This window comes from Trachemys scripta, chromosome 11 (genome assembly GCF_013100865.1).
Source record: "Trachemys scripta elegans isolate TJP31775 chromosome 11, CAS_Tse_1.0, whole genome shotgun sequence".
NCBI classification, from domain to species: domain Eukaryota; kingdom Metazoa; phylum Chordata; order Testudines; family Emydidae; genus Trachemys; species Trachemys scripta.
Window position 1 is genome coordinate 73,473,391 of NC_048308.1, and position 265,424 is coordinate 73,738,814.

General features: G+C 43.7%; 4 protein-coding genes and 1 long non-coding RNA gene across 16 annotated transcripts in view; 2 read left to right on the forward strand and 3 right to left on the reverse strand.

Annotated features, from left to right (window-relative positions):
• Window positions 1-7,172: 7,172 nt before the first annotated feature.
• On the forward strand, window positions 7,173-13,527 carry LOC117885292. Its single transcript, XR_004647765.1, has 2 exons — window positions 7,173-7,291; window positions 13,387-13,527. It is a non-coding gene; the product is annotated as an uncharacterized LOC117885292 (long non-coding RNA).
• LOC117885289 (zinc finger protein 239-like) lies at window positions 11,003-41,655 on the reverse strand. 4 transcript variants are annotated; one of them, XM_034786583.1, is made up of 3 exons: window positions 41,598-41,655; window positions 39,570-40,707; window positions 11,003-15,524 (listed from the first exon to the last, which is right to left on the reverse strand). In XM_034786583.1, the coding sequence occupies exons 2-3, from the start codon at window positions 40,571-40,573 to the stop codon at window positions 14,696-14,698; spliced, it is 1,833 nt and encodes a 610-aa protein (XP_034642474.1). In that variant the 5' UTR covers window positions 40,574-40,707; window positions 41,598-41,655; the 3' UTR covers window positions 11,003-14,695. The 4 variants fall into 4 exon arrangements, with proteins under 4 accessions (XP_034642474.1, XP_034642473.1, XP_034642471.1 ...); XM_034786582.1 differs by lacking the exons at window positions 39,570-40,707; window positions 41,598-41,655 and adding exons at window positions 16,162-16,254; window positions 21,661-21,945 and having other exon boundaries at window positions 11,003-15,816; XM_034786580.1 differs by lacking the exons at window positions 39,570-40,707; window positions 41,598-41,655 and adding exons at window positions 16,162-16,254; window positions 21,661-21,945 and having other exon boundaries at window positions 11,003-15,819.
• LOC117885290 (zinc finger protein 239-like) lies at window positions 30,312-37,818 on the forward strand. 3 transcript variants are annotated; one of them, XM_034786584.1, is made up of 2 exons: window positions 30,312-30,541; window positions 32,722-37,818. In XM_034786584.1, exon 2 carries the CDS (start codon window positions 33,471-33,473, stop codon window positions 34,560-34,562), a length of 1,092 nt encoding a protein of 363 aa, XP_034642475.1. In that variant the 5' UTR covers window positions 30,312-30,541; window positions 32,722-33,470; the 3' UTR covers window positions 34,563-37,818. The 3 variants fall into 3 exon arrangements, with proteins under 3 accessions (XP_034642475.1, XP_034642477.1, XP_034642476.1); XM_034786586.1 differs by having other exon boundaries at window positions 33,204-37,818; XM_034786585.1 differs by having other exon boundaries at window positions 33,207-37,818.
• A 9,587-nt stretch (window positions 41,656-51,242) lies between the features above and the next one.
• DIP2A (disco interacting protein 2 homolog A) lies at window positions 51,243-243,051 on the reverse strand. 5 transcript variants are annotated; one of them, XM_034786562.1, is made up of 38 exons: window positions 242,887-243,042; window positions 182,502-182,573; window positions 156,731-156,850; window positions 143,945-144,064; window positions 136,228-136,473; window positions 128,872-129,000; window positions 126,869-126,988; window positions 124,933-125,130; window positions 121,609-121,700; window positions 119,805-119,915; window positions 117,507-117,630; window positions 117,079-117,188; window positions 115,907-116,009; window positions 113,372-113,436; window positions 111,768-111,861; window positions 105,847-105,966; window positions 104,291-104,405; window positions 99,702-99,841; window positions 91,883-92,019; window positions 88,842-88,922; window positions 87,666-87,793; window positions 86,251-86,365; window positions 84,893-85,094; window positions 84,207-84,316; window positions 84,003-84,083; window positions 80,818-80,941; window positions 79,355-79,476; window positions 78,918-79,029; window positions 78,465-78,574; window positions 76,463-76,593; window positions 72,790-72,958; window positions 70,827-70,997; window positions 63,814-63,875; window positions 62,437-62,494; window positions 61,246-61,320; window positions 60,318-60,492; window positions 57,462-57,585; window positions 51,243-53,271 (listed from the first exon to the last, which is right to left on the reverse strand). In XM_034786562.1, the coding sequence occupies exons 1-38, from the start codon at window positions 242,981-242,983 to the stop codon at window positions 53,019-53,021; spliced, it is 4,716 nt and encodes a 1,571-aa protein (XP_034642453.1). In that variant the 5' UTR covers window positions 242,984-243,042; the 3' UTR covers window positions 51,243-53,018. The 5 variants fall into 5 exon arrangements, 4 of the variants coding, with proteins under 4 accessions (XP_034642453.1, XP_034642454.1, XP_034642455.1 ...); XM_034786563.1 differs by lacking the exon at window positions 156,731-156,850; XM_034786564.1 differs by lacking the exon at window positions 136,228-136,473.
• A 2,737-nt stretch (window positions 243,052-245,788) lies between these two features.
• The window catches only part of PCNT (pericentrin), a 176,577-nt gene continuing 156,941 nt past the window's right edge, over window positions 245,789-265,424 (reverse strand). For all 3 annotated transcript variants that reach the window (XM_034786560.1, XM_034786559.1, XM_034786561.1), the window contains 5 exons: window positions 253,219-253,457; window positions 251,302-251,390; window positions 249,492-249,645; window positions 247,864-247,991; window positions 245,789-246,230 (listed from right to left, as the gene is read on the reverse strand). In XM_034786560.1, the coding sequence (XP_034642451.1) occupies window positions 246,190-246,230; window positions 247,864-247,991; window positions 249,492-249,645; window positions 251,302-251,390; window positions 253,219-253,457 (651 nt within the window). In that variant the 3' untranslated portion in view covers window positions 245,789-246,189. The remainder of the gene's footprint in view (window positions 246,231-247,863; window positions 247,992-249,491; window positions 249,646-251,301; window positions 251,391-253,218; window positions 253,458-265,424) is intronic.

The following is a 265,424-nucleotide window of genomic DNA, read 5'->3' on the forward strand; positions in this document are numbered from 1 at the left end:
GGACTAGATGGGCCTTGGGCAATTCCTGTGTTCCCCAGGGCTAAGCTATGGGGCTCATGCCTAATTCTAGCGTGACAATTAAATCTACAGATATTAAAGTGCTTATGTGGCCATATTGGCCTGAGTCTAAAAGAACTTAATCTGATATCAGGACCCCATTGTGCAAGCCAGGTAACATGGTCAGAGACCATCCCTGCCTAGGGTGACCAGCCAGCAAGTGTGAAAAATCGGGATGGGGGTGGGGGATAATAGGTGCCTATATAAGAAAAAGCCCCAAAAATCGGGAGTGTCCCTATAAAATTGGGACATCTGGTCACCCTATCCCTGCCTCAAAGAGTTTACAATCTAAACAGATGAGACAAAGGGCAAAAGAAAGTGTTATTTGTCCCCATATTACAGTTTTTAATCTATTTTATAAAGGTTCTTATCCTGCCTTCATTCCTGTAGGATCTGAGCATCTTCCAATAGCGCATTAAGTGATGTGTCTAACATCTGTCATATGGGATGGGGAAATTGATGATTTGGGGAGAATATTTTAATTTGGGTTGGTTCGTATGGGAAGCTTCTTATGCATTTGTTATCCTGGGTTTTGTATTTAAATGTTGTTGGAGTGCCTAGAGACACTCGGGTGAGATTTTTAAGAGATATCTAAATGCAATATATCAGGGGTGGGCAAACTTTTGGGGACGAGGGCCACATCTGGCTGGGGAAATTATATGCAGGCCTGGGGCAGGGAATTGGGGTGCAGAAGGAGTGCAGGGTGCAGCAGAGGGCTCAGGGCAGGGGGTTGGGGTGCAGGGAGAGTGGAAGGTGCAGCAGGGGGCTCAGGGCAGGAGATTGGGGTACAGGAGGGGTGTGAGGTGAGGCAGGGGGCTCAGGGCAGGGGGTTGGGGTACAGGAGGGGTGTGAGATGAGGCAGGGGGCTCAGGGCAGGGGGTTGGGGTGCACAGGGGTGCAGGGTGCAGCAGGAGACTCTGGGTAGGGGGTTGGGGTGCACAGGGGTGCAGGGTGCAGCAGGGGGCTCAGGGCAGGGGGTTGAGGTGCAGGAGGAGTGCAGGGTGCAGCAGGGGGCTCAGGGCAGGGGGCTCAGGGCAGGAGGGGTGTGAGGTGAAGCAGGGGGCTCAAGGCAGGGGGTTGGGGTTCAGAGTGCAGCAGGGGGCTCAGGGCAGGGGGTTGGGGTGCAGGATGGGTGTGAGATGAGGCAGGGGGCTCAGGGCAGGGGGTTGGGGTACAGGAGGGGTGTGAGATGAGGCAGGGGGCTCAGGGCAGGGGGTTGGGGTGCACAGGGGTGCAGGGTGCAGCAGGAGACTCTGGGTAGGGGGTTGGGGTGCACAGGGGTGCAGGGTGCAGCAGGGGGCTCAGGGCAGGGGGTTGGGGTGCGAGGTGCAGGCAGGGGGCTTAGGGCAGGGAGTTGGGGGGCAGGGTGCAGGCGGGGTTGGGGCTCCAGCCTGGTGCCGCTTACCTAAAGCGGCTCCGGGGTGGCAGCGGCATGTACCGGGCCAGGGCAGGCTCCCTGTCTCCCTGTCCCCGGCCCCGCAGCGGTTCAGGAAGCGCTGCAGCCCCTGGGGGAGCGGGGGGCAGAGGGCTCCGCGTGTGCTGCCCTTGCCACGCCTCCAGGTACCTCCCCCCAAGCTCCCATTGGCCGCAGTTCCCCATTCCCAGCCAATGGGAGCTGCGGGCGGTGGTGCCTGGAGGCAAGGGCAATGCATGGAGCCCTCTGCCCCCCTGCCTGGGGACCGCAGAGAAGTGGTGCTGGCCGCTTCTGAGAGTGGCGCGGGGCCTACAGCGCCACGGGGGGCAATCCCACAGGCCGGATCCAAAGCCCCGAGGAGCCGGATCCAGCCTGCGGGCCGTAGTTTGCCCACCCCTGAAATATATGAAGAGTGGTGAGTGTGAAGTGGTTTTCATAATGTAGACACCTGTCCAAGGGAAAATAGCCTCTATTCACCATCTGCTTTTCACATAGCCCACTAAACAGTCTTCAGATGCCTTGGGTCATTACTGAATTTAGATTTGAACAAAAAACTTACAGGAAAAAGTGCTTCCTCATTGCTGTGAGCTATAAGCTTTCAATCCCTAATTACTTCCTTCTTGTGCAGAAAAGGTAGGGAAAACAGAATGTAAGGATGGAAAAGAAAACCTGGAGAATCCCTTTTACATGGTTCGGTTGCAGATGAGACATGGTGTGAGCATGCAGGTAACAGTGGAATCTCTTGTCTCAGTTTCACCACGCAGAGCTTAAACTTAGTGCAGTTCCCACATGCAGAGTCTCAGGTTTTGGGAAAGTAAATCCCTGCAAAACTAAACGAGTCTACACTTTCTTTTAACAGCGTAAGCGATAACTCAGTCTGTTCTACCAATTGCTCTTGTATCCATTAATGGAATTGTAAAATGTAGTGTCATCTATGATCTCAGACCTCTGGCAGGGATATCTGAATGCTTTTAGAGAGTGGTATTTTGATAGCCGACAGCATTTGGCAGGAATCCTATGCCACCCGACTTTCAGGGATATTTGTATTCACTTACGTACTGAAGCGAAAAGCAGTCAGCAGGAGGGAAAAATACTATATATTTTCCTCAGTCACAGCTAATCAATCTCAGTATTTTCTCTTCCACTGGCCAGGCAATGCATCAATGTACACAGTTTAAATTCCTGAATTTAGTTTCCTGCTTTGTCTTTCCTTCCCTCTATTATCCCTGCTTCCCCCATGTAGACCTTACTGATAAGGTAAGGTAACCCTTCCTCAGAATGGAAGAGGGAAAGGATTTCCTAGAAGCTGATGTTAGTGCTGTTTGCAGCGGAGCAGGTGGAGGATGTTCTGTAGCAGACCCTTCATGGCACCTTTACAATTAACTCTCATTTCTAGTGCTGGGGGCCCGTTAATCCTAGGATTCTGAGCTGGCTTAGATGGCATAGTGGTGTAATAGCACAGCATGTCTACAGTAGCGCTCCCGCTGTGGAGCTGTGCTGATGACAATGCAATGGCGGGAGATTTTGAGGAAAGCAGTAATGTAGACAACTGCCAGTAAGTTCAGTGAAGCAAAACATACAGCGATCCAAACAAGCCAACCAGGCTTGCAAAAGAAACCTCTGTCTAGAACACTGCACCTTCTTAAAAATGGCTGAAACAGGAATGATTTCAACAGGACATGCACAGGAGCAATGCAGGCAACAGACATACTGTCTGATTCTCTTTTAGGGTGCTGGGCTATAAGTCAGACATCCTCTGTGGGACTTTCTTGCTATTGCACTTACGTTGTATGGAAATGGTGGATGCACCACTGGTGTGCCCCCTCGTGGCCAGGCACAGTCCAACAGCTCTTTCCTGTCTCGTGTCCCATCTCAATGGTCACTCCAAACCTGTGGTGGTCCACCTCTGCTGGCCAGGTCAGTGGGTTAGTTCCACACCCCGGTCAGAGTAGTCAAGTGCAAAGTCCACATAAAAGAATACTCAGAGTTCCAGCCCCTTGGGTCCTCCCCCGGGATCTTCAGTGTAGGCCACTTACAGAAACGCAAGGCCTTCAAGTCCCACTCAGCCCCCTCTCCCAGTACTTTACCATACCCTGGCTCAGGCTCACCACTGTCACAAGAACTCTCATTTCCACCTGTCATGGTATTTCCTCAGCCTCTGCTCTGCACTGGTCTGCTGCAGTAAAAACCACCATCGCCTGTAGCCTTTGCACTATCCCTACGCAGGGTTTTTCCTGCCTCGACTAGCATTTCCTGGCACTGTCCGCTTCCTTCCCAGGGCCCACGGCCTCGACTTCTTGGAACCGACATCTGCAAAGTGCTTTCTTTCTCTTATTTCAGAGCAGTGCTTCCTCCCTGCCCCAGGAGCCTGTCCCTTCCTGCAGCTCCTCCCCACAGACCCCTAAACCTCAGTCCAAACCCCCCATAGGCTTTGCCATCACTGCCTTTTGGGTGTCACTGTCTCCAGCTTCCTCCTGGCACAGGACAACACATCTCTCACCCAGTCTCCACTGCCCCGAGCCTTTCCCTTGGCTCTGAACCCTCTAGTGCTGGCTCCAAGCCTCCCACACAGCTTTCACCTTTAGCCCAAAAGAGGAAAGAAACTCCCAGCTGAGTCCTCCCCGGCCTTTTCCCCCACTGCTCTACACACCCTCCTTTCTGAAGCCCCAACTCCCTCCTAGCGAGGTTTGATCACTAGTTATGCCTAATACGTCTCCAGCTGCCACTCAGAAGCCTAATTGGGCTCAGGCTGCTGTTAACTCAGGATTAACTCGGGTGGGGTTTCTATATCCTATCGTATTGGCTATAGGCCATTTTAAAGTCTTCCCCCCTCCACCCCCCCAAAAAATAAAAAAAAGATTAGCAGCCACTTCCAGTTCCTCTTATTCTTGTGTGTGACCAGTTATCGCTGGGTCTTAAAAAAGCAAAAACCACACATACCCCATGAACAAGGCACTGGTAGAACTTTACTACTGCAAGGATAGCTCACAAGCACTAGCTGTAAAGTCTTGACATTAGGCTTTTAACAGCTCAGGTTAGCAGGAGGGGACAAACTGCTACTGGCTGCGCATGGAGTGGTCTTGAAGCTGCTTTCCAGGTAGTTAAATTAGCCAGAACCTAGAGGAACATTGTTTGAGACTCCTAGCAAGATGAAGAGAATTTTAACAGATACTGACCGTTTTAAAATATATATATATATATATATATATAGTTTCTTCCCACTTATTCTCACTTTCCACCCGGAATTGTTCTTAGCTTTTGTACTTATTGGCAAAGCCTCCGATTGACTTCAACAGGCTTTTGATCAGGACCACCTTGAAAACGGCCAGCGGTATTAGTTCTATAACCCTATAGAAGAACTAACTGTTCTTCTGCCCCATAACTCTTAAATCTGTCTTTTTTCATGATTATTTTTTATTACGAAGTTCCATCTAGAAGCGTTCGCAGCCTGGCTCAGGCAAAGATGTGCCCCAATCCTATCCAGCAGAATGAAGATGCTCTGAAGGGTGGTTATTTTGGATGTTGACTATTGGACTGGGCTATCAGCCTCTTTTGTGGGCAATATGCAGAGCCTAAGGCAGTGAGTCCAGGGTGTTCTGGTCTTGAAAGCATATTAGTAAGGGGGCTGGTGTTACTATGGGGTAATGCTCTGACTTTTTACCTCTGGACAGCTTAAATAAAAAATTGGGTTGGATTTCTAGGCCTGCCGCAGCTCCTAGTGACCTCATTGGGATGTGGATCAGGCCCCTTATCACTAATGAACATTTTTCTACATTACTGAACATTGCTGTGCATTTGGCAATTCCAGCTCGGGTACAGTCCAGACTGAAAGGTCAGGGAGGGGAGGGATACGGAAATATTGCTTACTGCCAAACTGCTATTCTTGCCTGGCCAGCACTATTACTTCATCGCGTTCAGGATTACATACCTAATTGCTTCTTAAAGGGACACGATGTTATTTTAAAATTGATGGCCAACATCGTCAAGTGACCTCAAGTTTGGGGTGCTCATGATTAGTGGAACAGAAAGGTGGCTTGGAGCCAGTCCTCACCCTCTACCCCCCTTTCTTCGATACGGTCTAAATTCAGTATAGCTTAGGGTCCAGCCCCAAATGGTTAAAGGCATGGGAAGCAGTTCATGAAATTGTGCTATGTCAAATATTTCACTCTTCTGTTTGCACCCCACCCTCTTCTTGATAAAAATACAATGAGGCCTTTTTATAGCAGCCATAGATGAGAGAGCCAATTTATTTCTTTGTCCCTTATAAGCGTATGCGCACCAGGCTCTGCCTGACAGCGGGGTAGTGACTGGCAGGTCTGCTGTGCTAGGGGAGAAGAGAAACAAGAGCAGGAGATCTTTGGGGGAAGGGGGTGCCACCTGCTTCTAGTTTAATCACAGGGGTTCACTTGCAAACACAGCCGCACGGAAAAACGCATTCAGCTGCCTCTAAGCTAATTCCATTGTGTAGTCTCCCCCTTTGTAGCTCCCGGGCTGATCCTAAAACATACAAAACAAAGGAAACAAATTTGGAATTCTCAGCTGACTCCCAAGTAGACCCCGTGGAATATAAGGACCCATAGTAAGCATGCCGCTGGGCTGGCCCTGACCCAAAGCCTGTTGAAATCAATGCAAAGACTCACACTCACTTCCTTGCGGGGGACCTGGTCCAAAGCCCACAGAACTAAGCGAAGAAGCTCCCTTAGGAATATGGGGAAGTGAGGAAGAAAGGTTTGTTAAGTATAAAAGGCCAGTCGCTGGGGAAGAATTACTGTCATATTTCTGGGAAGGTTTCATAAGCAATAAAATAAAAATACTGGATTACTGGAGAAACAACACTTGCCCGTGTCCTTCCTTAGTGCAGTGCTGTTAGAATCATAGAAGCTCAGGGTTGGAGAGACCTCAGGAGGTATCTAGTCCAGCCTGCTCACTAAGGGCTCAGTCATGCCCCTGGGATCTCCCCTCCCTTCCTGCGGAAAGTGTGGATCAGGGGGGCTTTGCCTGCTCTGCAGCAGCATTTCCCCTCCTACATCCTGCAGACGGCTCTGTGGGGAAACGTGGGGAGGCTGGGAGCGGGGCGCACTAGCTCTGCAGAGATTCAGCCAGAGGGACTTTTTCTAGGCCCCCTTCCATGTTGGGGAGCCGCCACTCTAATGGGTCCCAGAGCAGTTGGTAGCAGGAGGGTTATAGGCACAGCTCCACCTTAAGGAAGGATATACTGGGGTGGCCCTGGAGGTCTGTGGGCAGAACCCTCGCTGTGTCTCAGGGGAGGATGGAAACTCGAGAAGGGGATCCTTGCAGCGGGTCCCGTGCCTCCCCAGGCATTGCCACCACCCAGCCCCAAAGTTACTTCAGTCACCAGTCAGCTGGGAATGCCACTTCTACAAATTAGTGCTTTCCTATCAGCCCTTAGTTACAGCCTAGGATAGCTGCTGCTGGCTCCAGGAATCTGAATCCCTGCAGGCAGTAGTGTCCAAAGTGCAGGCTAGCAGGCTGCAAAGACAGCAGTTGTGAGCTGTATGCAGGCCATCCCTAGGAGGGTGCGGGGCACGGGACCCAGGCGCAGAGTTTCTAATCTGCCGGGGGGTGCTCCCCCAGACCCCACCCCCACCCTGCTTCTTCCCATCCTGGCTCCACCCCCACCCCACCTCTTCCCACGTCCTCACCCCGCTTGCCCGCCCACCTCCTGCAGGGCCCCCCAAAGCACAGGGCCCAGGACGGTGGCTCTGATTCGCTGTACCCCAGGGACGGCACTGCCTGTGCGTGATGAACAGACAGCGGTGCCCAAACACCTCAAGGCGCGCAAACAAACCCAAAGCTAAGGTAAGGCTGGAGCCAGGGTTCAGATCCAAGGGCTACTGATTTGCCAAGGCCCCATCCTGCCCCTCCACATGGATCTGCCATTGTGTGCAGGCAGGCCATAGGGCTCTCCCTAACCCTCCAGTCAGGGCACAGGGCCTGGCCCTACCTTGCCACAGGGGGCAGAAGTGACCCAGTGTTTTTATTTTCTGAGATTGAAGGGTTAGGAGCTAAAGACCTTGGCACCGATTCTGAGCAGCACGTCTGAGGAGGTGCAGCCTGGTGGGGGGCTGGGGCAAAAGTGGCTTTACATCAACTGTCCATGTCTTAAGTCCTGGGCCCCACAGGCTGCTCTTCCTTAAAGCTGTTTCCCAAGGCTATCAGAAGCCAGAACTTACTAGTCACAGCCCTCCCCAGCAAGGCCTTACCCTGGGACTGTGCTGGGGGTAGCACAAGACCATGTTGCTGCTCCCAGGCTAGCCCGGGAACACGCCTAGGGCCTGGGTGTTCGCTGGCAGCTGGCATTGTGAACACTTGAAGAAAACAAATATTAATAGACTTGCAATAAACTAGGCAAAGTTGACAACACTGGGACCCTCCTAAATCATCTGAAATCTGGTGTGCATTGGGTTAGTTTAAATAGACAAAAACCTATACAAAATGTGTTTAAAAACAAACCTATAGTTGTCTACCCAGAGACTTGCTCTGGTTGAAACAAGGCCTAACACTGCTTTAACCTGCATTTCTAGGTCTCCAATGCCCTGCCCAGATATTGACACCAACGCAATAGGAGTGCAAATGTTACCAAATCAGCACTGGCAGAGGCCTGTCCTCACTTTGTGTGGGTGTGAAGGACAGCAATGGAGACTCAAATCCTGGGGTGCCAGTGTCTCATGCTTCCTCTGATGGCTCTGCTGCAGAACAGCTCAAAATAATCTAGCTACAAAGAGATCTTAAGAGACCCATTTCCTTCCCCCGAAAAAGAGAAATCGAATCCTTTGCAACTTGTTTATATTAAATTCCCTATCACACAGCACAGGGCCGGGGCTCCGGAGTTTGCAGTACCTTTCAGAGTTGCATTTATTTTCATGTAACAACCTAACAGCAGCTCACAGCTGAGCCATATTCGGGGCAGAAGACAAATGGGAAGAGGATCTAGTTTCTGTCTCTTATGTAGAGATGCAGAAGATGGCTACTAGTAACAATCATGTTCTAATGCCTTTAGGGTACATCTACACTACAGCAGGGAGTCGATTTAAGATACGCAAATTCAGCTACGTGAATAGCGTAGCTGAATTCGACGAATTGCAGCTGACTTACCCCGTTGTGAGGACAGCGGCAAAATCGACTTCTGCCGCTTTTTGTCGGCGGCGCTTACTCCCACCTCCGCTGGTGGAGTTAGAGCGCCGATTTGGGGATCGATTGTCGCGTCCCGATGGGACGCGATAAATCGATCCCCGAGAGGTCGATTTCTACCCGCCGATTCAGGCGGGTAGTATAGACCAGACCTTAGTCAGCAGAAGAGGCTTGCGTGAATGGAGTTTTACTCTTTTAATCATGCTCTAAAGTTCAGAATGATCAAAACTAGAAAACAAAACTTAGTGTTATACAAATACAACAAGAGTTCATTCCATGTAGCAATATTTTGATATTTGGCACTGAAACTGTACTGGTGTAGTTAAAGTGGTAGCTCTCCTCTGGTGTGGACACACCCAGACCAATACAAAGGTGAGGATAATAGCATAGCTCAGGGGTAGGCAACCTATGGCACGTGCTGAAGGCGGCACGCGAGCTGATTTTCAGTGGCACTCACACCGCCCGGGTTCTGACCACCGGTCCGGGGGCTCTGCATTTTAATTTAATTTTAAATGAAGTTTCTTAAACATTTTAAAAACCTTATTTACTTTACATACAACAATAGTTTAGTTATATATTATAGACTTATAGAAAGAGACCTTCTAAAAACGTTAAAATGTATGACAGGCACACGAAACCTTAAATTAGAGTGAATAAATGAAGACTCGGCACACCACTTCTGAAAGGTTGCCGACCCCTGGTCTAGCTTATTCCTGACCAGGAAGGGAAGGAAGCTATACCAGTATAAGGCACCTTCCATGCTAGGATTGTACCAGTACAATTATTGGGAAAAACTAAAAACAACCCTAACCAAAATACTTCTACTGGTACAAAACCTGTGTGTAGAGTGAGCCTCAGACACTTCGCTATCAGAGCTAGGTGGAGCGCTGGTCTGAGCCAGCAGAGCTCTTCCTATATTCCTAAACTGAACAAAACAAGTACAATTGTTGCCATGGGGTGACAGGTTCCTCCTACCAAATATAAACTTCTGTATAAAATGTATTGCAGGCAAAAATGTTGCACATGCCAGATTTTCATTCCCATTGTTACTAACACTTTTACATTCCCAGCATTGATTCAACATCATCTCAGTAAGTTAAATGTGAACAAAAATGTAATGCATAAGAACATAAGAAAGGCTGTACCGGGTCAGACCAAAGGTCCATCTAGCCCAGTATCCTGTCTACCGACAGTGGCCAATGCCAGGTGCCCCAGAGGGAGTGAACCTAACAGGTAATGATCAAGTGATCTCTCTCCTGCCATCCATCTCCATCCTCTGACAGACAAAGGCTAGGGACACCATTCCTTACCTGTCCTGGCTAATAGCCATTAATAGACTTAACCATCATGAATTTATCCAGTTCTCTTTTAAACTCTGTTATAGTCCTAGCCTTCACAACCTCCTCTGGCAAGGAGTTCCACAGGTTGACTGTGTGCTGCTTGAAGAAGAACTTCCTTTTATTTGTTTTAAACCTGCTGCCTATTAATTTCATTTGATGACCCCTAGTTCTTGTATTATGGGAATAAGTAAATAATTTTTCCTTATCCACTTTCTCCACATCACCCATGATTTTATATACCTCTATCATATCCCCCCTTAGTCTCCTCTTTTCTAAGCTGAAGAGTCCTAGCCTCTTTAATCTCTCCTCATATGGGACCCGTTCCAAACCCCTAATCATTTTAGTTGCCCTTTTCTGAACCTTTTCTAGTGCCAGTATATCTTTTTTGAGATGAGGAGACCACATCTGTATGCAGTATTCGAGATCAGGGCGTATCATCGATTTATAAAAGGGCAATAATATATTCTCCGTCTTATTCTCTATCCCCTTTTTAATGATTCCTAACATCCTGTTTGCTTTTTTGACCGCCTCTGCACATTGCGTGGACATTTTCAGAGAACTATCCACGATGACTCCAAGATCTTTTTCCTGACTTGTAGCTAAATTAGCCCCCCTCATATTGTATGTATAGTTGGGGTTATTTTTTCCAATGTGCATTACTTTACATTTATCCACATTAAATTTCATTTGCCATTTTGTTGCCCAATCACTTAGTTTTGTGAGATCTTTTTGAAGTTCTTCACAGTCTGCTTTGGACTTAACTATCTTTAGCAGTTTAGTATCATCTGCAAACTTTGCCACCTCACTGTTTACCCCTTTCTCCAGATCATTTATGAATAAGTTGAATAGGATCGGTCTGAGGACTGACCCTTGGGGAACACCACTAGTTACCCCTCTCCATTCTGAGAATTTACCATTTATTCCAAGCCTTTGTTCCCTGTCTTTTAACCAGTTCTCAATCCATGAAAGGACCTTCCCTTTTATCCCATGGCAGCTTAATTTACATAAGAGCCTTTGGTGAGGGACCTTGTCAAAGGCTTTCTGGAAATCTAAGTACATTATGTCCACTGGATCCCCCTTGTCCACATGTTTGTTGACCCCTTCAAAGAATTCAAGGGTCACTGTGAAATATTTGCAGGGCTACATGAAAGTGACACCGCTAAGGTAGCTTTTGCGTTACCGTTCATTTAGGTCCCTAGAACATTTTCCATACCATGTGTCTTGTTCAAGATGCCGTCTGATTTTAATAGTTATAAATATATACCTGCTGCAAAACTGCTGCCCCATAGCTGGATGCCCCATAGCAGCAGCTGTGCTTCCTTTTTCCTCTTGTGTTCTTCAGCCTGTTCTGGCCGCAGGGGTGGTCTGACTCTCCGACCACGACACTTTCAAGAGTCTGACCCCTTCTGGGACTACAGTCCTTTAATGCATCCCAGAGAAACATAACTAAATCCTCAGCCCCAGTCAGGCTCATCTGGCCATCCCGTTCCTGCGCAGATAAACCTCCTCCATCATCAACATCCTCACTCCATGCCACAGTCAGGGCCAGACAGTTCTCTGCCTTCCCAGGGGTCCTGGGTCCCTCAGCAGCTCCTGATCTTTCTGCTGGCTCACCTCAGGGGCAGCCTGTCCATTGTTCTCCATGTCTCCTGAAGGTAGGACAAGAAGTAATGGGCTCCATCTCTTGCAAGGGAGGTTTAGGTTAGATATTAGTTGACACTTTCTAGCTAGAAGGCTAGGTAAGCTCTGGAACGGGCTACCTAAGGAGGCTGTGGAATTTCCATCAGAGCTTTTTAAAAACAGGCTGGACAAACATCTGCCAGGGCTGGTCTAGGTTTACTTGGTCCTTAGCAGATGAAGCTGGATTTGATGACTGCTTGAGGTCCCTTCTAGCCCTATACTTCTATGATTCTCCAGCCTTCTATCATCCCACTTCCCGGAGGGAGGGAACACGCTACGTACTCTCCTCTCCCAACTGACCTTCTCTCTCCTCTTTTAAGTCCACCCCCTTCACCTGACCACACCCTCCCCAGGTGCAATCAGTGAGGTTACTGACACTTTCAAGCTCCCTTAACCCTTCTGGTGTTTGTACGGGGTTTACATCACTATATCATAAGATACAGATTTACATAGCTAAGCCAACCCTGCTATAGAAATCTTAGCTTCTGCAGTTCTATCTATCGTAAGTGCTTCTATAGTCCCCATTAGTGCTATATTCAAGCGCTTAACAAGCTTTAATGGATTTCTCTTCACAACTCCCCGGTGATGTTGGAAAGTGCTGTTATCCCCATTGTACAGATGGGGAGCTGAGGCCCAGAAGCCCAGAGCCACAAAGGGATTTAGGCTCCTAACACCCTTGTGGAACTGGGCCTAAGTGACACTCCCAAGTTCATGCAGAAAATCTATGATGGAGCAGGAACTTGAACCAGCCTCTCTCAAGGGCTAGATTAGTGCCCAACCCCCTGAACCATCTTCCTTCTCTGCATTCATCCTAAACAAGCAGCCTCAGTTTTGCACTAATCTTGCTTTTTATATACAAGTAATTTGGGTTTAAGACAAATATGTTTGCCCGCACTTCATGTTAGCATTGACAATTAGACTTTGAACTTCATCCCTCATTAAGATGCATGATGTAAGAAATGCACATTCTAAACCATATTAGCCAATTAATTTAATTAACCTATTATCTACCAAGTTTCTAAGGACTAGACTACACTACAAAATTAGGTCAATATAACTACATTGCGCAGGGGTGTGAAAATTCCACACCCATGAGCGACGCAGTTAAACCGACCTAATCCCTGGCATAGACAGGAATTCTCCTGTCGACCTAGCTACCGCCTGTCAGGGAGGTGGAGCGCCTATGCCGTCCAGGAGAACCCCTCCCGTTGGAACGGGCAGCATCTACACTGAAGGTCTTCAGCAGCACACAAGCCCTCAGGTTCTTTTTATATCTGTTCCTCAGCTAAAATACAGACTGGGGAAGTATGGTAAATGTAGCCATTCATTAGCCAAAACAGAATTTCAAAAGCAACTAAGAAATTACAGAAAGTCAAATAAAGCTGGTTAGGTGATAGTGTTGACAGTGTTTAACAGAATGAATTAAACATGGGATGTTACAGTTGACCAAGAAATAAAAACAGAGAGGGTTGGGGTGGCACCACGTCATGTAGCCAGGGAAAGGCCTATGGCCATGAGGTGCAAGTGCCACCCTCTACAGGTACCACTAGGCAAATTTCTCAGGTTCCAGTGTGCTGGGTGCACACACACCTATGTGAAGAAGCAGATGACGATATCGTGTTACCAACTCTTACAAATGTAATGCAGCTCTCATTATATTTGGTGTTTTCCAGCTCCAGCTGCTAGAATCAAGAGACTGAATAAGAAGCTCAACTTTCTTTTCTTTTCTTTTCTTTTTTTAAGGGAGGTTCTAGCCCTCATGGTTGCAGGGAAAAGACTGAAAATGTGAAGCACGTGCACACTTAACGGCTCAGAAACCAGAAGAAACAAAAACTTAACATGTATTATTTTTAAAACCCCTCTGGACTTTTAAGCCAAATCTCATGTTTTGGGGCTGGACTCATGATTTTTGCATGCTTGGGGTTGGCAGGGCTGCACTGAGGGCTTGTACCACTTTAACTTATGGTGGGAATTTAAGCTTATTTAGTTAAAACTCTGCACATCCCTGTGTAGACACGCTTATTTCAATTTAAGAGTGGCTTATTTTGATTAAGCTTAAAACTGCTCCCAATCAATCGGTTTTGTTGGCAGAATCTTTTCTGCTTTTGTTTCGTTCTTCTGCCTGAGATTGAGGACTTGTTCCTCCCTGGCACTGGAATGAGGTTGTGATCGTTGAAAATGGAATGAACCTACTGCAGACTCAGCTCAGACAGCATTAGGATGAGACATACATCTCCATTTCCTGTTGCTTTCTGCAGGGCTCTAAACAGCAGCTTGGCTAGTATTTCATCACGAATGTGTGGGACACACCGACCCCATTCAGGACAGGATTTCCAGGAGCTTGCCAGGGCAAAATGAGTAATTTAGGTAGGCAGAAAATGGGGGTTGGCTCCACTGGCAATTCAAGGCACTTTTGAGACAGTAATGTAAGTGGCCCCAGATGACCCTGGGCACCCCAGGCAAGGGGCAGGGAGAGAATGGAGGGTAGCATTCTATTATAGGCAGCATGCATAGAGACCCCTATAGATCAGGTTGCCCGATGCATCCATTCTGGGCACTGAATGGGGTAGGAGCCCTGTGGGGAAAAAACGGTATGTGACAATGTAAATTAAAATTGTACCAGAACCTATTTGCATAAGGGGCCAGAATTAAGGTTGTATGAGCAAAATCAAGCTACAGTTCTGGATCAGTTTGAGAGCCCAGCCCTGGTCTGGGGAGTAGTGGTGAGAGGTCTCTTGAGTTAGTTTAGGGCCTGAACCATGTAGCTTTCTCCCAGCTGCTGCCCACATGAGGAAAAAGGGGCTCCTGGAGGGGTTTTCCTCTCTCCTCCCATGTTGACAAGAGACAGAGGGCCTGGCAGCGTTACAGCTTGGGATGCACCAGTTAAATAGGAGATGATGTGTGCTTCTTCTCTGCCTAGGACTTGCTAGAGGATCACCAGCAGTCAGCTTAGGGATGGCTCCTGCAATCAGCTGACCCAACAGATGTGCAGATGGATGGCGCTGAGAAGCTGAATATCCCCGTGTGTTGTGGGAATGGCCATGGATGCCATTCACTGGGGACAGCCCTGGTCAGGGCATTGTTCCTCTGCCGGGTGGTCTCTCTGATGCACGTTCAGGCTGGTTTTCTTGCGGAAGCCCTTCCCACACTCCGGACACATGTAGGGCGTCTCGCCGGTGTGGGTTCTCCGGTGTGCAATAAGGGGGGAGCGCGCATAAAAGCCCTTTCCACACTCAGGACACTTGTAGGGCCTCTCTCCCGTGTGGATCCGCTGGTGGGCAAGCAGAGCGGAGCTCTGGCTGAAGCCCTTCCTGCACTCGGGGCATTTGTAGGGTCGCTCCCCCGTATGGTTCCTCTGGTGTTTGATGAGGGCAGAGCTGTTTGTGTAGCTTTTCCCACACTCGGCACAGTGGTAGGGCCTTTCGCCCATGTGCAGCCGCTGGTGGGCGGTGAAGTCCGAGCTTTGCGCGAAGCCCTTCCCGCACTGGGAGCACTGGTAGGGCCGCTCCCCCGTGTGCACTCTCTGGTGCGTGGCCAGGTTGGAGCTCTGGCTGAAGCCCTTCCCGCATTGGGGGCATTCATAGGGCTTCTCTCCAGTGTGGAATCTCTGGTGGATGATGAGGTGGGAGCTCCGGCTGAAGCCCTTCCCGCATTCGGGACATTGGTAGGGCTTCTCGCCCGTGTGTGTTCTCTGGTGGGTGATGAGCTGCGAGCTCTGGATGAAGCTCTTCCCACAACTGAGGCACTGGTAGGGTTTCTCCCCAGTGTGGATGCGCCGGTGCTTAGCCAGGGTGGAGCTGACGGTGAAGCCTTTCCCGCACAAAAGACATCTGTAGGGCTTCTCGCCTGAGTGGATTCTCTGATGTCTAGTAAGACCTAAGCTCCCACGGAAGCTTTTCCCACAGTCGGGGCATGTGTTCTTTCCCTCTCCTGTGTGGAGTCTCTGCGGGATTGGGAGGTCATTGAGGTCACCTCCCCCAAGCTGGATGGATTTCCCCAGTCTCTTTGCTGGAGGGTTTCTTTGCTCCCTTTTGGACCTGCCTGGACTCTCAGAAGCTTTTCCCTGCTCAAGAGGGCAGAAATTTCCCTGAGCTTTGGATCGTCCCAGTAACGTCACATGAAGTTCCACTTGCTCAGGACTCTCCTCCTCATTCTCACGCACCATCCCATGACCTGCTGGGATAGCGAGAGAGCCAGAAGTGAGTCACTCCCTGTGCTGGGAAAACAGGGTGCCTAAGCCAGGGCAGGGAGGTTGCAAACCAAAATAACTGTTTGGGAGATTGAGGAACCTGGAGCTGAATCCCCCCAGCCATTCCTCCGAGGTGATTGAGGCGGGACTGGTTCCACCACCTCGTGCCATCCAAACTCTGTGGAGGACAGGAGGACAAAAGAGGGATTTACCAGAAGGTGGCAGTCAGGATTACTGGACAGTCACAAGGATACGACACCTGCCAATACAATCCTAGCTTTCTACTCTCTCACCATAGTTTCCTGACATCAGTCTCCCATGTTCCCTACCTGAACAGGTGCTTCTTAGGTTCTCCCTTTCCAGGACCGATGGCTCTTCCTCCAGTTCCATCTGAGAGATCACATTGGTAATTAGACACAGTGCTGGGCAGGGGAGGGAGAAAACACATCAGGGTAAATTACACGATTGTGGAATCTCTCACAAAAATCTCCCAAGCTATTATTCAACAGTAGAAGTCCTGAGCTTGCTCTCAGTGCTCAGAGCGGTGGGGGTCAGCATCAGTCAGCCAGAGCCCCTGCCTATGTCCAGTGCCTTTTCCCCTGAGCCCCACCTGGCTCCGCTCTCCACGTCTGCAGTATTGCCAGCCTCCAGAAACCAAAGATTAGGAGGGGTTATTTAAATCAAATCATGTTTTTCCATCTGTCTTTTGACTTTTAACTCTCCTCGATTCCTCTGCCAATGGGGGTGTCAGAATTCCACTTGAAAAGGCAAACTTTAATGGACATAACCATGCAAGCTACTCCATTTACCATCTCCTCACCCCTAACATAGAGGAACTGCCATCCAATTCTTATTGCCCAAGTCCCCCTGCTCTCTCCTCTACCTGGGTCCGAGCAGAACAATCCAACTCCCCATTCCCTGCCTCCCATTCCCCCGGGCCCCTCTCTCTGTTCCAGGGCCATACAGGTCAGATCTGAATCCTCAGCCCTACAGCGCTTGCACAGAACGCTGCCCACACCCCTAGCCCGGTAGATTGTGGGTTTGCAGTGACTTCCTGAGCCGGCATGACAGCTCCTGCAGGCACCAAGATCGTAGGCTCTCGAGCAGTTTGTGAGAGTTCAAGTTGGCAACACTGTCTTCCCCTGGCTGCTAGAAGGGGACTGTCCTCTGCACCCTCTCAGCCTTCCTCTTGCCCCCCACATCCCCCTGCATTCCCTCAACTGCCCTTCTGCCCCCCTCACTTTCCTCATCCCCTGGTCATGGTGTCTCTGCTGCTCCTCACAGTCCCTGTGTCTTGTCCAGCCCCTTCATCCTGTTGGCCTGGTTTCAGTCCCATTGAAAACAGTGGGAGGTGGCAGCCAATTTTATGAAGGGTAGCCTCACATTAGAAGTTGGCAGCCATCTTGCAGGCTTCAACTCTTCTGATAGTAAGGGGAGATGGCCATTATGAACAAGGGAAAAGTCATGAGTTGGCATCTTTTGTCATGTTTTCATGAGACAGGAACCACCCCCCAACCCCCCAAATTGCTAGAGTTGTGATAAAATCACAAGAGTTGGCAATACTGGGTATGTCTCTACTTCAATCGATCAGATAGACATAAACTAGCCCACACCAGCACGGCTAAAAGTAGCGGTGTAGATGTGGTGACATGGGCTAGTGTGCTTGTGCAACCTACCTAGAGAAGAGGTAAGTCTAGGCTTGTATTGGTTGCAATTTACTTACCAATTCTGTGCTACAGAACTCCTCTATCTGACTTAATGTATTTGTACAGACCATGAACTCATATCCTTGCTAGACACTACAGCTGGGTTTTCTATAGGAACCCTCTAAATACTAAAAAGTGGAAATTATAATTGGATTGGCTTTCTTTTTCTTCTTCTTAAGAATCCAGTACCAGTTTTCACCATAAGACAGTTTCACACCCACACCCACACAATTAGCAGTTTCAAATTTCTTTTCCTCCCATTTTTTTTTTTTTTTTTACTGAATAACGCTCCAAAGACAAACCAGTACAGCACAGCAGTTACAGTGAACCCTAGCTAGATTAACAGCACTAACGAGAGATGCATTATTTACTTTTAAAATGAAGAATATAGCACGGAGCCTACACTCTAAAATATGTATATTTAAACCTCGCAAAATAAGTAGGAAGATTGGGACTTTTGCCAATCAGAGATCATCTACTTTCATGTAGGCTGAGTCTAGGTGTTATACTGACAACTAGATCAAACATTTAGCTGCCTGGAGAGTAGGAGGAGTAAGATTCTGACTCAGACACCAAGGAATCCCAGTAGCCCAGACTAGTGAGGGGATGGTGGAAATGGAACCGCCGGCACTGAGTACACCTCCGTTGTTTGCGGTGCCGGGAGCAGTGTTGACCCCAAAGTCAGCATCGGTACCGAAGTAACTAACGGTGCCGAAGAGGAGGGTGGTGACTGATGCCACAGTAACATTGGCGGCGCCAGCCACAGGCTACCGAAGAAGTTCCCGGTGCTGAGGAGGGAATCCAGTACCGGCCCCATTTCCACTGAGTGTGGAAAAAAAACACTGGGGTGTGGCGCTGACAGACCCATAGGTTCAGCAGCCCGCCTAGTCAGAGGGCTGTAAACGATGTAGGCCTGGCAAAGTCCTGGACCAAGGGAGAGGTCAGGAGAGAAAGGCAGAGGAGGTCCACTGCTGCCTGATACAAAAACAGCCAGGGCCAGCATCGCCCTCATCGGGCCCGGGGTCAATGGACACCCTGGGGCCAGAACCGGAGTCAATAGTAAGGGATCTCTGTCCTCCCTGCGCAGTGCTGGGGAGCTGTTGACGGATCCTGCTCCATCCCGCACACTGGCATTCACCCTGTGCCAATCCACGCTCCTTCTGGAGGAGGGAGACGAGTCCCCATGGGACCTGGAGTGGCTTCAGTTGGTCTCATGTGACCGTTTCCATGGCATACTCGACGGGGAATGACTCTTTGGAGAGGTGCCAGCCCCAGGACGTGACGCGGCAGCACTTTCCGAACCCAAGGGCGACCTCCGAGCCAACAAGGCCTCGTGATGAAGCAGGCTGCATGGCCTGTTCAATGAGTTCGTTTGGTGAGCGAGCTGCAAATCAAACACCGTTCCTTGCCGTGGGCCTCAGCCAGCACCGGTGTGGAGATCGCCCTTCCCCTGCTCCAAACACTACAGACAACGTTTAACCCCTGGGGAGAGCATCACCCGGGAACACTTAAACTCCAACTAACACACACTGTACTAGGAGTAGTAATGAACTATATGCATCCAGAAATAGAGAATTGTGAGGATGAAAATCACAGAGCTCTGACTCCAGCCATGGGCAGTAAGAAGGAACTGGGGGGGGGTTAGGGAGAGGGACTATGGCCATGAGAGCCGCCCCTCTACAGATACTGCTAGGTAAAATTCTCTGGCTCCGGCACACTGGGCGCGCACACACCTAAGTGGAATACTTTCAGCTGCATCTACTCAATGAAGAGAAATTACTTATTTTCGTTCTTGGAATTAGGGACGTTAACATATAAATGCTGCAGATCAATAAGGTCCAACCAATCTGTAAAATGACAGGAAACTGTATTGAGATCCAACCTACAGATTCAGTCTACATTACCCCTGGCAGCTCCACCTTCTCCTCGCTGGGCTGGGCTGGACCTACTAGTACTCAAATGGTTGCCAGTTTTGTACCCCTGACAGAACTCACTACTGATTGGTAAGTAGCTTTGAGCTTCTAACTAAAGGCACATGCAGGGGAATGTCTGCCCTTGGCGAAAACTTCCACACCAGCTTCCAAACAGCGCCTGAGCTGGTTAACAACTTCCTGCACTCCCTCTAGTGTGAGGAAACAGCAACCACTTGCTTGCAGTCCCTTGAGCCTCTCTCAAGCCACCTTATCTGGGAATGTTCCCTATCACACAGAGCAAGCAGCAACAGCAGCAGCAACTACAGCAATAAGACTTCTGGCTGAACCCCGGAAAAGAAAGGAGAGTTACGGATGTGCAGCCCACACTATCGCACTTTTTAGCCACGCTGGCAGTAGTAAAGCTAGAGTGGGTATGTGTGCTCATAGTGCAATCACACCTCCGCTTCCCTCAGGTGGTGAATGTGGGAAACCTGTATGACTGTTTGCCCTCAGTGGAATCTGTCTGTGCAGCTTCAAAAACAGCTACTGAATACGTCCACTAACTCCCACACCCTCCTCTCGGCCTCTGGGCCCTTCTCACTAAGGCCCTGTCTACACTAGCACTTAAATCAGCAACTTTCATCGTTCAGGGTGTGAAAAAAGCCACCCCTGAGCCACATAACTTTTGCCAGCATAAGCACTTGTGTGCACAGCACTATGTCGGCGAGAGAGGCTCTCCTGCTGTCATAGCTACCACCGCCCGTTATTATGTCCCCGGCAGAGCTCTCTCCCATCAGCACAATGTGGCTACACAAGCGATCTTACAGCAGCACAGCTGTATCGGTAGAGTGTAAGTGTGGACATTATAGACGTTTTCTGCCCTGCTTTCTTAGGCTTTTCTACACTGGCCCTTTCATCGTTAAAACTTTTGTCGCTCAGGGGTGTGAAAAAACACACCCCGAACGACAAATGTTTTAACAACGAAAAGCGCCAGTGTGGACAGTGCTTTGCTGGTGGGAGCCGCGCTCCCGTCAACGAAGCTACTGCCCCTCGTTTGGGGTGGTTTCATTTTGTCGCTGGGAGAGCTCTCTCCCACTACACTGCGTGCCTTACACGGGCGCGGCTGCAGCAGTAAGGTGCCAGTGTAGACATAGCCTTACCGGGGGTGTCTTTGAAGAGCCAAGGGCTGCTTCTGCTCAATGCGTTTTCCTGATCCTTAAGGGCTTGTCATCCTTACAAAATGTTACTGTAACCTACACGCTTACAGTGCAGAGAGGCAGTGGGGCAGAGACATGGGATTTAGTTGAATTCTTTGTCTCTGCACACTCTCATTATTCCCCTGCATGATGTCCCTGTAGTGAGTCCTCTAATGGGGGGTCAAAAACGTCTGATGCCTACACGGCCACCACCTTGGAGTCACTGGCCCCTGAGACATCAAGCGTCCCCCACTCAGTGGCTGCTCAGCACTGAACCCCCCAGCTCAGCCATGGCCCGGCTGCGAAACGCCCACTGGCCCACAAAGGCCAGGGAACATTCCAGTGTTGCCAACGCTCATGATTGACTCACGTGTCTCACAAGAGATGGCGTTTTTTAAAGTCCCAAGTGCTGTGCTGGAATCAAATTATTACTTTAGAATCACAGCTTTTATTTCTTCTTTAAGTGTCTAGCTCTTCTGGCTGCAGGAAAAGCATAAAAACACGATCTCTAAATGCTCCAACACCAAAAGGCAAATAAAAAGACCCAGCATTATTTTCAAATCTCATGATTTTTAAGCCAATCTCATGGGGGGGGGGGGAGGGGGCTGCCTCATCATTTTTGAACCCTTGGTGGTAGATCAGTGTTCTCACACCTGCCTGGCGTGTGAAACTGTGCCCTGAATAGGGTCCAGCCAATCCCGAGGGCCCGTCCCAGTTCTCAAGAGAGGGATGTGGGGGGCCTGGGCTCTCCCATGGGCTTGGCTGGTGGATTTCACACCTGCCTCTGGCTAGTAGGCTTAGTCCTTTGGCTACTGGGAACCTGCTACATCTTCAATCGGGGTTTGTTTCCAATTGCACAGATGGGGGATTTCTGCCTCCCGCTGCTGAAAGCCAGGCCCCTTTGCAAACACTTCCCAGCCGGTTCGGCAGCTGTCACATCTCGCTCACTTTCTGCCCGGTGCCTTCACTGTCTCTGCCCCTTCCCGGGCAAACCCGCCAGCAGCATCCCCTACCTCGGCCAGCTCTGCTGCGGCCATCGCCTGGGCGGCTGGGGTGAGAGTGTCCCGTTCCCCCGACTCTGCTCCTGCCCCTGCCCCACGCCAGCGGCGGGGAGCACCGCGAGTGCGAGTGCGGCCAGGAACCACCGCCCGCGTGTGGCCGCAGCAGCCACGTGGGGCGGGGCGGGGGAGCCGCGCCTGGCCCGTGTCTGCCCGGGCTCGCGGCTGTCTGGACGCTGTAGCTCAGGACAGGTGCCTGCAGAGCCCGCAGCGCTCCCACGCCGGGCTAGAGCCAGCCCGTGTTGCACCCGGCTGTGTAGGGAGGGACACAGGAAGGGGCTGGAGGCGCAGCTCGGGCCCGGCTGGGCTGGGAGGAGGGGAGGCAGGAGGAGGGGTGTGAAATGGCCCTGCTGAACTCTCCTCTCTTGCCCCTTTCCCTGGGCCAGGCCGCAGTGGATCTGGATCGTCCCGTCCTCAGGGGAGCTGGGAAAGGGAGGTGGCGGCCATGGAGCCAGCTCAGATAGGAGACTTGGGGGGAGTTGGTGGATTTGTCCTGGAGGAGGGAGGAGCTGTAAATACTCAGGGCGGTGGAAGGGGTGGTGGGACACAGCACAGGCTGGGAAGAGCTGGCCTGACTTTTGAGGACAAGGCGAGATGGCTGACATTCCCCACTGAGATGAGTCCAGAAGGACCCATCGCCGAACAACTGGCTGGGACGCAGCCATGCAGTCTTCGGGACACGAGGGTGCTTTGGGGAATTGTTTCGGCCCCAGGAAGATGGAGGACATCTGAAGATCCCCAGAAGAGGCTCTCTGAATTTCCAAGCCTGCCAAATCTAAAACGTGGGCCCCGTGGACCCATGCAGCGGGAGTAGCAAAGGGACGGACGGTGCGAGGAGCTCGCAGGGGCTGGTTCTGTCAGCACAGAGAACGTTTGCTATGGTCCGAGTTTCCAGAGTCAACATTTCTGCTGACAGTAATTTGCACCAATATTGAGGGGAGAGCAGCAGGGCTGAGGGAGGGGTGGGGTAGAGTTAGGAGCATTCTGGAAGCTGGGTCTGAAACGGGGTTACAGAACTGTCACCATTACCAAAGGGCGTAACGCGCACTGTGGGAGAACAGCACAAATGTGACACTCTGGGGCCATTGTGATGGTCACTGCAGCAGGGGAACTGAGCAGCAGATTCTTGGGTTAGGTGCCAGTGACCTTCGAAAAGGAGGCTGTGTATCCAGCCGAGGGCCCTGTCAGAGAAGAATGAGGAGACACTGAGCTCGCAGGATGAGGGCTTGTTTTCCCTCATTCATTAGATGCTGTGAGTGCCCAGGCTGCCATTAGCCCAGGTTTTTCCCAGCTCTGTAGGATTTCTGGTGCATTAAGGCCTATCATCCCCAGAACTCACCCGAGAGGGGTAGTCACCTCCACACACAATCAGAGAGAGATTCAGGATCTCCATGGGGTTCTCTGATCTCCCCATCCCTGGAGCTGCTAATAAGGAAACATACTTTGTCCATGTTCATTCATACACAGATAGAATCCCCTCATTTCTGGCTTCATCCTTTGAGCTAATCAGGGGTCTCTGCAGGTTTAGCGATGAGCAAGTGATTTAATGCTTTCACTGTGACTGGGATCGAGGCCCCAATCTGTGTGGAGGTCCCTGAATCTCTCTCAGGACCACATCTCCCACCAGATGTTGGACTTTCTCTAGTTTCCATGACCTCTTTCCCATCGGTTCTGATAAAACAACCCCCAGTAAAGACAGCAGTTGGCTGTATGCTCATAGAACATCTGTATTACAATATCTGATCTCATCTGTTTTAATTAACATGAGCAGGATTTCTGATTCCTAAAGCTGATGTAACCTCCCAAATGGAACAAGGGGAAGAACCCTGTGCCCCAGCTCTCCAGGATTCAGAGGACAGTAAGAACCCGAGAAGTGCCGGTACAGGTGAGGAGGAAGTTAGACCAAGTCCAAACCCATCTCTAGAATTCCTACAAACCTCATCTACCTCTATATTATAACCAGCAGTTGGCTCATGCCCATGACAGATTTCCCACAAGGCTTTGCAAGAAGTATGTAGTTCCTTCCCTTACACAATTATTGGAAATATCATACTGGTTCCGACCCAAGGTCCATTTAGTCCAATGTCCTGCCTCTAACAGTGGCTAGTGCCGGATGCTTCACGGGAAGGTGTAAGACCCTACAGTAGCAGATGTGGGGTGACCTGCCCCCCACATAGGTCTCAGCCTGGTCTCTAATACTTAGAGATTGTTTTAAGCCCTGAAGCAAAGGGCTTCTCCCTTCGCAAATGTTTGTTAACTTTAATTACAACTCTAGATATTCCTGTTATCCATATAAATGTCCAATCTCTTTCTGAACCTTGCTAAGTACTTTGCCTTGATGACTTCCTGTGGCAGAGAGTGTCACCTCTAATTATACATTGTGTAAAAAGTATTTCCTTTTAGTGTTATTTCCACCTTTTAATTTCACTGAATTTCCCCTTGTTCTTAGGTAATGAGGTAGGGAGAAAAGACAATCCTGACCTACCTTCTCTATCCCATTCCTTGTTTTATAGACCTTTATCATGTCCTCTCTTATTTGTGTAAGGTAACAAACCCAACCATTTCAATCTCTCTTTATAAGAGTTTCTCCAGCCTCTTCATATTTTTTATTGCCTTTCTGCAAACTCCCTCCAATTCATACCCTGTATGAGCTGGGGTGATCACTGCTGCATCAGTATCCAGATACGGCTGCACCACTGATTTATATAAAGGCACTAGAATATTCTTTATATTCATATTCTCTATCCCATTTCTTATGCATCATGACTAAGGCTCTGCGTTTGTCATGGAAGTCACAGATTCTGTGACTTTCTGTGACTTCTGCAGCGGCCCATGTGACTGAGAAAGTGGAGCCAGATGGCGTGTTACCTGTAAGAGCCAAAGGGAATATTTTCCAGAGTCCTCAACGGGGCACAGCCTGAGAGAACCAACACAATCCAGAGGGGCAACAAAAAAACCATCCAAGGAAGAGACCAGGTAAATCCACTCATCATGGAAAAGATTTCAGCAGTCTCAAAGGCCCCTTGGTCCCTCAAAGAAAACCCAGAAGCAACAGACCAAGGGCAGGCCAGAAGTCCGACAAGCTATATAAGAGGAGTTCGGATTTACTGAGACATCAAAGAAACCTCCCAGGAGAGAGACCCTATAATTGCCCTGACTGTGGGAAAGGCTTTAGCTGGACCTCACACCTCGTCCGGCACCAGAGAACCCATACAGGAGAGACCCTTCCCAAGCTTCAGCCGGTGCATCCACATGGGGGAGCAGTCCAACAAGTGCAGCAGCTGCAAGAAGAGCTTCCACAACCGCTCCTCCCTCATCAAACACCAGTGTGTCCACATGCGAGGGGCCCTACTGCTGCATTCACGGTGGCAAGAGCTTCAGTGTCAACTCCATGCTCATCCATCACCAGCGTAGGCACACTGGGGAGCAGCCCTACAGCTGTGCCCACTGTGGCAAGGGCTTCATCCAGAGCTCCAACCTGACAAAGCACCGGCGCATCCACCCTGGCGAGCGGCCCTGCCAGTGTAGGGACTGTGGCAAGAACTTCAGCCTGAGCACCACATTGATCACCCACCAGAGAACCCACCGGGGCAAGCGGCCCTCCCAGTGCACTGTCTGCGGGAAAAGCTTCAACCAGAGTTCCACGCTGGTCACTCACCAGAGAGCCCACAATGGCGAGCAGCCCTAACCGGTGTAACGACTGCGGAGAGGGCTTCAGCCAGAGCTCCAACCTCTTGGAGCACCACTGCAGCCACATGGGACAGGAACCCTATAAATGTGCCAACTGTGGGAAGTGCTGCAGCCAGAGCTACAACTTGGCACAGCACCAGTGTGGCCATGCGGGGGGTGCCTCCTGCGTGTGCCCCGACTGTGGGGAGCAGTTCAGCTGCAGGTCCAGCCTCAGGGAGCATCAGAAAAGCCATGCCAAAGAGAGGCCCCATGGGTGCCTGGAGCGTGGGCAGAGCTGTGCTCAGAACACAGAGCTGGCTGAGCACTAGGCGGTCCCCATGGAGAGCAAGCTCTAGAAGGGCTCCGTATGTGGGGAAGGTTTTCGGAAGAGCTCAGATATCATCATCCACCTGCAGGTCCACATGGGCGAAAAGCCCTACAGGTGTGCGGCATGCGGGGAGCACTTCAATGGGTACATTACAGGACTCACCACCAGGAGACAATCCACACATGCATGGACTGTGGCAAGGGCTTCAGACGCAGGTCCGACCTCGACAGTCACCAGAAAATCCACGTGGGGAGGAGATCCAGGCACACAAAACAACCTGATGCCAGGTGATATGAACAGCACAGAGCTGTGCCCTGAGCACATACTGCTCTGAAACTGTTTGCAGGGGATGCCAAACACAGAGGCAGTTTGATTTTAAGTCTTTGTTTCATAAACTTCTTTTGACAACACCAATGACCAATGGTGATTGAGGCTTCTGAAAATTCTGCTGTGGGCAGGACATGGGATGTCTGATTACTGATCTGGAAGCAATGTTGTGCTCTGATCCGGTACAGACTAACGTACTGAGCTAGCCGGGCCATTGCTCTGATCTGGGACAGACCAACGCACTGAGCTAGCCAGGCCATTGGCCTGATGTTTGAGTAATTTGGAAAATTATGTGATAATAGGGAAGTAGAAGGAACAGCAGCTCAGCTGTTCACATGCATCTGAAGAAGTGGGTTTTTTATCCATGAAAGCTTATGCCCAAATATATCTGTTAGTCTTTAAGGTGCCACCAGACTCCTCGTTGCTATTATGAGAAGCCATTCTGGACCCAAAGCTCTGTGGGTCACGTTTTTACTGTCGCACCATAGAACTATTGAAGTCCAGGGACGTCTCCAAACTCACAACATCCACTCCCAGAGACGGGGGAGAGGAGAAGGTTTATGACAGCTCTGAACCAAAAATTACTCATCGGAGAAAAAAGAAGCATGAAGGGAGCAAAGAAAGGGATGTTGGGATGTTGGCATCCTCTGGGTGCCTTAGCTGTGAGTTCCCAATCTTCCTAATGTTTGTTTCTTTTAACTGTAATCTGAAGTCTGAATTTTCTGCCTCTCTAGTGAGTGCTATTTTGATAACTGCAACGTAATAACATAGTAATATGAATTCTCAGCCTTAACTCCAGCTTAGTTTTTGTCTGGGCATACTTACTAGCGTTTAATCCTTTCCTTTTATTAACGGCACATCAGTCTCTCTCTCTCCAGTTGCTTGCACTATTCCTTCAGCTTTGATTTTATTCTCTGCTGTGGCAAGACCCACTCACTGCAGTGGTTTTGGTTAGTTCTGAAATGAGATGTGCTGAGCTGGGTTCTGTGAACTAAGCTCTCCGTAAAGAGTAATGTCAGCCAAATGTAGTCTTTATTTTGCAAAAGCACAAGTAAAAATGGGTTTCACGGCCCAGGACGAGCTCTTGGAAAGTCACCGATGTTTTATTTCACCAGCCCTGGTAACCATGGACAGCAGATGTTTTGGTGCATGAGGCTGTTAGTAGCTGCCCTTCTCGATGCAAATAGTGGGCCTTCTCCTGCCATTATTGCTGGTTCTACAAGTCCCAATCCTGATTTAGGCCCCAATCCAGCAAAGCACTTAAGTGTGTGGGTGACTAAGTAGAACTTGCATGCATAAAGTTAAGTACATGCTTTGGTATGTTGCTAGAGCAAGGCCTCCCTCTGCCTGATTGAATTAGGGCCATGGAGCATGAAGAGTGGACACTACTCCTGAAAGCTTCTCTCCAGTGAGTCCAGCAAAACAGGTATGAACTGGGAATCGGCTAAAGATTTACAGCAAGGTTGGATCCATCACTGGCCAACAATGGGATTGCATTGGTTGTTTAGATACATCTATAATGCTCCTTCACCACTGCTGCATAGCCTCAGAGGCCTCTATATATTTCAGGGACATATTTGAAATCCCATATGGCGCATCCTACTTTAGAAGTGCCTGCAAAAAACCCACCTTACACCACCAGCAATACAACCTCCCCTCCCCCCACCCCCCCCGGGCTTGTGCCCTGTTTTGATGTATAAAGAGGGGCTGAAAGGTTTGTTGGTTTTCTACATTCCCAAGTTCTGGCCCTTCCCTAGTTTTGCTGGGAAATCTACTGGATGTTTCAGACCCTGGCTCTCATGAGCTCCTTAATTGATGGGGTGTTTATCTTTAACAAAGATTCCTTTATCCAAAATGTTCATTCATCGCTAGAGTTAATTGTGTGTTAAAAACAAAAAAGAAAGCGTTTAAACAGTCTGACTAAAAAGCCCTTCCCTCTCAACTGCTCTCCTCTTGGCTTGTGTGATATCACTGGCTGAAGCATTCTCTAGACACTGTCTTTCGCTTCAGTGTCAACCGTCCACTCCAGTATATGGAAGAAGCTTCAACTGAATTGTGAGGTTTAATTATAGCCTGTGTCTAATATTAACTAACTTCAGGGCACTGCAACCTGCTTCTCCAAACTTTATTACAGCGCATACCTAATCGGCGCCTTCCACCAGGACTAAACCCACTGAGACATTTTGAAACCCTCCCAGTACCAGAATCTCTGAAATATATACTAGAAAGAGCAGAATCAGAGGCTCGATTTGGGGTATCCCTCTGACATGTTCCCTAGGACAGTATATTCCCTTAGTTACTAGGCAATGGAAAACAACTGGCTTTTCCTCTCTCTTTCTCACCTTATTTGAAGGAAAGTAAATCTACCCAGTGATGATGCAGTAAATGGACTTGGACGAGTCTGGGAGCGTGTAACAACAAAAGAAGCCACACAAGCAAAATATAACCCTCTCCCTTTAAGAGCTTTCAGATCCCTACACCACTTGGAAAAGTGGCAGAAACTCCATGAAGTCCACTAGTGCTGTGGTTCGCAACCAGGGGTACATAGTGTCGAAACGGATCTTTTAATGGCCCACAGCTGGGCAGGTGTTTACCGATACCAGTGAGAATTCAGAAACCAATATGCTTCATGCACAGTCATTTATTTGAGAGAGAATCACACAAGCAGTTAAGGTTACATGGTACATTCTTTTCCATAAGCCTCAGTTCCCCAAGCAGAACCCCTCAGTAACTCTGTTGGACTTACACAGTATCCTGATTGCTCCTCTTTCTTCTGTCCCCTCTCAGGCACTTGGTCTGTCCCTCGAAGCAGGGCCTTGGTTACCCTGACGACTTCTGGTTCTAAGGTCTTGCAAAGGTCCCTCAAGGCAGGGTTTCGGTTACCCCGACGACTTCTGTCTCTCAGTCTCGAACCTCTTCGGATATTAATTGGGGAATGGATCTGACTCATTTACTTTGCTTAGCACTTATATACCTTTTTGTTCTCAAAGGAGTCACATGTTCCAGAAATATGCCTTGTAGGTGTTTATGATTGGTTTACTTCATAATTTTGGAAGGGATTGCAAAGCAGACACACAGACCAAAGTTCAGCCATAGTTTACTCTCTCATAAATCATTCACTTAAGCTCTTAGCGTGAAGTTATCCAAAAAGGGTCATTCTGACCCATGTCAGCCATGTCACCAGGCTCACTGATCGCATGCTCTTCCATGTTCTTTACTTTGTGAGCGGGTTCTCTGCTGAAATATTCCAAAGTTCGGGGTTAAAACACACACGCCCATTGAGCCATTGTTAACCATTCCAGTGCAGTTTCAGCACCTCGAGTAGTATCCCCACTCCATTTAGCTAATGCTAAGAGAATCCTGCTCCCAGAATCCTCTAGCAAGTTGAGACAGACCAAGCCATACCAAACTCATGCTTGCCACATTCATTCATATCAGTCTCAGCAATTCATGGTACCATCTCAACACGTGTGCCCATGGGGGTACGCAGAGGTCTCCCCGGGGTACATCAACTCAGATATTTGCCTAGTTTTACAACAGGCTACAGAAAAAGCATAACAGTCAGTACAAACTAAAATGTCAGACAATGACTTGTTTATACTGTCCTGTATACTATACACTGAAATGTAAGTACACTATTTATATTCCAATGGATTTATTTGATAATTATATGGTAAAAATGAGAAAGGAAGCCATTTGTCAGTAACAGTGTGCAGTGACGCTTCTGTATTGTTATGTCTGATTTTGTAAGCAAGCAGTTTTTAAGTGAGGTGAAATTTGGGGGTACACAAGACAAATCAGACACCTGAAAGGGGTACAGTCGTCTGGAAAGGTTGAGAGCCACTACATGCAGCAGATGCTCTGACCTCTAGTGATGGGCAGCAGTGTAAAATTCAGATAGCTGGATATTGAGTTACCTAGACAGCTTTTATTGCTCCTTCCTCCTGCCCCTTTCAGGTTCTCTGGCTGGGAGACTTGGTCACTGTCCCATTCCTGGGAACTGTCTCTTTCCCTTAGCTGGATCAGCTCCCGCAAGTGCGATGGGGAGAAGGAGCCTGTGTCACTAGCAGCAGCAGCTCTGGGGCTTGTGCATTTCCTTTCCCTCTCTCAAATACCTGGAGTCTGAGGCTCAGGTAGATGTCTGCAGGGCCTGTGGGGCTTCTCAGGGGGCTAGATGAAGCCTGAAGCCGGTGAGTGTTGCAGCCCGAGCTGGTATTGAGGGACACAGGAAGGGGATGGAGTAGCTGATGGTGTCTGTAGCTCTGCATTGGGAGAAGGGGAGGGGAGGGGAGGCAGGAAGTGGGATGATAAGGAACTGACGGGTCAGGGACTGGACAGCTCCTGGGTTTAATTTACAGCTGAGACAATAACCTGCTCTCCCAGGGGAGGGAACAGACACAGGAAAGCGAGGTGCCCATCTCACCCTGATGGTCTGCAGAATAGCATCCACGTTTCCCTTCCCATTGTCCCACTCTGATGAAGATGGGAAACGGCCACAGGGGAGACGCTCAGGTAGGGGATTTCTGGGGACTGGGTGTGTCCTGCAGAGGGGAGGGGATGTAAATACACTGTGGGGCTGACGCTGTCGGTTAAACCTGCTGGGAGGAGAGACTTGCCAAGTCACTCACTTGGTGGGACAGCCACATGCTGGCCCCACCCATCACTCCTCCCTGCTCCAATGCCATTCAGACAATGGTGACCAAGGCCATCCTGAAACCCCTGCTTCTAGGGGTACTGAGCAAGCAGCCAAGCCCCACTGCTAGCCCGGCCGCGCTGCCTCTCCTGACAGCATTAGGGAGGTTAGACAGACTGGGGGGAGAAGGCCGCCAGCACCCCTGCACATTCACAGGGGGTGAGTCTCAGCAGCAGCTCGGCCCATTCTAGGAGGGGGTTGCCAAGGCTGGGGGGTTACAGCAAAGAGGGGGCCTGGTGGGTGGGATACTGCCTAGGAGCAGAACAAATTGGGAAAGGGGTCATGGAGGTATGGGGAGAGGATCCCAAGGGCAGGGACAGGTGAGGAGTTAAGAGAAAGGAGGAAAATGGAGATGGAAGAGACTGGCACGGAGAGAAAACACAGATGGTGAAATCAAGGGAGCTGGAGGAATGGGATTGGGAGGCAAGGCTCCCAGCAACTGTCCTGCAGCTTCCGGTCTGTAAAATGAGTTAATACTGACCTGGGCAGGATGGTGCTGGGGAGAGAAGCTGAATCGGAATGGGTTTTCCTTGCTCACGCACCTGAATAATATGACTGGAGGAGCTGTGGAGCCTGGAGCAGCTCTGGGGGTGGCTTATTGGAACCTGACCTTTTAGGATCAGACACCTTGGGTGGGGAAATCCACAAAACTGAAGAATCTAATGCCTTGAAATGCCCAAGGCTTCTAGCCTGGGAATCATCACTGCTGTGACTGACAGGGACTTCTGGGAATTGTTTCCCATCCCCAGATGTAAATAATAGTCTGTGCAATCCCAAGAAGTGAGAGCGTGAACTCTCAGCCCTGCTGAGGCCCAAGCATGGGCCCTACAGCTCCTGCAAGAAGTGAGACAGAGAAAGGGAAACAGGGCGCTCAGGACAAAGACAGATCTGTTCCTCGGGGGTTAGTTGCAGTTGCAGCTTCCCAGTATTGTCAGCATTTACAGCTATAACAGGGAGAGGGCAGATGATCTCTGCCAGAACAGGGGAGAATGAATGGCTGGCCCTGAGAATGAGGGCCAATTGGGAGATGACTAACTGGATACTTATGGAAACTATAAGCAGCAATGAAGCCTGTGAAATATGGGAGAATGGAGAGGAAGTGCTGGTCTGGGGCTTCTCAGGATCAGTAGTGGGATTGTTTCAAGGGCAAAAGTGGGAGATGCTTCTTTTGTCAGGTGCCAGTGACCATACAGGAAGTTTCAGAGTAGCAGCCGTGTTAGTCTGTATCCGCAAAAAGAACAGGAGTCCTTGTGGCACGTTAGAGACTAACTTAGGTGCCACACATATTCCTGTTCTTGTTGCATAAAGGAAGTGACGGTCTATTGCACCAGAGGGCAGTAGGTACTTTTGGATCCTCATCAGAGGGTCTTCTACAGGGATGTCATGTCAGGGATGTCTTCTACAGGGATGCAGGAGAATTACAGGACTCATCTCCCTGGGTAAGGGCTTGTTCTCCTTCACTTACGAGAAGGCTGCACTCTCTGTGAAGGACATAGGTCAGTTTCTGGTCAGGGATCTTCCCAAGTCCCTTAGAATTCTGGGTAACCAGTCCAAAACTGTGTGAGAGAGAGTGCCACAATCCCACCTCTTCCTAGAGAAAAGAAGATGCAGAAACACAATGGCAGAGCTAATTTTTCCATAGCCAGATCTTGCACTGAGGGAAGAGTTATTATATTTATTTGTCCAGGGTCATTTCTGTACCTGTAATCACTGTATTTCTCCACTTCATCCTCTGAGTGTGCTCTGGACCCTCTGAGGGTTTAGTAATAGGCAAGTGGCTTAATGTTTGCAGCTCAGCTGAATCATTGAGTCCTGCAATGTGTGGAGGAGTCTGACTCTCTCTGGGTCACATCTCCCACCAGAACACTGCCTTTCCCAGAGAGGCTCAGCAAACTCTTTCCCATCCATTTTGATAATACAAGCCCCAGTAAAGACAGACACTGGGTTTAAAATCACAGAACGATCTTTGTAACAAGCCCGGATCTCCTATTTTGAGCAGGATCTCTGACACCTAAACCTGACAGGATCTCCTGTACAGAACAAGAGGAAAAGCCATGGGTCCCTGGAATCAGGGGAAAGTAAGATATCCGTGATACCTGTAAAAGTGAGGAGGAAACCCAAGTCAGAAACCAATCATGAGTGAAAAAAAAGAGGTGAAGTCCCAACCAAGCCATTGTGAGCGCTCACGTTTGTGCTTCATCAAATTCAATACTATAAACAGCTGTTCGGTCATGTCCCTCACAGATTTCTGGAAAGACCTCCGGGAGGACAGTAAGCCCTCCCTTCACTCGGACTTTGTAGAGCTGTACATATGGGATGTTGGCACTGCAATGCTCTCTCCTCTGGAGAAGGGATTTAAAAGAAACTGTCTCCTGAATTTCAATCTGAATTAAACCAGACCAAAAATCGTGATGAACCCTCTGCAGTTCCCTTTCTCCTGAACATGGAGAACGAGGGTGTCTGATTTTTTCTTTTTTCCAGCAGACGTTTGGATTGTGAGTGAGAGTGCAGAGAATCTTCAGCAGAAAGGACTTGAGCGAGGGGAACCAGATGGAACAATTTCAGGGAGATCCAAAGAGAACGTTTCCCAGAATCCTGATCAGGAAAGAGCCTGTGAGAGTTGTAACTGCCCAGAAAGACAGTGGGTAAGCCCTCCAAAAGAGAGAGTAAATCCACTCACTGTGGATGAGAGCTCACAAACATTAAAGGCACCACTGTCCATCAGAGAGCTGTCTCCACAGGCTGTCAATGAACACTAAGTGTTGTGAGAAAAGGTACAGCAGGGGCTCAGGCCTCAATGGCCACCAAAGAGCCCCGATGGGAAAGAAATCCTATCCATGTGCAGACTGTGGGAAGGTCTTCAGCTGGAGCTCAGCCCTGATCACCCACCAGAGAACCCACACGGGTGAGAGGCCCTACAAGTGCCCTGCCTGCGGGAGAGGCTTCAGCCAGAGCTCCAACCTGGTCAGACATCACCGCACTCACACTGGGGAGCGGCCCTATGAGTGCAGTGAGTGCGGGAAGAGCTTCCGCCTCAACTCCCACTTCCTCAAGCATCAGCGCACCCACGCCAAGCCCTACCCTTGTGGGGTCTGCCAGAGAAGCTTCCACAGCTCCTTGGCCTTGGGCAGGCACCAGAGAGCCCACGCACAGCACCAGTGCTACACTTGTGCAGACTGCGGGAAGAGATTTCGGGTGCGCTCGGCACTGGCCCAGCACCGCAGGACGCACACAGGTGAGAGGCCCTTCCAGTGCTCCAACTGTGGGAAGGGCTTCAGCCAGAGCGCCAACCTGCTCACGCATCAGCGGGTCCACACTGGGGAGCGGCCCTTCCAGTGCACCGAATGTGGGAAACGCTTTGCTGTCAGCTCTCACCTCAGCACTCACCAGAGGAACCATCGCGCGGAGCGGCCCTGCCAGTGCACTGACTGCGGAAAAGGCTTTGCCAACCCTGCCAAGTTACTCGCCCACCAGAGACGCCACACGGGGGAGCGGCCCTTCCAGTGCCCTGAGTGCGGGAAGTGCTTCAGTGACAGCTCCCTCCTGGTGAAACACCAGCGTATCCACACAGGGGAGCGGCCCTTCCAGTGCCCTGAGTGCGGGAAGAGCTTCAACCGGAACCTGACCCTACTCAGACATTGGAGAGTGCACACTGGGGAGAGGCCCTACATCTGCCCTGCCTGCGGGAAGGGCTTCAGCCAGAGCTCCCACCTCATCACTCACCAGAGAGTGCACACAGGGGAGCGGCCCTACAAATGCCCCACGTGCGGGAAGGCCTTCAGCCAGAACTCCAACCTGATCCGGCACCAGAGGAACCACAAGCACCAGGACACACTGTAACCAGCTCATCAGCACTTGCCTCACACAAGAGAAACCTGCACAGGCACAAACTGTGGGAAGAAGCTTCAAACAGAGCTCAGAACTTACAAGGCACCAGAGAAGCCACGTCGGGAAGGAAGTGATGGCTGTCAAACAGATCAAGTCCTACCATCTGAATAGTGCAGAGGAAGTGCTGGAAGCAGCAAGCTGTTCACTGTAGGGAAGTGATTGCTCGGTGATATTTTTGGATGGAGTAGCGGGAGGCCCAAGGTGACAAAAAGAGGGGGCTAAATCTGATAAATCTACAGGCGTTTGAAAGGGATACAGACCAAGGGCAAAGAGAACTCATTTAGGGTTGCCAACAGATGCAGCTAATAGTAGCAGGATGAAATTAAAAGGGGAAGCATTTGTTTTAAAAAGTTCTTGACAGGACTATATATTATTGAGCACTTGGATAATACCCCCAGAAAGCAATGGTAGCTTCCTCATTTGGGACTTGTTGAAATGTGTTTTTTAGGTTAATTTACTGTAGGGAGACAGGGAGATGGATCAGATGAATTAATGAGTCCTTTTCTACCTCTGATGTGTCTAATTCTCTCAAAGGAGGGAACAAAGGCAAAGTTGTTAAATTATGGTGGCAAAGGAAGGTGAATTTATTTTAATCTCAAGTCTATTGAATGACCCAACCTATCCTTAAAATATATTATCTATTGATACTGGAGACGTGATTCCCGCCATCCTTCTCTCCAGAACAATGGGGTAAGCCATCTTGTTTAGACAGTTTCACTAACCTATTTAATGCTGGTATTTTTATTGTAAAGCTAAGTGATATCAGAGACCAGAACAGAATGCAAATAAGTTCCCCTACCTCTCTAAAAGGAGTAAGAATTTAAGGTTTCCCAATTTTAAGCCCAGATATGCAAATTAGACACAACTTGTTGCAGAGAGGAAGGTATCTGAGGACTAAAGCCACAGATGTTACAGTCCTTACTCTGCCAAGAGGCGCATTACCTATCAACAAAATCATAAGTTAATTGGAAAGGAGAAATAATTGGACAAAATTACAGCAAGATTATGTGGATTGTGAGTAGTATAAAAAGGACTTTCCATACAAATTGCAGAGATTGAAAAAGAAACACTAACATAGGAGCAGTTTGGTTCACAGATACTATTTTGTAATTCTCTTCAGTTAGTTCTGTCTTTTGAAATGTTTCCATTGCTTTCTGCACTGTGATTTTACTATCTGAATTGTCGCTGTACATCTTAGCTCTTCCCCCCACTCCTCAAAGACAGACCAAGTATTTTTAGGAATAAGAACCCTCCCATTTTACTAAAGCAGCCTAGACATGAAATTATCAGCATTCGTAGACCGTTTCTTGTTTATGCACATCAATCCTTTTTTTCAAGCAGTGTCTTGTGTTGGTATCCTGATAACAGTATACTTACCAAAATGCATTGTTTTGTTCACCATTAATGGTCTGTGCACTCAGGAGAGAGCCAAAGGAAAGCTATGAATTTGTATGTTGACAGCAACAAAATGAATTTGGGAAGGATTAAATCCATACACTTACTGGTCACTCGTTCTCCTAGGCTGGTATTTGCTGTTTGCTCCAATTGAAGTGTTCATTCCAGCAGCACAATGTGCCCCACTGTAAAGAGCCACTGAGTCTGCTAGAGATGTATGTCACTGGGCTTTCAGTCTGTAAACCATTCCAATCTCACGCATGTTACTGGAACGTTTTAAGGGAAACAAGGGCGCTTTTAAAAATTATTTTGCCATGTTCCTTTACAATGAGAAACAAACCACAATTTTTTTAGTGCCTGATGAGTGAATTAGAGGAGCATTGTGATGAATGAGACTGACCAGGCATGTGACACTTCGGACATCTGAATCCTACTTTGGTGGGAAACTGCTCTATTGTAAATAACCCCATTACTATTTTCTCAGCAAACAGCTAAGATAAGGGCCATGTGTCAGAGCTGACCCAGTCTCTTCTAAACACACAAATGATTACAGGAAGGAGGTGAATCCATTCCATGGGGAAGGGGACACTCCACCAAAAAAGCTTTCCCAGTTCCAAAAGCGAAAACATTCCCCTTCTAAAAAACCCAAATCATTGCACCATTGGACGGATCTTGAAATTCACAATTAATTAGAATCATAAGTTACTTCAGTATGGAAAGTTACTTTCATTTTTGGGGGGAGGAGACACTAAAACAATTTTTTCTGCTTCCTCTCTGTGCATTAGGCTGAAAAATACAGGGATTGGCATTATTTCCATGAATCACATTTTTGAACTTGCTCTCTCCTAAGAGTTATATTTCAATCTACAGGATTTGCCCAGCCTTACTTACATTAGTGTAACATTCAGGGCATAATAGAGCATACTTTCATTTTTCCACTCTGAAATACTCCTGGAACTTGTTTTTTTTAATTTACAATTTCTGGGTCGATCCTGCATCCTGGGCTTCCGGTCACTGGGAGAAGACAGCTGACAGAGCAGGAAACTGAAAAAGCAAAAGGGGAAGGTTAAAAAAGAAAAGGGGTGGGGGGTATGTGTAAAATGGAAATAAATAAGCACAAAAGGAGCAACATGGAGGGAATAAGATAGCCCTTAAAAAGTTTCTTTTGTCATCATCTTTGAATTCTGAGTGGAAGTACACTACAGTGCAAGTAAGAACATAGCGTGCCAATGACTTCTACATTTTGTAAGGGGAATACCACAACTAGCAGAGAAACATTATATAGCTAGCTAAAACAATTTAAACGTTTTAAAGGAAGCTAAACTACTAGTGATTTCCATTTTACTTTCGGTAGCAAACAGTTTAGAGTAAAAAGATTAAAATCAGAAGTGTTAGGATGGAAAAGTAGACAGCCATTTATAGTGGTTATTTTAATAGGCATATTGAAGTACAAAAAGATAAACTCTACTTGTATGGCACTGCTGCATAACACGACTGCAGATATATCCCAGTGAGTCTGGTCCCTCTCAAAGAACATTACAGTTCACAACAGAATGAATCTAAAGTCTGTAGCAAAAGTTTGCATTATAAGTTACCATGACAATAAACTCTGACTTATATCAGATGTTCTATTTGTCTGTTTGAATACTGCAAGTGTACAATTCAGCTATATAAAAATATCAGGTCCGTGAAAGACTTTTTTTGTACCTCAGTTCATCCACTGTACAGTAAATTCTGAAGACAAGTCAAAGGATTCTTTCATCAGTTTTGTTAACTGTGAATGTGCTATTAAATTGAATTCAATTCCCCCACAGCGTAATTTCTCTGACTCAATTCTTTGATATATTTACAATGCATAAGTTCTCATTCCATCTGCAACAATACATTTTTGGCTTAAAAACATGGAGTTGTGAGTATGCAACAGAGAACCAAAGACATATGCCTTTCTAAATATATCCTTAAAGTGCAAAATATGTGTTTCCACACAATGGCATGAAAATATAGTCTGAAAAAGTCAATGCACTCAATATAGAAAATAAGGAACGTGCATTTAAACATGCTCAAAGTACGGAAATGATTTCTTCCTTTTTTTCCTGGCATAAGTGACTTTTTGGGTAATAATAAGTGATAAGTAAGCATTTAAAGTAGGCTCTATAATAGTGTTGCTAAAATGATTTAAAGCTTACAAGAACAGGATGAAGCTCTGATTTAAGAAGAGCTATGCTTTGATAAAGGCACCACATTTCTTCCTGTTGTTTTTGTTTACTTTAAACATATTTTTAACGCTCCTCAGAATCTGTAGAATGTTATCTCAGTTCTGTTAAAGATGATCTCTCGGCCATATTTAACATGAAATAACTTGATTTGACTGTGGTCATTATGGTATTTCCAAGTTTTCCCAATGCAATGGTTTCACTAACCAAAGACAACAATACTTTAATAGTACACTTGATTTGGCCAAAGGACAGAAATTAGAATCTCTCTCCACCAACAAATTTTCTATTCTGAAAAGTTTAATTTAAAATATATATATTACTCTTTCAGCTTTGATACAAAATGATGTTTTGGAAGTTCAAAGTTGTTCAAATTAACCTGAATTACAGATTCTCCCCACTTGCCTTATTTATTTTCTGAAAATGATGGAAAAAAAGCTGATCTCCAACACCACACAGTAAGCCCTGCCACTCTTCAAACATATCTCACTCAAGACACCAAGCAGTGCTTGGATGCTGAGCAGAACTTCCCTTTTCCTTGGGAAAGTAAGACAAAACAGTCTCAAGGCTATTTTCTAGATATTTACAGTGCTTTAGAAACAAATTGCACTTCACAGGTTAAAATTCCATTAATCTTGCCCTACCCAATTTCTGGTACCAGTGTAAGCAAAAAGTTGGGACTCCATTTTGTGCAGGAATGTCACTTACTTTAATCTTCACCCAGGGGATCTCAATTTACTTCTTGCATTCAAAGACTCATCCCACTTTTTTTTTTTTTTTTTAAACAATCCCTATAAAATTGAACATTTTGGCTGAATGGTAACCCTTACGACTCTAGCTTAGAAGAGGCATCCTACCTATCTAAAACAAAATAGCTAAGGATGAACTTTGTGAAACTGTATTGTAACCATGTAACATTTTGAACACAACACTGATTGTATGGAGCATTGGGAGACTTATTGGAGAGATGATGGTATGACAAAGAAAAGTGTTTGCATTGCACCTTTAGGATGCAGAATTCCATTTCAGAATGTTTTCTTGAACAACACTTGTGTGACACGGGGTTTTTATTTGATAGAAATTAACCAAGCCCCTCTCTCCCCCATTTGGGGTGGGGGCACGGGGAACCACACCCAATTTTGGTTTTAGTGACTATTACTGCTCTCCATCTTGTTGCTGCTCTCTGTCAGGCTGATGATGTTGTTCTGGGTGGTCATCTTGGTGCTGCTGTTTCTGCTCCTGCCTTTTCTTTTCAGCCAGTGCTTTTGCCCTTGTAGTCATTGCTCTGGGCCTGATGTCACACCTCTCTTCATCCTGCTGATGCTTTTTACAATGTTTCTCAAATGTAGACATTTTGGCATAAGTCCGGTTGCAAACCATGCAATGATAGGGCCTCTCCCCACTGTGCGTTCTCATATGAAGTTGGAGATAAGAGGACCTAGAAAAAGTTCGGCTACAAACAGAACAGCGATGAGGCTCGCGGGCTTCATGTGTTTTTAAGTGCTGTTTGAGAGATGAGGCCTGCTTAAAGGCCTTACTGCATGTGGTACATTTGAAATTCCTCTCCCCAGACTCAAGGAGCTGATGCGACATGAGGTGAGCGGAGGAACGGAAGTTTTTCCCACACTTCTCACATTTGTAGGGCCTCTCACCAGTGTGAAGGCGGATGTGCAGAATCAGTCCTGCCTTCTGTGTGAAGGCCTTCTCGCACTGGGTGCATTTGAAAGGCCTCTCCCCTGTGTGAACCCGTCTGTGAGTCTTCAGGTGTGAGGCACGCCCAAAGTTCTTCCCACAGTCCTCACATTTGAAGGGCTTTTCCCCCGTGTGGATTGCTTTGTGCCTCACAAGGTGCGAGGACTGTAGGAAGAGCTTCCCACACACGTTGCACTTGTACTTCCTCTCGCCCGTGTGCGAGCGCAGATGCAGGGCCAGGTGGGAGGAGGAGATGAATTTCTTGCCGCAGAGCGGGCAGGTGTGGGGCCGCTCGCCAGTGTGAATGCGTTTGTGTAGTACCAGGCCAGAGGACAGGGCAAAGGTCTTCCCACACATGGGACACTTGTAAGGCTTCTCTCCTGTGTGAACACGCTGGTGCTTCACCAGAGCGGATGTCTGCGCAAAGGTCTTTCCACAGAGCTCGCAGCGATACGGTCGCTCCGCAGCGTGAGACATCTCATGAAGCTCCAGCTCCGTCAGCTGGGCAAAAGACCTGCCACATTCAGAGCATTTAAAGGGTTTGCTAATGAGAACTGATTTGCTGGGTGGATTGTTCGTTGATAAGTTACTAGTCACGGAGCTATTAATAACAGAGCTACTGGGCACCATTGTTGGTAATGAGAAACTTTGAGAATTCATCATTGTATCAGCTTGGCATGTAGCGTAACGTAACGATGGGGGGAAGGGTACTTAGTCACGGAGAATCATAACAATGGTCTCCTCAATTTAAAGAGGAACAAATTTCAGCATCAGGTACTCAGATGAACAGTTAACACCTGAAAGGGGAAAAAAGATGACAGAATGACATTCACCCTCACAATGCAATTTCACAAAACAATTTGATGTAAAGTGAGCCAATGCTAAGCGCTGTCATTGTCTCATGGTGTTTCTCCGCTTTCTGCTTGTGACCTACTGCGCCATGGTGTCTCACTCTCGTATGTTTGGGTTTGGTCCTTGTTTTAAATTAAGATGTCTCTGCCGCTGCCAAATCAAAAATGAGTCTGGGTAAAATTTTCAAAAATACCTACGCGATTCAAGTAGCCTAAGCCTGATCCTGAACAGTGACATAGGCACTTCGGAGCTGTCCTCACCCCCCTGTTGTTACCCGTTTCAGGAGCTGCCCAGTCACCACACCGCAGGAACAGAGGCCGTAGAGTTGATGACCCCCATGACATTTTCCGCTTCAGCCCCAGGGTAGTGGGGCTGGAGCTGTCAGCCAGCCAGCCAGCCGCGCCCCCTCCCCCCCCCGCTGCTGGGGGCGCCGAAGGGGAGCCCTGGAGCAGTGGCCGTGGGTGCTGGCCCCCTCCCCCCCCCAGGGCTCGGGCCCAGCCCCTCGTGTCCCTGTTACTTGTAGTAGGAGTCGGGGCAGGTCGGGGCAATAGACACACACTCACCCCAGCCCCGGACCCGCTCCTGGCTCTGACTAACAACAACCGGCACGAAATCTAGCCGCCTGGGGGCCAGGAGCGGCTCCAGCCTAGGCCCCGGGAGCGGGGCGGGGCCGGTCCCCGCCGCAGCCCCTGAGTGCGGGGGGGGGGCGGCTCCTGTTCCCGCCGCCCCCGGGGCGGACAGCGCGGGGCTCCCTGGCCAGGCAGCCGCGGTCCCCTCGCCCCGCGGCCCGGCGACGCTCGCCCCCCGCCCCGCGCGGCCCCAGAACCGCTATTACCCGGCAGCGGCAGCGGCAGCTTCCCAGACCCGCCTCCACGCCCCGGAAAAGCTCCCTGCGACCCGGAAACACACCGTCAGGCGCAGCAGCGGCCCGATACCGCGCATGCGCCCCTAGGGGGCGGCCGCTCTCCGCACTCACACGGCAGGCGGGGGAGGTGGGAGTCACTTAGCCCCGCCCCCCGGAAGTACCGAGCCCAGCGTTGCCTGGCGGACTGGAATTCGCGAGACACGCGCGGGGAGGGGGGAAGGAGTCAGGCTGTGCCCCGCCCCCTCCGAACGCGGCCGGGCAGGGGGGGCGGGGTTTCAGGCTACAGTAGCACGTAGGGGCCAAGGCAGAGCGCGCGCTGCGCACACAAGCAGCCGCACGGCCAGAGGCTCTGCGCCTGCGCGTGACGCTGCTCCCGCGCGCGACGCTGCTCCCGTCACCTAGGAAACGCCTCCAGGAAGCACGCGCCAGCCCAGCTGCTGCCGCCGCCTTCATGCCCCTGAATTCGGGGGGCGGCGGCGCGGAGCGCGCGGCGGGGCGGCGGCGGCCCGCAAAACACCGCCGGCCAGAGCCCCCCGGGGAGCGGGGGGGGGCGCTTAGGGGATAAGGAGCAGCTGCAGCCAGGCCCCAGCCTGAACCCCTCCCTCCGCCTGCCCCACCCCCACAGCCTGAGCCTCCCCTACTCTGCCCCGTGGCGGGAGGGGGCCTCCCATAACCCACCGGGACACCAGCGCCTGCCCCAACCCCCCCCACCGCTCATCCTGCCACCAGAGCCGGCTTTGCCCCACAAGCGCCCCTAGGCACAAATAGAGATGAACAGCGGCTCCCTGGGACAGCACGAGACGCCCTGCCATGCACAGCGCTCCCAGCCTGAACCCGGGCGCAGCCCACCCGCCCCAGGCCAGGCGCAAGGGCAGGTCTGGACCTCTCCCCACAGCGAGCGGGACCCAGGTGGCTGCCACACTCCGGCTCTGCCTGAGCAAGTGCACGGGGTGCCAGCCATGCCCCTCCCTCTTTCCCCCCAGCACGGGGCCGAGGCAGCCGGGCGGCCCAGACTGGGACGGGCCCAACACGTTCAGCAGCTGCCCTGCCTCCCATGGCCCCTGACTCATACTCACCCTGCTCCAGCCCCACTGCTGGGAGGCCCCCAACCCACATGGGACGTGGATGTATTAACTTTAACCCACTTTTAGCCACCTCTAGAACACCCGTGTCCCTAGGCATCTGCTTAATTGGAAATCTGGCCCTGCCTGCCACACCGCCCCATAGCCTGCCCGAACCCCACCACCTCACCCTGCCAGGCCACCTCCTGCCACGCCGCCTTGTCGCCTGCCGTAACCCTGCCATGCTGCCCCGTAGCCTGCCGTAACCGTGACACACAACCTTCCTTAACTCCCCATGAAAGCCTCTGCCATGCAACCTGCCATAACCGTACCACACCACTCAGCCACACTGGCCCGGAGCCTGCCGTAACCTCACCGAGTAACCACCTACTATGCTACCTGACATAACCCCAGCATGCTGCCCCGTAGCCTGCCGTAACCCCATCAAGTCACCTTGCCACACTGCCCTGTAGCCTGCTATACAACTGCCACATAACTTCCTGCCATGCAACCCATAGAATCATAGAATAGTAGTGTTGGAAGAGATCTCAGGAGGTCATCTACTCCAACCCCTTGCTCAAAGCAGGACCAAACATAACCCCTGCATGCAAGCTGCCATAACCCTGGCACAGTCTGCCATAACCCCACCATCTCACCCACTGCCATGCAATTTGCTGTAACCCCACCACGTAAACCCCTGCCACATAACCTGCCAAAACCCTGCTATGCCACCTCATAGCCTGCCATAGCCCTGCCACATAACCCCCTGCCACGTAACCTGCTGTAATCCCATTACATCACCCTGCCATGCAGGCTCATGGTCTGCCAGAATCCCACCATGTCACCTGGCCACACAACCTGCCCTAACCCACCACGTAATCTGCTGCAATCCCCACCTTGTCACCCTACCACACAGCCCTCCCTAACCTATCTTGTAAGCATGCCTTGTCACCCTGCCACACTATGTCACCCACTAGCCTGCTGTATCCGCACCATGTAACCCCCTACCATGTAACCTGCCATAACACTGCCACAGCACCTAGTCACACACCCTTCCATAAACCTGCCTGGTAGCCTGCTGTAACCCAGCCATGTCACCCCAGCATGCATAAAACCCACCATGTAACCTGCCACACACCTTGCTCTAATCCTGCCATGGTGCCCTGTAGCCTGCAATAACCCTCTCATGCTACCTGCTGTAACCCACCACGTCACTTAGTCACCCACCTTTCCCCATTGTAACCTTGCCACAGTGCCCCATTGCCTGCAATCTGTCACGCAGCCGCCGCATCCTACAGTAAACAGAGGAGGGTTTTTGTGTGGCTGCAGCTGATCCACTCCCCACCTATGGACGTGTTCTCCCATCGTTCCAGCCGTATCCACTCTGGTGCTGGGGGGGAGGGAGGGTAGTTGTAGCGCTCAGGAGGCTGGGTTTGTCACAGCCCTGACCCACGGAGTAGAAAGGTCAAGCTAACATTTAAGTGTGGTCCAGGCCAGAGTCCTGCTATTAACAGACTGATCTTTGCTGTGTGGAGACCGAGCAGAGCCACCAGTGCTAATGACACTAATTTGCATTGCAGGACACTATAGGTGAGCACTTGAAGCGAATTGCATTTAGTCATAAAAGGGATGGTCTAGGTTGACTTAGTCATGCCTCAGTACAGGGGGATGGACTAGATGACATCTCAAGGTCCCTTCCAGTCCTGCCTTAAATCTGTGATGTACAAATGAAAGCGTTTGCTTTGGATCAAGCCAGTTTCAAACGTGGCAGGATAAGCTGTAGATTACATAATATTTATACTCTTAATTATGCATTTTAATTACTAAAAAGGGATGCTGTTCTTAATTTACAAGCATACATATACACACACACACACTCTCTCTCTCTGATGGAAAGTTCCCATAATTTCAAAGACAGTGGAATGTGCAAACATTAGAAACCAGTGTGCCATTGGAGCCTTTATACATTACTAGTCATATATGGGATACATCCTCTAATTTACTATAAACGAATGTAGTTTTTGCTGTGCCTAAATCTGGAGGAAATCCACATGTGCATAGCTGAATGCAGCAATCATGGAAAAGCAGCAGAACATTGTCTGAGTACAGCTCACGATGGTCTGTTAAAGAGAAATGGCAACATGCAGTATGACCATTTTTAAAAGTTTGCACCACTTACAGACCACTTCATGTTTAAAACAAAAATACCAGTGTCCAGTCATCACAGCTAAACAATTCTGTACACTCTGGCATCATGCTGGAATAATTTGCTACTCAACTGTTCTTCCACCATTGCTGCCACTCCATAAGCAAACAATTGTATTTTTGACCATTTTACTGATAAATTGAATACTGTATTATAACTAACATTGATTATTGGCACTACCAGGTTTTTACTAGTGTCCACAGTCAAAAACATATCTGTTTCTGGGATAACTGCACCTCTGACTTGCTGGTCTCTTTGAGCACAACCTCCTCAGGTCCCAGGCCTCGACCTGTCACCTCTCTCCAGGTTGAATCCTGCAATTCTCCCATACTCAGCCCAGGCCTTGGGCTGTCTGTAGTCCCCTGGTGTTGTGATTACCTCCAGCAGGTCGGACTTAGTTCAGTCCCTGCAGTTCTGTTCCCTCCAGGAGCTCTGACTAGCAGTGACCAGACAGCCTTCTTAAAGCGATTCAATTGTTTACTTAGAACCAAAGAATTTTGGAGAAAGATGATTTTAGATCATTAAACAGCTTATACAGATGTCAAGCTTACCAGATACCCAAATACCCCATGAGAACCTGCTTCCATACAGAAATAAAACCCCCTCCAATCACACACTCCTAATTGTCGCCCACCACCCCCACACATCAAACAGTTACAACTCATATTTGATGGGGACCTGAAAGAAATCTTTCCTGAGCCCCCTCTTCTGGCCTTCAAACAACCCCCCAAACTCTCTCCAAGCTCATCATCAGAGGCAAGCTCCCAACAGACCAGGACACACCAACTCAAAGTGGCACCAGATGCAAAACCTGCAAACATATCTCTACTGCTCCAATGATCAACACTCCCTACAACACACCTTTCAAGATCCATGGATCCTACACATGCCTATCACAACATATGGTGTACCTCATATAGTTCACTAAATGCCCCAATAGCAACTATGTGGGTGAAACCAGACAATCACTATGCTCTTGAATGAACTCACACAGGAAAATGATAAAGGAAACACACCCTGTGGGTGAACACTTTTCACAAAGCGATCGTTCTCTATCCGACCTATGAGTCCTCATCCACAAAGGAAACCTGCACAGCACTTTCAAAAGACATGCCTGGTACTTAAATTCATCATTTTGCTAGACTCTAAAAATCATGGACTGAATAGAAATATGGTTTATTAAAACCATCTATAATCCACTACCACCACCCACCAGCTGCCTTTCCCCAGCCCCACCTTTCTTTCCCCCCTATGACTGGAAGGGTGTTAACGGGATACTTCATCTTGAGTGGTCCCTTGAAATGTGTTAGCTACTTATGCTAAACAATCTGTTCCACCTTGTACTTAGCTGTGACACGGAGTACGGAGCACGTTTCCCAGATATGAAGAAGAGCTCCGTGTAGCTTGAAAGCTTGTCTCTTTCACCAACAGAAGTTGGTCCAATATAAGATATTCCCTCACCCACCTTGTCATCTTCCACCTAGGCATACTGGGTAAGTCTAAACTTCCAACAAAAAAAACAAGACTTCTAGGGACTGGGTGGCATAATCTGTTCCCTTAACATTCAAAACCAGTTCAGCCTGTCTGCTTCAGGAATCATGTTTTTAGATCCTGCTCCATTTTTTGATAATCACCCTTCATAGGGTCTGTTAGGATATAGATATTTAGGCCTGTTTGTAAAGGCCTATACTTTAATTTACATGTATTTTTGTCGCTTGGCTAGTTGTGGAGCTGTAAAAGAAAGACTGAAAGTCACTGTGTCTGTATAAAGGCCTTTTTGTACTGTCACAGTTTGAGGCTCTGTTCTTAGGCTAAGAAAGGCCTTTGGCTGAGCGGTGGAGGCAGCCGTGGGCTGGGAGGTGAACAGTCACATCCTCACATTTTAAACTAGTTACATTGAGCTAAGGTGCTATTGGGCTGTTGGGAATACAATCCTGTCCTGATATTCCTATCTCCTCCAGAGAAGGAGAAGCCTGGAGGACGTGGAAGGAAACCTGGTGGAAGCATTCTGTCTGGCGGGAACTTACTTATTAATAGCTGGGATGTGAAGTCCTCGCTTTTTTTTGGTATGTTTGTTTGCATGGGCTCTGTTTGAGTCTGTGATTGTTTTTGTCTGCGGTATAATTAATTTTGTTGGGTGTGGACCAGTTGGTGGTGGAATATAATTGGTTGAATAACCATGTTACGGTATGTTGGGATTGGTTGGTTGAATTTTAGTAGAATCATTGGTTAAGGTGTAGCTAGACAGGACTCAAGTTTTGCTGTGGGGTCTGCGGTCAGTCAGGAAGTGGGGGGGGGATGGGAACGGGGAAGGGGGGGTGGGGGAATTGGAATCCTGTTTTGCTGGCGGCGGGGAATGGTAACAGAAACAGGGACGTAGGCGGGGTTCTGTGGTGTCGGAGCTGGGAGGGGGGACGCTGGAGTCATGCTTGCTGGGGGTTCACCCCAGTAGGCATCAAGTTGTTTGCATCTTTGGACTTCGGGGGGGGGTGTTGCTCTGTTCATGCGAGAGGGACTGGGGAGGTGAGAGGGTGAAGGAATGAGCCCCCTAACAGGGTCGAAGTCACTTTTTAACTCTTTACAACCCTTTGATTGTTTAACTCCCACCGTTGAGAAAACAAGGCTTGTAATTTTGTTGGAGAGAAGGATGTAGGATCCCTGAAGCGAAGATGTTTCCCCATTGTCGTTCAAGCTGGACAATTCTAATCTGTGAGTTGTCCTGCTGGCTCACCGTCCACTAACTTAAACCAATATAATCATATAATAAACATGTCACTAGCCTCATACAAGGAGAAGTTACTTACCGTGTACACTAGTAATTGGAGTTCTTCGAGATGCGTCCCCATGTGGGTGCTCCATGCCTGTGCACTCCTGATTGGAGATTTTTGTCAGCAGCTTCCGCATCTGTGCCCCAGGCACCCTTGTGCTCCAGCATGGGATTTCTAGGGGAATGGGGGTGACCCTGCGCCACTCTAGTTCCTTCTTAACCACAGAAGTCTGGCAAAAGACTGAGTCAGAGGGGAAGAAGATCTGGTAGTGGAGCACCCACAGAACACAAGTATCAAATAATTCCAGCTACTGCACAAAGTTAGTAACCTCTCCTCCTTTGAGTAGTGCTTCACGTGAGGAGATTCCTGAGCAGGGTGATGTATGGACTGTTGAATAGCATCACCAAAAGCTCTATCACCTCTGGAAGCAGGCACAAGAGCATAGTGCTGGGGAAACGTGTGCACCAAAGATCAAATGGCTGCCCTGCCTGAGATAGGCATATTTTTCAATAGGACTACGAAGATAGATTGAAGCCCTGGTGGAATGAGCAATCACTCTTGGGGTGGGGGAAGAGGGAGCGAACCCCTGAGGCTTCGTAACAGGTTAAGATGCATACTGCAACCCATTTGGACAATCTTTGGGTGGAAATCACTTGTCTTTTCATTTGCTCTGCAATTGAGATGAAAAGCCGTGATGAAGTCCTAAAGGGCCTATTCCTGTCTAGGTAAAGGTGAGGTCTCTTCTTACATCCAGTATATGGAGGCTTGTTTCCTCTCTCAAAGAGTGAGGCTCAGCTAATACACTGGTAGGTGAATCTCCTGATTAATCTGGAATTCTGAAGAAATTTTAAGTAGGACACAAAGCTGTGGATGTAGCATCACCTTATCACAACAAAACACTGTCACCCAACAAGGCTCCAAGTTCCCCTACCTTCTTGAAGTGATAGCTCTGAGGGAATGAGGTCTGAAGGGACAGATGAAGGAGGGAACAGTTCCAAATGGGGGTTTCCTTAGGGCATTGGTCCCATGGTGGAGCTGGTTCCTTGACAGGAGGGAAGAAATAAGAAGGCCCTTGATAATCCTCGTAGTGGCTGGGTGGGTGAAGACTGAAAACCTCTCACTGGGAGGAGCGAAAAGCTGTGATGGCAGCTAGGTGAACTTTAATGGAGCGCAGCGGTAAGCCTGTTTTTAAATTCAGCAAGTAATTGAGAATGTTGAGATTCAAGAGGAGGTATAGATTGGTTACATCACCAAGTCTAGGAGTGTTTCTGCACATAAGTTTTCCTTGCCACGGATTTACTATGAAGCAGTACTGTTTGTACTTCTGGGGAGCAATCTTGTTCTGTACCGGAGAGCCATCTAGTACCCACGCCTTGAGGTGAAGCACTAAGATTGGGGTCGGTGATGAATCCTGATTCCTGGGTGAGGAGCTTTGCTGCCAGGGGAAGGCAGAGAGACATGAACCAGCTCCAGGAAATACACCTGTCTCGGCCATGATGATGTTATGGGGATGGCTACTAATTTACCTGTTCGGCAGAATCATCTGCACTTCGCAGTGGATGGTGTTGCAAAGAGCTATTTGTGGATGATCCCACCTTCAGCTCCCACTTGTGGTTGATGGGGACATGCCTGCTGAGGGAGTTCGCTACTGAATTCTGCAGTCCTGGCGGATAAACTGCTGAGATGCAGCGTAACACACACCCATTCCATAGCTCTACTGACTTGGTGGGATCATGCTGCTCTGTTGTCCAACATTATTCTGACTGCATAGCCCCGATGCAGGGTAGCAAGCGCTGGACAGCATAACAAACCACTCCGAGTTCTAACATGTTGATATGAAGTATTACCTCCTGAGGCGTCCGTTTGGCTTGAGCTGTGAGGTTTTGGAAGTGTGCGTCCCACACTATCACCCCATCTGTAGTGATAGTCCCTGTGGCAGGAGGCTGCAAGAACGAAACTCCCATGCATACCTTTGTGGATCCTTCCACCAGTTTAGAGAATCGAGGACACACTCAAGATATGAACAACCACTTGGATAGACTGTGATGTGGTGTATAGATGGTTCTCAGCCAGGTTTGAAGACACTGTTCTGCTAAGTGTGTCACAAATTTACCTGCTGCCATATGGCCCAGAAGTTGCAGGCAGGCCCTTGCTGTGGTTTGTAGCCTCTGTTGTATTATTGAGATGAGGCTGGACATAGTGGCAAATCTGTCCTGGGGCAACTGTGTTCTGGCGGTGGAGGATCCCAGAGTGTACTTCCCCTGGGTGTGTGGGATGGAGGAGAGGGGTGACCCAATAAGTTCTAGTTCTTGCCAAAGAGTTTAGAATATCCAATCCCCATCTTCACATTGACATCAGGACACAGGAGTCCATGCTATCTCCATTGCTAAATAAAGACAGAATTTTTTTCAAGACTATTTCCCATACACTGGTTCCGTCTGCAGTACTTTTATATCAAGACAGACTGGGTTTGGAGTGTGAAAGACATTTTTCTGTCACCATGGGCAGTCAAAAATTCTCAAATTGAAGAGGTTTGAGGATCTGTCATACAGGCTCAGTATGAACAGATCTTTAATATTTTCCCTTAGCCATACTGCTCAAAATTGTCATCTCTTGGAATTCTCTCTATTTCCCTTTTTCCTCCTCGGTGACTTGGGAAATTAATGAATCTCTGATGTCTGTCATAGTTCAGAGTTCTGTAGTAAAAAGTTTGGGAAGGGACTATGGAACCTTTAATAATATATATTGCTACAGTCATATGCAGTGTGCAGCTGTATGCCTCTGGTGTGTGATCTCACCAGGACTCATCCACTACACAAGGTTGGGCTGGGACACTGCGTGCATGGAAAACCTATAAGGAAAGCGCCGTAAGAAGTGGTGGTATTGATTAAGTAGGTGACACTCTTCCCTTGAAACAAAATACTTCAGACCCCACGACAAGACTTCTTTCCCATGAGACTCTCACCACAGGTTTCAGCACATTCTGGTCTCAAGAGATTCTGGCCTCTACCCCTTCCCCTCCCATTTCCCAGCTTACCCGCCGCAGGGAGAGGCTTTGTGGCTCATCCAGTGTTCCTAGCCTCCCTCCAAATCCAGTTTGCCTCTCAGAATGGAAACCTTCCCTCACTCCTGCTGACAGCAGCAGCCAGACTTCTCGCTCAAGCTCTGGCTAACGCGTTGGGAGAATGTCTCAGGAACTTGGCTCCTTTGCCTGCTCAGGAGCTGGGAGTGCCAGCGTGGGACCCGACTGGCAGTGGCTGGTTTTCTTCCCCCTCCTGCAGCACTCAAGGAGAGGGGGAGAGCTACTCTGATGGCTGCTGCCCACTGCAGTGATTGTGTCTTGAAAATGGTGGTGGTGGACACGGAATTAAAATCTAAGAAAATCCTGATTTTAAGTAATTTTAAAGAAATTCACAACAGAAGTTTTACAAACCTCACTACTGAGCGAAGTATCTAGCAAACCCTAAATGTGGACACAGACCTGCTTTACGGGGACTTTCTATATAGAAAATAGAAAACTTTTTTGGGGGGTGTTAAGATATGACAACTTTTAACATTTGGCAAATCAAGTTTCCAACAGTCATTTTCAAATGTTTAATGTGCTTTTTTAAATCTTACTTTACAAGGCAACTTATCTCACTGTCACCAATATATCAATACAAAAATCTTACAATGTTTTATTTGCTAAAAAACTACAACATTAAAATTGGGGATAAGTAGTTCTTTCCTCTTGCCTGCTGTTTTACTACAAGGATGTCCATTAGTCCATTGCTAAGACTGCTGCATTTAACTCAAACAATAAGTTACACAATTCTGTACATAATTACAACAGAGTCAAATTAGAGTTCCAAGGTATGTATCTGTACAGTACACCACAGTCAAACACCATGAGGGAAAAAGAGAACTACTGTATGTGACAGCCTTTTTTGGGAAGATTTTCTAGTTTGCTAACCAAGAAGAGTCATTTGGTGTCCTTGTTGGGGAACTGGCATCCAGATTTCTTAGGCACTGATCCAGGCACCTTGCCTTGCAGAAAAACCTGTCTGATTCGCCAAACTTGTGCATTATTTTAAAAAATAACATAGCCATATAGTCTTTATTAGCTATATAAAAATAATTATTTGCTAAAGTCGTGCCTCTCTTCAGACATTGGAAGCAGCTGAATGAGTTTACATTCTCTTTCAGAATTAGGTTCACTGTAATAGTCGATCTGGCAGAAGTGTCAAGAGGTTGATCGATCAAGTTGGACTCAATCAACTGGATATTTTAGTTTGAACAAAAAAAGTTTGTCTACGCACAACTAAAAGATGAACATTTACACCCTGGCAGATCCAGCTCTCTAATATCAGAGTGTGCCGTGATGAGAAATCATTCTCTCAGAACTTTCAGTTCAATTCAGTATTTAATTCAGATACTTGGGGAATAATGTATTGGGAGATCATGCTTTCAGGCCTGTACACTAATGATTCTGAGTCTTTTGGCTTTGGAATGAAAAGAATTGTTTAAAAGTTGGCATTATGCGGGGCAATAATTAACAGCTTAGCACTATGAAAACAAGCAAATTTACTGTTTAGCCAATATGAAATTATGAAAACAAGAAAGCAAGCAAGCCTCCTGTATATCAAGTAGTTTAAAACCAGATACTAATTTATCTTTCTACAATAGAGTTTATAATGCTACAGAATCCAGTATGGCACTATGAGTAACCTTGTTAAAGAAGCAGTATTCAGTTTTGCTTGGTACTAAAAGGCTGAACAATAGTATAGTTTTAAACACAGAATCCAGGATTGGAGTGAGTTGGTTTGTTCTGACTGTGCCGAGTCATTGATTAAAAATAAAAGATGGCTCTGCATTTTTAACCTCAAACATGTACAAAAACCATGCAATACAGTAGAGGACAAGGTGGAGATAAGAAAAATCGTGAAAGTTATGTGCCAATGTAGTTACCACACATCAAACCAGAATGGGGAGGAAAACCTGGAGGATGGCTAGCCACAACTTTCCTCAGTGTTCCCAAGAGTTGTCTTCAGCTGGTGTTTCCTCCCCTCCCCAGTTTTTATGTCCCATTATGCAGTGCATTAAGATACTGACATTCATAAGTATTGTAAAAAAAAAAAAATTGTTCCTTGACAGTTTAACAAATTTCCTTCAAGAATTCCAGTAATTTCTCAGTCCAATGGAGGAGCTGTAATGGAGCTATGAAAGCCAATGCTGTGAGAGAGACATTCCATGAAGACTGGCACCTCCTTTTTTCCTAAGGTCTTCAAAAGCTTACAAATCCGCAGCAAACTAACGTAGATCCTATTCAGAATGCCTCTAGATTTTGGTGCTTCAGCGTCAGTGTGGTTTTGTATTTTCACATGTTGTAAGCGACATAAATAGGATCCAATTGGTCAGCTAAAAATCCATCTCTCAAGTGCATTCGCTGCTTTTCACCACGAGAATTGATGGGAATAACTCCCGGGTCCACAATGACAACAACACCAACTATGAGATAATGTTCTTCCAGAACCACATTTGTTACCAGTGCCACCAAGTCCAATGCTTCCTGCTCTGAGCCTTCTAATTCCACAACCACCACCAGCAAGTTGGTCCATGTAAACACAGCGCTGTTGGTATAAAACAAGCATTAATTGTGTGTGTGAGTGTGAGAGAGAGAGAAATAAACTAGTATGAATAGCCACCAAAGAAAAAAGTTCTCAGAGACAGAGGCTAACTGGGAAAAAATAACCCCAGCGCTGGGGAAATACTTGAGATGAACAATACAATAAATCAGAAGGGTAGCCATGTTAGTCTGGATCTGTAAAAAGTGACAAAGAGTCCTGTGGCACCTTACAGACTAACAGATGTATTGGAGCATAAGCTTTCGTGGGTGAATACCCACTTCGTCAGACGCAAAGCTTATGCTCCAATATGTCTGTTAGTCTATAAGGTGCCACAGGACTCTGTCGCTTAATACAATAAATGTGAACAAACTCTGATATAAAACTAAGTATATAAGAGACAAAAGTGTAAAAGTGGAAGTTATAGTTGAACAAAATCTGACTCTGGAGATTTCCATTACTTGCATCTGAAGAAGTGAGGTTCTTACCCACGAAAGCTTATGCTCCCAGTATTTCTGTTAGTCTCAAAGGTGCCACAGGACCCTCTGTTGCTTTTTACAGATTCAGACTAACACGGCTACCCCTCTGATACTTGACACCAGTGGATACAGTGTCCCTCACCAAAGGTTCTTAAGGAATCTCATGGGATAAGAGGGAAGGTTCTCCCCTGGATCAGTAACTGGTTAAAAGATAAACAGAGGGTAGGAATAAATGGTCAGTTTTCTGAATGAAGAGAGATAGATAGTGGGGTCCCCCAGGGTCAGTACTGGGCCCAGTCCTATTCAACATATTCATAAATGATCTGGAAAAAGGGGTAAACAGGTGGCAAAATTTGCAGATGATAGAAAATTGCTCAAGATAGTTAAGTCCCAGGCAGACTGCAAAGAGTTACAAAGGGATGTCACAAAACTGGGTGTCTGGGCAACAAACTGGCAGATGAAATTCAATGTTGATAAGTGCAAAGTAATGCACATTGGAAAACATACATATAAAACGATGGGGTCTAAATTAGCCGTTACCACTCAAGAAAGAGATCTTGGAGTCAGTGTGGACAGTTCTCTGAAAACACAGCAGCAGCAGTCAAAAAAGGGAACAGAATGCGGGGAATCATTAGGAAAGAGAGAGCTAAGAAGACAGGAGATATCATCTGGCCTCTCTATAAATCCATGGCAAACCCACACCTTGAATCCTGCCTGCAGTTCTGGTCGCCCCATCTCAAAAAGATGTATTGGAGTTGGAAAAGGTACAGAAAAGAGCAACAAAAATGATTAGGGGGATGGAACGGCTTCTGTATGAGAGTTCATGATTCTAAGGAAAGGAAGGAGTGAGAGCAGCAGCAGCAGGACAATGGGCTTGAAAAAAGCAGGCTTTAACAAACTCAAGAGAACTGGTAGGTAAAGTCCCATGGGAAGAAAATCTAAGTTAAAAAAGGAGTTCAGGAGAACTGGCAGTTTCTCAAGGAGACCATATTAAAAGGTACAACTGTAAACTATCCCAATGCAAAGGAAAAACAGGACGACTAGTAACAGCCAATATGGGTATGTCTACACAGCAATCTAGATTCCCGCAGCTGGCCCATGCCAGCCAACTTGGGCTTGTAGAGCTCGGGCTGCGGGGCTGTTTTGTTGCTGTGTAGACTTCTGGGCTCAGACTGGAGCCAGGGTCTAGGACCCTGTGGGGTGGGAGGGGCTCAGAACTCGGGTCTCTAGCCCAACCTGGAAGTCTACACAAGAATGAAACAGCCCCGCAACCAGACTTGGCTGGCATGGGCCAGTCACAGGTTTTTCTTTGCCGTGGAGACATATCCTATGGCTCCACCAGGAGCTCTTTAGTGACTTGAAAATCAAAATGGAATCCTACAAAAGTGGAAACTTGGTCAAATTGCTAAAGACGAGTACAAAAGAATAGCATAAACATGTAGGGACAAAATCCAAAAGGGTAAGGCATGAAATGAGTCACACCTAGCAAGGGACATAAAAGGCAATAAGAAGTAGTTCTTTAAATACATTAGGAGCAAAAGAAAGAAAGGAAAGTATAGATCCTCTACTTAGCAGGAAAGGAGAGCTAAAAACTGATGACATTAAGGGCTGGTCTACACTGGGGGGGAAATCGATCTAAGATACGCAACTTCGTGAATAGCGTAGCTGAAGTCAAAGTATCTTAGCTCGATTTACCTCGGGTCCTCACGGTGCGTGATTGACAACCGCGGCTCCCCCGTTGACTCTGCTACCGCCTCTCGCTCTGGTGGAGTTCTGGAGATGACGGGTAGTGAGTTCGGGGATCGATTTATCGTGTCTAGACGAGACGCGATAAATCGATCCCCGATAGATCGATTACTACCCGCCGATCCGGCGGGTAGTGAAGACATACCCTAAGAAAGCTCAGGTGTTTAATGCCTATTTTGCTTCAGTTTTCACTGAAAATGTTAATGGTGACCAGATACTTAACACAATTAATATTAACAAGGAAAGGAACACAAGCCAAAAGAGAGAAAGAACAGGTTAAAGATTACTAGATAAGTGAGATGTATTCAAGGCTGAAGCAATCTCAGAACTGTTAATAATTATCTTTGAGAACTCCTGCAGGTCCTAGAACACTGGAGAAGGGCTAACAGTACTTATCTTTAAAAGGGGGAACAGAGAGAACCCAAGGAATTACAGACCAGTCAGCCTAACTTTGAAACCTGGAAAGTTACTGGAACACATTATTAAGCAATCAATTCGCATGTCCTAGAGGATAATGGGATTATCAAGAATAGCCAGAATGGATTTGTCAAAAACAAATCATGTCAAACCAATTTAATTTCCTTGGATTATGGATCTAGTGGACGGGGGAAGCAGTAGATGTGATACATCTTGATTTTAGTAAGGCTTTTTGACACAATCCCACATGACATTCTCACCAGCAAACTAGGGAAATGTGGTGTAGATGAAATTACTATCAAGTGGATACACAACTGGTTGAAAGACTGTACTCAGTGAGTAGTTATCAAGGGTTCGCTGTCAGACTGGGAGGATGTATTTATTGGGATCCCACAGGGATCAGTTCTGGGTCTGGTACTATTCAATATTTTCATTAATGACTTGGATAATGGGAGTGGAGTATATGCTTATAAAATCTGCAGATTACACCAAGATGGGAGGCATTGCATGCACTTTGGAGGACAGGACTAGAATTCTAAATGACAAATTGGAGAATTGGCCTGAAATCAACAAAATGAAATTCAGTAAAAACAGGTGGAAAGCACTTCACTTAAGAAGGAAAAATCAAATACACATCTACAAAATTGGAACTACCTGGCTGGAAAAGGATCTGGTAGTTATAGTGGATCACAAACTGAATATGATACAGATGTGAAAAAGGGATGCGATTCTGGGGAGTATTAACAGGAGTGTCATATGTAAGACACAAGAGGTAATTGTGCTGTTCTACTCAGCAGTGGTGCGGCCTCAAGTGGAGTATTGTCCCCAATTCTGGGTGCCACATTAAGGAAAGATGTGGAGAAATAGGGGAGAGTCCAGAAGAGAGCAACAAAAATGATAAAAGGCTTAGAGGAAAGGTTAAAAGAAGGCATGGTTAGTCTTGAGAAAAGATGATTGGGGGGTGGAGGGGGGGGGGGGGAGGGCAGGGACCTGATAACAGTCTTCAAATACGTTAAGGGCTGTTATAAAGAGGACGGGGATGAACTGTTTCATCCATGTTCACTGAAGGTAATACAAGAAATAATGTGCTTAAATCTGCAGCAAGGGAGATTTAGATTAGATATTACGGAAAACTTTCTAACTATTAGGGTAATTAAAGCATTGGAGGGTTTTCAAAACAGGTTGGAGTAACACCTGTCCAGGATGGTCGACGTTTACTTGGCCCTGCCCCAGCGCCGGGAGCTGGATTTGATGACTTCTCAAGGTCCCTTCCAGCCCTGCAGTTTTACGATTTTAGGACCCCCCCCATCCACTAGGTCCATAATCTGTGCAGGCCTACATTTGTTTTCACTCCTAGCTAATTGATCTAACAAGCAATTTATTTTCTTTTTATTTCTGTCAGACAAAAGCATAAATAAGGTGGCTGAGGGCTCCTGGCAAGTTGCCTATGGAGCATTCTTGGTTGCAAAATCTGGGCTTTGATGCTTTAAAAAAAGAAAAGGACACAAAGAAAAATGTCTTAACTGAAAATGCATATAGCTCTGAATCTCTTACCATTCGGCAATACTTTTGTGCGCTCTGATCACAGAGGTCTCAATATCAATGGGATGATACCTCATTCCTCTCAGCTCCAGTGTTTCATCCAAGGAGCCTACCACATACAGGGCATCATGCCTCTCTGGAAACAGTGAAAACATTCAGGTGATCAATACATGTGAAAAACAGAAAGTCTCAAATTCACATGCATGTCCATTAATCATCTGGCCTAACATTTTCACGGCCTATTTCCTAGGAGGAGAAGCGGCATGTAATAGAGGGTTCTCCCAAATGGCAGAGCGTCCTGTGTTTAGGAGCCAGCTCAGTGCTCCTCTCAGTGACTCAAGATGAGATCTGCTGAACTGTAGAGCGTTACCCATTGATAAAAGTGTGACCTGGCAGACCAGGTCAGAGTATTAAGGTCAATCCAAGTGTTAAATGTGTAAGTGTGTATTCAGATGTTTAATCTTCATAAAAACTGGTGGAATGTTACCTGTATTGTTCTTAATTATCTGTTCCTGTCAGAATATAATAGCAAACATTTACATGGTAAATACTCTTGTAACTAAATTACCCATCAAAGAAATCTTGTGAAACGCTAATGAAGGACTTTAACACAAAATGCTAATTTCAAAGCCAGTGGCCATCATGTATATGGTCGGAGGTAAAAAGTCCAAGTGCATTTCTCACCCATCCTCAACAAAGGAAAAACCCACGTGGGTAGTGACATTGTCAGCTTGCTTTGTGTGTGTGAAGGTACTATAAATATAGATTCAAAGAAAGATCCTTAATCTCTGGACTGTCTTGGACAGGGAAGTGTACCGGATGCAAAGTGGAGATCTCCAGAGTTATTCTGGGTGCCCTGAAATAAGTTTTGGGAGACTGGCAGTTTATTACATCTCTGCCACCATGCAGAGTTACAAACTGTGACTCACCTGTTAATATATTTTACCGGCTTTAATCTTTCAGTAACTCTCATTTCCTTTTCTTAGCTAATAAACCTTCAGTTAGTTTACTATAGAATTGGCTGCCAGTGTCGTCTTTGGTGTAAGGTCTGGAATACCAATTGATCTGGGGTGAATGACTGGTCTCTTAGGACTGGGAGAAACCTACTGTGGTGCGATTTTTGTCTGGATGGCAAGATAGACTGGTGAGGCTAAGGGGACTGTCTGTGACTCCATAGTAAGACTGGTACCATGATACGGGAGTTCACATTTGTTATTGGCTTGGTGAAATGTAATTATATAACATACTGCCAGTTTAGGATGTCTGCCCTTGTTTACAGACAGTCTGCCCTGAGACAGGCCCTCATGGTTGGGAGCCACTCCAGACAGCATGACAACAGGTACCAGATGTTGAATGAGACTTATCAGATTCACACAATTTTCTAAATTGGACCGGCTACAGTGGGGCTAGTGTAGTAGGCTTTCACCTCTGGAGAACAGGGAAAATATTCCCACTTGTGCACGCTACAGAAGCGCCAGATAATTTGGTATAAGTAGAAATCTCAGGATGAGGACTGGAACGTGAGTTATCCACAGGTGAAGAATGCGGTGCCTGGCAGAGCTGACTGGAGTAGCACATATGATAGCACTGGCATAGCCAATAGGTATTAGTCTCCCAATTTCAATTCCAAAATAAAAAGGAAGATGGTCACATTGTTAAAATAGTATATTGGGCAGATGCATTACCTATTTTGCTGATTATTCAGAATCATTACATTCAATGAACATGTGCACATTAAGGGCCCAGATTCCTGGGAAATTGAGTATTTCTTATTTCTCACTGAAGTCAATCAGCATCTTGCAGGATAGGGGCCTTAATTTTCTACAGACTATTGACATTTTTCTGACTTTCTCTCCCCTGTGCTGACTGGCTGTTTGCTTCACTCTCCTCCTCCCCCAGACTCTCCACGGTGGCTTCACTCCCATTGGTGGTGGGTGAACCATGGGCTTGGGAAGGCTCGCCCCCGCCCCGGCCGGCTCCTTCTGCCTGAGGCCCGGCCCCTCCCGCCCTCCTTCCTCCGCCAAAGACCAAAAGACCCCAGGCTGCCCAAGCACCTCCAGTCCTGGACAGCTTGCGACCCCCCCAATTCTGGAGCACTGGGTGGCGCATGGCCCCCCTCCGGTCCTGGAGCGCCAGACAGGCAGCCCCACCACTGGGGGCCCCCCAGCACTGGGCAGCCCCAACCACCCCAAGTCTTAGCTGCAGGTCAGCCACCCTAGCTTCAGCAGGGTTCCCAGAAGAGGAGCAGCCTGCCTCGGCTGGAGCCAACTCGTGGCTGGCGAGCAGGAGGGGGCCTTGGAGCAGAACATGGATGGAGCCACGCAGGGCTGTGTGGGGAGGCAGAGCCATCCCCTGCCTATGCTACGCGCCGCCCATGTTCACTCCACATTTGCCCCTTCTCCACTGTGCTGTCCAACTCATCCAGTCCCTTCCCTTTTCTTTCCACTTAGCTGATCCCCTCCTAAGTAAACCCGCTGGGAGAAGGGGGGAGAGGGAACCCTGTGGAACTAACCTGACCCTTGCTGCCATCACCTTGTTCTCTCTTCTGGTGCGTTCTATCCCTTCCCTCACCCTATGTCTGTCCTGTCTAGTTAGCCAACATTGTCTCATTATTTCCTTCTACTTGTCCATCTGTGTGTACCCATCTTATACTCTGATTGTAAGCTTCCTGGGGCAAGGGCTGTCTTCTTGCTCTGTGTTTGTACAGCGCCTAGCACAATGGGGCCTGGTCCATGCTCCTAGGTGCTACTGTAATACAAATAAATAATAATACAGACTTACTCTTTGCTTGCTCAGCTACATAAGGTGTTACAAACAAATGCCCCTGTATGTTAGATGACACTACCAAGACCTGTTTTTCTATCTCACCTCCACTGGCATCAGTAAGTTCTGTTCTGCGCAGGAAGCCCAGGTACCCAGTCCGTGCCCATACTGTCTGTGTGTCTCCAAAACTCAGCCGAGCGCTAAAGTGGTCAGCGTGCAGTGCCTCTTCTCCATAGACTGTGTAATAACCAGTAGCATTGTGTGGACTACTCACCCAAATCTAGGACATAAAACATAACACGAGGGACCCATGGCATTATATACAGACACTGTTATTTTGCCATAATTAGGCAGAAGAATTTCCTGATGCAATAGAAATCTGTCACACTGATCATCTTGGTGCCCAAGAACTGCCAAGAATGATCTTTAAAGAGAATAAACTTCCAGTTTATTTAACATTAAAAGTAGTAAAAATACAGCATCTTTAGTGCATGCAACTAAAATACATTTCAGAGGCCAGCAGAGCTCACTTAAATGGATCTCTTTCAGTTTGGTACATGGAAAAGAATTCCTTTTAACGGGCTTCTTTCATCAAAAAGGCCTGCCGGTTTAAGTGAGCCCCACTGTATGTCATACCACACAAAGCTTTGTTTGTTTGTAAAATAGGGATCTGTATAAAATCAGGAAATATCTCTATTAAACCAATCCTCTGCATTGATGGGGGCAGGCAATGCTAAAGAAATGGTGGGACATTTATTTTACCACCCGGGGCTGCTAATTAGATATGGGTCTGTAACAAGCAAGGATTACCTCAGAGTTCAGAATGGACGATGACAGGGCATGCAGAAATCTGCTTAGGCATGTCGACATTTTACTTGGTTTTATTATAAAGTTTCAGCTACCCTGGTTTACTCATCTCTTTGGACTGACAAAGTGATATTTCTATTCCACTATCAATCAGGCAGACATTTATTTTTAAAATATACATAAAGTCATTAAAAGTATAGTGACTACATGGGCATCAAACCTTTACCTCTCCCAAATGTGAATCTCCGAGAGGTCCCTTAGTTTCAGTGTGTGCTATAATAACCTTTACGCCAGGCAGAATCTGCAACAGGAAACAAATATCGCAACGTTAAAGTCATGTTCATTTTTTAAACTCACCTCTCTCTTGGTGAACTCAGTAGTTCAATACTTTGACTGGAGATTAGTTCTAGGCTCTCTCACTCCCCTTGTTCTCTATAAAGCATGATTGCAAAAGTGTGTGAGGTTTCTTTAACCCTAGAGAAATGGACGAGAGTCTGTGCTCTGCCTCTAACATTCTTGGGGCAGAGCTAAGGTGGTTGTAAGCCAGCACTGTACTATCCTGATTCTGGGCTGCTCCAGGAGCCGGTGCAGTCCTGGGGCGGGGAGGCTAAGTAAAGGCAGGATCTCCAGAGTAGTATGGAGGGTAAAGGGGCTGGGGTGAGAATCTCACATGGTGGCTTCAAATTAAAAATCCATTCACTGTATGATTCCTTCCCCATCCCATGCTTTTAACTTTAAAACCATTGAACTGATTTATTTAAACCTGGTTTGTTTCTTAGATCTCATGAAATGTACAAATCAAGCAAAGTTTGAACAAAAACAATTCAGTGATTTGGGCTGTTTGATCATATTATTGATCAGGACATATGCAAACAATATTTCTAATATGTAGTTAATCCATTACACTGAAAAGGACAACTGGGTAGATCATACCCACTCACAGGGTCAAACCAAACAGTCCTTTCCAGATTGGTGGATTTACTGCGGTGAGGAAACCAATTATTATTTTGCCACACGCAGAAAACAACAGATGACCCAATTATACTCCAACTTCCAGAAAAAAATTACCTCGGGACTGAGATTAAGCACTGAATATTTTAGCCAAAAACAATGTTTGCTGGAAAATGTAAGGGGAAAAGAAAAGAGGAAGGGTTTACAATAGAAGCTGGAACACAAGTGTAGCTATACTGTGCCCAAGTTAAACTCCTGAAGCTTGCCTTTTAACTTGGCTAAAACAACAATTTATTTTTAATTTCTGGGGGCTCTATTTCTATGGCATGAAGTTCACCTCTCAACTTAGAAAAAAACATTTAACTCCCCAAGCAATTTATGAGAAAACTATATCCAAGCAAAGAAGCTGAACACTCAGAAAAAAACAGTTCATGAGACAGCTTTACCACAAAAGCCATCCACTTACCTTTCCAGACTCCATCAACGGCAAACTGTGTGGAGAACCCCGCTCCACCAAACGTACCCTGGAAAGGTAAATGGAAAATGCTTTTGCTCAGTAAAGATTTATTTATGGTCTCACAGCGACATTTTAAAAATGGGCAAGCGGGTTTACGTTTATTCTCTACTAATAATTTTGTTTTCCCTTTTCTTGACCTACGTTGTCTGTCGACGCCTATGCTCAGTTGCCCAGGACAGTGCTCACTGACTGGGAGCTAGCAGTTAGTGAACCCCAGCTGTCTTTGGGAACTCAGTGGTGACCATAATGCCTCTATATTGTCCTGGCCGTCTAGGAGTGACCCAAACCACCAGAAACTCATTTCAAAAGCAATGCTAGAAATTCACAGCAATTGCCTTCGCGACTGTTTCAACTAGATTCCAAAAGTGCCACGGGGACCAAATGCCAAACTACAACGTCTCTCTTCCAGTCAGATCCCATTGACGTCATTTTGCTCAAATGAGGACACTGGCACCTACTGACTACAGCCATTCCAGCCTCACCTCACTAAACAAAGAAGCAGCTCTCAGCTTCCTGTAGGGGTGGTGGGCTCTACAGATCTGGCCAGCTGAAAACTTCATCTACAGTTGAAACATCACCTTTGTTGAAACTCTCATGACCAAATTCAGGGATGATATAAATGATAATGCAAATTAAATGTCAAGAAGAATTTAGCAAGCAAACTGGCAAACCAGGATGGAAGTAAATGCCACTGTAGCATAACCTGCACTGACTTGGTCTTCAGTAAATGTGCATATATGTGCCAAGAGGCCAACAGCAGGAAAAACAACAGAAGGGCATAAAGAAAACAGCCCCTCGCCTGCTCCCCATATACACTATTTTATACTGCACCAGCCCCAACTCTAGGGGCCAAATTCAATCCTGAGGCAAACAGGCACCACTCCCATTGCCTGAAATAAGACTCCTCTTTATCCCAGGGGCTGAATTTGGTCTTAACAGACTGACATCTCTTTGCAAGCCTATATCCGGCTCTATGACAGTGTGTGCCCTAGAAATGAACTAGACAAGGGGAGATTAAGTTATTGCAATTTAAGTTGCTTTGCTCAAATGCTGAGCTGGTTGAAGTTAGGACCACAAATACGGTTACATAATATTTTGACTGATCTAAACACCAAGATTTGTTTTAGTGCACAGAAATTAGAGATGATGCAAGAGGGCAGAACAAGCGGTGGGAAGGGCAGGTTGGGACACTTCCAGGGTGGAGGGGCTGTGGGCAGAGGGATCAGGAGCTGACAAGCACCTTTCAGCATAAAGCACAATGCAGTGAGGATGAAAAGACTTGTCTGCAGTGTTTCAGGGGTTAATGCTATGTATTATCACCTGTACCTGTCGTGTCGAAGCGCTCTCATATCTACGTAGACTGTTGTTGGATCTGGTCCTGCAGTTCCCTAAGAACAAAGGGGGGGGAGGGGGACACGACGATTTTAAGAAACCAAAAAATCTTGTTTTTGTTTTTCAAATCACTCTCTATATATTCCTGTCTTTCACTGAAACACAGTGTTGTCTCTGATAGATCATGAGTACAGTAAAGAGCTCTTCCTACGACCAATTCCCATCATGCAGCTTTGGTTTTTCATACAATTGGCAAGTAAACGGAGAAGTAGCTCATATATGCACGGAAACTTCTGAAGGCACTAAATTTTATTTTGGTACTAATACACTCTTCTAAAACAGGATCATGTACTATGCTTCAAGTATATAAGACGACTCTATGCAGGCATAACCCTGTTCCCTATACTCAATTTCTATATCCAATAACACAATCCTAGAAAGAACAAAACTCTTTGGTAATCAATATGTACAACCAGTCAGGCTAGAACATCTTTTCTTAGCTACTGAAAGTTTACAGAGCGCGCGTGGAGACTGGTTATTCTTTGCTGGAGTTAGGAAGTGCCACCTTGTGAGCAATTCTGATAAGTGGTTTCTAGACCTAAAAGCAAACCTGAGACTCAGTGGATGAACCACGCAAGGCACCATTTAATTCCAATAATGCTTAAACTTGGAGCAGTTTATAAGTTTATGCTCCAATAAACTGAAAATTAGACAATTCCCCAGCTGTTTCCCTCCCCCACATCCCACACAGGGCAACACAGCATGGCGTTGGGGGCTGTCTACACTGCAGCTGGGAGGTGAGATTCCCAGCCTGGTTAGACCCACTCATGCTAGCTCTGCTGTGGATGTGGTAGCACAGCTGGCGGGCTTGGACTCAGGGAGTCAGCTCAAGCCACTGCCCATGGCACAATGACCACACTGCGATTTCTGGCATGCTAGCTCAAGCAGGAGTCTGTCTACCCGGGCTGGGAATCACACCTCCCAGGTGTTGTTTAGACCCACCCTAGTATGGACCAGGATCCATAAGAAGACACCAGCTTGTAATCTGCTCAAGATTACAGGGCTGGAACGGTAACCAGCGGTTTCCTTAGAACAACATGCCTTGGTGCTTTGTAACAATGTTGATAAAAAAAATCTTGTGTGTTGTTTTCTGTCACTACAATGCTGCTCTTTAGCTGGGTTAAGAATGGGAGTCCCATCTCTGGGAATGAACCATTAAACACTTCCAGTAAAAACCTGGGCAATATATAGTGACCTCGGCTTGCTTAACAAACAGGAATTCTTGTACTTCAGTTAGAAGTGACCTCTGTGAGCAAAATAACATTTCTTCAAAATGAAAAACTCAATTTGACTAGTTTCAAGTGAACTCCCGTAAGCGGTTACATTTACAGCATATGCATTGAGAAAGAAGGACTTTAGGACGTTACAAGCACACACATGCATCACTATACCTGTTCAGCCAGCTTGCCCAGTCTGTTTGGCTGACAGAGGGACCACAAACAGAAGTGACAGAGGCCAGCAAAGTGTGAGAAACAGAGAAAAGAAAAATACAAACAAAGAGGCACAGGAGACATGAGATACACACAATAGAACGGGAACAAAAAGTCATAGTATCTTAGAACAAAAAAAGGAATTTCCATTTCAGATTTTTTGGAAGGACTGACGTGGATTTTCTTTACATCATTACTTGGGAAACGTGCACAAATCTCACAAAGCACTGAACCTGCATGCTTACTGCTATACCGTCTCTCCCCCACCCCCATTTAAAAGTACTTATTTAATGTTATTTATGGCTTCAATGGGGACTTTTAAATCAGTCTGTTAAGATAGGAAGATGTTCTGTATTATTTCCATACTAAACTGTACCAAATATAATTGGCTTGGATAGCACTGATACGCACTTAAATAGAACATTGCAGAATGAGAATGTTTTGGGTTGTGGGGTTTTCAGGGGGAGAGGAGAAGAACAACTTAAAAATCTTTTCAATACAAGTGGACAACAGTCAGCAAGTGCATGTTGGGTGAACTTTTCACTGTCCGTACTGCTCAATTCTTGACAGTTTTCTTAAAATAGTTTAGAAATAGGAATTGTTTACATTTGTGGAGTAGTATAGGAGCTTAGGGGTCAGTCCATTGCCATAAAATAGACACTTCCATTGAAAAAAACATGGACTCAGACAATCTTTAGTCTCCCACTACTTGTGAATTCAGCAAGCAGATCTCTTCATAAAGGCTCTCTAAAGGATGGCTCTGTGAGGGTATGGATTTCCAGAGGTCCTCCTCTCCCTATTTTGCTTGCTAATATCTGATGTGGCTTTATTTTCAGCTGTAGGGGAAACTCAATGGGCCCAAATTAATCTTTCCCATTCTTACTTTGTCATTGCAATTGTTGCCCAAGACTTTAAAAAAAAGGTGCCTAAAGTGAGGCTCCTAAATCCTTATTTAGGCACTTAAAAAACCCTTATAGCCAATCACATTTCTACGCACTCCACTCTTGATTTTATGTAGATCGAGTCTTACTCTGGGATTTTCAAACAGACAACACACGTTTGTGTCTATGTGTGTGGGTAACTTATCTATCTACTCTCCCGTGTAATGAGTTCATTAAATTACTTTATTTACACCTATTTTACCTTTGTATTTAGGTCTTTTATTTAATCTTCCTTCATCTGTGCAAAAAAAAGACTGTAGTTCTTTTAAAGTGCAATTATACCTGGGACAGCATATTCAAAAGCAGGGGTTCTCAAACGTTTGTCCTGGTGACCCCTTTCACACAGCAAGCCTCTGAGTGTGACCCCCCCCCCCGCCTTATAAATTAAAAACACTGTTTTAGAAATTAACTACCATTATAAATGCTGGAGGCAAAGCGAGGTTTAGGGTGGAGGCTGACAGCTCATGACCCCCCCATGTAATAACCTCATGACCCCCTGACAGGTCCCAACCCCCAGTCTGAGAACCCCCGTTCAAAAGGTTTGAGATTCTCAGCCGTAGAATAAGTGATATCATGCATGGCTCATTCTGAAGCTGAAGTCTGCTAAGAGGAAACGCTATTGGCGCACAATACAAGATCTGGAGTCTTGTCAGTTATCTCTGAGGGATTTAACACAACAACTTCAAATGCAGCAACATTACTAGGTGTTCTCCTTATGTGGCATTGCTGCTACTATATTGATAAATCATTTCTTCTGCGGGTTGTCATCTGTCTAGCTCCTATTTGAGAAAATGTATTTATTCAGGATGCAAAGTATCTAACATGAAGTTGCACTTCTAAATTCACTGGGGTTATAACATCTTTTTGCAAGGATGAATTACAAGAGACTCTGCACATAAGGTTAGAGATACAGTATGGAGAGAAGGAGAAGAGAGGAGTTTGAAAAGCTGTCAGCCATAAAAATCACCAGACTACAAATGTGTGTCAAACCATTTTTAAAAAAACCTTTCCCCTCTGAACACGTTAAAGAAAGGTATTCTTTTAGGGTTAAGATTCATAAAACTTTTGCTAAGGATTATTTCTTTCTTCTCGTGGGAGAATCCAGGGTGATAACATTCAAAGATGCTCCCAAGAAAACGGGACTTCTTTCCTCTAGTGGTAGCAGGCCCAAAAGGAAATAACATCCTTTAGCTGACATTTTAGGAAGGTGTAGTAACAACCTGTACACAGGGCCGGTGCAAGGATATTTTGCGCCCGAGGCGAAACTTCCATCTTGCGTCCACCCCATAACATCGGTTCATTGAGGGGCAAATCCCAACAAGCCTTTATAGACCCCAGGGGCTGTTCCCCAGACCAGGTTTCTCCCTCCCCGGCCCCTGAACTCCCCTGGAGGGTGCACAGCCTCCTTGTGAGCCCTCCCTACCTCACCCCGGCAGCCCCCGCCCCGAGTCCACTCCGTGGCTTTGCTGCACCTGGGCCGCTGCAGCATCTCGGCAGGGAGGAGCTGCCTTCTGGGGGCTTCTGCCCCCATGCATCCCCTGGCTCCCCCCTCACCACACTCGGGCTCTGCCGCTCCTGGTAGTGTGAGCCGTCGCCGCTGCTGCCCCTCCCGGAGCAGGCTCAGGGCCCTGCGCCCCGGCCGCGGCTCACCTGCCCAGGAGCCGTAGAGCCCGAGTGTGGCGAGGGGGGACCTGAGGGGCGCACGGGGGCCTCTACCCGCATGCATCTGCTGCAGCCTGGGCAGGAGGGGTGGTGGGTGCGGCTGCTCCCTGCTAGCGATGCCACCATCTTTGCAGGGCTCCTGCCCCCCCTGCGCTGCGCCGGCTCCTCCATGGCTGGGGCTCACTGCCCCTGCAAGTCAACGCTCTGGCTCTCCGGTGCCTCCAGAGGGTGGCTTCTCCCTGCCGAGCCAGGGCACCGCTTTTTGGCATCCCCAGGGCCATCCTTAGGATGTATGGGGCCCTATGCAGTATTATTAAACTGGTGCCCCTATGCCTGACGGCAGCCTGAACTTGCAGCCCGGCGGGGGCGGAGGGACAAGGCAGAAAGAATAAGACGCCCAGCTCGCCTCACGGTGGCGGAGAGTCACAGCTCCCCACAGAGACCTCTGTACCCTCTCCCTCACGCAGAAGGTACTTAATTAAAAGCACTAAAATTGGGAATATAAAAAAAAAAAAGTCGGTGACAGGTTTTTTTGCTATGCCCTGAAGTTTGTCAGACATGTATTCAGCAAGACGGCTGTCTCACCCTTACTACAAAGTTTTTGCAAATAAAACATTAAATATTATGGAATACATGATGCAGCTCTTCTCTGTTTCACATTTTCTTAATCAGTATTTCTAAGCTGATTTTATATTTTAAATGTACTCTTAAGCCTTCAAAAAGTAATCATTCCAGATTACTACATATTTAACTCACTGAAACAGACATTATTTTAAATTAATCAGTCACAGAGGTTTAGTGTGTTCATAACAATGTTCATTGCTTTTAGAAAAAGGGAACACTAATTTACTGTGTGATACCTCCATAACGATAGACATGTTGGTGAAATTTCACCAACTTTAAAAAAATATGTTTCCAAAGATTTTAGGCATAACAAAGAATTTTCTCTCTTACTAAGGTACTGATTTTGCTTAAAACTAGTTCATCAGATAGTCAGAAGTAAAGAAAGGGAAACTCTTTGTTCAGCTATCTGGAAGCAAAGGGCTGTTGCTTCCTTTAATTTGGGGGAGAGAGAGTGGAGGGGGTGAAGGGAGAAATGGATGGACAGAAAGGACAGGAAGACTTTGGAAGTAAGTTTTTTTTTTTACTATAGTAATTAAAATGTGTATTTTAGATAAGGGGGGGGTCTTTTGAAGAATTTATTTAAAAAACCATATGTCTGAAGATCCAAGCATTTAAGGCTAAAGATGATTGTGCATCTAAAAATCTATGCAAGTTTTTTTTAGAGATGTGATTTTATAATCTTCACCATCTCACTAATGAAATATTTTTAAAGCAAATTTTACACTAAGGTCCTGTAGACTGACATGTTCTGAGTAAATATTACATTCATGCACAACTGTTTTTGTCAGTACATTCAGAAATTGACAGTAGATACCTGGGGGCTGGCAAATGCCTGTTAAATGTCTTCATTACCCCTTGACTGGCTCTTGAACAGTTTCAGTGTTGTGCTAATAGGTCTGGCAGGCTGGAGACTGTTTCTCTTTTAACTACTAGATCCCCTTCCCAGGAAGGCTCAGAGCCGGCAGGAAGGGTCAGAACAGGGATAGGGAATCAGTAGGGTGGACACTAAGACCCAGTGGTGCCCCAAATTTTCAGGTGCCCTACCCAGCTGCCTATGTCTGAGGATGGCCCAGACACCCCCAACCACTTGCCGCTCGAGGCCACTGCCTAGTTCGCCTAGTGGTTGCACCAGCCTGGCCTGTACAGAACCTCAGTCTTTGACTGACTTCCAATGTCCATTCACTGTCTGACTGCAAAGAATTTACAACTTAAGGTCCCAAACGTGCAAACAGTTCTACACGTGCTTAACATTATGCATGTGAGTAGTCCCACTGACTTCAGTGGGAATTCCCACGTATGTAAAGTTAAGCACGTGCATACATCTTTGGAGGAAGGGGGCCTAACACCTGACAGATTCATTGAAACTTGCCTTTATCAAAACAGAGTTAATGTAGTCAGTCATCATATAGGGGTATCTACCACTTTATTAGCCTATAATAAAGCCACATGATGTTCTGTAATAACATGCACTACTTTTTTGGGGAGAGGGAGCATCACATCTATGTGGTTTAACAGAACTAGATTTAAGTCTGGTTCAGTTAGCCAAAAAAATGTAGCTGTGACTGAAGTACCAAATAACCAAAACAAGGCACCACTCAATGCTATCCTCCCCACTCTCTGAATGCTGGGCTGTGCATTTTAAAGGCATATCCGTTCCGTCTCTGATTATACTTTTTTACTGGAAAAAGTCAGTGTGGCACATTCAAAGACAACAAATACTTTGCCCAGAAAAACAGAACATAAGCAAGACGGCATGCAAAGAAAATTGTAGAGCTTGTCAACATGACAGCTTCTTTAACACAGAATTTCTTATCTGAAGAACTCTCCAATTTGCTCCATATAGACGTACACCAGTATCAAAATGCAAAGTTTAAATCATAATCCCACAGAGCTATAATGATATTGCTTGGACTATTTATGATGCGCAGCCATAGCAAGTTACATATTTATCTTAGTACTGTTCATTCATAGCTGATAATGTCACAGTACACTTTTTTGTATTGATTAAAAGCTAACTCAGTTGGCTATCCATCACTACAGAAGGGCAAGACTGTCATATACTCAAAGTCCCCCATTCCAGCCATGCAAAAAAAACAACCAACAAAAAAACAAACAAACCAACCTTCAGAATTTATTTCAGTGATTTAGTAGTAGGAAAGCACACAGGGAGTGCGGGGCTTAGAACAAACCACCGATAAAATTCAACAGAAAAAAATCTGTTCAGGACACAGCTCTAATCAAGTTCTCTGATACGCATTAGCTGAAGGGAAGGATTATAATCCGATCTCACCTGCAAGCAAATAGCTACGTTGACCCTGCAGCCAAATGTGGTGCTCACTGAACGTGCAGAGAGGCCCAGGTCTTTGAATAATTTTGAGAAGGACTGTGTTAGTGCAATCCTTGGTCTCTCCTCTGCCACCACCATACATGTTCGTACACAGGACAGGTTAACTCCCTTCATCTGTTGGAGAGGGTGTTTGAAAGAAGACAGGGAGAAAACACAATACCTCATAACACAGAAATTAGCAATTTCAGGAGACTCCTACTTTTGCAGTTGGATTAAGGGATAGACTGATTTTAGAAATGTCAGGAAAGATTGGGTCTACTGCAGGAGGGACCTAGGAAATGGAATACATACTACTAATATACACTTATGCTTAAAAATATAATATCAATAACCTCTTTCCTTTTTGTTTTGAAAGGTATTACAACGAGACTACCTGGCAAAGGGAAGTCTACTACTGTCAGCCAGGTTAATGGTAATGATTCTTTGGCATAAGCAGCAAGAATGAACGAAGATAGTAACCTCTGAAGATCGTAACTACAATAGGTCCCCACTTGAGGGTCTTTGCCTCTGCATGATTCCAGCATAGGAAAAATCCCTAACTACAATTCTGAGTAGTAAAATCACTGCTTCCGTGGGAGCGCTCCTGCTGCTGAAATATACTGGAGTTCCTTTTCAATCAAATGATGGGTCTCAATACAGAAATCTTTCCCTCAAACATAGAAGGGAAAAAGGGTGCTGTAGATGAACATGGAACTACAGTATAATTACCACCTTTAGAGAAAAAGATTGAGAGAAAGCTTATTTATTTTTCCCTTAAAGTACAAAATAATGGATCTCTTATTGTATACCAAAAACCACCAGAGAGATCTTGCCAAGCAAAAAATATGGAACTATAACTGGTTAACCAGTGCATTAAGTGCAAGACGAGTTCTGCTAACAGGTAACATCAGAAATACAGTGGGTGATTTATTTGGGACACTGCTCAAATTGATGTGTTGGTGTAAACTGCAACAAAAACTTGGATTGATTTTCAAGGGCTTGTGTGTCCACCCAAACTGCTGCTGTTGTACACTGAGCCTAAGAAAAGGACTTTTAGGAGTGTGATGATTGACTAAGGTGAAATTCTGACAACATCTTAGATTTTGGGAGGTATAACACTACTGTAGAGCTCTCTTGCCTGATTTTTCATATGCTAACTCTCACCAACGTCCATATTTGGAAATTGAGATCACCAACTCAGGTTGCTCAAAAAGAGAGGTTTGGTCAGCTGAGTATAAGTACAGTGTTACCCCATGGCACAGGCGCCTCAGAAGTGGGAGAGGTCTGTAAACCAGACATATAAAATGTTGTCAGTCTGTGTGGGATAAACACAGAGCTTCACAGAAGTGGCACTGCACCAAAAATCCATGTTACTTGTAACTTATGGGAAGTTGCAGGATTCAACTGGTAAATTTTTGTTCTTGCCAAGCCCCAAAATTTAGAGCGATGTTCTGGGTACAGTTTATTATGTCCATTCTGGTGTGTGTGTGTGTGTGTGTGTCAACAGCTAAAGGGCAGCTTAATGGTTCAGAACGTTTGGTGTGGAGAATTCTGACATAGGAAAAGAAGGGATTGACAAGTGGGTGGCAGGATTTTTTATTTTTGGCTTTCCTTTTTCAGAAAGAACGAGTTCACTGAACCTGCTGAGTATTTCCCTCAAAATTTCAAAACTAAAAATACCTTGTTACTTGAGATCAAGCATGGAAACACCAAATCCAAAATGTGATTTTTTTTTTCCCCTCAAATTTGTGAGCAAGTGACAACTTCCTGCAATTTCAACTACAGCATTTGCCAAGAAGCAAAGCACAATCAAAGGCTTTCAGAGATTCCGCAAAGGAGCTCATTTTTCAGCTGATGACCTACAATAAACTAAAAACATGAGAGAGATACTTGTACATCAGTATACGCAGAAATGAAGTACACTTACCCGAAGAACATCAGTCTGTGTTCCCAGGCCTTTGGTGCACATCTCCATGACAGAGTAAGAACAGAAGGTGACCCGCACTTTGTACTGACTGACAGCAGACAACCACAACGACACATTGCTCTCCAGTTCTAGAGGAGGGACCAAAATAGACTGGTGTCCTGAATAGACACTATCCGCCACCCAAAGGAGAGAGAGAGAAACACACAGATAAAGTACACTTCAACTATGCTGAACAGGCATCATGCCAAAAGCGGGGAGGCATAGGAAGAACAAGATAAAGCAGACCAATAGCAGAGCTTAGTACCCAGAGCTTCTGTTTAAAACTCAGTCAGCCCTCCATAAAAAGCAAGCATCCAGGCATACCACTGGGGTTTGCAGAGTGACGGCTTGAGTCAGAGCGAAGGGAAATCTGTCCTCGAATATAATGAAGTGATTTTCATTTATACAAGCCAAAGAACGTGATCCAAAGTGTAAAGAGGGATTAAACTTCAGGGAGAGTTTACGCACCTTCAGTAAGTCACAACGAAGGGCTGAGGACAAGTGGACTCTCACCGTGGGCACTTAGTCTGCTCCGGGACCCCTCAAACGCAAGATCCCATATTGTCCCTCACCCGTTTTCAAACGGAGCCCTCCACTACCTTCCCAGGCCCCCCACAGAACCTCCAAGTTAAAACCACCCAAAGAGTCACCCCGCAACTGGGTGGTCAGCCTCAGCCTCACTGCTCCACTGTTGTCCACATCCCACCTCTTCCTCAGCAAGAGATCTGCTCTGGGCTCCATCTCACTAATCTCCGTTGCTGGCATAGACCAGCTCCCACACTGCTTTCTGGGCAGAGGGAGAGGAGAGATGTAGCAGCTGGTGGAGGCTGTTCTCTCAGAGGAGCCACTGGGCAGACCATGAAGCAGGAATACAGGGCAGGAGGGGACTCAACCCAGCCTCTCCCCCCAGCAGTATAAACCACCCACCCCCTAGAGGTCTCAAAGTCTCAGAAATGAGTCTGTTCCCAGGTTAAATCCATCAGGGAACTGGCCATTTTCCTCACAGTTAATACCAGTGTAAGAGAAAAACAAACCAGCATGTTCAATTCGCCTTCAGTGGAAAGTTTTATATATACACACAAGCTACATGAGAAAAATTAGTGTTATACACAAAATATTTTTCTGATTGTAGGACAAAAGGCAAGAGATAAAGAAATACTTCAAACTTCACTGAAAAAACAAGAAAGGTAGCCAATAAACACTGCCTGCCAAATGTATTTCAGAATAAGACAACAAATAAGGAGGAGTCCTTTTGAGGAGGACTTGAACTTATTTTTATGATGTTGAAAAACTAACGAGAAGCAGCAATGCCAGTTTAAACATTTCACTAGACAGCATATGTTAAAAAAATAAAACTTGCATTTTGGCAATTAACAATAAAATTCTCTATTGGTAGTTTAATAATTGCAGCACATGATGGATCAGAATGTGAGACAAGAAAGAGGTTGAAGAACTCAAGATTTTACAACCAGCCTTATTTGTAGCCACCATGCATGTATCAAATACATTTAATAGATACCCTCTGATTTTCCCTTGACAGAAAAGTCAAAGATCTCTATCTGATGAGATACATGGCAGGGTACTAAGAACTGAGGTTATAAAATATGAACGCCAGCTTATTACAAAAAGGGTTTTGTCACTACCTACCCACAGAAGATTTTGGCACTACTGTTCCCACAGTAGTTACTATTCCTCATAAATACAACTCTCTTTCACATATTTCTTAGATAAATGTATACTGTTAGAGAATCAGTCTTGCAGAAAATGCACTAAGCAGTTCCTAATGGGTCAACTGGATCTTTGATTGACTGTAAATCCATTCACCTTTCAATGTCAATGAAAATTTTATTGTGTTCTCCCCAGCAGGTGCCCTGGATCTGTCAGCTTCTAACGAACAGAGTCTATGTTCATATCAAAGATTTTAATTTAGAATCTGGTTAACAGTTAGCAGATCGGAATGGAACGCAAGAGAGAATCTGAATTAGTTCCAACTTTATTTTTTGAATATAGTTTGTTAATTTTGAAATGACAGATGTATGTCTCTGTGATGTAACATTGGTAAACACGGTCTTAAATCAATGAGTGTCAAGGAAACAAAGGAACAACCCTTTCAGTGGCGCACTGAAAAACAGGCTCAGAAGAGTATTGTTGGGAGTGTTCCAGCTTCTCCAGTGCGCATTCAGTGGGTGACCATGTTCCCTGCCAGGCTTTCCCCCTCAAAAACTTTTGGCTTGTCAGTGGCTAGTACTACAAATAGGTTTGGGTTTTTAAATAGCTCCTCTGTATTCTGTTTCTGGATCAATCCTGTACTCCAACTAGATAAAAAACTCTGATGTTGCATTCAGAGAGAACAACCTAGCACTGTATGCAGTCAGTAAAGGCAAGGCTTATGTAACATTTGGACAGAAAGCACCTCATATGCAACTCCCCTTCCTTTAAAAAACGCACACCAGTAAAGAACACAGATTCTCTGATTTTATTTAACTGTATTTTGAAACAATTTTTTTTCCTTGCTGAAACTATAAGATGTTCTCAAGATTTAAATTAAATTTATTCTCCTTCCCCCGCTATTTTTTCCCCCATCTAAAATGTAGGGTGCCTGACTTATTGCAATGGTCTCGATTTTCGATCTTTGTTTAAATAAACCTCTTATATTCCATTTATGTATTTATTCATTAACCATCTAAAAAGTGAAAGCATTCCACAGCAGAGGGCTGATCATAAACTAATTACTTTGGATTTGGTTGGGTAACTCAATTTAAAATGAATGAGGTAACGAGAGATGAGCAATTGTACAACAGTACTGGATGTGTTGAATTTTAGTGATTTTACTATCTGAGCCAAATACTTCCCCTTGCATTTTAGGGAATGTTAAATTGCTTGCTTCTAATTATATTGTTGTTATTTATTACTGTATAATGCCAACCTGGTGTTGGGTGCTCTATGTACATGTATCGAGTTAGGGCCCCTGCCTCAAAGAGACACTTTTTGAGACGTTTATTTGATCTAGATCAGTGGTTTTCAACCCACAGGCCGCATGCGGCACAATTAGCACACAGCTGCGGCCCACCTGTGTGCTAAAGGCTGCCGGGCCGCATGGGGTCCAGGTTCCCGGCTGCCTGGCGCAACGAGGTCGGGGCCACCGGCCAGCCCTTCAGAGAGTCCAGGGGCTTCCCCACGGGGTCCGGGCTGCCTTGCTGCATGGCCAAGTCCAGGGTCCCTGCCACCTGGCCCCCCGCCCACGGCCCCACTCCTGGTCCCACTCTGTGGAGAGGTCTCTGGATGGGAGGTGCTGGGCATAGGTGTCTGTGGGGAGAGGTTGGGGGGACACTGTGATTCTCAACCTGCGGCCCAGGTAATACATCGTGGGCTGCATATGATAAATAGGTTGAGGACCACTGATCTAGATTAAACCAATACTGAAATCCTCTCTTTCTTGTACTTGAAATCCAAGTAACCCATATTTACAAACAATGTTTCTTCTCCCGTACAAAACAAATATGTTTGGATCTCAGGAAGCTGCCAGATAACCAGGTGTAGAAAGTACCACAATAGTGACTGCAAACAGAGCAGGCAAACAGAAAACAGAAAAGCAAGGAAGCCCCAGGTAGGTATAAGGTTTAAAATACTGTACCTGCAGAGGCACCATAGTGCAAACCCGAGGCCACAATAAGGGTCAAGGCAGATGGCAATCTGTCGTGAAGGGTATAGTTCACACTGTAGCTTTACAGAGCGACATAAGGCACTTGTAGCTGCATGTGACATCTGGAGAAGGAAAACAGGCTCACTAAAGGCTCATGTATGTCAGGAAATTTTTACATGTTTAAACACACTTGGGAATACTGGATGTAGAAGCCATGACAGTCCATGATTTTGCAGTCAATGTGAATAAGGGAAGTCATGTTCAGCATCATATAACCACTTCAATAAAGGTGCGAGTGCTAGTAATGCACCTCTGCAGATATCCAGGGAGTCCTCCAGCAAAACCAGGAAAGACCAGAGTTGACATTCCTGAAACTTCTAAGGTCCAAAACAGAGAAATTTTTTTTTTAACCCCTCCATAAGCCCTCTTTATGCATCCTAAAGGAACAAGAAGGTACAAGCCCTGTGTTTCCTAAGATATTTTGAGGGTCATCTTTAAGTGATTTGTCTATAATTGAACAGCATTTCTGTGGTTGTTGAGAATGGTACTCTTTACTCCCAGTCATGCCCCTTAACTTCAGGACTATTCCTTCTCTGACCATGTCTACGCTACAAACTTATGTCGATGCAAGTTACGTCGGCATAGAGCCATTGCAGTCAGCACATCACTTGTTCGCATGCCCACTTGGCTCCTTGTGTCGGCGGTGCAAGTACTCAGCAGGAGTGCTTGTTTCGATGTACAGTGCGGAGCACCATTGGTAGATTAGCATCCTAGCACAGGGTGCCATCCCGGCAATGGAAAATTTATCTACACACTTACCTGAGTTTCCTTCCCCTGCGTTGGGCTCGTCTGTGCTCGACTGACTGGACTCAAAAACAGGTCCTGGCTCACTATGCAGCTGGATCCCCCAGTTGCCTGTCCCCCCATTCTCCTCCTCCTTGTCCACCTCTTCCTCCTTGCTGTTCACGGCAGGGACCTGTGACTTGGGCTCTTGGAGGTATCCACAGTGGTGTGTATGGGCGAGAGGTCTCCACTGAGTATGGCAAGTGGCTCTTTGTAAAAGTGTCAGGTCTGCAGCTCAGCACCAGATCGATTGTTGGCCTCCTTGGCCTTCTGGTATGCTTGCTGCAGCTCCTTAACTTTCATGTGGCTCTGCTGCTTGTCCCTTTTGTACCCTTTCTCCTGCATCCCCCGAGCAATCTGCTCACAGATGTTGACGTTTCTATGGTTGGTTTGGAACTGTGCCTGCACAGTCTTCTCCCCACAGGTCCAGGAGATCCAATATCTCCTGTCTCTAGACAGGAGCGTGTAGCCAGTAAGGTCAGTTGCACTTAACAAAGGAGAGCTGCTCAGTGTGCTCACCAAGTCAGGCAATCAGGAAAAGGAATTTCAAAAGTTCACAGGGCTTTAAATGGTGGGTGGTGGCGATGGCGGGCTTCTGGTCTACGTGACCCCTGGGCAGTGGAGTTCACAATGGTGACCAGAGCGGTCAGCATGGGCCATTGTGGGACAGCTGCTGGAGAATTATAAGGGTTGACATAGGTAACAAGTGTCTACTCTCATGCTGCGTTGACCTCAGTACATCGACCATGGCTCAATATTGCTCAGGGAAGTGGTGCCACTATGTTGGCATAAGAGAGCTCTTACATCAATTCGAGACAAAGTTAAGTGTGGACACATGCACGACTAGACTGACGCACGGCAGCTGACAACAACATAACTTTGTAATGCAGACCAGGCCTTCACCTCTTCTCTTAAATCTCACCAATTCCCCAGCTATAACCATCATTAACTGAATATTTCTAGACAGCTGTGCCTGACATGTCTACATCAGAAACCTTGGTTGCAGTGTGAGATTTAAAATATGTTTACATTAAAACATCTCTCACCATTTTTAGGCTTCTTCCCAGATTGAGTTGAATGGAATAAAGAATATGAAAAGATTCCAGGGAAGAAACTAGTTAAGACAATCATCTCAATTCAATTGATATACCTTTACTCCTGCTAATATGCCAGTCGTAGACACACTGAAGTCCAAATAGGCCAACATATCCGGGGATGGAGGTCTAAAAATATTAGCCACCTTCTTTTTAGGTATATCATCTATTTAAAATACACAAAAGCAATACAATTGCACATTATTTTAGAAAAGGTAGAGCAGTAAACCTTTAAAACATTGGACTATTAGGTTATTCATGGTTTATGGATTGACCTGCAGGCACAATACGAGAGACTCAACACCAATCCAGCTAGCCAGCTGTGCGAACAGGATAAGTAATTAACAGGTCTCCAAGCTAACGGACATCCTTGCAAAGACAGCCAGTTATGCTAACAGCTTTAAATCATATTGGAAAAGCCATGATGCATCTTTTCAGTTATCCACACTTCTTTGCATGTCCAAATGTAAATCTTAATATATTATTAGCAAGTAGTTAGACATCAGTACCTGTATCCAAAATGGTGGGCCATGTTTTAATATCTACAGCTGTGGCAGCTTCCTTGGATTTCAGCAGTTTCATTATTCCTTGTGTTGTAAGGATACATGCAGACTTACTGACCTGTACAAAGTACATTCAAAAAGTTAACAAAACTAATGAATGGATGTTCTTGTGCTTTAATATCCACCCAAGTCAGTCCAACCTGAAGGAGCTGATTATAAAAAAAGTTGTAAACAAAGCAAAAGAAAATTGTGATAATGGAAAACAAGTTTTTAACTAGTTTAATGAAACATGTATAGACTCTGGGTCAGAGGGTCACTACATTTTTCAGAAATTCATATTATTTTATATTTACCGTACCATGAGGTTTATTGGGCAATTTTTTACTTATTGGATCAACAGTTTTAAACAAAACAAAAACAAAACACAAAGGAATCTCTCATACCTCTACAATCATCTTGACAGTGGGCAGAGTAGTAGCAAGATTTTGTGGGTGAGGGGGTCGAACTGTTATGGGTATACAGCCGGCATATAAACAGCCATAGAAAGTTGCTATTAAGTCTACTCCTGTTAAGGACAAAAACTAGTTTTAATTTCACAAATCATTAGCATCTCTCATACCAATTCCAAAAAATACCCTCAATACATTTTAAAAATCAAAAGTCTATACGCATATATTTGTCATAAAAGGTCCATCTAAACCAGTGCCCTGCCTCTGGAAGTAGCCAGTCTTGGGGGGGTTGAGTTTTTGCATTTAAATATTAGTACATTTGTAGTAATTATTTAAGTTCTTCAAATGAGAAGATCTGTTGAAATACATTTAAATAAAATGTCCAGTTTTGGGTGCCACCTTTTAAGAAAGAACTGGAGAGAATCCAGTGGAGAACAACAAAAATAATCAAAGGTTTAGAAAACCTGATCTGTGAGGAAAGGTTAAAGAACTGGACATGTTTAGTCTTGAGAAAAGACGACTGAGGGGGGACCTAATAATCTTCAAACATGTTAAAGGCTATTCTAAAGAGCATGGTGATTAATTGTTCTCCATATCCATTGAAGGTAGGACAAGAAGAAATCACCTCAATCTGCAGTAAGGAAGATTTAGGTTAGTTATTAGGAAAAACTTTCTAGCCAAAAGGGCAGATAAGTACTGGAACAGGTTACCAAGGGAGGATGTGGAGCCCCTGTCACTGGCGGTTTTTAAGAACAGGTTGGACAAACACCTGTCAGGGATGGTCTAGGTATATTTGGTGGACTAGCTGACCTGTTGAGATCCCTTCCAGTCCTACATTTCTCCGATTCTCTGATTAATACATTCCATGAAGTCTGAGATGGTGTGGTAGATTATAAAGTGGGCAATCCAGTCTTTCAAAGTAATATATACAGAATTTGTCTTTCATAAGTTAACATTATGCAGTCTCTAAACTACCCTTTTTGCAGAGTTTTACGCTCCTGTTCTACATTTACAAGCATGCATTAGTGACAGAGACCAAACATGAACTCATTCTAGAGACGGTCACTTCCTGTTAGGACACAGGTGCATTTGTGGTCAGCACTGCCCTCTACTGTACCTATTCTGTGAACGCATACATCCTTTCACTCTTTAGAACCGAGAACGTGGTACCTTTCATGTGATCTACATTCATTCCCTATTCTCTTCCCTATGGCATGGTACTGCACAACTGTCCAGACACGTTCCATCTGACCTTCATAGATTTATTTGATAAATTTATCCTGCCAACTGGAGAATTGGCTTAGCAGAAAAAGCAGAGAAGTGAAGGAGCCTTCCCCTTAACAATTACATGCTGGTCACTCGGAGATGGATTGTGGGATTGTTCAAGCATTGAGATGCTTACGTTCCTTTACCCACAATTGATGACTTTACAGTATCTGCTGTCTCTATGCCCTTACCTGGAGGATAAACCAGAGCGACATGGTCTCCGACATTCAGTCGTCCCTTCTCCATCAGTGCAGCTGCCACTCTCTCTGCTTTCTTGTGCAGTTGTACACACGACGCCGTGCTAGCTACTGTGCCCTGTATAGTACAAACGTGACTTAGGAAAACTTGGCAGGAAATATATTTTGACACTTAGATCTAACACTTCATTTCAATTACGGTTTTAGCATTGTAGCGGATAGAATTAAAGATTTGTTGAAACTATATTTAGAATGGCAGAATTCAGTCAGTTATAATTTCGACAGCTAATACAGATATTTATTTTAAAGTTTTTTATTTTTTATCAATTTTAATTTTCACAGTTGTGCAAAATTATGGGTTAAACATTTTTTTTCATTTTTTATAGATTTAATTTTATCGGGGAGTCAGCCAAAGGTGGGAGTGGGGCGGCAGTTATTTATAGAAAATAGACACTGATTCAAAAAGCTAAAAGCTTTACTACCGTTGAAACACAAATTGTCAACCATGTCTCAAAATATTAGCCTTAAATTAAACTTTAATAAGTTCTCAAGCAGCTTTTTTCTTACCTTGCCTACATGGAAATTTCAATCATCATCGATGGAAATATTTTTTCGTGTGTATAGTGAAATCAGCGTTTATTGACATTTACCAGTAAAAATCTAATCCTGCCAAGCCTAACTATATTCAAATACTTTAGCAGCTTGGAAACTGGGCCAATTGCACCAAAACCTCTTAAAATGCACACAGAACTGTCTGTGCTGTAATTCGCATATTTACAAGTCACCAGCATTATAAATATCAGATAATGAAGATACTTTGGTACAAGTTCTAGATTTGCCTTTCCACACAAATTTAATAGCTGAAACCCATCTTTGTTATTAGAAACCAAGATGATGAAAATGTAGCATACTTTTCTGATTCTGCCAGTAAAATGATTCATTATAGCAGAAAACAAAAGTAGTTAAAGCATTCTTTCACCTCTGGGGTCTTGTTCCAGCAAGTCTGTACAGGGGGCACTACAGAAAATCCTCAGTAGTCCTTACAGTGTTACAGTCTACTCTCCTTTCCCTTCACCCACTTCTCGTTCCATCCCCTGCCCCACAACCAAGTACCTTCTCTTGACGCTATTTAAAGGCTCGTCACCTTTACAGTTAGACTTTCCCCCACTACTTTAACTGTCTTAGTCAAAGATTTATTTTATTCTTAATTCAGTGCTTACCTCTTACATTTCAGATACCTACATTTGCATTTCCTAATTTAATGCCCTTTGCTTTAAATTTCTCTTCATTAATGATATTTTTCTGTACTGCACAGTAGACAGTAATACCAGGCCCTTCCAGGGAGCACCAGTAAACATTCCTAGCTAGCAAAACAGGTAACCAGGAGTCCGGAGGAGCTCTGCTAATGAACATGGCAGTTAACTTGCAGTTAACTTTCAGGTCAGTGAAAATTTTTTTTCATTTCTGGGGGTAACAATTCAGCGTGGAGGTTTCCTGGACTGCAGTAGGATATTCTGCAGCCTTGGGGAACATTTTAGAGAAGTGGTCGTCGAAGCCCTGCAGTCCCAACAGTGAGGAAATCCGATTTTGGATTAGGACACAGGACAGAATATGCTGATACAGCATTCATCAGCTCGCCCACAAGGCCCCTACCCCACCAACATTTAAGCCTCTCAAAGACTGACTTTTGCCCTGCTTCCTACCGTTAACCTAGATAACTTGTACAAACATGCCTTATTTGCCACTCCTCTTCTGCGAGCCACTTGTTTGTCTGCTCCTAGGCAGTGAGATCTTCCGGGCAGGAGCCCTCCTTCCCTGAGTGTCCTGAATATCCAAGCACTGCCACAATCACCCAGTAAACCATAACTGAAATGTCTGGTGACAGAGGTATGGTGTGGGGGGGGGCTGCCAGGACAGATTAACACTGCTTGGCCCAAGCTGAAGTGACCACAATGACTGAGGTCTTGTCCTCTTTCACATTTCTGACCGCCGTCAGTAGTGACAGAGTCAGTGGAAAAGCACACAGCAAAACTTTAAACCGTAACTGAATTTCTGTCCCTCCATGCTCTGGAAGTGAAGGTCACTTCATAGAGCTTGCTGATACAAACGCTACCATAAAGACAGCCTCCCTCCCCAACAACCGGCTCTTCAGAGACCACTTGTGCTGGTCATGTGTCCAACACCTTAGCTTGCCTGCACACACATTTTATTTGCCAGCAAGGTGGAGGGTCACAAGGTAGCTGATGAGTCCAACACCTCAGACCCACTCCTTCCCAAAAGAGTGTTTGCAAACAGGCAACCTTGCTGACTGAGGCAGAGCACGGCTAGCTTGCTGTCGGTCACAGCAGTAACAGGCAGTCCTTAACCAAGGGGATTTTTAGGATATGTCTACACTGCAATTAAAAACCTGTGCTGGCCTGTGCCAGCTGATGTGGGCTAAGATACTTGGACTAAGGGGCTGTTTAATTGTGGTGTAGACGTTCGGGCTTGGTCTGGAGCCCAGGGCCCTATGAGGTGGGAGGGTCCCAGAGCTCAGGCTGCAGCCCAAGCCTGAACGTTTACATTGCAATTAAACAGCCCCTTAGCCCGAGCCAGCTGTCTAACCGCAGTGTAGACATAGCCTTCGGGCCCATCTGATGACCCAGAGCTCTAGAACACTGTACATGAACACATTCCATTGACTGTCAGACCGTCCCCAAAAGAGGTAGAGCCCACTGGCACTAGTGGAAGGGACAGAGGTGCCCCTGGACCCAAGAAAGCGGGAACAGAGACCTCCAATGTGTGCCCTGGATCCATGACCATATTTCTTTTTTCTCCCGTCACAGCTCTGGCGAGGCCTGCCTTCTCTTACCCTTCTACTCATTGCCCTTTGAGCGCGAAACCACAAATGCCAGGCATGGTGTAGACCTCAAATCTGAGAGAAGCTGGACACACAGCTGCTGCAGCTCTCTGAAACTAGACAGGATGTAGACTAGTGCTCTAGGGAGGGAGCAGACAGTGATCACAGTGTGAAAAAGCTAAAATACTGACCATGTGGATTCATTAAAGTGTGCTGGAAACCGGACGAGTCCCCCCACCATCAATAATTAGGCTGTAACACGAGTCTGCCACTTCCCTTCCTCAAACCCAAATAATTTTACTCATTACTTGATCTGAAAATGAGACTAAGTGCATCTCACCTTGGAATTCAGCAACAGAAAGAGAGGGTGATCTGGGGTTGTCTGGGCTCGCCACTGAAGAACATCTGCTAAGTACAGGAACTGAAACAGAAAGATGACAGGACAGAAAACATTCAAACTCCCTTGAAACATACCATGCTCAGCTTCAGTAGGGTACTATAACAACTACTACCCTTGGATACATTCAAAAAGACTCAGTGCTACCTTTCTTGCCTGGTCATTATCCTCCAGCTGGGTAACATCTCTCCCTGAGGCTTGTGCAATTCTCTTTCCAGCAACAAGGTTGCCCACTATCATAGAAGCAGGACCAACATCTGGGTTAACAAATTGAGCAAAATGAGAGGATAACTCAATTTAACAAAGCCAATCATAATTAAATAATAACTAATAATTAAGCATGCATATTACCATAAATAACTAATGCAATGTAATGTTAAAAAAATAAAAAAGGAAGGTGAAAGGCTGAAACCAAACATCAGATCTGACAGAACAAACGTCACTTAGGCCTGGTCCCCACTAAGCCCCCACTTCGGACTAAGGTACGCAAATTCAGCTACGTTAATAACGTAGCTGAATTCGAAGTACCTTAGTCCGAACTTACCGCGGGTCCAGACGCGGCAGGGAGGCTCCCCCGTCGATGCTGCGTACTCCTCTCGCCGAGCTGGAGTACCGGCGTCGACAGCGAGCACTTCCAGGATTGATCCGGGATCGATTTATCGCGTCTAAACCAGACGCGATAAATCGATCCCAGAACATCGATTGCCTGCCGCCGGACCCTCCGGTAAGTGTAGATGTACCCCTGGTAACACAGACGTTAACATGTTCAGTTACCGAGACACAACATTTAGAGACAAACATGAAGGCTGAGCTACATACTCTGCTTTAGTTACCTGGCTGTTTTTGTCGAGGTTTAGGCAAGTTGGTAACACAGGTGTGAGGACACATCAAAACATTGCAAGGGTGCAGAGCACCCTCTAGAAAGCGCTGTTTCGTTTCTGAAATATGAATTCCTCCGAGTGGCGCCTTCGGCAAAGTGTTGGCAGGAACCAAAGCAAGACAATACACACCCACTTGGTGAATGCTGTCAATTGCCTTGAGGGGGAAAAAAAGAATTAGTTATGTACAGTGACATGGCACTTAGCTGGAACAAGAATTCTGAAGTAATTTATAACATCACAAATTTTACTTGGACCATAATTTGCAAATAAAGGGTCCAATTCTGCACTCACTGAATTCAGAGAAGTTGTGCCATGACTTCAATGGGAGCAGATCCATATTTCTGCTTGTGCAGTCAAGCCCAACACTGATTAGGGAAGTTACTAAAATGTGGGTGATAAGTGCAGAAAGGTCGTGAAGGCCAAAACTGTGTCACAGTGTACTTAGTGTGTCCAGTGCAACCACAGAAACACAGTAGAATGTAAACCACAAGAAGATATAGCGGGCAAACATTTAGCTGCTTAACACTCACTATCTGCTCCAGCTTGGGAACCACGCAGAACAACAGAAATGGGACATACTTATCTTTCTATGAATGACATCCTTACCATTACCAAGTAAACTGGTAATGGAAGACTTAAAATCCTATGAATTTATATAACGACCATTGTCTCTTTATTCCTACACAGCTTTCCCTCAGCTTAAGAGGCATCTCTCTTTACATTGTTCTCTTCAGTCCTACCCTCCCTCATAGTTCATCTTCTGATTCCTCGGCCATACCTGCTCTTTCAGTTATCGCACCCTGCAGCCTCCTTAGAAGTGACTGGCTACTTCAGAAATACCTGATTACTAGTGGACACAGTGACCTAAAGTAGCTGTTCAATTTAGGGGCATACAGGAGACATGGCGCACTCCCAAATCACACATGCTACTAACAAATATTCTAAAATAGAAGTCTGCTTTTGATATTTTGTATAAGTTCAACATTAAGTTCTTTCAGAATCAAACAGACCAAAGGACACTGGCAAAAATAAAGACTAACGAATTACAAATTGAACTATCTTCTGCAGGATTTGAAAATTCCAATCAAAATGAACTGCAGAAATCATTTCTCAAGAACAAACTGATTTTGCTCTTGAAAAAAATTCCATTAGCTAACACCCCAGAAATGCCGCCAGAAGTGAGCTTGTCAGAGGTTTCTTTGGCCAGTTTGGAGGTAAGGTTGTTTATATAGAAAACAGAAGCTCTGATATTCTCATTTGATACATTAGCCTTATTCACCTGAAAAAAGAGAAAGGACAGATCTGACTACCTGTAGAACCCTGCTCATCCACTGAAAACTATCCTCCTCTGATGCATCAGGGCGCTGCTCTGCCACAAGCACTATTCGATCATCATGCAAAACGGTCACAGAAAACACTGCTATCCTAGAACACAAAGGACAGAAGAATGATAGGACTAGGAAAGATGCAATGTATAATGAACATAGCATGGTTTATTACAATATGGATGGTTGTAACTCCTGTGGAACTGTTTTCACAGACACAAACATTATTTATGCCAGATCATCACAAAATCACTCACAACTTGAGGACAAGAGGAAGTTTATTTTAATTTTCTTTTCTCAGATTTGAGAGAATTTACACTTCACTACTATGGTTCATGTGTTATTATAAGCAGGGTTCAACACATACTGGATCTGTGCAAACTTTCACTATATAACTTTGTCATGCACATTGACTCTAACCTACAACATCTAACTACTGAATCTCTCTCCAAAGGAGGTGGACAACTCTGCCAGATTAAAAGGTGGCATGTCTAGCTGTATATCTGGACTGATAGCTAGAAACCTGCTTCCTTTGTGGGCCAAACTGGCTTTGAACCCAGGTCAGCAGTGGGGAAAAGGCTAGCAGTATCTCGACAAGCTGGGAGCCAATTTTTGAAAATGATGCTTGAATTGATGGAAGTGACACATTTATGAGGAAACAATACACTTTTGTTGTAGGTTCAACAAGTAACTCAGCAGCAGTTCCTCATGCCACACCTGTAATCACAGGAGACACCTGAGCTGAATGCCCCTCTATGAAAGAGCGATAAGTTGGGCACTGTAGTATTACTTTTGAGGGTCCTTCAGAGGCCCCAAACAGCCAGCTTGTTCTTCTCTGGGCACATTGCCAGGTGCATCTATTAGCATGAGCAGCTGTGGGAGGGAGCTGTCTGGTAGGGTTAGATCCATTAGGGGGAAGGGAACTTGTGTTCTAGGCTTGTTAGGGGGTCTCAGTTCTGCAGGCTCTTGGGGTGATGCTGCTGCTTAATTTTATTTGTCTTGTGTTAGGGTGTCTAGAGCTCTGGATAGGCATCCACATTTATTTTTTAGAAATCAAAATAAAATAAAAATACAGACGATGCAAAACTGAACAAAGAAGTATTGTAAAGTTTTAATTAGAAACAAACAGAGAGGAAGTCAGTAAGACTAATGATTTCACCAGGTCAAGGCAATTTTAAACAATTTAGAATCAATTTACATAAATTAGGTTTCATGCTGTATGCTAGCAGGGGAAGCCACACTTTCATATTCATACTCACATGGTGACATCTTGCCCCCAAAGCAAAGTTCAATGCAGAACTTTCCCCAAACCTGAAAGCACTCTGAAATGCTGGATGAGCAGAGGATAAATACACAAGAATACAATGTTAGGGAATAAGTTCCTCTCTCAAAATATTCACCTTCCTCTGTAGACAAACTTCATTGGTTCTACTGCCAGTGCTGTGGCTACTACATCATCAGCGTTGTGTTTGCGAATGTTCACCACCATCAGGCCATCCAGTTTTCCCACCACGAACACCAAACTGTCCTGAAAAGACGACAGGCTAAGAAACAGAAAAGCCACACAAAATGCAAACCCAAGACTCCCAGTAATATAAGATCATTAAACCCTAGGGATAAGAGAGTCACATTATATAGACTTATGTGAGGAAAACAGACTCTCTCGATAGAGAATCCTGTTGAATGCAGCTGCACTCACACAGAAGGAGGTGGCTAGTTGCCAAAGCCAGCTACTCGACCCAAGTTGTGCCCTTGCTCAGGGACATGATCCTGTCATTTGGCTTTGAAATCAGGAACCCATGATCCAACAGCTGGAGAAGGTATCTGGAGGATACTTCCCCTTGGGAGAGCAATACTAACTTGACATTTCAGACTTAGGGTACGTCTATACTTACCTCCGGGTTCGGTGGTAAGCAATCGATCTTCTGGGATCAATTTATCGCGTCTTGTCTAGACGCGATAAATCGATCCCGGAAGTGCTCGCCGTCGACACCGGTACTCCTGCTCCGCGAGAGGAGTATGCGGAGTTGAGGGGGGAGCCTGCCTGCCGCGTGTGGACCCGCGGTAAGTACCTTGCAACAGAGGGTCCTGTGGCACCTTTAAGACTAAGGGAAGTATTGGGAGCATAAACTTTCGGGGGTAAGAACCTCACTTCTTCAGATGCAAGGGAAAATCTTGCATCTGAAGAAGTGAGGTTCTTACCCACGAAAGCTTATGCTCCCAATACTTCTGTTAGTCTTAAAGGTGCCACAGGACCCTCTGTTGCTTTTTACAGATTCAGACTAACACAGCTACCCCTGTGGTAAGTACCTTGTAGTTTGAACTAAGATACTTCGACTTCAGCTACGTTATTCACGTAGCTGAAGTTGCATATCTTAGTTCGAACTGGGGGGTTAGTGTGGACCAGCTCTTAGTTTCATTTGATCTGCAGATTGTCACACAAGATTATATTTCAGTATTCCTGTTCTGTTTTCCTAAATCCTCCTATCTACTTCCTATCAGACTGCTTAGTCTGTTAATTCAAGAGTGGATTCACCTCGTGGGCATTTGGAACAGTTTTGTCCATTCATACTTACAGGTCCAATAAAGCCAAGCAATCCTGTTCTTGTGAAGGGTTGATCTGAAACAGGCACCCCTGCTGCTGTCACTGGAATGGTCTGACAGAATACAGAAGATAAAGTATTCAGATACACACCACAGGTACTTCACTGTTTAACTAGTACTGTGAAGCTAAAATGTATTCACCTTCTGTTTCAGTGAAAATCTTTTCTGATTAAACAAAGAATGAACTAGCCAGAGCATTTCCTGTCCTCCTGGCTGACGTGGCTATAACTCATGCGGTGAGGTAGGCAAGTATAATCCCTATTACAGAGGGGGAGAACAGGCACAACTGGAGCTGAGTGACTTGCCCAAGGTCACATAGCAAGTCTGTGTCAGAGCTGGAACATAACCCAAACCTGAGAACCAGAGATTGTGTTTTAACCAGGTAAGTTTCACTAATAACCCCTCTTGTGTTGCCTCTTCTGGTTTCCTTACTGTTTGTGAGGACTACCCCACCCGGCCTGCCTGCCTCCTCACTGCTACGTGGCTGGACATCCTGATGTTGGAAACCCGCAGCGAGAACGCCCTCCAGAAACATAACCTGGGTCAGTATTGGGAGCTGGGAGGCTGGCTAGAAGAGGTTTCCAGCAGTGAGGAAGATGGTCAGGACTCCTTGTATTCAAGAGTCCTGACGCATCGTTTTTGAAACAGAAAACCCTCCCTGATCCCATGATAGCATTCCATCCATCATCTTATATTGGTGTCTGCAACAGCAGTGTCTGAGTGCCTCCCAAAAGTAAAAGAGGACAACAATGGTCACTTCCTTCCTTGCTGGCCAGGATACGTAAGACACTACTTTTTGTTTTTGCTTTTTTGGGAATAGGCCTGTATGTGTGAAAAAATTAGATTCAGATACTGCTGCAGTAAAGCTTGGGAAAGTGGTGGGTTTTGCGTTTAGCACTAAATGCAGCGAGGCTGACTGTTGTTCTTATTTCATCCTTTATTCAAACTGCCTCCAAGCCCTAAGGAACACAGTTTCATGTATTATCCAGTTGCAGATTATTCAGTGTTCTAAGGATTACAGGAAGTAATCAAAATAACCTTTTTTATAAAAAACGTGTGTATGGTTTTCCATACACTAGGAAGACTTACTTAAGCAATGTGGCAATATCTGAACAATACTAGTATGCATGTAGGGTATGACGATGTGGTATCAGATCTACACGAACAATCACCTGACTTTATGCAATAATATCCCTGAAATGTCTTAATGTAACTTTACACACTACTGCTGTGTTGACACAGAGGTGAGATGATCATACACTGATTATGTACAGGATGCTAATATGAGCATGATACTAGAATCCTGACTATAAAAATAGATGATTGACTGCTAATGCTATTTCATAATTTGGTTAAAGGAAAAACAAGTTTCAGTTCTGATGTGTTATTAGAGTGGATGAAGAGAGGTGTATTTTGCCATGGCTTTTATTTAATTAATTAAAACAGATGCTGTTAAAATGAATATGAGCATACCTGCTGTGACACAGGTCCAGAAAGGGTTACACAACTTGCAGGCTAACTGACTCAGATTCAACCTTTAGAGACATATTAGTAGATAACGTTTGTGTGTTTTGTGTGTCTACATAGATGTTGTTAGAGGCTGACAATGTAACCCAACAGTTCCGGTCTATCACTGCATTCTGTTAATGCAGAGATCAAAAGGAGATGTTAACATTTAAATGAACTGTGAATGTAGTGATATCACTGTCTTCATTTCTCTTTGAAGTATATATTAAACTACCTGTAAATGGTGGGAGATAAGCAATTGCCTTATGTTAATCCATGTAGCTAATTACCAGTGGTGCTTAGGAAATAGGAGGTTACTTCAAAGACACTATTCTTTACCCAAGGAAAACCTGCTATCAAGAGGCTGACAAAAGCCTGCCAGGGATCTATAAAAACTCTTGGGCCCTGATTCTGTCATCTCAGATCTGCTTTAGCTTCATCAGGGGAAGTTTGAGTTGCAAGACTGAGGTCTCCAGTTCCATTCTGGATCACCCTGACATTGGGCATTGGACTAGAACCTAATGAACGGATTCTGGAAAGGACTCTTGGTGACTCTAAAACTCACCATCTCTGCTATGAAACTGACCTAAGAACTCTCTTTGTATCTGTATGTATAATGATCTTTTCACCAATACTCTCTCTCCTTTTTTTAGAGAAATTTTAGTCTTGTGTCCAGTCCTCTGGGATTGGTAGAACGTTTTATGCGATGAAAAGGATTTTCAGTCATCATATTTGACTTGGCTGAGTGGGAGCTCAAGGCTAGGTTGCTTTAAGGACAGGGCCGGCTCCAGACACCAGCCGAGCAAGCTGGTGCTTGGGGCGGCAGCTTGTAGGAGGCAGCATTCCGCCCAATCCTAGGACAGCACGGCTGCTTTTTTGTTGTTGTTGTTGTTGTTCTGCTCCAGCCGCCCTGTAGGGGGCAGCGGCGTGGAGGATGGGAGCGCCCTGCAGCAAGCCTGGCAGGGCAGCCCGCATCCTTCCCTCCCAGCCGACCGGAGCGGTGAGGAGCCCTCCCGGCAGGGGCTGAGTGGCAGCACCCACTGAAACGCTGGCCGCCCCCCTTCTCTCTCTCCCCTGCTCCCTCTCCCTCCCCCCGCTAGCTGGGGCACATCTGCAGGGCAGGGAGTCCCCCTGCACCCTGGCTCCGGCCATGCCGCAGGTGTTTTTTTTTTTTTTTTGCTTAGGGCGGCCAGAAAGCCAGAGCCGGCCCTCTTTAAGGGAACTGTATTTCTGACCTCTGTGTAGCCTGTAAGGTATTGTAGAAGCTGTTTTGTTGCTGGCTTGCTGAATCTAAATATTAGAATAACCACCAGTTTTGGGGATTGTCTGCCCCACTCTTTGCCGTTTGCCCCAATTGAGCAATCTCAGCATCCCCCTCTCCTCCCTAGTCACACCTGCAAAAAGAAACTGATACATAATTCTGCCTATCTCCTCACTAACTGAAATAATAAAAACATCTTTTTATCGAAGGTTATAAAGGGCATAAAAGTTATAGAAAGACACAAACCTCAAACACATTCTTGGTGATTCCAAGGAGACCATAGTATGCTGTCCCAGTTGCACCAGAATTCACACATATTTCACCAACTTCATCAGTTTTACATAGATAAGGAGTTCCATCCACCTTCACAACACACACATTGGCTAAAGCGGTAGAGCAAGAATGCAATGGTATTATCATCTATGTATATTTTGGTAAACTGGTAGACAGAAATTGGCTTGCTGCTGAACAAAGTAACATGATTAATTGAATTTCAATATTGAGCAGCTAAACCAGAAACATTACATATAAAAAATGTCAAAAAGGAGGGTTTTGTTATAGAAATTTTAAAAGCATTTTGATAATCTGAGTAATGCAATCTCTGATTTATGTATGCTCTAGATATGAAAACTACAAACTTTCAAATGTCTAATCCCCCTCCCCTCCCCAGTATGTTCTAGGCCTTACTACATAATACCACAACCTCTTAGCATGTGCTTTTGAACACGAAGGCCAAAATACTATAATCCAGGGCAGTTGGTTAGGTGAATGAGGATTTATATAGTATTAAAGATGACACATTTAGATAATACCAATTACAAATTAATAATTCCTTTTGATTTACTGTTGCACATATCATATTTAGAGACATTAATTCCTTAAATTAAATATGTGACACACACAAATTAGAAATGGAAACAAAAAACTATTAGGCCTCTTTTATTCCCACTGCCAGTTTAGGATTGGTCCAATGAATTTTCTAGTACTTTGTCTAGTCTTCTTTCCAAGCATGCCAAGCTTCCCACAGCTGTTGAGATGTTCTTTCGTAATCTAACAGAACTCCCTTGACATGCTGCCTAAAATTTCCTTTTCTTCACCAACTTCCATTACTTCATGCTACATTACTTGGTACCACCCTAAATAATCTTTCCTTTAGAGTTTGTTGATATTTTCCATTCCTTAGATAAACGATCTATGTTTAGTTGTTTTAATACTTCCTCATAAATCATCCCCTCTACTGCCTCATTCTTGTTGCTCTCCTATGATGTCTCTCCAATTTTCTACACCATTCTGGTATTGAGGGCCACAGAACTCAATGTGAATTTCCTGTGTGGTCTCATTAAAGTTCTCTACAGAGATTACCTCCTTCCTGCTCCAGGACACTTGTTTGAAAATCACAGCTCACATTGGCCTTTTTTGCAGCAATCAGTGACTAATTTCCTCTGAGGCAGGGGTCGGCAACCTTTCAGAAGTGGTGTGCCGAGTCTTCATTTATTCACTCTAATTTAAGGTTTTGCGTGTCAGTAATGCATTTTAACGTTTTTAGAAGGTGTCTTTCTGTAAGTCTATATTATATAACTAAACTATTGTTGTATGTAAAGTAAATAAGGTTTTTAAAATGTTTAAGAAGCTTCATTTAAAATTAAATTAAAATGCAGAGCTCCCCAGACTGGTGGCCAGGACCAGGGCAGTGTGAGTGCCACTAAAAATCAGCTCGCGTGCCGCCTTTGGCACGTGTGCCATAGGTTGCCTACCCCTGCTCTGAGGCCACCCAGGGGGTCTCAAGATACAACTATCCATACAGGCTTCTCTGCCTGTGCCAGCCTGCTGGGATTATTCTGATTTCCCAATCCCTGGAACAGCCACTATGTGACCATGTCTGGGATGGGGCAGTACAAGAGAACTCTCCACTTGCGTGGGGGTCATGACGATGATGATAATGGAGCTAGCCAGCTCACCTCACCACCTCAGATGCAGGGGAACGAAGACCAGGATAGGATGGCCTAGGTGGGTCAGTAGAGCAGCTGGAACCCTACCCTCACCCCATCCTGTGTTATCCAAACTAGGGCCAGGATGTGGGCAGGGCTGCTGTCTCTTCAAGTGGGCTAACGAGCTCTCTGTTGAAAAAAGGAGCAAAAACACAAGAGTATTTCTATATCCTTCTGCTGGCTTGTTGGTTTCCAAAGCTGGATGCTCGTAACCAGAAGTGATGTTGGGATAAGTAAATTGAAATTGCTTCCATCATTAGCTCCATGTGCTTGCATCTGTTACTGCTGCAGAACCTCCTCTCCCCTATCCCCACATGCCCTCTGTTGTTCACCCACCCCCTGCAGCAGCCATTAGTGACTGACGACCCTTCCTCCACAGGGCTAGCACCCCTGGAAGGTACTTCTGTTCTTCCCTCCCTCCCACTCCAATGTGGAAGCACGGTTAGTGTTGGCTGCTGCTGCAGGCTCCAGGAGGAAGTGTCATTCCTTGCAGGGCCCTTTCTCCCTGGGGCATCACTCCAGTCCCCAGGCTGAGCTGAGTCCCGCCCCCTCGATAGCGCAGGCTTGCTGTGCCCTTTTCTCCACTTGCACAGGCTCCAGTTCTCCATTGCTTTGGGATCTCTGTAATCAGTGTGTGAAAGGTGCTTCAAGCTGCATCTATCTGAGCCAGCGTGTGGCCCTGAGGGGAGTGTTAACCAGGCCCAGGCCAGGGGTGGGGCAGCAGCACCCATCTGGATGTATGGATTCTTTTCTGGGCTTCTGAAAATTTGAAATGGGAAGCCAATTCCTTAACCCAAGTCCCCATCCGGCCCCATTACACCTCGCTCGGAGCGCCCTGTGAAACCCTTTGTGTGGGCGGTGGGGGTCACAACCCTTGGAGCTACTCACAGCGTTTCTTACGGACACATGGGCTCTGGACACTCTTGGCCCCAGAACAGGCTGCTGTCTAGATGGGAAGGGACGTGGCAAGAACCAGGACAAACGATGGGTTTGTCCACACAGCAACAGCTGTGAATGGTCTAGCACAGGTAACAGCAGCAATGAAGACAGCAAAGCATGGGCTAGCAAGCCAGGTACGTACCCAAGGACTGCGCTGACACCCACGCGGCGCTGCCTTCACTGCTTTTGTTAATCACACTAGCTGCATTCCAGCTAGCTTGGGCAGGCAAGCCTGTGCACAGCTTCTCTTACAATCTGTCACAATTTTCCAATTCAGTCTTTGAACAGGAGTCTTGAGGGGCTTAGGCAGCACTTGCTTCTACCATTGTTCAACTAAGTGCTGAGAGAGGTCACTGAATAGAAACAGGAACATTCCCTCCCGCATTGAATTTGTATAACTCAGCTGCCAAGCCTGGCCTGGTGCAGACAGAAACTAAAACCTTTGGTGGCAACTCAGGAAATGTCCATCTTCAGGGGGCCTTTGACCTTTGTCCTTGCCGGCCTGTATCTGAACTAGGAGACCTTAATTAATAATAATGAAACTGAGTGTGAAAGATGAATGTGTCAGTTACCCACTAGTCTCCATCCTCATTTTAAATTGTCCACCAGAATGATTATCATGATCAATGAATAGGAACTTTGGATCTGTTTATATGATAGCATCTAGCAACCCCAATAAGGTAATACTGCAACCAAAGCTTTGACATAGGACAGAAAGTTTGAACTACTATAGTGAGAGCTCACCAGTTGCTAGGCTGGATGTACACCTCTCTTTTCTAGCCCTGCGGGCGTGGACTAGAAAATTGGCAGTTTTTAAGTTACACAGACGTACGAACCATTAGCTTCAGGCTCAGCTATGCATAAACCCATTTTCAGATTCATAATCTTGATGAGTTCCAAATACAAGGCTGTTAAGCAGACATTCAAACTGAGAATTAGTGCTTTACTATACTGCAGCAAAAAAAGTTCTTCAATTAATTCAAAAGCTGTCTACAATACTTTCCTTAACAGTGATGCAGGTGAGAGAGCTGAGAATTAGATACACAGTGCAATGACCCATGGCCACACACAGACACCACAGTCTTCAGCTAACCTGCATGCGTGACATGAGCAATAGCCTTGATTACCTTCCAAAAACGCATGCCTCTCTCTGTGGAGCGAGAGGACAATTCTATTGTCAGTGACGTTAAGTCTCACAGAGTCACCACACCTCAACTAAAAAGCAAGACCACCAAACAAGTGAGCAGGTCTGATTCTAACCAGTAGAAGACAGTGATACACACACATTAGTACAATACAATAGCCAACATAGGTCACTTGAGGACAAAATGACAGTGACAGATGCATGGTAGATGGCAAGATGGAACAATTAAATATGTAGATATCAAATTCAATTAACTTCAAAAAGCTCATAAAACCAACCTCCCCTAAAGCTCTCAAATAGGCTAATCACTATCAGAGGACATTCCAATAACCTTTTGCATTTGTTTGTTCAATACACTAAGCACCTGAAAAGTAAACTCTTTGCACAGACAAATAAGCTACATAATTTTCTGATGCAGCTATTCAAATGCTATTAAATAGATGTATGCTGAAATATGCCTTGTCCTTCTATGACATTGTCTATACTTGAGTCAATGGGAATATAGGAGTTGCTCAAATAAATTAATCTTTAATACCTCCGTCTGACAAGACAGAAGACTGCATCAGTAATAGGCCCAGATCCCTTCTAAATTAGGACATTTTAGCATTAAGACTGAACAGAGTAATTTCTCATGTTGGAGTGATAAGACAAAATTAGTTTTTGGCTGGAACTTGGCTGAGACTTCATATATATCCATTCTACCCAGTCCACTGCTTCTTAAACATCCAGACTTGCTATTAATGATCTGGATGATGGGATAGATTGCACCTTCAGCAAGTTCGCAGATGACACTAAGCTGGGGGAGGGGGGAAGGAGGTAAATATGCTGGACGGTAGGGATAGGGTCCAGAGTGACCTAGACAAATTAGAGGATTGGGCCAAAAGAAATCTGATGAGGTTCAACAAGCAAAAGTGCAGAGACCTGCATTTAGGACGGAAGAATCCCATGTACTGCTACAGGCTGGGGACCGACTGGCTAAGCGGCAGTTCTGCAGAAAAGGACCTGGGGATTACAGTGGACGGGAAGCTGGATATGAGTCAACAGTGTGCCCTTGTTGCCAAGAAGGCTAACGGCATATTGGGCTGCATTAGTAGGAGCATTGTCAGCAGATCAAGGGAAGTGATTATTCCCCTCTGTTCGGCACTGGTGAGGCCACATCTGGAGTACTGTGTCCAGTTTTGGGCCCCCACTACAAAAAGGATGTGGACAAATTGGAGAGAGTCCAGCGGAGGGCAACGAAAATGATTAAGGGGGTGGGGCACATGACTTATGAGGAGAGGCTGAGGGAACTGGGATTATTTAGTCTGCAGAAGACAAGAGTGAGGGGGGATTTGATAGCAGCTTTCAACTGCCTGAAGGGAGGTTCCAAAGAGGATGGAGCTTGGCTGTTCTCAGTGGTGGCAGATGACAGAACAAGGAGTAATGGTCTCAAGTTGCAGTGGGGAAGGTCTAGGTTGGACATTAGAAAAAACTATTTCACTAAGAGGATGGTGAAGCACTGGAATGGGTTACCTAGGGAGGTGGTGGAATCTCCATCCTTAGAGGTTTTTAAGGCCCAGCTTGACAAAGCCCTGGCTGGGATGATTTAGTTGGAGTTGGTCCTGCTCTGAGCAGGGGTTTGGAGTAGATGACCTCCTGAGGTCTCTTCCAACCCTAATCTATGATTCTGCTATGATTCTATTTGACATATGGAGTAAATGGGACAATCAGTTCAGCCCTTGTCTGATGTGCAATTCGTTATGGATATTGGATGCCATACAGAACTCTGAAGGAACGGACAAAGACCCCCTTCCCTTCATACAATTCAGTATTTTCATTAAGGACATGGGTAATGGGAGTGGAGAGTATGCTTATAAAATCTGCAGATAACACCAAGCTAGAAGGGGTTGCTAGCACTCTGGAGGACAGGATTAGAATTCAAAATACCCTTGACAAATTGGAGAATTGGTCTGAAATCAACAAGATGAAATTCAATAAAGAGAAGTGCAAAGCACTGCACTTAGGAAGGAAAAAGCAAATGAACAACCAGGGCCGGCTCTACCATTTTTGCTGCCCCAAGCAAAAACAAACAAACAAAAAAACCCCACACCTGAAGTGTGCCGCCCCAAGAATGGACCGAATGCCGCCCCTTAGCATGTGGCGCCCCAGATACCTGGAGCCGGCCCTGTGAACAACTACAAAATAGGGAATAACTGGCTAGGTGGTCGTACTGCTGAACAGGATCTGGGGGGTGATCGTGGATCATAAATTGAATGAGTCAACATGGTGCAGTTGCGAAAAAGGCTAATATTCTGGGTTGTGTTAAAAGGAATGTTGTATGTAAGATAAAAGGCAATTGTCCTGCTTTCCTTGGCACTAGTGAGGCCTCAGGTGGAGTACTGTGTCCAGTTCGGAGTGCCAAACTTGAACAAAGATGTTAACAAATTGGAGAAAGTCCAGAGTACAGCAACAAAAATGATCAAATGTTTAGAAAACCTGACCTATGAGAAAAGGTTAAAAACTGGTCATATTCAGTCTTGAGAAAAGAAGACTGAGGGAGGATGATAAGCATCTTCAAATACATTGAGGCCTGTTATAAAGGGGACAGGGATCAATTGTTTTCCATGTCCACTGATGGTAGGACAAGAAGTAATCAGCTTAATGTGCACAAAGGGAGATTTAGGTTAGATATTAGGAAAAAACTTTCTAACAATAAGGTTAGTTAAAAACTGGAATAGGCTTCCAAGGAAGGTTCTGGAATCCCCATCACTGGAAATGTATAAGGTTACACAAACACCTGTCAGGGATGGTCTAGGTTTACTTGGTCCTGTTGCAGTGCAGAGGGTGGACTAAATGACTCTGGAGGTCCCTTCCAGCCTCACATTTCCATGATTCTAGAGTCTGGATCTGTCAAACTTAGTAGGCTATCTACTTTCTTTCTCTTCTGAAACAGATTTTTCCTTTGGATTCTGCAGATATTCACACCTGCACCTATATTTAACTAGATCAGGCAAGGCAGAACTCAGTACTGTGAGGAACTCAAAGGCCATATCGCTCAAATATCCACTTATTTTCCCTTTTATTCAGGAACACTGTCAAAGACAAAGTATCAGAGAGCTCATTTTTAAAGACAATTTTTAAAAAAACCTATACTACTTTGAGAATCAAATGTCTCAGTTCTCAGAAGGACAAGAGCTTGGGAGAGGTTTAAAACAACCTGTTAAACGGTTTATCTGCCACCACGATAGAGAGATTTACCCATTCAGAAAACTGGACTGCAGAGCTCAGCAAATTCCACACTTAGACTACATGTTCCTATCATGATACTCCAGTCTTCCAAATGATTTGAAGCGAAGTACAGAGCTATTTGCCCTAGACACTGAAGGTTTGTTGGACATGATGAATATCCATGACTGCAGTTTTTAAATAGTCCATTCATTAAGCCAGTCAAACTTTTGCTTAAGCCACAAATAATTTTAGCTACTTGCAAATATGCTTTAAACCAACTGCCAAAATAAGGACAGTACAAGAGGAACAATAATATCATCCTCAATTGGCAGAAGAAAGAACTGGTAGGATAAGACAAAACAGCAGTTAGAATACACGGCATATCTTAATTTTTTTCCTGTATTATATTTTTGTTATGCCATTCAACCATTAAGTAGCTCCACTTAAGAAATACACAGTAGTTTGTTACACCTTAATTCTACCAATAATGTGGTCCAGTGCAAGAATGAACCAAAAGCAACACCTCCTCCCATTCCAAACTAAGATCAGATTAAAATAGTTCCCTCATGTACTCAAATTTTTAATATTTAATAGATACTTTCAGACTGTTCTTCAAATTTGCTTTCAAGAATTAAAGCACACTTGCTAAGGCAGTGGGCTGTACAGGTGTAAAGCCATTTTCATCCAGAATAGAGGTCTACTTATTTGATCAAGCCAAAATACACAGCAACATCAACAGAAATTCAGTGGACTTCTATTAAATATACATGAAGTATAATCATCCTACCTCCAGGCATAACCTGACCAACATCCTGTACAGTGAGTACTGACAATTTTTCTTCTGTATCCACTCTAATCACGCTGTAACTCAAACAATTCATAGACAACACTGCTTTTCCAGGGGGTGGCCCACCCAAATCCGGAGGTCTGAAAAACAAAGTAAAATATCAAACCAGCAACGACACTGAGAATACCTCAATGGCAATACATTCAACAAAGAAGCTCTGTGCAATTCTGTCAGGGAAGAAAGTGTGTGGTAAGTTTAACCATGGTAGCCATATCAGTAAGGAGACCAACTGAAGCTGGGCTCTAATTGATATTATTTACAGTACTTCATCTACCACAGACCAAAAACCTTTTACTAGTGTGGTCTAGTGGATACAGCCCTTGACCGGGACTCAGGAGACCTGGGCTCGGTTCCTGGTTCTGTCACTGGCTGGGTGACCTGGGGCAAGTTGCTTCACCCCGTGCCTCAGTTTCCCCATCTGTAAAACAGGGATAATTATATTGACCTCTATTTGTAAAGTGCAATGAGATCTACAGATGAAACGCACCATGTAAGATCTAGGTGGTGGTGGTAGTAACATTTTAATACGGAAGGAAGCCCTGTGATCTTTTCTCTCTACTTATCTATCTAGTGTTTGCACCCTGTAATGTGTGTTCCTATTTAAATGCTGGTGTAATTCTTTAGTATGGGTCCTGTCATTGTGGGGAGATGAGGAAGTAAAACCATTAGTTCTCTAACCAAATGGGCAATCTCCCACTGGGAAGATAAACTGAAGCCAGTATTGACTTTTGGAGAAATGCATTCAGTTGTGTGCGCGCACTGAGTACAGCTTGCTGGAGATTGCCAACTGCATTTTGTGACAAATTTCAAGATTTTGAAATCTGTTCTTATTCCATATTGGAACAAACCCCAAACCTTTTGAACGTTTTTGCAAAATGGAACAGCATCGAACCATCTGTTTTCCAGATCAAGAAGGTTAAGTTTTCAATTCAGGGGTTTCCACTCACTGGAGACTGAACCCTTAACCTCAGAAACCTTCCCAAGTAAAACTTCATTGAAATAGATACTTTTCAAGAAAACAGTGTATTTTGACAAAAAATTTGTCAAATATGTTCCTATCTGTGACCCTGCTGAATAATCACATCAGTTTTCACTGACTACAAAATTGTTGTTTTCCCTTCCCTGAAAGTGCTCCTCAGAGCCCTTTGGATTCCCAATGGTATTTTTTAGATTGTTAAATTTTTTTTTTAATTACTCATGTTAAATAGATGTTAACATTTTGGAGAGAGGAAGCCATTTAGCTAAAGACAATACCCTCATTCCTTCAATTAAGGTTATTACAGAGCTCACACTCAACATCCTTGAGACCGCCTACAAAACCAGGGACGACCAGACTTGACACTACTGAAATTTCTGAAGCAGATGCAAAAACAGAAAAACCTCAGATCATCTGTATTCATTGTAAAGCTGAGGGAAGGGGCACAAGGCCAATTTGAAAGGTGATCTTTAAAATGAGACACTGAGCAAGCCTCAGGTGAGCCTCTCTAATTTTTGTCTTTTGGGTAACCGGGAGTTGTACTGTGATGGTCTTTCTGCCCCACCCTCAATCTGAACAGAGGAGGTTACTAACCTTGTGCAGAGAGATCTCTCTCTCTGTGGGTGCTGCACATGCACCTCTCAAGCCTTTGACCGGAGATTTTCAGTTAGTAGCGTTTGTTTGGCCTGCGCATGTACCCTATGGTTCCTTGTGCTGGGTTCACACATGGGCGGAATAGTGGCAGGTGTCTGCCACACTGTTGTAGCTAGATCTAGTAGCGTCTCGCTAATGGGCAGTGACATCCTGGCGGGTGTTGCTGACTGCAGGATATCCAACAGTTTGTGTTGTGAGTCCTGGACTCCTTCATGTGGAGTCTGAAGAGTGTCAGCTACCCTCTTTATGAGGTCTTGAAATGGCTGAAAATTACCAGCCATGGAAGATGGCAGAGGCAATACAGCTTCACCCAGAAATGAGGACGAAATAGGTGCTTGAGAGGTCGCGTCCTTACCCTCCCTGGCCTCCTGCTCCTCAAACATTTCTGCCTGCAGGGAGGAGAGTGCCGTACAACTCTAGTCTCCAGATAATATGGTATCAGTGGTCTGGCAAATTGTTGTCAATAGGCAGCCCAGGGGTCCCAGTATGGCCATTGGGGCGGGGGAGGGGAGAGAATACGGGAGAGAGGGTGGAATGCAGGGTTGATTCCACCACTCTTGATAATTATTATGATTTTCCCTATGATTTCAGAGAATGGGTTCCTGAAAGGATATGTTGGAGAAACCAGATCAGAAATAAAGGAGACCAACTGGAAGTCTCTTTCATCCACCTCCATCTTATCCAAAGGATACTCCTGGGGGAATTGTGTGCTACTGCGCATGCACAGAATTTATGTCCCCTGCAGATTTCTTTGCTTCACTGCAGAAAAATGACTTTCTGACAGGGAAGTAAAGAGAAGCTGCAAGAGCAGTCATGCACCACTCAATTAGCTGCATCCAAACCCCCACCTCACCAAGCCCCACTCCCCCGCCGAGGCCCCCACACTCAGACCCCTCCACTGAGCCCCAACCACTTTCACCTGGAAGCCTCTGCAGAGTCCCATTGCCCCTGCACCTGGAAACGCCCCTCCCCCCAAATGAGCCTTTGTGCATCCAGATCCCGCAACACTTAGACCCCCCACTGAGCTGCCTGCACCCAGATTGTCCCACACAGATTCCTCTCACCCCACACCTGAATCCCCCCACATTGATCCCCTCCCCTTTCTGCCCGGTTGAGCCTGCCTGCCGCAGGGTGTTTCTGGTGTAGGCCCAGGCCTTGTGCTCTGTCAGGGTCTGGTGCAGCCTCACCGCTGAGTCCGTGTCCCCAGGTAGGGGGTGGGAACACTGGGGAAGCTGCAGGGTAATCTCCAACATTCATGCAGCAAGTGGTATGTGCTCCCCACTGCCATGCTGGAGGCTCTGCATTTATTTATTGACACACAAAACTTTCAGAATTTTGCAGAATTTAAAAATATTGTGCTCAGAATTTTTAATTTTTTGGTGCAGAATGCCCTCAGGAGAAAAAAGAGGAGCAAAATGGTAGAGTACTGTGGTACCCGATAGTGGTAGACCAGAGATTGGGGCCTCAGTACAGAGAAACACTCTGTACCCATGGGGAGCAGGGACTCTGGGTCATCCGTTCTAGAGAAATCCTTAGCATATCTGAACTCCTGTGGTACTGAATAGGGGATTGGTACTGACGCAGTAGCCAATACCACAGTCACCGAAGCCAACACCCACTGCTGGTGGGTGTACTGAAGTAGACACTGATGGTGTCTGGTGCCATTGCTTGCTTGGTGCCAAGGACACTACATGCTGGGTACTGACAGCTGGCTGAATGCATAGGTACTGATGGCTGGGTTGAACTCGATGGTGCCAGTCCCAAATGTCTATACTTGCCCTCTTTGCTGCTAGAAGGTACTTCGGTCCTGTCAGAGCCACGTGTCTCATTCATGTTCTGGGACTTTACAGCCCCGCTGGTACCAGAGGAGGAGTCCTTTGACTCAATGGTATTGAGTCGAGAAGTTGAGGCTTTGGAGACTGTAGATCTCGCCAAGGTCCTAGTCTTTTTTGAAGATGGCACCTTAAAGTGACACTCCGTGCTCCTCTTTTTGGAAGCCTTCCCTGAGACATCCAAAGTTACCCTATCTTAGGGGAAGCCTCTGTCAACTTAGCCCTGGATCTGTCCAGAGACAGATGTACTGGGGGGAGTGTCCTGACTTGGCTCAGAAGTTGGTCTGTGATTAGCAGTCTGAGTTTAATCTCCACTTTTCTTTGCCCTGGACTTGAGGGCTAGGCAAAAGTTGCACTTCTGGGAGATGTGGGACTCCCCCAAGTAATGGGCACACTCAGAGTGGCCATTGTTTACAGGGATAGCCTCTTGGCAGGAGAGGCAACATTTGAAACCTGGCGAGCCAAGGAAAAGAATAAGTCTCCCCAAGGGGAAAGAGGAATCAAACAATCCTCTCACTACTTATCTAACTAGAACAACTAACTACAGAAACGATTTAAACCACTGTTGAAATACTAGGAAAGCTGAGGCGTGCTCAAGGCAGACACGCTAGTGTTCCATCTCAAACTGTGGCGGTTGAGAAAGAACAGAGTGGTTTGCACTACAGCCCCATAAGGCCTCGGTATCTGGCACCAGGAGGCCCAGGGCACATGTGCGGGATGAACAGACACTGCTAACTGACAAATCTCTGAGCAAGGGCATGAGCACTTGAAGTGGAGTTCCCACGGGAACACTACTTGAAGGGGGGAGGTATAGCTCAGTGGTTTGAGCATTGGCCTGCTAAACCCAGGGTTGTGAGTTCAATCCTTGAGGGGACCACTTAGGGATCTGGGGCAAAATCAGTACTTGGTTCTGCTAGTGAAGGCAGGGGGCTGGAGTCAATGACCTTTCAAGGTCCCTTCCAGTTCTAGGAGATAGGATATCTCCATTAATTAATTTATTTATTTAAGAGCACACATTTTTAACCTAGGCAAAATGTATTTAGTTAAACTCTCACTAAATATAATACCTGCGAATAGCAACAGTTAATGCCTCTGAAGAACTGGCACAGGGACAGATAACTTCTGGTCTCAAACCTCTGGACTGAAATACGTTGAGGAATGCATCACAGGAAGATATTGACCCTAAATACAATAAATCACAAAATGTGAAAAGCATGCATGATTTTTGCAAGGAGAGGTAATACTGAAAAAAATTCATTTTGCCCTAATAGAATTTCCATATTTATTTTTACCTGTGATTTAGCTGTAGAATATTCAAGTGTCCTCACACCACATTTAATCAAGTCATACTTTTGACAGATTATTCTTTAGAGAACAGCATACCCCATTAGCATTTAGGCAACAGAGCTGCACAAAATCCTAACATAGTCAGGCCCAGATATTCACAGGTAGTTAGTTATTGATGCACTCGGCAGTTCAACGCCTAACCAATTTAAGAGTCTACATCCCATTTTCAAAAGGCCTTTCGGCACTTAGGACCCTAAACCCTATTGACTGTTGACAGAATTTTGGCTCCTAAGTGCCTACAGCCCTTTTGAAAATGAGAATTAGACTCCTAAATCAGTTAGATATTGCATTGCTGAGCGCAACCATTCAATTCCTTTAAAATATGGTCCTTAATGATTAACAACTAATTCACAAAGTGAAATCATAGTGGAGAAACTCTCCCTGCAAAGGCAAAGTTAAAAATCATGGAATTCTGCAGGGGATCTAGTAAAGGTATAAATGATCAGTCATTAAAATTCTGAAAATTGCCTCTTATAAAGTTTCCTGCAGATATCATGGGACCAGGATGCATACACATCTTCTAAAAATCATTACATGATTTTGAAAAGCTCCATTTGTGTTCAGAACTCTATATGTCAGACCCATGTGAAAAAATGACACATGGGCCCTGAGCTTTTTTATTTTAACTTCCATTTTATTGTAGCAGGGAAAATTTTCCAGCTAGCACACTTCAAAGTTAATGTTACATTTCTAAGATGGTTCAAGTCATTCTGTATTGCTCTTGGGCCTTATACTACCATGATGCTTCAATCACTGAGAAATGCACTACTGAGTTGTGTGTGATTGTTTAAGTATTAATGGATGGTAAAAACAGTATTGTAGAAAGTTCTGTGGGTATAATTTTCAACATTTTATTACAGAATAAATGGCCTAATGCTCTAAGCATCAGGTCTGAAATATCTAAACTCTTTGGAACCACACATTTAATCCTCACAAGATCAGTTCGGCCTTTCCTCCTTCCATGGTAAATAAATTGACTTCCATATAATTTCTGTGAGATCTTTCAGCTATTTCATTTCTGGCTGCTCTTTGTAGATGTTAGAGATCTCTTGGAACTCTTTATGAGAGCCGAGTTTTTCCCGAATGTCCTTGGTGAAGAACTGTCCCACCCTACTCAGTTTTGCTGTCTATCAGCTGTTCTCCTGGCCGCTGAACTCACACACTAAGGTTTGCTCACTGTCCGTGCGGCAGGCACTGTAAATAACTTGCAATATGCTTCCAGACACCTGGGGTTAAAAGACGCTATAGAAATATAAATGATTATCCCCATACTTACATGGATTAGCTCCATCTGCCACTATCAGCATTCGTAAAGAGCTGAGGTTGACATCTCTTTGATCCCGCTGAGCCAAAAGCGACCAGTGCATATCACGTGATTTTACTACTGCTACACGGGCTGAAAGTAAAAAAATATATATATTAAACCAAAGTAATTATTTTAAATAGTCACGTGTGTGGGGAACACACTGGACATATCACATATCCTGTTAGGAGGGAGCTAAGCCTTGCCCATCATGCATCCAGAAATACTTCTATAAAAAAATTATTTGCCATGTAACTAAACTGTGAAAAAGTGAAGTTGGTTGAACTGCCAACAACACTTCCTGATTAGACCATCTTTTGAGGGCCAGTCGTTGAGGTAGGGAAAAACTGTTATTCCTAGACAACGGAGATAGGCGGCTACAAACATCATGATGTTTGAGAAAAACCCATGAGACAGAAGAAAGCCGAAGGGTAGAATCCCGTACTGGTAGGGATCATGCTCAAGTGGCAAAATGAAGAATTTTTTTGTGAGAGGGATGAATTGCTACCTGGAATTATGCATCTTTGAGGTTGAGAATCACCAACCAGTCCCCAGACTCCAGGGAGGAAATTATAGCTGCTAGGGACTTCATTCTGAATTCCAGATGTCTGATTTACTTGTTCAATTGTCTGAGATTTAGTATTGGCCTCCAACCTTCGTTTTTCTTGGGTATCAGAAAATACCTTGAATAGTGTTGAAGTAGAACTGGTTCTATGGCCTCTAGACTTAGGAGTGATGTGATCTCCTGTCTCAGCAACTGATCATGAGAGGGGTCTCTAAAGAGGGATGGGGAAGGGGAGGCCGATTGGAGGCAAACTGGATCATATAACCAGAAGTAATGGCCTCCCACATGTGTTGGTATAGAGAGAGAGTCCAAACTGAGAAAAGGGATGGAATAGTGAAGTTAAGAAATCCTGACTATTTGGTGGTTCAGACTCTTGACCAAACCACCAAAACTAGCATTTGGAAGATGTTGATGGTGGAGATGAAGCAGCTGAGGTAATGGTTTTCTTTTTAGATGGTTCAGATAGTCTATGACAGGTAGAAAATTGAGCAGGATGGTATCTTTGTACTGACTGAGACCTCCGAGTTTCCTTTTATTTGCAGGCATGTATATCCCCAAGGATCTAAGTATAGCCCTAGAGACCTTTAGGGTATTAAGTAAATCTGTGGAGTCCACAAAGAGCTCATGGCTATTCGATTGTACCTCCCACGGGAAACCAGATAACTGACGCCGGAAGCTCATCTTGTCACTACTGCGGTGTCAGCCACATGAAGCGAAGCCTGCAAAGACATCTTTGCCAAGAGCAGACCCCCCTTTCTTCTGGCACTAAACTGATCTTGGTGTTCCAGTGGTAAATGGTCAATACAAGCACTGAACTTCTCATAATTCAGGTGATCATATTTTAATATAAGAACCTGGTGAGTCACAATCCTGAACTGTAATGTTGCCGAAGAGTTGCTTTTATGACCAAAATGCTACTGGGCCTGGCCTACACTGCTGTTTAAGTCGATGCAAGTTATGTTGCTCAGGGTTGTGGAAAAAAAAAAGAATCACTCCCCGAGCGACAGCTTACATCAAACCAACGCGGTGCCTACACTGCGCTATGTTGGTGGGAGATGCTCTCCCGCTAACTTACCTTCCGCCTCTCGGGAGAGTGAAGTACTGAAGTTGATGGGAGAGCGCTCTGCCATCGACTTATTGCATCTTCACCAGACCCACTAAATAGACACTGCTGCATCAATTGCAGCGGCACCGATTTACTGTGCCAGGATAGACAAGTCCCTGGGTCCTTGTAATTTGCGGTAGCTTTAGGAATATATAGTCTCCCATTTTCATTAACTGCATCCACAGAATTTGGGGTCAGCGGTGGAAAACAAACTCAGAATCCCTTTCTGGATGTAGTATTTTTAACTGCATGCTTGCAAGTAGAAGGTGCCATTACTGGAGTTTGCCAGATGATGCTAGCTGGCCCAAGGATAGGTTCATTAATTGGCAATGCCACCCGTGCTGAAGTAGAAATATACATGTCCAGGAGCTTGTGGTGGACTTCTGGACTTCTTCCAGTGGAATCTGAAGCACGTCTGAGACCCACTTCATCAGGTCTTGGAACTGCAGAAAGTCAACAGGTAGTGATGGCATTACTGCCTCATCAGGAGATGAAGAAGGGATATTTGTAAAGGGGGGGTGGGAGAGGGTTATGTCCTTGTCGATCCTCGCCTTGTGCGCCTCAAAGGTCTTTTATCGATCCTCACCTTGTGCGCCTCAAAGGTCTTCTTTGCGGATTCAGAAAGCAGGGGAGGGATGGAAGGTACCAGAGAATAAGATCTCCTATATTCCTTATAAGACTGAATTGGGGCCCCTCAAAAATGCTGGCGGTATGTTGCCCATGAGCACCAATAAGGCCAATGAGGAAGACAATAAGACCTGGGGGAAGGTAACCATCATTGGTCGTCCCAAGTATTAGCAGTTAGAGGTCATGCATCCTGCCTTCCTTGCATCTGCAGAGGAGAATAACAGTATACTGGAGCCTTGAACTGAAAGCTCCAAGCCTGAGTCGGAATGCTCTTCCACATATTGTACAGGAGGTGACAACCCTACTTCCTGAATGGTAAAAGTCAGGAAGTGGTGGGTCTCAATACAACATACATGGTTGGTGACACAGCAGATCTCAGTACTGACAGATGTGCAGAAGTTACAATGAGGGCAGACTCAGGCTCAGTTAGTGCTGTGATGTCTTCAGGTACCAGAACTCCTGCAGTACCAGGAGCACAACAGAACTTGGTAAAGGAACCTAGGTTGTTCCTGATGTCACTGTCCTAGGGCACCTCAAATTCCAGTGAGACTGCTCTCTTATTATCATGAGCTATGATGGTACCCATAATAGTTGTTTCTGGCACTGTGCCCTTTACCAAGGAGGCACGGAATTAAGATGAAGTCTCAGAGTGTGCGTCAGGCTACCTGAAGTACTTGGAACCCCACTAGCACTCCTCTTGGGGCCTGAGGTCTTGGTGACCAAACTTTTCTCCATTGTGCTCCTCTTATCCCCTTCTCCTTCGACTTTGAGTGGGAAGACCTCGGCACCCACGGAGCAGTTACACATACATCACTCACGGAGAGTGCTGGAGACTGGGGTCTTGACGCTGCCTTCACCTTGGAAGCTCTAGGTGACCATGATCTAAATATAGATGGGGCACTGTTCAGGGGGGTTCTCCAGGTCCGAAACCAGTCTGAAGGCTTGCTCCACCATTATGAGTCTATACTTCATTTCCTGTTTTTGTGGGATTTTCCCTTAAAAGGAGTGCAAATCTTGCACTTGCTGGGGATATGCAAGTCTCCCAAGCAATGAACACACTGAGAATGCCCATCGCTGACAGGAATTGGTTCTCAACAAGAGAGATAACTTTTAAAACCCAGCATTCTAGATACAAGAAAAAAAAACCCTGACCCCCTCAATAGGGGGGAAAAAAACAACAAAAAGATACAGATATAGATATATTTTTTTTCTGAAAAAAGAACACAGAACCAAGAGTTCCAACAATTATAAAATACTAAGAACCTTATGTAGTAGGAAAAGAGCCGGAGATGTAAGTCCTTGTATCAGAGGCCTGAGGCCTAAACTAAAGTAATGGTCAAAACTTGCTAATATAAAGCAAAGTTAAGTTGTGAGCAAGAGGTAGACCCTGCTCACAGAATCTGGCAAGAACAAGGCTGATGTAGCAGAAACACACATTTCTAAGTAGTGCTAGACTTAAGTACATATACACAAACACATTCCAGAAGGGTGGTAACAGAACACCTCGATACCAGCACATTCCCCAAAGATAACAGAAACACCCAGACCCATCCGAAAGATAAGGTCAGCATGACAGCATGATGGATAAAAATGTTTTGACCGAACTATTAGGCACAAGGTAATGGGTGGTGGTTAGCCACATCAGAGGGGGCACCTAAGTATGTCAGAGGGGTGATACGTAATTTGTTTGTATTGGTGTATAAAGATGCATCTCAGAGAATGTGTCTTTGTCCAACTAAGGGGGCAGTGGAAGTCCTGCCACTGACTGAGCTGTGTCCATTGTCATGGGCATACATGTCTTAGTGTACCTGTAACCACTGAGCTGGGGAATTAGCACAATGCTTCGTTGGCAATAAATCTGTCCGGGCGCCTTCGCTACTAAACCAAGTCTGGTGGTCTTATTGGGCAGTTTGATCAAACCGGTATCAAGCAGAGTAGCCCAGGAGTCAGTCCTGGGGCCGGTTTTGTTCAACATCTTTATTAATGATCTGGATGATGGGATGGATTGCACCTTCAGCAAGTTTGCAGATGACATTAAGTTGGGGGGAGAGGTAGATACGCTGGAGAGTAGGGATAGGGTCCAGAGTGACCTAGACAAATTAGAGGATTGGGCCAAAAGAAATCTGATGAGGTTCAACAAGGACAAGTGCAGAGTCCTGCACTTAGGACGGAAGAATCCCATGTACTGCTACAGGCTGGGGACCGACTGGCTAAGCGGCAGTTCTGCAGAAAAGGACCTGGGGATGACAGTGGATGAGAAGCTGGATATGAGTCAGCAGTGTGCCCTTGTTGCCAAGAAGACTAACAGCATATTGGGCTGCATTAGTAGGAGTATTGCCAGCAGATCAAGGGAAGTGATTATTCCCCTCTATTCAGCACTGGTGAGGCCATATCTGGAGTACTGTGTCCAGTTTTGGGCCCCCCACTACAGAAAGGATGTGGACAAATTGAAGAGAGTCCAGCGGAAGGCAACGAAAATGATCAGGGGGCTGGGGCACGTAACTTTCGAAGAGAGGCTGAGGGAACTGGGCTTGTTTAGTTTGCAGAAGAGAAGAATGAGGGGGGATTTGATAGCAGCCTTCAACTGCCTGAAGGGGGGCTCCAAAGAGGATGGAGCTAAGCTGTTCTCAGTGGTGGCAGATGACAGAACAAGGAGCAATGGTCTCAAGTTGCAGTGGGGGAGGTCTAGGTTGGATATTAGGAAACACTATTTCACTAGAAGGGTGGTGAAGCACTGGAACGGGTTACCTAGGGAGGTGGTGGAATCACCATCTTTAGAGGTTATTAAGGCCAGCTTGACAAAGCCCCAGCTGGGATGATTTATTTTGTGTTGGTCCTGCCTTGAGCAGGGGGTTGGATTGGATGACCTCCTGAGGTCTCTTCCAACCCTAGTCTTCTATGATTGGAGCCTGCTGTATAGGCTCTCTGGCCAGAACTAATGCGGCACGCAGAGAGAAAACACACACGCAGCTGAACATCTGATGACTCCCTATAAACGAACTAAAGAACTAACATTATATAGTATATTCTAACTTTAAAGAGAAAAAGAGGCACTCACTGTCCTCCGTCTCTGGTTGAAAGCTCCTGAAGTGGAGCACGCCCAGGGACATCACTCAAAAAAGAATACTCAGTACCTCCAGGCTGTCTATTTGTAGCAGGTGAATATTCACTATCATTCTGAGTACTATTGAGCTGAAGAAATATGCTCTCTCTCATGGCATTGACACCTCCTCTCCCTTCCACACACGGCCTCCCAAGAGAGAAGAGGCTAAAGAGTGGGCCTGTTCTTCATTCCTCAGTGCATCTGCATCAGCAGAAATACATCAGCACTGAAGAAAAACATAATAGCGGTATCAGTGAGGTCCGTGGCTCAGAAGGCTCAAACATCAGCTGGATGCAGTGACAAAAGGAAATCAGCTGTGATAAGATAGCAGTCGCATCTAATTGTACACTAACAGGTTATTTTGCAGCTCTGAAGTTTTAGGTTTCTCTCATTTTGCTTAGTTGGCCCATTTCAGCAGTAACACACTTCACAGTGTCTGTTTTGGCTCATTAGGGGATGGATGGATGGATCAAGTCAAAGTACTTTCAGATTACCTTTGTACGAGCAGACTTTCTGTATCCAGGAAAGCGGATTAACCTTCATTAATGCATAGGGTATACTGACAACGTGCATTCTGTTCATTACGCTCTGTAAGTGAAATGTTCAAATGTCTCAAAGAGTAAATGAAATACATGGATAAATTTAAAATATCACAGCTGCAGCACATGTTCAGTGCAATCTAACAACATGCAAGCAGGATAAATGCATATATCTAAACAAAGAAAATTTCATATGTATATCAGCAAATGTTATTTGAAGCCTTGATATAGTTCATTCATTCATTCGGATATCAAAATAGCCAGAGAAACCCTACCCTCCAACATACTCTTCTTGAAATCCTGTCCTCCCTGGCCTTCTATGACCGTCCTCTTCTTGTTCTCCTCCTACCTCTCTAATTGTTCCTTTAGTGTGTCCTTTGAAGGATCTTCCTCAATGCCCCCACTCCAGATTCCACAGGGTTCTGTCCTAGGTCCTCTTCTCTTCTCTCTACACCTTTTCTCTGGCAATCTCATCTGCAAACACAAATTCAACTACCATCTCTATATGGATGGTTCACACATCTACCTCTCAATCCAGATCTGTCTCCTGTCCAAACTAAAATTTCAGACTGTCTTTCTGACATCTCTTTGTGAATTTCTCGCCATCAGCTCAACCTCAACATGGCTAAAACAGAGTTCTTTAATCTTCCTCCCCCAAGGCCCTCCCCACTATTTCCTTTCTTGGTCAACGTGGACAACACCACTATTCTACCTGTCACTCAGGCCCGTAACCTGTGTGCCATCTTTGACCCACACATCTCTCTAGATCCTCACATCCAACCTAGGGCTGTCATGCAGATTATTTCTGCATAATATCTTTAAAATCCATCCACACAGCTAAAACTTTTGTCCAAACTCTCATCATCTTGCATCTCGGTTACTACAACCATCCTTCTCTCTATCCTTGAAAATGCAATCTCGCCTCACTCACATCCATTCAGAATGCTGTTGAGATTGTTTCTCTAGCTTGTCACTTTGACTACGTCATCTCTTTCTTTGCATCCCTTCACTGTCTCCCTCTTCTCTATCATGTCAAACATAAGCTTCTTATCTGCACTTTCAAGGCCTTCACAACCAATCCCCACCCTATCATCTCACTCAGTATCAACAAGTCAGCTCTCATTCCTACACAGTCCAGGATGTTATATGTTCAAACAGGCACCATCATGCTTTCTCCCATGCTGCCCCTCATGCTTAGGGAAGCTCCCTGTAACTATCCACAAAACTAGCCTATTCACCTTCAAAATGCTCTTCAAAACTCTCCTTTACTGTGAGGGCTACCAAAAACTGACAGCAGCTAAGCTGCTGGTGTGCGGAGACCACTGACTGTCACGCTCCCCAATATTGTCTCCCTGTCTCCTTGTACTCGCCTGTCTGTGTCTATCCATCTGCTGTCTCTTGCCTGACATTTAGATTGTAAGCTCTTTGGGACAGGAATGGTCTTTTTCTCCTGTTTTTTGTACAACACCTAGCACAACGGGATCCATGACTGGGCACCGAGACACCATGATAATACAAATAATACAATTCTTCGTTACTGAATGTACTCAAACACTCACTGTTAAAACTCCGTGCCACAGACCAGCATCTCTTTTGAAATCCAGCACATTCGTTAATGTTTCAGCTGAAAGTGGATGAAGACATGGGTTACATTTGCTGAACACCACAGCTACCAAAACTTTAGAACATTTGAGAAGCATGGTGTATCTCCCAAAGGAGCTGTGAAATTTCTAAGACTTTCAGAAAAGGAATAAGCCAACATCACATTACCATGCTCCTATTACGTGTACACAGTCTGCTAAGGCCTGCAGCATTTTAAGTTACTTGTTACAATTTTCCTTGTGTTATCATTTGTTACCGATGACACTAGCAGTGATGCCTATTGTTAAGGTTGCCTAGCACCTGACACTTTCAATTATAACACCTTATTTTTGATTGCTTACTACTTTGCTAATCTTTTTAGTTTGAGCTGAAATTTCCCATGCCGGTTTCTATCTCAGGTTGAATATATGTATATATTTTAAGTTTCAGCTAAAAAAGTTTAACTGTTTCAAAGAATGAGATAAGAGAAAAATGTTGTCTTGTCTATGTTAGTTTTCTTTCTTCATTTTAACATTTGTCTCACTGAGAAACTCTAGCACCCTCCATGTTTCGGAGCAGGGACGTGGAATTTGGCATTAGGATTGCCCTGCTGTCAGAGATGGATGGTTTAGTGTCCTGAGAAAGTTCACCCAAATTTGGCTAAGTTACAAGTGAAAATCAGTTTGCACATGCTCAATGGAGGTTTGAGAGAGGCTGGCAGCATTATTTTCTGACAATGCCATTCGCAATGATCATGCTGCAACCCCACACAGCTCCTGTGTGCTGCCTGGACTGAGCACGCTGAACCAGGGAATCTTCCTGCAGTTATCCCCCCCCGGGTGCCAGGCCTAGAGCAGAGAGCAAGGAGACTGTCTCTCTTGTCCTCTTAATGCCCCCAGTGCTGTGTTGGTCCCTGGGCAGTGTGGAGAAGGAGAAAGCAGTCTGACTTGCTTGACCGCAGAGGAGTGAGGAGAGGATGATGGGGCAAGTGGGGCAGGCTTGGGGGTATACAGTTTTGCTGGAATTGGGCCAGAATGCTCAGCACCTTGGAAGATTGAGCCAAAATGACATTGAAACTGGAGGGAACCCAAATAAGGGTGACAAAGATGACAGAAGGATTAGGAGGTAAAATTTAAAAACAGATTAAGTGGTTTTAACAAGTTTAGTCTAGAGAAAAGAGCATGAAGTCAAAAGTGCAGGTTGGGAATTGGGACTCTGCTGTTAATAGTCTCCAACTGGTAACAGATACGTACTGGTAATTAAGAGTCACTCTTGGTACTTTTTTAAAAAGGCAGTCATTGAAGATTCTGTGAATTCCTTTTTAACAGAAAAACATGACTGGCATAGTGAACATGGATTGTTTTAAACCTTGATTTAATTCATTCAAGGCAAACATTCTTCTGAAAATTTAAAAGCATTATGTTGACACTAGATTGCTATTTGGATAAACATTTAATTAAAAACTTTGAATACTAAACTTGTGACAACAGCTTCAATACAGTTGCCTACCCCTTACTAAAGGACATCGTTTACTGGTGTATTTTAAAATTTGGAATTTTTTTTGCAATTCTGAGCAGTGATTGCTACGTTTACTTTCAAATTGATAACACTATTAGCTGCTATTTACATACACTTCACATATTTTGGCTTAAAAATACAAAAGGGTAAAGCAAGCACACTTTCAGACTTTCAGGAGGAGGAAAGCTGATTGCCAATAAGAATGGCTACGTTTAATAAATGTATGCAAGTCTTATACGAAAACAAAACTTTTTTTTTTTTTTACAAGTTGATGTGGACACACATGTATTCGTCATTTTGCTTAAAGACTGATCAAAAATTGGAAACTGCTGGCAAAAATCTACCATGTAAATATGACCAGTTAAACCCCTTGTATTGGTTGTTCTTTTAGGGTGTGATTTTCTGCACATTCAATTACTCCAACAGTACATTCACATTAGGAGCATACTACTGTCGGCTGTACAGAAAAAAAACAGGCCACATATTCTTAATACAATTAAGATATTGATCTTTCCACTGTTGTGAAGCCTTCAGTCTGATCAGCAAAAATTATTGCTGATTAACCCTTTCAGAGTTGCAAGATTTACTTGGATTGTCCAAGAAATCAAATATTAGTTCTATTTATTTCAACTTGTGTTTTAATTAATATATTGCTAATACTTACACAGAAGGCCATATAAGACTATTTTTTCCTCAACAGTGTGGAATTAAATGGTATGAGACAGACACATACAAGCAACTGAGCAGGCTAACGGGTCTCAGATTAGAGCTACTTAATACATGCTGAGGATGAAGTTACAAGTGGCTCCTTATTTTTCTTCATATTTCATGTCAATTACAAGCAAGTAAACAGCACTTTCCTTCAACAATGAAAAATGCCACTATAAGCCTGGAGATAGGGCACTAAAAATGCTTTCCCAACGTAAGATACAGTATGTTCTGCTTAATGTAAATATCAATATGTATTATTTTTGAAGGACCTCTACGGAACGTACCTTCTGAGTAACCGCATGCCTGGGTCAATGCATGACAATGTGCCAGCATGGAAGCATGAGATACAGTAATGCCCATTGTGCTGCCCTCTTTACTTGTCTTATACTGAAAAGAGAAAATTTACAAGGTTAGTTTAATAATTAAAGTTAGCCAACAACGATTAATTTGAGGGGCGTCTTTGTGCATGTACAGTATGTTAAACTGTACTTATTTTGACTGTTTCCCTGTCCCTCACCATTTGTAAATTACTTGTCTCAGGGACCCCAAAAATGGAATACCCTGGAATACACTTTGCGGATGTTGTATCCTGTTCCCCTCTCTTTGTTACTTGTCTATGTACACTGTAAAATCTTTGGGGCGGTAACCTCTTTACTTCTGACTTTGTATTTGTACAGTGCCCAGCACAACGGGTGCTACCATAACACAAATAAATATCGAGGGTGAATCTGACACTGTCCTTGAGTACGTCAGAGGAATCTTGGAGGGAAGACGGTTAAGTTCTCTACACTGCAAAGTTTACACTTCCAACCCGGTACGGGAATTTAAAAGTGAAAATATAGGAGCTCAGGATGAAAGGCTGGGTGAAAGCCTCAAAAGCAAAGATGAGTGTAAGTGGGTGGGGAGAGCTGCTGCTGTAAAAACAAAAGCAAAAAGATTCTAAGCTAGGTGACTGAGTAAAAGGAGAGAACAACATTACAGGTGACAGTCTGATGCCATTAATTATATTGAAACAAGGTGTGGGGAAAAGTACTGCACTTACTTTCAGGGGGAAAATAATATTTATGTATATTTCTATAGCACCATAACTTTTCATGACACCTTACAGAGATTAAGAGACATGGTCCACGCACTGAAAACTTACCATGTAAATGTGAGACACACAACCAGGATATAGACACGGTAAAAATTTCAAATTGTCTAGGTGACTTAGGAGCCTACGTTTCATTGGAAGAATAAAAGTCACTTAGGCACTTTTGAAAATTTTACCCAAAGGAACAAGCCACGGGATAACTAAAATAATACGTCCAATCACATAGCGAGATAATCATATACATTCTGATTGTTTTCAGTAAGGACAGCGGGAGAGCAAGAGAATGGATACATTCAGTACAGGTGTGGAAATCAATGATGGAACCCATGTATCAGATATGCTCAGCATATTACATTTGTTTACCTCAATATAAGCGATATCAGCACTGGCATCCCGTACTTGGGGATGCCAGTCCTTGGCTGGCTTTGCGAGATGTTTTCCATCAATTACAAACCAAACAAGACGTGGCCAACCTTAAATTAAAAACAAGACGAAAATTATTAAAACGCTTCCAAAGAAATATTTTGTTTTTCAATATTCTGGGACAGCAACAACTAGCTAAGCAAAAATGCCAGAATCATGCTTCTGGGGCAAATGTGGAATGAAAGTCATTAACAGCTTGATCAAAGCACTCTTTTGACAAGAGGCAGAGAGTTTTCAGATTCCTCTGTAGTTCTTCCTTCATATGCAGTTAGAAATGTGTAATCACAATCCAACTAGTAATTGTACAGTAGCATTCATATCTATGTTCTTTGCTCTGCAGAAAAATAATGGATAACAAAAAAATGTACCTTTGAATGTAACTACCTCCCCAGTTTGAGCTTTCGGAAGGCCTTTTTGACAAACATCTGTTGTCAAAGCTAACGTTACTCCACAACTGCCCAAGAGAAATCCAATCTGTTGGCTGCCAGCATCCTATCGAAAAACCATGATGTTATTGTAAAGATACAAATGGAAAAGCTCAGAGTCTTCTGCAATTCTGCCATGTTTAGAACACATTAAGAAGTTACATGTGAATAATCATGGGTTTCCAAATACCACAGTTCTTAGCCTTCACGCAGTTAGTCATTTGAAATGTCTCCTGTTGTCTGGTGCCCGTTACTGCAGCATGAGAGTGCCTAGCCGAATCCTTGATCTCCTGTGACTCCCATTCATTTGAATGCACCTCTCTGTTGTGGGTAACTCAGAGATGTGTAATTCACCACAAAAGAAGTGTTTCTTTCTCATTTTTAAATAAACGTAAGTTCCTAAATTCAGGAAAACTTTAGTCTGCCTACGTGTATCAACTGCTGTTCTATATTGCTCCAGAGCTGAAAATATAGCCTCTATAAAAGGCAGAAATGCCTTTCTCCAAACAGCCTATTTTTAACCACAGTACTTAGAGTTATGACAAGTAACATTTTAACATGTTATATTTACAAAGTACAGAGCTTTAAACATATTGCTGATGACATCCAACAACGGCTCATAGGGCAGAGGGAGTCAAAACAACCTCTAGTCACAAAGAAGGGGGCACTTCTGTAGGACAAGCAAGGCACAGAAATGCATACTTATGGAATGGACAGACAGGCAGTATCATGGAGCTACGAATAAGACTAAATACATTTACAGAACTAGGCCAATGCTACCCTATAGTGTTAAACATGACATACAAGTTTCTACAGGATCAGGTCAACGTTAATAGGGAAGAGTCTATTTTTCATAGTCCTGAGCTGACATATTCATCTGGGCAAGAAATCTTTGATATTAACTGACCCCGTTTGCCTTACAGCTCAGATTAGGAAATCTGCTTCATTAAATCCTCAGGGTAAAACTGAGTCACAGAAATCTAAAAGGTTAAAGCTGATATAATATAAACAATGTTAATATGACAGAAATGTGCTGCAAACTTTTATACTGAAAGTGAAAAAAGGAATAAGATGTTAATGCAGACAGTTTAGACCTAGATTTATTTTAATTGAGAGAATTAACAGGAATGGGAAATAAATTGAAAATCCAAGAGTTTCCACTGTATGATAAAGCATTGGACCAAAACAGTAAAATCTTCCATACCATGTAAAAATCTTAAAATATTTTTTTAAAAGCTCATAGACTTTAAGGCCAGAAGGGACTTGTCATCTAGATGTGATCATCTAGTCTGAGCTCCTGCACATCGTAGGCGACAGAGCCTCGCCCACCCACTCCTGTAACAGACCCCGAACCGCTGGCTGAGTCCTCAAATCATGATTAAAAGATTCAAGTTACAGAGACTCCACCATTTACACTAGCTTAAACCTGCAATTGACCCGTGCCCCATGCTGCAGAGGAAGGTGAAAAACCCCCAGGGTCTCTGCCAATCTGACCCAGGGGGAAATTCCTTCCCAACCCCAACTATGGCCATCAGATAGACCCTGAGCATGAGGGCAAGACCCAGCAGCCAGACCCCTGGGAAAGAATTCTCTATAGTCACTCAGAGTCCTCCACATCTCGTGTCCCATCATGGGCCATTGGAGATATTTCCTACTAGCAGTCACAGATCAGCCACATGCCATTGCAGGCAGTCCCATCACACCATCCCCTCCATCAACTTATCAAGCTCAGTTCTGAAGCTAGTTAGGTTTAAATATAGATCTATTTAGAGATTCAGTTAATAGTGTTGACTAAACACTGCCATCAGAACATTCAATATTAAAGAAGTTTGAAAAATTCATGAACATCTCTACAAGCACATATCTACACTAAAGGGGCAGTTCAATTATTCACTTCACAGGTTTTCCCAGTTTAGGTATTAAACTTTGCTCCACAAACATTAGCATTAGCACTAAAATCTAACATTTATAAAAAAGTACAACCATCAATTCAGCTCATGCACTGTGCTGCTTTCTTCTGCAGACACTTCAGTTTTCCTGCTGTTTGGATTTATAACATCCCTCTACTCTTGAAGCCATAAAAAAAATTATCCATCCACATCCCCTTAACTACAAAAAACCCCACTTATTATTCTGCCTACTTGTGGCACTCTGTACCTCAAAGCAACACCGTGGAACCCCCATATTCTCTTGTAAAACTGATTATTTTCATCACCTAATGGGGCTGACACACTGGGTTACCTTTCTTGTTAGTGGTACTTCTATTGGCACAGGAACCAGGTCTGCCAGGAGGCACCCATAAAATGCCACCATAAACATCACAGGATCACTGTTAGGAAATACGAGAGCCACCTATAACAAGATTGAGCAAAGCCGGTAAAAGATTTTTAGAGTGTCTTTTTGAAAATATATTTCCCACATATTGTTCAGGATCATAACAAGAACTGGAGACATTTAAACAATGGTAATCACCATAGCACGCACATTTATCATTGTTTAGGAAGGTATACAAGCTTCATTCACTGGATGAAGCAAACTAATCTCCCTGCTTGCGAATACATTATATAATCAATACAATCTTACTGAATCCAAGGATTCCACAGAGCAGGTCACTTTTATGCAGTTTGTTTATACAAAACCCTTATAAAGAAGGTTCCTTCCATCAGATATTTTTTCCAGAAATGCTAAATATAATATTGCATTTACCAATAATTAAACTGACGTTACAAGGCTTTTTTCAGACAAAAGCCATTTCTGACTGCCCAACTCATCCATAATTTTGTTCACAATCTTTACTATCTTACCAATGATACAGCAATTTGTACACAGCACATGCAAGAGACTGTACTGACATTGGCCTTTTGCTTACTGTGATTCATTATGAATTCTATGCTTGCTGAAGGGAAAAAAATATATAAAATGGAATGAAGACAGCTGCTTACTTTAGGGGAAATATTGCCCTACCTTACATTTATTAGCCAATTAAACGTAATAGTAAGGTTTGGGATAACGAAAATGACCTCATCAGGTACATGGATTTCACATTGCTAGTATCAAGGCCAGTAGCTTCAGGACTTGACTTTTTGTCTGTGCTAAGAATTCACACTCCAGGTACAATAGGGTCAAGTGTAAAGTCTACTGTTAAAAGGCTTGGGCATCTGAAAAACTGTACGTTACGGGACTGAAGCATCAGCACATACTGTCCCTGATTAGCTGTCTAATAGAGTTAACCACACCAGCTCCATGTCTGAATTACCAAGCTCAGTACAAATGAAGCATATATTCCGAAATAAGCATTTTAATAAGAGCTAATTGCTTCATTTAACAACATACCTACCCCAAGGATTCCAAAGGTAAGACTCAAAAACCCTGTTGCAATAACCCACCATTTCAGTAGTGTTGTTCAGTATACAGCTGTGTGTATGTGGTGTTCATGAATTCTGGGGCAAGAAAGGGAACGGCAAACAAACCTCCTCTCACTCTCATTCAGGGTTCTCCAGAAGACCTGCTTTTCTTCCAGGAGGCTCAGACAGGAGGCAGAGCCAGGGAGAAATACCAGCATGGTGGGAATGTGGAGACCTGGCCTGACCAAGCAGGACCCCACCCCCATGACAGAGGGGAGCGGACATGGAGCACTAAACTCCCTGTGGGGTTCCAAGTGGGAGCAACAGCCCCATGGTCTCTGGGAAGCGCAGGCTGGCGGGTAGCAGTATGCAGGAGGGCAGAGGGAAAGAGTAGGACTAGCAAGGTCCTTCAACTTCTAAGCCTTGTGTGACCACCCCCCCCTGCCCCCCCCCAGCCATGCCACCCTCCCATATGGTAACACCAGCTTAGTGCTATCTGTTTAGATTGCAAGCTCTTTGTTACAGGGACCTGTCTTATTACTTGATAGTACAGCATCCAGCAAACTCTTGGGCATCATATCAATAAAATAATACAGGCAAAATTCCCAATAGAACTTCAGTTCCAAAACGCACAGCTTCTTTTAGTCTAGATTTAAACATTATTCCAGTCTTATTCCAAAGCAAGGCCAGTAGTAACTTACCCTGTGTCCAGGTTTGAGTAGTGGTTCATTCTTACTGGTTAGTTTGTTAAGAAGTGTATATGCTAACTTCAAACTCCGGCTCCACAGTTTGCCTAGAATTAGAGCACAGATATAAGAAAATGCATAAAACCTTAAGAATAAAAAAGCAACAGGCTACACTTTAAACACTGACGAGTGATTCTGGGTGCCCAACTGGGGACACCATGGAGGGGCTTGATTTTTTAGAAAGCAAACACCAAGCTCCTTCTGAAAAATTAGGTGTTTTTAAGGTGTCTCAAAGCTCTTAAATTATCCACAATAGAGTCACTGCCGGTCTTATTGTGCAAACACCATTATGCATAAAAAACGACTGAGTAATTAATTCACTGAGCTAAAAGGGGCAGAGTCTATGGCTTCCATCACTTCTACTTAAGAGAACTGCCGTTCAGCAAATTGTGATTTAACAACTAAATTAGCCCAAGAACCTTTGCTTGGAGTATTAAAATACCTGGCAACACCTTGTCAACCTTCCTCTCTGCTGACAATGCATACAAATGGCAATTTCTCAAAATGACCCTTTGATGGTAACCTACTAAATGAATCACAGAAATATAGGACTGGAAGAGACCTCTCGAGGTCATGTAGTCCAGTCTTCTGAACTGAGGCAGGACTAAGTATTATCTAACCATCCCTGACAGGTGTTTGGTCTAACCTGTTCTTCAAAACCACCACTGACAGCCACTCCACAACCTCTCTAGGTAAACTGTTCCAGTGCTGACCTACCCTACAGTTAGGAAGTTTTTCCTAATGTCTAACTAAATCTCCCTTGCTGCAATTTAAGCCCATTGCTTCTTGTCTTGTCTTCATGGGTTAAGGAGAACAACGTACCACCCTCCTCTTCGTAACAACCTTTTACGTACTTGAAGACTTGTGTCCCCTCTCAGTCTTTTCTTCTCCAGACTAAACAAACCCAGTTTTTTTCCCAATCTTCCCTCATAGGGCATGTTTTCTAGACCTTTAATCATTTTTTTTGTTCTCCTCTGGACTTTCTCCAATTTGCCCACATCTTTCCTGAAGTGTGGTGCCCAAAACTGGACGCAATACGCTAGCTGAGGCCTCATCAGTGCAGAGCAGAGCGGAAGAACTACTTCTCATGTCTTGCTTACAATACTCCTGCCAATACATCTCAAAAAGATGTTTGCCTTTTTGTTTTTTGTGCAACAGTGTTACATCGTTTACCCATATTTAATTTGTGATCCACTATAAGCCCAGATTCTTTTCTGAAATACTCCATCCTAGACAGTCATTTCCCATCCCATATTTGTGCAATTGATTATTTCTGCCTAAGTGGAGTACTTTGCATTTGTGCTCACTGAATTTCATCGTATTTAATTCAGAGCACTTTTCCAGTCTGTCAAGATCATTTTGAATTATAATCCTGTCTTCCAAAGCACTTGCAAACCCTCCCAGCTTGGTATTGTCTGTGTACTCTCTCCGCCATTATCCAAATCATTTATGAAGATATTGAACAGACAGATCTTTGTGGGGACCCCACTTAACATACCCTTCCAGCTTGATTGTGAACCACTGATCCTCTCTGTAGTTACTCTCTGGGTATGGTTTTCCAGCTAGTTGTGCACCTGTTTCATTTAGGCTAAATTTTTCTATAGGTTATCACTGTTTTCTCTACATAGCTTATTGGTTTTACCAAATTCTGCTTTTACTCTCTTCATGCTTAAAACCAGGTAAAATAAAGTCAGCGTTAGGTCTGTTAAAATGCATCTTTAAAAAGTACTCTATTACAGTGGCTCCCGAGCTGTGTTCTCTGGAACAATTGCTGGTCATTTGCAGAGAGGTGGCTGGTGGCAAGGTGCTGGCTCTTCTGATTTCCAGCTGATAATCTGCCTTTAAAGAAGCTTTGTTGGTCACCTTTTCCCCCATTTACTATCACAAATTCGTAGGTGTAAAGGTTGCAAGGCTTATGTGCAAAAGGAACATTAGGAAAGTTTTTAATGTACGACTAGTACTTTAAAAAGCAATAATTAAACATTCCTGATTTTAGAGTAATTAGAACATTTACATCATAGACAGTATTTGAATTCAGCTACCAGAAATAAAAGTCTGGTTTTAAAATGACATTTTACTGAATATTTTGACAGCTATAGATTTGCATTATTAATAAAAGCATATTCAGGACTACAATAATTGTATACTAGTATATAACAAACATACATCAAATGATAAATTATCTTATGAACAACACCTTCATTTAGCCCGCTCTCTAATTAAGAATGGTACGAGGTCTTTGCTCCACTATTATTTCAACATTAAACATACAAAAGTACATAAAGAGACTGGCTGTCCTGAATACCATGATATCATACTTAATCTTGTTTTTTAGCTGAGTATAATCAAGAAAAGAAACTGAAAAATAGTCTATGTTAGACAAACCCAAAATACAACTGCTTCAACTACTCTGCTTAAATTAGAACTAATTTCTAATATAGTTAATTATCAGGCACTATGTATATCGTTCTGATTTTTTATTTATGGCTATCAAAAGTAAGCATCTGAACACAGTTCAGACCAATTGGACATCTTGCTAAAGCCCTACCACTCCATCTAATCATATTAATTTATTCAATTACCTATCAAATAACGTTGCATAATTGACTATTCAAGTTTCTTGGATGTTTCATAGGAAATTTTAATAGAACGTGTAAAGGCAAAGATAATTGCAAGTAACGTGCTGCTGAGCTGCCTCTGAGGAGTAACCAAATTCTCTCTTAAAAAGCATCTGACTAATGGAATATTTCCTGTTCACTGATGCAGCAAAGTTTCCTATCTGACGATTAAGCTTCCTTTAGCACATTCTGAATTATAGAACTTCTGTTCTAAGTAATCATATGAACAAGTTGTACGCACTCCAGAAATATCTACTTTTCAAATCTGATGAGTGCACTTTGTTCTAGTCATCTGCCCCTTTCTGCTCTACATATATGGAAACCTCACAAAGGAGGGTTGCCTTTAGTCTCCTCTTCTAGTGAGCAAGTCCAATGAACTGCTGTGCTTATTGCTGATGAAAAAGCCATTTCTTGGAGAATCAGTGCAGACCCCTATTGTACATTCCCCCTCCAAAATACTGTTTTCATTTTTTCCTAAGATATAGTCAACATGTAGTGGGTCCAGGATACCACAATACACACCTACATAGGAGTCTCAAAAGTGATAGAACAATGTACTGTAGTCATCAAAGTCTCTTTTATAGAGTGAAGCAAATGGCTCATTCCCAAATAACCAGCTCTTCCTTTTTCAATTTTTAAAGGTACCAAAGTCAATACTTGCCATAGGTAAGTGTATAGATGGCTTTCCCAGTTGTATCCAATGCAGTTAGACATGGGGTTTTTGGCTGGGTGGTCCCCCAGCGCTGCAGAGCAGCCAGGAGCGATGGGGGCCAGTTGGTAACCACACCTAAGGGTTCGCCTTTAAGCACAGTCATCTGGCCCCCCTCTGGCTTTGGCTGATTTGGGTCCGGTTGTTGTACTAAAAGAATAAGAACATTAAAATTACAAAATTTTACTCTTGAAATGCATGCATCATACTTACTAACATCTCTGGAGTCCATTAACCAGTTCCACCTCTCCATTCCTCACAGCTGTAGTGGCTTCATTTCACCTTTAAGATGATGCTGTTTAAGGATCCATGGGCTTCCTCATTGTCAAAGTGTTTACCTTGGCTGGCATTTTTTAAATTCCAAATCTTCTATTTCACATAAGACTTGGACAGCTGACTAGTGTATTTGAATCCCAAGCTCACCCTACAGCTCTGCTGTGGGAAAAAGACACTTCTGCTAACATGTCTTCTGCTTGTTTACATAGATGCAAGATAGGCAGCAATCTGGTATAAGTGAGTAGAAAGGTAGCACGCCCAATGATTAGAGGGATGTTCATTTTTGGGAACTAAGTTCCCACATGATTGATGCTAAAGGTTTGAGAGGACTGGGGGACAGGCAGGGTTGTAGAATATATTTAGATAAAAGAACGTATGAGTGTATCAAAAGCCAAACCAGTACGTTGCTTCTATTTATTAGGGCAAGTCTACACAACCACACTACATTGGCACAGCTGCACCGATGCAACTGTGCTGCTGTAGTGTGTCTGGGGCAGACGCGCTATGCCAATGGGAGAGCGCTTTCCAGTTGGCATAGCTTCCACCTTTCGCAGAGGTGGAATAATTATATCAGTGGGAGAGCATCTCCCGCCTTCAAAGCGAGGTATGGACAGCGCTTTAAGTCGATGTAACTTCGGTCACTCGGGGTGTCAGTTTCACACCCCGAGCGACATAAATTACATCAACTTAAGTGGTTACAAGTATCAGAGGGGTAGCTGTGTTAGTCTGAATCTGTAAAAAGCAACAGAGTCCTGTGGCACCTTTAAGACTAACAGAAGTATTGGGAGCATAAGCTTTCGTGGGTAAGAACCTCACTTCTTCAGATGCAAGTAATGGAGATTTCCCCCATACTTCTGTTAGTCTTAAAGGTGCCACAGGACTCTCTGTTGCTTCAAGCGGTTACATAGACCAGCCCTTAGATATTAATTACAATACAGAAAGAGGTCATGATTAGGCTTAGGATTAGAGAACATTTGACATTCCTGATATTTTAAGGTTAAAAAAACTCCCAGAAAACCTGCACACATATTCAGAGTCTCTTTACTCATCATATTATATTACTGTAATTCTGCTCTTATTGAAGATTTTCAATAAAATCATCTTTTGAAAAGGTCAGCCTCACAGATGAATGTTTTATACATTTCTGAACATGTTCAAACAAAATATTAGAAAAAACTGTTTTGCAAGTTTAGTTATAGTGGTCAACTTGTGGGACCTACATAAGAATATTAAACTGCTACATAAGAATATTAAACATGCAATATTAAATATTAAATCTGCAAAAATGAAAATAATGTTTATTTTGTGACATCTAGCAGTATTAATAACAAAAGTTAAAATAATTAGTAGATCTGTGATATTCTACACTAGCATTGGCACAAGGTCTGACAATCTGAAATACTGGACATACCATAATTTGTTTTGTACTTGGAAAAGACAAGAAAGATAAACAATACGCTGCCAAGGAACACCAACTTTGCCATGATGTTAGCCTTAAGGAAAAATGTTTTACAATACTATTTAAAGAAGCAGAAATCCCTCCTCTGACATAGCTTATGGGGACAAACAGAAAACTGGTGATATTAGTTAACAATTCTTAGACAGCTATTACCTTCTAGTAGTTCTTCAAAATCATCAACAAAGAACTCTTTCAGTGGTGGGCGCTTTGGTCTTTTCAAGGTGTTTAGAAGTTGTTGGATTTTTGAGGAAACTCTACTATTCACTGGAACACCTGTCAAATTCATATAAAGAATGAGCAGAACAAAGACTTACAAATGCTGTCCTCCCTAAACAAAATCTGTCACCTTTCTGATAACATCGGCCCATACACTGAGGAGCACATTTATACTGTGAAAGTGAAAAAGTGGTTGAAAAAGGCAGGTGCCTGTTTGGGAAAAAAACCATCAATAAGAGCTTTAAACAAATATTAAGGTTGCTTTAAAGCAATGCTATTTACTAGCTGTTTGCCTGCGCTTTGTGCCTTCTAATCATCTAATCTAGCTGCAAACAATGCTGACTTTTCAGAGTTAGATAATAAATCTGAGTAATGGTGTGGGATTAACAAATGGGATGCTCAGTTTATTTTATATAGGATGAAGGGGTTTTGCTACATCTATATTTATTCAACTTCAAAATGTGTAAAAAAAAAAAAAGGTACTATAAAGTTTTTTTTAATTGAGTGAGGTTTAGATGGTTTCACAGCCCCAGAAAAACACAACTACAATACACAACTGGACAGAAGAGCTGATTTAGGCCCTGGCTACACTCTAAACTTCAAAGCGCTACCGCGGGGAGTGCAAGTGTGGTCGCGTGCCAGCGCTGGGAGAGAGCTCTCCCAGCACTGCAGGTACTCCACCTCCACGAGGGGATTAGCTCCCAGCGCTGGGGCACTGTTTACATTGGCGCTTTACAGCGCTGTAACTTGCTGAGCTCAAGGGGGTGTTTTTTCACACCCCTGAGCGAGAAAGTTGCAGCGCTGTAAAGGCCAGTGTAGCCATAGCCTTATTTTTAGCTTTTGCTTATCTCAGTTTGGGGATTTCCAAGTTTGACATTCAATATACAATTATGTTTTTGAAATTAAAAATGCTAAATAACTTTTTTTTTAAACACAACATATAGGTTTACTGTAAAGATGGACACAGGCCATTCTGGTTGCCCAGTGGTTACATTCCTCACTGCAAAATGGGAAACCTGGGATCGATTTCCAGGCTCGCATTCAGTAGGCTATTACAGTGACTTAGAGCACTTCAGAGGCAGCATACTTAGCCACTGAGGGAGAACGAATGATTCACATCGCTAAGAGTAGCCATCTTCTGACTGATTAGTACGTAGCATTAACTTCTTCAAAACCCTCTGCTGGAAGGACGGTGGCAAGGAAATGAAACACAGAAGGCTAAAGGACTAAAGTGGTTCAGTAAACCATGTGCCATGCTTGCCACTATCTGCCCTGAAAAAAAAATTATGAACATATTGGAATTAACCAAATAATATAGTAGACGCAGCCTGATGGCTAATACACCTCGTGCTGAGAAAGCAAAGGATTAGGTGTCAAGAAAAACCATATGGTGAGGGAAACGTGCATTTCTGAACCACTTCCTGGCCACAAGCCACACAGCAGCTTTGAACCAAGTTACTGGCTTTCTCTGTCACAGTGCTATTGAAGCTCAGAAGGGAGACTGAGCGTCCAAAGGCAGAATACATGATCTTCCAAAATACAAGCGGGGGGTAGAACAGAGTGTCAAAGGCATGATTTACAAAACATCGTTCCAGTCAACTTCACTTCACGTTTGAATCTTTTACTCTATAAGAACAGTTGCAATCCTATCTCTCTGATCCCTAAGCTTCAGTCCCTGCCATATACACACTGAACTATACAAGTCTGCATCTGAATGACATACATACTTCCAGAAAAGAGATTATCCAAATATTTCTGATGAAAGTCTAACCGGAAAGCTATAACCATTGCTGGCACTGAAAAAACAGTAATATAATAGCCTATGGTACACTGTATATGCAAGTCAGTATGACGGCAAACATTATATAGACCCTCTGTCTATTCAGTGATGCAGAAAAATGGCCAGGTGTTGGAGAGTGGGATCATTTTGACATATTCACCATCTGCAGTTTCTAGTATGCTGCTGTTGTAGCCCCTGGGAATTCCTCGTACTGATGCTACTTGTGGTCGCTCATGATGCAAGTGTTCTACAAGACCCGTTGTTACGTCAGGAGGAGCGGAGTGGTTATCTGCGAGGATATAAGAAACAGACACAGAAGACACATCAAACATCTTAGTTATTAATATACAAAGTTGCCTCTCACTGTACACTTATACTTTTCCAGCTTTTTATCTGCAGAAGCCCCATCCCAAGCCAGACAGTAAGAAAGAAAACGGATAAAATATTGCAACAGACACTGTATCTTTGGGATTGATCAGAGCAAGTTTTGGTGGGCAGCCAAATCCCTTCTCCTTAGCGAATCTGATCACTTTGGGGTGAAACTAGAGGGGACCCACTGTGGGTGAATAGAAGGAAGGAAGGAAGGAGTGAAAGGCAGGCAGCCTCTGGTCCGCTGGCAGAAGGAGGATGCTCCCAGAATCCAGACTAGGAAAGGAAAACACTGAATTAGGCACTGCAGGGAGCCTTGCACCAAGAAGAGAAGGGAGTCAATAAGAAAAGGTCCCTGAAGGGAGCCTCAAGCCCAGGGACTGCAGCAAGTGCTGATTTTAGATCTCCAAGGGTACGTCCAGACTACCCGCCATATCTATCGGGGATATAGCGATCCCCGAACGTGCTCCCGTCGATCCCGTGAGGACGGGAGATAAGTCGAAATAAGATACGTCGACTTCAGCTACGCTATTCCCGTAGCTGAAGTTGCGCATCTTCTATCGACCCCTCCGCCCAAGAGAGAGATTTGTGGGAAGACCCAGAAGGCTGAGGACCAAACAGGAGACACAAATGCAGCACAGTTAAGCCCAAAAGATGTTGGATGGACTTTCATAACCAGGTGTGTGGTTCCTTTGCAGGAGTGCGTGGCCCCTCTGTGGTTAGCTCCAGGCTAGATCAGAAAGGTGTAACCGTGCCTTGTTAATTGTGTTATGCCCTCAATATTTACTCGTAATGGTTACTGCCTGTCTTTCACACACACTCAGCTAGACTGAGTGAAATTCCTTGTTTATTTTGTGATTCCAGAGAGAGTTTCATTCTTCACCGGACCCTTTGAATGTTAGAGGCCCATGTGGCTCTAATAGCTAGACAGTCTTCAGCACTCGGCTCCAGAGATTATAGCATGGTTGTCACAGCTACAAACACTTAATGTTTCTGCTACAAATGCTCACAGAGGAGTAGGCTCAGGTCTATGTGAGACAAGAGTGAGTTGCAATCTGGTGGGATAAATTCCGTTTAAGATGTGGCTGGTATGAGATGACGGAAGACACATGGTGCATCATTTGCACACATTTTATATTTTAATTTTAAATGGAGAAAGCAGGAGTGTCCCAGGGATGAAGCCACTGAAACAGCTTCTAAGGTTAATGGCTGGTATGCATCTGCAAAGCTGACGTTCAAAGAGGGGTTCCTATGTGGGGAGACTCCTCACATGTACGGAGGGCTAAGTTGAGAAGTGAAGCAACAGTAATTGATTGAAAACTGCCCTCCAACAACTAGCATGTGACGATTGAGATCACACCATCTTCTTCAACCTAGGTAGAGTCTACCCACCTAAGCCTGTGGCAATGACTGTCAGTTACAGCTTTCCCTGAAGAGGGTCCAACCACCCAGGACCAATGTGACACCCATATTAGGGAAAGAGTTCAGAATGCAGCTGCAACTGAAAAACCCACAGTCTGAAAGAAGCAATCAGGCAGGCATCAGAGCTTCAACTGGAGACCCTAGATATCCAGAGTCCTAAGGAGGAGCTGCGTGAATGGAGCAGAGAGAATGAACTACCTTTGCGAGGTAGGAATACCTTGCCCTAGTACTGAAGGAGGTGATTGATGTCAATGAGAGCTGTGTAGTGCGCTAGCACAGCTCAAAGAGACTGAAATCCAAAGGAGGATTTCAACACGTCACAGAATTCTGTATTGGCAAGGCATAGCTCCATCAGAGAAGTTTGTCAAGGATGGAAACTGGAGCTTTAGGCAGCTGGATAGAGGACAGTTGGGACTTTTGGGAGCTGGGGAGATCTGGGAGGCACTGGGGGATAAGCAAGTTAGTGAGCTATTTCTGCAAAAGTGATCAGCAATGAAACAGTTAATATCTACAATTACATTAATCATTAGGTTCCAGAGGAAACTATCCATTGAGATGAATGGAATAGTTTTAATTTTACAGAGCTATTATTTCCGTTTGCCTGCAGTCTTAGGACAAACAATACTGCACCAGTTGCATTTAGTTCACAGATCTTCATACCACAAGAGCCAGATACTTTTTTCCCCATTAAAGTTTAGATTCCAGAGCACAATTCTGGGGCACACTCAGGATCAGAGAACACTCTGGGCTTTGATCATAACTTGGCAGTTTGCATCCATCAGATGTGCTCACTAAAATGGCCGAGACGGAGACCACTGTTTCACTGTTTAAAAATTAACATTGTATATTAATCTAGTTCTTACGAATGGAAGTAAACAAACAGCAGTGAAAAGTAGAATCACAGAGCAAATGAAGCATAAACACCGGAAGTGCAAACTTTTCTACACCACCACACCAAGAGGGCTCAATTTAGTTCTGGAGGAATCACCTGGGGGACAAAGGTAGTGCTGTTCTCATGCCTATTCAAATCCTTGATATATGTTGAGAATATCTCCAAGGGGGCCACTTGTGAGGATAGGTTTTTGTAAGCAGACACTTGTTCATGGCAACAGTTTGTAAGAGTAATCGCCACTTATAGGAACATTTCCCTTGGGAACACTTTCTCTGCTGTGAATTGTCAACACTCCCCATAATAGCAACAGCTGCTTAGGACCAAAAGAGCACGAATATGTTGCTACTAATGAGTGTCTACTGTATTATGCAAGTTGCCTACCAGGTACTTACTGGAATTGGTCCTGCTTTGAGCAGGGGGTTGGACTAGATGATGACCTAAAGTCTCTTCCAACCCTAATCTTCTATGATTCTACTGAACTGGGATCACAAACTCCTTTCACAGGGACGAAACCCCAAAATGTCAGAAAGTAATATTTAGTCAGTCACTCTCTCATGACAGCCTGAATTGGAAGGGATAATAACGTGGTAATTGAACGTGAAAACTGGCTTTTCAAACCATGTAAAAGGGTTTTATGACAGAATATTGAGTATTTGGCAGACACCCAAAATGTCATTAGTATGTCCTATTGTGCCCAGTTTTGGTTACTTTATTAAAAACGGAAACATTTTTTGCTTTAATAAAGCACTAAAACAAACATTGACTTAATGCAGCACAAAAGGGAAAACTGAGTCGAATGCACGTATGAGGCTCTTAGTGCAACATTAATCCACAAAATTCATATTCTGTTAAATTTACAGGGTCCAGCCTCAAATAACAATATCTTGCACAGCTCATGATCCCTGAATAAACTCCCCAAAACGATCACTCAAAATCACATCTGCTATGTGGCTTTGTCAATAGAAGGTCAGAAGAATACCACCACCTTTATATTTACAAGTCTTCCGCTGGGAAAGGGAATTGGGAGCCAGTAATAAGATAATCTGAGGGAAAGAATACTGGGGTATATGAGGACTCAAATTGGGAACTAAAGTGGGAAGCCAGTTTAGACCTACAGATTTGGCTGTATCAGATTTTCATTGTTTGCCTTCAGGTACCAGTCAGTCAAATAGGCCTTTTAAATAACTAAAAAGCTACTGAAATTGAACCAGAACCACCAGAAAAATAAAATAGTTAAAAAAAAAACACCCAACAGGAATTCAGTTGGAATGGCAAGTGGGTTCTCACATAAAATCTGGATCCAGATCTACTTCTTTCTTGGGTTCACTCTTCAACCCAACTCTTCTCAGCTCAGCATCTCAAGGCTTGTCTACACAGAGTAGCAACACACACAATGGGGGTGCAATTTCTAAAGCACACTGACATGCTGAGCATTAAGTGGTCCTTTAATTATTTCAACTGTGCTGATCACTTATCCTGAACTCACAGCTCACGCTTTTCAGTCCTTGTTTCAAATCCAGTGCCCTTCTTTGTACCTTTTACTATGTTGTTAGTCTTAATTTAGTGTACAATTCAGAACATAGAATATTCTGAGTGGTCTTCTCTGGAAAATTACTATTCAAAGCCGACGAATGTTTTACTATTGTTGTACCTACCTATAGAATACTTTATAAAAGCACCTTGGAATATAAAATGTGTGCGTATTGTTGAAGTCACCTATATAATTTTGTTCTACTCTACTTATCCTTGTGAACATACTAGTATTAACATTAACATTCCTTCCACAAACATACAAACAAATTATTCCAATTCTTCCAAGGTTAGATTGCTAATATCCTTCTCAGAGTGATTAAGTACTGAGAGCCCCATAACTCCATTGTGTGAAACAGAGAATACGCTCAGAGATCCAATAGGACTTTTATATTCTACTTACACTCAAAGACCACACGTCTTTTTAAACACTGTCTGAGGTTGAGCAGCACTAATGGCTGACACTAACTGCAGTTCCAGTACATTCTGCAAGCCTTCGAACCGGCAACCAGGATCTGGCAATGGTGCAATGCCACCCCCAGTTCCCCATATTTATAGAGCTGTTGGGAGTAGGGGATGCTCTGAGGACATGAACTAAAACATCCCTGGTGGGAAGAGAAAGATGGGCCCAAACTTATGGCTGATGGTTGGTTTATATGTAATGAATTGTTCAGACTAGTTACTAATGGATACACATTCATATCATTAAAAACGCCCTCAAAAGCCAGCACTAGCAAAGGAGAGCGTACTACACACAGCCACAGAGCTGAACCGTCCTAGTCAGGGTTAAAGAACAGTGAGTGGAGAGAGATGTGTGCAGCGAGAGAGAGAGAGAGAGAGAGAACCAACACACTTCAGCCTCTAGGAGCTTTCTAAACGGGGCGGCTCCAGGCACACCAGTGCAGCAAGCGCGTGCCTGGGGCGGCAAGCTGCGGGGGGCGGCCTGCCGGTCGCTGTGAGGGCGGCAGGCAGGTGGCTTTCGGCGGTGCGCCTGTGCGAGGTTTGCCGGTCCCGTGGCTTTGGCGGCAATTCAGCAGCAGGTACGCTGATGGTGCGGCACCGGCGGACCTCCTGCAGATATGGCACTGAATCCGTGCGACTAGCGGACCACGCGCAGGTGCACCGCCAAAAGCTGCCTGCCTGCCGTGCTTGGGGCGGCAAAAAACAGAGCCGCTCCTGTTTCTAAAACACTAGCATTTCAACATGGAAACAAATCTTCTTGCAAAAAGTTAAGACCAGATTTCTTTCCTATTCATTTCCAAAGTGGAGAACAGATCTCTATGTAAACAGAGGAGGGAGCTGGAGATATGAGGAAGGGACACACTCCCCACCCCAACAGAAGCTTCCTGAGAGGGGGAGAAACGTCCATCTCTCTATCTGGGCTTCCATTAATCCCCTGCTACATTAATGAACTGGAGAAAATGGCCCATCCGGGGGGAAAGGGACTTGAAGAATAGCAGGACAACTCCAGTTCCTACCAGCAACTGCCTGTGGAGAGTCCAAGGGAGCCTGCTGCTGCAGAGAACTGGGGCACCTCATGGTCACAAGAGAAGATGGAGGTGCCCTGTTGGAGCATGGATATGAATTTATGGACTGGCAGCTTCTCTTTTCTTTCTTAATTCTAACAACAGGCTGTAGAAAAACAAAAGCTGGTGCTTCAAGATCAGCCTGAGGCAGGAAGCAACTGGGAATCAGGCCAGCAAGGAGCTTAGATGGGGAGGAGCTGGGGACGAATCCTTTCTGGCTGAATGGCTGCTTCCTTCCTGATGGAAAGAAGACAGGAACACTCCCCCCATGTATCACAACCAGTGCCAATCACACCATAGGAAACCAGATTTAGCAGGCTGGCTGGGTTTGAAGTGTCATAAATGAATTGTACTACATTGCTGTATTTTCCACGCAGATACTGAAGTGATTCAGTCTAGAGGATACACCTAGCAGATTGCATAGATCATTGTGCAAAGTCTGAGGATGGTAGCTGGAATGGTGGAATTAACTGAATATTTGATGAATATATTCATTAACAGCAGTCTTTTCAGTTAAGTGTGCTTCAATTAGTGTTAGAGAAAGGTCTGTATGTTCATTTTGTAAGTCTAATGAAGTGCTTCAATATAATTCAGCAGGACCTCTGAAATATTTGCAGAGCAAATGTCTGTGTATAATACATACAGGCAACAGACCCATATAAACAAAAAAGTTAGATAAGTAAAGTGGCCAAGTCCCGAAGTTTTAAGACAGAACTCTCATGGTCTTCAATGACTGTCACCTGTGTACGCATGAGGTAAGAACTTCAAGATATGGAGCAGAGGTTAATTAAAAAATCACGCCTCATTTTATGCTGTATTTTTAAACTTCTTCAAACCATTTGGTAGATGTATTGAAAATGTACTGTTCCCCACTCCCAAAAGGAACTTTTAGTATTATATTACCCCAAGACCATTATTAAACACACACACAGACACACAGCATCAACCTTCACCAGTCTAGATGAAATAATCCCTTACACTTTAATTCTGGAAAGAAAAGAAGTGGGTTTTCTCTCTGTACCACTGAGTCTCCCAACTGCAGAGGTCCACTATTCTGTAAGAACTATCTAGGATGCGTCCAGTACTCTGGTAACCCTGAGTTCTAGCCCCTCAGTGGTAGGGAGAATGAGGCAGGACTATTGCTTGAACGCGGGTTACAAATACATTTTGTTCAACAAATAGTTCTATGCTTTTCACTTCCGTTCCAATATTAAGTGTCATTCAATACTTATTGCATAACTTTCCTCTAGATAATAAATCTATACCCAGATGCATTTACACACACTCTGTTAATCCAAACATTTAAAAACATCTGTGTCGGCACCTAATCTAAATGTAAATCTTGTATAGCATTCCAACAGACCTCTTGTTCATGGAGGTTTTCCAACTAAATTACCTTTGAATACCAGATCCTGAAGTTACTTGGGCTAGACAAGTGGATGTCAGAAGGCATCTCCTGAACACTTGATACCTCATTTTGAAATTGTGTTTCTTATGTACTAGAAAGGCACCTTTGATTCGATTTACCAGGACACTAACATTTTAGCAAGGGAATGCTTGTTGGTAATTTGTAAGTATCTATTTCTATTTATAGTGGAAAATAATACATGACACATACCTGGCCTGAGGATTGTACACTTTAATAGGAATTCTCTTAGTAAAGTATGGCACTTATGAGAATACCTGACTTCCGCGTATAACCACACTTGTATTTTTCAGCTTTGCTTAACAATTGATTTACTCTTTTGCGCTACAAACAGGCAGTTCTTTTACTAACCTAGCTGAGCGTGGGCCATAAGATCTGCAAGCACAGTGGCAGCAGCGGTGGCAGTAGCGGTATTGGAAGCAGCAGCAGGTTTCCCTCCTGGATGGGATGAGGTGGAGGATGCAGAGGATGAGGTGGAGGAGCCCTGGATAACCCGGTTAAGCCAGGGCTCTACGTTGGAATGGCTCTGGAACGGAGTGGAGGTGATCCGCCCTTGCCGACGTAACGAGCCCTCATCTTCTGATGCAGACGATGTGTCTGTGATTAAAATAATGATGACAGGCATGTAATGTAGGAATGACCCAATAAAGGGGAACATGAAGTCTTTCCATGTTCTCCATTTGGCATTGCTCATGCACTAAACATGAGACGCATGTTCTAAGCATATGGCACATTCACATGCACAAATTCTGTTCCATTGCCACCCTTTCATAGTGGTAGTGCTTAACTTCGATACAGGAGCATTAGAAAACAATGTCTAACACAGCAAAACATTTCATTTTAACTGCTTTATTTGGAATGACAAAAATATAATCTGCTAAATAAGCCACTTCTGCCTAAGCTATTGAATATATACAGTAACAACATGGCAAAGGACATACACACTTAGTGCTCTCTATTTTTGGATAGTCGGAGCAGAACTACCCCCACAGCTAAGAATTAAAAGCTCAGCATTGTTTTCCATTTGAACCTCTGCATAACTTGATTCCTCTTTCTAGATTCATAAAACAATGACAGCAAAAAGCACACCCAAAGGCCAGCTCATTTACTGCTAGTAAATCTGGGCTGCTCAATGAAATATTTATTTTACATTTGTTTAGTTTCATCACAACTATAATGAATTAGGAACCCAATCCAAAAGGTACGTGTATTCCACCTAGTCCAGTGCATGACACGGCTGAAACTTATTAAGGCCTTTTGTTACAGTGGTGGCAGCCACACATGGCTACAGCTAAGGTTTGATCACTCCCATTTTAACTGCCTGCTTCAAGTTACTTAGAACTTTCTGAAACTTTCATCTTCTGGACTCAAATTTTCCATGTTAGAAATCATCACCTTTGGGCAGAAGACAAACAGCTCAAGGAAATAAGGTTTGCTTGGGGAAATTCATTTTGTCGCATTATGGAAAAATTCTTGCCTTTTAAAAAAAAAAAAAAAAAAACAATAGTTCTCCAGCCAAAATAGCTGAGGTCTGAAGCTGAAATTTGGCATGGAAGTAGCCGTTGCTGAAGAGGGTGTATGGCCTTTTCCTAAGAGAAATTGGTTTTTGCACTGACAGAGCATTTGAACTTCAGTGTTCACAGCATTTATTTTATTTTTGCTCAACTCATTAAATGAAAAATGAAGGAATGACACATGGCACACACATTATCAATCAATGAGTTTCATAGCAAACTGGTCAGTAATCAATAATCTAAATACATGAACACTGAAAGGGATAACTGAGGCTGAGGGAGATGCTGCTGCAGACTGTAAGGTGAACAGAAGCTGAGCAAAGGCCCTGGCCAGGTTTCTGAAGGTGTGAAATTGCAGAGGAAAGGTTCCAACCAGCCTTGGAAGGCATGAAGGGACTGAGACTAGGGCTGAGGACTCTGAATGACCTACAGGACCATTCGCATTCCCTCAGTCTCCATCAAACCTCACTGGGCTGACAGGGTTCTCCTGGCCATAACCTGACAGGTGCTTTAGGAGCTCAGCAGCTGGGGAAGGTGCCTTGCTGGGGGAGTTCCTAAGCTACACAAGAACAGGCATTGTCCTTTGGTGTAGCTTAGGATCTCTGCCAGGCCAGAGATTTCCCAGCAGCAGAGATCCGGAGAGTCACAAGAGAAGGGTCCTTTCGGAGAAACAGCAACAGGGCAGGGGAGGAGAGGTGTTCAGATGGTCTAGAAGCCAAATAGTTTCAGATTATGGCATTTACACTGCTCTGTACCATTTGTGTAAACCAGCAAAATCTTGGAGGCTGAAGCTCCTCCTCGGGATATTTTTCTTCCAGACTTTTTCAACTGATGCTACATGGGCAGGTGACAGAGTTAATGTGGAATACCTGCAATCTTAACTTTGGTATTTCCTAACCTTTGGTAGATTAACCGTTCCAATATAATGTACTATTAACATAGTTTTGATATGGAATTACATGAAGAATCCCAGATTACATATAGCAACAAACATGAATATTGCCAGATGCTTCATACATTATTCCCTGGGGTTATCAAGAATTTAACACTTCCAGTAATTTGAGAATCACTGGTTTTAAACAGTGCAAAAATATGAAAATTCGAGATCCCTCTTGTAAAGAGAGAATTATCCAGTGGCTTCAACTGGATCCAGTGGGCTGACTGAAGCTCTAATATCATCTGACCATTTCACCTCAAATTATGGATTTATGCCAATCAGGACATATTTTGAGTAAAAATATATTTATCTGTAACAATAGTTCTTTGAAGAGATACAGCTGTCATAGATCACCAGCCTTGGATTTGTGCCCTGTGGATAATACTTCTGGGGAACTCCCATAGCTTAAAAGTTCTTGGCTGCTGGTTCTAGCAGGGGCCATTGCAGCTGCCTTTCTAATGGGCCAAAGCATAAATCCTTAATGCCTGGAACTTGCACTTACTCTGAGGCTAAAGGTGAAAACTGAATATGCAAAAAAAAGTAACCAAAGAGGATTACCAACCCCTCAAGTATGAAGGGCACTGGGTGGTGATCAATCTCAGATATATCTCCAGAGAACCATAGTGACAGAGGAGTATGTTTCTTGTCACCAAATACATATGCTCAGATAATGTTCCATACTTGGTTCTTGAAGAGCTGTGCAGAGAATGCTGTCTGCCTTACAAATCTCCCTAATGAAATCTGATCACAGGTTAGCTGCAAAAACCAACATCCTTTGGACCAAATGTGTATCAGCATGATATCTGAAGTCACAATTCAATAAAATTTATGTAGAAAAAAACTCACATCCAGATGGATGCAACAACATGTTAATAGGATGAGACTAATTGATTAAAAGGGAATTTAACAATCTCAAAGGATTTTATCCTTGAACTTCAGCTTAAGTCACTAGGACATGCAGCTTCCTCACCCTGTAAGCTGAAGTTACTGCTACCAGGAAGTGACATCTTGTATGAGAAACTTCAGTTCCCAAGTATTAAGAAGAAAACTTATTCAATGTCAGAGCCACACAGACAGATTAAAATGTTTACACACACTAAGTCCTACACAGTTCCTGATGCCAGGAAATTGAAAATGATGTACCTTGAAAATTACTGCAAACAGCAAAGCTCGCTGGTAAAGGTGCTATTTGGAAAGAAGTCTCTAATCCTGACGTATGAAGAGCAGTGTTCATGAGTCTGAAAAATGATCCACGTGGGACTTGCACTGTACACCCATCTGCTAGACTATTTCCAGGCAGTTAGGGGAACCTCAGAGACCAACATCCTTCAACTTTAACCCATTAGCAACCATGCTGATTGGGAAATGTATTCAGGCTTGGATGCAGAAAACTGCCATGATTCCATGTGCTCGGATGTGGCAAGCTTCTCAGTGCAATGGGATTGGCTATCAGCATTTTTACAAGGTCAAGAACTCTATTTCCTTGACTAAGGTCAGAAAAAAAGGTATTGATCCTCTGTTGGCCAAATATTTACTGCCAGAGGATATTCAGACATGCAATTTCCCTTCCTAACAGATTGGGAAGACATTGTCCAAAGGAAGCTTTTTGGTGATGCACACAAACACCTGTAATTTTGTGTTCATCGAAATGGCAATAAAATTATTTTCTACTTGACCAGCCCCTGATCCAAGATACACTAATGATCAACTTAGCCGGCTTGTAATCATGTTATCCTTTCCTGACTTGGAAGGGATAACTAGTAATGTTTTTAGGGTAATGTGCAATCCCAACATCCTCATACAGAAGGAATGAGTGAATCAACTCTTCCATATTTGTTTATATAAAATGAGGTAGCATAGCTGGCTGTTTGGATCAAAGATACCATTTGGGTTACCACATATCTTATGGTCTGGACAGCATTTAAGACCACCCTTGCCTGCAGAGTTTGATGTAGATTTTGTTCTCTGAGACATCACGAACCCTAGAAGGTGCGAAGTTATGCCATGTGAGCTCCTCATCCCAGGCAAGATGCATTCATAGTTACTACAATTTGGACAGGAGTAATTTGGGAGACTTTCCCAATTACAGGTTGTCCCTGAACTTCCACTCAAACATGTATTGTAGTTTGTCTGTCATTCAGATACAATGCAGGAAATGTGTGACTTGCAAATCTCGAGACTTCAGGGCCCACCGTGGTTGCCTCATACGCAGGAGTGTTGGGAGTAACATGAACACCCCTGTGGCCATGCTGTCCAACGTTTTCAGCAAGTCTGTGTTGAAACCTTCTGACTGGCAAACCTTAAATTCCATGTTTTGTCCTAGGGTACAGTCTTTTTAGATGAGCCCCATCTAGCATGGGTCGCATAACCTTCAATTGTCTGAGGAACAAGCTTAGACTTCCTACTGACTCCAGCACTGGTAGAAACTGATTCTTGTCCAACCAAAATGACATGCTTCTTGATGGGCCCATCCTCCAAATAAGGGGAAACATTTGCTCTTATTCTGTGTAGAAACATTACTAAGTATTTTATGAATTCATGCAGCACCAATGCAAAAAAAGACTTAAAATGGTTTAGGAACTCTCTCCTTAGTGACATGGAACTTAGCTGGGTGATGTACCCTCTTGTGTTTATAGACCACAGCAAGTCCCAAATTACATAAGCAGTCACCCTCACCTAGGAAAAACATGATTGTTTCTAGAGATACCAGTTGACCATTTCTTTCACTAGATATAAGTTGGGGTCTTTACTTCCTCATAAGGACCCTGCTGGGTGCACTTGGCACCCAGCTACCTCAGCGACAGGCATGTCAGAATATACATACTTCCCTTCTCTAGCAGGCGGCTGATACTTTTTAAAGAGAATGTATATCCTGCAGTTTCTTCCTCATACTGATGATGTCAAGGACATTCTCGAGCAGGGCACTTTGAAGAAGTTTATCTAATCTGAATTCTGTAGCCATGCTTCATAAACAGAACTCAATGTGCCTGAGGTAATCAGGGTCACAAGGGGAAAAGGGGCTAGTTTCCCCTCCCTCAGGGTAGTCCTCCTGAGTAGATAAAAGATGACTGGCTGCTTGCTTTAAATTCTATCAAAACACCAGATTTTTTTGCTTCCTAGAAGCAGGGTTCAGTATACTGATTGCTGTTGGAAAAGAGCCAGAGAACTAGGAGCATCCCTAAATCTAGTACAAATAATAGCTGGCTTCTTTGCTGGTGCTTTCCCTTGTCAACTCTATGAGGCAGGAGGACTGGATGGCTGCCTAAGTAAATAAACTGTGTTTGAGAAACACACTTCCCATTTTTCTCCAAAAGGTTTCCATCATCATACAAGCCCCAGCTGTATCTCTACATAAAAGCTCAATGTTCACTACCATGCATGTCTGTACGTTTTGATTCTGGAGTGAGCTACTTGTGATGCCAATCAAAGGTAGTTCAGACCTGATATCATGCTGTTTCCAAACACCTCTAGAAACCACTTAAAATGTACTTCAGGGAAGAAAATTCACAAAGATGTGGGCCTTTCCCATTCCAAATTGGTACAAACACACATGCTGAAACAGACATTACAGACTGGCTAAACCCTTCTTCTGAAAAAATGTGGAACTGCATATTGTCAGGCTTCCTAATGGTGACAACAGCCTGTGACACAAGTCTTGTGTTAGGAAGGAGAAACCAGCAGCCCTTGTAACCAAGTATTTCCTTTTCGTAGATCTATCAACCATCAGTTCAGGACTGAGTGGGTGGAAAACATTCCTTTAATTTGCAGGGGGAACTATCAGCAGATACTTCAAATGTGTCCTGGAGTGCTTCCAGAGAAAACAGAATGGCCAACATTTTCTCAATAAATAGAGGGAAATTCCATTTTGGTTTTGGCTTTTATAAAGAAAGAGAAGGCTGTGGAATCCAACCATTTTTTCCTCTTCTGCCTCAGAAACTGGAGCACTTATGATGGCAAGTAGTTTTCCACCAAGCCTGAGGACAACACTCCTGTATGCTCTCCTATTCACAGTACGCTTCATCCTAGACAGACAACCCAAACTGCTGCAGTGATACAGGAAGTTGTAGGACCGATGTTGCTGAAAGAGGCATTGACCATGATTACTCCAAGACACCACTGCTGATGGTTCAAATCACCTTTCCTGGACACCGGATTCCCTAAGCAAGGAGGATGTTTCAAGGGTTCTGAATAGACGCTTCAGGTGGTCTACTTGCACATGAGCAGACCCAGGAGGAAACTTTGCAGTCTTCACCTGCAGCTGGGTGCTGAACCCTGGTTCACTTGAGGCTTTTAACTGTGAGGCAATCCAGGCCAACTTGAAGTCTAACTTGTGAAAGTCAATGCAGGTGTCCAAGAGAGACTTCAGACACTCAGGCTGGGAAACCACATCCCAGCAATTACTGTCCATGCCCCAAAGTAAACCTGTCATTGGTTATATTTTTCTGAAATTATTATTATAACATAACAGAGTCATCAAACAAAAATACTCGCAAAGTTTTTAAAGGTGATTAGCTTCTCTAAATCTGAAAGACAAAAAGGGTAAAGGGGAAGAGAAATAGAAGATACGGACCATGAACTTAGACTGCCACAAATATCCCTTCAAAGTACATTTTTATTAATAAAGGTGGGCAAAGAATCCATAAAAATGCATTACACAAAGAACATGTAAATAGCAAAGTTTTCTTCAAAGGCCGAGGGAGTGAGAGAAAAGATGTGGCCCAGCAAACAGGAGAGGCACAACAGCCCAGGCAGTACTTCCGCTGATGGTGCTAAGAAATGGAACTGAGGTGAAGGCATCAGAGCTCACTGTGGCTCTACTCCAGGGCAGCTCACAAAAGGACCGTGACAGAATCAGTTGTTCAAAACTTTAGAGTCGGTGAGAAATTCACTTACATTGGGGGTCAGTGTCTTGTATGCCAAAGTACTCAGCTTGCTAGAACAGCATATATCTGCAGAATGAGGTTTTTCTTACCCTTACGATGATCTGGGATGAGAAGGCAAAAGGCACCTAATATTTTGTCTTTCCTCTCTTTAAAAGTAATGGAAGTAACAGGGTGGGGGTTTTTTGGCTTTTTTTTTTTCCTAAATATATTTTGGGCTAAACACTCTTAAATTCACAACAAGTGATGAGCTCTAGGCATGAACCATAAGTGATTTAAACAAACTAGGAGGCTATTTTACAAACGAGGAGCTTTTTCAATAATTTAATTTTGTAAAGCATTTCTCACCAGCCATTTTAAAAAAAGGTATCTCATGCAACATTTAATAAAGAATCTACAAAGCTTTGACATATTTTTGCCATGATGATACTTTCAGAATGAGACTTTACAAATGAAGATAAACAAGTTTTTGTGCTTAAGAAGGGCTACTATTCACCCTAAAGCTTTTCTAAAATCTTAAGAAAAGAGACAGAAAATCTTGTGGAAGAAAAGAAATGCTGACAGTGACCAAATCTAACCTACATTTTAGCATCAGGACTAACGTTCACATAGCATGCAAGAAGCTTACTGCAACACATGGGAGACTTCAAAGTCAGTAGAATAAACTGCATTCACTCACTACATTTGCAATGTTAAGTTTACCTGACAATGTTTATGTATGCTGACTTATTAGATACCTGGAGGAGTGTATGTTTCTACTGAAGAGTGTACAAGAACAGAGCGTCTTTTTGAAGGCATGGGCATTTTCCTCTCTTTGTATTTAGCCAAAGCTGCTTGTACTGCTTCAGTGTGGACATCTAGATAGTAATAAACAACAACAAAAACAGTTATGAAATGAAGTAAAACTACATTTTCCTTCCAAAACATTATACATGCCATAGATTTAACCTTCTTTACAAATTAGTGGTGCTACATCATGGTTCATAACATTAATTATTTAGTCTGACAATGTATGCTCAGGCCCCTTGTTCAGTAATCCGTTTGTTTCACCAGCACTTAGTTACTAAGTAGAAGCAACATATTTCCAGTCTCAACAGCAGCAGTTTTTTCACCATGTTGGAGAGTTAGAAAGCACAAAGGTCTAAAGGCCAAAACAGTAACAACATACTTTTAGTTTAGCAGCTGCGATATTTGCATTTACTCATGTACCCTAGCAAACTCAGTGACACATCCATACTGTAAGGTTTCCCCAAGTATGCTGTGATCCCCCTTGAGAGGATCTGAAGGTCTCATGGGAGGTGGGGGAAGGCTGCAAAGCAGAAATTATTCTCCAAAGTCTCAGCTTTCATTTTAAACATAGTCTTCGTAGTTACAACTGGGGAGAAAACCTTCAAAACGTGAAGTGAGTAACTGATGCAGAGATGTCTGTCTGAGTTTACAAACAGCCTGAAACAACAGCTCTGAGATGTGAACGGTCTTAAAAACAAAAAACACAGTGCTAACTCAGATACCAATTATTCTACTTCAAATGTTGACAAATACCAAAGAATGTATAAAAAGGAAGTATATTATGAATATATCAGCTATGACCGGAGTCCCTGGGGAGCCAGCTGAGGTCACTCAATTAGGGTGAACTGCAAAGAACGGGGCAGACAATCCCCAAAGCTGGCAGATATTCTAATACTTAGATTTATCAAACCAGCACAAAACAGCTTCTATTATACCTCACTGGTTACTCAGAAGCCATCAACACAGTTCCCTTAAAGCAACCCCCCCTCAGGCCTCCATCCAGACACTCAAGTCAAATATGATGAGGATTACTGAAAATCTTATTCATCATATAAAAAGGTTCTACCAATCCCAAAGGATCAGACATATTACCTCCCAGGTAAATAAATATTTCAGATCTTACCCAAATACATGCTTACCAGTGTTCCCTCTAATTTTTTACGTCCATGTGCGGAATGAATTTTATGTGCACCAATATGCAGGTGGTATATGACACAGCCCCTTCATATTGGTGCACATAACAAAATTCATGTGGTGGAGCCGAGGGGTTCGGAGTGTGTGTGTGTGGGGGGGTCTCAGGGCTGGGGCAGAGAATTGGTGTGTGTGTGTGGGGGGGTTGAAGGCTCTGGCTGGGGATGTGGGCTCTGGGGTGGGGCCGGGGATGAGGGGTTCTGGGCATGAGAGGGGGCTCAGGGATGGGGCAGACGGTTGGGGTCTGGAGGGGAGGGGGGGAATGAAGGCTCTGGCCTGGGGTGCGGGCTTGGGGGCGGGGGAGAGGTGCCTCTCTCCGGCTGTGGCAGTTCCAGCTGGGCCGAAGTAGGGGCTCCTCTTCCCCGGAGGAAGAAAGTCCGGGGTAGGTTCACACTGGGGCCAATGGGGAGGGGCGCCTCTCCCCACTGCAGCAGGTCTGCCCTGGGGGAGGGGCATCTCTCCCCGCTGTAGCCCTGAGCCCCTGCGCGGGGCTTAATAGGCAGCTGCACAGCCGCGTGGCTGTGCAGCTTAGAAGTAACTTAGATGCTTATGGACAATTATTAACTAAACTAAAATTTATTAAAAAAGTAAAGAGTATTGTTAAAAAAAATCAGTATAGATACAGACTTGAGTACAATTCTTGAGATTAAGATTCATAGCCGAGATGGTGAGCTTTGTAGTTGCAAAGAGTTCTTTCAAAATTAACTCATAGGTTATAGGCCAATGTTTGTATTCAGGGAGATCCAGTCAAGACTGGAGAGCTCAATCTTGGGCTTGAGCTTCCCCTCCATGAAGCATCAAGCAGATCTGAGATAAAAAGGATCAGAACCCAAGCCCTTCTTTATACAGTTTCAGGCCTTCTTGTGACAGGTTGGAGTCCTTCGGTGAACAATAGGCAATTATGGAGACTTTTTTCCTAAGCATCACTGGTAATTAGTTACCCAAATTAAACACAAGGCAATTTATCCATTAGGCAGTCTATCACAAACTTCAGAGACATATTGACAATGACATTACTGCACCCAAGATTCATCTAAACATTAATATTTCCCTTTGATCTCTTAATCAATAGCGATAGTGACAGACAGGAACTGCCTGTTTACATGGCTAACATCTTAACAAGAGATGAGTACACACATACAATTACAACAAGGAGTCTGGTGGCACCTTAAAGACTAACAGATTTATTTGGGAATAAGCTTTCATTGGTAAAAACCTCACTTCTTCAGATGCATCGAGTGAAAGTTACAAATGCAGGCATTATATACTGACACATGGAGAGCAGGGAGTTACTTCGCAAGTGGAGAATCAGGGTGGATGTAGTCCACTCCCAATAATAGATGAGGAGGTGTCAATTCCAGGAGAGGAAAAGCTGCTTCTGTAATGAGCCAGCCACTCCCAGTCCCTATTCAAGGCCAGATTAATGGTGTTAAGTCTGCAAATGAATTTTAGTTCTGCTGTTTCTCTCTGAAGTCTGTTTCTGAAGTTTTTTGTTTAATGATAGTGACTTTTAAATCTGTAATAGAATGACCATCATTGAACAAAAAAACTTCAGAAACAGACTTCAGAGAGAAACAGCAGAACTAAAATTCATTTGCAGACTTAACACCATTAATCTGGCCTTGAATAGGGACTGGGAGTGGCTGGCTCATTACAGAAGCAGCTTTTCCTCTCCTGGAATTGACACCTCCTCATCTATTGTTGGGAGTGGACTACATCCACCCTGATTGAATTGGCCCTGTCAACACTGGTTCTCCACTTGCGAAGTAACTCCCTGCTCTCCATGTGTCAGTATATAATGCCTGCATCTGTAACTTTCACTCTATGCATCTGAAGAAGTGAGGTTTTTACCCATGAAAGCTTATGCCCAAATAAATCTGTTAGTCTTTAAGGTGCCACCAGACTCCTTGTTGTTTTTGTAGATACAGACTAACACGGCTACCCCCTGATATTTGACACATACAATTAGCATCACTTCTAATTTCTAACAATATAGGTTTGCATTTCAAAGTTCTAGCCTATCTACCATGGAATGGCCCTAATTACCATTTACATTCCTTTCTAACATCTCTCTAATGGGTGACTCTGGGTTATTTAACCTACAAGCTGCTTAACCCTTTCTGGCCATGCGTCACATTTTGTATACAATTTGTTGCAATTATATAACAATGGTAGCAACGGTCATTTTAATTAGTTAATGTCATACCAGCCCTTTCCAAAATGGCTGGGGAAGGGGAGAGTGAGGCAGAGTGCCTCAGAAAATGTATAAATTAAGATTTTATACCTTTAATACCACATGGCAAGACTGTAGTGTACTGCAATTGCTTTCATTTCCCTGAAGCGGACTCAGCTCCCAAAAGTTTGGAAAACACTGCCATACTATAATAGTTGTGTAATTTGTGACTTCTTCACCTTCTCCCTTATTGTTATTTTTAAATTTTAGGTAAACTGGATCTGATTAAAATAAAGCAGTGACAATACTGCCAAAGCCAGCAAGCTTTCTCCACAAGACTTTGCTTGTGCACTTCAATCCTGGTATGCAACCCGCCGGGTATCCCAAACCTGGAGAGAGAGAAAATCATGCCAGACTATGTGATTGTTTGGGGAAGTTTGTAGATGTCCACCAGAGGGTAGGTAGGTCAAATGCATGTTTTCATTTATGAACTAAGTAGGATTCAAACTCATGTGAAAGACTAGTATGCTATATATAAACAGAATATTTTTGGTGAATATTTAGCATGCTGAATCTCACTTCCTGTCGATCAGCTCCTGAATACTAGAATCTTAGCTTAAAATAATTTTCTATTTAAAGAAAAATAAAGCTGCATGCTATCATTATAGTGTTCTCTTCTGGGTTTAAGAGTGATTTGCAAATATATAATGAAACAGTTAATAGTAGGGTTATGTGTTGCAAATATAAAATGCAAGAGGTAGAAGGGCCATCAAACTCATAAGTGATTAACTTTTAATAAATGTGGCTTCCCCAAAGTATATTCAAAACTGTTTAAGAAATCAAATTCAGTTGTGTTTGGAAATTACCTGCCCCAAATCTCTTCTTTAAAACAAGATCATTTAATGGGGGGTGGGGAGAATAAATAAAAGCACACCACCTTATTTTTGTTTAATAAGAGACAAGTATGGTTTTGCATCCAACTTTTACTAAGCACTAAAATTCATTTAAAGCATAATTATTCCAGAATTAATGCAGACAGATTTATTAGGCTTGGTCTACACTACAAACTAGTGTACACAGCGCTACTGGCTCTGGGGGGAGGTGGAGTACCTATGCTGATAGGAAAGGGATACCAGGATATTGATGTGCATCCTGGACTCTCGAGATGTCCAGGTATCTTGTGCCAAGGGGCTCTTCATGTGGGCTTAACAATCTAATAGGGATGCGTCCTTAATAATGGTCCTGTCCAGAGAGGAAGGGTGAAAGGTTGTGCCCATACATACCTCGTGAGAATTTGTCCACCATAGCAGAGAAGATACTACATTGGCAAGAACTGTCACCATGAGGTTCATGGAATGGCAGTCTGGAGAGTATACCAACTGCAGTCATGTCTGAAGGCAATGAAGGTGGAGTCTTCTGAATGAGGTGACCTAGGCGCATGAGGCCATATGACCTACAAGAGACAAACATGACTTCAAAGTTGCCCTGATGAAGTCCATAGATTATGTGGGGGTGAGAACAAATTTTTTGGTGTTTATGCTGACTCCCAGCGAGGAGAGGAGATGTAGCATCATAGAAGTTGACGTGTAGGCTTCCTGGTGGGACTTGGTGACAAGGAACCAGTTGTCGAGGTAGGGGAAAGACAATGAGACCACAGCATCTGACGTAATCTGCTACTGATGAGACTGTCTTGGTAAAGACTCTGGGGGTAGTTGCTATGTCAAAGGGGAGTACTCGTGTACTGAAAATGGTTGGCACCCACCATGAATCTGAGGAAGTGCCCGTGAGCAGGTTGAATAAAGTAGGCGTCCTTCATAACAAGAGTGGTAAACCACATGCCTGTTTCTAAAGATGGAATTATAGCTGTCAACGTGACTATTGAAAATCTGAGTTTGCGAATGAAGTGGTTGAGATAGCGGAGATTGAGGATTGGTCTCCATGTTCTATTGCTCCTCACTGCAACAAGGAATTAATCTCTTGATTGAGAATACTCAGAGAGTCCCCTAAAGAGGGGTGGGGTGCGGGATTGGAGGAGATAAGGATGTAAACTCCATCTTATACCCCAAGTGGATGACATTCAGCATGCACTTGTCTGTTATTACACTGAAATAGAGTGCTAGGTGACCCCCAAATGGCATGTGAGGGTTGGGAAGTGTTGGGCTTAGTATTCTGGGTCTCTCAAGCTCCCATCAAAAATGTTGATCTGGGGGCTGATATTGAGATGCTTAGCCAGTTGCAGAGGAACTTGAAGTGAAGTGGGACTTTTGAACCCTCTGTCTTTGACGTGGTGGTTCACAGGGTCTCTGATGGAAAAACTGCTGAGCCACAAGTCTAGAGCTGAACAATGGGCAGTGAAATTTCCACTTAGGGGCAGGTGTATATCTCCCCTACTGAGTGGAGGGTAGCCCTGGAGTCCTTCAGGGTATGGAGGGACTCATCCGTCTTTTGGTTGAAGAGGTGTGATTCATCAAAGGGAAGGTCCACGATAGTTGTCTGGACCTCCCTAGGGAACCGTGACTCATGGAGCCATGACTCCTTGCGCAGGACTACTGCAGTAGCCAGAGCTCAAGCAGAGGTATCAGCTTCAGATTGGAGAATAATCTTGGCTATCAATCTACCAGAACTTGGAAATGAGCCCTAGACTGCTGCAGAAGGCTGTCAGTAATCTGCAAACTTGGCATAGTTCAGGAAATTGTATTTAGCCACTGGCACCTAGTAAATGGCTACCTTAAACTGGAGGCTGGATGACGAGAAGACCTTTCTCTTCAGAAGATCCAGGATTTGCCCTCCTTATCAGCAGGAGTAGACTTGGGATGTTGCTGTCTACCCCTTTCAGAAATAGCGTGGACCACCAGTGAGTTGGCAGCGGGCTGAGAAAACAAAAAATTTGCTCCTTTGGCCAGCACATAACACTTCTCTCCCCTTTTGGGGGTAGGAGCGCAGATGGCAGAGGTGTGCTAGCTGGCTCCAGTATGGCTTCACTAATGGGGAGAGCTATTCTGTTGAGTTCGGGTGCATGTAGGATGTCAAAGAGTTTGTGCTGGGAGTCCTGGATCTCCTCGAGAGGAATCTGCAGCTCTCCAGCAATTGAGCGAAGGTGGTCCTGGAACTGCCTGAAATCATGGGGACAGAGGGGAAAAGTAGTAGTAAGAGTCACCACCTCATCCAGAGATGAAGATGGCAGTCCTACTGGTTCTGGTAGAACTGACTCCGAGTTAGATGAGGTGGAGGTTGGTCCCAAACCAGTGTGGTCTTTTGGAGGTGAGGGGGTGAAGGACATGCAGGGAAGGGGAAGAAAGCGCTCATCAGGTGGTTCAGAATCTCCCAATGAAAGGGATGATGATTCTGGTGGCAACGGCGGTACTGTTGGAGGGGAGATGTATTCCATGCAGTCGATTCCCCCAGATGATGATGATATCTTCCTGGAGACAGAGAGGCTAAATGGAGAAGGGGATTCCAGATCCAGGAGAGCGAAAACGTCTGTGGGGCAGCAACAGATTCAGATTTCCCTGGTGTGAGACGGGTTCTACTTGTTCGAGCCACTGGAGCAGTCTCTTTTGCCAACAGAAGTTGGTCCAATAAAAGATACTACTTAACCCACCGTCTCTCTCTGAATTAAAATGTTATATTGTTGTGATACTAAAGCAGCATTCAATAGGAATTAGTAAAACAAATAAATAAATGTTTCACTTTCCAGACAAGTCCTCCCAGAATAAGATGGCAATGTATAATATTTATAGTTCATGTGAAACTAAACAGCACAGTGAATAACTGCACAGATTAAGACAGTTTTCCCCCAATTGGTAGTGTGCGCCCCTTAGAGGGATATGGAAGTCTAGCTGGTAAGTAAGGGTGTGTATGTATGCATATGTGGAAGATATAAATTAAGATGGGTAGGACTTTAAACACCATCTGGAAGATTTGGATTGGAGCTGGGGGGGTCACATTTAGTTTCATTTTCCTGAGAGAGACTCAGCTTTCAAAAGTTTGGGAAATACTGGACTAAGAGGTGAAAAGTAAAAGGAGGATAGTCAGTATTAACTCATTCTATTCATGAATCCCACAATCACAATCTTCTACTGCTTTCTGAACTCCTTAACCCAGTGATACTCAGACCTCAGTGGTTCAGAAGCTAAATAAGCGATCAACATTACCCAAAAGAGCCACAGGAGTGTGAACTCATTGTTTCATTACTATATATTTCTTAGAGCAAAATGACTGACCAAGTATTCTACAATTGGTTAGCAACACAGAAAAAGCATCCGGATTGGTTAATAACTTAATTAAATCACATTGGGTTTTAGTGTCATGTGCTGCAAGGAGCCACAGGAGACACATTAAAGAGTCAGTTGCGGCTCCCGAGCCTCAGTCTGAATATCACTGCCTGAACCTCCCTCCTATAGCCACTTAAGATTTATTTCTTACTTGAAATATCTATTTTCAACATTAAGAGGTCTTGCCCCAACAAAATTGGGCAGGGCCATCCTCTTTCTATCAGCCAAGTAAATTAAGCTCTTCCCTTGAGACACCTTATTCCTTTCCCACATGTTGCCATGAGGACAATTTCCCCACATTATCTAGATGACGATGAAATCAAGTTCACCGGATCTGATCACCAAAAAAATAAAAGGACTAGAATAATGTTGAAGGAACAGTGTTCTATGATCGTGGATTTGGTTCCTGCCCTTAAAGGTACAAACGTCCAGGAAACCACTCCCACTTAAAGTTTTCAAGTCTGATTACCCAGATAAAATGAAAATATCTATTCATCAAACCATTGCCAAACACTTCAAACAAAATTAAAAGAATTTAACCTACAATGGTGGTTAAGGAACAACTAGATGTTGGTCTGCTTTGTAAACTTCTTCAGTTGATTGATATTTTTCATTTGATTTGGTTTCAACTGGGCACGGTCACGGTTTACAAAAGTAGGAATAAACAGTCAATGTTCAACAGATAAAGAGGTCAGTAATGGCAATGCTTACTAAGCTGAGGACCAAGCCCACTAACCAAAGTGGAAAACCCCCCTGTGCAATGCCGTTTCCATTTTAAAGAAAACTGTTGTTATATACAGTATTTGATTGACAGTACGTTTCAGTTAATTTTCTATTTACTGTTTTAAAAATGTAATTTAAAACTAAGATGTGCTATATTTTCTTTCCTTTCCCCCCCTCGGCCCATTTCCCACCTTATTTCCTATAAATATATTATTGTGCATCTTTTTATACATTTTCAGTGCATTCTCTTTTCCTTCTACTTCTGCACCTAATACTAAGGAACCATACTAGGATCAGTGCTATTTAATATGTTCATTAATTTTCTGGAGAAGGGGAAGAAACAATGAAGTGGCAAAATTTGTGGAGGACAAAATTATTTAGGTTAGTCAGAATGAGAGAAGACTCAGGAACTATAGAAAGACTTGCCTAAGCCTAGCAATTGGCAGATGGATTCAACTGTATATAAGTGCAAGGGAACAACCATAAGGAGGAACAATTTTAACTAATCACTCTGGAAAGAGATCCCTGACCTGCAATACTGCGCTCCATTCAATCATCTCATCTTAAAAAAGATACAGTATATATAGAAAGGGTACAAAGAAGGGCAAGAAAAAGTATGTAGAGGCATGTAAAGACTTTGGTACCAGGAGAGATTAAAAAGATCAGGACTATAAAACAGAAAGGAAACAAAGAGGGGATATGACAGAAGTACGTAGAACAGAACAGTACCCAGACTGGTCAGTTTGAAACTCCTATTTACCCCTCGCATTATACTAGCACAAGGGGACATCCAGTGTAAGATAAAACACAACAACATTTTAATGTGATAAAAATACCTTTTTAATTTTTAAACACAACTTAAACTAGGTGGAACTAATTGACTTAGACACTATTGAGGCCAAGAACTTAGCAGCAATTAAAAAAAGGATGAGATGTATGTATGAACATCAACAGCTACAGTAGCTAGATTGAAATTGAAAAGACAGTCATATTTCAGGACACAGGCCAACTGGCTGTGGTCAGAAACAAACTTCCCTTACGCACAGGTTATTTCACATAATCTACCATGTGGTTCCTTACTTTTTCCTCTGAAGCATCTGGTACTGGCCACTACTGGAGTCAGGATATTGGATTGCTGGTCAGACCCAGTATGGAAAGTCCAATGTTCAATTAACATTCCATTTGGTTCAATGCAGGAATCTATGGCTGCTCTGGTAGTGTGCAAGCATAATAGGAAACAATTTTCTTTAAGTCCTTCCTACAGAAGAGACATTTTCTAAAACTTTTCTCCCACTGCTAATACCAGTTTAGTTCCACTATTGTTAGGAGCATCAGGAGCCCAAATGCTGTAGATGGTATCGCTGGCATTTAACACTACTTTGATTAGACATGCTCCACACAAGGTTCTGTGATAAAGCACCACAAGGATCTCTCATATAAGTTACATCTTTTAGCCAACGTACAGAGTGTACTTTGAAAAATAACCATCTTATTATGGTGGTTGTTATTCAGTCTGAAACATTTTAGGGAAGGAAAATTAAATCAATAAACACTAAGCTAAAATTCTTCACTGTATTTCAAACAAAATTAAAAGCAAGCCCATAGAACGGGAAATAGAACAAGCTTGGATAATATTTTCTCAATTAATATTAAAACTCCAGGGAAATGAAGACAAAATACACTCATATTTGCCCTTTTATCTCCTTTGGTCATAAAAATAAAATAAAGATGGAGGGAGCTGCTGGCTGCACAGATCTGAAGTTGCATTAGCTTGCAAGCTCTCTGGATTTATTCTAAAAAAACCCGTGGCCTCTGAAAGATGTCATGTCTATATTATCTTGACTGGGCACATGGCTAAACAGTACCATAAGCCGAATACAAATCAAGACATGCTCTTTAATAATGAATCTGGTATCCTCTTAGCACACTAGGGTCTTCTGAAACACCACACAGGGACAAAAGAATCCAGTTACATATATTCCAACTGAGAATTTTTCCCCCTCTAACACCACATTTTAAGCTTTCAAACACAGAAGTACACTTCCTGCTAGCATTTTAAGGATAAGTTTTAGTTGGTATAGCAGAGAGTGAAAACAACAGGATCATGGTAATTGCCATACTGGATGGGACCAGTGGGTTCATCTAGTACATTATCCTGTCTCTGACAGTGATCGGTAACTGTTACAAAAGATAAAAACCAAGTTAGAAGCAACATTCATCCAGTAGCCACATCAAAACAGGACTAATTTTTTTCTTGGATTTGCTAGGCTTAGAAGTCGTGATAAACATCAGAATGTTAAACCGAAGTAAATTACAAGTCAATTTTGAACATGGCTCTAGAAATACTAACAGAAGTTTCTGGAACAAAGAAGAACAGCACCAGTGGCAGCTAGTATGCCTGTTCTCTGAAAAAAGCAACAGAGGGTCCTGTGGCACCTTTAAGACTAACAGAAGTATTGGGAGCATAAGCTTTCGTGGGTAAGAGCCTCACTTCTTCAGATGCAAGGCTACCCCTCTGATACTTGTTCTCTGAAAGAGTGTTCACTTACTGATATCTATGTACGCTAGCTGAAATTGTTCCCAAGACTACCCCAATAACTATTACCAGTGGGAATACAGTAGAACCTCAGCGTTATGCACACCAGAGTTACAAACTGACCGGTAAACCACACACCTCATTTGGAACTGGAAGTATGCAATCAGGCAACAGCAATGACCCCCCCCCCCAAAAAAAAAGGGGGGGGAGGGGAAGGAAATCTACTACAGTACTGTGTTAAACGTAAACTACTCAAAAAAATAAAGGGAAAGATTTAAAAAGATTTGACAAGGTAAAGAAACTCTCTGCTTGTTTCATTTAAATTAAGATGGTTAAAACCTGCATTTGTCTTCTGCATAGTAAAGGTTCAAAGGTACATTAAGTCAACGTTGAATTATAAACTTTTGAAAGAACAACCATAACATTTTGTTCAGAGTTACAAATAACTGTCATTCCTGAGGTGTTCGAAACTCTGAGGTTCTACTGTTCCTGTTTCCACACAATACAGTAGAACCCTTCCACACAATACAGTATCTTTTTATTATACCACCAACACCGTAAAATTAGACACAAAAGGCCATCTTATGGTAACTGCCCTAGTTTGTCCTTTTCTCCCCATCAACCAATGATAGGCTTCCTCTACAGTGTATTTTTAGATATATATATATTGAACATTTTGTTTGCGGATAGTAAAATTATATTGCAAATAAGTTTGATACACAAAAGAGATGGAATTTAAAGCAAATGACTAAATTATATATTAAAGTTAATCTTAAGCATCCCATTTAATTAATTCTCTCTGATATTCATTATTATCCTCATCCCCAAACTTCAGAAAATCTATTCTTCGGATAGCACATATCTTTCCTAAAAGCCCTTGCATATGCTATCCAACCCACATAAAAGATTCCATCAACCCTTGGATTCTTCAAAAACAAACCATGGAGATGTAATGCCTTGATTTTAGGAGCAGAGTTTTCTCAATGGGAATGCCAGCAATAAAAATATGAAGCCATAAATACTGGTGCCAAGTAGTTAAAAGCAAGGTGACCGAAGGATTAGTAAGATATTACTTCAAAAATTTACATTATGCAGCCAATTTCTCTAGATATTGCCTTCCTCCCCAGTCCTGGGACCCTCAACAGCACACCGAAACAACATTCTAGTTAGAAGCCCGTGGATAGACTTACCAGATGATGGCTTTCAAAAAGCACCTGCCTTTCTCAGTATTGTGAGAAGGAATTTCACATCAAAACACAATGTATTTTAGCCACCTGAGCAGCAACAATGGAAGCAGGATATGAGGAGGATATGGGTATTTTCATAGAAATTTCCCAAAACACGTTTCTTTGTTGCACTGAAGCATGTTTAAAAGTTCATGAATATCCATTGTGATTTTTCCATTACTTGAATGTATTTGCTTCAAATCAGGAAATGTTTGAAAGAGAGCTTTGGTAAATGGTAATTCTATAACCCTTATGTGAAAAAAAAATCATAGCCTTGTAAAAATTAGCACAGAGTGCTCCAATGATAGGAAGCAAGACCGGCAGATGAGAGGAAATTGTTAAGCATGGTTTAAGCCCATAACAAGGAAAACATCAGAATGTGTTTATGATTATCTTTCTTCCCCAATCATTTTCTCCACTTTGGAGTTGGCCAAGCATTGCCTATGTGTATATACAGCACAGCTGGTTGGACACATTTCCTCATATCTTGCCTTCTTCCAATATGGAAAGCACTTCACTTGGCTCCTTAAGCATAATGTATGTACCTCTTTATGGGTGTAATGATACTGTTGGGGCACCCATTTTGTTTTAGCTGCACAGATTTTCCTTACCAGATCGGAAGCGCTCATCTCTGGAGTTGGTAGAACGTGATTTTTGCTGTTTAGATACAGCAGCTGTAGCCTGTGAAGAGCCTGGGATTCTGTTCTCTGCTTGCAGGGATGGATCTACACCTGAAATACAATTCCACCTCATGTAAACAATTCACAGACAATATCTGGTCAGTGATGTATGAATGCTTGTATCTCCCATTACAAAGAGAACTACTTTTTTAGAAAAAGTAAAATATACCATCCAAGAGCCAGGTTTAAAACCTATTTCCACAGGTTACAATGAAAAAGGATCTTTAATTAAATTCCAATAGTTGAAGTATTTTTACAAAATCTGATGCTGACTCACAAATGTTAATTCATGCCACCTATCTGTAAAGCAGAACTAGACCATAGCTCAGTCAATATTAAAAAAAAAATCTAATTTTCTTACCTGCAGTTTCAGTTTCTATGACTCAAATCCATCAATCTGAACTGATTATTATTTTACCCAGACCTAGCCAACATTTCTGAACAATTGAAAATACAACTACTTCTATCAACACCACATGTAAAGAGTGCTTATCAAAAGCAGTGCCTTCATCCTAGTCCAGAGACAAGTTAATGGAAAGATCTGACAGGCAGATCTAAATCCCAGAAACTATTTCACATAAGAAATTATTCTGCATCACAGATCATCCAAATGGACTGAAAGAACTTACTGTCAAATGTCAAGAGAAAAAGCTGAGACAATGGGGCAGGGGTAAAGGAATATCTTTTATTGGACCAACTTTTGAGTTACACAGAGCTCGTCTTCAGGTCTGGGAAAGGTACTTCCAGCATCACAGCAAAATGCAAGGGGGAACAGATTGTTAGCATAAGTACTTAGTACATAATGTAAGGGACCGTTCAAGGTAGCATGGCCCATTAACATCTTTGCAGTCATAGGATAAAAAGGAGGGTTAATGGGTTACAGATTGTTGTAATAAGCCATAAGTCCAGTTCAGTCTATGATTTTCAGTGTCTAGCAGAGTAATTAATTTAAGTTCCCAGGGTCATCTTATGAAAAAGTGCCGTGCAGGTTTCCTTTGAGGACGAGGACTGAGAGGTCAGATATAGAGTGATCGCTTTCTGAGAAGCATTCAGCTGCAAGTGACAGGACGTTTTTGTCTTTTATCATTTTCCTGTGTGAATTCATTTGAGTGCGTAGTGATTGTTTGGTTTCACCCACAAAGCTGTTATTGAAGCATTTAGTGCACTGGATGAGGTACACCACATGTTGTGATAAGCACCTGTAGGATCCATGGATCTTGAAAGGTGAGTTGTGTGTGTGTGTGTGTGTGTAGGGTTGATCATTGTAGCAGTGAAGATATGTCTGCAGGTTTTGCATCTGTTGTTCTGGTAGGATCTGGTGCCACTTTGAGTTGGTGTCTCCTGGTCCGTGGGGATCCTGCTTCTGATGATGAGCTTGTAGAGGCTGGGGGATTGTTTGAAGGCCAGAGGAGGGGGTTCAGGAAAGTTTTCTTTCAGGATGGAGTCCCCATTGAGTATGGGTTGTATTTGTTTGATGATACCCCATATGGGTTCCAGTGTGGGGTGACAGGTGACAAGCAGGGGTGCATGGCCAGAGGGGTTATTTCTGTATTGAAGCAGGTTCTCTTAGGGTATTTGGATGGCACATGCCATGATGTGATCTACTTCTCTGGTGTGGTGTCCTTGTTTGGTGAAGGCGGTTTTAAGTGTGTTAAGATGAACCTGGACTTTCTCCTCGGAGCATAATCTTTGGTATTTGAGTGCCTGGCAGATTTCTTGGTGTGTTTGGACTGGTTACTGGATTTAAGAAGGTAGGTGTGGGGATCCATGAGTTTCTTGTATATGGTGGTCTGTAGGGTTCCATTGCTGAAGCCCATTGTGGTGTCCAGGAAGTTGATGCTAGTGTGGGAGTGTTCCAGAGAGAGTTTGATAGATGGGTGGTGGTTGTTGAAGTTGTGGTGGAAATCTATGAAGACGTTTAAGCGGTCTGTCCGGAGGATGAAAATATCAGGAATATCACTGGTTTCCTGCTGCATTTGTCGAGAAATTCTTCCTCAAAGTGGCCCATGAAGAGGTTGGCATATGGGGAAGCCATCCTAGTACCCATGGTTTTGACAAAGAGCTATGGATGAGGAAGAAATGGATGAGTTTGGCGATGTGTTTGGGTTGGATAGCCAACAGTGGTCCATTGACTTGTAAATATTTGAGGCAGACAGCTACGCCGTCATCGCGAGGGATGTTGGTATATAGGGAAGAGACATCCACAGTGGTGAGGATGGTGTTCTGAGGCAGGCTGTTAATGTTGTGGAGTTTGTGCAGGAAGCCAGTTGTGTCCTGGAGGAAGCTGGCCCTTTGAGTGGCGAATGGTTCGAGGATGGTTTTTATGAATCCCAATATTCCTTCGGTAAAAGTGCCGTGGCTAGATACGATGGGTCTGCCTGGATTCCTTTGTTTGTGTATCTTGGGAAGCACAGAGAATGCCCCTGTGCTACGTTCGTGGGGGATGAGTTTCATCCTGGATTTTTTGGGGGAAGAATTTGATGATATCCTTAAATTCCTGGGTAAATTGTGGTGTGGGGTCTTCGAGTTCTTTGTAGTAGGTGGTGTCAGAGTTGTTTGTTGGCCTTGTTAACGTAATCATTAGAGTTGAGGACTACAATGGGGCCCCTTTGTCTGCTGGTTTGATCACTATCTGGTGGTTAGATTTCAGGGACTATACGGCTGTCCTCTCAGCAGTGGGGAGATTATGGTGAATGTGATGTTTAAGGATTTCACAATCAATTTTTTCCCCTGAAGCAATCAACTTAATGATCAAGAGCGTTGTTTTGTTAGCTCTGTGGCGTCCAGTCAGATGATTCTTTTTTCTTATGGTGGAGACATGGTGTCTACCTTGAACAGTCCCTTACAATATGCACTAACTACTAATGCTGAACAATCTGTTCCACCTTGCATTTTGCAGTGACGCTGGGAGTACCTTTCCCAGACCCAAAGAAGAGCTCTGGGTGGCTTGAAAGTGTCTCTCTCTCATCAATAGAAGTTGGTCCAATAAAAGATATTACCTTACCCACATTGTGTCTCCAATATCCTGAGACCCACACAGCTACAACTAACACTGCATACAACAAGAGAAAAGGTGTGAATTGCCCAGCACTAAGATACAGACTTCATCCTAAAATCAACTTGGTAGGGGCTCAAATCTAGCCCATTATCCTATGAAAATCATTTAATTAATAGGAAACAGTTCTCTGCCACGAAAGCAATTTAAGACGTAGTTACCTTAATTCTACAGTAAGTCACCCAGCACCAGAGTAAGCTGAAAGAACAATCTGACATTTCCCTATTTTAAAAATAAAAACAGAAAAGTGTTCCTTCCTCTGGCAAGCAACTCGGCAAATAAGGCAGCCAGATTATGCAAGGATGACAGCGGGCAGGGATGAGGAATGTAAGTGTGTGTAATCAGAGTTGATGTAAAAGAACAGAACCTAGAAGATTCATATTTTATAAGATCCCTATAACGGCTCCAAGAGAAACTCAGTGGAGACCAACAATCCCAGCTTGCTGACAAATGAAAGGACAAAACGGTTAGAGACCCAAACTTAATAACTATTAAACCTCTCGCCCAGAAGATGAACTCTTGCACCTTTAACTACTACTAAAATCTACAGGGAAACTCCCAACCTTGAACTGAACGCTTTCACTTAATGCTGTTATCCTCTCATCTACTATGGAAGCTTTGTCAAAAACTATACAACCAAAATCTAAAAAAAGATAATTAATTCAAGTTCTCAGTTTCGTCAAGGAAAGCAATGGGATACCAAAACAAAATATAAAGGAACAAAACAATGATCCATTTAGTTTGCTCTGTCTCTGATACTGAAGAATGGTAGATTCTTCAAAAGAAAGCATAATCACCATAATTTAATTGTGCAATGCTACATCATGAGAGCCAATTTCTCCCTAACACCAACAGGTGACAGTTTATACAGTGAAGTAGTATTTTATCCTTACTTGTACAACTGCAGATACATTTTTAATGTTTACTAGGCTATTTGCCTTACTATCACATGGTATGTTGTGTAAAATATATATTTCCTTTGACCCATGTAAAATCTGCTGCAATAACAAATTCTTGTTCTTTTATCAACGCAAGTCTGAGTACCTACTTGTCATAGAGTATCTATTTTACATAGAGTATCTCTTATCTGTCTCTCCCATATTCTTTTCTTTTCCAACCTAGTCCCAGTCTCTTTAGCACTAAAGACAAGCTCTCTCAAAATCCAGATGCTGGAGGAAAGAAGCTTTTGATACACTCATGTACTGACTCATAAGAAAGCAGGTGCCAATTCTTACCGAAGGAATACTAATATACTTAGAGAAAAGCACAAAGGAAGAGAGAAATGTGTGTGATATTTTTCATCTTACACAAGGTTGCAAGAGATTTTTCAGCATTTATGCAAGTGGTCTTCTCCAGGAGGGTTGTTTGAAGACTTTTTAATATCTGGTCTTCACATCTACACGGACAGTAAGTTTTCAGAGTTTGATATAAGTATGCCAGCTGTTCTGCCTCAGCTTACCGAAGTGAATTTTCAAGTTCATTTTCTTGAAACATAATATTCTCAATGTCTTAATGTCCAAAACCCTGACAAACTTCTCACCCTCTTGACCAGACCACCTGCTCTACATCAACCTCTTTCCTTATGTATGCCTCTGTTAAGTCCATAGCATAAATCATACATCTTGTACCCTACAATTTCTGGTTTTGTATTTGCTGTCTAATAGCTAATAATTTGTTTTGCTCAGAAAGGATGACATGTGCTTGAGTTATCCATGAGGTCAGGAAAAAAAAATATGAAAGGCAAGACCTACTCGAATACTAATCATCTTGGTTGGAAAATAAGAGATGAACTGCAAATCCAAAAGAAATAGTTTTGTCCTTTACTGATTTTCTCCCTTATATGTGGAACTGGTAGGCCTACCACTGTTCATTCTAACGCCGTGTTTTCAGTTGCTTACAATTTTGGCAAATGTTAACCATTTGGTCCAAAATTTTTAATCGGTCTCAGCCTCAGGCTGATATTTTATTTATTTTTTTTGAAAGTTTCAGCAAAATAAGTAAGACATTTCTGTGAATGAAATTAGCAAAACAACTTATTTTCCCCTAAGGTTAAAAAATCTTCCACATGTTTCTTTGAAACCTCGAGCCTCCATGGTTTGGAGCAGGAACTTGAAGGTTGGTGGGGAGATAGTGGTAGGGTCAGAGAGATGCTTTCTGTTATCCTCATGAAAAATCCACCAAAATCTGGCCAAGTTACAAGTCTCTGAAAATTGCCATTTGCATGTTCTCAGTAAAACTCAGAGTCTTGCTGCTAAAATTTTAGAACATTCCATCTGCACTGACCTTCCAGCTACGTCTCAAAGATCTTGGGCTCCAGACAGAATACAGTAGTAGAAGCCACTACCACAGCTAGCTATCTCTTTGGTCTGTGAAAAGAAGTACTGAGCAAGAGGGCACCATAAGTTTAAGTCTCAGCATGTCCACTTACTGGTATTAATGATTCTGTGTACTTCATAGTCCTTAATATCAAGCAAGGCTTTATAACCCTGAACTTGGGAGGGAGGCAAGTATTCGCTCTACATTTTACACTTTTTTCAGTGTGTCTATTGAACTGAAAAAATCAATTATTTGCTCAGTTGTACTATTAAGTTGCCTGGTAAGGTCCATTAGCGTCTGTAGCCTTTTTGGATATACAATAAAATGTGCCTGTTTGGGGTTTTTCGGGGCGAGGGGATATTTCAAGATTTCTTTAAACACAAGGAAGCAAATAAAATAAGAGGCAAAAAGCCATTTTCCCCCTCGGCATGTCACCTTTAAGTCTTCCTGCAGCTGTCAACCTAGCTCTAAATTAAAATAGGAGCAAGATAGAAAGAAATACAGGAGAGAGGGGTTCAACATACTGCAGAAGGAAAGAAAGACAAAGCAGATGATAAAACAGTGATAGCCAAGTTTTGTACTTTACTGTGGCGCCCCACAACTTTTGTTATGAAAATTGTGGGACAACCAAAATTTAGAGAACCACCAATATTTGCCTTATAGTGATCTATTTTACTATATTAAAGCCATTTTACGCACACCAATTTTCTATATAATTTCCATGTATCTATTCCAAATCCTGTACACACCCACATACCACACCCTCACCCCTTTGGAAAACTGCCTCACGCCCACTATTTCTTTAAAGTGATTTTTAGATATGAACAGTCACTTACAACAGAATTGTAAAGCAAGAAACATGCACTTTTTTGTTTGTTGCAAAATGAGACAGTAATGTTAAGTTTTTACATTAGAAATATCGGGTATTGATGTCCCTGACTTGTTGCAGGAACTTTGTGAGAGCTGAAGAACTAATGGATACAAGACTTATCTCAAGGGACTGAAACCTGGGTGTGTCAGTTCCAGGACTACCTGCACGTCTGCCCACCTTTTGGTCTCTCCTGCGCGCACCTAGCAAAGATGTTAGGCCTCTGGGCCTTGCCTGTCTCAGGGTTGAATGTCATGATTATTCCACTCAAACTGGGACCCAGGTACACTCCCCCTTGCTTATCACTGGTTCTCTTTCTCAGGGCAGGTCTTCACTACAGGGGGGGGGTGGGGGGGTCGATTTCAGATACGCAAATTCAGCTACGTGAATAGCGTAGCTGAATTCGACGTATCGCAGCCGACTTACCCCGCTGTAAGGACAGCAGCAAAAGCGACCTCTGCAGCTTCCCGTCGACGGCGCTTACTCCCACCTCCGCTGGTGGAGTAATAGCGTCGATTCGGGGATCGATTGTCGCGTCCCGATGGGACGCGATAAATCGATCCCCGAGAGGTCGATTTCTACCCGCCAATTCAGGCAGGTAGTGTAGACCTAGCCTCAGGGAAACTAGATTTAAGAATAACCCCCCTTCCATGTGGGTGTCTGGGACCAATATAATTGCTATCCTATTGCTCATTCATGTATTTGTCTCAGGCACCATGTGTGAAATCATCTTTTCTGGAAAGTTTCAACACTTCCTTGCCTTCAACTGAGGGCCAAAAGACTGATCTATCCTAGCAGTATCAAGAACTATAGAACTGTGGGAAAATGAATGAATGAACAGAACACAGCCTCTAAAATTCATAAAGAATTTATTACCCATGCTTGAATTTACCAGACACTAGCCAGAGAACTAACCCTATTACCTTGTCTCTGGGTAAACCTGGGTACCTTATCTTATCTGCACACGGAAATTCAACTACCCTTACCAGGTTGACAGCTCACAGATCTATCTTCCTACTCCAGACCTGTCTCCTGTCAAAACAAAAATGTCAGGCCCAGTCTGGCATCTTCTCATGGATGTTGACCCATCAGCTCAGGATCGGCATGGCTAACCCAGAGCTCCTAATTCTCCTGTTCCTAATCCCATCCACCCACACCCTCGCTGCTTCTCTTCTTGATCGCTGTGGGCAATGCCATAATTCTGTCACTCAGGCCCGTAATCTGGGTATCATCTTCAACCTGGACCCCTCACTATGTCCTCATATCCAGGCTGTGTAAATCTTGCCAATTTTTTCTGCACAGTGTCCCTAAATTCCAGCATTTTTTACTCATCCACAGCTAAAACACCCATCATCTGCAGCACCCTTCTCTCTGGCCTTGACAAATGCAATCATGCCCTGCTCATATCTGTTCAGAATGCTGCTACAAAGATCATTTTCCTGGCCCATTGCTTTGACCACACCACCCACCCATTTTCAAGGCCCTTCATGGTCAAACACCCAAACACCTTGTTCAGCCTCTGATTCCAGTCTCCTCTGCCCACTTATGTTTTAAACAAGCATCTTTGTGCTTTCTCCCATGCTGTCCCTCACATTATGGGGCATTCATTCTCTTTGAACATCTACAAAGCAACTTAATTACCCACCTTCAAGCTCCTCCTCAGAACTCTCATTTGCCATGATCCCTACAAAACCACACAACAGTTAGGCAGGCTGCTGGTGTGCAGAAGCTACTGCCTAACATGCTGATCAATACAGGCTCTATTTCCGTGTACTGTATCTGTATTCCTCTTTTGTCTCTTATCGTATATTAGACTGTAAACTCCTTGGCGCACAGGCCTTTTTTTTTTTTTTAAATACACTGTGTTTGTACAGCCCAGGGGACAGCGTGGTCCTGGTCCATGGCTAACGCTGCTAGCAAACAACAGATACAGTTACAGAAGGTGAAAAGGGCCCCAATTAGCCAGATTTAAGGGCAACACGCTGGTGAACAGCCTAGCTCCCCACCTTCTCCAGCTGTTAGGAATCCTGAATGCCATTCCTGGATCCTGGCTTCGACACTACGAGTTTGTATCAGCCTCTAGTTCGCAGTTATCTGACGCATGCCAAATCTTCCATCCCCCCCTCTGACTGCCAGGAGGGAGAATGCTCACCTGCACACAGCAACAAGGCTGATGCAAGAGTGTGTGGAGGGAGAAGAGAATAACTGCTAGAAGGGCAGAAGGGGGTCTCCATTGCATTGTCTCAGCCTGCAGCTGCACCAGCGTGCGTCTGGTTTCAGCAAACTATCCCTCCCTGACTACTGCTTGAGGAAGGTGGCAACGAAATTCTCGAACCCTTCCCTCACCTCCTGGCTGCTAATGGGTGGGTAGACTAAGGCCTATGCTACTCGATTATGGGTTTCACTGCTGCCCACTATGTTCTGAAAAACAGCAAGGGGAGTGCTAGAGCTGCCTGGTGCAGACTCTGGAAGATAGCAGTGCACATTTGGAGCATTATTTTCACAACAAGACCCAGGATTTTCAAGGGCAAGGTTAAGTTACGTAGAAGATTCTGACCTCACTCATCAATAAAGGGTTCACAGTCACTAGTGAGAGCATTTTTCAGTTCTTGTATAGTCAAATACCACTAGAGAAACTGTTTTCCTTAAACCTTTCAACTATTAAATCCCTATAAAAAGGTCATTGGGTTTGGAAAAGGCCATACAAAAGCCAGATAGCTATGTACATGAACAACCTGACCGATTCTACCACCAAGTAATTCAGGTTTAGAACTGTTTCTACTCAACAAAACAAAATCTGACAGAAAAGTGTGCTATGCTCTTTCATTGTTAGGGTTCTTCCCCCTCAAATTTTAGTAGGACATGTATCTCCAAAAAGAAATCAATGTATTCAGAGATTTCCTCCCCTCCACCAGAGTCTCAGCATAACTCCCATTAACAGCAATGAAAAGACTTGCATTGAATTGGATGGAAATTGGCTTGGGCCCTCAGCAAACCTTTACTGCTAACTACATGGTGGCTGCCTGGATACCAATAAGGAACAAATTATTTAAAATATCCGACTACTTTTTTTCTGAAGATAATGAGTTATCAGATTGCACTTGGAGAGATGTATTCTCTATAACATACGATGAATACAAATACAAGACTATATTATTCATTCAAATAAATACCACTGCAGCCTATGCTGCTAACAAGATATTACAATTTAATTTCCTTTTAAAAGGGGACAAATTAAAAACATTAAATACTGGCACTTAGAACTACAACATCTTTTGAACAAGCTGTTAAGTTCTATCCTGTGCACAAGACAAGTTGCAGTGTGCTATAGGTCTATTCTATCTTCAACTTTTCCCATTACTTTCCTGCACTTATACTATTTCCATATTATCTGTATAACTCTTCAGAGCACTAGAGGGGTTATTTAAACCCTCAGTCCCACACAAGTCTTATAAACCTAGTAAATTAAAATGGTGTTTTGTGAGCTACTGTTTTCTTAAGTCAGTTATGGATTTCTGATTAATACAAGGTACTTCTTCAAAGGAGATTGAAAAGGCAGATAAATTCTATTTAACCCTGGACAGCAGTAGCATCACAGAACCTACAATTACATGTCAACTAGAATGAAGAAGTCTTCTGGGGGCAAATCTGTTGAGTCAGAACATAATACACATTACTGACGTTAAAGAAAGGTTGAGAATGAAATTGATTGTTTCTAAACACACTCAGCAATCAGATCTCAAGTCTTAAGAATGGAGAGACTTAATCTCAGCACTAAATAGATTCTGTTCATCAAATGGCAAATCTTCAATGTTCAGCAGCCATTCTCTCAGGAAACGGAAGCTGACATCCACGATGAATGTCTTATTACAATACATGAAGTCCTGGAACGGATCCCAGAATCCATTGCATCCAATACAGCCTAAAGTGAGGTTTTTGCAATCAATAGTCCTTCATCACAACCTGATTTAAGCCCCAACTCTAAATTCAGTAGGTAATCTATCCTATTGGAGATGATGATATTTGGATACATGGCTTGATAATGAGCTATCCTGACTTTCAAGTGGATTTGATTTTTCATTGGCAGCAGAAACAGCCAGTGAAGATGGAGCTGGATGAGAACAGAAATATTCAAAGCCTCTGGGCAGTACTTGATATCATAGGCGCCAATTTTCCCTGGTGCCGGTGGGTGCCCCTTTCCCCGCCCCTGCCTTGCCCCCATTCCAACCCCTTCCCCAAAGTCCCTGCCCCAACTCCGCCCCATTGGACCCCTTCCCCAAATTCCCGCCCCGGCCCCGCCTCTTCACCGAGTGCGCCACGTTCCCCCTCCTCCCCACACTTGCCATGCAAATCAGCATTGTTGGGAGTCAGGAGGAAAAAGCGGGCACGCGGTACGCCCAGGGGAGGAAGCAGAGTGGAGGCGAGCTGGGGCGGGGAGCACCCCCGGACTCAGCGCCTATGCTTGATATCTATGATCAGGACCTTTTGAATTAGCTGAAATTAAGGCAGGAATATTCCAAAGATTTTATGCTGGATCCAATATTCCCTCATTTATAGGTAAATTCAACTCTGCCTTGAGATGTGGATTGTACAATATCAGACAGCTAATATGCTTTTTCCTGAACCATCTCCACTGGAACGTCCAATGTTTTTGTCATATGCTTCAAGAATTTATCTTTTTACTGAAGCCTGAAGCAAAATATGCATTTAACAGCTCAACCTTCTTGATGTGATCCATTATTAGTAGGGAAATTATATTGTCACGGAGGTCATGGAAATTGTGAATTTGAATAAACCCTGTGAAACTAAGTGGCACTGGAACCTGATGTCTGTGGTCGTAGCCCCACTCAGGTTTGGCCCTTCCACCCTTTCATCTCCATCTATGGAGGGTCACACAGGCCACACCTGAGTGGCACTGTGACCACATGTACTACGTGGCAATGCCCAGAATGGGAAGCAAGGCCCAGCCCAATGGGACAGAAGGCACTGCTGCGGGATGTGCTTGCCCTCCGATACCTCCCCCAATCCCGGATCTCATCTTACAGCACTCCCTGGCCTTTCCATGATTTATCCACCCCTCCCTCTATGAAATGTATGATATATTTCCATACCAAAATAATAGCCTTGATTATTAGCTCTCCTTCCCCACTAAACAGAGAACCTACACTTTCCTTCATCTTTTTCTTGTGTCTAATGGATTTATAGAACGCCTTCTTGTTGCCTTTCATGTCCCTTGCTAGGTGCAACTTATTTTGTACCTTAGCCTTTCTGATTTTGTCCCTACATGCTTCTGCTATTCTTTTGTACTCCTTTTTAACAATCTGTCCATGCTTCCTCTTTTTGTAGGACTCCTGTTTGATTTTCAGGTCATTAAAGAGCTCCTGGTGGAGCCATAGCATATGTCTACACAGCCATATCGGCCTCTTACTACTCTTCCTATCTTTTCTTCACATTGGGACAGTTTGTTGTTGTGCCTTTAATATTGTTTCTTTGAGAAACTGCCAGCTCCCCTAAACTCCCTTTCCCCTTAGATTTTCTTTTTTATGGGACCTTACCTATCAGCAATCTGAGTTTTTTAAAGTAAGCTTTTTACAAGTCCATCACCCTTGACATTCTGCTCCTCTCACTTCTTTCTTTTCCTTAGAATCATGAACTCTAGCCTTTCAGGATCGCTTTCACCCAAAACAGCCTTCAATTTTCAGATGTGCAACCAATTCCTCTCTCTGAGTCAGAATCAAGACTAAAATGGCGTCCCCTTAGTTACTTCCAGTTGGGATTCCCTCAGAGACCTTTTCCACTCAGCTCATCCAGAACATCTTGTCCAGTTTTCGGAGAACACTTCATCCAGTTTTCTGGGATCCAAAACACACTGCGACTCCAGATTTCGTTACTCAGCTTCCTTTATTTAGCATGCAGCAAAGCTGGGCTGCGTTGATCAGACTCAACCCTAGGGGATGGGTACAGGGCAAACCACATGTCCAAAGTTACACAGAAAACCTCTTCCTTTACATACATTTACACATTACATTGCATCACACTTTTGGATTGCCGTGGTAACTTTGCAGGAACCAATCCCGGAGCAGCATGCTCTGTCCCTGCATTGTACATGCTCCTTTATCTCATCTCTACTTTCCTAAATTATCTTGCCCATTCTTAGTAAATCTTCCCTGGGTGTTCTCTCTCTCATCTTAGCTGGCTCAGACATTCTGTCCTATTAGCCCATAGACCTATTTACTTATTTTATTTAGCACAAATCAGCCTAATGATCTGTTTACCTGCCCAAAAGTGAGGTCTCCCGCCACGTGTTAATTACTCATATCAGGCCAGGCCTCAGCTACATTCCAGTTAAGATAAGAGGAAGAACATTAAATATGAAGGGAGAAAGGAATGCCTGGTTTGATAAAACCTGGTTACGGCAGTAAAAGGTGCTGTCTCATCTGGTGGAACCCTGCTAGTCAAAGAAATTATGTAAGGGGAGGTCAGGTGGTAACAACTGTCGCCACTATGCTTGTGTCCCCAGAAACCTTTACAGCCATCCTGAAAGAAAAGGGGCCCTTTCCCCAAAGGAAAGGACTGTAAATAATCCATTGTAAATTATTGCTAAAGGCAGAGAATCTGATTGGAATCATTTAACTATGGACAGTTTCGTCAAAGTCACTAAAAGGAAATAAGGGGTTTCCATTTGAACTTGGCTGCCTCTGAACGTACAAGTAGGAAATGTAATCTGGGTACAGTGGTGTAAAATATAATTAGAGCAATACTGTGTGTTGAGCCAAATATTTCAGAGAAATGCAAGTATATTTGGTGTGTAATTAGGTACTTAAAATCTTGCATAAACACTCGCTTTATAAAACCTTATTTTGCACATCTAAAATGAATTGGCTTTTAAAAGATTCCACTAAAAATCCATCTGAATCTTTCATTCAAAGTTGCAAAAACTGACAGGTATTTTTTGAGCAGCTGCCAATGTTTCCTGGGAGTCTTTTCTAAATTCTCCCCCCCTCCCCAAGCCAAACACAAGTAGTTGGTATTATCTGGCTTTGATACCTCAATGTTTTAATGAAGTTCAACATCTTTTAAAGTAAGAACTAGAGAACATGGTTGAGGCTGTGGCACGAACAGCCAGAATCAAGACAGGAGGAGGAGACTCTGGATGGACCCTTTTATAGTAATGAAACGGCAGAGGAAAATGCAGCAGAAGGAGAATGAAAAATTAAAGAGACAGCGCACCTATGGAGTAACAGCAAGGGGAGGGGGTAGTCACAAGAGTAGCAATGTTAGGAACAGCGAGCCTTAAGATGGCTCTGACAATCACTTTGATGGGGTACCTGGGAAGTCTAAACACAAAACAGTTACACTTCCTGTAAAAATTACCATGATTTTATGGCAAAGAATAAGGGTGGCACTATGGAAGGAAGCTGCAGTCGCTTGAAACATGTAGTGTGTATCGTCAAGGGGGTAAAACAAATGTAAAGACACGCTCTTTAATTACAATCCTAGAGGATCTAAAGAGGAGCCACAATCAGTTGGGTTTTCTTTTCAGATGGCTGTATGCTTTGGAAGCAGAAACCAGCCCAGCACCAAGAAAGATCATGGAGTTTAACCATTTAACACTCTTATCCAAAAGTTCTGCATAACTGTAGTGTAAAGTGAATGCTATTAGGAAGTAAAAACCTATACGGGAGTGTTTTGTAAAGAATGGTATTAAAATTAAGCAATTATATAAAAGGTTGAAATGCCCTAGTTTGGAAACAAATTCAACTAATGGTTTAGGATTAAATCTACTCAATATTATTTAATAATGTTTAGTTTATTAAAGTGCCAAGTGTTATTGAATTTGACCAATCTGCAGTCACTGGGGTTTGGTCAAAAATGGTTAAAAACTACTGAAAGCACTTTATAGACAAAAAATGTAAACTTTTAAAAGGCATAAGCCTGCCACGGTGGGACAGCAATGAAACTGGAGGGAGCTTGACATCGGAGTTGAGCTGTTAGGAACTGGTATGTTGCTCTGAAATCAAGCTGATAGAGCGGCTGTGGGAACACCACCAAGCATTTCAATAGAAGCTAACAGTAGAAGTATTGCCTCCATTACATGAGCAAGCGCTTCAACCAGAATTAGCATGTGGAGTTTTATATTTTGAAAGTCAACAAAGCATTTATCAATAAAGAGTATTTAACTGTTTTACATATGATAGTTAATTTCCTATCATGAAAGATACAAATCAAAAACAAGGACATGTGTAGTAGTATATGGGAAATATATGCTATATAAAATCAGTTATTGTGGCACAGGTGGGCCGTGGAGCTTTTATAGCATGTTGGGGGTGGGGGGGAGGCCTCAGAAAGAAAAAGGTTGAGGCCCCAGGCAATTGCCCTGCTTGCCACCCCCCAACACCAGCCAACTTTGAGAGCCGAGAGGGATGGCTTGCTGTTGCCAGCAGAGGAGCTGCTGGAGATGAAACAGAAAAGACAAGAGACACCCCACATCCAACCCTAGAAATGCCGCTGGAGTGACTGGGACAAGGGTAGGAAGTGACCCAGGGAACCCGCTTGGGTGTGTCAGGGTACCCTGTTTCAAAGGTGTAAGGGGAGGTCAGGTGGTGGTAACTATCACCACTATGCTTGTGTCCCCAGAAACCGTTACAGCCATTCTGAAGGAAAAGGGGCCCTTTCCCCCAAGGAAAGGACTGTAAATAATCCATTGTAAATTATTGCTATAGGCAGAGACAATCGGATTGGAATAATTTAACTATGGACAGTTTCGTCAAAGTCACTAAAAGGAAATAAGGGGTTTCCATTTGAACTTGGCTGCCTCTGAAGCCAGTGGAGTAGGGTGGGCCCAGGTTCCCCTCCCCTCCCCACTCTCGCAGTGGGCAACACTACCCTGATAGCGCCGCGAGGCGAAGTGGCCCCTTTGAACTCTCACGAGCAGGCATTACACCCCCAGAGTATTGCCATTAGGCGATACTGCCAGCCTGGGACATGCAAACAATCCTCAGAGAGACACTTACGCAGGGGCAACAGCAGCAACTAACAAGAAGACATAAAAGTGTGCAAATTGAAGTAGGCCAACACTTAGTGTATCACATGCTTTTTCAGTCTTTTCAGCATATAAATTAAAACAAGGTTTGTCTTCCTTAATGTACACATTCTAAGTTAGTGGCTTGTCCCACTACATTCCTCATTTTACCCCTAGGGGTGTGTTTCTCCAGCTTACATCCTATTATTCTCACACTTTGAAAGATCCAGTAGGCTGAATTCAACGGTGATGTGTAAAGCTCTGTATGAAAATTTTACATTGGTAAGTAGATAAAAGCCTATGACAAAGGAAGTCTGAGTGTAACATATAGTATACTCTGAATGGGCCAGAAAGTGGTCTAATCACACCAACTTAAGTCCTGCTGTGTGCCCTTTATCCTTTATGCTTCAGTTACTCCACGCTTATGAAACCAGGGACACCTTCATAATGGAAAGATTAAGTAGTGTTTGCAAAAGGTTACATAAATGTTGAGCATTTTAAAAAAGCCAAGAAAGAGATAACAGGTGGGAAAAGATCTCATATTTTGCTGAACAGTTCACAGTCTGGTAGTTCGTATCCATGCATTGTGTTTCACAGACAAAAAGCACCATAAAGAAAACAAGTTACCTGTGGCTATTGGTTTCTAAAAGGTATACAGAACTGTAACAGATCTCTCTGAATATCATTCTTCTCGACTTTCCCTAACTCCAAATTTGGAGCTGCCTCGGCAATCAAATAAGATACAAAGGGAAATCTTACTTTTCGAGCATGCAAAAAGCCTGTAACAGCTATTCTGTGCCTTTTGAAACAAATAAAATCAAAAGAAATCTACCACCAACACTAAGCTGAAGGTGGGTGAGTACAGAACAGATACTAGATAATGTTTTCACCTCTCTTACACTTGCATAACTCCAAGGAACAGGACTGATAAGAAAGCTACTCAAAGGTTTGTAAAAACTAGTCCCAGTGGAAATTAATTAGTAGGCAGAAAGCAGGTGAGGAAGTCAAAAGGGCAAAAATGAATGCAGGTGGGGGGTTTTCAGGGCATCAGAAATAAGGGCATGTATCTCTATTGGCTATAAACACTGCAACAAAATGCAGAGGCACTCTTAAGGGAGAGCTGCAAAAACTCAATCAAATACTTGGCCAATTCCCTAAAAAACAGGGAGGGGGGAAAAAACACCCCACCACAATCGTAAGTGTTTGACCATGACATACAGATCCCAACCCTCAATGCAAACCCTGGGAGAGTATGGACTTTCTTTTCATGCTTGGTGAAGTGCCATGTGAAGTCCTGCCACAGCGTAGGGGGCTGGACGTGATGACTTCTCATAAATGTAGGGCTGGAAGGGACCTTGAGAAGTGCGCCTCTGATTTCCAAAACTTGTTCTTCCAAAAATCCCACCACACAAACCCACTCAAACACATTATACACCATAATAACTGTATTATTTAATGCAGCTGGATGTTCAAATTAGGCATCTGAATACATTTAATAAATACTACAGGATAGATTTAATTAGATTTCAGTGTAATCTGAATTTAAATCTAATATACGGCAGCATTTAAAGCAAGGTTTTCCAGCAAATTACACAATACATCACAACAAGAACAAGGAGTCCGGTGGCACAATACATCACAATGAATTTCATATGAATAGTGAAATGTATGATGTGGTGTCCTCAGCATTAAGTTTTGTTGCAAATACCACCAAAAATAGATACATCTTCATTCATCCTAGTCAAAATGAGACAACGCGCAAAGGTAAGAATCAAATTTTGTTGGGTGGAGAGGAGAAAGGGCTTTTCATTACTGATGAATTATTATCTGTATTGTCTTATTATTCCGCAATTTTTCTATACTGAACGATGTTTTAAGACTGTATTTAAGCCTAGTACAATCATTCCCATAGGTTGATCTGTAAACTAGCATCAGGATTCTGATTGTGGTCATGTCTTGATTTACCTAGCAACCTGGTCAGAAGATCGGTCAGTAACAATTCTACCGATATTGTCAGAGGCTGAAGAGCCCCAGAAACCAGAGAGAGAAATGAATTCTGGTGAACCTGAGCTTAGTTTTAGTATGAATGCCCTAATTTAGAGTTTCAAAAGATATGAAGTCTTGATGTTTATCCAAACTTCAGGAGGCCACTGAGGAAACTCCATAGTCCCCCACCTCCACAGCAGGATGTTTCGGCCTGTGGATGGCCTTTAGGCAGACCCCTTTTTCAGGATTGTTCAATGGGGAGGACTCCAGACCTATTTCTCTCTTGGCATCTAAAGGGGACGACTGCAGGCCTGCCCCTCTATTCCGTGTATTCCCCCCTCAGAGTGGTTATATGGCTCCTTTTCCCTCTATGTTCCCCTTCTGGGAAAAAGGGCAGAGTTTCTCCTACTACATTCATAGATTCCAAGGCCGCAAGGGACCCCCGTGATCCTCTAGTCTGACCTCCTGCATAACACAGGACAGAGAACTTTCCCAATACAATTCCTTTCGAACTAAAGCATGTATTTAAAAAAACAGATCCAATTTTGATTTAAAAATTGCCAGTGATGGAGACTTCACCAAGACCTTTGGTAAACTATTCCAATACACACCTATTTTCAGTCTCAATTTGTCTAGATTCAGCTTCCAGCCATTAGATTGTGTTATACCTTTGTCTGCTAGATAAAAGAGCCCAATATCAAATATTTGTCCCATGAAGGTACTTAGAAACTGATCAAGTCACCCCTTAATCTCCATTGTTAAACTAAACAGATGGAGCCCCGTGAGTCTATCACTCTAAACCATGTTTTCTAATCCTTCACTAATTCTCATGGCTCCTCTGAACCCTCTCCAATTTTTCAACATTCTTCTTGAACTGAACTGTACACAGAATTCCAGCAGCAATATCACCAGTGCCAAATCCAGAGGTAAAATAACCTAACACCTACTCAAGATTCCCTTGTCACTGTACAGGGAACTACTCCCCCATCCGCCCAACCCGCATGCATCTGGACCTCCCATATCCAGATGCCCCCACAAAGCCTCATCCTGTACACCCAGAACCCCTCTAGTCCTCCATACTCAAACCGCACTCTTCTAAACCTAAACACATGCATCTTGAGCCCCCCTGCACGCAGACCCCCTAACTCCAGACCCCAACCCCTGCACCCAGATCCCCCCCAGGGAGCTCACTGCACTCAAACCCCCACCCCAACGAGCCCCACCCTGAGCCCCCACATCCAGACCCCCATGCCACTGACCCCCAACTAGCTGCACCCAGACCCCCAAACGCCACACCCCCAGCACCCTGCTGAGACCCCCACACCCAGACCCCCTCCATTGATCCCCAATCACTTTCACTTGGAAGCCCCTGCAGTGTCCTATTGCCCCTGCACCTGGAACCCCCCCAATGAGCCTACCTGTGCATCCAGATCCCCGCACTGAACTGCCTGCACCCAGATTGTCCCACACAGAATCCTCTCACCCCACACCTGGATCCTCCCGCACTGAGCCCCTCCACACTTGGATCCTGTCTGCCCCACACCTGGTGCTCTTCATGCAGAATGGCAAGGCTCCGGGGTGTTTCTGGGGCAGGCCCAGGCCTTGTGCTGTGTCAGGGTCGGGTGCAGTCTCACCACTGAGTCCGTGTCCCAGGGTTGGAGGGTGGGGAAACTGCAGGGTGATCTCCCACCTTCGTACAGCCAGTGGCCCGTGCTCCCCACTGCCATGTTGGAGCCTCTGCATTCATTTACTGACAAAGGTTGCAGAATTTTAAAATATTGTGCACAGAAGTTAATTTTTTGGCGCAGAATGCTCTTAGGAGTACTGATAGCACCATAGGTAGAGTGCCCTGGAAAAACAAGCTGACATGACTAGTGCTTGGAAAGGTTTTATGGATGTGTGGGGTTTCTTAAAAGCTGCTTCTATCCGTTTGTTTATTTGCAGGAGATATTTCATCTTTCATTTATTTAAATGTGTCCTTAAACAAGAAAGCTATAGCTGAGTTTCACTTGTACATGGAATTTTCTTTTGGAAACCCCAAAAACTTCAATAACTATCTATCTAAGACAGACTGTCAACTTAAATGTTTTAAACATATTTCTTTTCCTGTGTTACTAACACTGCTTTGATAATTAAGAGTGAATCCAAACTGCTTCTCACTATCAATGCTCTGAGTACTTTACTGTATTTCTCAGTTTGAACAATTAAGCCAGTTTTACTTTGTGTTATCATCAATTTCACTTTAAGCTCTTAGCACTTCCGGGTTTGAGTTTTGAACACTGTATGGTAACATTTGTTTACAGACAAGTGTTATAGTCATTGGCTTTCAAAAATAACTATGTTCTTATAGGTTTCAGAGTAGAAGCCGTGTTAGTCTGTATCCGCAAAAAGAACAGGAGTACTTATATGTTCTTATATTGATCTTAGATTTTATAAAAGCTTATTTTTGTCAAATTTAAGTGAAGGGGGGATATTTAATTTGACAAGGTCTTTGCTGTTTGTCCTTACTTAATTTTTTCCATTTGTTTATATAACTTCAAAGTCAGCATTGAGAAACAATGTCTCTTAGAACCTAATAACATTTCCTGGAAGAGCTTATCATCAATAATGATGAAGGTCTATCAGTGGAAGCTGCAGTCCTGGCAGGGCAGCTTCCTTTACAAACACTTACAATTCTTTAAAAAAGCGTTCCAGAAAAATCAAGACACAGCGAGGGACAAGAACACTGGTGTAATCATATAAACACAGAACTGTGAGGCTAGAAGGGACCGAAAGAGGTCATCCAGTCCATTGTCCCAGGCTGACGCAGGATTTAGTGTAGCAAATGTATTTGCTTCACAGATTGATGCAGGATTTCTACAGAACAATTATTTTTCAGTTACATTTGTTGAATGAGATTATACAATTCAGATTAAATTTCACGTTAACCTTTTTCTTATATACTGCATGCAAAAATTACTGGAGTGACATGGTGTGTTTAAATGCACACACACTGTAAAAGTGGAAGTAATAAGTAACAAAGCTTGTTTTTAGTGGTGCCATGAATGCCTTGAACACACTAAGTTTAAGAATCCTAAGCTACGTCTAACACTACAGCCTTGTCAGCATAATTTATGTCACCCAAGGGTGTGAATAAACCACCCCCGAGTGACGTAAGTTACACTGATTTACGTGTTCACGTGCACAACACTATGTCGGCAGGAGAGCTTCTCATGCCGACATACCTTCTGCTGCTCATGGAGGTGGTGTTTTTATGCCGACGGTCAGTGGGAAAGCTCCCATACAGTACATGGCCACATGACAGCTGCTTTGGGAACAACTTAAAATGCCCTCACTTTGGTATATTTCAGTTCTTAATCATAATGTTTAAGATTTAAAAGTTTTCTGGACTGAATTTCCCCCCCCATGAATATGATTTATTACACAAGTTAATATCCTTTCAAATACACAGAGGCTTTATTTTAATATGAAAATACATCAACATGTAGTGTTCCAAATATATGTGTAGAGTGGGACATTAGGAGCTCTTTAGCATGGTAAAGAATAAAAATCACAAGGCACACAAGCAAAATACATGTTTTCAAGGACTGAACGGTTTCTAAAACAAAATTTGGTTTTATTTTATTGAAAACAGTACTTTTTGAGGACTACATCCATGGCTAGTATGAAGTTTTTAAAACAAATGTGAATTAGAGCAAAAAGGTTTCAAAATATTATTTTGTGCATTTTAAATAAACATAACGAATGGCCAAACTGAACTTTTCAAGTGGTTATAAAGGCTTTTGAAAACAGAAGCTTCAAATAAAAGCACCTCATCAGACAAATATAATGTGGCTTTAACAGTATTAGGAGTCAGATTAAATCTAAATATATAGGGTTTAAACACAAGTAGTCATGCAATTGCTTTTAACTCAGACGATACCATCAATTTTTATGTTGAATGATAACTTTAAAATAAACAATTTTTGGTAACAGGTTTCTCCATCAAACCGGTCCCCAAAATAATTTGTAGAAATGGTAGTGTATGTCAGTTATCAGCAGACACTGTAGTTTGTCTGAGTGGCAAATGTAATGTTAGTTACAAGCAGCATTATTCCAAAATCTGTATTTAAAAAAAAAAAAAGCCCTATAGCTTGATAATGGCAAGAAACACAGTATCCATTAATTTAATAATAAATTAAATTATTTGTCAGAAAAGACTAAAGAAAACTAAAAAGTAAACTACAAGAAAGATCTAGAAATATTTGTATTATATTTGTGAATGGTAGTTTCAGTAACTTTTTTTTTTCCAATTAAAATTATCCCGTAATCTTACTCTTTTAAAGCAGTAATGATGACACCTTGATTAAGTTATTTATCAAGGCAAAAAAATCTCTCTAAAAGATAAATGCTCCTAAACAAAATTCTCAAGAACAAACATTAAAAACACCTTGAAATAAAAGTCACTCAGGTACACGCCTCACTCTGGATGCAAATTGCTGATGTAATACAGTGTTAAGATGTACATAAGAACGGCAATACTGGGTCAGACCATAGGTCCTTTTAGCCCAGTATCTTGTCCTCCGACAGTGGCCAATGCCAGGTGCCCCAGAGGGAATGAATAGAACAGGTAATCATCCAGTGATCCATCCCATCGCCCATTCCCAGCTTCTGGCAAACAGAGACTAGGGACACCATCCTTGTCCATCCTGGCTTACAGCCATTGATGGACCTATCCTCCATGAATTTATCTAGTTCTTTTTTGAACCCTGTTATAGTCTTGGTCTTCACAACATCCTCTGGCAAAGAGTTCGACAGGTTGACTGTGTGCTGTGTGAAAAAACACTTTATTTTATTTTAAACCTGTTGCCTATTAATTTCATTTGGTGGCCCCTAGTTCTTGTGTTATGAGGAGGAGTAAATAACACTTATTAACTTTTTCCACACCAGTCATGATTTTACAGACCTCTATCATATCCCCTTAGTCATCTCTTTTCCAAGCTGAAAAGTCCAAGTCTTATTAATCTCGCCTCATATGGCAGCCGTTCCATATACCTAATCATTTTTTTTGCCCTTATCTGAACCTTTTCCAAGTCCAATATATCTTTCTTGAGATGGGGCGACCACATCTGCACACCGTATTCAAGATGTGGGCATACCATGGATTTGTATAGAGGCAATATGATATTTTCTGTCTTATTATCGATTCCTTTCTTAATGATTCCCAACATTCTGTTCGCTTTTTGGACTGCTGTGGCACACTGAGTGCATGATTTCAGAGAACTATCCACAGTGACTCCAAGATCTCTTTCTTGAGTGGTAACAGCTAATTTAGACCCTGCCATTTTATAACTATAGTTGGGATTATGTTTTCCAATGTGCCTGACTTTGCATTTATCAACACTGAATTTCATCTGCCAGTTTGTTGCCCAGTCACCCAAGTTTGAGAGATCCTTTTGTAGCTCTTCACAGTCTGCCTGGGACTTAACTATCTTGAGTAGTTTTGTATCATCTGCAAATTTTGCCACCTCACTGTTTACCCCTTTTTCCAGATCATTTATGAATATGTTGAATAGGACTGGGCCCAGTATAGACCCCTGGGGGACCCCACTCTTTACCTCTCTCCATTCTGGAAACTAACCATTTATTCCTACCCTTTGTTTCCTATCTTTTAACCAGTTAGCAATCCATGAGAGAACCTTCACTCTTATCTCATGACAGCTTACTTTGCTTAAGAGCCTTTGGTGAGGGACCTTGTCAAAGGCTTTCTGAAAATCTAAATACACTATATCCACTGGATCCCCCTTTTCCATATGCTTGTTGATCCCCTCAAAGAATTCTACTAGATTGGTGAGGCATGATTTCCTTTTACAAAAATGATGTTGACTATTCCCCAACAAATTATGTTCATCTATGTGTCTTACAATTTTGTTCTTTACTATAGTTTCAACCAGTTTGCCCAGTACTGACATCAGGCTTACTGGCCTGTAATTGCCAGGGTCACCTCTGGAGCCTTTTTTAAAAATTGGCGTCACATTAGCTATCCTCCAGTCATTTGGTACAGAAGCTGATTAGTAGTCCTGAAATTTCACATCTGAGTTCCTTCTGAACTCTAGGGTGAATACCATCTGGTCCTGGTGACCTATTACTGTTTGGTTTATCAATTTGTTCCCAAACCTCCTCTGACGACACCTCAATCTGGGATAGTTCCTCAGATTTGTCACCTAAAAAGAATGGCTCAGGTTTGGGAATCTCCTTCACATCCTCAATTGTGAAGACCGATGCAAAGAATTCATTTAGTTTCTCCGCAATGGCCTTATCATCATTAAGTGTTCCTTTAGCCTCTCTATCGCCCATTGGCCCCACTGGTTGTTTAGCAGGCTTCCTGCTTCTGATGTACTTAAAATTTTTGCTATTACTTTGAGTCTTTGGCTAGCTGTTCTTCAAATTCTTTTTTGGCCTCCCTAATTATATTTTTACACTTCATTTGCCAGAGTTTTTGTTCCTTTCTGTTTTCCTCACTAGGATTTAACTTCCACATGTTAAAGAATGCCTTTTTGCCTCTCACTGCTTCTTTTACTTTGTTGCTTAGCCATGGTGGCTCTTTTTTGGTTCTCTTACTATGTTTTTTAATTTGGGGTATACATTTAAGTGGAGCCTCTATTATGGTGTCTTTAAAAAGTTCCCATGCAGCTTGCAGGGATTTCACTTTTGGTGCTGAACCTTTTAATTTCTGTTTAACTAACCTCCTCATTTTTGTGTAGTTCCCCTTTCTGAAATTAAATGCTGTAATGTTGGCCCACTGTGGTGTTTTTCCTGCCACAGGGAAGTTAAATTTAATTATATTATGGTCACTATTACCAAACATTCCAGCTATATTCACCTCTTGGACCTGATCCTGTGCTCCACTTGGGACTAAATCAAGAATTGCCTCTCCTCTTGTGGGTTCCAGGAATAGCTGCTCCAAGCAACAGTCATTTAAGGTGCCAAACTTTAACTCTGCATCCCATCCTGAGGTGACATATACCCCGTAAATAGGGGGACAGTTAAAATCCCCCATTATTATTGAGTTTATTTTAATAGCTTCTCTAATCTCCCTGAGCATTTCACAGTCAATATCACCATCCTGGTCAGGTGGTCTGTAATATATCCCTACTTCTATATTCTTATTATTCGAACATGGAATTACTATCCATAGAGACACTATGGTACAGTTTGGTTCATTTAAGATTTTTACTTCATTTGATTCTACGCTTTTTCACATATAATGCCACTCCCCCACCAACACGCCTTTTTCTGTCCTTCCGATATATTTTGTACACTGGTATTACTGTGTCCCCTTGATTATCCTCATTCCACCAAGTTTCTGTGATGCCTATTATATCAATATCCTCACATTTAATACAAGGCACTCTAGTTCATTCATCTTATTGTTTAGACTTCTAGCACTGGTATTTAAGCACTTTAAAAACTTGTCACTTTTTAGCTGTCTGCCATTACATGCTGTAATTGAATGGGACTTTTTTTCTTTTGACTGTTTCTCATCAGATCTTACCTGTATTTTATCTTCCATCCTCTCCTCCTTATTAGGACATAGGGAATCTCCATTTATAGATCCTCCCATAAGGGATGTCCGAACCACATACTCCTCTGCACCTGTCGGCTTCCCACCAGCCCTTAGTTTAAAAACTGCTCTACGACCTTTTTAATTTTAAGCGCCAGCAATCTGGTTCCATTTTGGTTTAGGTGGAGCCCATCCTTCCTATATAGGCTCCCCCTTTCCCAAAAGTTTCCCCAGTTCCTAATAAATCTAAACCCCTCCTCCCTATACTATCATTTCATCCATGCATTGAGACCCTGCAGTTCTGCCTGTCTAACTGGCCCTGCGTGTGGAACTGGAAGCATTTTAGAGAATGCTACCATGGAGGTCCTGGACTTCAATCTCTTACCTAGCAGCCTAAATTTGGCCTCCTAGACCTCTCTCCATCCTTCCCAATGTCACTGGTATCTACATGTACCACGACCACCAGCTCCTCCCCAGCACTACACATGAGTCTATCTAGATGTCTTGAGATGTTGCACCAGGCAGACAAGTCACCATGCGGTTCTCCCTGTCCAGGCAGGCAAGTCACCATGCAGTTCTCCTGGTCACAGCTGACAACAATATTTCATTATAGAGCTCAGCATAGTTATACTTTGTTTGCTGTAGATAGCTAGCTAGAGGATAGATGCTTAATTTTTGAACCTGCTTGGTAACATTCAGGTCTGATGCCTACCACAACGTGTCCACTCAGATATTCCAATGGGGGCTGAAATTCTATTTACTACAAAGAAACCCAGAGTTTTCTATAAAGTTACTAACATCACTAACTCAGGACAATGCTCATTAAGGATTTAGTGGATATACAGATCACTTTTTACAATCATGTAGCACAAAAGGCTTCCCTGAAACTTTCAGATAGTTTAAATCTCTTACCTTGAATTAGTGGTATGTAACGTGCAAGTAGCTTCGCCCTTTTCTTTTCATATCCTTTTTGAGTGATGTCTCCTAAAGCAACAAAGAAAAGCGTAAGTATTCGCAGTGTGTTTTAATACACCTATCCGTTACCAGAATGGTATTTTAGGATTTTTTTTTTTTTTTAAAATAAAGGAATTACACTTGTGTCTAGCCATTGGGCAAGATATAGGAACAATGCATGACCTTACATACCATATGTGCTGTAATACCTGGACACAACAGCATGAAACCAAAAAAGAATAAAAAGCTGTTACAAAACTTGGAAGCGTCTATAAGCTGAAGTCCGATCCGTAATGAGTGCATGTGTGTTTGATTAGTACTTGTATTAGGGTTGACTTTGCAGAGGGCATTTGCTGTCTACCAGAGCACAACAGTTCTAGAGCAGCACAAAAGATCTGTAGCGTTAAAGGAAACCAGTACAGACAATATACTTTGAATCAGACCATTCTGTGATGCCAGAAATGTTTATTGCACCAAGGCTTAATGGAAGATGCTTTAGCAAAATGGATGTGCAGTACTTTTTCATAAGTGTTTAAGATCTTACTACCTGCTCTGTTTTTTTCCTAATGTTTCCTCTTTTCAACACTGCATCAAATTATATCAGTTTTCAGCACTAATCTCGATTCTGGATAGTTGACATACAAATCATTGTGTTTTCAGCCATATTTGCATACATTGTGTCTCTGCGAACCATGACATTTTCTTTTGCATAACATATCCCAGTCTACAAGAGAAATGTAGAACAATTCTATTTTTCTAGAAATATTTATTTACTGTTAAGAGAACTTTTGGGGACTAAGATTTGCATGACTTCTGAAAAACAGAAGGAAAAAGCTTCATATAAAGCTTGCAGCAAAGTTATCATAAATTACTTCTATCAAGTAGCTTAAATCTGCTCTTTAGCTCATGCTCAGGATAGACAGTATGTGGAACAATAATTTGTAAACCAAAATTTCTCTTCAGAACAGTCCCTGCTTCTTGAAGGTGAATTATCCCCCCTTTCATATTTTTCCACTACATATTGGGGAGGAAGGGGAGAACTTTGCAGTTCCACACACAGTACTAACAAAGCAAACCTCCTGTTACTGTGCTAGAGAAATTTGCAGCTGCAGCAAAAAGTACAAACTGAAGCTGGGACCGTACGTCAAGAGCATTTTCTCAGCTTCTGCTATGAAATACATTTCAGACACATTATTATTTGTTTCTAGTAGTAACCACAGTATGAGACACACTATGTAAACACAAAGAAAGCCTAGGTCCTACCAAAAAGCTTACAGAGTGAGTGAGTGAGTGAGAGTGTGTGTAAAAAAGTACATGGACTTGGATATGGCCCTATCAAATTCACGGGCATGAAAAATGCATCATGAAGCATGAAATTTGGTCTGCCTCGTGAAATCTGGCTATTGTTTGGGGGGAGGAGGGGGAATGTCACAATATTACCATCCTTACTTCTGCGCTGCCTTCAAAGATGGGCTCCTGGCCTGCAACCGCTGCTCTCCAGCTGCCCAGCTCTGAACGCAGTGCCGCCACCACCAGCAGCGCAGAAGTAAGGGTGGCAATACTGTGATCACCCTATAACCCCCTCAACCCCCTTTTGGGTTGGGACCTCCACGGTTACAACATCATGAAATTTCAGATTGAAATGTCTGAAACCATGAAATTTAACATTTTTTAAATCTTATGACCATGAAATTTACCAAAATGGACCATGAATTTGGTAGAGTCCTAGAAATGGATTAGGTCACATCACCAAACAGAACCAACTGCTTTCTAAAAGTTGAGGAATTTTCTGTCTCCATCCTGTTGTGAGAGGGAAGAGAGAGAGAATAAAAAAAGTTTCAGCAATAAACAACTTTGCTGATAACTGATGCGCAGCATTCATCCAGAAAAGTGGCACCTATATGCCCATTGGATGAACACTAAGTATGCAGTCACTCTACTGATGTATATCACATGGCTTTGAATGTGTATGAATAAAAATCCATGCCTGTCAGACATTAAAAAGAATAAAACCTGGTCCTTAAAACTTGTCCGTTTCCCTCAGAATACTGGAGGATAACCATTTCAGTGTTCTCAACTGTACCATCATGACATATGCTTTAAGCACAGGCATTCCTCAACTCCCCAGTTCCTACCTGCATCAATATTCATTGATAATACACAAGTGAAATTACTCCAGCACCATGATCAGTTATAAGGAAAACAAACCTATAAATATGTGTACATGACATGTTAGCACACGAACAGGTTACAGTAGCTGGCAGGTACTGTTCAAAAACCCCCTACAAATATTAAAATTACTGAGAATTGTCGAAACTAAATATTAAACATACATGGACATAACTTCAAATTTTTAATAAAGATCTATAAATATTGTTTAAAGTACACTTTGTACACAGGAGAAATAATATTTTGGATTGTATTTTTCCTGAAATATAAACTGAAAAGTATGCTAGGAAAGTCGTAAAGTTATAAATATTCACAATACAAGAATTTCAAAAATACATCTGGTGAACGTGTACCAGGGAAATCTGAGCAAAAAGACAAAGGCACATTTATTACAGAAATCACTTATACAAAAGGAAAGGTAGCTTACCAAACCAACAGGATACATTGCTTTCAGTTCTGTAAAAAGACTACCATCAGGGAAAACATATTTTGTCTTAAAAATAAAAACTATTCAACAGAAGCAATCTCCTTCTCCCAGCAAACACTACAAAAAACACTGAGTGCTACACGTAATTCGAGATAAATCTACCATAGTACCTTAAATTGGGGGAGATCATCATTTTCATAGCTCTGAACCACAGCCCAAATAATCCTTATGTCAACTTTCTTTGCAAGGCACTTCTCAAATATCAGCCAACTGACAGGATCTTCACAGCAGCAGCAGACCCGAGCACATTGTTAAGGGAAAAAAGCCTCACTTAGAGTCAGAATATTGTATAAACTTTCTCTTTTGACATATCAGGTACAAGTTCATTAATCCTACTGAATAAAAAGGAATTACGAATAAGAGCGCTTTCTTGAATCAGGTTAGGAAAAGTCTAAAGTCAAAAGCTTCTCTGTAGATCTTCAGGGCCCCGAGTGAAAGACAGACACTGCACAGCAGATATTTCTTTGTTCCTGTCTCAAAAGCTCAGGGGTGGATTCCCTACTCTACAATTGCACCCCACCCCCACCACATACACAGTGCCACAGTGGGATTAACCCAGTTCATGTTGGGTTCCTTTGTAATTCCCATCCCCTTCCTAAAGAAAAGGGCCGAGTTCAGTCCCAGAGGCACATCTGGTGTCGCAGGGCCACAGCTGCTGTCATTTAGCCTCACTTTCTCCCCAGTTATTAGACAAGACAAAAGCCGCCTGATGTTCCTCAGTCCCAGTAAACCAGCTGGGAACATCTCTGTGTAAAGTTAGAAACTGGCTTGGATGGTTTGAGCTGTCGATCTGCTGCTTAGAATATATACATATTTTAGAAATGTGTCAAAGAGATTAGAGCGAAATGAATGTCTGAAAAAGGAAAGGACTGGAGTTTTCTTTATCTAAAGATATCAGAAAAATTAAACACAAGTACACAAAGGTAAATTCTAAAATGCAGGATTATCCTCTAAACTACCTGAGGAATGTGTTATGATTTATCACAAGGTAATTTAGTCACTGTCAGTTTAACTGATTTTAAATGGTTATGTCTCTGAAAAATGTAGCAATAGGAGCTGCACAAGAAACAGATGGGCCCTTAGCGCTGGGTAACTCTGAATAGTGGTGAGCAGACTCCCTCAACACATGTGAAAGTTTGTGAAACATTACTGAAATCTCTTTCAAATACTATCCCACTGCCTTAAGTCACAACTATTTGCTAACTAAAAATAAATTTTGATTTGAATATTAACTCTTAAAACTTGAAAAATAAACTTTGTATCCATTTTAAAATAAAATAACCAATAAAATATTTGTAGCCAACAAAAATAAAAAATACATGAAGGAGGCAAGAAACCTCAGCTTCAATTCTCCACCCCTACTTTTGTCACACTTAGAAAGATAACAAGGGATTTGTGTAGCACATGGTATATGTTGATATCACCTGGTAAAGGATCAAGCACGCCAACTGGTTTGACTTCTAACAGGCATTTTTGGGCACATAATATTCTTTCTAGAATTCTGTTAATTAAGTATACTGAGAGCATCCATTACCTTTCAAAATGGTATAACAACAAATTTAGCATAGCCCGATCAAGAAAATATTATGAGTCAAACTATGGGGAAATAGTGACAAATTCTGAGAGCAGTCTGCATATTAAGAAAGCACACATGTACCCACATTTTCATGCACAAATTCATCAAGTGCATGTGAAAAGCTCGGCCCAAACAAGCAGCTGCTGGATAGTATTAGGACTTGTCTACACAGTGTGGCAAAGTGCACTAAAAGGTTGTGATTTCTAAAGCACACTAATGTTCCGAACTAACTCGTCCACATAGAACCTGCTGGTGTGCACTAGAAGTATATGAAAGCACACTAGTGAACTTTTAGTGCTCACTAGCGGGGTCTACATAGATCATTTAGTGCACTACCCATTACTCTGCTTTAGAAATCACACCCTGTAGCTCACGCTGTTGTGCTGTGGACACAAGCCCTTACATCTCTTAAAAATCAGGAACTAGATGCGAGACTAAATTTGACTATGGTATGACAATTTAGAACTACAACTGACAGTCCTACAGATAAGCAATTTTATGTCATTTAATGCCCAGAAAATTAAAATGGAAAAAAAATTACTGTTTTCAATTACACAACAGTATTAGTTATCTAGTAACTGCAGTGCCTCTTCATAGAAAGGATCACGTCCTTTACAAAGCAAGGATGGGATTTTCAGATACGCTCGATGTTGGCCTAACCCTGCTCGGACTGGAATCAATGAGAGCTTTACCATTATCTTGAGAGAAAATCTAGATCAACACTGAGCACTTTGGAAAATCCCATCCTGAACACAGATTTAAATACCACAGATCCACAAAGCACTATCACCACCATTTTACAGATCAGGAAGTTGAGGAACATATAGGCCCACTGTGACCTAAAGTGTGTGACACAGCAAGGAACAAAACAGGTCTACTGACCCTCAGTCCCATCCTCTATCTACTGTAGTACAATGCTGTGTACATGCACTACTCCACACCCAAAACCTCTGTATTTCTATTAAGAGTTCAAAGATTTTCTGCACTTTATTAAATTCTTAACAGATTCTGAAATATCTTAATCGTTTGCCTCTAGAGCAAGTGTCTGCACCCCGCAAGTGCAAGCCAGGTTAAGTATCTAGATCACAAAAGCAACATGGCCAGCATCCAGGCTCAGTTAGGCCAATTAATGAATTGTTGTTCTAGTGATTAAGTAAATCCCTATCTTATTCCACAGGGAAAAGGAAAAGCTGGTCCTACAGCTCCTGGTCAATCCCATTAGCACTCTCTCTGGAGTGGAGCCGACTGACAGACACCCACTCTAAATAAATACGCAGATGCACCAGTCTAAGTCTAGCTACTGCTGCTACAATTTAATTATTTGAAAAAGTGGTCATATTTGAGATGCAAGTTTTCTGTCTGTGACTTAAACCCAAACAAACTCATCTAGTGCTACATTAGGGTGAGAGAGAGTAACTAAGAACGGTTTTCATCAGGCCATTACAAGACTCTGGCTTTTTCATTTACTGCAGATATGAGCTACAGAATATAACCAATTCCTTGCAATACATTTGAACTATTTAAAACGAATTTTAAAAGATGGATAACTCAAGATGCATTTTTAATCCATTTCAACTACAGTGAGTTTACAATAAACAGCAGGCATCTTTTAAAAATAGATTTCATACAAAACCTTCATATACTACAGTTATACTTTTCAGTAAAGCTTGTTACAGTCTTCACATAGAAGATTTAATTTGGTAATTAAAGCAGATAAAGCTTTGATATCATGCCATTATGGTAAATCATGAATGTTGTCTTTTCCTTTAATAAGAAAAAGCTATGTGCATGTAGGGAAAAAATCATCTGGTAGGGGATGCACTGTGCTTCCCATAAAAAGAAACATGAGAATGAACACATTAGCAAGGGTTGAGCAGATCAACAATGACATGCTTTAAAACTGTATCTGACCTAAATTTATTTTGTGTCTTACATAGTACTGATAAAAATACCTAGATGCAGTACCACAATGAAGACCTCTGAAAAGCTTATTTTATATCCTTGAAATACCATATTCATAACTTTGTCTTACTCGAGGACTAAGTACTACCAAAATATGCACTATTTAATCCTTATGAATCCAATTTGATTACTGTGTCAGAAAGGCAATATGAAGAGTGAAATAATTATCCATTAGCCCAGTATTGTGTCAAACTAGTATTCAAGTATTCAAATGTATGTCTATTTATTTCTACTTTTGCTGTAGTGCCTAGGAGCCCAGTCATGAACCAGCACCCTATTGTGCTAGACACCATACAAACTCTTAACAAAATGAAAGTCTATGCCCAAAAGAGCTGCAGTCTAAGTACAACACAAAAGACAACATGTGGCTATACCCAGATGGGAGAAAACTAAGAAGCTTTTATTATGGCACTCAGCTGTAGTAACATTAATGAACTTAGGCTCCCACTGTCCTGGGAGGAAAGGTACCATTCCTATTTTCCATGTGAGGAAACAGAGGAAGAGAAAGTAAGTGACTTGCTCATTGTCACACAGTAAGACTATAGCAGAACTTGCAATACAATTCAGATCTGAGTTTATGTTCAAGGCCTTAATCATGAGACCATCCTTGCTCCTACTGGATAGATGTGTATTTAAAAACTGATAAGAGGCACATGATAAAATCTTTTTATTTAGGGCAATTTAAGGAGCTGATCCATAAGACCACTTACCCTCCTCTTTAAATTTGCTCTCAAGACCCAAGGTATTAGCCAGCCAATAACAGAGAAAGGGATATTTGGGGATAAAAATTAAAAATGATCATTACATTATAATCACAATGTAATTCCTCTCCTGCACCTTTTGAATGATGCTTGTTTTAGATGATAATCTCTTCGGAGCAGGGATCAAGCCTTCCTTGTGGATTGCATCAAGCACTTGTGGGTGCTATTTGAATACAAATCAAAACGATTACTGGGCTATAAAAAATAACAGTAAAATTGGAAGGAATTAAAGGCTAAATTCACAGTGGCCTCCCGCTGTGTGGGATCCAGAGGAGGAAGCCCCAAAAGTTAACGACCAGGGGGTCCCCATTATACCAAGTGCTATAGCTCCTGCCCCACACAGCTCCTAGTCCAGGTTTATCGGAAGATCCCTGGCCAAATGTTATTTGCAACAGCAGGCAAGCTATACATACAAACTGATCATGGTACAATACTGCATTTTCACATATCTATCACCACACAATTTTCAGTAAATTGCTAGTCTGCTTCCTTGTTATAAATAACAAATCTTTGTTCTAGGCTTGACTAGTTACATGACATTGCGTTGCCAAGGCCTCACATAACATGCCATAAAAAATGTTAGCACAAGTGTCTGGGGTTCTTTTGAACCAGAAGTTTTGAACCAGAAGGAAGTTCAAGTTGGTCTTGAATACAAATTCCCTTTATTATAAATGTATAAAACATTGCCTAAAGCAGTGGCGCACAAACTTTTCCAGTCTCTCCCCCCCTCCCCCTTACCATTAACAGAATCTGTCCTAGCGTTGCCAACTGTCTAATTACACAAAGCCAAACACCCTTGCCCTGCCCCTTCTCCGAGGCCCCAATCACTCCATGCCCCCTCCCCGTCGCTCGTCCCCCCCCCCCTTTCACCAGGCTAGGGCTGAGGGGTTCAGAGTGTGGGAGGAGGCTCCGGGATGAGCTTGGGGCTGGGGGAGAGTTTGGGTGCAGGGGGGGGCTCAGAGCTGGGGCAGGGGATTGGGGGGCAGCAGGGGGTGAGGGGTTAGGGCTCTGGCTGGGCAGCACTTACCTCGGGTGGCTCCCGGTCGGCGGCGCAGCAGGCTAAGTAAGGCTCCCTGCCTGCCCTGGCTCCGCGCTGCTCCCAGAAACAGCTGGCGCGTCTCTGCGGTCCCTGGTGGTAGTGGGGTGTGTCTGCGCGCTCTCTCTGCCTGCAGGCACTGCCCCCGCAGCTCCCATTCGCCGCAGTTCCCGGCCAATGGGAGCTGCGGAGTCTGCGCTTGGGGCAGGGACAGCGCACGGAGACTCCTTGCCCCTTCCCCGCAAGGGCATAGGGACGTGTCAGCCACTTCCAGGAGCGGCACGGGGCCAGGGTAGGCAGGCAGCCTTACTTAGTCCTGCTGTGCTGCCGGGATTTTAGCAACTAAAATCTCCCAGTTTGGCTTCAGTAGCCTCTGGGAAATAAGCCTGAATCCGGGAGACTTCTGGCAAAACCAGGAGGGTTGGCAACCCTAATCTGTCCGTGCCTCTCCTCCATTACTGCACAACCAACGCTTCCTCAGCAGTGGAGCTTGGGCTGAAGGCAGAGCAAGGGGCAAAGTGGAGCTAGGGCTAACCAGTCTTGGTATTAACTGACAATCTCCTGCTTGAATCTATGGTAAACTACCTTTTGTCTAATTTCTCTAGGAGTAGGAGCTTGCTACACAATACTTTATAATCCATCCAAAAATCTTTGGTCCGTTTTCTCTACATCTCAGATTAACAGGGACTACTGTTAGCTGCACTGTAATTTCATTTTTATGATATCTACAGTACATTTACATATAGCTGATCAAATTAAATTACAACTGACAAAATACAAAAGTTGATTTTTATGCATTACCCGTGTTATGTCTTTGTTCATTGCTCATCTACATAAGGCACTTCCCGATTTTGCTCCTATCTACATCTTTGCTTTCACGTACACTTACTCCTCGTCCGTCTTCCAGACTTTTCTCAAACCTCTCTCCTTTATTTCCTTGTCATTCCATCTACCATATGATTCTTACCCCTCAAACAAGCGCTAGGCTCCCTACCTGTAAATTACAGCTCCCTCAAAACTCACTTCTTCCTTATTAATCCTTGCCAGCATTTCCCCTAAGAAGCTCATAGATCAGTGACTGTCATGAAGGGAAACTGCCTCTTGTGTGCAGCTGAGTGGGGAGAGAAGACGGTCCAGTGATCTTGCTTTTTATGGCTACACCTGCTGCTGCCAGATTGTAGAGAGGGCTTCCTCATTCCCTCTCCCTTCTATTTCTCTCTCTCACGCACAGGGAAAGACAGTGGTGCTAAGGAGGAAATAATGAATCGGTGGCTTGCAATTAATGAGAGGGAATGAAGAGGTGAAGGAGGGGACATATAGCAAGAGAAGAAGGGGAGAGGAGTTGGAGGCACCAGTCATAAGTTTTAAGTTTGAGATTGGGACAGCGATTCATTGCACACAAAGAAAATTCAGGCTGTGAGCACGTCTCTTGTTATGTACGTAAACTACTCCTGGGGAAATTCTGGGCCACTGCGCATGTGCAAATTTCATGTCCCCCACAGAAAAATGACTTTTTCTGACAAGGAAGCAAAGGGAAGCTGCAAGAGCAGTCACGCACCACCCTCTAGCAACGCAGGTACATCGTTTCAGGCATCCGGAGCAGCCAGCGGAGAGGTAAATCACCATGGGGCTGGGGGCTCCTACCCTGAGCTGGGATTAGCTGCTAGTCCTGGCTGGGCTGGAGGCAGGAGAGGACAGGACGTCCTCTTCCCCTGCAGGGAGTGTCTGGGGTTGTCTCAGACCCACCCCCAGAAACCTCCCCCAGCTGGAGGAAGCTCAGCATCCTCCCTTGCTTCCTGCCCCCATCGCTCCTTAGCTGTGGGGGGATGGGTAGATGTATGGGGAGCTGCTCCCCCATCCACCCAACCTCTGTGCATCTGGACCTCCCATACCCAGACACCCCTGCCAAGCCTCACCTGGTACATCCAGAATCCCCCTAGCCCTCCATACCCAAATCCCACCCAACTGAACCTCAAGCCCTACCTCCAGACCCCCATCCCTGCACCCAGACCACCCCCGACTGAGCTCCCTGCAATCAAACACCCCCCACGCCACTAACCAACTAGCTGCACCCAGACTCCCACCCCACCAAGCCCAACCTTCCCCAGCACCCAGACTCCCCAGCTGAGACCCCCCCACACCCAGACCCCTCCGTTGAGCCCCAACCACTTTCATCTGGAACCCGCTGTCCAACGAGCCTCTGTGCATCCACATCCTCCCACTGAGCTGCCTGCACCCAGATTGTCTCACACAGAATCCTCTCACCCCACACTTGGATCCCTCCACACTTGGTTCCTGCCTGCCTCACACCTGGTGCGTCTGGCGCAGAGGGGCAGGGGCCCCAGGGTGTTTCTGTGTCAGGGTTGGATGCAATCTTACCGCTGAGTTTGTGTCCTGAGGGCGAGGGGGTGGAGGGTGATCTCTGAACTTCATGCATCCAGTGGCCTGTGCTCCCAACTGCCATGCAGGGCCCTCTGCACTTATATATTGACAAATAAAACTTGGTAATATTTTAAAATATTGTGCACAGAATTTTTATTTTTTTTGGAGCAGATTTTTTAATTTTTTGGCACATAATGCCCTCAGGAATAGTAAGCACCACATAGACTTACAGCATGATAGAAATTATTGTGAAAGGGCTGGGAAAGAATAAAAACAGAACGAGGAAGACATGAAGCCTGTCACACAGCTGGAACCACAGGGCTTGGAGTCCTATTATATCAATTGATGCAGCCTGAGAAAGCCACCAACAGAGCTGGTTCACAGGTAGCCACATAAATCGCCAGGAACCCAGATGACTTCCTCACTAACTGCTCAGAGAAAAATCTACTGGATGCACAAGCAGACACCTATGTTTCACTGCAAAAATGGAATTAACAATTCACCCCAAACCATAAACTTCCACACTTTGAGCTTGTGGCCCCTATTCAGGAAAACTCTCAAGCACATGCTTAAATCCATCCCTATTCAGAATAGCATTTAAGTCCCATAATTCATCAGCATTTAGGCACATGATTAAATGATGAATTGAATAAAGATACCCTCCTCAATCAGGGCCTTGATGATGTGCAGGAACATGAGTCCAGGAGGAGTGAATGGTTATGCTAGAGAGCCAAGTAGTTCCTTACCACACATTCAGAGGTTTTTTACTACAAGACATGAGCATATGCCATATACATTTGTATCAGGTACATATTACAAAATAATTATATTGATCTGCTCACGCATGGTCCACATTCTGAAGGGTGCTAACCAAATAACCCCCCACAGACACACGTCTTCACCAACCTGTCACCTCTTCCCATGGATTTTTTTTTTCACAGCACCCTCTTTCAAATTGTGCATTTTCTCTTTCGTTCCCAGCATGTCTGCCTCAGAACAGAAGAAATGGTTCCTTACTGTAGCTGTGGTTCTTTGAGATGTGATGCAGACATGTATTCCACTTAGGTGTGTGCGTGCCCAGCACAGCAGAGCCAGCAAAATTTGCCTATCAGTACCCGCAGAGGAGTGGCACTCATGCCTCATGACTGTAGCTCCTCTCCTGGATACATGAGATGGCACCACCCCGACCCTCTAAGTGAAGCTCTTCCTCATCTCTGTGTGCGCATAGGGTTTGTGGAAAAACTTGGGCAAACAGATTGCTTGGTTAACATGAAAATTAGAGTTCCTATGTATTGTAAGAAGTTTGGAGTGAGGGCACAAATAAAGTTATGAAAAACGGCATTGGGGATGGGAGGGTTCTGGCACCAGAGCTCTCAACTCACCTCTGCATGAAGGGTGGGTGAAGGAGGAAGCAAGTCATAAGCGGTTCTTAGGGGAGTCCCATCAATTTTGCTAGGACTAAGTTCAGATTGTATCCTCAAGTACGAGAACCTATCTGGCCAAACCCCGTAGGAATTGGGTTACGATGGGGTTAGAAAAAAGGGATCTATTATCCAACCGGACACAGAAGGTCAAAATGGCTGCCAGATGCACGCTTATAGAGCTAATAGCCAACTCTGTTTTAGAGCTAGAAGGCAGTCCAGTACTACGTCCGGGGTACCCACTCTGGAGATACACCTTTCTTAAGAGACCAAATGAAGAAGCGCTTCCACTTAGCCAAGTAAGTGTTCCTCATTGAGGGTTTTCTGCTATTCAGAAGCATGTTTTGGACATACTTCGAGCAGGATTTTTCAAAGGGCATCACTCAGAAAACATCCACATGCTGTTAGATGGAGAGCTGGGAGGCTGGGATGGAGTAAGTGCTGGTGGTCCTGGGACATTATGTCTGGATTCAACAGGAGGGACAGAGGAGGCTCAACCAACGAGGTTAGTAGGGTGAAGTACCAGTGTTGCTGAGGCCATGGCGGTGCTATAAACATAAGGTGAGATGGTCTTGTTTTATTTTGAATATGACTCTGGGCAGTAAAGGAATAGGAGGGAAAGCATACAGGATGGAATTTTTCCAGGATAGGAGAAAAATCTCACAGTGAGCCTGGGCTGAGCCCTCCCCAGGAACAGAACTGATGCCATTTTCTGTTGGCTCTTGTTACAAACAGAACCATTTGGGGAGTACCCCACAGCTGGAGGATGAACCTGGCCACATCTGGATGTAATGACCAGTTGTACTGATGGGAGAAGGATCAGCTCAGCTGATCCACTAACATATTCTGTTTCCCCGCAAGATAAGCAGCTTTGACATGAACTCAGTGGGTTATACAGAAATCCCAGAGGCAGACTGTCTCCTTGGCAGAGTCGGTTGGCCTGTGCCCCTCCTTGTCTGTTTACATAAACACTATCACAGAATTTTCTGTCAGAATCAATAGATTTCTCCCCAATATAGGGAGGAAGACCAGGCAGGCTAGACATACCGTTCTTAACATCCTGATGTTTATGTGAGACTTTAGATCTGGAGACTACCTAAGGCCTAGAATCTGTAGGGACCCCATATGAGCTCCTGAACCCAGGGAAGACGTGTCTGTGACTAGCATGAGGGGTGGTAAGGGGGGAGAAATAGAACCCCCACACAAACGTTCAGAGAATTCATCCACCAATCTAGAGATGAGAAAACTAAAAATTAGCACCCAAACCACTTTGTCCAAATTATGACAAGTCAGGGTATACACTGGTGCTAGCTATGACGACTGCAGCTTTCTGAGGTGCAGCCTGGTGTGCTAAACTACCTAGATACATGCCGCCATGCAACACAGGGACTGAAGGAAGCTGTTGTGGGAGGGCATGCTTCATTCGTAACACTATGCCTCGCAAAGTTTCGACCTGACTTCTGATAGAAAAGCCCTGCCCTTCATGGAGTCTCAGGGTGCCCAATGAATTCTATTATGTGTACGGGTTTCAGGACTGATTTGTCTCTATTTGTTAGGAGCCCCAGCATGTTGAATGTGGACAGGATGGTGGATACGTTGAATAGGACTCAAGCCTCGGACCACCATCTGATCAACCAGTCGCCCAGGTACAGGAACATATGACACCTAATTTTCGAAGATGGGCTTCCACCACCGCCATGAACGCCCATGCAGCAGCTGACAGACCCAATGGGAGCACCATGAACTGATAATGACAATCAATCACTCACAACAAAACGGAGAAACTTCCCATGCAAAACTTACGTATTGTGACATGGAAATAAGGGTCCTTTAAATCAAGAGCAGCGTAACAGTCCCATTGTTCCAGAGAAGGGATCATTAGAGCCAGGATAACCATGCAGAATTTTATTTTCTTCAGGAATTTGTTCAGCTTTCTTGGATCTAAAATAGGCCTGAGACCCCCCTTTAGTTCTGGGGATCAGGAAGTAGAGGGAATAGCCTTTTCCCCTGAGGCAAAACGGAACTTCCTCTATGGCCCTCGCCTGAAGAAGATATTGGACCTCCTCAGAGTGGTTCCTGAAAAGGGATGGGGGGAGGGGGCACACTCCCATTGCACTGTTCTTAAGGCCCACTGATCTGATGTTATGTGGGCCCAAGCACTTAGGAAGTGGGATAAGCGATTGGTAAATAAATGAGGAGGAATGGATGGAACTAAGATAGCTCGGACACTGTCCTCATTAAAAAATGTATTGTGTTTAAATATGGTTTTTAATAATTGAGTTAGCTGACATGATGCTTGTACTCAGGGTAGACAAGGACAAGTTGTGTTCAGCATCATGCCAGCTAAGTTGTGGTTAACACAATACTGAATACAACGTGTCCTCGTAACTTCCTTGGAGTTTCTTCCATTCTCTCCATGCATCAGCTTTGCACTGCAGTATCTTCAGGAACCGTATAAAATAAGCAGTAATCTACCACTGGATTAAAAATTGCAAATATCACTCATCGACCTCTGATACAGAAGTTAATTGCTAATGTCTGCCCGGGACATCAGCTTCACATTGTGATTTACTGTATTTAACTTCGTAATCCCTAGCATTCCTGGTCATGGCAATCAAGTATGTTGAATTGTGGAAGCATTGAGAGCAGTGCCTGCTGCCTAAAACTTTCTCCCTGCCTCAGTCTAGCTTTGCACACACCCTACTCGCCCAGCCATCAGCAGGCAGAGTTTGAGATCCTGACAATCCTATCTGCCCACATGTCCGAGGCAAGTCTAAATAATGAATGGGATCAATGGCACCCCAACCGTCTGCATCTTAATTTTTGAATTTCCCATTTGCAACACTAAATTGTAGTAAGTGTTGCATCCTCTCCTCCCTTTTCCCAGGGTGTTACCCTTTGAGCAACACAGAGGAGTTGAAGGTTGCAGAATGCTGAGGAGCAGAACTCAGCAAACCAGTCACTAGAGGTAAGTAGAAGATTTCGGACAGGAATTCAACTGAGCAAACTGGACAAGAGGTCATTGAACTTTCCTGGGCAAGAACTCTATCGGATACCATTCCAGAAACTGTTGTTGATGCATAACTGCCTTTCTGATTTTTGGAGATAAGAAACCTGACAGTAGTAGCAGGTAGGAAGGGAGCACAGGAGACAGTAGGGTCTGATCAGCCATGAAGATCAGGCAGCTTGGTGAGATGAAGACCTGACCAGCAGCTCAGCCACAGATGACAGGGAACCAGGAGAGTATAAAAGTTAGACTTGTGTCCTCATTCTTATCGTCCGTCACTCCTCCCACTCCTGCACATGGAACTTCCCCATAATGAGTCAATAAGAAAAGATACATATAACATAGTCCAACTAAAACAGGTACATACATTCCTGGGGCCACGCAGTTAAACCCCATGTGTTCAAATTTTTCTCCTCCCAGAGTTCCACTAGTTCCATCCAGTGCTCAATTTACACCCAGACTGATAATCATTTGGCACTGTTTATTAATAGATTTGTGTTGATGAAAAAAAATTTAACTGTTCTGAAGACTTTTAGTCCAGGAGATGGGTGGTTGAGGAGAGAGGCAGCACAAATGTTTCACTCTGGCAAGTAGGCCAAGTTTTCAGGCTAATAGCTGTCAGGTTTTTCAATCTCTACCCTCCCTCCAGCCCCCCCAACTCCTTCCCTAGCTCCTTAGTACAGAGCTCTTGCAGGTCCCCAAGACTGGACAATACCTCAGTCCTTCCACTGCTCAGGATGACCCTTGATACTGGAACAGGAGCAGCCTCTATCTCCAACCAGAAAAAGGATCCAGGGACTACAAATATTGGCATATAATCAATCAATAAAAATATTTTCACTTCTTTAAAATTGAGGAGGAAACTGGCAATAAAGATTTACATTTTGAAAGATCGTTTGAGTGGTGAGTTTTAAGTTCATGTCTGCACTGTGAAAGCCTTGACAATTCTTTTGCAGAGTTATTTTACTTTCACTTTCAACTACCGTTACTAGTTCTGTATTTCAGAACTCGCTGCTGCAGTTATGGATGTCTACACTACTGTAGCTTTGAATCAACACCTCACACAGGACACTGGATAATAATATCTAGTATAAAGTTCAACAAGCAAATCTGAAAAAAAATTGAAGTGGGGGTGAGGAACTAACTGCACACTGGCTGGAATGAGGTGAAGTACACTGATGTATAGATTCCAAGGCCAGAATGGATCATTGTTCATGTCTGACCACCTGTATAATGCAGGCCAGGGAACTTCCCCAAAATAATTCCTACAGATCTTACAGAAAAGCATCCAATCTTGATTTGCTAGTGGTGAAGAATCCACCACAAAACTTGGTAAACTGTTCTAATGGTTAACTACCCTCACTTCAAAATGCACACCTTATTGCCAGTCTCAATTTGTCTAGAATCAACTTTCAGCCGTTGGACCCTGTTATACCTTTCTCTGACAGACTGAAGCGTCCATTATGAAATAACTGTTCCCATGTAGTCAAGTATCAGGGGGTAGCCATGTTAGTCTGTATCCATAAAAACAACAAGGAGTCCGATGGCACCTTAAAGACTAACAGATTTATTTAGGCATAAGCTTTCGTGGGTAAAAACCTCACTTCTTCAGATGCAACTGAATCTGTTAGTCTTTAAGGTGCCATCGGATTCCTTGTTGTTCCCATGTAGGTACTTATAGACTAATCAAATCATCTGTGTTACACTAAACAGACTGAGCTCCCGGAGTCTGTCACTATTGGTATGTCTACTGAAAGATAAAAAACCCCACGGCTGGCCTAGGTCAGTTGACTTGGGCTCAGGCTCCAGGGTTGAAAAATCACTGGATAGACATTCAGGCTCAGGCCTGAGCTCTGGGACCCTGCTACGGTGGAGCGTCCCAAAGCTCGGCTCCAGACCAAGCCTGAACATCTACACAACAATTTTTAGCCCTGCACCCAAAGCCAGAGTCAGCTGACCAGGCCAGCCATGGCTGTGTTGCAGATCTTTTATCCCTTCATAGGCGTACCCAATAAGGCAGGTTTTCTACTCCTTTAATCATTCTCTTCTCTGAACATTCTCCAATTTATCAACATCCTTCTTGAATTGTGGACACCAAAACTGGACACAGAATTCCAGCAGCAGTCACACCAGTGCCAAATACAAAGGTAAAAATCACCTCTCAGTTTCTCTCTCCAAGGATCATTGTAGCCCTTTTGGTCAGTGTCACATTGGGAGCTCATGTGTAACTAATTATACCCCCCCGCAAATCTTTTTCAGAGTCATTGCATTCTAGGATAAAGCCCCCCATCCTTCACGTATGGCCTGCTTTCCTTGTTCCTAGGTATATACATTTCCATTTACCATATTAAAATGCATATTGTTTTCTTGAGCACAGCTTACCAAGTGATCCAGATCACTCAATCTCTGACCCGTTCTCTTCATTATTTACCACTTCCCCAATTTGTGTGTCATCTACAAACTTTACCAGTGATGAATTTATGTTTTCTTCCAAGTCATTGATATAAATGTCAAATAGCTAGGGCCCTACCAAATTTACGGCCATGAAAAACACATCACATCATAGCCTGGTTTTCAGAGGAGCAGAATATCGGGTCAGTGTAAAACTATTTTCCTTCCTGAACTCTTCTGTGGGATCACGAAAAAGAAATTTAATGATGTACTACCTGCACAAATGGCAATTTATTCAAATCTATTTGAACCCTTAGTTTTTTAACTTGCATTTCACTCCATTTGTAGTGTTTTAAAACTAGCATATAATCTCTGCAACAAGAAGTATACTGTACAGCAACCATAAATCTAGTATCACCAGGATCAAGTATTTACAAAGAATGTATATTTTAGTGGGGCTTCCTGTTGAGAAATGAAGGATTTTCAGTTTTATGCTGTCTCTTACAGGACAGTCTACAATTCCTCAGCAAAATCCTTTGCAGCAAACTAGCATTGAAACAGTTGTTCTATTATGGAAGCTTGTCAATTAAATATGCAGTTTCATTCAGTAATCAGGGAAGATTTCTAATATTCCAAATGAACTTAACTATTTTTAAATCAATTTATTATATCTGAAAGCAAGAGGTTGAAATGTGTAAGGATTCTGCACTGGAAACCTGTTAGTAATGAAGTTGGCCTGGTTTAAATAAGCTTGTGCTTTGGAGACTCACATCTGGCAGCTTTGCAGCACCCCTGCAAACTCTGCATTACTCACAGAGCAGGTGTTTTCTGAAAATAGCTCTCTATACACAACAAATATTTTCCAATTATGCAGATTAAAAAACACCTTGTATACCAGTACACTATGCCATTTAGTAAGAAAATTTAGCAATTTTTAACATCTCAATGAAAGAAACCTGAAAACACCAATTCCCCAACAGTTTCAGCAAGCAGTAAAGCCCTGCAAATATATGCAACGTCACAGTCTCAAGGCATGAATATAAATGACCATCTTGCTGCCAAATTTCTGTAATCAATTATTTTATTTTTCAAAACATTTAACTGAAGATTTGTAGATGTATCGGCTTCCTGATAAAATGTTCTATTTGGCTCGGTATTTGTTTGGTGAGGTGGGAGGAGAGGAAAAAGGAAAGATGTAATTCTCTGGACTTCATGGTGTTTGCTAAGTTTAATAGTTCTAAACAGCCTACTTCAATTCAGCATTACCAGCACAGTTCCTGAAAACTACTACATCCATCTGTCAAGTATAACTGAAAAAAGAAAACAAATACATTTCATTTTGCCTAAGTGTATAAATTTAAGTGTGCAAATCCAAACAAATTATTAAAACTTACTGTGGGTTTCTTTTATTCTATTCCTTAAAGTAAATGACTGGTAAAGTGTTATATTTATCAACATTTTCAGGGCAGCAGCGCAAAAGCAATATAGCTGAGCTATGTTACAAGTCTCGGGTCCGGTCTACACTTAAAATGCTGCATCACTGCAGCGCTTCAGTGAAGACACTACCTGTGCCGATAGGAGGGCTCCTCCCCTCGAGGGGCAGTAGATAGGTCGACGGGCGAATTCTCGTAGTGCTGTCTACACTGGGGTTCGGTCAGTTTAACTGCGCTGCTCAGGGAGTGTGGATTTTTCACATAATTATACTGACCTAATTTCCTAGTGTAGACCAGGCCTGAGTCTCTTTTCCAAAAGTGGCTTTCAAACAGCCATATGAATATAGAAATACTGGAAAGACTGAACTTTTCTGTTAGGAAAGTGATGCATTTGTAGTAAATATTTTCTGTTTAAACAGCCAATAAGCAAAAATCAAAACAGCAGCAGCTCTGTGGAAGCTTCCAAGCTTGTCTCTTTCACCAATGAAGTTGATCCAATAAAAGATATTAACTCAATCATGTCTCTCTAAAAATCAAAAAAGCAGTTACACTTCAACAACAGTTTCTGGGATGGTATCCAATAGAGTTCTTGCCCAGCAAAGTCCAGATAAAAAGGTTTTTGCTGAGTACCATGGATTGTGACCTTGAGGCAATGAATGAGATGCATTTATCTACCTATTTCATTTTTTAAAATGAAGTTGTCCTAAACACATTGAAAATAGTTTTTAAAGCTGTTCAGAAAACAAAAACAAAAAAAGTTGCAAAGACAACGCTACTTAATGAAAGCACAGTATCTCCAGGAAACATCTGGTTTTGCCTTTTAGAAGACCTGGGTGTGGAAGGCCCCACACTTAGATAATGAGAACACACACCTTCAGGAGTTAAGAGTTCAATCTAATATTAGTCAATCCAAAACACCAAACTAATTTTCTTCTCCAAAAAATATTATTAGCTTTTAATTAGGGCTGTCGATTAATCACAGTTCACTCGTGCAATTAACTCAAAAACATTGTGATTTAAAAAATTACCGCAATTATTCTCACTTATAACAATAAAATACCAACTGAAATGTATTAAATATTCTGAACATTTTTCTACATTTTCATATATATTGTATTGTGTTGTAATTGAAATCAAAGTGTATATTTTTGTTTATAAATATTTGCACAGTAAAAATGATAAACCAAAAATCAAAAACAAAACAATGTAAAACTTCAGAGCCTACAAGTCCATTCAGTCCTACTTCTTGTTAGCCAATTGGTAAGACAAACAAGTTTGTTTATATTTGCAGGAGATAATGCTGCCCTCTTCTTATTTACATCACCTGAAAGTGAAAACAGGCATTTGCATTACACTTTTGTAGCCGGCATTGCAAGGTATTTACGTGCCAGATATCCTAAACATTCGCATGCCCCTTCATGCTCCGGTCACCATTCTGGAGGACATGCTTCCATGCTGATGATGCTTGTTAAAAAAATAATGTGTTAAATAAATTTGTGACTGAAGTCCTTGGGGGAGAATTGTATGTCTCCCGTTCTGATTTACCCACATTCTGCCATATATTTCATGTTATAGCAGTGTCAGGTGATGACAAAACGCAGAGAAGGTACCAATGTAAAATTTCTAAAGATAGCTACAGCTCTCGACCCAAGGTTTAAGAATCTGAAGTGCCTTCCAAAATCAGAGGGACGAGGTGGGGAGATGCTTTCAGAAGTCTTAAAAGAGCAACACTCCGATGCGGAAACTACAGAACCCGAACCACCAAAAAAACCCAAACCTTCTGCTAGTAGCATCTGACTCAGATAATGAAAATGAACATGCGTCGGTCTGCACTGCTTTGGATTGTTATTGAGATGAAGCGGTCATCTCTGGAATGATGGTTGAAGCATGAAGGGACATATGAATCTATAGCGCATCTGACATGTAAAGGTCTCGCGATGCCGGCTACAACAGTGCCATGAGAACGCCCGTTTTCACTTTCAGGTGACACTGTAAAAAAGCAAGCAGCATTATCTCCTGCAAATGTAAACAAACGTGTTTGTCTGAGCGACTGGCTGAACAAGAAATAGGGCTGAGTGGACTTGCAGGTTCTAAAATTTTATATTGTTTTATTTTTGAATGCAGGTTTTTTTGTACATAATTCTATATTTGTAAGTTCAACTTTCATGATAAAGAAATTGCACTACAGTATTTGTATTAGGTCAATTGAAAAATACTATTTCTTTTGTTTTTTTACAGTGCAAATACTTGTAATCAAAAATAAATACAGTGAGCACTGTACACTTTGTATTCTGTGTTGTAATTGAAATCATATAATCATTTGAAAATGTAGAAAATATCAAAAAGTCATTAAATAAATGGTATTCTATTAATGCAATTAATCACAATTAATTTTTTTTATCATATGATTAATCTCAATATTTTTAATCGCTTGACAGTCCTACTTTTAATAGTTACTCTGCATGCATAGATCTTCAAATCAAAGGCTCTCTATACGAATTGATCCAACATGTGCCAAAGTTGTTCATCTACCGTCTTTATACGGTTCATTATTTTGTATCTTCTTTTATTCTTCTACTTACTAAGGTAATCAATTACAATATTTTCAGTTTCTCTTCATGTGAGAATTTTCCCATAATCCTGATCATTCTCATCTCATCATTATGTTTAGCATAAGTAGTTAACACCTATTTCAAGAGACCATTCAAGGTGAAGTGGCCCAGTTGTATGGGGGAAAAATCTTTCCTGAAGCTGCTCTTCTGACCTTCAAACACCCCCTCAGCCTCTCCAAGCTCATTATCAGAAGCAAACTCCCCACAGAACACACTAACTCAAAGAGACACCAGACCCTACCAGAACAACAGATGCAAAACCCGCAGATATATCTCAAGTACTACAATGATCAACACCCTGCCACAACTCACCTTTTAAGGTTCATGGATCCTACACATGCCTATCACAACATGTGGTGTACCTCATCCAGTGCACTAAATGCTCCAATAACCATGGTGCTCTGGGCTTGAGCATCCATGGGGAAAAAATGGTGGGCAGCCCCCCTATCAGCTCCCTCCACCCCACGCAGGGCCTCCTGCCCACTGGTGGGCCCCGCCGATCAGCACCTTCCCCTCCATCCCCATGCCATGAACAGCTGTTTCATGGCATACAGGAACCTGCGGAGGACAGGGAGGGCCAAGGACATGGCACACTATGGGAAGGTGCAAAATGGGTTGGGAATAAGTGGAGTGGGGGTGGGGCCTTGGGGGAAGGGTGGAGTGGGGGCAGGGCCTGGGTCAGAGCACCCCGCGGCACTTCGGAAAGTCAGTGCCTGTGCCAACAACAACTATGTGGGTGAAACGAGACAATCGCTACACTCTCAAAAGAATGGTCACAGAAAAATGATGAGACAAAAACACCATCACCTGTGAGTGAATACTTTTCACAGAGTGATCACGCTATATCTGATCTCTCAGTCCATATTCTCAAAGGAAATCCGTACATTACCTTCAAAAGACTAACCTGGGAGCTTAAATTCATCACTTTGATATAACCCCCACTCCCCCTCTGTAACTGCCTTATTTTCCCCATCCTTCCTTCCTTTCCCCTCTCCCCCACATGATTAGAGAGGTGTTAACAGGCAGAGAGATAAGAGTGTTGAGGTCTGTTATTTCTCACCTCTATATATTATTTAAAAACATTTTTGCTGTTAACAAGCATGTTACTTCTGGAGACACAAATCCACAGTTTGAGAACTGCAAAACTAAGCATCTCTGATGGTATCTTCTAGATTGAGCACTGAGTCCCACTGGGTAGATAGAAAGATTAACTTGAATTTATACAGAAGCCCCTGGAACCCCATAAGATTGGATCCCTAATCCATGAACTATTGGAAGTCATTTACAAAACTTTTCTTATACATTCCATGAATATATTGTTTCATACTGTAGAATTAGTTACGCAACTTCAGCAACGAAAATAGCGTAGCTGAGGTCAACGTACTTAGAACTACCTACTGCAGTGTCCTCACTGTGGTAGGTCAACTGCTGCCGCTCCCCCGTCGACTCCGCCTACGCTTCTCGCTCTGGTGGAGTACCGGAGTCGACGGGAGAGTGCTTGGCGGTCGATTTATCGCATCTTCACTAGATGCGATAAATTGACCCCCGCTGGATCGATCGCTACGGAGGTAAGCGTAGACACGCTCTGAGAGTGTTTCATTTTTCTTACCAGAAAAGAGCAGGTCCAGAGTAAGTCCCACTCTGACATCCTCTGTAATGAAGACTTATGCATAGAAATAATTTAGTGTCCCAATAAGTCCTTATCCTCCTTATTTATTCCCTTTGCTCCTTGGTAATCCAGCAGATCCCACCAATTCTATTGCAGAGTTCTTGCTCTGATATACTTAAAATTTGTTTTTAACACCCTTAGTTAAATGCTCATCAAATTCCATCTTATCTCTCCTAACTTCTCTTCTTGCATATTGCCTGCTGCTTTTTATGTTTTCACTAGGCTTGGATTCTCAATTCCTGACAGTTCTGTTTGGCCTGAATAACCTTGAACTTGCCATTGAACCACACTGGTTAACTTCTTGCCTTCCTGCTTCCTGTTTTGTTTAGAGAGTCTCAGAAGGCGCTGCCTATTGCTGCATCCTTAAACTGTATTCACACCAAATCTAAAAAGTTTAATTCTCCCTAAATTTCTTGACTTATTTGTTCTTGGATTGTGAGTTCTTCAGTGCAGGAATCAAGCTGGCTTGAGTGACTGAAAGGTTCCTACCACACAATGGGCACAACTGTCAAATAATGAATTGCTACGATCATCATCTCCCCTAGGAGTTTGATAGACTTTTGCCCTATGCCTATGATGACTGTCAGCCAGGTTAGGTATCTTTTACTTCTGTCTGTCCCCAGAGAGCAGAAGTTCATTTTCCTTGGCTCTGAGAATGGGCTAGGATAAATTATCCCATATATCATCCAATACCAAAGTACCTTAAATATACTGTTGATTAAATGAAAAAAAACTAAAAAGTAAACTACTCCAGAGGGTTTGTATGTTACCTAGCTAATTGGGTACTTATAGATTTATGTCAATATAGTAATTTACATCTATGAGCTTAAGTATTTGTGTTTGATTCCTTCCTTCTGATCTGTTAGCATTGCAGAATCTCTGAGGACCAACTGAGTTACAGCATGCTTACTTACATGTCAGTTCCCCCTTCTGACTGCAGCTTTATACATCCAAGGGTTTGGTATGATCTTTATATTACCATAGAAATGCAATCACATGCTGTATGCACCATAACATTTGTGTGGGTCTAGTATCTTAGGAAGAGAATCGCCTCTTATTAAAAGCCCCCATTCTACTCTAGATCTGTTATTTTAATTTCCTCAATTTCAAGAGCTCTTTTCATTGTGAGAGTGTCAACTTTTCTTTGCATATACCTTGGGCTGGATAAAAATATTGTGCATGTTAATAACCCCATATTCCTTTTGGTTGTTGGCTGCATTGGTCTTCTGTATTAGAAAGGAGGCCAAGTTCCTTTTCAGCTTCCCTCTTAAGCGTAAAGGGAGTTCAGTTTTTCATAATTCCCCATTTTTCAATTGTTAAAGTGCATATCAAATAGTTCTTAGACTATATCCAATCTGTCAAAAGTGTCAATGATTGTGAATAAAAAAAAAATCTTTCAATAAATTGAGGTGAATGTCAATTTCATTGTCTCATGTATTTCTATTTAAAATTGCTGAAATTATTGCGTTAAACTATAACTTACTGAATGATCTAGACAGTAATTATTTAAAAGTTTCATATCAGACAGAATAAGAAACTGCCACAAGTTTTTAATCTTTAAAATAGTTTCAGAAATCTTTAAAAGATTTTTCAGTTGCCAAGAACATTCTTGTATATCCTCTGCAAGTGACCACTTTCATTTATTTTAATCTTCTTATTGTAAACTTTATGAATAGGAACTTTATGAATAATTCATCTCTTAACTATCAGCATTTTTAGTAGAGGATTGGATGAGCCAACACAACTAGGGAAAATACAAATGTACTGCAATTCCCCTCACTGCCGGAGAGAAGTCTAATTCTTTATAAATTAGAGCACTAGTTTACAGATTTTACTTAAGGTTCTAATATTACTCCCTTTGCCCGCTGTGACCAGGAATAAAATTCACCATATAGGTAAGCATACATTTAAATTCTCTTACAGGAGCTTAAGAGATAGTTTATCAGACCTTGTCTTCTCATCATCATCTATGAAATTCACCAGAAACATTTTTAAATACAATAGTGTACATCAGTTTTCAATAATATTCTTACTCTTGAAATACAGGTTCACTAGAAAGATTCATTCCATGCACAGATTTCATAGGTCAAGTGCACAAAATATGCTCCTGATCTCTTAACAGGATATAAGTGCAGAACACAGATTTCAGTATTTAGTACAATGTACAACTATTCAACTTCAATTCATGCAACAGGTTAGATATCTCAAAGTGAGTAGTGTTTAAAATTCAAAAGCAAAAACTGCCAAATACTTAAGATTCTGTTGTGAAATAGCTGAGCTAATAGCAAAAACCACACCCTCATCTTGTTTAGTCTTACTGCTGAAGCATACTTTTTTCATAATGATTTACAGATTGTAATCATCTGTTCAACTCAACAAAGCAAGAGAGGAAAAAGAGGTGAAAAGGAATGTCTTTATTTATGTACTCATAACTATAAACAAGTTTAATGTAAATTTAGTGACATTTTCCCCCAATGTAATTCTTTGAGACAGGATTTCCATGCATTTCACTTCCTAGGCCCCCAATCAATACACTAACTGATACAGTAGAATCTCTTTCCGAGTGGAAAAACAGAGGCACAAATCCTTTCTTAAACAATCTTCATTTCAACTTTGTGAATCATCTGGTAGAAGATTTTAAAAGTGCCATGTTAACAGGTCTTGGAGCATCAGGATAACAGAGTCCACTGACCTCCTAAAATATCTGAGAATGGCAGTTACGATGCTGTCCTGCCAGTCCAGTTTTTGAGAGGAATGTGTTTAATTTCCAACCACCACACCACCATTTACGTATACTGTATCTCCTAGACATTAACAAGACACCATCGCTGCATTATCAGAACACCTCGAAATTTAATGTATTTATTATCACACCTCTGTGAGGTTAGGAAATATCATCCCTATTTTATAGATGGGGAACTGAGACAAGGATTAAATGACTTGCCCAAGGTCACACAGGAAGTCTATGGCAGAGCTCCATCAATAAGGCCCACAATAACAAGGCGGTTTGAACCAGGCTCAGCCAGGAGTTCAACCTAATCAATTAAACAGGGTCTGCTCAGCTTGCTAGACAGTACTGCAATTAGACTCCAAATTATCTTAAGATTTGTTTTGAAAAGAAAATGCACACCAAATAGCTGTTAGTTGATCCTCTGGGGTGCAGACAAAATGTTCTGAGTCTCAGTTGGCTGAACTGAACTTTATGTTGAAATAGCTTGCAGTTTAAACACCCTTCACTTCAACAAGCCTTATTTTCTAGCTCTATAGGTCCAAACACTTCTCCAGCTGACCACAAAAACCTGCCCCCCCCCCCCCAGCAACATTCTTGGACTCCATCTCTCAAATACTGGGAAGAGCATCTTTGGATATCATGTGGCCAAACTGATGAGAACTTTAAACTAGGTCTTATAGGGGATGGTAACAAAAATCCAGCCAATGCGCATCTATGCTCAAGTAATACTGTCACAATAGGAAGGGGCTAAATTCTGGAGAGACTAGAAACCACAAATGCCTTAAAGAATCAAGAAGAAATAGCTACAGGGCAGTCAGCAAAATGTCTGATGCGTGATACCAATGCAAGGAGTGCGGGGAACAAGCAGAATGAACTGGAAGTCATGGTATATGAAGAAAATTATGACTTAATTGGCATTAGAGACTTTGTGGGACAGCTCCCATGATTGGAGTACCAGTATTGAGGAATACAGCTTGTCGATTTGGAAGGACAGATATGGGGGGAAATGGGGAGGCATCGCGCTGTACGTCAAGAATGTATACACTTGCTCTGAGGTCCAAGAGGAAGTGAGCGGCAGACCTACTGAGTCTCTGGGTGAGGATAAAAAGGAAAAAGTAATAGCAATGTTATAGTGGGGGTCTATTATAGGTCACCAAAACAAGAGGAGGAAGTGGATGAATCATTCTACAAGCAGGTAACAAGATTAGCTAACACACATGAGCTAGTATTAATGGGGAATTTTAACTTCCCTGATATTTCCTGGAAGACTATTACAGCAAAACATAATATGTCCTGCAAATTCTTAGGGAAGAAAAACAAAATGCACAAATACAGAATGGCTTGGCAGCAGCACTGCTGAGAAGGATATGGGAGTTGTGGTGGATCACAACAGTGTGATACTGTTACAAAAAAAAGCAAATGCAATTTTAGACTGCATTAAGAGAGGCACAGCATGCAAGTCACGGGAGGTGATAGTACAACTCTATTCAGCGCTGGTTAAGCCTCAGCTAGAGTACTGTGTCCAATTTTGGTCACCAATGCATAGGAAGGATGTAGAGAAGAAGCTGGAAACGATCCAGAGGCAAGCAACAAAGATGATTAAAGGGATGGAATGCAAGCTGTCTGAGCAAAGGCTGAAGGAACTGGGTATGTTTAGTTTGGGAAAGAGGAGATTTAGTGGGAAGATGATAGTGGTTTTCAAATACTTGAAAGGCTGCCATAAAAAAGATGGAGAAAAGCTCTTGTCTCTTGCCACAGAGGGCAGGACAAGAGGCAATGGGTTCAAATTAAGCAAAACAGATTTAGATTAAATCTCCAGAAAAACTTCTTATCTGTAAGAACAGTAGGACAATGGAACAGACTGCCTAGGTACAGGGCCAGTGCAACCATTTAGGCAAACTAGGCGGCCTCCTAAGGCGCCTAGTGGTTGGGGGCACCTAAAAGCCCGCTCAGGCGAGGGGGTGGAGTGGAGGTGGGGGGGGTGGGGGAGGGCCCCCTGCAGTAACGGGGGGGAGGGGTGCACAGGGGAACCGCTCCTCGCCCCAGATCACCTCCACTCTGCCTCCTCCACTGAGTACACAGCCCCCGCACTAAGTCTCCTCCAATCGCCGCAAGCGAGGAGAATTAGAGCGGCGCCAGTGTGCTCAGTGGAGGAGGCGGAGCCAAGGTGAGCTGGGGTGGGGTTAGCTGCCACGGAGGGGGAGTATCCCCAGGCGGGGTTAGCTTCCGCGGGTGGGGGCGCAAGGTGGAAGTTTCGCCTTGGGCACGAAACTTCCTTGCACCGGCCCTGCCTAGGTAGGTTATGGAAGCTCCTTCAATGGAGGTTTGCAAAAGGAGGCTGGATCGCCATCTGTCTTGGGAGGGAGTTAGTCTAGATTACCCTTGTAGTCCCTTCTAACCCTACAGTTCTACGATTCTGTAATCTCCTCTCTACAGCTAATCGTGCAACAAGCAAAGAGCAGTCAAGATTAAGGATGAGAAATAATGAGAAGTTCTGTTTCATGTGAATTCCTCAGAATAAGATACTGCTGGTTAAGGCTAACTACCAGTTTTAGTGTGATGATAGGCTATGTCTACACTACACAGCTTTTAGCAACATGGCTGTGTCTCTACAGACGTGCCGCTAAAAATCGTGCAGCGTAGCTGCTGTTTGTCAGCTCTCTTGCCGATGAAAAACTCCCACCCCCGGCAAGCGGTGTTTGCGTTGTCGTCAGGAGAGTGCTCCTGCCAACAACACACTGTTCACGCTGTGGCGGCAAAACTTGTGTCTTTCGGGAGGGGTGGTCGTTCAATTGCCAGCTTAGACACAGCCCTAGTTTCTCAATGTGTATTGCCAAAATCCAGATTTAGGAATGTTTCAGTGACTAAATCAAAAGATGTGGCAGTCACACTCTGACCCAGCCCCGTTTTAGGATGCTTATCAAAATAATGTTTTAGTTTCAAAAATGAATATGATTAAGGTGCTTGTAGCAAGAGATCCTTTCTTGAGTACCTGTTCTTTGTGGTTTTTTCATAAGGATCCAACCTCAAACTTCTGAGCCATTCAACTACCTACTCACTGGAAGTCACACCTACTCGCTGTTGCGGTATTAATGACCAAATACTACCTATACAGCAGGGATTTTTGGTTTGGGTTTTATTTTTCCTCAAAAAATGGGTAAAAAAAATTAACAGAAATCAGCATAGAAAGCGGGTGTATTAATTTAAATAGTAGTTTACTTCCCTATAGTAGCTATCCTCTGAAGATAATTTTATTCTCCATGAATTAAGAGGTAAAACCGCATACATTCTTGGAAATCAAAACCTTTAAAAATGAAACTAATGACAACAGATTTAAAAATAATACTATTTCTACGGTTAGTAACAGAAACATTAAGTGTTCTAAAAAGTAATCCGTGGTTGTCAGAGTTGGGCTATGTTTAACCTGGACATTCATTCTGCAACACCAAATGACCAAACAGATTCATGACAACGTAGGGTCTGCGCATGTATGCGGGAAAACACCTATGTGGCTCCTAGATTTGAACCAATGTGATCGGAACAGTATTGTTACTGACATGCCACTGAATGTTCAGTTCTACTAAGAAAAAACAACCACCAATAGTCTCAGCATTATTTAGACACAATTTTTCTGGACACAGCCTGTCTTATAATATTCACATCAAATGACACAAGATAGATGAATGCTAAATGTGTTAGACTAATCATGATATAAACCAAAAGATCTTTATTTTTAAAGATATGAAGAAATTCCTAGCAGGGATAGATGTACGGGAGTGGGAAATACATTAATCAAATGTGATTTCACACATCCAAACAATTTCCAGGGAGTTCTTAACAGATCTTCAGTACAATGGAGTAAGATCTATCAATTACTATACTGGTGGAAGTCACTTCTACCAGAAATAAAACTTCACTGACAACTTGTGCCATGGTTATTCAGTTGTTCAAAAAGGAGGCATCAAATGAGAAAGCAGAGAACAACATGACTTCTAAATTGGGGGGGAAAAATCCCTTCTATTTGTATGTCTTAACTATAACAAACCCATTGTATGAATAAACTGTGTTAATTTAAATATTCCCCTGAAGTGTCTAAAGACCAAAACAAAACATCATGCTACTGCATTAGAACCAGAAAGTGAACCTGACTTTTGCTCTGTTTTTCTTGCTGAACAGTGAAAATGAGTGCCATCTGTCCCTCCTGAATAATCCTATGGGATTTTGTAGGGAAGGATGATTTAACCTTAGAGAGAACAGCAGAAATCATTTTTCTTGCTGGTTGCATGACCCAAGGAGACCCCCCTATGCCCATAGTACCAAGTCCTAGACTCTCTAACTAGTAAGTGTCCCTAAACCACTAACAGCTAGATGCTGGGACTGGATGACAGAGGGTGGATCACTTGATAAATTACCCTATTCTGTTCACTCCATCTGAAGTATCTGGCATTGGCCATCTTTGGAAGACAGGATACTGGGCTAGATGGATCATTGGGCTCACCCAGTATGTCTGTTCTTATGAATCAGACAGGTGAGTTGGGTAGAGAATACCTCTCTTCTCTGCTCTGAAGGGGAGGAAGAAAATGAGTTCTTCTCTAATGGCAGGGCCAACCCAGCACGAATCACTGGTTGAAGTAGAAATTCTCCTGTTGTCGGCACTGAAGATGTGCTCAGTAATGTATGGTGTTGGTAGTCAGTATCATACGAGATACTCACAGGGGTAGACAGTGAGGATTCAGGCTGTACAGTCACTGTAACATCCTTTATCCTGTGAGGTAAAGGCAAAGGCAGAAGGGCACTTAGGACAGAGATATGGCCCCATTGGATACTCCTGGTCAAAATAATCCAATCTCATATGTGCTCCAGAAATGGAAGACATAGACAACCACTCGAAGAACAGTGCTTGATAAGGTGGCTATCTTTAAAAATGGAAAGGTACCCATATTTGTAATAGAAATGGAGAAGGAAAAAGAACAAATCTTAGTGTGGTTAAGTTGGTATCCACTATTAGGTGATTCAAATGATCCATGAATATAAAACTTTAAAGATGACTTCTAGTTACTCTGATAAAGCTTTTGATAAAGTCATTACAGTCCGGTAGGCTGTGGGGCGGACGGGCAGGGAGGAAGGGGAAAGAAAGAAATTAGTCATTCCAAATGTGAGTATTTAACTTCCAACAAACCTTTGTAGTTTAATTTGATTACAGAAATAATCAGGGATTGAAAATATCTCAGGTCACCAACTGCAAGAAGAAAAGTTTCCTTTATGAATAAATTAGTGTGGTGATTAAATTCTAAAGAGGTCAAAGGCTAAGCATTATGGCTGCAAAAATAAACTTCCAAATGTGAATTACTCAAATTCTGTCTCTAAGAGTCAGTATTCCCAGACAATCTCAGTATCTTTTTTCTTCTTTTCCAAGCAGATGTAGAGTGAAATTAAGAGACTTGGGTGATTGTCTCCTAATGTTCAGAACACTGTAGTGATTGTGATTAAAGGTCAATTTAATAGATTCACAGATGCCAAGGCCAGAAGGGACCATTATGACCATCTAGTTCTGACCTGTATAACATAGGCCAGAGAACTTCGCCAAAATAATTCCTAGAGCAGAGCTTTTAGAAAAACATCCAGTCTTGATTTAAAAATGTTCAGTTATGGAGAATCCACCATCAACCTTGGTAAACTGTTACAATGGTTAATTACCCTCAGTGTTAAAAATGTAAGAAATTCATACTGGAAATAAGTCAAACTTCAACTTCCAGCCATTGGATTGCGTTGTACTTTTCTCTACTAGACTGAAGAGCCCATTGTTAAATATTTGTTCCCCTGTAGGTACTTATAGACTGATCAATTCCCTCCCCCCTTAACCTCCTCTCTTCATTAAACTAAACAGATCGAGCTCCTTGAATCTATCATTATTACGCAGTTTTTCCAATCCTTTAAATCATTCTCTTCTCTGAACACTCTCCAATTTATCAACATCCTTCTTGAATTGTGGACACCAAACGGCACAGTATTCTAGCAGCAGTCACACCAGTCCAAAGACAGAAGTAAAATATTGCTCTGGACTCCTACTTGAGATTTCTGTTTATACATCCAGGGATTGCACTATTCCTCTTTGCCTCAGGAGCTCATATTCAGCTGATTATCCACCCCACGCCCAAAATCTTTTTCAGAGTCCCTGCTTCCCAGAATACAGTCCCCCCCCATCCTTTAAGTCTGGCCTACATTCTTTGTTCCTCGATAGACACATTTACATTTAGCCATATTAAAACACACAGTGTTTGCTTGAGCCCAGCTTACCAAGTGATCCAGATCTCTCAATCTCTGATCTGTTTTCTTCATTATTTACCACTTCCCCAATGTTTGTGTCATCTGCAAACTATCAATGATGATGTTATGTTTTCTTCTGGGTCACTGATAAAAAAATTAAATAAAGCCACGTACAGATCCCTACAGGACTCTCCTAGAAGCATACCTGCTCGATGACAATTCCCTGCTTACAACTACATTTTGAGGCCTGTCTGCCAGCCACCTTTTCATTATATGTGCAATATTAAATTTTATATTATTCTAGTTGTTTTTAATCAAAGTGTTGAAGGTACCAAGTCAAACACCTTCCAGAAAGTATAAGTATATTACATTAACACCACTACCTTATCAATCAAGCCTATAATCTAAAATAATTTTATATATCTATATATATTACACACAGGATCTACTTTCCATAAACCTATGTTGATTGACATTTACTATACTGCCTTTAAATCCTTTAAATCTTTATTAATTGAGTCCTCTATCAACTGCTCCTTTATCTTGCCTGGGATTGAAATCATGCTGCTGCTACCCCTTGGAAAAGTTGACAGCAGCAGCAGAGGCAGCTAACAGTTATTTGCAGGTGAAGACCTATATTCTTAAGGGTGAAGTATAGGCAGTTCTTCTGTTTGCAGCATCCAGGAGACTCAAAGGGGAAGGTGAGAAAGCTCTCTCTCTCTTTCAGCAATTGGGGAATTCATATAGTCTAGTCCAGGGGTGGGCAAACTACAGCCCGGGGGCCGCATTCGGCCCTTCAGACGTTTTAATCCAGCCCTCGAGCTTCCACCAGGGAGCAGGGTCTGGGGCTTGTCCTGCTCTGGTGCTCCAGCTGGGAAGTGGGGTTGGGGGCTTGCAGTGGCATGTCCCTGCTCCGGTTCCTACATGTAGGGTCAGCCAGGGGACTCCACATGCTGACTCCACAGCTCCCACTGGCCGGGAACCACGAAGAAGATGGAGGAGAGGGGGCATTCCGGTGCTTCTGGGAGCTGCTTGAGATAAGTGCTGCCTGGAGCCTGCACTCCTAACCTCCTTCCACCCCCAACCCCAGCCCTGATCCCCCTCCTGGCCCTCCGAACCCCTCGGTCCCAGCCCAGAGCACCCTCCTAGACCCCCAACCCCTCATCTAATAAATGAGGGATGATCCCCTATTGGGTACCTGTCTAAGAGTGTCCCTGAGGGCACTAGGAACTGATGCCTACACCTGAAGGACACTGGCTCTTGAAGGAACCGTAGAACTTAGAACTATGTTTTTTTTAGTGGCAACTTGTTTGGCTTTGCACAAGTACGAGAATATGGACCCCAGCCTTCACTGCATGTTGTCCTCTTATCTGTGTTTTAAAGTAGTACCCACTGGTGGAGGTAAGGTGTCTTAAGTGTGGTGAGATCACATGGTCTGGCCCCACTCCTGCTGGCTGCAGAAGGGCTGCACTAGGCAAGAGCTGTGATGGTCTGGGGCTCTGTGTACCAAAAAAATCTCATGATAGAGGGCTGCAACAGATAAACTGCCATGAGAGCTCATGCACCTGTTTCTTCCAACAATCACCATCATGCACCCAACGTAGGCCAACATACAGAGGAAAAGTGGGCCAGAAGGCAGGAAGCAATCCTTGGGGGGACAAAGAGGGGAGCGGGAGGGGAGGGTCATAAAAATCTCCTCTCTTGTTGGAGTCACAGCCAGGAAAAGACATACCCAGAGCCTGCACTGCTTACAGTCATAACTTTTAAGCTTAAGCCATAACTACCCTCAGCTTAAGTTAGAAAGGAACAGTAGCTAAGCTGTTATCAAAAAATATATACTTCCCCTATGCATATGTTGCCTACAATATCTGTTTCCAAGAAAGGGGATAGCTGCCAGAACCTGGGCAGGGAGTATATACACTGAGCAAATACTATGGCTCTGTTTCTCTCCAGGAAAAAAAAGAACTGGTTACCATCTGGAAAACAACAACTGCCTTTAAATAAAACAGAATATGGACTCTGCACTCACTGTTACTCTGTAAATGGTGCGTGTGAACTGAAGAATCTATGGCAGATTTTAGATCAGAGAGAAAAATTTGCTAAGAGAATATAGTATTCTTTTTATTTAGAGTACTATTCTATTGAAAATTCAAACCCCAACAAATTAGTAATTTAATTGCCATTATAAATTTTCTTTATAGCACAAAAACATCTGGGGTTTGCATTTGTTTTCTGTGGAGGGAAAGGATTATAGATGAATGAATAAAAAAACTCTTTGCAATTTATTGTACTGGCAGATCTTAGAATTATTCCTAACTAGAATATTGAGAACTCATTTCATGTCATGAACGAACACAATTTTCACAGCAGCTCAATATTGCAGGATGAGTCATCAATCCATATAGCAATACAGTTCAATCACCACAAACGGAAACATCACATACCAATATACAATCTTCCTTTATTCTGTACTTACAAAGCATTACTTGTTTCAACACAACAAGAGTTAATCTTGCTATGACATAGCCAGAGCCTCCACTGTTGTATCATAATCATTATTTATGGCTCAGTGAATAACCAAGGAGATTTCATGGATACTGGCAAGTAAAGAATGGGTAAGGTTCACAGAATACTTCAATTATGTTGAAATATTTCTGACAATTTAAGACATTTGACTCTGGTAATTAGAACATAACCGTTCATTTTCCTACCTCAATGAGAAATGTTCAACCCACTAGTGTAACTTTTCTTTGTAGCGAACAAAATACTACAATCAAGGCTGACATCAGTTGAAAAAGCTGTATACCATACACTGAACTATGAGGACTATGAAAGTTTGCCTCCTTTGAAATCCAGGTAACATTACAATGTTATAATTGATATACATTTTAATTCAAAAGAATACTAGACAGTAAGTACCCAACAAAGCACAGAAGAAGGCCAAGTCAGCCTGATTTCTTGAAGAACTTCTCAAACCACAGCAACAGAAGAACATGGATGCACTAGATGGCTGACACACCAGGGAAGGTAGCTCAATAGGTGAGCAAAAGTCAAATAAATACAGTGTGTGTATGTATATTCTTAATAGGAAGTGACAGAAAAAGGGGTGAAGCAACAAAAAAGAGTTAGTCGGTCATCACTAAAGCAGGCAGACATCAGAAACACTGGCTGAGAGATGTTGTGATAATTGGGCCGACAGCTTTACCCTAATTGTTGGCCTAACAACGAAAAGTCCGTGAAAGTTCCTAAAATGTCATAACCATCGTCCTATAACAACAAGTGTTGATAAGAAAAGGTGAAAAAGGGAGACAGACTGAACTAATTCCAGCAAAAAGGCCGACCGATACAACTCCAGGATTGTGCTGAACTTACGTCTGGTAAACAAGTGAAGTACGGGACAAGAAATCAATGAACCAAAATTGGTGTCTGAAATTATGCCTAATAGGGGAACAAAATGAGGCGATGAGAAATTCCACCCATTACTCTCCTCACCTAAGGTCCTTAAAAGAAAAGACTTTGTGGGGAAAACTGGACACAGATGCTGGCTGGCTGAAAGAGGGGGGAGGAGGAAACTTTGCCATCCTGGCTGCCATTGCCACTGTCTTCTGAGACCCTGGGATCTATTGTAATACCTTCCTTCATCCTAATCTTGGGACGCAATGACCAGAGAGAAGGGCCCCAATGACACTGCCACTTAACTGGCTCTGGCTAAATCCTGAACACTATTTGGGACATGAGACTATATCATACACAAACACACACCCCATGTATTCTCCCTCACCCACCTTCTTTTTATTCCTTTTTTTGCTTTCTTTTTAATAAGAGTCTGCTTTATTATTATTTTGTAGCACTGCTTTAAGCCTGTGACCGGAAACACAGAAAAAAAGCAATGCACAAAGTAGCCCAATTCTGGTACAAGTTTGCCAGGTCTTGAAATGGCTAATAAGACCATGTACCATGACCATGTTTTTCCACACCAGGGAAAGCAGCTACATTTCCTAACTTGGCTATCTTTCCCCTGTTTCGTGTGCATTTTTGTTTTCAGGAAATGGGATTGGGCACTAGCAACAGCTTTAACCCATTTTAACTAACTTCTGCTTTTTTGCAAAAAGAACCGTTGTTATAATTTGCAATACCATCTGTCAAATAGGAGATCTTCCTTCTAAAAATGTTATGCAGCTATTGAAATGGGAACAAGGGATATTGATATTTTAAATGTTTTAACCGTTTTTTGTTTTGTATTTTTAATATAAGGCCAAAAAGAACTTTTTATGGTGTTTGGCATGATACTAAGTAGGCTGAGGTCTCTGCATACCAAACCCCAAACCTTGTTTAAAACTGTTAAATGTTGGACAACGATAGGGTCATGTTAACACCTTTCATTCTTTCAGTCCACATGTTCCATCTAAATTAGGAGAACAGACACTCAAAAAGAGATGTTTCTCAGCTGATTAGCAAACATAGTATGGAAGGGGATAATTATTATTTGTATTATAGTAGTGTCTGGAGGACCAAGTTACCCAAGAAACCCATTGTGCTTGGCACTGAACAAATACAGTTTGAGTGTCCATGCCCCAGAGAGCTTACAGTTCAAACTGTTGCATGCTATGCACTCAATTTGCATATTTCAAATTACTTTTATTTAAAATATAAACAAGATATATGCTGTTGGTAACCCCTTCTGGCCACTCGCCTGTCCGGAAGAGTTCTCAAAAGCCCATTCCCCTTTGGTACACCCGAGAGGGAAGAATGATCTGCAGGATAGCATGACTGGCTGTGACTTCCCCTGGTGTTATCTGGACCGGTGATCTGCTAGGTCACTCCAATCCTCAACTCTGGGAGCCAGCCTTACTGTGCTCTGTTGTGCAAACCCCCACTCCTGGGCTGTTCACGCACAGCTTCTGGTATGTAAGCTGCTCCCAACTACTTGCAGCCGAATGACTCTAGCTGATATCTCCAGTCCCAGACAACTCTAGGAACCTCCGTCTTGCAGTGTCCAGTTATGCCCATTGGATGCTGCAAGCTTATATGAGTTCGTCAATTTAACAAAGAAATTGATATGTACCAGGCTTTTTAACCCAAGGGGAGCCTCTGACATGCTTCAAATCAAACACACTGCTTCAGGTAAAACAAACAAAAATGTATTAACTACAAAAGATTATAAATCAGTCATTTAAAATCTATGCATAACAAGTCAGATTTGGTCAAATGAAATAAAGGCAAAATGCATTCGAAGCTAATTTTAACACTTTCAGTGCTCTTATAAACTTAGATGCTTCTCACCACAGGCTGGCTGGTTGCTCTTCAGCCAGGCTCTCCCCTTTGATCAGCACTTCAGGGCTTGGTGGTGGTGTCTGTAGATGGAGGTGGGAGAGAGCGAGAGAGCATGGCAAAAGTCTCTCCCTTTTATCATGTCCTTTCCTCCCTCTTGGTTTTGCTCTCCCCCCACCCCTTCAGAGTCAGGTGAGCATTACCTCATTGTAGTCCCAAACTGACCAAGGGAAGGGGGGCGACTCACTGGAGACTCCAACAGATCCTTTGTTGCTGCCTAGGCCAGTGTCCTTTGTTCCTGTGAGGCTGGGCTGGGTTTGTCCCATACCTGCCCTGATGAGGTTGAACTGCCCCCCTCTGCTCCTGGAGAGTTTTGCCTGGGCTTGTTTTAAGCCATGAGGACACATTTTCAGCCTCATAACTATATACCTGAAATTACAACCTATAACATTACTATAACAACACTGGTCAGTGCATCATGAGCCTTCCGCAGACACCCGACATGACAAACTTTGCATTGAATACAACGCAAGTATATTATAAGGATGAACATGAGGGTGCAGGGTGTACCCCTGAGGTACAGAGCGTCACACTGGCTGATCTAGTCAGTTACAAAAATGATAGCAGAGATGCTCAGAAAGTTTGACAAATGTGAGACACTCAATTTAATCTTTTACCATTGCCTAAGGTAGTGTTTCCGACTCTCATTTCCTTATTCCCCAAGAGAAATGAAACATATACACATTTGTATTAGCACAGCTATTTGCTGCATTTTTTTCAATACATAGATTTAGCTCCATATATATGTAAATGGCATAAGTGGCTGGAACCAATAGCAATCTAGACCTTGATTGATGGTTATTTTAATAATATGTAGGTTGAAAATTTTACTAGACAATTACAAGACAGAGGACTACATGTCCTTGCCACAGGCCAATACAAAAGATGAGGGACGCCTAATGATCATGTGCAATACTCTGGGGAGAGAAAACTCAGCACCAGTGAGTGGGAAGGTGGAGGGCTTCCTACCAGAATTCTGTCCTCACACTTAAGGGTTCAATTTTTTCCAGTCATACACTGGCTAGTAGATGTGATAAATCTAACATCTACTAAAAATTTTTCTCTTTGCTGCTAAAAAACCTGAAGCTCTCTCCTTCTCAGCATTCTCCATTTCTCACTGTTCAGCTTGTGACAGGAGGACAGAATTTGACTTGTTTTAGTATATTTATTCAGGTTCTTATACTGCTCATACGATCTTAGCACCGGAGCACCTTCCAGAAGTGCATTAAGCAACATGTCTAGAATTTGACATGTATGGTTCTCCCCTCCCTTTTCTTTCCCAGAGAAAAATTATGTGAGTTCTTTTTAATTTCATGTCTGCTTTGCTATATGTTTCTATTACTGAAGGCAAGGTCAGAGAAGTGTGCCCTGCACTTGGAACAGGAAGTGGGGAGGTTTGAGGTAGTTCTTCGATCCTGTGGATGTTCATTTTACTGCCTTGGACAGGCTCCTGAGAAAGCTATCTCCTACACAAGCTAGCTTCAGCCTTGCAATGAACAGCTCTTTTTATGAAAGTTACTTTCACAACCATAAGCATTAGCTTATTATTAATAATAATAACAACAACAACAAAAGCTTAAGCTCTAATGAAATTCATGACACTTAATCCCTTCATTCAGGAGGGGAAGATTCCTACTTGCTACTGGTGAGCCGAGTTTCAAACCCTGATAATACAATTCAGAATTAAGAGCCTATGCAAAGAACATATCATTAAGTTAGAGAAGTACCCACCTCCATTAAAATATATGAATAGAAAGTTACAGTTTTTGACTCTCAGCTTAAACAATGATTACTGAAGTTTCTAAGGTTGGGACCACATTGCAACATATACGAATATTTAAAAAAAATAAATGCTACTGAAGAGCTATTATATTTAGTCAGTCACCTAGATTGTTTTTATAGCTTTGAAAGGTACATAAATATAAGTTTATAAAATATTTTATGTTAAACTGTTTAAAAAACTTCTGGAAGCCTGAAACCAACATCTGTTTCCTTAACAGTTCCCATCATGTGATCAGACTAGTTTATTGTAATTTTACCTGTGATAGATCCTAGACCACTATTAAGGAATATCATTTTATATTTGCTTTAAGAGGAAGAGGTTACAGTAAATGGATTTAGTGATCTCCAGACTTCAAGAGAATATCCATGTATATCAGAAACTATCTAAAATGGTCTGCTGCTAATTACCGTATATACTCATTCATTAGCCCGTTCGTTTATGAGCTGACCCCCCAAGATGGTTAAGTAAAAATAGCAAAAACTGTATGACCCTTTCATAAGCCAACCCTATATTTCAGGGGTTGGCAAACTTTGCCTCCCGGCCGTCAGGGTAAGCCGCTGGCGGATCTGGATGTTTTGTTTACTTGGAGTGTCTGCAGGCATGGAGCCCCTCAGCTCCCTGTGGCCGCAGTTCGCCGTTCCCAGCCAATGGGAGCTGCGAGAAACATTGGCTGGGAACGGCGAATCACGGCCACAGGGAGCTGAGGGGCTCCACGCCTGCAGACACTCCAGGTAAGCAAAACGACAATGTATTAGATATTCAATTCAATGATTCCATAGAGTTTAAAATCATCAAATTTTGGTGTAGACCCATTTATAAGCCGACCCCTGCTCTTTAATGCATCACTTTTTTATCAAAAATATTTGGCTTATGAACAAGTATATATGGTACATTTCACTAATAAAGCCCTCCGCAGCCTTCTCTTGCCTTTCCTTTAAGGACTAGAACAGCATTTCTCAAACTGGGGTCCCGGACCAAAAGGGGGTCACAAGGCAATTATAGGGGGAGGTCGAGAGATTAGGGACACCATACATCTGGGTTTTCCTAAACATGACCTCTTTTTTTGTCCCTCTGATCTCCATCCAGGCTGATTTTTGAAATATGAACAAACGTCCGTGATCTGGTATTGCCACTCTTACTTCTGCACTGCCTTCAGAACTGGGCAGCCAGAGAGCGGCAGCTGCCAACAGGGCACCCAGTTCTGAAGGCAGCACCTCTACCAGCAGCAGCACAGAAGCAAGGGTGGCATGGCATGGTATTGCCATTTAGCACTCCTATGAGTATGTACAGTAACTTACTATAATTCTGGAAGTAGCGTGTGGGCGGAGGGAGGCCAAGATTATCGCAGCCTGAAATATTTTCAAAGGCGGGGCGGGGGGTGTGTGTGTGCAGGAAAATACGTTTGAGAACCCCTGGACTAGTAAGTCTAAATATTACTCTCTCCCACCTCAGACCTTAACACATGCTTAAACAAACACCTCTTTCAAATGGAAAGTAGAATAAATATCTGAGTATATGCTGTGATTTGTCTTAAGGCACAGAGAGGTTACTCACCCTGTGTAGTAACTGGAGTTCAAGATGTCTCTCTATGGACACTCCACTTCAGGTGCACTTACACCTCATGCATCTTTGAACAGAGATTTTTGGTAGTAGTGCCCATTCAGCCCTCACATGGACCCTACATCTCCTCACACCCCGCAACAAGGTTATACATGGCTTTGTGGGCAACCCCCCTCAGATCCTTCTCCACTGCAAAGTCCCACAGAGGAATCCCAAAGCAGCAAGGAAGGAGGGTGGGTAGTGGAGCACGCATAGGGACACATCTCAAAGAACTCCAATTACTGCACAGCGTGAATAACCTCTCCTCAACCTCATTCAGCGAATTTGCCTATACAAAATTTCCACCTGGAATGTGCAGCTTTTTCAAGCCCTTGTCTATAGCAAAGCCCAGTGACCCCTTTTTTAGTGTGTGCAGTTAATTAGTGCGCCAGTGCTTAGTTAAACCAGTTAATTAGTGCTCAGCTGCACCCTAATTTGCTTATGTCTTGCTAATGATCTAAGGTATCTGTTTGATAACCCAGTGCATTTTTGAGAGAACTTCACAAGCTTACGCACTTCTATGAGCAGCCATGAAATTGACAGAGATCACATCCGTTTCACATTCCCACTGTTCAGCAGGGAAAGCTATGAAGAACAGCGGCAGCAGAGGTAGGCCATGGAGATATTCACTCAGGACTTAAAAATGGAGACGGAGGAGTGAGAGTAAAGCACTTCCTTCACCCCTTCTAGAACACTGAGAAGGGAAAGGCCAACAGCCTCCTCTTAAGAACCAAGAGGCTCTTGGGCAGAAATAGGAAAGTGAAAAGAATGAGTCTTCTCCAAGCAGCAAGAGGGAGCTTAAAATTCATCAGAAACCTACTAACCAAAGGCTCATAAGACATTAAAAAACCTCTGAATAGGATCCAGCAACAGAACCCTGGCAGGAAACCCAGGCAGCAGCAGCTGAGAGGAAAGAGCTGGCTTCTCAACTGCCATCACCCCAACATCCATCCTCAACCTTTTGTAATTAGTCTTTTATTAGCTTTAGCCAGTAGGTGTTTCAGTGGGTGACTGGATAGTTGTGGGGGATGAATAGAGAAAGACTTGTGAGTAAGTCAGAAACTAGAAGTGCAGTAGCAATTCTGGAGAGAAAGTGGTAGAGTGTGAAGGGGAGGGAGAAGACTAAAACAGATACTGAAAACAACATCCAGAAAAGGTACACACCAGAATGTATCATTGGGAAAAAAGAAAAAGCCAGGAACGAGGCCAGAAAACAAGAGAAGTAGCAAGTAGGACCTCCCAAACAGTTTCTGGCTGGTCAATGATGTTTGGCTATGATTGATTCAATAAATATTTGTGGTATGTGACTAACTATACCTGGTAAAATCATATTTTGCAAATATATTTGACAAATAACCTATGTAATTTTAAGAAAATATACTGAACTTTTTTTCTGCTATTTGGTTGGCCCTACCAGTGAGCTATCTTAAAAAAATATTAAATAGAAAATGGACTGATCTTACAATTAAATCCAGTACATTTACAGTGTACAACTACCTTATTCCGGTAAACTACAGTGGACTTGACTTTTAGCTATGGCTATTAGGTTTAGATTAAATCTGACAAGTCCTGTCTCATAGACTTTAAGGTCAGAAGGAACCATTGTGATCATCTAGTCTGACCTCCTGGACATTGCAGGCCACAGAACCTCACCCTCCCACTCCTGTAACAGCCTCTGGCTGAGTTACTGAAGTCCTCAAATCATGATTTAAAGACTTTAAATTACAGAGAATCCACCACTTACACTAGTTTAAGCCTGCAAGTGACCCGTGCCCCATGCTGCAGAGAAAGGCGAAAATACCCCTGGGTCTCTGCCAATCTGACCTGGGGAGAAATTCCTTCCTGACCCCAAATATGGCCATCAGTTAGACCCTGAGCATGAGGACAAGATCCACCAGGAAGATACCTGGAAATACTTATTTGTACTAACTCAGAGTACTCCCCATCTAGTGTCCTGTCTCCAGCTGTTGGGGATTTTTAGTACTGGCAGTCACCAATGGACCACATGCCATGGCAGACAGTCCCATCAGACCATCCCCTCCATAACCTTATCCTGCTCAGTCTTGAAGGCAGTTAGGGTTTTTTGCCCCCTATTGCTCCCCTTGGAAGGCACACATTCAAAAGTGATTCTTGTCACAAAGGCCTCATTTCAAAGCAAAGCACCTAAGCATGTGCTTACATCCCTCTAAAGTCAATGGAACTTAGGCACGGGCTTAAGTGCTTTACTAAATTGTATCTAAACGAGAAGAAACCGTTTGTGCACAATTCCTTGCTATCAAAAGAACAGGACCAAAATAGCACACAGACCTATGAAAACTGTCTTTTTAAAAAAGGAATGGCCACTTTTCAGTAAATTCTCTATGCAACTAAAGTCTCAGTTTTAGAGGCAAAAAAAGTGTTAAAACAGCATTGCACTTGTGTTTTCTATTTCTGCTTTAATTTTTCAGTAGTAAAATCCACTCCATGGAGGAAACGTAAGTTACATACTAGTCTAAAGGCACTTTTAGATATCATGTTATATTGCGAGTCAAAGCAGTTAGAAATAAAGCAGTGCATTGATAGGGGAAAACAAGGGTATTCTTCTTACAATATGAAGCTGTGAATATTAGTTTTGGATTTCTGTTCTAACTTCCAACATCATGTTAAGATTTTTTTATAGATGTAGGAAATATAGGAAAAAAATCCTAGCTTGTTTAGAGAGAGAAGGTAGGTGAGGTAATATCTTTTACTGGACCAACTTCTGACAGTGGAAGGTACAAGTGTTTGAGCTACACAGAACTCTTCAATTTTGGGGAAGGAAGCAGAGTATGAGCTAAAAACAAGTTGCAAAGACTTTAGTTTAGGAAATAATCCATTTATTTCAGATTACCGATTCAGGAAATTTAAATGTGGATGTTGACGTGAACTATGGACAGTTCTGAACTCTGTAACCAGAACAATTCCATTTTTTGAATAATTTTTCCTTTTTCCATTGATTGAACAATATGAGCTCCCATCTTGTGACCAAACACTTGAATTCCCAAATCTGTTTAGTATAGTGAATAAAGCATTTGCATATATCTCAATAGTAGACCCTCTGAAGGTTATTTCTTCATGTTTTCACTGCATTTTCAATCTCTAAATTATCTATTGTACCTTCTGCACAGCAGATCTTAAATCACTTGTATCTGCTGAACTTAAACCATTGTTTAAAGAGATTTCTAGTCCATGAGGCTGTGAAGATCTCATTTGGAAGCTAAATCCAGCAGACCACTTCCACCTACCACCCACAGTTTGCCAAGCAGGAGTAGTAGGGAAGCTGACAAGATTCTACTAAGATTCAGAAGCCTATGAAAAGCAGTAAAACTGTCGAGAATCATGTTAATTACATTCTGCACCTGCTTAGGGAACGAGAGGCAGATATTTATGTTATTCATAAAGATCCCCCTAAGTAGTGGGGATTGGGCAGGGTACTGATCAATCTTTCTCCACCATCCTTAATCCCCCTATGGCAGCCAAGAGGAAGGGAGAAGGATGGGGAAAGTGTATATTTATCTACCTTTGGCCATTAAGATTTCTGGTAAATTTTCAAGTCATGTTTAGGAGCTCAGTGTATTCTAATATAATCAACCTGTCACACAGGAATGTGCCATATCCACATTTACGTCTCGTAATAATGTTCCTCAATTTGTGCAATAGTCCCTGCAGATACAATAAAACTTTAGTCTCAGCAATACCCAAAATCCCAGCATTAAAATGTTTCATCATTAGAAACCTTTGATGAAATGGATACAACCCTCAAACATTTACCACAATTCTGTAAAAGCATCAAGAAAGATGCAAAGGCATCTATTAAGTGATTGGCCTTCCTACGTTATGAGAGTTATGGAATATAACGAACTGCCTAATTGTGTAACCAAGCATATGTGCAAGCTTATAAGTACTTGGCCCTCAAATATTTTGCTGGCAATTTAAAAGCTACTGAAGTTAACTATAAATTGGTGTCTTCAGGTACCAATAAGTTTACTTATCTCTACTGGCTGAAGCTGTCTTCCATTATACCAGAGCCAGTTTTTGCTGTGCTCCAACAGGGCTTTATTCAATCACTTGATATGGTGCTTTAACTTCCACATTAATGACTAAACTAGAATCACAAGGGAACAGGTAGGGCTTAGCTTACTCATGGATCTTCCCCTCCCAGTATATGTTTAAATTACCAGGTTATCACCTACTTTTGCTTTAAAAAAAAAAGGGGTGGTGGGGTGGTGTGGGGGGAGGGATGTCAGGAATGCACTTAATTCCCTTACCATGAACAGAAAAATGCTTAGCTATCATTTCTGAAGGCTACATCTGCAAGAAAAAATGAACCAGCAGAAAGATCCGTTTCAGAGGATAGATCCAACCTGCCACAGTGATGAAAGGATCAAACTTTTCAGCAGTTCCAGGGTCTGTGCTCAAGAAAGGATCTTTAATTTCCACCAACCATCCAGGAACTACACAACTAGGTGGGAAGTCCTACACTGTTAGTTAATTTGATTCATATTTAGCCTTTACATTTGTCCCTAACCACAGAGATTCCTGCTTCCTTAAAAGATGAATCTGTCATCTGAATTTCCCATAAATCAGTTACATCAGTACTGGAATTTTGTCCCATTTCAAAATAATTAGCTGAACATCAGCTCACCTCTCAACCATAAAGTCGAGTTGTACTCTGAAAAATGACTAAGACCGGGTTGAATTCAATGTTTACTGCGTCTCAACAATTTCCAGATAACACTTGGTTAAAAACTGACCTATAAACAGTTTAAAAAATAGGTTTGTACTCTTTTTTGTTTCTTTATGATGATTTTTCATTTCCTTGGAAAAACAAAACACGCATACTAAGCTTAAAGATCTTAAAGAAACTGGTTACAAGTAGTAATTTCTCACCCTAAATGTTGTTTTTGGGCAAGCTGCAGAAATTCTTGAAGGTTAGCTACCCCCGGTTGCAGCTTAAATCTTCAGGTATCTTAGTGACAGACCAGAACCCTTTTCAGCCTGGGTTCAAATCAGTACTCCTCCCCCTTTCCCTTTGTCCTTGTTCCATAGGTGTTTCCAGCACCTAACCTTGTAATGTCAAAGTAGCAACCCAGGAAGCTTCTCAGGAAGGAGAGCGATTAGTATCTTCCAAGTCTTCTTATTCTTTCTAATGGCTCATTCAGCCTAATGGCCTACTGTCTTGGCGTTTCCCAAGTACACACACAGTTGTAATTGTTACACAGTCCATATTTCTAACTTCAGATAAATAAATGATACATGCATACAAATAGGATAATTATATTCAGCAAATCATAACCTTTCCAATGATATATTACAAGGCCCATCTTGCATAAAACATCTTAGTTATGCCACATTCATATTTTAAGCATATTTCTATAAAGTATATGGAGCATCATGTTACAACCCCTTTCAGAAGTCTGATTTGTCTTGCGTACCCCCAAGTAACATCTCACTTAAAAACTACTTCCTTACAGAATCAAACAAAAACACAAAAAAGTGTCACAGCACACTATTACTGAAAAATAGCTTCTTTTCTCATTTTTACCATAATAAAATTAACGGATTGGAATAAAAATATTGTACTTACATTTCAGTATATAGAGCTGTATAAACAAGTCATTGTCTGTACGAAATCTGAGTTTGTACTGACTTCACTAGTGCTTTTTATGTAGCTTGTTGTAAAACTAGGGAAACATCTAGATGAGTTTATGTACCCCAGTGGTGGACAACCTGCGGCCCATCAGGGTAAACCGCTGGTGGGCCACGAGGCAGTTTGTTTACATTGATCGTCCGTAGGCACAGCCGCCCGCAGTTCCCAGTGGCTGCGATTCACTGCAGGTTGCCCACCACTGATGTACCTCCTAGAAGGCCTCAGGCTGCCCATCACGGGTACCCTGGTTGCAAACCACTACTCTATACCAGTATAAGCACTGTTATATCAATATAGCTACACATACACTAATTTAACTATGCCAGCAAAACCCTTAAAGTGTAGACAAGACCAAATAGCACTTTCCTACAAAAGATGCCTCTGCAGAGGCATAGAAACCTACTTGGCAGAGTTTGATAAATGCATATTGGCATCACAATGTTGTTCTTCAAATTTTCTCCAATGAGGCCAAGACACTTTCTGCCATGATACACCTTATGGAGGACACCTCAGTTCCTTCATGGAATGGTTTCCCAGAAGCCTAGTATGCCAGGCAATATAGGATTTTAACATCACAGCTACAAAAGCTTTGAAGCCCGTAAAGCCCTAGCATTTTGGATAGAACAAGGTACAATCGGTGTGCATACATTACACATGCATGAAGTATTTGTTCTCTCTCTGCAGAAGTTCAGTTTGCCACAATCTTTGCAAAAGATGCTCAGAATCTTGGCAAAATGATAGATCTCTCTCCTGAGAAGCCTGAGAAGATGAGTTTACTGTGAGCAGAAAGATTTCTGGAGTTCTAAGGGCAATCTTGCCCTCGTATGAAGTGTAGTGATAGTCCTTGTATAGAAAGAGGTGCTAATTCCAAGACCTATTTTTCCAGAGATAGTGTCTAGTAGAAAAACAGGCCTTGAGGAACAAATGGAAATGGAGAGGTAGATATCAGGGATTAGCTGCATGCTGCCTCGAGGTCACAGAAACTAGACGAGAGATCTCTTGTGTAACTCAGACTCACAACAGGCTTGGCTATTAAACATTCTGATAATTGACACCTGAAGATACTCAGTAGAATGCCACTAGAGTTGGTACCTCTCTTTATAGGGCACTTGGTTGTAGAACCCTATCCAAAACTTCATGGAAAAACTCTAGTATTGCCAAGGTCACCAGAACTTTTATATCCTTCCAACTGTTGCTCTCACATGAGAAGTGGAAACATGAACAGGTAAATGAACAGAACTGTGTGTTATACTGCTGGTATCCAGATAGAATTCTATCAAAAAGTCTAATGGCGACTTCTTTCCTCTCTTTAATGCCAGGCAATCACTTGTCAATTGCCCACATCAGGAAGAAAAGGGCCTTTCTTCAATAGATCTAGTGTTGTCTACAGGTGCACCGTATCTGATTATTACGTCCCACAAAATGCGCCTTCTGGGTCACTGGGTGTCCAGCACAAGATAAAATGATTACTTACCATAGAGTAATTATGGTTTGAGGGATGTTTCCCATACAGATTCCACTCCTGCTGAGCAAAAGTTGATGTGGATTTCTCTGTACTGACTTCAAGACCTCATGAGGTGAAAAGTTTTAGGACTGTTTGTACTGAGTTGGTCATCTATCATGGTGATCCCCCTCCAATTAGCCAGTCTAGACAGTGATGTACTTGGATTCCTTGTCTCCTCAGAAGAACTGCCACTACTACTGGACATTCAGTGAAAATCCCTGGAGCTGTGGAGAGGCCAAAGGGGAGGACTCTGTACTGGCAGCATGATATTCCTACCAGAATTCTCAGGTATTTTCTGTGAGCTAGATGTATGTAGATGTGAAAATAGGCATCTTGCAGAGAGCTACAAACCAGTTCATAGGATCTAATTAAGGGTTTACAGAAGCTAGGGTCACCATTCCGAATTTGAAACAGTGGATGAGGGTGTTGAGATGATGAAGACAGAGGATGGGTCTCAACCACCTTTCTTCTTTGGGACTAAGCAGTGGGAATAAAAAGCCTCTGTCCCTGAAGTTCAAGGGCACCTTGTTCCCCAGTTGCAAAAGGAAGTCAACCTCCTGCTTTCACCGTCTCTCAGGAGAATGGATCAGGGAGGGTATTGGAAGGGACTGGATGGGATACCCCTTACTTACAATCTCAAGGAACTGCTGTCTACTCCAAGCCGCAGATTGTGGGTGCAGCCAAGGATATTGCAGTGCATTACCTCTAGTGAATCTTTCCTTCTCCTTCAATCACCGAACATAAGTGAGTCAAGGGGCCTGAGATATGCCTGTTTGTCTTGACTGCTTTTCTTTCTGGAGTTGGAACAAAGTTGCCCTTGAATCTTTTAGGGCACAGAATGCCTCCACAGCGCCACTGTACAGCTAAAGAGGTCACTGCCCTCAAAAGGAGGTCCTCAATTGTTACCTGTCTGGACCTCCTTAGGGAAAGCTGAGGACTGGAGCCATGATGACCTCCGCATTGCTATTGCAATGGCCACTCTATGTGGCACCAAGTCAGACACTTCCAGAACAGCCTGCAGAGATGTTCTAGGCTGTCAGTTGGCCCTCAGGCATGAAAGAGTTCCGTTCTTGGCGCTCCCTGAGCAGCTAACCCACAAGATTAGACAGTTTGTACCAGTTCAAGAAATCAAATGTAAAGAACGGCAGTTGATACTTTGCTACTCTCGTTTGCAGACTCATGCATGAATAGATCTTTCAGCCAAAAAGATGCAATTTTCTGGGATGCTTTTCCCGGTTTGTGATTTCAGGGAACCTTGCTGCTTTGTCCTCTGCTGCACTGCTTGCACAACCGGAGAGGCAGGTGCAGGATGTCAATAAAAATATTCAAACCCCTTTGCAGGGACTTGCTGGCTTCTGGCCATTCTCTTGGAGGTGGCAGAGACAGGAGCAGGTGGATTTGGAAGGTCCAACAGACTGTCCCTGAGCAGCATGGCTAATCTCCCTGGAGTTGCAGAAGGAAGTATGCCCCAAACTACCTGTTTCTCTTGTATTCAAGGGGAATATACACGGTTTCTGCTATGCATTTTTATTAAGTCTTGGAAAACCTTGATTTCATCTGCAGAGGATACTACAGCCAGATGTTCCTGCTTTAGAGAATACTGCTCCTCTCCAGTCTCCTTCTCTTGCCTCTGCAGCAGCTGTGGATGGAGCTGAGCTGTCTGGGAAGGGTGAATCTCTCCTGTGCCCAGACACAGCACAGCAGACTGGCTTCCTGGAGGAGGGAACAGCTGAACAGTGCAGGGGGTCTAGCATGGCCAGGGCGAATATGGACACTGCAGCAAAGGACACATGGAGGGATACCAGGTGGGGTGATCTCTATGAAGGTCTTTGCCTCTTCCTCGCATCCCTAACCAATTCTTCTCTGAAGTCTCTCCCTGACTGCCAATGACATACCTACCAGGGGAGAGATGGAGGACAAGTAGGAGATTATTCCCTGCTTTGTTTAGGGAGAAGGAAAAGAAAGAAACATAGCTCCTCTAACAGAGGGGCAGTCCTATCAGGCGTACTATGCCTGTGAACTGGGGAGGTTTGTATGCAGGACACTCCTCTGGCGAGGCAAGTAGGTCAGCACTGACGACTCAGATATCAAGGACACAGTCAGTACCATGGTGATGGATGTAGTCAGTGCAGAAGTGCTGGGCACCAAGGTACTCTGTCACGGTCAGTACAGCGGTTCCTAGGCTTAAGACAGTACAGCTTGAGCTGCCTCAGACATCAGTACAGAGATACTGGAATGAGTCCTCTCATCTTATTATCCTTCACTGACCAAGTCCAAGTGTTATGGTGACTCGTGCCCCATGCTACGGGCCAGGGAAGGTACTTGGAATGGGGATCTCTGGAACACCTTGCCTTCCTGCCCGAGACACACCAATGCTGACCCAGTGGCAGATGAATGAGGCCTCAGAGGAAGCAGCTCAAGAGCTCAGAAGGGAGTTGTGGCTCGCTGGGGCACTGAGGCAGATGGACTGACCCACAGATTGAAGCTTTGCCAAAGATCTGCCAGAGTCTGAGGAGACTTGCATCAACTTCTCTGGCAGGAAAACTTTCAGCCTCACCTCCCGTGCTCTCTGGGTGCACTTAGAGCAGGGGTCCCCAACGTGGTGCCCGTGGGTGCCATGGCGCCCACCGGGGCGTCTAAGTGCGCCTGCGTACTGGCCAGCGGACGAGCATCCGCCGAAATGCAGTCGACAAGCAGAGTCATCCAGAGGTGTTGCCGCCAAAATGCCACAGATTTTCGGCGGCGACACCTCTGGATAACGCTGCTTGTCGGCGGCGACGCCTGTTGACGTTGCTGCTTGTTGGCGGCATTTCGGCGGATGCTCGTCCGCTGCCACGGTCCTCCATGGCTCGTTGTCTGGTGCCCGCCAGACGAAAGAGGTTGGGGACCACTGACTTAGAGAAAGAATAGCACATGGAACTACATTCCAGAATGCATCCCTCCAAGACATATGAGGCACCTAAAGTGTCCATTGTTGATTGGCACAGCAGAGTCACATGGTGACTTAGTTTAATTTTCAATTAGCCTAGAGACATACATACACACCCACACAGGGAGTATTAGAATCATGGCAGAAGTTAACTATGAAACATTTTATTTTATTTAGATGTCAACCGGCAAAAGGAAAACTAAAACTACACACTACTATACCAATCTAATAAATTAAACCGCACACTGCACAAGAGCAGCAGACACTGTCAGGGGTCCAGCCTTGCAGTCATGAGTGGTAAAAAGGAACTGAGTAGTGCTTGGGCCCTCTCTACCTTTGTGCCCTGGGGGGTGAGAACCAGGGTACCTAGTGCATAAACATGGCCTCAACAGAAGACAGCGAGCCAAGGCTCTTCGGGTGATTGTCCACACCTATTCCCCTCTTGGCAAACATGCGTCCCGTGCACTCGAGACTCTGTTCTTTTTTGGCTAGCCATGCACCAAGACAGGAATCTGTGCGGACGATCACTCAGAAGAACCATGGCTCACTCTTCCTCTTCTTGAGTGCACCCTTTACTTTGAATTATCTTTAGAAGGCGTCTTTCTTCTCTACCCAAGATATAATTTCTATAGTTTCTGAGGGGAGTTTTGAACTTCTCGTTACTCCCTGGATTTTGTTCAGAGTTACGACTGGTGGTGCTGTCAGAGTCAGTCAAAAATGGTGGACTCTGAAATTCTGGAAAATGGTAAAGAGTTAGCGGCGCACTTCAGAGGTTGAAGTTTTCCTTTTCCTCAATAAGCAACCATAACCACTATGGAGAGGTAAGCAATGGTGAAAGGGTGTCTGAAGCCTTACACCTACTCAAAGGTTTCAGTCAAAAAGGTTTTGTACAGAGGTGTTCTCTCCCAGAAGATCTGACCCAAAAGGCTGCTGTCAGGCAAACACAAAACAGAAACCTAACCACAAAGGGAGAAACTTGAACTGATAGGGCTGGAGGGGACAATATTTAACGACTGTCTTATTTGCATTTTAAAAAGTGGTGTAATTTTGCTTAATTTCTGGAAATGTTAAATTAAAAAACTACTGCATTAATTCCGCTCCAACAGAAGCACATATCTTCATAAGACAGAAAGCGAAACATGATAAACTAGCGCAATCTTGAAAATACTTACTGTAAAGCTTGTCTGTGTCTGACAGTATTAGGATTTCCCCTTATTCTGTCCTTACTGCGCACTCCTGATTTCAATATTTTGTTGCCAATTTTTACTCTTTCAGAAAAGCCATGTTTCTGTGTGTCTCTCATTGACCCACATTTTTTTTTTTTTTTAAATGGAGATATCCCATCTCCTAGAACTGGAAGGGATCTTGAAAGGTCATTGAGTCCAGCGCCCTGCCTTCACTAGCAGGACCAAGTACTGATTTTGCCCCAGATCTGTAAATGGCCACCTCAAGGATTGAACTCACAACCCTGGGTTTAGCAGGCCAATGCTCAAACCATGTGGGTGCATTGTATTTTAACTACTAACAGGAGTTGAGGGGACTACATGGTGAAGTGCCCTAGCCAGTCATCGGTGGAAAGCTGAATGAGGTATAACATGTAGAGACACGTTTAACAGTCTCATCCAGTCCCAGTGGGCATTTGGCAACCCCGCAATCACCACCGCACAAATGGCAGTTTCTGTTTGAGGCGCCCAGGACTTGAACAACAGGGATGTGGCAGTTTAAGTTTCAGGCTCTTTGGCAGCTTGCACAACACACTTGCCTCTCAAGTTTGAATAGTCTCTCACATTCACTAGTATTACATTTATTAGTAAATGTGTTTTAAAACTATACTAATGAGGAAATGGTAAGCAATAGCAACTTCATTTACATGATTTAGGCAAAGTCACAGCCAGTATAATCTAGTGAAAAAAAAACACAAGTAAACTTCATAACCAAGAGCGTCTTGGAGAATTATTAAATTAACGTTATATCTTGCAAGAGGAACCTCTTACAGCACAAAAAGTTTTGTAGTGAGGGTTTTGTATTTTAAAGCAGACTAATATACACAAGGCAACAGTTCACGAGAGATACTACTGCTTTGCTAGTAGTCTCATTACAATAAATTCTTACTAGATTGCCAATAAAATACAAACCAAGTTGAATTATGCATTCAAGCGCTAAATTTCACGGGTGAACCCTTGTTACAGTAGAAGTTTATTCACTTGTTTTTTGTCTATATTTATAAATGTATACTGGTTTCAATACATCAGATGCCAATTATAAACAAAGAATGAATATGCAGACTTCAGAAATAATTGCTACATTCCAGAAATAAACATTACTTGAAAACATATTAATATGCATTGAGTCATGCATGTCAGAAAGAACAGAATAAATAATCTGTCTACCCTTTTCAACATCTACATCAGGGATGCCATAATTGTGCTAGAGAAGTTCCCAAAACCCACACCTTTCTCTGCAAAATACAGAGATAACTCTTACTTGCATGCTGATAACATGGCCATATCCCCCCCCCACGCCACACACACACAGTGGTCTCCCAAGGAACTTACATCTACTAGAAACAAACTACAGTACCCTCATGTAACATCACAGAAAAAATAAAAATTCAAATGACCACAGATTTTTAGAAAGAGAAATTGAACTCACCTGAAATCACACATAATGACTATAGGAAGTTTGTCAGCTCTAACAGCTGTCAAAGACAACAACCCACAAATTATTCCAACAGGGTGCACCCATGTATAAACTATAGGTGTTTTGCCTCCGCCACTGAATGTTGTCACCCCAACAATCAACTGACACACCTGGCTGTGAAGGAAGATTAATTTTTTTGATTGAGGAAACAATGTTTATCTCCATGTATTTCTCCAGTGTAGGCAATGCCTGAGATCAGCAAAAAATAACCCACTTCCAGATCTCTTGTATCCAGGAAGGAGCGAAGCTGCTGCAAGTAGTGGAAAGGGGCTGCCTGACACTTCCCAAAAGACATCTCTAGCAGATGGTCTGGGAATTCCAACACTGCTTCTTCTAGAGTAAGGTTTTGAGAGCCTCAAAGCTTTTCTTTCCCATCCAAGTAGCAAGGTTGTTGCTGGAAGACCATTATCAATGTGGGCAGAGAGTTTCTATGAGGAAGTATCTGTCATAAAAAGTTATAGCAGAAGATGATACGAGGGAAACCAGGGAAATATAAAAGGCTCTGGGAAGGGTGGAAATCAGATTCCTCTAGTCGTTTTTGTTTGTTTTTGTTTTTTGTAAGCGTGAAAGAAAATAAGAGATTACTATATAGAGGCAGAGCTTTTAAATATACAGTAGCAGTAATTAAATAAAAATTCATTAAATACGTATCTTCAGATATATAATGTACTATTCCTTTAGTGTGTGCACAGACTTCCAGAGCAGTACACCGTGTTAGCATATTGGTATGCTTGGTCATAAAACCACTGTTTGTATTAAAAACCCAACAAGAAACAAAATGTCATCAACTTCCACTAGTTTTTTAAAATAATATTTTTTAAACGTTCTACATAATCCCAACAGTTTCAGCACCTCCAGCAGAGGGCTTTAAAAGTGAATTTCGGAGCAAAAACAAAAAATTGTTTTGTAATCTTTAGTGCTGTTTTACAGTATATAAAAATAGCCTTGAACTTTAAAAAAATTAACTGACAAGACTATCAGGGCCTCCTTTCCCCCTTTTTGCTGAATGACCCTGACAAAATATTTGGAGGACATGAATAATGATATCCAAGGCCCAAACCCTAGCTGCATCTCCTTCTCGCTTGCCATAACTGAGGCTGAAAGATATCCAGTTTTACAGTCTAAAATCCACACTCCCCCTCCCCTCAGTTGGTGAAAAAGGGAACTGCAGATCAACTTACACTATTCCTGTCCTCAGAATGGCTTGACAAGGTTCTCCAGAATAGAGAGGAAATGTGGATCTGGTAATCCTGATATTTGTAACACAAGTGGAGAAAAGGGTTTAAATACAAAACCTTGACACATCACAAAGAAGCAATGTAGTGAACTTTTTGCTTTGCAGTTCACCTACCCCATTTTTCCACAGAAAGGAGAAGTTATTGTCAGTCTTAAAGTGTTATTCAAGCCTTACAAGTATGACCCTACCAAATTCACAGTCCATTATAGTCAATTTCACAGACACAGGATTTGAAAATTGGTAAATTTCACATTTTCAGATGTTTAAATCTGAAATCCAGGGTGCTGTAAACCTGGGGGTCCCGACCCAAAACGTGGGGTGGGGGGTATTGCAAACCTGTTGTAGGGGGGGTCACAGGTTTGCCACCCTCACTTCTGTGCTGCCTTCAGAGCTGGACTCTGAAGGAGGCAGCCGCAGGAGGTTCCTGGAGGTGGGTCTGAACTCCTCCCGCCACCCCCCAACCTCCAGAGCAGCTGTGCAGGGGATGAACAAGTCCTGTCCCTCCCCAGCCCTGCTAGGGAGCTCCTAGGAACAAGGGGAGATCGGATTTCATGGGGAAGGCCTTATTTCATGGTCAGTGACGTGTTTTTCATGGCTGTGAAATCGGTAGGGCCTTACTTATAAGCACTGAAAAAATTGAAAAGTGGGTTCTCACCTTTTACAACTTCAGATTTCTATAATAAATCTTGTTCCTAACATCTACAATTTTATTTAACTTTTGCATATAAAATAGAATTTGCCTATTTAGAGTGGCCTTTTAATGGACAAATATTTAATAGTGATGTTATTAGTCTCATAGAATAGAATATAGAATAGAGTATCAGGGTTGGAAGGGACCTCAGAAGGTCATCTAGTCCAACCCCCTGCTCAAAGCAGGACCAATTCTCAACTAAATCATCCCAGCCAGGGTTTTGTCGAGCCTGACCTTAAAAACCTCTTTTCATTTCTCCTTTCATTTCTCCTCACACTGTAAAAGTTATCAGCATTTCCACAGGACCCACTGTAGTAATGTCTTGTTGAAAAACAGGAGAAAATCTGATTTGTTGAGCCATCTTCATATGAAATTGATTAAATAAATGGTATATGCAAACAAGAGGAAATACATAAATATATGCACATATTCTTGGAAGAAATTAATTGTAATTTCAAACCACCATAAATTAGTGAAAAACAGAGTTACGTATCATTCCTATTTGTGACTTTTAAAAAGTTAAGTGGTGCATAATATAAGAGGACTCAATTTTAACAGTCACTGTCCTATTTTTGTTAGGTATTTCAGAACAGAAGCCAACACAGCTCCATTTTGTAATACTAATTTAGTAAGTGCAGCTACAAAATCAAGCATACCAGCTTAGTAGGTTATGTAAGCAAAATTAAAACATTTGATTACAAATGTATTACCTCATTCTATACAACCGTGCCTTGTACTTCCATCTCTAATCACTATTCTCATGCTGTCAGTACAATGGTCGCAATTCAAATAATATTGTAACATCTACAAAGTACAGTCTTTTCTATTTTAAAAAAATAACCCAAATATTCCATATTGAACCAACCATGGAGTGTCTTTCTTATTAAATCAATTCTAGAATTAATTTTTAGAAATGTCAATTATGATGTACGTAAACCAGACTAGACCGTAGGAGTTAACTGCATATGCATTCAAGAAACTACTGACAACTATTATTAAGGTTTGAAGGATTCAGTTTTTAATCAGTAAATGTTGATTTCACCATAAACGCGCACAGACGAAGAAACTGTTACATTGGTGATAATCGAAATGTACAGAGAGGGAAAGAGAAAAATGCTGCTTGAGAACTTATGAGTTTGATTTAAGGATACTTTGTATATTTTGACATGTGATGCTGACAATTTGTGGTTAACCGTTATGGAGCGTTAACTTTTTGAATCTCACTGTCTAGTCATTAAATTATGGTCTGACGACCCCTCTAATTTCCCACAATTGTGAAAATTTAAATAGATAAAAATAAAAATGCTTAAAACCCATAATTTTGGGCAACTTAATATTTAAAATTAATAAAGGTTTTAAAATGCTTAGAAGTAAACATCATATTGTCCATCGAAATAAAATAAAAATTGAATTTTGCCAAGCCTAACTATTCTTAATAAATGAAAAGTGGGTGTTAACTTAGGGAAATGTTACATTAAACTGTTGTTTAGGTTCAGCATCCTTCCAATGACTATAGTACTGCAAAAAGAATAAAAGTATTTTCAGAACATGTTTATTACAGTAGAACCTCAAAGATACAAACACCAGAGTTACGGACTGACCAATCAACCGGACACCGTGGGGAACTGGAAGTAACCAACCAGGCAGCAGCGGAGATTAAAAAAAAAGCGAGTACTGTAATGTGCCTGTCTTGCATCTTAAAGGTAGGTACATCTGGGCGGCCTGTCCACACCCCACCCCCAGGGCAACCACTTACAGCAAGGCACTGGGGCTGCCAGCCCCAGACAGTTGGAGCCTGCAGAACAGGAACAGTGCTGGGGTCTACGCAGCTTTGACCCCTCATTCCCCCTCCCCGCACATGGGGGACGAGCTGTTGAGACACACACACACACACACACACACACACCCCTGCCAGCAGAGGGACCAGCCGGGGCTGAGTAGGGAGGCCAGCGGCTGCTGAATCCAGGCCTGGAGTGTCGCTGGATCTGGAACCTGAACTGTGCTCTGTTCAGAGTTACGAACATTCCAGAGTTATGGACAACCTTCATTCCCGAGGTCTCTGTAACTCTGAGGTTCTACTGTACCTGTTCTACTGGAATATGTTGTATAAAAAATTATGGCCAACTGACAATTCTCAGTTAAATGTACTTACACAACATGTAATCTTTATGACTGTATTGCTGTCATATTGCCCCACAGCATACAACAGATCTCCCAAATCATCAACGTTCAACATGACTGTGAATGTGACATCTACACTCGGTAAAAGAGCAAGAGCGGATAACATTTCCCACAAATACCAATCACAACCAAAGTCTTCACAACTACAGAGGTGTAAAACACGAAAATTGTATCAATTTTAGACAAATTAAAATTAATGTCTTGCCATAATTTATTTCTCCTTCCAACTCAACTAAGAGATTGATGATATTAATGATTTGTATTACAGTGGCACAGAGGTTCTCAAAATGTGGTCCGCCAGCTCCATTCAGGGGGTCTGCGGATAATTCCCTCTAAAGTGTGCGCCAGGGCAGTCGCACATGAGAGAATGAAGGGCCACTCATCTAATTAGTGGAGCCGTGCAGGTGTGGCTTCACTAATTAGGTGCCTGGACCCTGGAGAAGACGCACATGTAAGGTGAGGTAATGGCCTTGGGGCATGGGGTAGGTGGGAAGGGAAAGTGGGGTGAGAACAGGGGGTGGGGGGGAATTTGGGACATGCAGGGCTGCGGCGCAGAGAGAAAGAGGCAACTTTCCCCAGCTCCAGGGCTGCGGCTGCCAGGGAGAGACAGCCCTCCTTCCCAGCCCCAGCTCACGGGCTACCGCGGCAGGGGAGAGCGCGCACATCCATCGCATTAGAAAGGTAAGACTACGGATATTAAAATATGAGTTGTGTGCTTTTATTTGTAGAACGAAAAACATTAATTATTATTAAGCTTTTTATATATAGCGTTTTTATCCAAAGCGCTTTACAATAGTTAGCTAATGGTACAAGCAATATTTGGAAAGATCATTAAGTGGTCCGTGAAAAAAAAAGTTTGAGAACCACTGCAGTAGCACATAGACACCCCAATTGGTATCAGGGCCCAACTGTACTAGGCGCTATAGAAATACATAATGCAGACCCTTCTTGCCCTTAAGAGCTTTCAATCTAAACAGACAAGATAAAGGCTGTAAGAAAGGAAGTATTATACCCATTTTACAGATGGTGATTAAAAGCCAAAGTGTAGTCATGGCTAAGAACAGAGGGATGACTTGTATCACAAAGAAGGTAAAAAAAACACATGCAAAATTAAAAGAATTACAATTTTACCGAACGTGCTAATGACAATTTAAAAGAATGCACAATGCATTCAGTTCAAGTTGACAGGTTGTAAAAACAGCAATGCTCTCAGCTTCACATACTTAACACTTCTTAGCTGAACAGGTGTTTAGCTTAAAAAAATGTATCATTGTCTATAAACACTCCAGAAAAACTGGAAAGCCTTCCTGGCCCAAGACACCAGGATCCCTACTTCTACTCAGTCTTCCAACTTACCATAGTTACTAAAAAAAACCTTCCAAAAATGAACTGATGCCATGTTTTCTTCCAAAGTCTCCAGCAAGCAGATCACTCCAGAGTCTCTGCTGTTGCTCATAAGTACATCAAGGCTTACCAGAATGAAAATGATCAATTCAACTGATGCTGCTCAGAAACCTACACACAGCTGTGCAACTCACAGGTGCTGGTACTGCTCTGGAAAACTATGACTAGAACCAGAGGCAGCACCTGAAGCAATTCATGGTGAAGGACCCAAGAGTGAGAGTAGGGCAGAACCCTTAACCCCACATCCACACCCCCTCATAACTGCCAGGCAACTAGGAGACCACCACCACCACACACACATTTCACAGCAGTCAGGAGATGGAACATTTTACAGCAAGCAGCTTTGATTGGAATAGCATGGCAGACACATTACTACCTCCCTGGAGGCTCTCCGGTACAGTGGGAGAGAGAAAAGGGTCTTTCCCTCTTCCAGCACCAGGAGTTGAGTGGGAGAAGCAGCGTCAAATCTAGTAGACACCTATTAGCCAAAGGTTGGTGCAGAAGAAGGAGCCCCTGAGCAGAATCCCAGCGCCTTCCCACGTTCCAGTATCCCAGACAGTATTCTAGCAAAGAAACCACTACATAAATAAATATTAACACCATTTGAGGGCCTCTGGAGAGGTGCAAGGGTATGGGGGCTTTACTTTTAGCTATGCTCATTGGCTGGAATGGGACTTCCTCATTGCACTGTGTTGCTGAGTGTAACTAACTAATGTCAGGCCACCTAGAACTTATGGAGAGTCACTTTTCTGTTTAAAGCCAAAATAACTGAATATAAAATGATAGTATAAAATGTCCGATGACTAACCAATGCTTCTTAGTACCGTAGACATACCACACTTCCCATCCCTACGGGACTTGCACGAGGAATTCACATAGTGCCCGACTTTGGGGCACTTCGCTACACAATGCAAAAGCTCGTATAGGGCAGCAATCATCCCAAACCGGGGGGAAAAGTAACCCGGCTCCTCTCTTCGGCGTGTGTCTACACTGGGGGTTGGAGGGCACACCGGGCACACGAGGCAGAACAGGTCTGACCCGCACTTTCAGGCGGGCTCGGCCCCGAGCACCCCGGCATGCCCGCGGCGCTCTCCCCGCCCGGCGCTCCCGGGACACGCCGCGACGGGGCTCCCGAGGCTCTCAGGCCGCTGGGCGGGCGCGGCCAGCCCGGCACTGGGCACTCGGAGCCTCCCAGGGGCAGCGGGGCGCTAGCGGCCCGGTCGCAGGGCGGACCCGAGCCAGCCCCAAAGCGGCGGCGCTGCGGGCGGGACACGGGGGCCGGGCCGAGCCGGGGGTCCCGCCGCCGCCCTCTCACCTCCCCCCGGCCCAGCGTGCGGGCAGCCCAGGACCCCGCCCCGGCCCGGCCGGGCCGCAGCGCCGCTCAGGTGCGGGGCTCGCCCCCCGACTCGCACCTTCCGACAGCTCCAGCTCCAGCTCGGCCAGGCTCTCGCGCACCTCGGGCGGCAGCGGCAGCGCCTCCAGCGAGCAGCCCCCGCGCTCCGCGGCCATGTCCGGCTGGCGCGAGACCCCGCCCGCCGCCTGCCGCCTCAGGGGAGCCCCCGGCCCAGACAGGCGCAGCGCCGGCCACTCCCCTCCCCGCACCGCGCGGCCGCTGCCGCTGCCGCTGCCGCAGCCACGGACGCGTGCACTGCGCAGGGGGCGGGGCCGCGAGCCGGGGGCGGGGCTCCGAGAAGGAAAGGGGCGGGGCTGGGCTTGCAGGGAGAGCGGCGACGAGGGTCGGTGGGGACTACAACTCCCAGACTGCCCCGCGCCGGGACCGCGGCTGCACCGGCGGCCGGGAACAGAGAGGATGCCGGGAAGTGTAGTCTCCCAGAGCGGGGCCGGGGCCGGAAGCGGTTGAACCGCAGTGAGCCCCGCCCCCGTGACTGGCCGAGGTGGGGGTAGGCCCCGCCCCCGGGCGCGTCCTTCCTGGCCGAAGGGGCGGGGCGGGGCGGAACCGGGGGCGGGGCCTCCCCTGGCAGGGGAAGCGGACAGCCGGGCCCGGTGCCGCGCTCGCGGCGCCCATCCAGGCTGAGGCGGCCCCAGCCCCTGCGTCCCCCGGCCCCGCGCGGGAGCATTCCGGTGCCGGCCCGACGGGCTCTCCCGGCGCAGCTAGACAGGACCCGGGCGCTGCGTTCCGTGCCTGGGGGCCCAGCTGTCCCGCTTGCGTAGGGACAGGCCCTGGGCTTGGGGCTTTGTCTGAGACGTCTAGTCCGTCCCCCCCCGCCTCGGTCCCGATTCTCACCCTTGCTGTCTTGTCATCACCTACAGCATCGCCCCCCCCCGACAGCTGCTGCAGCCATTGCTGCTGGGGAGAGCGGCCCCTCAAGCGGTTTTAAACCATGCACAACTCCTACTACAAGAGGGTGCTGCCTGGCTACAAGAGGTTGTGATCTACTATTGGTGCCTGACCTGGTGGCTCTATCCTAAATCATAGGGTTAGACGGGACCATAAGGGTCAGCTAGTCTAACCCCCAGCCAAGATGCAGGATGTGTTGTGTCTAAACCAGCGGTTCTCAGGCAGGGGTACGTATAGCCTTCAGGAGGTATCTCAACTCAGCTAGCTATGTGCCTATTTTACAACAGGCTACATAAAAAGCACTAGCAAAGTCAATACAAATTCAAATTTCATATAATGACTTGTTTATACTGCTCTATATCCTATACACTGAACTGCACGTACAATATTTATATGATAATTATATGGTAAAATGACAGTAAGCAGTTTTTCAGTAATAGTGCGCTGTGACACTTTTGTATTTTTATGTCTGATTTTGTAAGTAGTTTGTAAGTGAGGTGAAACTTGGGGGTATGTAGGTCAAATCGGACTCCTGAAAGGGGTACAGTAGTCTGGAAAGGTTGAGAACCAGTGGTCTAAATCTTCCAAGACAGATGGCAATCCAGCCTCCTTTTGAAAACCTCCAGTGTAGGGGCTTCCACAACCTCCCTAAGCAATATGTTCCATTGTCCCACTGTTCAGTTTTTCCTGAGATTTAATCTAAATCTGTTTTGCTTAATCTGAACCCACTGCCTCTTGTCCTGCCCTCTGTGGCACGAGAACTTTTCTCTATCTTCTTTATGGCAGCCTTTCAAGTATTTGAAGATGGCTATCATGTTCCCCCTTCCCCCCATCTCCTCTTTTCCAAACTAAACACAACTAGTTCCTTCAGCCTTTGCTCATATGGCTTGCATTCCATTCCTTTGTTGCTTTCCTCTGGATCCTTTCCAGTTTCTCTACATCCTTCCTATGCATTGGTGACCAAAATTGGAAACAGTTCTCCAGTGGAAGCCTAACCACCACCGAGTAGAGGGGTTACTATCACCTCCTGTGCCTTGCATTAGCAGAGGCATAGCATGCAACCTAAAATTGCATTTGCTTTTTTTTGCAATGGCATTGCTGACAACTCCCAGATCCTTCTCAGCAGTGCTGCTACCAAGCTAGTTATCCCCCATTCCGTATTTGTGCATTTGGCTTTTCTTCCTTAGGTATAGCACCTTACATTTTCTGTTGAATTTCATTTTATCATCTACAGCCCACTTCTCCAATTTATCAAGATCCCTCTGATTCTTAGCTCTACGCTCCAAAGGGTTTGCAAACCTTCTCCCTCCCTCCCCCAGCTTTGTCTCATCTGCAAATTTCATCAGTACGCTCTCTATATAACATTAATAAAGATGTTAAACACCAGACCCAGAACAGATCCCTGTGGAACCCCACTTGAGACCTACCTCCAATCTGACATTCCATTAATACTCATTGTTTGCAGTTGTTTAACTAGTTATGTATCCACTTACTGGTAGTTCTGGCAAGCCTGCATTTCTCCAGTTTAATTATCAGAATGTCATGTAAGGCTGTCTCAAAAGCCTTGCTAAAGTCCAGGTATATTATGTCCACCGCATTCTCCCTATCCACCAACCAGTTACCCTGCCAAAGGAGGGAATATCAAGCTGGTTTGGCATGATTTGGTATCATATCTCCATCCTTTCCCACAGCAAAGATGGCCAGGAAAGAAGCTTCTAATCTAACTCACCTAAACAGCAAATCTCAATTCCACATGGAACTCAAAGGATGATGGCTTCACACAGTGGTGGTGCTCGGTGAGAGGATCAGGACAGCAGTTACTTTCAGTGTTTGAAAACCCAACATGTCAATCCAAAACTATCAGAATATAATCAGAAGATTTATACACGAGTGCGTCTTACTGATGCACATGTAACTGTTTAGTTGATATCAATAACCTTACTTGCAGATGAAAATCTTGAGCAGCTTTATGGTAAGAGCAGCAATTAGATACACAAGCGTAGGAACCAAAACCAATACAGAATAAGAATTTGCTAATAAAATGTCATTTTAATAACTTTTTACAAGGAATCCAGCTATACACTTTAGAAAAATAAACATAAAAAAAGACACTTTGTGGCTTTCAATACAATCCTGCAGGCACACTTAAGTTATGGTTAACAGTTATTCCACATGTAAAACATTGTTGTGAGTGAATAGTGACTTCCTCTAAAAGTGTAAATGTACTAAAATTTAATAAACCGATTACATAAAAATCTGATGCAAAAAACATTGCATAGACACTAAAACCCCTTTATTCAACTGCACATAAGTGTTGGATTTCTTAGTGCTTGGAAACACGAGAATACAAAAACATCCACTTCAGAAGGAAGTAGCAACCTGGGGGGTTCGGTCCCAGATCTGAGAAGCACTCTGATTACTTTATGTTTCTCTGGTGAGGTGGTCCTGAAGCGTTTCCTAAATTTAAATAAAACAACCAATGAATACTGGCAACTTACTAGTATTTACATTACCAACTGTTACAGTAAAGAGGTAATCTCTTCCACAATCCACTTAGGAACAATACATACAAGGGACTAAATGGCCTACTAACCGGGAGACCTGGATTCAAGACTAGGTTCCTTTCACAAGCAGCAATGAGCTTGACTGTCTGGTCCTAATCTGATACCTTTTACCAGCAACAAAGTGTGATCTCACAGTTTATTTCAGGCTGAAGTGGACATGTTAAAGTTTACTGGAAACTAGAAACCATTTTATTCACAACATTGAGAGATTTTGCTGTGATCTTTTCAAACTATCTCCCACATAAACTAAAAGTATGATTAATAATTAAAGCAGCATTTCTGAGCCTTCTTCCAATGATAGCCACTTTTCAGAAAAGTGTCACTGATTATGCCAAGGTTAGGTAGTAAACTGTTAAACAAAATATTTGATTCTGAGGTGCTATCAAGTTTCTATCACAACATATCTGGGTTACCTATTCTGCTACAAGGAGCTTCAATAATTATGAAAACCACCGTTTTTCAAATTCATGGCAACAAGCTCTGGTTGAAATCCTGGCCCAACTGAAGTCAATGTCAAACTCCCATTGACTTCAATGAGGCCAGGTTTTCACCCTCAATATATAAAATACACCTCTACCCCGATATAATGCGACCCGATATAACACGAATTCGGATATAACACGGTAAAGCTGTGCTCCGGGGGGGGGCGGGGCTGCGTACTCTGGTGGATCAAAGCAAGTTCGATATAACGCGGTTTCACCTATAACGCGGTAAGATTTTTTGGCTCCCGAGGACAGCGTTATATCGGGGTAGAGGTGTACATCACCTTCAAGTATAATCAATTTTTTCATCTTAATTGGCCTCATGAAAGTGCTTTGCAAAACTGGGAATTAGAAGCTGGTATTAAAATAACCATGCCACTAAAGGTAGGAGCCATTAATAGCAAACACAGAGTGACATTGTTTAGCCTCTAATAACTGGTAAATTACATGATAGCAAGCCTGCACTGGGTTTTCCTAGTCAAAATAACTTTTTTGTTTAGAAATTTAAGCTATTTAGACTGAGGTTAAAAAGAAAAATGGTTGAAATAGAAAACTGAACAAAAAAAAGTTTCAGTTCATGAATATTTTCAAGATTGACTTTTTGTCCTGAATCTAGACGGAAAAAAATTAGAATTCTTAAGCATATACAAATATTCCATTCCCTACCCAACTATCTGTAAAGCTGTTTAGAGATCTGGTAGGAATGAAGCAACTTCAATTTAAACCCTCCTCTTACACGCTTAATGTCTGACAGTATAAGAACACAGAAAAGAAGAACTTTTTATCTTTGAACAGCTCCAGTTAAGAAATCATTTGTCGAAGTGTCATGCTTTGAATCTTTTAAGATACAATCCATGAAAGCAGTAAAGCTTCACTTCAAAAGATGTACATTTTAATCTCCCCTCCCACCATGACAAATGCAAAGTTGTTTCTTTTTAAAATGTTCTTCACATTTTGTGACTATTAAGGATAATATGTAGCCGGGTTTTGAAAAAAGAAGATGAGACTTTAGAAAAGTCTGAGGGGTGATGAGGTTCATTTTACCTGTTTGTGCACCTCCTAATCTCTGCTGGATAACCTCTAAGCGATGGATGTATTCAGTTAATGACCGTTCGGGGTCTTGAGTAGACACCAGTGACTTTTCTGAAGCTGAACTTGTGGATGGATGTAATCTTAAAAAGAAAAAAAAAATTAATCTTCTTCCTTTGTAAAGCTCACAATATACACACAGAGAAGGTGAGTGAGTCATTATCTTTTACTGATCAACTTCTCTTGGAGAAAGTGACATGTTTTCGAACTATACAGAGCTCTTCTTCAGGTCCTAAAGAATTTTGTGTAGCTTGAAAGCTTGTCTGTTTCATCAACAGAAGTTGATCCAATAACATATTACCTCACCCACCTTTTGTCTCTAATAGCCTGGGACCAACATGACTACACCACACTGCAATATACACACAGCTAAGGCCAGCCTAAATGTCCTCATGTAGTTAATAATTCAATGTAAGGGAAACTGGAATTTCAAAAAGTGTTTCTGTACCTCTCAACCCCATTTTGTGTAAAAAAGTGATGAACGAAGATGAGTGGTGTAATATTTGTGATGGAGTGTGAAAGAAAGTAATATTCTTGTTAAGGGCTGGAAACCTGAGTCTCAGCCCTGCTGATATCTAAGGCCTTATCTACACTACCGGGGTAAGATGACCTAAATTAAGCTACTCCAGCTACGTGAGTAACTTAGATCGACTTACCGCGGTGTCTTCACTGCACTGCGTCAACGGGAGATGCTCTCCCGTTGACTTACCTTACTCTTCTCGGGGAGCTGGAGTATCAGAGTCAACTGGAGAGCGCTCTGCTGTCAATTTAGCAGGTCTTCACTAAATTGACGGCAGAATTTACTAAATTGACACCCGCTGCATCGATTGCAGCAGCATGGATCTCCCTGGTAGTAAAAAGCCCTAAGAGGTAGCCGCCTAGTGGAAGCAGTTGGCAGGAAACAGCTGTAGAAGGTGGCCAGGGTGCTAAATCTTTTGCTCTGAGAAGTGGTGGGGAGAGCAGAGTTGGAGTTCTGCAAGTTCTGTGCTGCACCTCTTAGGGGTACAGTGCAGAATCTCACCCTTGGTATCTAAGACCCCCTTTGGGACACTGGGATTTGGCCACAGCTCCCTAACATTGAACAAAACTGCAAAACTGGAGGTGAGTGCGCCCTCGACCCCCCTTGCCCAGATAAACATCTGCAGGCTTTGGGTGTGTGTATTACTAATGAAGCATCATAACATTGTGGCATAGCCATCTCAACTAACATGGCTTTCACACAAGATTATTGAACATGCTTCTGTGAAGACATGGTAATAAACTTCAATTTGTGAGACACAAATCAAAAATTGCCTCTGTAGGGAGGGATCATGACCACAAACGTTAGAAGTTCTTCGTTTTGTCAAAATAATGTCATTAGATTTCTCTAAGCAAGATATCTCATACTAAGAAATCAAGCACATACTGTGTTTAAAACCATTCAAAACAAATTGGAAATACAACTATGTTGAGCATCATGAGACAAATGTACTACATTTAATAAATTTCCATTCTTGTTCACATAATCTCCCAACAATAGGTTATATTATTATGAAAGACTATCTGGCAGAACAAATACAATACATTATGTTATACACTAGTACCTGTTATGTAACCAGTAAGAGGATTTCGGTGAGTGGCTCACAAATCTAGCAGAACTGGTTCTGTGGCATGATCCAATATCTCGGGTAGGGGGGGAGTTTACATTAACACTTGGGAGCTGCTGTTGTCTTAAAACTTCTGTTCTGACACCAGAAACTGTATTGAACAAGTAATAGTCAACAATGAAATTATGCACAGAGAGCCACAATATGTAACAAAACTAGTAAATGATAGCAAAATACAATTTGTTTTGGTTTTTAAGTCAAAGGCTGAGTCCCTGTTTTGAACAACTGTTTTTGACAATATTAGAAAAGGCCAACATTTTAATGTTTGTAGTAATATAACCACTTCACACATACAGCTCTCTGACAAATCATGCACATGCATGATGTTGAAAGCTACCTTGTGTCTCCCTTCTACAGTCATTTTTCATTATTGTATTTTAATATAACACCAGAGGCACCTTCATTCCCTGTTCCTATTTTAAAGCCTTTAATTCCAAATATTTTTCTCAATCAATTCTAACATCTCATGCTTGTTCTCATCCATATCTACAATATGGTTATAAGGCTACAGATATGGAGCAATACATATATCCACACTTTTTCTTTTATGAGGGAGAAGAGACAGGAGTCCAAGAAATTCCATTCAGTCAGTTGGATCCATTTGACCATGAAAAACAGATCACAAAAATTGGCTTTTGAGGAAACTGCCGAGATGTTGTTTTGCACTGAGGTAACAAAACCAGTAATATGTTTAAGATTCAGATTTGGGAGGTACCTAGGCCTTAATGAGAAATACAAAGCTTGAAATATATTTGCTGAGGTATAAAAGTGATACAAGTAAGTTAAAAATAATATAAAGAATGAAAAGTAATGTCCCATGTACATCGGGGACTGGAAAATGGACTATTTTATGGGTTAAATCTGTATTTAGTTCAATATGCAAACTAGTTTTTTGTTAAAAACAATGAATTAATGAAAATGACATCTGAGATATTATATACACAAGTCCATTTATTAAAATCTGTGGTTCTCATAACACATCTTCATTTTTTCACTCTAATTTAAGGTTTCGCGTGCAAGTAATACATTTAAACGTTTTTAGAAGGTCTCTTTCTATAAGTCTATAATATATAACTAATCTATTGTTGTATGTAAAGTAAATAAGGTTTTTAAAATGTTTAAGAAGCTTCATTTAAAATTAAATTACAATGCAGAGCCCCCGGACCGGTGGCCAGGACCCGGGCAGTGTGAGTGCCACTGAAAATCAGCTCGCGTGCCATAGGTTGCCGACCCCTGGATCAGACCAATGGTCTGATCTCTAATAGTGGTCAGTGACAGCTGTTTTAGAGGAAGGTGCAAGAAATCCCACAGAAAGCAGTTATGGTCCTTTCCCAACCTCTATTAACTAGCTCATGCCATTCAAAAACTTTTGTTTATTTTTAATATTTACGGTAACAACCCTGGATATTGTTATCGGTGTAAATGTCCAGTCTCTGCATTACTGATATCTTGTGGCAATGAGTTCCACCCACAGGGTGACTGTGCACGGTATGAAAAATAATTTCCTTTGTTCAGCTTTAAATGCCCTTCAGTCTCGCTGCCTGTGCCCTGACACCAGAGGAAACAATTAGCTGCTGTTGGAATTTCTCAACCATTAAGTGGGGGGAAGTGATGTTGTAACAGCTTTTTATGATAAAATATCAAACCATTTCACTACTAACGTCTATTTGTTACTATTTAATAAAGAGACACACTATTGCAAAGAAATGTTAATAAACCACAATTATTTTTCAAAAGAAACACTCACCTGGGTTATGTCCAATACTGTGAGAAATGTTTTCTCCCTGTGCCCCTTTTCTGTTTACTTTATGCCATTTTTTCACCAAAAACTTTAACCTTGCAAACAATATAAAGTTTGTATACGAATTAAAAACAGCAGAAAAACAAAAATTCACTGAGTTGAAATATTAAACATTATTGCTGATGTGAACATCTTAAACAGTACAAATAACAACCCCAGAAAGGAACTGGGAGCACAAAGATATTCAACTTAAGTCTCATGGGCATAGGCTTATCAAATAGTTGACTGTGTTAACTGCCCTTCGGATATTTATTAAACAGCTGATGGAGTCAGACAAGAAAATTCAGAATGTAGAAACTGGTTTTAAAGCAGGGCTTCTCTCTACATTGCACCAAGTTGAGAGAAACCACAGTTATCTCAATTAAAAAAAACCTATGAAGTTTCACCCCCTCTGCCAGCTGTAACAGAATGCAGTGAACACAAACAAGAAAGGTGCAATACTAAGGAACAGGATGAGGAACCTATCCTAACATATTTCCTACAAAGACATAAGATGCCATTAGGAGACTTTCACGCAAAGGTTTTCAAGATTCTATACCAGGGCAGGATGAGACAGAAGGAAGGAACAAAGGCATAAACAAGCTTCTTAGTGTGAAATCTTAATTTACTTTTTCATTTTAATGTATTTGACATTTTCTCCCTTCCTCCTTTGTGTGTGTGTCTGTCTAAAATGTTTTAAAAAGTCATGTTTGGTGACGTACAATATGCAAAGGCAAGTCCCTGTAACAGAAACCCAGGCCCAAAAGACTGTTTATGTGGCAGTAAGAAAAGTAACAAACAGGATAATACAATTATAACACCCTAAAAACACCAATCCCCCTCAACAGTTCTTGCCTTCCCTTTGTTTTGTCTCTGAGCGGAGCAGATCCTTCCCTTTCTCACTCCCTGCTCAGCATGGGCAGAAGGTTTGCGGCTCCTTTCCTCTGTACGTATGAATGCATGATGTTGGAGGATGCCCTCCACTATACCGCAGCCTTTGGGGGCCGTAGGGAGGCCTGGGGCAGCTGCTCATGCTCCACAGGATTGGTCACTGGTTCCCTGCTCCTGCACGTCATCCTGCTGCTGTTGCCATGAAAGCTTCCCTCTCAGGTATAACAAAGTACAGGGCTTATTCCTGTGTTGGAACTAACTCCCTAATTAGACTCACATCAGGCAATTATTAACCTCAGCCAATCACACTTTTACAAAGTGAGGGAAAAGACTCAGGAGGAACCACCTGTTACATTTAGAACAAAATGATTTTAAAATTTAAAAAGTTATATTTCAATGACCTCCAACCAATAGGGAGCTGGGTTTTGCATCTTGAAATTATCTGCTTATTACAGATTGATTTATCCACAAAGGATCAATGTGACAAGCTTTGTGACTGATGAAAAGTGGACTTGTTGGCAGAACTCAGAGGAATATACTCATCGCTGATGAAGCATGAATGAGGTCAGATAGAAGGATTAATACTTCAGGCCAATGACTGGTGATACAATAGTCTACTACTCAGTAAGCCCAGACAAAGGGGATATTGCTTGAATGGGTCATTCCTTCACAGGTGCTGCATGCAGGTTCTCAGATACCATGGGGCTGGGTGCAGTATAAAAATAGACAGAAACAGCTTTGAGGAAGCAATCTTTTAAAGTATTCTATTAAGGCACATATGAAGCACATTGGCCTTGAACATGCCATATTGGTCAAACACACAATTATTGTCTAACTATCACTCTGAAATAACTGTTGAACAAATCTTTCACTCCAGAGTAAGTGAACTATAACTGAGCAGTTCTACAAATGAAAAATCTGGGGAATGTATTGTGGATGCTGTAACATATACAAGAAAAACATAGAAAAATTATTTTGTGAGTTTGTTTTTACCTTGATACTGCAATGACCACTCTCACTGCAGATCTGAACTTGGTAAAAGGACGGGAACGTGATTCAGAGACTTGCAGGTCTGCAGGCGAAGGATAGACTCCCATACGAGCTATCAGCGACAGTGTTGCTTGCTCACAATCCTGGAATCCACCCAGAAGCAGAAGAAGGTATTTCTTCTGATAAACGAGAGCCTTTCTAAAACTCTCTGCTCGCAGATACTTCCTGTATAATTTCTGCAGCTGAAAAAAACCCCAAGTCATTGAAATTTAATTAAGGAAGCCCATACACTCGTTGCATAGCCAGACTGTTTACTCCCACAAGTTCTCCCACAACCTGTTGTCCGTGGCTTGACAAAAGTTAGCTAAAGCTGTTTTGCTTTGGAAAATGATGCGGAAGGCCATATAATAAGAACTGCTTCTAAAACTTTGAATAAATTGTATAATGTTTTTGAAAACGAAGCTTCCAATTAAAAGTTGGATTACTGATGCTCCTGCTGATATGGACCATTTACTGAAAATTAACAGTGTTTGTGATATTGGCAGCATGGAAGCCTTACATGAAGGTCTGTAAGTCTGCTATACCTCTACCTGTCTACGAGGCCTTGTCTACACCAAGGAATTTTTGCAGGGTTACTTGACCAGTTAAGTAAGGTTTTAAGAACAGCTGCCAGAAGACATCTACATTAGTGCTTCCAACATTGCTGATATGGGGGCAGCTACAACAGCAGCAATTTCCTAGCGTAGACAAGACTTTATGTAACTAACTTTACAGGTATTTGATTTTGGACAGTCCAATTGCCTTAATATTTGTGAGCTTCTGAACACCATATTCACACCCAACACTGGGAAAATGGTTTCACTGTTTACCTTCTAGAGCAGGATTTGTGTTAACTAGTTAATACTAATGAGCATTCAATGTTAATCTGACTTGATCACAATAAAATTGTCACAAAGGGGTTAATAGATGCTTCTGAAGTTCAAAGGAAACTATGCCCTGAATACATAATATTCATGGATGGTTGGTAAGTTCTTGTGACAGACAAGAGGCTTGTGTCTCCCTCAGACAACTTTTAGATCAGAGAGAGAGATGCCGGAGAGTTACAGAGGAATTTGTATCTTAAATGACCTGGCAACAAGAGTAATTTTTCTTATCAAAGACATATGCGGAAGAGTATTTTTGAATGACCTTGTGAACTACATGTTATCTAACTAACAATCTGTTGAAAGGTGACTGAGAAGATTTTCCTAAAAACTGAAAACTTGTAAGATTCCAAAAGTGTAAACAATAATTGCAGTTTATATAGCAGAAAAATAATTCTATATTTAATGAAAATTACCTAATATCCTAACAAATATGAGATGCAGAGATCTTGCTTCTTTTGTCACAGCAAGTACGATCATATTTATCATAAACAAAGAGAATTCAAATAGGATTCAGAATAGAATGGTTTTTCTTTTTGAACCTTCTTTATGGTATTCACTTCGCGGTTACCAAGAAAACTGCAGCCTGGGTTTCCCAAAAATCAAGGATCTTGATGTGGTAACTGTCTCAAATGGTTAAAATAAATGAAGTACATTACTGACAATGAGTATATACGTTATCTACTCTCAGAATCCTATTCAAGAGGTTTGGTCTTTTTTAATTAAATATATGCTTAGATTCAAATTTAAGATTAGATCTATGCAGAGGATAACTATGTTCACGAAGTAAAGTAAAACCTACTTGTTTAGTTTTTCTAGAATATGATTTAAAGGGATACCATCAATTTGAAATCTAGTGAATTTCAAAAAACATATTAAGTAGTTTAAATATTACCCCAGCCAATTTCTATTGTTTAACAATGTTTTTAAAGAATTTTCTTCCCATGTTACATGTGAAAGAGCCAAACAACAGGGGAAACTGACTGGTTCTAAAGAAAAAAGATCAGGCGTACTTGTGGCACCTTAGAGACTAACCAATTTATTAGAGCATAAGCTTTCGTGGGCTACAGCCCACTTCTTCGGATGCATATAGAAAACAGTGGACTAACTTTAAACCATGTGCTATAGAAGGCACAAAATACACTCCTCTTTGGTGTCAGTTACTTCAGACAGAGCAAACTAGCATAACAGCCTCATCCCTGAAAATCCACCTGGGCTGCATGAAGTAACAAGTTTAGTTAAAACTAGGGCTGTCAAGCGATTAATAAATGAATCGTGATTAATCACTCTGTTAAACAATAATAGGATACCATTTATTTAAATGTTTTTGGATGTTTTCTACATTTTCAAATATATTGATTTCAATTACAACACAGAATACCAAGTGTCAAGTGCTCACTTTATATTTATCTTTGATTACAAATACCTGCACTGTAAAAACCAATTCACCTAATACAAGTACTGTAGTGCAATCTCTTTATCATGGAAGTTGAAAAACCGGTTACCTACCTCTCGTAACTGTTGTTCTTCGAGATGTGTTGCTCATGCCCATTCCAATAAGCGTGTGTGCATGCGCTGTGTGCACGATCATCGGAAGGTTTTCCCTTAGCAGTACCCGTTGGGTCGGCTGTGAAACCCCCTGGAGTGGCGCCCTCATGGTGGTCTATATAAGATACTGCCGACCCACCGCCTGCTCAGTCCCTTCTTGCTGGAAGACTCCGACAGAGGGGAGGCAGGTGGGATTTGGAATGGACATGAGCAACACATCTCGAAGCCGGGACGCACCGTCACCTAGAGTGGAGCACCCACAGGGACAGCACTTGAAGAAGAACAACAGTTACGAAAGGTAGGTGACCGTTTTTCTTCTTCAAGTGTTTGCTTATGTCCATTCCAATACATGATTCCCAAGCAGTTTCTCTGGAGGAGGGGTCAGAGTTCACCTGATTGCTGATTGTAGGACTGCCGTCCTGAATGCTGTGTCATCCCTTGTTTGTTGGGTGATGCCATAGTGCGACGTGAAGGTGTGGATATCCCATCTCCTAGAACTGGAAGGGACCTTGAAAGGTCATCGAGTCCAGCCCCCTGCCTTCACTAGCAGGACCAAGTACTGATTTTGCCCCAGATCCCCAAGTGGCCCCCTCAAGGACTGAACTCACAACCCTGGGTTTAGCAGGCCAATGCTCAAACCACTGAGCTATCCCTCCCCCCCATCCATCCATGGATGGAAGACCATGTTGCCGCCTTGCATATGTCTTGAACAGGGACGTGCCTGAGGAAAGCTGTGGATGAAGCCTGAGCTCTTGTGAAGTGCGCTGTCAATGGCGGGGGCGGAACTTTGGCCAGGTCGTAGCACCTTCTAATGCAGGACATGATCCACAACGAAATGCGCTGGGATGAGACGGGAAGCCCTCTCATCCATTCGGTGATTGCAATGAAGAGCTGTGGTGACTTACTAAATGGCTTTGTGCGTTCAATGTAGAAGGCTAGGGCACGCCTGACATCCAGGGAATGGAGCATCCGCTCTCTGACAGTGGCATGAGGCTTAGGGAAGACGACCGGTAAAAATGTGTGCTGATTCACATGAAACTAGGAGACCACCTTGGGTAGAAACACAGGGTGAGAATGCAGCTGAACCATGTCTTTATAAAAGACAGTATGGGGGGCTTGGAGGTAAGCTCTTTGAGCTCAGAGACCTTCGTAGCCGATGTTATAGCCATCAGAAAGGCAACCTTCCAAGAGAGGTAGGAGAGAGGGCAGGTGGCCCTGGGCTCAAATGGAGGGCCCAGGAGCCTGGACAAGACTAGGTTGAGGTCTCACTGGGGAATGGGCTGCTGCACATGGTGGTAAAGCCTATCCAAGCCCTTGAGAAATCGGCCAACCATGGGGTTTCCGAAGACTGATCTACCCGCTGCCCCTGGGTGGAAGGCCGATGTGGCAGCCAAGTGCACTTTTATAGATGATACTGCCAGCCCCTGTTGCTTCAGGTCCAGTAAGTAGTCCAAAACGAGAGGAATTGGTGCTTGCTGAGGTGGGATACCCTTCCACAGGGACCAAATAGAAAATCGCTTCCACTTTGCCAGGTATGTGGCTCGGGTGGAAGGTTTCCTAGGACAACTTCTCTCACTGAGTTCCAACATTGGAGCTCCAACGGGTTCAACCATGGAGTTTCCATGCCGTGAGGTGGAGGGACTCCAGGCTGGGGTGCTGGACCTTGCCGTGGTCTTGAGTGATGAGGTCTGGGCATAAGGGAAGGGTTACTGGTCTGTTGACCGATAGGCTTAACAGTGTAGTGAACCAGTGCTGGCAGGGCCATGACGGCGCTATGAGGATCAACAAAGCCCTGTCCTGGCAGACCTTCAGAAGGACTCTGTATATGAGAGGGAAGGACGGGAATGCATACAGCATGTGACTCGTCCACATGAGGTGAAAAACGTCCGCAATGGAGCCTGCTTGCTGATTAGCAATGCGAAGCTGGAGCCCCCCCAGGTCGAGTAGACTTTACAGCAGAAAAGGTCCAGCTTCTTAGCATCCCGTGACTTTGGGGCAGGACCTAGTTGACCTTGCCACTCTTTCTGGTTCACCGCATCCACCCCTAATGTTCCAGGCTGAGGGTGGGTAAAAAGGTGTCTGTACCCATTCTGTGGCACAAAATACCTCCTTTCCAACCCTTTGGCCATGGAAGGTATGGAGGAGGGGTCTGCCATAGCACCTTTGTGGTGTTTTGTATGGTCTTTATAAGGGGCAAGGCTACCCTAGATGTACCCTCCTGGGCAAGGATGTCCACCATTGCGTCCGAGTCATTTGACACCTCCACAGCCTGGAGGGGTAAGCTTTGCGCCACCGTCCTAAGAAGGTCCTGGTGCGTCCTATTGTCCATCGAAGGGAGTGTGGTGGTGGAGGTGCCAGCCACCGCCTCATCCAGCGAAGAGGATGATTAAGTCCGAGGGTCCTCCTGACCCTCAGGTTCCCTGGAGGCTGGCTCTGGTAGGTCTGCCCTATTTGGGGCAGACTGTGGTGCTGGTACCACATGGGGTGCTGGCTCGAGAGTTGCACCCGCTTGCGAAGACCCAGGGTCCTTGTCACGTGGGGGGTCTTCAGGTGCTGTGGGAGTATCGCGCGGCACTGACGTGGCTGAAGGAGAAGCACGGGGCACAGACACCATGGACACAGCTCAGAAGCCCTGCCCTTGAGCCTGATGGTAGACCCAAGGAGTCCAAAAGGGCCACTGTACTGGCCCCTGCCACTGTGGGGGCCAGGGTACCACCGGCGCTGGCACGTCCCGCGATCTGCAGTGCCAGGACTGAGACCGGTACTGACTATGTCTGCAGATTGACGACTCATTATTGGAGTGCAACTAATAGTCTGAGCCAAACCATGGAGGGGCAGAGCCTGACTGTGCAGGGGAACATACCGCAGTGACAGGGAGCAGCACCGTAGCATCGTTGGCTTGCCCTGATGTTGAATGGGTAGTGGCGACGCCATTGGTGTCGCAAATGGTGCAATTGACTTTGCTGGTGCTGTTGCAGTCGCCTCTGCCTGGTCCGGTGCCGGTGGTTGTGCTGCAGGGCCGGGGACTGTGCCGTCATGGCAATAAGGTCCTGCACGGCCTCAAAGGTATCCAGCATGGAGGGGAAATCAATCTCGGCCTCCAACTCCTCCCAAGTCAGGGAGTCCACAAGCACCTGACTCAATGGAACTCCTGGCAGGGCCGGAGTTGACGATACCACGATCTGAGGGCCAGGCCGTGGGTGCCCTGACATAGGACGCACCTCGCTGGGATCCCTGTGCTGTTTGCTGATGGGGGACCGACTCCTATCCTCCTTCTTCTTATGCGGCACCAGGGACTGAGAGTGGTGCCGCAGGCTCGAACCCGCTTTGTGAGCCGGGGAGCAGCCCTGGAGAAATCTTTTTTCCAGGGCTTTGGAGGTGTGCTCCGGCTCTGCTCCAGCTCCAGGCAAAAACCTGCAGCTCCACTGCTCCGGAGCCTCTCCATACTCCAGCTCCGGGCTCCGCTCCAAAGCCCTGCTTTTTTGGGTGCCAAGGCATCCTGCACCGAAGCCGATGCGCTGCGCACCAATGTCGCTGGTGCCGCTTCAGGTGCCAGATGTGGGCGAAGAGCCGCCTCCATTAATCATGCACACGGCGCGCACACATACATCTACTGAAATGGACATGAACAAGCACTTGAAGAAGAACTTACAAATATAGAATTATGTACAAAAAATAACTGCATTCAAAAATAAAACAATGCAAAATTTTAAAGCCTACAAGTCCCCTCAGTTTTACTTCTTGTTCAGCCAATCACTCAAACAAGTTTGTTTACATTTGCAGGAGATACTGCTGCCCGCTTCTTGTTTACGTCATCTGAAAGTGAGAACAGGCATTCTCATGGCACTGTTGTAGCCGATGTTGCAAGATATTGATGTGCCAGATGCGCTAAAGACTCATGTGTCCCTTCATGCCTCAATCACCATTTCAGAGGACCTGCGTCCATGCTGACAACGGGTTCTGTTCAATAACCATCCAAAGCAGAGCGGACCGACGCATGTTCATGTTCATCATCTGAGTCAGATGCCACCAGCAGAAGGTTGATTTTCTTTTTTGGTGGTTCGGGTTCTGTAGTTTTTACATCGGAGTGTTGCTCTTTTAAGACTTCTGAAAGCATGCTCCACACCTTGTCCTGCTCAGATTTTGGACAGCACTTCAGATTCCTAAACCTTGGGTCTAGTGCTGTAGTTATTTTTAGAAATCTCACACTGGTACCTTCTTTGCGTTTTGTCAAATCTGCTGTGAAAGTGTTCTTCAAATGAACATGAACTAGGTCATCATCTGAGACTGCTATAACATGAAATATATGGCAGAATGCAGGTAAATCAGAACGGGAGACATACGATTCTCCCCCAAGGAGTTCAGTCACAAATTTAATTAACACATTATTGTTTTTAATGAGCATCATCAGCTTGGAAGCATGTCCTCCGGAATGATGGCCGAAGCATGAAGGGGCATACGAATGTTTAGCATATCTGGCATGTAAATACTTTTGTAGCCGGCGTTGCAAGGTGCCATGTGAACACCTGTTCTCACTTTCAGGTGACATTGTAAATAAGAAGCAGGCAGCAGTATCTCCCGTCAATGTAAACAAACGTGTTTGACTTAGCGATTGGCTGAACAAGAAGTAGGACTGAGTGGACTTGTAGGCTCTGAAGTTTTACACTGTTTTGTTTGAGTGTAGTTATGTAACAAAAAAAAATCTACATGTGTAAATTACACTTTCACAATAAAGAGATTGCACTACAGTACTTGAATGAGGTCAAGTGAAAAACACTATTTCTTTCGTTTATCGTTTTTACAGTGCAAATATCTGTAATAAAAATAATATAAAGTGAGCACTGTACACTTTGTATTTTGTGATGCAATAGAAATCAATATATTTGAAAATGTAGAAAATCCATCCAAAAATATTTAATACACTTCAATTGATATTCTATTGTTTAACAGTGCGATTAATCACGATTAATTTTTTGGAGTTAATCGTGTGAGTTAAGTGTGATTAATTGACAGCCCTAGTTAAAACTATACACATACTTCAATTAAACCTTTGATACTAGCTATCTGAATAGGGCTCAGACAAGACAAATCTCAATTCCTCACATCAAGTACTAAAATGATGCTGAAGTATCACAGTCTTTCACCGAACAATTTTATTCAACATTAATCTCCTGCACGTCTCAGTTTACAGAAAGGACTAAAAGAGTCACAAAAATGATCATCCTTGTACAGGAGACTACCTCAAGAGGAGCTAGCTGCGTCCCTACCTGAGGGGAAGGATCACTAGCCTGCCAGCCACGGCAGTCACCAGGGAACAAGCACCATCTCCCTGGCCAGAGGAGACTGAGGGTATGTCTACACTACGAAATTAGTTCGAATTTATAGAAGCCGGTTTTATTGAAATCGGTTGTATACAGCCGATTGTGTATGTCCACACAATAAAATGCTCTAGGTGCTCTAGTCGGCAGACCGCGTCCACAGTACGAGGCTAGCGTCGACTTCCGGAGCATTGCACTATGGGTAGCTATCCCACAGCTATCCCACAGTTCCCGCAGTCTCTGCCGCCCCTTGGAATTCTGGGTTGAGATCCCAATGCCCGGATGATGCAAAACAGTGTCGCGGGCGGTTCTGGGTACATGTCGTCAGGCCCCTCCCTCCCCCGTCACAGCAACGGCAGACAATAGATTCGCGCCTTTTTATCTGGGTTACCTGGGTTACCTGTGCAGACAACATGGAGCCCGCTCAGCACAGCTGAGCTCACCGTCACCATATGTCCTCTGGGTGCCGGCAGACGTGGGACTGCATTGCTACACAGCAGCAGCTGCTAACTGCCTTTTGGCGGTAGACGGTGCAGTAGACTGGTAGCCTTCATCGGCGATCTGGGTGCTGGCAGCCGTGGGGCTTGCCTTTTGGCAGTAAATGGTGTATTATGACTGTTAGCCGGCCTATTACAAGTCGGGTCATCGCACGTTAGCAGAGTCTTCCCTGAGCAGCAGCTCGTACAATAGGCCTGAAGACCATCGTCATACACCGCCCCGTATTTGCTGCCAAGCACCCAGAAAGATGCCGAGGGCTATCAGTCACGCTGCACCGTCGTCTTAAGATGTAAAAAATAGATTTTCTCTGTATTCATTTGCTTCCCCCTCCCTCCGTCAAATCAACGGCCTGCTAAGCCCAGGGTTTTCAGTTTAATCTTTGGGGGGGACCAGTCTGTGACAGTTGTTTGTGTCTCTCCCTGATGCACAGCCACCGTTCTTTATTTTAATTCCCTGTGCCTGTACGCCATGTCGTCACTCGGCCCCCCTCCCTCCTTCCCCTAGGCCGTCAGATACTACGTTTGCGCCACAGCTCGAGCCGAGAAGCGGTTCGCGCCTTTTCTTTGAATTCTGGGTTGAGATCCCAATGCCCGGATGATGCAAAACAGTGTCGCGGGCGGTTCTGGGTACATGTCGTCAGGCCCCTCCCCCCTCGTCACAGCAACGGCAGACAATAGATTCGCGCCTTTTTACCTGGGTTACCTGTGCAGACAACATACCACGGCAAGCATGGAGCCCGCTCAGCTCAGCTGAGCTCACCGTCACCATATGTCCTCTGGGTGCCGGCAGACGTGGGACTGCATTGCTACACAGCAGCAGCTGCTAACTGCCTTTTGGCGGTAGACGGTGTAGCATGAGTGATAGCCGTGGGGCTGGCAGCCGTAGTGCTGCATTGCACCAGCCCCTTGCAGGCGATGGTATATTATGACTGGTACCCGTCGTCGTCGTACTGGTATGGCTGTCAATCATGGCCACCTGGGCAGACATGCTACTGTTTCGATGATGACGGTTACCAGTCATAATATACTATTTTCTGCCAATTGCCCAATATTGTCTGCTAAGCACCCAGAAGAGGCCGAGGGCGATGCTGGGTGCTGGCGGACGTGGGGCTGGCAGACGTGGGGCTGCATTGCTACACAGCAGCAGCCCCTTGCCTTTTGGCAGATGATGGCATATTATGATTGGTACCCATCATCGTCATACTGGTATGGCTGTCACTCATGCTGCAGCGTCGGCTGCCACCTTAAGATGTAAAAAATAGATTTGTTCTGTGTTCATTTGCTTCCCCTTCCTCCGTGAAATCAACGGCCTGCTAAGCCCAGGGTTTCCAGTTTAATCTTTGGGGGGACCATTCTGTGTGACAGTTGTTTGTGTTTCTCCCTGTTCCTGTACCTGTACGCCATGTCGTCACTCGGCCCTCCCTCCCTCCCGCCCTCCTTCTCCTGGTCCATCAGATACTACTTTCGCGCCTTTTTTCTGACCAGGCGCCATAGCTAGCATTGGGATCATGGAGCCCGCTCAGATCACCGCGGCAATTATGAGCACTATGAACACCACGCGCATTGTCCTGGAGTACATGCAGAGCCAGAACATGCCAAGGCGAAACCCGGACCAGGCGAGGAGGCGATTGCAGCGCAGCGACGAGAGTGATGAGGAAATTGACATGGCCATAGACCTCTCACAAGGCACAGGCCCCAGCAATGTGGAAATCATGGTGTTACTGGGGCAGGTTGATACCGTGGAACGCCGATTCTGGGCCCGGGAAACAAGCACAGACTGGTGGGACCGCATCGTGCTGCAGGTATGGGACGATTCCCAGTGGCTGCGAAACTTTCGCATGCGTAAGGGCACTTTCATGGAACTTTGTGACTTGCTTTCCCCTGCCCTGAAACGCCAGGATACCAAGATGAGAGCAGCCCTCACAGTTGAGAAGCGAGTGGCAATAGCCCTGTGGAAGCTTGCAACGCCAGACAGCTACCGGTCAGTCGGGAATCAATTTGGAGTGGGCAAATCTACTGTGGGGGCTGCTGTGATCCAATTTGCCAGGGCAATGAAAGACCTGGTGATAGCAAGGGTAGTGACTCTGGGCAACGTGCAGTCAATAGTGGATGGTTTTGCTGAAATGGGATTCCCAAACTGTGGCGGGGCCATAGACGGAACCCATATCCCTATCTTGTCACCGGAGCACCAAGCCACCGACTACATAAACCGCAAGGGGTACTTTTCAATGCTGCTGCAAGCCCTGGTGGATCACAAGGGACGTTTCACCAACATCAACGTGGGATGGCCGGGAAAGGTACATGATGCTCGCGTCTTCAGGAACTCTGCTCTGTTTCGAAAGCTGGAGGAAGGGACTTTCTTCCCGGACCAGAAAGTGACCATTGGGGATGTTGAAATGCCTATCGTGATCCTTGGGGACCCAGCCTACCCCTTAATGCCATGGCTCATGAAGCCATACACAGGCAGCCTGGACAGGAGTCAGGACCTGTTCAACTACAGGCTGAGCAAGTGCCGAATGGTGGTGGAATGTGCATTTGGACGTTTAAAAGCGCGCTGGCGCAGCTTACTGACTCGCTCAGACCTCAGCGAAAAGAATATCCCCATTGTTATTGCTGCTTGCTGTGCGCTCCACAATATCTGTGAGAGTAAGGGGGAGACATTTATGGCGGGGTGGGAGGTTGAGGCAACTCGCCTGGCCGCTGATTACGCGCAGCCAGACACCAGGGCGGTTAGAGGAGCACAGCAGGGCGCGGTGCGCATCAGAGAAGCTTTGAAAACGAGTTTTGTGACTGGCCAGGCTACTGTGTGAAACTTCTGTTTGTTTCTCCTTGATGAACCCTCCAACCCCCCCCCCCCGACCCGGTTCACTCTACTTCCCTGTAAACCAACCACCCCACCCCACCCTCCCCTCCCCTCCCGCTTGCAGAGGCAATAAAGTAATTGTTTTTTCACATTCATGCATTCTTTATTAGTTCCTTACAGAGGTAGGGGGATAATTGCCAAGGTAGCAGGGATGGGTGGGGGAGGAGGGATGGAAAAGGACACACTGCATTTTAAAACTTTAACTCTTATTGAAGCCCAGCCTTCTGATGCTTGGGCGATCATCTGGGGTGGAGTGACTGGGTGGACGGAGGCCCCCCCACCGTGTTCTTGGGCGTCTGGGTGACGAGGCTATGGAACTTGGGGAGGAGGGCTGTTGGTTACACAGGGGCTGTAGCGGCGGTCTCTGCTCCTGCTGCCTTTCCTGCAACTCAACCATACGCTCGAGCATATCACTTTGATGCTCCAGCAGACGGACCATTGCCTCTTGCCGTCTGTCTGCAAGCTGACGCCACCTATCGTCTTCAGCCCGCCACCTCTCCTCTCGTTCATGTTGGGCTTTTCTCATCTCCGACATTGACTGCCTCCACGCATTCTGCTGTGCTCTATCAGCGTGGGAGGACATCTGCAGCTCCGTGAACATCTCGTCCCTCGTCTTACGTTTTCTCTTTCTAATGTTCACGAGCCTCTGCGAAGGAGAAACATTTGCAGCTGGTGGAGGAGAAGGGAGAGGTGGTTAAAAAAGACACATTTTAGGGAACAATGGGTACACTCTTTCATTACAAGGTCGCATATTTCGGCTTGCAGGCAGCCATCGTAGGCCACAGTGTTTTGGCTTATTTAACCTTCTTAACATGCGGGAAAGGTTGCAAACAGCAGCGCATTTCCCATCTCAAGGATGAATTGGGTTGTCCATTTAAAATGGGGTTTCAATGTAAAAGGAGGGGGCTGCGGTTTCCCGGTTAACATGCGGCACAAACACAAGTAAACCACCCCCCCCCCCCCCCCCCCCACCCCAACCCCCTCCCCTGCACTCACCTCCCCCCCCCCCCCCCCCCCCCCGCCCACACCGGCCCCCCGCCCCCCCCCCCCTCCCCCCTGC

Coding starts and splice junctions, on each gene's coding strand:
- LOC117885290 (XM_034786584.1), top strand. CDS start 33,471: ATGAACACTAAGTGTTGTGAGAAAAGGTACAGCAGGGGCTCAGGCCTC.
- LOC117885289 (XM_034786583.1), bottom strand. CDS start 40,573: ATGATGAATTCTCAAAGTTTCTCATTACCAACAATGGTGCCCAGTAGC. Junction 15,525..39,569: donor AACCGGACTTATGCCAAAAT/GTCTACATTTGA, acceptor CTTCCGTGGGAG/CTTAGGTCTTACTAGACATC.
- DIP2A (XM_034786562.1), bottom strand. CDS start 242,983: ATGGCCGCGGAGCGCGGGGGCTGCTCGCTGGAGGCGCTGCCGCTGCCG. Junction 144,065..156,730: donor AGATGAGCGCTTCCGATCTG/GTAAGGAAAATC, acceptor ATTACTATCTAG/ATGTCCACACTGAAGCAGTA. Junction 125,131..126,868: donor TTTTGAAGAACTACTAGAAG/GTAATAGCTGTC, acceptor TTATTCTTTTAG/TACAACAACCGGACCCAAAT.